At 42.7% G+C, this 224700-nt stretch overlaps 3 protein-coding genes and 1 long non-coding RNA gene across 7 annotated transcripts; 3 read left to right on the forward strand and 1 right to left on the reverse strand.

Annotated features, from left to right (window-relative positions):
* Positions 1–17265: 17265 nt before the first annotated feature.
* On the forward strand, positions 17266–122915 carry CHN1 (chimerin 1). The gene is made up of 13 exons (XM_030016823.1): positions 17266–17462; positions 40478–40516; positions 44127–44182; positions 51751–51782; positions 52666–52779; positions 69074–69362; positions 90687–90764; positions 103957–104041; positions 115773–115946; positions 116658–116735; positions 117901–118038; positions 119050–119155; positions 121990–122915. Exons 1-13 carry the CDS (start codon positions 17360–17362, stop codon positions 122159–122161), a joined length of 1464 nt encoding a protein of 487 aa, XP_029872683.1. The 5' UTR covers positions 17266–17359; the 3' UTR covers positions 122162–122915.
* A 2909-nt stretch (positions 122916–125824) lies between these two features.
* Positions 125825–126545, reverse strand: LOC121233396. Its single transcript, XR_005932713.1, has 2 exons — positions 126453–126545; positions 125825–126194 (listed from the first exon to the last, which is right to left on the reverse strand). It is a non-coding gene; the product is annotated as an uncharacterized LOC121233396 (long non-coding RNA).
* Positions 126546–137513: 10968 nt separating this feature from the next.
* On the forward strand, positions 137514–148750 carry CHRNA1 (cholinergic receptor nicotinic alpha 1 subunit). Of its 4 annotated transcripts, none has more exons than XM_030016827.2 (9): positions 137514–137646; positions 139591–139736; positions 139879–139923; positions 140364–140470; positions 140708–140903; positions 141522–141759; positions 142867–143090; positions 144397–144636; positions 146592–148750. In XM_030016827.2, the coding sequence occupies exons 1-9, from the start codon at positions 137604–137606 to the stop codon at positions 146721–146723; spliced, it is 1371 nt and encodes a 456-aa protein (XP_029872687.1). In that variant the 5' UTR covers positions 137514–137603; the 3' UTR covers positions 146724–148750. The 4 variants fall into 4 exon arrangements, with proteins under 4 accessions (XP_029872687.1, XP_029872686.1, XP_029872684.1 ...); XM_030016826.2 differs by having other exon boundaries at positions 137514–137636; positions 139584–139736; positions 140361–140470; XM_030016824.2 differs by having other exon boundaries at positions 137515–137646; positions 140361–140470.
* A 4598-nt stretch (positions 148751–153348) lies between these two features.
* WIPF1 (WAS/WASL interacting protein family member 1) lies at positions 153349–210683 on the forward strand. The gene is given in 10 exon segments (XM_041124246.1): positions 153349–153536; positions 194740–194828; positions 196397–196526; positions 198774–198953; positions 200222–200898; positions 200900–200993; positions 203809–204021; positions 205733–205846; positions 207160–207211; positions 207634–210683. Coding segments are annotated over 9 exon segments (1629 nt in total). The 5' UTR covers positions 153349–153536; positions 194740–194777; the 3' UTR covers positions 207752–210683.
* Positions 210684–224700: the final 14017 nt, after the last annotated feature.

The raw sequence follows: 224700 nt of genomic DNA on the forward strand, positions 1-224700 counted from the left end.
GAGAAAAAATCATACCCTCACGTTTGATTTTTACAATATTAAAAATGGTTTGGGCTTATTTATGAATGTTGGAAACATTTGGAGTGGCACATTCTGTTGTAATTTGAAAAGCTGTAGACAGAACCCTGATACGGAGGCTTTGGAGGAAACCAAAAGGGTAAGGTTGCTGTGTACTTGCATTTATTGCATGTGTTGACCAAAGGAAATTGAACTGCACACAACTTTGAGCCCGATGTGAGAATAATGCCCAAGGCCTCTGTTGCTTCATTATATTTTTCTGCTGACTACACAAGTTATGCTTGTCACTCCAAGGAAAAAAACATGAAGGCTGTATAGCAGGGCAACTGGGGGGGCAACCAACCCACTTTTTAATGTCTACACTGCAAAAAGACCTGGTTTTATACCTAACTACTCAATGCAAGTAAGCTTTTTCTCTTTAAAATGCTAATAGTGGCTGGACAAAGAAAGATACTACACTGATGGAATGGGATGGGATGACAAGTGTTGGATGAGCGGTGATTTCAGCTACCAGAATTACAGAAGTAATTTGCTCAGAGACAGACACAAACATTTTAATTGGTCATCATAAATGATAATGAGGAGAAAACATAGTGAAATTAAGTGCATCCTAATAAAGTAAGGTATGTTAAATTGCACTGAAAGAAACTTCAGCAATGCTTCTTGACATGATTAATATACTCATGACAATGTGTCTAATGAAGGTTGTTTGCATTTATATGCTGCCTGTTGCTTCCCTCAGTAGAGAAATAATTTGAACTGCTCTCATTTACACTGCAGAACAGTGAGTGTAAGATTGGCTTACGGTAGTCTTTTCCTTTACATTTATTTTTAACCATTGTATCAACAGCAATACATGTATGTAACAGTATGTAACAGTAATACAAGTATGGTTTACTTAACCTGTGTCTTGTATAACACTGTAGGGTAGGTCCAGATGACACTATCATGAAATAATTAGATTTTCAAATTTTTATGTTCTGTAATAGTAAGTCTACTGTCCTTTTAATTTTAATCTTAGGTTTTAATAGGACTCCCGCCCCCCCGCCATGGAATTTCAGATCATGACCTTTCTTGTTCTTCACTTTCTTCCTCTTCAAAATATTTTTCTTTGTGTGATGAGCCCCTGAAAATGCTTATATATTTAGTGTGGAATTTCTTTTTTGCATATTGCTTCCTCCTTGGTTGTGTTAACTCTCTATAGCAAACATTCATTTCAGGAAGTTAGTAGTCAGGAAGGAATGTCTGCACGCTTTGTATCTTGTCTTCTTCAGTTAAAATAGATACGAGAAGCTTATGAAATCTTGACGTTTACATCTTCCTAGAACAAGATATATTACAAAATACATACTTTGGTCTGGAAGGATGCCCTGAATCTACAGTATGGAATTTTTAGTGTTACAAAAAATTTCATTACAGATGCTCTGCACAGCTAATGAGTGCAGGTTGTATGCTGATGGCTCCATAATTCTGCAAAGTGCAACTATCTTCAAAAAGTTTCTAACTTCCTAGGTGTGGGGTTAGTTATCATCTAATTACATGCCTGTCGATAGAGTAACAAGACACATAAACTTTATCCACTTTGTGTCATTATTTTATTTTAAGCCTTGCTCAAAGTCTCTGTCCCTTTTCTGTTACCATTTTTATAATGAGGTATGTTGTTCCAAGCACTTTTTTCCTTTTCATTTTTGGGGAAGAGGAGGGAGGGGAGAGAAGGTTGTTAAATTTTTAAATAAACTACCTATAACAGAATTTAACCTGGGAACGAATACTTAGTCTGAAAAGTCGTGAAATGATGATGCAAGTACATTTGTTATTTTTAATCCCTAGCTAAAGAAACAGTAGCTTGAATAGCATAAATTGATTGGAAATGGTAACAAGCATAAAAGGTACAAAACAGCTTGAAGCAAAGAAAATGATCCATGCTTCTAGGAACTTTTGTTTGTTTGTTTTTAATACCAATAGCAGAAACAAAGCAGAGGAGGGACTGGGCATTATTTGTAACCACTTTGGAAAGCAGGGCTTGGTGGTACTCCAGCTTACAATTAGTGAGCTTAATGGGTAGTACTCCACAGCTTAGGGAGATCTGTCAGTGCTAGACCGAGAAGATGAGCTTCAGGAAGGAGCACGCTGTCACATAGATACCTGCGGAGGAACGGAATTACAGGTAACAGGGTTTTCCTCGCCTAACTCTCGCCTAGGGCTAGCTTAATACATCAAAGTACAAACATGAGCTACTACAATTCCATTTAATACCGTCTGTCCGCAGGTGGATTGAATGCAATGAATGCAAGTCTGATGGGTGTGTTTAGCTACCGTAAAACAAAAGTTATGGTCGTTTTGGGTTTTTTTTTTTCCCCCGCTGTGTAGAAAGTCCCTGCTCTGGTTTTGCTGCAAGCTAGTATTGGCATGGTACATAAATAGTATTTTCCTCCCTTTAGCTGAATCACTTGTTCTAGACCATTACAGAAGGCAAAAATAGTGTCCTTGATAAGTTACTGGACTGATGCATTTTAGAAACTGAATGATTTCAAAAAGCCTACTAATTTGTTTATGTTTAAAAATAAAATGGGAAATTACATCCACATCCTACATCTAGGATCCTAATCAGGGGAAAAGGGAGACAACTAAAGAGAGAATGAGCTCTGTGCTTTAGCAGCAAACAAAACAATTGCCTTTCTGAATAAATTGAGAAAATGAAATGGGAAGAAAAAAAAAGTCTGCACCATTTAGCCATTGTTCCCTCTGAACAAGAAGGCGCTGTGTTTCATGTCTCAATTATGCCAGCCCTTTTCTCTGACACTCTCTGACACGAAGGTGTGTTCTGTGATGATCTATGTCTTCAAAATGTTTACAGCGATGTTAGAAATGTTTTGATCTCACTTGAGGTAAGTAGTATAAACATCCTGTTTTTCATGACTGCATGTTGAGAAAGATACTCTTAAAGGTGGTATAGCGGATAGTACAGTCATTCCAGTTATCTATAAAATGCCAACAGACTTTATAGTCAGCATGGTTATGATTTCAAAACAAGTAAAAGGCTAATATTTCAGTTTTCTTGTTTTCTGTCCTCCCTTTCAGCAGAATTGCTCTAAAGGACTAATGATTTTTGCTGCAAAAATAGATAATCTTTGTAAATCCCAAACAGATGCTGTATATTTCACTGGGTGATAGGAACATTTTGAATGCTTGACCATTTTGTTGAATATTTAATGAACCTTAAGCTACTAAGTTCACAATTTCTGACTTTCACATATGTGTGAATATATAAAAGATTTCTTTATGCTGCCTCTAACAGTTTACCCAAACTTTTTAGAGCTCTGATTCTAATAGGACTTAACTCTTTCTTCTTCTATACATTAGGGAGCACTCTCTTGAATGCTGTGTAAGAAGGTTGGGGCCATAGATTTTTGAGCTCTGTTTCCAGTCACCACACAACTGGAATGACATTTGAGTTGTCAGCATGGTTGTATTTCTCACTTCTGCCTATCATATCGCACAGCATTGGCTTCCTTGGGATGGAAACAGGTTGTACCGACTTGGATGCTTCCCTTCTATGGTCTCTTTAAATCGTTAAGTATCAGCTGGTTATATAAACTCTGGCCTTTTCCTTGTGCCAAAGGTCTGGCAAAGTCATTTTGTTTCGGGGAAGACATGCACGATCTTTACCTGCTCTTGTAATTTCACATCTAGTTTAGATTTGTTGTTGTTGATGTTGTTTTCGCCTATCGGATAAGGGCACACCCCCCCACTTAACATAACTGCCCTTTATAATGAGCCAGGCACCCAGACATGTTCATGAAGGTGCATAAAATCCTGTGGGCCTTTGTTAGAGCTTCAATATGAACTGGTCTACCTAAGAAAATGTCACTATTTTGGCAGAGGTAGATTGTTATAAACACAAACTTTTAGAGATTGTAAAGTTTTGTTTTGACATGTCTATTGATTTATTTCAGTCCAGCTCACGTTGCTGGAGAATAGTACTAAGCTAAATTTAAAAAAAAAAAAAAAAAAGTGCATGTGTATAGTTACTAAACCAATACAAAGCCACTTCAAATATTGCAGTACACCATTTCTTAAAATATTTGACTTAAAGCAAAGCAGCTTTCCTATAATGACAATGTCAAAGAAACTTTTGCCTGCTTTATGAAGAAGTGAAGATTAATCTCAGCATAGTGAAATTAGATTCCTTCCATAATGAGGCTTTCCCAAGCAAGTATGAGAGCAGGATCTGATTTAGCCAGCTGCTAATCACCACGAATGCTTCTGTCAGTAAGCATAATTCTGTCAAAGAAAACTGGAGCGATGCACAGACTTTCTGTGCATCATGATCCAGCGATTATCTCTCTCTTTTCCTTCTAACTCGATATTGCATTTCTTTCTAAGGCCCAAAGTTGCTCCTCAGAAGTCACTGTCATACCTAGAGCCTTACTGTAGCTTAGTCTAAGCAGGGAAGCTTTTTTCCTGAATATTTTCTCAATTTTACTCTTCAGGTGCTCAGAAATCTGTGATATTAGTGTTTATGGGTTATTTGAATGGTGCCATAAGCCTCCACCCTGAAAGATTTTGATAGTTTGTCTCCTCTACCAACAGTCATTCAGCCCCTTGTCTGCAGCTAGCAGCAATTACCACTGCTGTTAGCGGAGTTGAAGACCTGTTAAGAGCAAGAGACCTTGCGGTGAGACCTATTCTTTAGATACATTGAGTATATATTAAAAAACACTTGAAAGTTAAGTATTTCGGGAGCATGTTGGTATGCAGTTTTATATTATGCGAAAAACTTAATTGTTTTTCAAAGAGCATACTTGGAAATCCTGGATTCTGTTCTGGGTTTTTTTGATTGTTTTTTTCTTTCAGAATTTCAGTGGGAAATGAAGTTATGTCAGTATTCTGATTGCTGACTTTTGCTTTGATGAACTGTTGAACAGGCTGCTATATGCTCAGAGCAGCAGTACTTATGATGATCTAATGAAAAAACATCCTCATAATATTGTGTATATTTGCATACATGCAAAATTAAATTAAGTACATTTATTGAAGGTGTTTTGACTTTCTGTAAGTAAGAGTTAACTGTACTCTAGTTTCTTTTAAGGAAAAAAATAATAGTTCACTTCTCAGTCTCCCGTTTTCTGCAGAGTAAGGGAAATCCTCTTGCTTGGTTTTAATCTGGCATTGAGAGGTTTATGGACGTTAAACAAGCTACCTACATGTCATCCCAGGATGTGCCCAGTAGAACTTCACTGCACCTCTGGGTAGGGTACATTGTACCCTGCAAAGGTTAAGAATGGAGATGTCATCTTGTACATCACAGCTTGTACAAGCTGAAATTAAAATGAACCGGTGCAAAGTATAATATTCATAAGGGAATATTATGGAATTATTATTTCATAATAATCAAATGGTAACAGCTCTATTCCTGAACAGGAATTATTTTTTGTACTGCAATCTGTATTAAGGGTTTATCCAAAAATAACACAGGAAATACTGTGTACAGTTACTGGAGCAAGGCATTTCTGGCAGATTTCCATGGCACGCTCAAAGTCTGTGAACTGGCCTACATTTGTCTTTCATTTAAAAATGTGGAAAAGATTTTGGTAAGTGCTGACTACAGCTTAAACCCCTACCTACTGAGCAGAGGGTTGAAGAGTCACAAGTTATAGTTAAATAAAGGAGATTTATAAATTTGCAAGCAAAAGTGTCTTGTGCTAGTGATGTCTTGCTTATACAAGACAATGGATAATAAATTATTAACCGAATGAGGTAAGTAATTCCATTTCCTGCTGTTTCCTGCTGTCTGTAACAAGTAATTTGAAACCTGGGAGTTCCTAATTTCTCAGGACCAAAATGCCATCTAGTGGTAACTGCTGAATATTTCGAGCAAATACATACTTTATATTGACGTAGTTTTTATGTATTTTTTTCCCCGATATTGTACGTTTTACAGCACATTAAGGTCCTGAGAGAAGAAGATAGAGAGGTTGGGGAAAGGTACAGCTTCCCCAAGTCTGCACCTGTAGTGGCTGGGACGCGGCGCTGCCTGCTGCCAGCCTCCCGCAGAATTCCCTCCCTTCTGCTGCTGCCAGCCTCGGGCAGGTAGTGGAGTTTTCCCCTGCTGAGGGTTGAATAAACTTTCCGACAGGGTTGGCAGGCTTCACCTTACTGTTACTTGATAATAAAATACAAAAATATTAATTTGGCCAGTGCTGTATGAAGAGAAGCTGAAAGCCATCACTGCTTTGCTGACTCGAAGTTCAAATGTCCCTTTACTGGTAGGAGGCTTTTCCATCTGGTTCTTCATTCTCCAAGGAGATAAGGGGAAGCCAGTCCCTCTGTTCTTCTGATGAACTACCAGGGAATGGCACAAGCCTCTTCACAGCACAACTTTTGTTTTTTTGCCTGCTCAACTCCTTAGAGAAAAATATAAGCCCTTAAAAAAACAGCAAAATTAAAATTTGGCCTCTAGAATAGACTCCTGAAAAAGTAACTGCCATAAACTGACTTCTAGAGTTGAATAACAGACTTCGCTTGTGTCCTAGTTTCAGCTGGGACAGAGTTAACTGTCTTCCTAGTAGCTGGTACAGTGCAATGTTTTGAGTTCAGTATGTGAAGAATGTTGATAACACACTGATGTTTTCAGTTGTTGCTAAGTAGTGTTTAGACTAAAGTCAAGGATTTTTTCAGCTTCTCGTGCCCAGCCAGCGAGAAAGCTGGAGGGGCACAAGAAGTTGGCACAGGACACAGCCAGGGCAGCTGACCCAAAGTGGCCAACAGGGTATTCCATACCATGGGACATCCCGTCCAGTATAGGAACTGGGAAGGGGGGGTGGGGAATCGCCGCTCGGGGACTAGCTGGGTGCCGGTCGGCGGGTGGTGAGCAATTACACTGTGCATCATTTGTACATTCCAATCCTTTCATTATTGCTGTTGTCATTTTATTAGTGTTATCATTATCATTATTTGTTTCTTTTCTTCTTTTCTTTTCTGTTAAACTGTTCTTATCTCAACCCGTGGGTTTTGCTTCTTTTTCCCGATTTTCTCCCCCATCCCACTGGGGGGGGGGGGGGGAGAGAGTGAGCGGCTGTGTGGTGCTTAGTTGCTGGCTGGGGTTAAACCACGACAGCTTGTACAGCAAGAACAAATACTACCCCCCCCCCCCATTATATTTAAATGTATTCAGCAATGTGAACTGGGGATAGGAGACAGCAGTCACACCCTGCATGTGATTTGAGCCCACTGATGGAGATACTCCTGCTTTATAAATAGAGCTGACTGAAGAGAGCACTGCGGAGTTTCATCTGTCTATGGTTTTGCACTTGGTTGTAATAGGGGTTTTGTTGTTTATGGGTCTGATTTTTCCATGCACTATTTGAATTTCTCCATCTACTGGTCCGTGTTAGCCTGTTTCATTGCAAGATGCTCGCAGCAGCAGTCACCGGGGCTGTAATTAGACCGAGGGTCTCTGAGATGTATCCTGCAGGCTGGTGCAGAAACCTAATCTGCCCTGCTGATGTTATTGTAGAAGTCGATGAAGATGGCATGACATCAGTTTGATGGGCTGTGAAGGAGCTTGTGGATGGATAAAGAAATCCTTCATTTTGATTCTTGTTTTGTATGATACTTAAAGTAAACTGCAGCAGACTGAAGAGTCTGATTAACAAAGGCACTCGCAACACAGCTCACCAAGAGGGTCATTTGAGAGTTCCCGCTGCTGTGGGCTCACTGCCCGTGCTGCGATGCCAGCACTGGCACTCATGGACTCATCTGGCCCTCGAGGAAGGTGCTGGTTGTCTCCCTAGGCCATGGCATTGGGCAACGGCCAGTGCAGCTGCAAAGAAAGAGGGAGCAGAAACAGGACTACAGCAGCACTGGTTTAGGTGGGTGTAAATTGTCATGGAAGAACATTTAGGTAGGCGGAACAGGAAGAGTTTGGGCAGTGTTGGCAAATGCAGTTTAAAAAGCATTGAGAAATCTGTCTTGTTTGTCCTTGCTAAAAATACATGAGGAAATCCCTAGATCTGGGACAAATTCTTAAAGCTAGAACGGTGGCTTTCTCTGAGTAACAACTGCGTTTTTGCAGGTGGTGTGGCTGCATCTGCCCTTCACTCTCAGGTTTTCAGAGCAGCAGGATGCTTTGAAGAGGACGTGATTCTTCACAGGCAGAAGGAAGGTGTTCTGTTGTGTGCACAGGAAAGAAAAGAAATCTTAAGAGCAAATGGCCGTGCAATCAAACCTTGAAACAAAGGGGAAAGAATGGTGAAAACAATCTGATTAGTAATGATCCATCTGAACTTTGCATCTATGTTTGCTGAAGCTATCAAGCTAAATACAGATTTAAGTTACACAATGTTTTTCATTCCTCCAAAGAACTGGACAGAGCACAGGCAATGTTACTTTTAATGGGGGGTTTTTTTGGTCTTTATATGGGTAATGATTATATGCTATAAAGAGGAAGTTAATTTTAATGCTGTATAACACAATAATCTGGATTAATGCTTTCGAATTTGACACTCTCGGAGAATAAACTAATTGGATTTCTTTGTCCCATGTTCCCTTAAAACAGCTTAAGACACATTCTTCTTAAAAATACATCCATCTGAGAGCAGAAAGGAGAGCAGTTTTCCCTTGGTGGACCAAAGAGGCTGTTTTCTAAGAACAAGCAGCAAATTGGCAGTTGAAACTTTGCTGCAACCCATTGAAATGCTGATGAAATGGTGGGGGCCTGGGCCCCCCTGCTCATACAGTACTGTACAGTGTTTGCCCAAGAGCTTTGCTTGGTTGCATCTTTTCAACGTGTATTTCCTTGACTTACTGGGTTTTAAGAAAAAAAAAGAGCTCTTTGGAAACTGCTCCGCTTATCAGTGACTTGTTGCTGCAGATAAACTATGAATTCTGAATTCATTCTATTTGCACAGGCTGAAAGCATTGGTATCACATCTCTCCTGGATGTAGAAAACCACTAGGAACTGAATTTTGGAAGGACTAAACCAGGGATTAGTTTCCTACATATCTGTTTGATCGGGGATTGCGTGAGTGCCTAATTGAATGCGTGAGGTTGAATTCCAGAGCTGAGGTTGGTGCAGTGATGTGCAAGTCAGATTGCAAGATCAGTTGTGTGATCTCTGATTTTGTTTAAAATAAAACTGCTGCATGCACAGCTGAAAAGTCACCAAGTCTTAGTAATTGCCTCTGGCATTGCCAATTTAGGACCTGGATATCTGCTAATTTAGTTTTGCCTTGCTGAGGGGCTTTCCACGTGTCTTGGTTAACAATAAGCAAAATGTGCACAACCAGGGGATGTAATTATTTTATTATTAAAGAATAATAAATGAATTATTATCAAAGATAAGATTAAAGATTAAGAATACTATTAAAGAATAATAAATCACCCAGAAAAAAATCAGTGACATCAGGTAGAGAAAAGAGAAATTTCTCTCTGTGTGGGCCATGTAATAAATTATACATTTTGGCACAGATAAAACGGCTCAGAAGGAATCAGATAATTTTGTCCTTTCATAAGGAATCTTATTGTTGTGAACTCACAGTTCCCTAAAACTGTTATAAGACTGGCAGATCAATTAATGAATAGTGAAAATCTGAAATCCTAATTAAATTTCGCTATTACTTCCAGGATTGGTTTATCTCCTGTCCAGGAATGCTTGATTTGAACAGCTTGTTTAACAGGAAAAGCTATTGATCCCTTCAACAACACTTTAGAATCATTAAGAGGAAAAACTTTAATCTCCTTCAGCAATTTGAAGTTGCTTTTGTTAATGTCATCTCTCTGCTATCCTGAAGAGTTAATGCTGGCCTGGAAAGGTATTTCCAACACTGTTCTACGCTGCTTTTTTGCGCCCTGCTGCCGTTACCTGCCTGCTTGCAGAGTTAGCTGTGCTAACCGCAGTAAAGCGGAAAGGTACCACTAGTGCACGTGCTTACTTGCTTGCTCAGTTTGGAAGGTTTTATATTCTCCTTCAAAAGTCTTCCTGGTGGAAGAAAACACACCTCTCTCAGACATCTGTTGAACTGCAAATAAGTTATCCAGTGCTGCTTCTATCTCAACACTTGGAGACTTGGACTTCGAAGCATCTGCAGGTCATTAAAGTTCATTCTACAAAGGTACTTGATAACTAGATTGCGTATGTCTATACAGCAGGAGATTCTCAGAACATTTCCAAAGTTCACTTCTTATTCATACACTCTGTCTTCTAAACTGTCACATAAAATTCAACTTCAAATCTGATGGAGTTTGCCTTACCAGGGCCCATACACCCTTGTGCATATAAAGCACATTACTGAGCTTTAAACTACCCTTAAATATTTCATGTGCTCTAAAACTTGGACATTCTTTCGAAGAACCCTGAGTATCCTAGAAGATGCAATTCTGTCTGAGAAGCAAGTTGCATGGCATAACTAATACCCTCATTAAAAACACCGTTTTTGACTGGCTTCAGTAACACGTACATTCGCTTCTCTAAGAATGCAGAAATCACTTTGAGGGCTCTGGTATTAGAGAAACAAGTAATTGCGCTAAGAGTGTGCAAGTTCTATATAGTACTTCAGAACTGCAGGTTTGGGTTGCTTATGAGAATGGTTAGTTTCTTTAGCAATTCTTCAAAGCCATCCAGTGGATCTAGCACTGGATCTAGCAGTCTCAGCTGATTGCATGAAGGATCACTGCCAATTCTGTGGCATAGCTTATGGCTACAAGTAAGAGATCATCTGCTCAGGGTTAAAGACATTTTGAAAGTCAGGACTAGAAGTATCTTGCAGGTCGGTTTTTTTGATGGCTAGCTTTTTCTTAGTTTTTAGTGTTTATAGATGAAATTATACTCATAACAGTTTATTCCTAAGACTATTTTGCCAGTGGCTTGCCTTCTGTTTTTTAACTTGCAATTACCAAATTTTCTTCAAATATATACAAGCACTACTTCAACTAATGCCTTAATATATATTTCTAAGCATGGCATAAAAAGGAAATATTATGAAAGTTAAATAGAAGCTATACGCTGCATTTTACAGCCAGTATAAACACACTTGGGTGTTTTATAGGCATCCGTATTATCTCCTTTGACACTTGAGGCTTGTCCCTAGGAGACAGAAAGCAGAAACTTCCTGGAATTTCTTTAATTAGCCTGTTCATTTCACTTAATAAAACAAGCAATCAAAACCATATTGTGTTTCATACACAGGACTCTTAAAAATGTAACTTAGAGTACATAGCTCTTACATCCAAGCAAAAGTGCAAGCAATTTTGAAATTTCCTAGTATATTAATAATTCTGTTAATAACTGATCTCTCATTAGAAGTCTATGCTGATGTGGGATATGCTAGCAAGTGTGCACACGAGCTCATTAAAAGTCTGGTGTTAAAGTATATTCAGACCAGCTGCAAATAAAAACACCCTTTTGCAGTTATAAATAGTATAGTCATTCACCTATTTTGATATTGCTTGCTCTAAACATCACCTGGAACCTGTTGCGAGAGGCAAGCTCCAAGTGTCAGCATAAACCCCAGCATGTTGAGCAACCACAATCCACAGTCAGCATGAGGGTGACGAGCACCTTGTTTATGTGCTTGTACCCTCAGGAAGCTCACACCCTAACAGAAGGTAAGTCTCAGCTTTGGTCAAATCTAGCAATATATGTAATAGTGATTACAAAAGAAATTTGGGGAGCTCTGGATTTTCCCTTTTCCATATAGCACACTTCACTTTCTAATCCTTTTCCAGCCTCTGTCCTTAGGCATGCAGGAGGCAGGAAGACCAGTCCTTCCTCAACACAATTGTAGTGCTGAAAGTACCTGCAAATTTGTGTTTGAAAGTATTAGAGGAGTCTGTTAATGTTTATTAAATAAATAGTAAGGTAAAGGTGAAAGCTTGGAAGAAAATAGGAATGAGGTAGTTCTTGACGTGAAAGACAGGGCAGAATACCTGTCAGAGAACCTAAAAGTAGCCACCTAATTCAGAGGGAAAGAAGGTATATTTCAGATGTACGTAGCCCAGCATTTTACATTCTCCAGTCTACTTACGTCACCAGTGTCAGAGCAGAGATGTTACTGAGGGGGCAAAGGTGGATGTTCTTGGAAAGTGCTGCTGGTTTCATCTGTTGTGTGGGAAAAGCTGGCTATGAAGAGTAATTCAGATGCGGGTTTTCTTTTTAATGGAAATTACATCAAAGATTAAGATCATATGATTTTGTCAAGATACATAGATAGCATCTACTATAGCCTATCCATAGTACCTGTTCATGATGTAATTCTCATCACATTTATGCATGCCTTGGAAATCCAGTTAAGTGGGCGCTATAATGTGAAAGTCTTTAAGAATTATTTTAGAAAGGACTTTGCTCAGGAAACATAGGCAAGAGGGAGCTTTTTTCCTTTCATGCAGTTCCATTTAAAAATGGCATAATGCCTCATCAGTCTAAACAGAGCAAATTGTTTAGACATTAAGCAAACAGCTTTAGTTTAGTTTTAAAATTGTTTGTGCTCCTGTGCTGCTTCCCCTTGCATCTTGTGACACTCACTTCTAACCAGAAAAAAAATCTAGCTCTAAAGGTTGTCATTGTCACCTATGTCTGTTAAACATTTTTTCATGACCTGAAAAGCCAAAAGCAGGCAAGTTAAGCTCATTTTTCATTTCATTGACGTACATCACCTACCGTGTAGTAAACTGCTCTAAGTTGTTATGGGTTATAGTGTGATTCCTATTGATCAGGATAGGATGACAAATGTGAGTTTCTCATGTGGTAGTTTTGATTTAAAACAGAAGGTATGGTGGATATGTTACACATATCTCACTTTCTTTGGCAATGGCCGTAAAATTCAACGTGCAAGTTCCTCCTAGTAACTGTTACTTTGCTAGTCTGTAGCCTGTAGATAAAAGGAAAAAAAAAAAAAATTACCACCAGAATCTACAGACTAGCATAGATCCCAGTAAAACAGTGATTATGTCTGGTTTGCAAAGGTTGCTCATAGCTGCTGTACTTGATGCAGGGATTCTCTCTGTGCCTGGACAGTGCTGGGTAATGCTGTGTTTAAATGACTTTGCCATTAATAACGAACAACAACATCCAAAAGATAAGCTCAAATGCCAGTTCTCTCATCAAAGGGAGAAAGATTATGCAAAATGCTGGTAACGTGCAGTGACAGTTCTGGGTTTGGTGATAAGCTTGATGTTGTTATGTTCAAATAGCTGTCATCTATATAAACATTAATTTTAACTAGCAAGCTTGGTAGTCAGTCTTCAAACTTTTTATTGATGACTTTTAAATTAGATAGAACAATTGAATTCATCTTACTGAGCAAGTGGTAGAAATCTGCCTTCCTGTATTCCAAGGAGTCAATGTTGCATTGCAAATACTGTGAACTCTGAATCTGCTCAGTAAGGTAGTCCTTGGCTGCCTCCCTGCCTGCCCCCAAAACTCCCAGCAGTTACACATTAGAAGCTAAATCAAATTCTGCATGTGACAAGGCTTCTATGGTACTGTTTTCCTGCTGTCAAGGGGGTCTGTTGCAGGAAGATACTAACTGTGATAAGATGCTACCCTTATTCATCAGGTAACATCTCACCGTGTCTTCACTTTTACTGCTTCCTATTAATACAGGACAGCTTTAATTTATGGGTTTTTTTTCTTCACACAACATTATATTTACTAGCTGAGAACCTTTCTTTACAGTTTTGTATAAATCTTTAAAAATGTCAGTGATTAATTTTAAAATCTCATTTATCACTATATGATTAGTGAATTAGTTAAGGTTTGAAGAATAAATGTCTGGTAATTCGAAGCAATTTTGTACCAGACCCTCAGACAAGGTGATGGATCAAAGAAAGGCCACTGTGGAAAATGGGCCATTGCTCCCGCAGTGCTCAGCACCAAGAGTAAGGGGGCAAAAAGAGAAAGGCCAAAATAAAAAAAACCCTAAACACTAGAAAACAACTCCAAATCCCAGTAATGAAATTCTACATGAAGAACAAAGCCGTAGTAACTGACTGCAGTATTTAAAGAGCCTTGAGGCTTCGGAGACGGGACAAGAAACCTACTGAAGGGCAATGAGCAGGCCAGAAAATAGCATGATATGTATATATTTCTCTTCTGGAGACTTTATTCTTGAGGTACACTTTGTAAATACACCCCCAAATATTCCTACCAGGTGGCAAGTATAATAGTGCTTTTTCTACAGAATGTGATGCTAACAAACCAATTTTGATAAGGAGGGCTTTTCAAGGGCTAAAGATCCAGGGGAACAAGACACCAAGCTTGTCCTTGCTGCCATTTAAATCAAGGTCGTGCAAAATGGGGTCCTCTTTTGTGCTCTCCCCTGCAAAATAGCAAATATACAAGCTGGGGTCTCTCTGAAGGAACAGCCCCTCTGGCCAAACAGGGCCAGGCTGGGGCTTTGTGCTAGCTGCTCCAGAGCATCTGCGTTTCCTCCCCTGACCCCTACGCGAGGAATTGGAGGGTTAGTGCTCAGTAAGCTCCAGCTCTCTTCTAACAAAATTCCCAGAGTTGCAGTTAAATCTTTGTTATTGCTGGTGTGCTAAGATGTGCTGGCCTGATAAGGCATTATGTAATTTTAAGATAATGTTGTTGTTAAACAGAAATCACCATGAGGATTTCATGTCCATTCAAAAAGCAGGGTGTGGGGGAAGGGACCTTCACCTAGTGAACTTCAGGCTTTTTTTTTTTTTTTTTTTCCTCCTGATTTGCACCTTTGATTTCTTCCTGTCAAGGCTATCAGCCTTTGTAAAAGCCAGAGTAGCCATCAGGTAGATGGTACATACCGTGTATGGCCACTCTCCTTGCTACCCCCAGCACCTTTTCTTCTGTCAACACCTGCAAGGGCCAGTAGAGAGCTCTGGGTATGAGCTTGCCTCTGAAGTCCTTCCCAAAGCTGCTGCTGTTCTCTCCAGGCTGCTAGAGCCCAGGCCAAAACATCCTCCCAAACCAAGCAAATAATCTAATCAGAAATAATGATTGAGCTCAATTTGTTTTGAAAACTCAGATCAGCTGCAGAACTCTCCCTGGCACAGTAAAATATGGCTCTAGTAACTAACTGTGAAATGACCAACACACTTCCCTAGGTTTGAGCCATAGCTGCATTAATAGCAAAGGCATTATTAGACAATTGAAATGACTAATCAAATTACTCAGACTGATCTTAACAACTCTAGTAGTGATAATGCCTATTATGAAAAATTGTGTTACTCCCTCTGGACAGGAAAACATTTCTAATGTAAACATACAGTTCAGTAGATAGCAATAAAGATTCTGGAGTAGTGGAAGAGTAAAAGCTGGCTATTTAATTGAAGGAAATTGGAGTGAAAGCTTGGTATTTAAGTCCAGGAAATAAAAGAGGAAAAAAAATCTGTATGAAGATCCAACTTATTTCCAAAAGGCAAAGCAAAACACTCCGTCAAAGGTCAAATCATGTAGGCAGAGTGGCAGAGATTTTTTGTGTTGCTTTTTTCCAAACCATTTTTCATCTATTTTTAACCTTCCTTAGTCCTGCAATTAAAATATTATTTCTCAGTAGTCCAGCTGCTAAATAAACGTTTGCACTTTATACATGCAAAATGAAAATGTTTTGTGAAATCAGGTCCAATGTGCTAGAATTCATTTGGGAAGGAATAAAGTAGAGGAAACGATCCCTCTGGGATAAAATGTTTTTTTTTTTTAACTTTGCACAATAAGCAAAATACATCAACATAAAAACCTGTGTTTTGAAACAGTTGACAGGCATAACAAAACCCCATGTTTTTCTTGTTGTATAAAACAAGATTTAAAGATATTGAAAACTTCCCCGCACAATCTTTCCCTTTTGTTCTCTACAAAAAGACTAGGTAGAATTCAGAGTATGAAAACCTGTGTACAACAAACTACATAAAACACCCATTCTTCAGACAGACTTTTATGTTTTAGCTGCCTTGTTGAAAGAAAATATGTTTTATGTACTTGCTGCATTCACACAACTGGAACCATTAATTGCAGCAGCTGTAGATGCAGCCTACGTACACGCTCTTCCTCCTTCAGACTGTCCTATGGTAAAAATCTTGTCTTGAAGTCGTGCCTCCCACCGCACACCCGCTGTGGGTGTGCCACCACAGTGCCCCAAGCGAAGGTGGGGCAGGCTGTCCGATGCTCATAAAAACACCTGCACAATCTGCTTGCCCTGGCTGATGTCTCCGAAGCCTCTGCTGAAGGTTGTGGATTTGCACAGCTGTAATGGATTAAATTTGAGTAAACAATTTGTGTTGATCGTGCTCAGGCTGGATTTGAATTCTCAGCACACACAGCTTTGATCTGAAAGGTGAAGTAATACCTGTAAGTGAGAAACTATTGTATCACTAAACAAGGCAGGTCTGATTATCCTGCTTATACTGGGGAAGATCTGCTGAGTACTAACTAACCTCTGTTTTAAATACCGGTTTCAGGTTAAAAAAGCAAACTGTATAAATGAGTTACACCGGGCACGATGCTGTCTTGTCACTTACATGCTTTTAGCTCTGAAATTTACAGTCCTGGACAGTGAAAAATGACGGCAGGTGGGCTGGCTGAAATTTCTCGCACCAAAACATTTTGAGAGGAATTCCACAGTTTTGCTCTCTTGCTGCTTGCTGGCATTTCAGTGGGAATGTTAATCTCGCTTTAAAAAAAGTCATGTTTCTCACAAGACCGTTGTTTTTTCTCCAGTACCAGGTAGGCGCAGCCCTGCCAAGGCTGAAGAGGCACAGGCCGACCCCGCTGGGCCGCTCCCCGGGGGGGGGCAGCTGCGTACCCCGGGGCTGGTTACCACAGAGACTCTCTCTCCTCAGCGGAGACGAGTCGTCCGGGACGGCCCCCGGCGAGTGCCCGAGGGACGAGCCGGGCGCGGCCGGTGCCACGTACGTTGTGAGGGGGATGGGGGCCAGGGCGGCCGCTGCCCCCTCCCGCGGCCGGGCCCGGCCGCCCGCCCCACATGAGGGGGCGACGCTTCCCTTTGTGCCCTGGCGGGCCGGCCGCGTTGCCATGGGAACCGTCCCGCCGGCTGCGGCGGGAGGAAGGCGGGTCGTGTGGCGGCGCAAGATGGCTCCCCGAGGCGGCGGGCCGCAACGTGAGCGCGGACGGGGGGGGGGGGGGGGGCGGGAGCGGTGAGCTCTCCGCCGCTGCCTCGCGTCCCTCGGCCGTCGCCCCCCGCTCTCCCCGCCCCGGCCCGAGGCTCTCCCCTCCCCTGCCCTGCCCGGCCCTCCGCCGCGGTCTGCGGCCGCCCCGCCCCGCGGCAGCAAGTGGCAGCGGCCGCCGGTGCCGTGGGGCGCCCTGACAGCCCCGCGCCCAACTTGTGTTGCAGGCGCGCCCCGCCGCTGATGCGAGAGCTGCCGCGCCAATGCCAGCCCCGCGCCGCCCGGCCAGCCCCCGCCGCCCCCCGGGCCCGCCCCGCCGCCGCCGCGATGGCTCTGACCTTGTTCGGTGAGTAACCGCCGCCTCAGCCCGGCGGGCGCGGGGCTGCCGGCCCCCATTGTCTGCCGCACGGCAGCGCCTGGGCGTGGGCGCCGGCCCGGAGGGCTGCCGCAGGCCGGGGCCCGCTGCACCGGGGCTGGCGGTGGGGAATAAGGCGCCCCAGGGGCGGCCCCGGTGGCGGCCGCGGCGGCGTGGGCTCGGGCTGCGAGCCGGCTGCGGGGCGTGATCGCCAAATAAAAGTTACGGTGCCCCAGCAAGCCGGCTGCCCGGTCGCCTGAGGAGGTGCGCGGCGAAAGCCGTGGGCTGGCTAACGAGGGACCCCCGCTCTCCCGGGAGCGTCGGGGTACGGGGCTTAATTGCCCGTAACGATCCGACGTGTTTCTGTAATTGCGTTTAATAGCACGGATTCAGGAAAGGACGGTTTCGGGAGGTCGTGAGCGTTGCTGTGGTTGGCTTCAGAGCCTGAGACGGCGTACCAGCGTGCGAAAACTGTAGTTTTAACTGTTGAACATGTGGGTGCTCTGAAGTGAGGTTATTAAGCTTGCTTATGTTTAATATGTGTAATTTTACGGTGGGGGGAAGAAAAGCTGCAAACTGCTTCTAGCAACATCGAGTAAATGTAACAATGTAAAGGAAAGCAGAAATTAGCACGACTAACATCAGTACGGAATTAACGGGATAATCGGGATACTCTTTCTCATAAGACGCTCGTGGACCAGAGGTGATTTCTAGTGAATAGGTTTAAGCGGTGGTAATGAAGTCTAGTCGTAGTGTTTAGACTGTGGATTCTACTTCCCGTGTAAACAAATTACTTGCTTTCATTCATCTCGTGATTCTTGGGCTGGTACAATTTCTTAAAAGAATAAAAAGGGTTTCATGGGTTTTCTTAAAAGTTGACGCCTGTCGTATTATTGTGGCATATTAAGCCTCGTCTAAAGCTCAGTACGTGTTGCAAGGTCGTTCTCCATAGATAAAATCTGTCCGGTATTGGATTTAGCATTTAGCTACAGTGCTGTCTCGTTTCCTGCCTGAGTTTCTTCTCGCGGTGCAAAAGGTGGTAAATCATAGTTCACAGTGGAGTAAACTGTCTCTGTCATTATAGGCCTGATCTTCTTGTTGAGTTCACGTGAGCCCCTGGACTTCTAGAGGAGTTGGTGCAGGTATGAGGACCCTGCACGTTGTCAGTTGCAGGGTGGGCATCAAGCTCTTTCACTTAAAAGCACAAGTGAACATAGAGAGTGCTCAAATGGCAGATTGGCTTTTGTGAAATAGCCTACTGTGCGTATTATATTGTATCATTGTAACTTCAGCTTGTTAAGAAAAGGTGTGGGTTGTTACACAGGCAGTTGAGGTAAATATTGTAGTTGTCCCTAACCAAAAATCAAATTTTTTAGGCTATTGAAACTATACACTTTTTCCGTGGTGAGTAGTTAATGTGTCGTTACAATCTTTGGCTGCAAAAGTTAAGAATATTTTAATTTCAGCTTTTAAATACAGTGGCATTCCTAAGTAAGGTACCTGTTTTTTTAAGCTTACGTGATTCTTTTTTAATTCACATGTATTTTATCTACTTAATGACATTTTTCTATTAATATATATTTGCATTACAAAGTAAATTGAATTAGATGGCTTTGTGTGCTATCACGTCTGTTGTTAATGACATTGATACATGGAAAAGATAATAAGCAAAGAGAAGATAGAGTGGGGTACCCTGCTGTGTGTAGGTTTTGAACAATATCTTGCCAAGGGTTAAACCTCAAGATTTCACCCTTTTAAGAAAACGCAAAGTGACAATAAAACAGTGCAACAAATAAAGCTAATGTGTGTCAACGAATGTGGTGCCTTTCATAAATGTAAAAGCTTTAGAGTATGTCTTAAACTACAAATGCAAGAGTGTAAGTGTAAGTTGTGTAAATGCAGAGAATGTGCAATGTGTTTGCAGATGAGGTTGTGATTAACTTATGGTTGAGTTGGCACAGCTTACTGTGTTGCTGTGTGTCCTCTGAGCTGAGGTAGCTTGCCACACTTTGTTTGGTAGTATGTAACAAAGACAGACCACAACGTGCTCGCTTTGAACTTCAAGAACAGCATTCAGCCTTTATCTTGAATTTTGGCTGCCTGTGGATTGTTGCATTTTCAGTTACTGCACCACAGCTGACCCATAGTAACTCCTTAAAAATTCTAGAGAGAGTCATTTTTAATTTGTTTCAATGTAAGCCCCTACCAGAGCAACATCAGCAAATCCGGGGAAAGGCAGAATAAATGTGCCTGAATTAATGTATCTGTTTTGAGGAATTGAGCAGCTATAATTGTACTATTCTAAATTCACACCTATCTTATACCAGTAAAACTGTCCTGAGCAAACAGGTCCTGAGGGAGGTGTTTGCTTTGGTTCTGCTCATTCACATAAATTCTAGGCTCAATATTGCATTTTTTTTTCTAAGCCATAATGGTATATCACACTGAACCAAATTTCACACGTTCTAGGGCTGCTTCTAATAGGATGGGCTACAAAGCATGTAAAACTTGAGATAAATTGCCATGTCAGCTTGAGGGGGAAAATCCACAAAGTTTGCTGGGTCCCTTTCAATTAATGTGTGTATGTATGTGAGCACAGCAAGAGAGAGGAGAGGGGTGGGAAATGTCATAACATGCTTTCTCCATGCTTTTGATACTGTTTTATGGCTATTTTGGTGCATAGTCCAAAGACTGTACTAAAAGGGGACAAGACTAGAGATCAGGGTGACGTTGTTGCAGACTCTGTATTAAAATGGATACGAGGTTATCAGGCAATTGAAAGGTCAGGTATGCTTTATTTTTTCTACTTGGCGGAGTGGTTGGGAGTTTCCCGTTCCTGTTGGAGGTTGCCCTTTGCCACTGTCCCCATAACAGCACCATGTAACCGCTGGAGCACTAACTGGAGTTTGTACCTTTGAGGTGGCACCTTGAGACTCTTTGGAAAGTTGGTTGGAGAAAAGAGCTTCCAGTGTATCAGCATTTTTCTGCTACAGAAAAAGACTGTTGCCCTTGGGCTGTATGGGTCTTCTGACTTCTTATTCCTTTTCAGTTACGTCTTATTGTCCAGATTATGATGCAGCATTAAAGCACAGAGGAGGAAAATGTTAAGACTCTTCACTTTCTCAGTTTTAGTTATTTTAAAATTCTTTTCTTCATCTTGTTATATGCTCCCCGTCGTGACCTTCAAAGGTATACTGTGCTCACTGTTGTCTGTATGGAAGGTCATAGGGGGCTGCCATGTTCCCACAGCACAGTGGTACAGCTGATGAGTCAGTGTGTGGTGTGGGTTATGAGGGAGAGGAGGTCAACTGCTCCACAGAGATGGAGAGGAAGAGCAGCCCCTGTCAGAAGCAGAGATAAGAGAGCATGGAAGTTGTTGGCTGAAAACATACCTCTGTTACCTATCAACCACTTCGTCTACCTCGGGCAAGAGCGTCATCCCAACAGGGTTAATAGTTACATAAAGTTATGGTGGCAGAAATGGCCTGTTGTGGCCATAGGTGGTCACCCATATGTGACATGGCTTTTTGTGATACCAGTAGAAGTAGGGTTTCACCAGGACCTTGAGTTTGCGTTCTAGTTGCCGAGCACTGAGAGTGCAGGTTTGTTCTAACAGAAGAAAGCAGATCCTGGACTAGGACCACATCAGCAGAAGACTGGAAGACACTCAATAAATCTGACAAGTGAAAAAAAAAAAAAAAAAAAGCTGCCTGATCCTGTTGTTTGGTGCAAATAATAGATGCAGTGAATTTGATATCCATGTTAGTGAATTGCCTACCAAGAGCTGGCGGGGATTTTAAAAATGTCTTTGTCCACAAAACAGCGTAGACTTCCACACCCACTGTATATAAATGTTTGGAACTTGAGCAGATGTCCAATTCTAGTGCTGTTTTTCATCCTACGGCAGATTCACATTCCCTTACAAAAGGTTGTGGTGATTACAGGTTTAGCCTCCTTTTTCTCTCTAACCGTTTGTTCCTGCCTGCTGCAGCAGCTGGAATGGCCAGTGTCCATCTCTGCTGTTTCAGCACAAAGTCTAGCAGCTTCATGCCCAGCGTTTGTGGAGCTGGGCTGAAGCCACTTGCCTGGCTTAGCAGGGAAGCGGCTAAAGGGTACCCACCTGTTCCGCTCTGCTGAATCCCTGCGAGGGGTAGCAGCTTCACAGAGATAGGAAGAGCAATCAGTTACATTTCTATGGCTAGACTTGCTAGAGCCCATCTGTTAATACCCTAAGCCGTGGGATCTTGCAGTGACAGGGCTGAGGTGTGTGCTGTCATTCTACTTGGATGACTCAAGTATGGGAAAGATAACAAACAATGTAGAGGAAAAAGGAGGGGAAGTGTTAAGTTATCGCATTGCTACTGCTGCATGCTTGTGTCTCTGGGTGTCCTGGAGAGTGTTTAAAGAAAGTCAGCATTGTCCTTTTGAAAGAAATATATCTTTATGTTATGTTTTAGTGCCTATGAGTTGTCTTTATGTCTTATGAATTCCCTTTCTGCTCATTTGTTTGCTCATCAACTCTCTTGTGTGAACAAAGAAAGACATTTCAAAATGGCCAGGAGAAATCTTCCTGGACGTATTTGTCATTAGTTATTCATGCTCTTGCCTTCTTGCTCAGAGCCTGCCAATGGATGAAAACTCACCCTCCTGAATATTGGTGGTTAAGAAATGAGAAGTGAAGCAATTCTCTTTTAATCTTTGAAGTGCTTGCACTCTGATGAGTGGCTGCAGATGAATGGGATTGGAGACAGAGCTGTACTCAGCATGACAGATATGGTTATTTAAGGAGATGATGAACAAGGGGGGTTTTAACAGAATTTTATAGGGAAAATATCAGATGAAAAGAAACAAGCAATACATTGCTACAGTCGGGAAGGGTAGGGACAAAGAAGCCAATTATACCTCCATTTCAGGTGTCGTCCATACATTGTTGAAAGAGCATGCAAATATTCATTTGCCTGCTTAACAGAATTCCTTTCCACAGCTGTGAGTTCTGGTGTTGTAATGCACAGAAGTAATTTTCTATTAATCTATCTACTACTATGGGTACGAGGCAAACCTTTTGAAATAAGTTCTTCCATACTTGAAATGCTAATTAATAGATTACTATTTTAAGTTCTAGGCATCTGTGATTACTGTTCTCCACGCAAACTATACTTACTGTCTTGCGGCTGCTTCAAAAAGTAGGGTATGCTCATGTTGGTACAAATGCATATTTTTCTAATGTGACAATCTTAAAGATATTGTAGAGAAATTAAATCAATTCATTGTTCCCTAAATAAGTGTTTTGCTTGCTTAGGGAAGGCTTTTAAATTTTACAGTGCTTGGTTAGCTTAGTCACAGGTACATAGAAAGTAAGTGTTCCTCTAAAAAAAGGCTCACAACAGGTAATGTCTGCAGATTCTTTGCAGGATAGGAAATACTCAAAAATTAATCTGCTTATTTCTTGTCTTATGTGCAGAGCCTTCTAAAAACAGGAGGTAAACAGATCACCTACAATTAAAGTTGTTCTCCTCTATATTTTTATATGTGTCCCTAAACTACGCTTAAAACTTGTGGCTAGCTGTGATGGTAAAAGTTTACTGGCAGAGCTCCTTAACTAAAGAGTCAGTTTGTGCCAGAAAAGTGTTCTTTGAATCTGTACCTTAATTGAAGTAGGTAATGGAAGTTTGTTTGTGGAATTGGGGCATTTATAGTCAGGCTTTTGTTGCTACAGGGAACATAAATGTGGAGTGCCATGGGAATGGTACCCATCACTGGTTCTTCTAGGCCAGAAAAAAATGGCCTAGAACTTCATTGCTCATCTTATGCTCTTGAAGCAGTTTTCAAAGTGAATACACACCCCACATTGCACTGCCTATGCTAGATCTTTTTCATCAGTAAAGCAGTGAATTTGAAGTGATCTTTTTAACCCAGTTACAGTAGATGCTTTTGAAGTGTTTAGCCCTTGCTTAAAATACTTGGACTTCGTTCAGTACTGACTGACACAGGCTAATTTTCAAGGAGATTTAAGCAATTCAACATCTGTTCACAATAGGAACTTCAAACAGTTTAATTAGACAAAACAGTTTGGGGATGTTGTTAAAAAAAACTCCAGACATTGTACTAAGATTTAAAAATGAAGGTGATTTGTTAAAAATGGAAACCATGTTAGAGATAAACTCAATCTTCCGATTCCCATTCATGTATCTGGGAGGGAAAGTGTCCAAGTGCTGAGAATCATAAGATTATTTTCTCTTAGGTGCTGTGCTAACCTTACCTAATTTATAGAACCTAATGGAGCAAATAAGGAGAGCAGCCTTGAAAAGGTTTTGCTGGCAATGCAATCTCAAGAAAAAATCAAAAGGGAAACCTGCGTAGGAACTGGGAAAAGATGATCTATTAACTAGTAAATTGATATCAATTGATCAAAATATCAGAGAAGTGACGCTAGCGCTTATAAACGAGGATGAAAACATTTCAGTCATGGCTTATCAGCTTAGCACTTAGAAGTGTGCTTCATGCAGTGGCTAGTATAAAATTGTGTTTTCTATTAATTGTGTATATTGTATGAGAATCTTAAGAAATCAGAGGTTTCAGGATTGTTGCTGAAGTTGGAAAGGTCAGGTCCAATTGTGTGCACAAGTAATGAATTAAGATGAAGTTTTGGAATTTTCTCCAAAGAGATTCACTTGCGGTATCATCAGCTCAGGCACACCACTGAACAAACGCGTCCCTTTCCTCCTTGGCATCAAGTGACCTGCTAGGAAGTAGAGACAGCCTGCATAGCACAGAATCTCATCCAACAGTGTTGAAGTGAAATATGCTCTGGATCCAAGGATCTGGGAAGAGTTCCCAAGCTTTGCTGATGTACGCTTCACGTCAGCCAAGGACTGATGTTTCAGGTGTAAATCTGGGTTTTCTTCTATGTGTTTTGGACTCAGCTGATCCTTTCTGCATTGTTGGGTTTGGGGACTTTATTCTCTTACTAACTCTCTCCAAGAGTTCTTAACTGTTTTTTCAGATGTACTAAAAGATTTCCATGTGATAGAAAGCATGTATCAGTGTCAAGAAAAGAATGTGTTTACATATAATGGAAGTACCATAGTTAAGACTTAAATACTACTTTAATCAGTAAACTCAAAACATAAACCTAATACAAGCCTTTTTTTGAAGACTATGTTATTTGTGGCAAATAAAAGCACATTAATAAGGATCTTCCAAGGGTGCAGGCATAGGTAAAGTCTCTAAAAGTGCGTTGTTAGACGATTCATTTTCCTTTTTCTGAACTTGGGGCTTGGCATCTGCATCTCAGGCTATTTAGCTGCTCCACCTTGTGGACAGAGATCGTACAGTTCTGCAGAAACGTGTCTTCAGATGAAACGAAACAAAACAGACCCCAAGACCTGGCCCAAGGGCAGTTTTGTAGTTGTTAAAAGAATATGGATGCTTCCTGCTCCCTTGTAAAATCATAAACTGGCTTGGTTGTCATTTCAGTGGGCTGGATTGTGTCTGCCTTGTACGCCTTCATAAATGATGGCAGAAGATTAAAAACCCTCTAGATTTTGTCTTCTCGAGTCTGTCTTGAAACAAGGAAAAGTATCATTTAAAACCAGTGAAATATTTGGTATTCTAAAGCATTTAACAATGCTACTAGGACTTTGTAATTGCATGGCATCTGGGCCTTCAGCACCCTCACTGGCCAGACCCAAGAAGATGCTGGGAAGAGTTCCTACAGTTCTCCATGCTGTTCCCAAGGATTTAGCTGTGCGTCAGAGTAGTGGGTCGATGCCCCGGTTCCAGTCAGGGGCAGGAGGGTTGACCACACCTGGCTGGGAAGCCTGGAGTATTCGCCATGTGTACAATAGCCTCTGTGAATGTGAAAGAGCTGATTGACATCTGACATTTCCAGCACTCAAAATATTTGTTCATTCTCTGTCTGAATGACAAAGATGACATTTCTGAAGTGATTTCATAGTTTCAGGAAAATGTGCTCATAAAATCCTATTTATTCCTGTGGGAGTCCGATTTCCATGATATATTTTGATACATTGGTCCCCAAATATATTTTTGTGTTTTGCTAGCAGTTCTGTGATAAGTATCATGGAGAGACCGGGGGCTGCTGTGACCGTCAGGGCTGGTTAGAGCTTCTGGTTAAAATTTTGTTTAATGCTGATAGAATGTGATAATGTGGTCTGGCTTTTCACATGACCAAATCTTAGTCCCTGGGAGAACGCATTAGGAAAACTGCATCCTCTGGTTGTGGACTACTGTTGAAGTTGCAAGCTAGACCTTGCTGCTCACAGTGAGGAGGTAACTGTGCTTTTGGTCTCGGTCATCTCTGTGAGGAAGCCCACAGTCACATCCATGTTTGGTGCAGGTGGTAGGGTCTGGCTCTGTTGAATACACCACGTGGTTGGGGATGGATGTTCCTGGTGCTGATGGGAGGTGGTGGTTCCCTCTCTACTGCACTCCTGCTCCCCATCTCTGTCTCCTTCCCGCTTCCTTTGTTGCAAGAGCAGCTGCTTATAGGTAGCCTTGCTATTCGTGAAGCTCAAATAAAAACATAGTTTCAGACCCTGATCAGAAACTGAATGTTCTGGGGCAGCTTGCTTGTGGGAAATGCCCACTCCAAAGGTAAAGTTAAAACAGTGTTTCCTAAATACTGGAATTGTTCTGTTGCCGACTGCATGGTGGTGTGCTACCATGGCTAGCAGTGCCACAACTGCAGCCATTTAAATTATATAGCAAATACAATAGAGCATCATGTAGCAAAGTCTTTGAGTACTGCTGCAGCAATGGAAAGGGAGGTATGGAATTATTCCTCGTGCAGAATAAATGGGGGACTGTGAAAAATGGAGTAATAGTATAGTTCTGAAAAACAAACCCAGTGCTTTAGCGCAGGACCTAACCATTCCTTGCTCTCACATTGCAAGGGTACAAGCCAGTCTCCTCAATGCTGAATTAGTATCTGCTAAGTATACAATCCAGAGCAGACTATAAAAGTTGCTGATAATTATTTGGTAAGGCCAGTCTACCATACTTTTTCATCTGCGTTTTATGGTTTCCATATGAATCTGGACATAATGCTTCAGTGCAATGTTGGATCATTTTTCATTAAAAAAAAAACCCAAACAAGCAGGATGTAGCTCTTCCTTACCTCTGCCTTGCTGGCTGAACACGCACACATGCGTATATCCTTCCAATAAAGGAAGCATGATTTTAACACAGCAATTAATTTTACTGATTTCCTTTTCAGGTTTTTCAAAGAGTATTTTTATAAAGGGACTTGAAAGTGTTGAAAAAAAATCTTCACTGGTTTAACAGAAGCAGAGAAGTATTTCAAAATAAAATAGTGATTCTTCTTCCTGGTGAGAAAAACGTTCAGAAACTTTGTGTTGCATATTATTTCAATGCCAAAATTTACATGGTAAAGGAATTATGTCAGGTACTTTTTTATTGAGAAATAACATTTGTTACTGCAAGGTAAATATTTGCAAGTATGTAAAGGAAAATTACCAACCCAAAAAAACAAGAGAAGGAGAAGAAACTTATCATGGCATTTCCAATGGTGAGATCATGTGCGTATAGCTGTGCTGTTGCTTTATTGTGGCTCTCAGGGAGCTCCTGGCTGCACTGTGTATCTGCCCACTTTGACATTGTGTGAAAGCAAGCTGTGGTCACAGCCCCCTCCCAGCATCCCTGCTTGCCCCTCCTCGGTGACAGAGCAGCAAGCTCATCAGTAACTTGGTGGAACATCTCTTATTCCTTAGCTTTTATTGAAACTGTGCTCTAAGAGGATACCCCCCTACTCCAATCCACCTCCAGCTGCATCAGACCAAAGCAAGATGATCATTTTTTCCTAACTTGCTCTCTGCAGGTTCAGAATTTGCAGGAGGTGAAACATAGCCCCTGAGTCGCTGCCGCCCCGAAGCATGGTGAGTCCCAGGGCAGGACAGAGTATGCTGCACTCCTGGTACAGTAACTCAGGGGGATACCTCAAAGCAACCTCTGAGATGAGTGAGTTGCAGACTGCTCTGTCTGAGGGAGAGCTCACACTGGCTAACTCAGCTGGTAAGCTTGTTGGCATTTTTTTCCACTTAGTAGAAAGGTCTGCTTCTTAAATGCTTTGTTGATGGGGTAGCCCTGCTGTTAGTATGACTTCAATGTAAAAACTCTGCCTTTTTTGGAAGGCATCTTCCTTCTCCCATTGCTGTGCAAGAGCAGCCATGGAAGACGCAGGCAGGGCTTGCCATGTCTCAGAGCTGTATTAGCATTTTGCCCTTATTTCTGTATGGAAATCCTGTGTATAGCAATCCCTGACAATTTCTTGCAGCATTCTGCCTCCCGGCAGTTCCCGTGTAGCCACATAGGTAGGCCAGGACCATTTTTAAACTATAAACTGGATTTTTTATCTGTTACATCCTATAGCTCTCTATATGTCAATCTGTATGTGTTTTCCTGTGCTGCCAATTGCCACGATAGCGTTCTTTTTATAACATCAAAGTGCACCTAAAGACACCAAGAGAGCTGTTGCCCAGAGAGGCAGTGCTGGCTGGGGGACTATTGGGTTGGCAAGACCTGGGAATAGAGATACTGATCTTTGATCTGTAGGATGATCTCATCTACACGGGTGTCCTGGTTTCAGCTAGGATAGAGTTAATTTTGTTCTTAGTAGCTGGTACAGTGTGTTTTGGATTTAGTGTGAGAATGATGTTGATAACACACTGATGTTTTAGTTGTTGCTAAATAATGCTTATCCTAAGTTAAGGATTTTTCAGTTTCCCATGGTCTGCCAGCAAGGAGGTGTGCAAGAAGCTGGGAGGAAGCATAGCCACAACAGCTGACCTGAACTAGCCAAACGGATATTCCACACCATAGAACATCATGCTTAGTATATAAACTGGGGGGAGTTGGCCAGGAGGGGTGGATCGCTGCTTGGGCATCGGTCAGCAGGTGGTGAGCAATTGCATTGTGCATCACTTGTTTTTTCTGTGGGTTTTTTGTTTGTTTGGTTGGTTGGTTTCAGGTTTTTTTGTTTGCTTTTTTTTTGAGATAAGAACGATTTAATAGCAGCAACCTCGGTTTGAATCCAAGTCATGGCACAAAAAAAATAAAATGCAAGCAAAAAACAAGTGATGCACAATGCAGTTGTTCACCACCTGCTGACCGATGCCCAAGCAGCGATCCACCCCTCCTGGCCAACTCCCCCCAGTTTATATACTAAGCATGGTGTTCTATGGTATGGAATATCCATTTGGCTAGTTCAGGTCAGCTGTTGTGGCTATGCTTCCTCCCAGCTTCTTGGACGCCTCCTTGCTGGCAGACCATGGGAAACTGAAACATCCTTAACTTAGGATAAGTACTATTTAGCAACAACTAAAACATCAGTGTGTTAACATCATTCTCACACTAAATCCAAAATACACTGTACCAGCTACTAAGAAGAAAATTAACTCTATCCCAGCCGAAAACAGGACAGTGGGCCTCTGCTGCTCTTGCCAGTAACTGTTCCTATTTTCTGTTTAGATGTCTCGTTCTGTAGGACAAAGTCTGCTTTTCACTTGTGGACATTCCTGGGGGATGTCAGTTCCAGTAAGGATGCATCAATATCAGAGAAATGCAGCAGATAATTGTTGAAAACCTCCTGTTTAACACGGTGCCATGATAAAGTGAGAGGTAATAAACCCAAGTTTCTGTTATTTGCAGACCAATTTGTCTTTCTTCTAATTAGTGGAAAAAAGGAGAAAGAACTTCAAAACAGAGACAAGAAAACCATCTGAATTAATTTCCTGGAGCGGGAAAGAAACGTATGGAGTTATGCAGAAAGGGACTTAGAGGTTATCTCCGAGCATTGATCATATTGAGCTTTCCAGCCAGCAATCCCATTCCTTCTGGGCGGTGACAAACCTTTGTGTTCAGCTCTCCTTCCAGCAGCCTGTTCCCAGCTCCCCTGCTCTGCTTTCACCCTCCTGAATGCAGAGGGAACTGAGGACAAATGGGGGGGCCCATGCAGAAAACCTCTCAGTGCTTGCAGAGCTGCTAAACCACCTTTGAGATGGCTGGCTGTTGCTGCAGCCCCACAATGCACTGGGTGGTGCAGGAGTGGACCTGGAGCACAGCTACTCCATGGACTGGACCTCACACCTGCTCTCACTTTCTCTGGTTCCCACCTAGTGCAGCAGATGAACCTGGTGAGGAGGAAAAAGTTATGAAAAAGATGGTTTTAATGCTATAAATGGGGAGAGGCTGGTGGGTAAGTGTCTTTTGCCATAGTTCTTTGACTGCAGTTCTAATAGCGAGCCATGGAATTGCCCAAAAGGAATGTGAAGTTTTCAGCTTTTCTACCAGGAGCATCCCACTTTGTGCCATTGGAGGCCTCTTAGATGTTTTATATGAGATCAGGAAAAGGTAAGGAATGACACTTGCAGCTTTCAGATTGGGGAAAAGCTCACAGCAACTGGAGAATGACTTTTGGAGTGAAAACTTAATTCCAATTCAGAAAAAGGCATCCCACCACATTGTGTCCATTTCCCTTTCTCTGACCCTGCCAGTAATGGTTTTTTAGGAGTTTCCTTCATGACACTGTAAAAAATGATCATGGTTCCAGGCAAGAGTGCTTTACTTGGTAGTCCGTCCTCCTCCTTCCAACCATGAGTGTTGATGCATTACATGTGTTCTGGAAATAAGGATGTAAATGCAAGCCATATTTTTGCATGAGCAATGGCGTGTGTTATTGACGACTGTTTTAGAAAATGAAAAATCTGTTTCTAATAAGAATTGTAATAGGTTTGTGTTAACTCCAATGGTCTAAGAATTTAAATGGGTCAAGTTTGAGGAAGGAGAAGCAACAGCATCTATTAGACCATCTGACACGGTTAAAGAGAGAGACATGCTTTGGGATGCATGGGTCCGTCTTGAGGCCAGTTATAACAGCAGTCAGAAATCAGATCTGCTCTTAATTTTCTCCGGGTGACTCTGATTTTTGCCTGGGCTGCTAATGGGTGGTTTGGTTTTGTTTTGTTTTGTTTTCCCCCAGGAGGCTAATGAATGCACAGCAGCTATATTGGTCTAAAATGCAAGGGAGGACAAGTTCTCAGCAGATTTTTAGCAATGGATAGGGAGGCAGGGTCAGTGTTGTGTTCTTTTGTTATGGTTCAGCTTTTGGTAAAACCACAACTCTCCGTTCAGAAGTGGATAGAGCAGGAAAGTGAATGTATGTTCATTATCTCAGTGCTGTGTGTGGAAAAAAAAAAAAATTCAAAGCAACCAAGCGAACAGTGATAAAACATGCCTCCCCATTCAGCAAATTAGGGCATTATGCAGTGGATGGAGGGGTTGTATTTCAAAAGTGCCTGAAAGCTCGTCCTTTATTTAGGGTCTCTTCTGCTCAACCTTGACTGGGCAGACTTCTTATTCAGGGGAGGGGGTTAATTTACAGCTAGAAGACACTTTTATACCATATCATATTGTTCTTTTTCATTATTAGGGTGACTGCTCAGAATATTTGTGTAATCAAGCTCCAATCAATATTCCCTGTTGGATGTGTTAGAGAAATCAAGACAAAAACGTATTTTTGTGAATGCCTTGAGGCTGTGGCTATAACAGTTGTCACTGGCTTGAAGTTATGGTAAAACTGATGTGCCCTTGTTGGTATTATTAATGCTTGAAAGAAGTAAAACAACCGATGGGAAATGAGCTCAGTCTCTGTGCAGGCAGACTTTTAAAATGGGAGACAAGGAAGGATTTGTGGAAACAAAAAATAGGAAAGGAAATGTCGAAGGGTAAATGTTTTCTCCTATGTTATCCCTAGCCATGGTTGGAACGAGAGCAGTGTAAGAGCAGTAGCCTCGACAAGTATTTCCCCTGACTTCCAAGCAAACTTCACTGACCATGAGCAAGACAGTGTCTCCAGTGAAAACCAGTCTAGATTTAAACCAGGGAAGTTTGATTACAGTGTTCAAGCTTGTGTTACCTGATGTTACTCTGAATTGCTCCAAGACTTTACTGCGCTGATATAGAAGATACTTAGACAAATTATCTGTCAAATCTAAAAGATGTGATTCATCCAATAAAGGCATATTTCTGTCAATTTTGAACTTGCAAAATTAGTTTGCAAACGACCTTTCAAATAACCCTTAGGGAGGAGGGGAAACTGCCTAACTCATTGATCCAGCACTTCGGGGCTGCAGCCAGACACAAGTCAGTTTTGCCACAATGAGTTTAAAAAAAAAAAAAAAAAAAAAAAAAAAAGCTGTTTTTCTTTGAAATAGATAATTAAAGAGGCGTATTTGATTTTGACAACGTTTTCAGTTGGAAGTTGTTTACTGTGTAAACCAGACATTTCAGGATACTTATAAGTCTGTAGAGCTATGGTAACTGCTGTAGCCATGTAAATCAGAGGCTTACAGACAGCTGGCTGTCTGACTCTGTTGTTGTACCTACAGCTAAGCCCCAGAGCCATGTTAGGTAGCAGTTCCCATCGTGTTTGTCTTTTCTCGGGAAGCAAAGATGGTGTTCCCATAAATGCTGAAAATTGGCTGCAGCCTGTTGTCTGGAGCCCGAGATACCCTGCTGGAAATGGAAAGCAACATTAAATTCTGTCTTTGTTAAATGCCCACAAGGTGGCACTTGTCATCTTTTTACATCTCTGAGGTCTAAATTTTTATACTTGCAGCAACACCAAGAAATTATTTTAGAGGTTTGGAAACTTTTCTTAAACAGTAAGCTAACTGTGCTTTCATGCGAGGCGTATTTTCCACCCCTCCATTAAACTACAGTCAAGAGAAAGAGGACAACAGCTGTGTTTTGCTTGTTACCATTGCATATGTGAAAATTCCAGCTTAAGATTAAAAATTCATTTTAATTTTTTTTGTTATAAAAGATTTTTTAAATTTTTATTTGTCATTACTCGTGTAGTCATATGCCACTATTTATCTGGCAAAGAGGAAGAAAAATGAATATGTGCTTCCCTTGCTTTGGTTAAATGAAAATCTAGAAACAGATCATTTGCAACCTGGTCTAATCACTTAGAAGATGAGTTCATTTAACAGCAGCAGTGTCTGTGATAGGCAAAATATTACCCATTAAAATTTTCCCATCGTTCATAAAGAGGCAGTAATAGACGACCTGCTAATAAAAGGCATTGAACTCTAGCTGTTTTCAGTGGGTCTCTCATTCAACCCCATTAGAAGCATTCTCACAGAATTTATTGTTGTCAGATCAGACGTTTGCAGAAACCAGGATGGTAGTGTGTTCTTTTTTCTCTTTCTCCCTCAAGACTGATGCAATTATTCAGAGCATGCCCTTCTTTAAGCCCCTTCACTTTTGCTGAGAGTGCTTTCTTGTCTCGCACTTGGTCACATCAGAGAAACGACAGCAGCCCATGTAGCTTTCTGGGGCATCATTCACACCAGCTTTCTCTTAATCATTTTTACTCCAGTAATAATTAGAAACCTAATTGTACTTTTTTGGAGTGGTAAAAGCAAAAACATGTGAGGACAAAAGAGCAGAGAAAAAATAAGTTTTGTTCCATTAAAAAATTCCCGGGTCACCATGTGTGTGATGTAGTGCTATCCTGCAGCCAAAGGGATGCTTTCATTATCATTGCCTGTTTTCACTGGTTTGTATCTTTCCCTTAGATTGTATTGTACTCTTGTTCTCCTCCCGGATGGGAGTGCCTTTGGAAAATGTGAAGAAAGTACATTCAGCTGTTTCCTTGCTTAAATAATTCAAACGAGGTTTAATTTTAAAGTCCAAAGCTGACCACATGCATGGGATTTTATGGGCATTAAGGAGTGTAGCTACCTGCCCCAAAGGTCAAGGCAAAGGAGTAAAACTTTGCGTAAGGAGAATTGTCGCTGGTGACTGTCCCCTCTGCCCACAGGCTCAGGCAAATCCCTGTGGATGGATGGCTTTAGTGGTGGAGCAACTTTGTTGGGTGCCAGCTTCTCCAGGGATGGCCTGGAAACAGTTGGGTGCGGTTGAGCAGGCTACTTGTAGCCTCTGCCTGTGAGTCGCCATCCCCTGGCAGGAGGGGAACCATGTAAGCTGGTGATAGCTCCTTTTTGGACCTAGAGGCCATTTGTCTTTGTGATCAGACTGGGCTTTAGTTGAACACTTAACAGCTACCCCACGTGTCGGCAGCACAGCGGGCTGGGAACAGGGGAGCCTCCTCTGGGAGGGTTGGCTGTCCACATGCAGCTGGGACACGTGTCGAACTCTGACATGTTAAAGTGGACACCTCTCTGGCAGCTTTTCGCCACCTAGAAAAGGTGGAGAAAATAGATGGTGGTTTATTTGGAAGCTTTTGCACTGAAGCTCCTTACAGTAATGGTGTCTGCCTGCCTGAGGAAGAGTCTTGACATGTCTAGAAGTTTTCAAAGCTTTTTTCTTAATTCAAAGGAAATAGTGTGCCAAGGATAACATTAAAGTAGCATCAAAGACTCAGTAACGGTCTAGAAGTATCAGTCATCGTTGCTGAATGTCACGCAGTATATTGTATATTTGGGAATTGGGAGAAAACATAGTGCTCACGGCCTGGGGTGTTCTCAGCCTTGTGGGGATCTTCCCATAAACAACAGAAATTCTGTGACGCCCTATTTGTGAAACCCTGCGTGTTTTCCACATGGGCCCAGGCCATGTGTGCCATGAGGTTCTTGTCATTAATGTCTTTGTTTTTAGGGACCAATAGAGCAACATTACTTTTGGATTAACGTTATTTATTCAGTCACTTTTAAACCCCAACATTTTTTTTTAAAACAACAATATAATAATTTTTATTTAAGAGGAAGGGAATATACTAAAAAGTTGCCTGAGATCTCTTAAAAAGCACTATGTAAGCCCATGCAAGGTATTTTGGTCAGAAATAAATTGTTTACCCCTGTGCTATGGAAAGGCAAAGACAGAACAAGACTGAGCCAGAGGATCATTTCCCTTTTTATATTCATGTGGAGGACTTGAATGCTGAAGAAGCGTTTGTTCCTAAGAAAACACTTCATGCAAGACAAGAATGGTTGATCACGGCTTTCTCTCTCATTTACCGAGCTCTGGCTGAAATGAACTTTTCTGCAGCCTTTGGCGGCGGTGTGCATGGTACCCTGCTTGCCAGGGAGGAGTGCGTTGGTTTCTGCAGGACCTAGTGTGACGGGCAGGTAGCCACACACAGCGCTTCTTGCTCTTTGCATGAAGACTCTGCCTCTGCCCGCCACCCCATTACAGACCGTCATTTAACTTACCAGCTGCTGATAGCTGATAGCAGAGGCATAGCAGAGGGGTGGAGAGAGGCTTTGTAGAAAAAAAAGTGGACCCCAAGGTCTGGTGTAGGAGTGACAAACGACCTTTGGTGTGTGCCCTTCCCTCTTCAGTACACACGCAATTGACAGGGATATTTTGGCTGTCCTCTGCACCCTCCGCCCTGCTGCCCCATCTCTGGGAGCTGCCCGCCATCGCCTTCCCCTCCTCCGGCTGCCAGCGGCGCAGGGACTTCTGCAAAACCCTTCCAGCATGGCTGGGTGCTGCCACAGCCAGAGATTAGCTTCTCGTATTTACCCTGAAACCATAGTATTGTAGCCCATCTGTTTTACTACTGCTGCCTAGGGCGGTGGTTGTATTCATCCTTTAATTACCTTAATGCTGTTTGAGTTTTATTTTGGTTGGAGTGCATAAAAGCCCTCACTGCTAGGGCCTGCTTGGCTGCTGCTTAAAACATTTCATGATGGCTTGAGCTTAGTTTCTGAAATGCTGTTGGTACTTGTACTCTGAAAACCAGAGATGAAATTACATTTTCTGTTCAACTGCGCTGTTTTTGTGGCTTGAGGATCTCACCAGCAAATAAACGATGGCTTCATTTCCATAAGTCGAGTGATTTTATGTGCATCCTTTGGGCATACAGAAGGTGCTAACAAGCAAGATTTTGAGGCTGAGGAGGAATTTTCTAGAAGTTGTTTTTTGGGCACAAAAAGGAGCCTGTTGTATGGGTCAGCAAATGGCCACGTCTCCTGGTCATGCATCTCTCCAGGAGTTAAATTTCGACACAGGCTGCTGCCAAACAAAGCAAGATTAGCATCTTAAAACACATGTTAACGCTTACTGGTCAGTGCCTAGGCCTTAGCTTACAGAAGAACGTTTTATACTTTCTTGCTTCTTTTCATATTTATGACTTACGCCATTCCTTGGGCCTAGATTGGTTCAGAAAATGTGAAACTGGATTTTCTTCTCCTGATCATGTTGAAGTTTGGTTCATGTGGCTAAGAACTGGCCTCTTCCACAAGATTCACCACCTGAGGCCTCACCTGTGTTCAACAGGGATATTGCTGAATAAAATCAAAGTTTGGTCAAGAGCTGCTGTGTCAGTAGATAGCTGATTATTTCCTCCCAGACAGTGTTAAACTAATCCCCAGCATGATGTTACTGATCACCATGCTGCAGGGAATGACATACAGTAAAAGAAAAATTAAACTGAATTCTCTACAGGAAACCTTACCAGTAAGTCCTAAATTGCTTTATGGGGTTACCAGGCATAGTTAAGCTGCTGCTGCTCTACCCTAGAGCTTGCAGAGCTTCAGTGGGGAGAGAGAAAGAACCATTTCAAGCAGAGGTAAACATTTTTATTCTTTCTATAAAAGGAATACACAGAGACAAGCAGTCTAAACAGTTTGAGGCAGTAGTAACAGTTTTTCTATCTGCAGTTAAAATGTACACTCTGAAAGTACTACAGTTGTCCAGATTTATATAAAGGCTAAAATGGAAATGGGTAAGAAGGAAGGAAAATAACGAAGGGAAATGCTACGTTGTAATGTCACAATTAGTCACATTTGTGTTTATGGAAAAATTTGAGATGCTCTCATAGCATTTGTGTCTGTGTATGAACTTCTAAATGGCTGTATGATTTTCTATTGGCAGAAGCCCTTTTCTGTGCAAGCATGTATTTCTGATGATTGCTCTGTGCTTTTCACTTCTTAATTGCAGATGGTTCATGCTCAAGATGCATAGTTTCCTTTTTCTTTCATTTATTTGTGTGCTTAAAGGAGGGCACGCTCCTGCCCCACTGTGACATTTCTGCCTGTAAAGGGGCTGTTGCCAGAAGCTGCCTCTTGTGCTGTTCTGGGCTTTTCTGCCTCTGTTTTCTCTGCATTTAGGCAAATTTCAAGGAAGCCTTGAGTAGAGATGAGATGGCTTGAGAATGAGATGCTGAGGAGATAGAGTGGGCTGGGTGGGTGAGTCCTAGCAGGACAGCAGTGGGGAGCAAACCAAAGCATTGCTCGGGGATGAGGTGCAGATGAATATTGCTAAGGCTGGGGGAAGGCAGAGTCCTAAAAAAGAGAGGAGGAGAGTGTGTTTGGGAGAAAAGAAGATGACCACAAGAAAGTGCTGGGAATTGTTTAAGAAATAGGGATCACTTCTATCCTTGTCCATTGGAGAGAGAGAGATGGGCTGGCAAACTCTTGCTTGCCCCTGGAGAAGGTGAGAGACAGATAACCTGTCACGTAAGGTATTCAAGAAATGTAGGTTCGTGCCTGAACTAGAGGCATCAGCTGTTACTCTGTGGTAAGATGCTTGCTTTGAAGATGAGTTTGACTTTGCTATTGGTTCAAGAGCAAAGACTGATTCTACAGGGTAAAGGACTGTAAATATATTTTCATGTATCCTGCAGCATTGTGTCCCCCCACCCCTTTACCTTGCATATAACTTTGGGCCTCACTAGGATTTCAAGTGATGTATCAGTTTAATATATTCTTACTCTTTTCTTTATACGTGCATACATATTTATATTGACAGGTCTATTTAGGAGCTTAAAAGTGCAGGTTTGGGCATACAGCTGTTTCTTTTCTAATCTATTCCAGGCTGGAAAATTGTTAGTTATCAGTATGGATTCAGGGTAGAGAATTTGAGGAATTCCCATTATATTATGTAAAAATAAAATCTTATACATATACCCTTCTAATCAGAGCAAAATTCTGAAGAATTAAAAAACTGTAATTGCTTGGGATAGTAGGATATTATAAAACATTTTCACTTTTAAAGGTTAGGAAGACTATTCAGTACCAGCATCTGTCAGTTTGAAACTGGGCTGGGTTTGAAACTGTGATTTATGTGCATGGACAGTGTGCCTGATCTAAAATGTACTTGCTGATGAGAGTGCCCTCGTGCTAGCAAAAGGCTCACCAATGCTGGCAGGATCAGTTTATGCATTTATGTTTTCTGTAGTGCTCCAGACCTTTGGAGAAGAGCAGGTTTAAGCTGAATTGCATCTCACTTAAGGCAGAAAATACAGTTAAGATAAAACATGATGCACAGCTTGTAGAAAATTATTTTATTTTATCATGGAAACATTTAGCAGAGCTGAGATACTGTGCTGATGGGAGCTGTAGAAAATCTGAGAACTGACAGCATAGAGTTTATTGCGTTAATTAGAAAGTGGTGCAGTGTTAGTGAGAAAATGTATTTTGGGTTCAGCATTTTCTGTGGGTTTTTTATCATGCCTTAAAGTGCTTTTTGAGTACTTTGGATGCCTAATTGGAGATGCTGTATCTGGAAGTCTGCACTATCTAAAAATCAAGCCCTTTTCCTAATAATGCATTTCAAAATACTGGTAATGTGTTAAATGGGACCACAGCGATTAATCTTTAAAAATGGATAACTAAGAGACTGGTCTGATGTTTATGCTCATTCTGTTTTATCTTTGTGTAGTGCAGTGGTTTTAGCAATAGAAACATTCTTGCACAGAAACAAACACTACAGACCCTCTGCTTCACCCTTGTTACTGTGCTGTACTTGCTGCTACAGTATTTTATATCAGATAACATTTTTTTTTTGAATCACAACAGAAATGACCTTTTGTTTTTTCATTACCTCATGTGGGATGACCGGAGGGTATTCTCACACTGTAAAGGCAGTAAAGCTCACCGACAGATTTTCTAACAAAATCCTTGTGCACAGCTGCATAACATAAATCATTCCTTCCAATTTCTGAATGTTAAATGTTTGTTGTATGAAAGTTACTGCTGTTCTTGCCTGACTTTAACAAGGCTTGGGGTTTTTTGTTTGGCACAAATATTGTTGTTTTTCAGTTTTATAATCATGCTGCCCTTAGTTGTAACAATTATATGGCTGGAGTGCGAGCAAGTATAGGTTAGACTGCCAAGATATTTGTATTTTCATAATAGTCAGCTCATATTTTACAAATACAGTGTGTGTTGTACTTAAATTATTTATTTGTAAATTCAACTGGTGCATATATTGCCAAAAAACAGACTATAGCAAAAGAAAATTCAGCTAGTGGGGTAAGAGTTGTCTTCTGGGACTAAACCCATTATTTTTACTTCCAAGTTTTGCCCTTTTTCCATGTGACACTGCAGTGTTAAGGGATCATGTTACAATGCTTCTGGAATGAATCGACTTGCACTGCCTTAATTAAAGGTATCAAAGTAGGAATGAATAACCATGGCTGCATCTGTTGCTGCTGATTTTCTTTCACTGACATAGTATAGTGCGGGCTACTGAAGGTCTCTGTGCAGATTCGAGGTGCTCTGGCCGATCCCCAGGACATGGTAGTGCATCTGCTGAACCTTCCAAAGATCAAAACCCATCATATTCTGGGGGATGGCAGTTTGACCAAGTGCTACCTTAATAATAAAGTCATAATGAATTGTATTTATAAAACCCACTGCCACTGAAGTAGTCTGTAAGGACTGCACCCTCTTCATGCATACTGTTAAAATACAAGGTAAAAAATCGAGCAAAATGATAGCTCAGAGCAGAGGACGTGCTGGGTGGGTCTGGGGAGTGTATGGGCAAGTCTGTGCCAATTAAACTGGAAAATATTTCATTCCACTAAGCTCTAATTTAGAGATATTTTGACATGACTGTAGGTGGGAGAGATGGACTATAGCAAGTAGCTGAAGAAGGCAGATTGCTTATCCTAAGGGGAGGCAAAGCAAAATCCTTTCCCAGCTTCAGGCTCAGTGTTGGAGGCCTTAGGGAGTCTCAAGTGAAGATGACACTCAGGCTGAAATTCAAGCAACACATTCCCAGATTGCTTGATCTTTATGTAACCTCATAATAAAAACTAGAAATTAGGGTTTTGTTGGATGCAGCAGGTAGTTCCAGTGAGCAGACAATTGCAAACAGCTCAGAAATGAATGCTGCAGTGAGAAGAGGCTTCAAACACCAAGGTGGGCTGTGTGGTTGTCTCAACTTACGACCCTGTGGTGTAATGAGTACTGAGTAACTCCTACCAGCTCCAAGGCAGATAAGCACAGCATCTTGCAGAAAGCCTCAGTATCTTGTAGCATCAGAAATGAAGCTGGTCAGAGTGGTAAAACAGTGGATCAGAGACAAAGTTTGCAACAGAGCCCTGAGCTGAAAATGTCAGATCAGTTGTCAGCAAGTCATAAGGGTGACAAAAAACACTGGGATTTTTTTTATTCTTTTTTATTATTATTTTATTTGAGAATTAAAATTTGAGATTAGAAATATGCTGGTACTTTTAATACATACTGACTGCTTCCAAGTAGTATGAAAAAAACCCCTCCTTTTTTGCAAAATATTTCATAGTACTTACATACTCTGATTTTATTTTAGGAGTTGTTAATTCCTATCCAGAAGAGGAAAAAGCTAATGGCAGGAATAAGTTGGATGAAAACTGGTTTATCGGAATATAAATTGAGATTAAAACAATCTTTCTGGTGTAATTTAAAAGGGAACTTATGGATATATGCATAGTAAAACAGTATGCATTCCCCTTTCCCCCACAGTATTTTGGCTTCTGATCTGCACGTTTGCCATTTTGCAAATGTATTTCTAGAGTTTTTATTCTAGCTGGCTAAAGAAAATACCTTTTCATATTTTCAGTTTAAGTAAAGAGGGGGAACTTTTAACATGTTGTTCTATACTCTGATCATAAAAAATAATTTTAGAACCTACGTGCAATGTTTATCTTAATGAATCTGCAAGTGCTTCTGCGGGGTTATTTCTGTGTTAAAGTATTTCCAACGCAACATTAAGATTTTTTGTTTTTCTTTCAGATACTGATGAATACAGACCACCTGTTTGGAAATCTTATTGTAAGTATCTCAACGGATTTTTTTTTTTTTTTTTTTTTTTTTTTTCCCAAGCTCAGAGGGAGCTGGCCTTGCAGGCTGCCTTAGTCAGGTGTGCAGGGCAGTAGTCCAGGCATGTTGCCCTGAGATCAGAGCACCACTCCCTTGGGAATTTCACAACTTGCTGATTTTTGTTCCTAATAAAATAAAAAAAAACTCATCCCCCCCCCCCCCCCCCCCCCCCCCAAAAAAAAACCCAAACCCAAAACAACAATCTTACATTTTTAAATACAAAAAAATTCCATGTAAAGGAATGACCTGTTGTTTGGCAGCACTGATGGAGGTTCAGTGAGATTGAAGAGAACACCTGAGACAAATGACACCATAGCAAAACATCGTAGCTTCCCACAGTGTCTCACCTCTAAACTCTACTTCTTTGTAGACAGAAAAGCTAAGGTGCGAGACATTTTGAGACTTGAGGAACCACAGCAAGAAAGAGTCTTCTGTTAAAAGCAGATTTCGAAAGCAGAATGTTTGTGTGTTTAACACACTTAACAGTTTAGGGATGTCAGACTTACATTTGCATTTTCTTTTGTATATATTCCCAAGGCTTGGTGTCTTCAGGCTAAAGAGATTTGCTCAAGCAACGTTTCACATGATGAAAATGTTGCTCTCTAAAGGCTGGGGAGATTTAGCACCTGAGAAAATGCAGTTATTTCAAAAAGGTTTCCATCCTGCGGTGGGAGATTGTTTTCAATCAGAGATTTTGGGTTGGTCTTAAAGGCTTGGTGAAAACCATGTTTAGAAAGAGAGTAAGTGTAAGAGAGCAGATTAAAGTATTTTTGTCAGCTAAAATATATGTAGTAGAATTAAATGAGCATTAGAAAAACAGCTTTTCTGTCACCTAGACCAGTCTTCTATTAATGGCTCACAGAGGTCAGTTGTTTCTGTTCTGTCCCTGGCATTGCCAACCTGACGCATTCAAAAATCACAGTTAGGCCTTAAAACTCATAAATTGGCCTTCTTGTTTGGGTTTGGTTTCCAATTTTTGAGCTGTTAAAGTGATCATGAGTTACATAGTCAAGATCTTCTATGCCATATGAGCATTAGATGACTTCCGTAAATGAGAACATGTCTCATAAGAAATTTCAAAGAGCTTAGGCTGTAAGTAAATAGTCAGATAGTGTGAAATTTGTAGTAAAAATTACAGGAGTTGGCAAAACTGCTTACGCCTTAACAGTCTAGGAATGTCAGGGTCTCTTAAAATACATTTATGTTAATTGAAGAAAATAGAAAGGCAACATCTAAAAAAAGGCTGAAGGCTTTTAATTTGTCCACCTTGAGTGTTTTCTTTAGATGGATGACTTTGAACAGCTTTTAATAATTGCCAACATATGCAATTGCTGTCGTGTAATTGAGACGGCTGGGACCTTGGTCTTTTTGCGAATCTGGTGGCAAAACCTGTCTGTGCCTTTTGAATCATCATATATTATACCAGTAGCTTGTCATATGCCAAGTCAGCCACTTAATATTAAAGAATTTGCACACTGAATGATTTGAACAAGCTTTTTTCTTGCAGTGGAGGGCTAAAAGATAAAACTGAGGTGTTTCACTCCTTGGTATTAAACATCCATTAGTCATGATTGCGATACATTTTCATACTTGTTACCAAGATCTGTGTATTTTGCTCCCAGTTGTAAGCATTAACAATGAATCACAGCTCTGTACCTTCTGTGAGCTCGGGGAACACTGCCTCTTTGTTTGGTTTATTCCATGCCATAATCTGTAACGGGGGTCCAACCTCTCTAATACCAAGTCTTCATTGGCACCTTGCCAGGAGCTGAAGGCTTGGGCGCGTGCAAATGTGTATGTACCCACTCTCCTACACTGTCATGCTTTGCCATAGTGATCCCTTCCCATGGTTCAGAACGAAGTGCAGAGTCATGGGGTTTGATTATATTTCTGTCTCATCATGGATGAAGAGGAATGTCTTGTTTGACTTCCCTGGCAATAATTACAGCAAGGAAACTGGTGTTGAACAGTTTGAATTGCATACATCAATTAGAGGAGGAGGAATGGGCATCCTGTTTTGTAACTTAACTAGTCTACCTGCTGTGCTTCTGACTGGAAGAGGAGAAAGGTACTGCCTTTGGAGAAGAAGAATTTCCTTCCAGAAAATCTTTTCAGCCTGGCTTGAAGTAAGGTGGGAAACAGTTCTCAGTTTTTAGCCAGTTTTGGCAGAGCATGCTGATTGTGATTCTCCACTGCTCTTCTGTGAAATTCAGAGAAATCCATATTTGCTCTGTGATTTTTTTTTGTTTTCCTTTGAACTTGACTCTACAGTTCTCAGAATTAGATGTGGACAAAGTCCAGTGCCATCAAATATGACTTTTACAACAGAAGCTAGGGAATCTGTGTGCTGGCAAAATAAATGGTCATGCTATGCTTGAAATGAAAATTACTGGTTTTTATACTAGTGTGCTGTTCTTCATCACTTGCAAAAATCATTTTTGTAATACCCAATACAGAATGGTAAGGATTGACTTTAGTAACATCAGGAAAAACCATTAGGTTTTTTGTTTGGAACAAAGGGAGTGAATTTTTCCATTTTATCTTATGATTGCCATATCATCGGGCATCTTGCCATTTGCTCCGTTCCCATGTAACTTAGCACATAAATACAGCATTTGTCAGTGGAAAAGACTTGTGATCAAATGAGAAGTGTAATGAAGTCAAATCTTACTGGTTAAATCAATCTGTGGTCTTATTACCTGAAGAAGGTGACAGCACATGTTATTAGACCTTGGTGTTAGTACTAATGATTGAAACAAAATTTTATTTTAAAAGATTACAATTCCAAATGTCCATTTTATCAGTTCTAGAGTACTATTCAAATACTGATTTAATGTTGACAGCCTCGTTTTGAAGGTGACTTGCCAAACCAAACTCTTTTGGGGATAGAAGTTGAAAGTCACTCCTATTAGAAAGTCTACACATTAGTACCATTACATTTACAACTGGCTCCTAAGATTTATTCTGGCTTGATGACAAAAAGAGGGAGGGAAGGTACTAGTAAGTGCATGTCATAATTTGGGCCTGAACTACTCAACTCCTGATTTCTTTAGATCTGCAAATGCAAAGGCCATTTCTCTCTCTGTTCAGGAAGGTCATCACTGACCAGTGGCAAAAGCAGAGGGTTTGATTCTGCAAAGTTCTGAATGATTCTTGTGAAGTCTTGACATATTTCAGGTGACTGAGTGTGTGCCCAGCGTAGTAGGATGGGACTCCATCTGCTTACTGAAGACAGCAGCCTGATTTGACATATAATAAAATTTAATTTGTGTTTGTCACGATTCCTTTTCTGATCTAGTTGATGGAATCTTGACTGGTCTCACCTAGTTACTCCATAGTACTTGATCAATTTAATTGTAAAGATCATCAGTGATACCGTTTTGGCTAGCAACATTCTTTTTTCTGACCACATGTAAGTAATTTTTGAGACCTTCATATACGTATCCTTGCATTAAATCTTGCAGAAAGTCTTCTTTATATAAATAGCAATATTTAGTGTTAAAATGCCTAACTTATACAATGATTCTGTATTAATCAGAATTTAACTTCTGCCTTCTCCCAGTGTATCAGTTGCAACAGGAAGCTCCCCATCCTAGAAGGATAACCTGCACTCGTGAGGTGGGTATTATAAAGGTTCAGTTTTATAGAGTCCAGTAATTTCAAGTCTATACTTAATGGTGTCCAACCCAGACAGCGGTTCCCTGGGACACCTGGTGCCATGATTAGAGTAAGTAGCCTTGGGGGCACTGGTACCTGGAAATCCATTTGATCTAAAAATAAAATTAAAAAGCATTTTGAGTATGATCTGTATACCAGAGAATCATTTACTGTTTTTTGATTCTTAGGTACATGGAAACATGTCTTTTCTCCTCCTTTTTGGGTCAGAAATTCACAGAAGCAAGAGCAGAGCTGTATAGGGGAACTATGCACCTGTTTGTACAGCCATTGCTGCTAGATGTGTGCAATAAATCAACAGAGGGAAGACTGAAACCTCCTCTGGTTCTGTTATTTGAGTCGTAGTACTTAAGACTCATTAATACTAGTAGCTAAGCTATGCAGGGCCACAGATTTTAAGGATCCAAATAGTAACAACGGGATCCTGTTGATACACAGTGATACAGAAGCACCTGCTCATGGGGTCAGTTGTTGTGGCAGACCGCAAATTGCTAGTGCACCCTGAGCTGCCGTCCAGCAGCGCAGCACCTCTCCAGGGCTGTGGTGCTGGAGGGTTTAACTGATACCAAACATCCGTGCCAGCAAGATTTTACTCATAACTGCGTCTCTCTTGCAGCTTCCGTTAGGAACCTGGGAAGCATTAATTTCAATTTCAAAAATGCTGAAATGTTAGGCTCGACTTGTTAAGCAGTATTACAAAACACAGCTCTTATTGAATAACCACTGAAAGTTATTACATTGCTGCGATAGAACTTAAGCATTTTTAACATGTGCCAAGAGAAAGGAACTTAATCTTTGAAATATGTTAGTCACTTTGACGTAGTATTACATACAGAGGGACATAGCACTGTCAGTAACATTAATAGCTTACAGTCTAGATCACAAGGAGGATTACTTTACAGAATTAAACAGGCATTTCTCTGTCATCTTTTCAAATGCCCAATTGTGATTCTGTGAAGCAGTCTGTCAATTTTTAAGATAAAAAGTGGAGACTCAACAGAAGTGAAATACTGCATTTAGTGGAAGCACTCTTGTTTTCCTTTGTTAATTTGATAGATTTGTATTTTTATAAAAAGGATAGCTATAGCTGATTGCACGTAAGCAAGACATAGCTATAGGAAAGAACAATACATGAATTTTACAAGAAGCATTGTAGAAAAAGATTTTGTTTTAACCAGTGTTTCCACTATTAATGAGGGTCCAAGCAGTGGTATTCTTGTTAAGGTTGTGCAGATATCTTGTGTACATCAAATAAGGTGGGATGGAGCTTTGAAGGAGAGATGTATAGAAGATAAGATCTGAGCTGTGAAAAAAATGGAGGTTTTCCAGTTTTTTATTCCCATTGCAACATTATTAGGAAGGTTCTCTTCTATTTGTGTTCCCTATGATAGGGTTTTTCATTACCTTAATATACAAAATATCTGAAGTCTTGTAGGAGCTTAGTCTTACAATACAGGTTTGTGATTGTATAGAGACTGTACAGAGTGCTCACCTGGATAGGATGAAGTATTTTACTCCCTGCCTCCAAGGGATTGTGTTTATTGTTGTTAAAGTGCTGTTGAACAGTTGCTTTTTCCTTCCTCTCCTCAAAGTATTTCACTGGTGGAAGAAGTGCTAGTATGTGTGTAGGTATATATATATATATATATATATATATATGCATATTGTAAAACATATGAGGGCTGTTTGGTAGCCTTCTGACACTGTTCACTGAGGTGCTGACATTATGCCTGTACAATCACTTAGTCTTTTATTTGCTGAGTCTTATCTCGGAGCTCTGCTATTGTTTATTCATGTAGTGACAAACTTACAGTTTATGCTTATAAGTTGCCTGGCTCTTGTGGTGATGAGCAACAGTTCTTCAGTTTCTTCAGTTAGATGCTTTGAGAGCCTCAGTTGTGAATGTTTTAATTCCTACAGAATTAGAATCTTCATTTTTCTATATAGCTTTTGGTTTCTTTAAAAAAAAAAAACCCAACACCAACCAAACAAAAAAAACATAATAGAAATGTAAGGAGTGGGAAAGTACCATCACATTAAGGAAATCTTACAGCAGATAACTTAACAATTGTAATTGTTTCGCATGTCGACTGCACAATGCATACGTACCTTGTAGTCAGGGAAAAACTGTAAACTGATAAAGGGGTCCAGCATATTCAATAAGATCTGTTGGCACTATATCCCATGCTAGTTTGACTGCAGAGAACTGCTTTGGGGTCTTTCTGCTCTAGGTGATCAGAAGTCACAAGCAAATTTTTTACTAAGTTCTCCTTCGCAGTATTTCTTAGAATGCTATTAGCCTATCCAGTCAGATAAACAGAGATATAAATGTGTATTCCGTATCTGAAAATCAAAAATGTCTCCTGCCTCTGGAGTGCTGGAAATCCTTCAGCTATTGATCTGATCCAGATTGGCTTCTTTTTAGAATCAAACGAGACCTACTCTTGCCAGCCAAATATAAAAGCAACTGTGTAAAGCTTCTTCAGATACGAATCACACTGACCGCTATAATTTTCTCATCCTTGTTATCACTGAATTGTAATACTGTTAATTATAAAATTTTATTAGCTATTATACAGGTGGCATATTGAAAAGTTGGACTGTTTTAGGGAGGAAAATTTGCTGTGGGTGAGTGGTGTCCTGCATGAACTAATCATCCAAGCTCTTTGGAGGGTATCTGAGTTTACTGCATCCCTACATAGAGAGGTCCTCCTCATCTAATTCTATAAGAAGGTAGGTAGTCTGTTAGAGTCAATGGGGAACTGGCAAAAGTACCACAAGCAATCAAAATACTCTGCTAAGTCCCGTCATCACTGAAGAAAGAAATGCAACACATTAGTAGTGTCTATAATATCATATTTTCATTAATTTATTCCAAAACAAGATTATAACATATGACAAACTTTAAGTGTAAAACTTTCCCTGTGCCAGAGGAAACAAAAAAAGAAGAGAGACATTCTGTGTTCTAAAATAGCTTTATCCTAGCCCCTGAGCTGCAGAGTAAACCTGTGTCCGCACCATGAACATTGTTGTAGGAACTGAGAAATAAAATCAGCAGGTTTTAGAAACTTGTGAGAATTGAACTAAAGAAAATAGAGCTATGAAAGAATCAGTCAGTTGCAGGTATTTAGCTGCAGAACAGAACATGTTAAATACACATTTTCTCATGAAAGAATCCATTTACCAAAACAAAGCTCTTTGAAGCTTATTTTTACCTAATAAAGGTAAAATTGAAAGAATACATTATCAGTATGCATTTTCCTATTTCTGCATTAATTCGTTATAATGCAGTTAAGTGTTTTTCATTATAAGTATTGAACAATTTATGCAGCTGAGCCAGTTTTGAAGTAAAAATATATTCAGCGAGCAGTAACGTGTTTAACCTTTCTCTCTGGTCTCAGCCTCTCCTGCTAGTGTTGAGCTTTGTGATCTGCTCTTTCTCAGCTGGGTTTCTATTAGCAGCCATGTGTGAGTCAGTGGGGAGCAGAATCTTTTCCTAAGTGGTTGAATTATTCAGCTGTGTAAACAAATTCATAAATATTAGGAAGAGCATTTTGGTCCAGAGAACATCAAAGAGGTCAGTGGGAGGGAACAACATGTAATTTGGTAACATATTAGCACCTAAATTGCTCCTCTTGCCTTATTGTATTCCACTTGTTGACATAAGCAAGAGTGATGATTAGGGGAAAAAGCACTCGTTAAAGAATAATTGGAAATCACACTGTAAAAATGCAAAGGCACGTGTTGTACAAGTGCTGATACTGAGAGGTGTATTCAACGGAATGACCTACTTATCATGAAATGCTTCTCAAATACAGACAATTCAAGTTTCTGCTCTGTTACACCAGTTTCATATCAGAGCAACACACAGATCAGTGGAGTGACACTGAGGTAAAAAGAGCATTGCATTCATTTGGGATTTTTTTATTGTGAAGGTGCAGCAGAGCCAAGGCTTTTAACACTGTATGATGTTCATTTGTAAACTTGATGATTCCATAACATTCTAAGGATGTTTGACTTCTGCGTGAGGCTTACATCCAAATTGTAATGTTGTTTGTCCAATTAATATTGTATTACCTCCCTGGAACTTGTATTTGCTGTGCGTATAATCTTTTATATACACATGTGTGTGCGTGCACATGCAGGCATATTTATAGCATCCTTGCCTGCCATATGAAGGCACTCCATGGTAAACTTTAAATAACTATGTATGAAAAAATATCAAACAGACAAATGATGGAGATAATTAAAATCACTGGCCTTTTCCATCCTATTAGGAGGCTTTGTCGTAATTCTGTGCTAGTAGTTAACAAGCCTGTTAAACAGCATCTCCATGTAGTCTTGTGAAAATGGCCTCTGTGAGTAAAGAAACATAGTATAGAGGGGGCATATATAATCCACATCCTTGTTAGAGCTGTTCTCAAAGATGGCTTTACCTGTATGATATTTACCCAGAACGACTTCCCAACTTTCATGGTAACTAAGCTCTTTTCCAAAGGAACGGCTACTGTAAGGCACTTGCCAAGTCTGCTCCATTTATCTGTTGGTAAACTTGGTTTCATTGGCTTCACGCCTCAGTTTGAATAAATCAGGAACAAAACAATGGTGGATAGCTTGCTGACCTTTGTGTTTCTTGCAGGTATCATAGTGAGACCTGAATCTTTCCTGTGGCCTCTGCATCAGTGCTATACAAATAAGCACATTGAAAACAAATATCTCACAATTTTTTTTTCTAAGTTAGAAGCAGTTTTTAAAACTGTACCAAACACAGGCTAAACAAACCACAATAGGAAATGTTTCCCATAAATAAAAAGTCCTGAGAAGTCCAAAGACTTAGCATTCAGCTGATCTTCACTGGATACAGAGAAAATGAAGTAGCAAAGGCTGCCTCTACTCATGCTCAATGATACTTTGGTCCAAAAATACTGCCAGATCAGGAAGAAACTCTGCAGAGGATAATTACACTGTATTGTCAGCTAACAGCTTTACTTAAAATGACCGATTTCTTGCCACTGCTTTGATTTTATTTAGAAATGTATTTCCTGTCTTAGGTGGGTTTTAGTTTCAGTCCAGATGGATGTTTTGGTTTTGTCTCCTTAACTTAAGGCTGACTGAGTGTGAAAGTTAGGGTAATGAAGCTTCTGAACTGTTTTGGCTTTCAGTGCTCATGTGCAACTGGAGGATACATGGGTGCCTGCAATTGCAATTTGTAGAAATACAGTCTGGCAGGAACTTTGTGAAGTCCAGGCGGACACAAAAGACCAAGAAAGCTGCATGTCACTTCTAGTTCTGGTGCAGCTAAGGATACCTGAAGTAAGAACAAATGCTACGCCACCTTTTATGCCTAAGTTGCCATGAGTATAGTTGGTGTAATGACACTTGTAGGAAGCATTATAGAAAGCTGGGGAACAGTGTTTACTGTCTTATCTGGTAAATTTGGCGTATGGGAAATCAGCGTGTTTTCGTAAGTTCACATGCACTGCACTAAGTGTGTATGTAGCCCAGCTAATTCTGAGTGAATTAGAAGGCCCCTGCTGAGTTCTGATGGAGTTGCCTTAGAGTCTAAATGTATGCATTCAATCTAGATGTCAAAAAACCCTAATACTATCATAAATTTAAAAAATTATGAAAACAAACCAGAACACCAAAAACCAGGCAATATAACTCAATGAATTGGGGTTCCAGTTGCACTGAGCCTTATACGAGCAAACAGTGTTACACATCAACATTTATACTGAAGTTTTTGTGACTTGGTAAAACTGATTAGTAGAGACTCAATGTTAACAGAAGTGGTTATTTTCCTCTTTAAGTCATCATCCACCAAGATGAACTGCAAACCCAGCTACAATTGCCTGGCAGTCCAGCAGAGCTTTTCTCTGACGCTTTGCTCCAGTAATCTACAAGTTCACATTTTCAAATGTTTGCACACAGAGTATAATATTATAATTTGCTTTAGGATTTGCAAGTACTCTGAAGATGCCCTGTCACATTACTAATTCATTTCCAGTTCTGTCATATAAATTCACTGTATTCACTGAGATAAATATAAAATCTCAATAGGCAGACAACACAATCTTACTCACGACAGGATTCTTTAACAACTGCCTGAGTCTAGTGTCTTGTCTTGAGGGTTTTAGTTAGAATTGTTGCAAGCTTCTATAATAACAACAATAAAATGTTTTCACTTTTTCTCTGTTCATATTGTTATCTTCCTATTGAAGAAATAGCCTACATTTAACAAAAAACGTGTAAGACTTTTTTTTCTTTTTTGGAATGATCCAGTCTTTTCAGGCCCTTTGAAAATAGTTATCACATCGGTCAACTCTTGTTTGCTGTTATGTAGGAAAAGAAAATCTTTTAGAACATTATACATCTTTCCAGTGATGGAATGATTTTTCAAAAGTGATGAACCATCACAATAGCTTTTTATTTGCTGGGAACGTGGAAGAGTTGTGATTAGACTTTACACCAGGATGTATTTTTCATTGTTTTGGACATCTGAAATCTTTTACACTCCACTGAGATAACTGGAGAGAAGTGCTAATTTTAATAGGCTTTTTTCTGAAAAGATGGAAAAAAGAAACTGAAGTGGCAGTTTACTGTGAGTGTTTTGTGTTTTATTATAGCTGGATCTTTTTATACTCTTGTAGTTCAGGTTGTATAATTGTTGAATTTTACTCCCCAAAGAGTTTTTCCTCCTTTAAATTTAGCAAGGAGGGATAATCTGGTGGTTTAGATTATTGAGCTGATTTCTGGGAGGTCTGCAGTTCTTCACTTGTCTCTAAACTTCCTGGACAATTGCAGATTAGTTACTTTGTCTGAAATACTTAGGAGGCAAATTGTGTTCTGACACCCTTGCATGTTGTGTGCATTTACACTGTATGGTCTCTAGAGCATGGACAGGCTGGTGTTACACAGCATAACGCATGCATACGTGTTGCGGTCTTTTAGGTGATACTACAGATCACACAGTTTAGTGAAGTCAAGAAGTGCAAGACTTAGGCACTTGATCATTTAATCTTCCACTTGCCCTCACTCTGAGGGGATATGGTAGTGGCTTAATTTCTTGCAGCAGTGGCACCAACAGCTCTGTGATGGAAGATAACTTGTAAATTTAAGTGTTTTATAGATATTTCACTGTATTAGTGCACTTAACAATATAGCACACTTACACCCATGGAATGAATCTTTTGTTTCCCCTTTTTGGCAATTTGTACAAGCAATACTTAATGCCATCAGTTTGTATTAGCAGAGCCCTGAGAACGACATGATCCAAGCGGCTCATTCTTTCTCGCTCTGTTTTAAGCCATTCAGAAGTACAATGTTTCCCAAAGGTTTGCCATTGGTTTCCCTATATTCCACACACAGGGAAAATCTTGGGATAGTAGGTGATTTTTGTCTGTACTTTCACATTATATCCCTTTCTATTTTTAATACTATATTATGGACAGTATGCTTACTGTATGGGTTCACTTGTTATGAAACATTACAATTTCTGTTGTTTCTTCTAGGTAGAGAACAGACCCAAATATTATGGAAGAGAGTAAGTAACATACATCTCTGAAAGTGATTTATCCAGACGTGTTTGTTAATAATAGTTACAGAAGAGGTTGCAAGTGTTTGCTCTGGGCCCCTTGTTTCTTCTATGTGTTTTACAGCAGTGTGTCTTGCTCACCATCAGATTATTATTGCAGTACCATCACTTTTGTCTGCCTAAAATTACAGCTGCATTTTCTGATGGATATGGATATCATTGAGTGCTACCTTAAGTGAGAAAAACATAGGTTTCTGTACTTTCAAAGGGTTGTCTCTTTCTACCCCCACCTCCAGTTGGCTTTTGCAAAAGGTGTTTGTGTGCAGGAAAAAAAAGATTTGTATCACAAATGCTATATAAGTGTACAGTATATATGTGTCTTCTATCGCAGACTGCTAAGGCAAAGATGGTTAGATTGAGTGTGGGGAAACAAAGCAGATCTTATTTGTGTTTATTTTGGTAAAAGATGTGTAATATTGCTAGGTTATTACACCAGTAATTACTGAGATTATATGCAATCCCCAAGATTTTAGCAAATTGCCATAATATCCCCGAATGCTGCAAAATGTTGGATTGCATGCCACTAGCACAAAACATGTGAAGCCAGCAGGAGAAAATGGATTTATTTCTACATAACAAATTGATAGATGCAGATTTAAAAAGCGATATACTTGTTTCATAGATATTTTTTCATAGAAGCCTTTCTAAACCATTTAAAATGACTTCAAATGCAGGCAGAAAGGGAGATTAATTTAAGGCATAGGCTCCTGAAAATCAGTCATTTTTATGTTTGTTTCTTTCTTAATTACCATGGTTGGTGGTTTTTAAAAGAAGAGGAAAAAGTGATTTAAAAGTAAGAAGACATGTGTTTCAAAAAGTCTTTGTTCCTTAGATTCCATGGGATGATCTCAAGGGAGGAAGCTGACCAATTATTAAGTGTTGCAGAGGGAAGCTATCTCATTCGTGAAAGCCAACGGCAACTTGGAACCTACACTTTAGCATTAAGGTTGGTAATTAATACTTCATTTTTAAATTTATAAAATATTCAAAAGACTGTACTGTGTTGTTGACCTTAGTGCTTAAACTTCTTGTGATTGTTTTAAGATTTTTCAAAAATCATGGTACTTTTTTACCCTAGTTACAGATTTGATATCTTTAACCTTCCCTAACCCTTTCTGAAGTGTTAACATTCCTTACTGTTTCCACCATCAGAATAATAGCAATTGTGGTTTTGCTGGTGGTGCTTCATTTTGCCCTTCTCCCACTATGTTACAGATGTGACCCCATGTAGACGTTGGGAGAGCAGGCGGTCAAGAAATAAAAGGCATCTTCTGAGTTCACCTGACTAGTCTACTGTGGGTTACTTGCTCGCTAGCTAGCTAGCTGTTGCTGAAGAGCAATTAGTTCTCTCTAGTCCCTCTGTGGGATGGCCAATAAATCAGGAGGGTTTTTTTATTTGAACACCTGTTAGCTAACAATGTTTGCAGATCTGTTTCCTCGCTCTGCAAAATTCTGGCAAGTGGATCAGATATAAATAAAAAACTGAAATAAAAACTGAAATTAGAAAACAACTTAAATAGTTGTGAGTTTTAAATAGTTTAATTACTTCTATGATAATGGAGGTTATTTTGGCCTGGGCTGTACACCTAAGTACTCAGATGGGAGATGGTGATTATTAGCAATGTTTTGAAACTAAGTGGGACAGGAAAACATTGAAGGAGAAGATGCAGTTCCTGAAAGTTTTATATGGGTAAAATAAGATTACAATTAAAATAAGAATATCTTGAAATAATAGGTTGTGATGAATTAGTTCTCTTTTTCGGGGCGGGGGGGGGGGAAGAGGGGGGAAGGTATATGTTACTGAGATATTTGTTTTTGTAGTAATAAGATTCCAAATAGAAACATTATTGACATTTACACTGGTTTGCATTAACAATGTGAATAAATTGGTGTTGCTTATTAGGGCCTAATACTCCATTTCATCTACTTCTGCACTTGCAATATTCATTTAAAGCTAAAAAGAAAACAGTTGTCATAACACCTGGCTTGAAGACAGAACTCCTGCCCCTTGCTTCTGACAGTGCAGAAGGCACAGGGCCTATAGGCTGTGAAGGATGAAGCTGCTGAGTGTCTTGCAGGATGCATTGATATAGCTTGTTTTACAAATGCTCCTCCAGTCCAGCAGGTCAAAAGATGGGTCTTTTCTAGGTTTGATGGCATCTCTTTCAAACCGGAAAACCTTTTTGAAAGCAATGAAGTCTATTTTTATACCCAATAGAAAAGAGAATGGATAGCTGTTGGTGATCAATTTGGGAAATAGTTTCAAATGATAGCAAAGCTGTTATCATTGATTTATTTTGAGGAAATTCAGCATTTGGCAAAACACCTCAGAATCTGAAACTGCAGCACGTTGCAGCCATTGCATTATGTTGAAGCACTGGCTGAATGACTTGTATATTAAGGGTGGTAGTCTGAGTGGCTGCTTTCCATCCCACAGCAAGTAATGCTCTATTGTCTTGATGTTGGCCTTTAAAGTACGCGAATGAGGGTCTTTGCTCTCATACCTTAAGTGAAAGTTCTCTGAACTGCAGCGCTGTGTCTTCCACACGTGGGAATTCTACCACTAGGATTTCTTTTTCTCTCTACTAGGAAGTGTAGCAGGAGTCTGCATTTCCATTGACTGGAGGCAGAGTTTTGCTCAGTTTCCATTGTTCCTCTCCCTGGAATAATATATGCAGGATATACCCATTAGCCAATATTCCCACTGACTGTGTTGCTGACCTTGTAGCATCTCTTAAAGACTAGGTAATTTCTGCAGTCTGTCTGTTCATCCTGACTGTAAGAAGTTTGCTGTGATTGCCATGATGAGTTTATGTAATTTTACCAGTATTTGATAGCAGTTTTTGAGACCATCATTTGTATTTGTGTCACTACACTGGCAGACGGCAAAGGTAGCTCTGTCCGCAGTTTAGATAATCCCAGCAGAAATTTCAGAATGTCATCTCCTTGGCCAGAAACAGAGCTTGTCAGTAGGGTGTTATGTATGGGAAAAACCTTTCCAAGTTTGGTGGAAGACTTTGATTGACTTCAGGGTCTCCAATTTCACCCTTTCTTTTCTAGCTGTGTGAATCAAATTTGGTCTTTTCATACTAGGCTTAAATGCCACTCCGTCGTTCAAGCAGTCATGTTAATTTTAAGATCACTTCTGTATGATTTTTGCTTTTCCTTCTTTACCTTTGTTTTACCCTTTAGAAGGTGTGGGAGAAAAGAAAACTTGGTCAGCTGTTAGTTTTATATAAAGAAACAGACACAGAACAGGTTTCACATCATTTTACCAAGTTAACCCAACAATGCTGAAGAGGTGCTCTAATCCTGCAATAACTAACATAGTGACAAAACATAAAATGGAATATCCATGTTTTATGATTGTTTTTCAGGCATGCTTTGGAAAATGAATGGAAAATGTTGAGTAAAATTTAGATGTTGAGGGTACCCATTGACTCTTGGCATCAATACTTGGTTCCCTCTGTATTTCTGTGTATCTACTGAATCTGTCTCTCACTGTGTGTGTTTGTTGCCTGATTTGTCTGTCTTTGACAGTCTGTCAATTGTGATTAGGACAAATTGGAAACTACCTATGAAGTGTGATTGCATCATAAAATCCCAGTTCATTGAGACCTAAAAGTCTTGTGGAAACATTGGGTAGGATCAGCTGCTGTTGAGACTGAGACAGGGTTGTTTCCTGGCCTGTAGTTTTTTCTGCTGGGTGGCAGGCAGTTCACTAATACAGACAGCTCAGCACGCCCAGCTCTGGCAGATGTCTTCTTCCTGTGTTTGTGTCAGTGTGCCTGGGAATCCTGAAAAACCCAGTGCATCCAGTCGTGAAGAGCAGTTTAGTGAAACAGGATCATAACCCTTTCTGTGGCAAGGTATGATGTCTCTGTAATGAAATATTTCCGGTCTTCATTTCAGCAATGGAAAAAATAAGCTTTTTGTGCTTTGTCCTGAGGACCCAAACCAGCCAACTCCTCAAATCATCATGGAAGAATTTGAATGCTACATTTGATTCCACCAGCTATTGTAGCTGATGTCTAAAATTTCGATGGTATGTTCATACCAGCCATTGGTGAAGTTTTGAGTTTAGTTCCAACTGTAGTTCTGTTTGTCTAATATTTTGGTTTGGTGCTACTAAATTAAGTGAAGGCACTGTGTCCTCTGCATCCTTGGAATTCAAAAAGAAAGATATCCTGGTGTTTGTTGTTCGATTTATTTTTTTTATATTACAGTTTATTTAATCAACTTCAACATCAGGTATCTGCTGTGTTGGTAAAGTTTCTAACATAGTTAAATTGGAAGTTAGAAAAAACGCTAAAAATAACCCTTTGGCTACAAAGCAAGCTAGGTGAGACATAAAGGTAGAACTCAGAATCCTTATTATGACTGCCCAAACTTATTTGTGAATACATCATCCTCTATGCTGTAAATCTGATAGAGATTAATGAACACTAGCTCAACTTTGTAAAGTGAGTATTTATCTTCTTCTGGAATTATTAAAGAAGATCACCTCACAGAGAGCTATATTATAGGGGAAAAACAATTACATTCTCTCTTGTTCTGTCTCTATCCTTATTGCTCATTCCCTTCTAGACTGTACTTACAGTGGGCATCTTCCAGAGATGCTCAGATTGTCTTTGCTCTGTACTGAAGATTTCCACTTGTTTAACAACTTAATCCTTCTAGAAGATAAAGAATAAACTGTTAATGCCACAAATCATAACTCCTTTGTAGGCAGACAGAATTCACAGTTTTAAAAACATGTTTTTGTGAAATCTGCAACAGATTGGACAATCACACTAAGCTACAGCCTTCAGCTACAGCCAAAATGCACAGAATGCAAATGCAGTTGGTGCATTAAGGTTCTTTTATGGACTGTTCTACTCCTAACACGGCTCTTCTGCATCTCACTTCTTTCTAAGTTAGTCTAAGGGATGCTTTAAGTCATCATAAAATGGGGAGATCTGGGTAATTGTTTGCGAAGAGCTTCTCCCCACTTATGTATCTCTGTTACTGTATTAGCAAGTTCTCTGACTATGAACACACTGGATCAGATCAAAGGACCAGTTCATAGTCCAGTCCAGCATCCGCTTTTTGGTAGCTATTAATAGCAGACATTGGAATAAAAGTGTTAAGAACAAGATGAACATGTAGTAGTAGTTCTCTGGTGTGCTCTCCCAGCTGCTGAAAATTTGCTGTTGAGGGACTTCTGAGCAGAGTTGTTATCTTTGCTATTTTTTCAGGCTTTTGATGGAGAGATTTTTTATTTTTGTCTAGTGGCTTTCTGAGCACATTTTTGAACCCTCATAGACTTTGCTGTTTGCAACTGTAGCATGAGTTCCGTGCCTTAACTAGATTTTATGGGAAGCAGCATCCCTTTTTTGAAGATTCTATCTCACCATTTTATTGGATGCTCTCTAGTTTTTGTATTATGAGAAACAGTGAACAATTGATGTCCATTTACCTTCTCCGTGCCGTTCACGTCCCCCTTATTGTTCTTTTTATAGGTCGATGAGTCCTAGGCTATACATTCAGGTTTTGTGGTGAGGCTGTTCCGTACCCCTCCTCATCTCTGTCATCTTTCTCTGTGCCTTTCTCTTACTCTGTGATGGTCTTTTGGAGATGAGGGGACCAGGACTGCACATCCTGTTCAAGATAAAGTGGGCCATGGAGTTTTCTTTCTTTGTTCTCTAAACCTTTCTAAATGAATTTTTGACCACTGTGGAGCATTAGGCTCTGATGCTTTTATAGAACTAGCTTTAGTAGATCTGAAAATCTTGTTCCTGAGCTGCAATAGCTACCAACATAGCCTAGCACCGATTAAATGACCAAATATAGGACAGGACAAATAATAGCTCTTGCAGACTTAACCAAGGCAGTCAAATAATCTTAGTGCAATGCTGTGGAATAGTTAACTGAGTTCAAAGTGAAGATTTTGAGTATTTCTTCTTTAGTAAGGTAGAAAAAGTGATTCTTACCCCAAAAAACTTTTCGGTTATTAAGGTTGCCAGTGAGTTACTGTAAAATCTGCTTTCCACTTACATAAGAAGCTGCATTTTGATCATCTTCTGATGAGCTATTTTTGTCTACTTTCATCCATTATTGTGCAATTAATTTGCATCATGACTTTTAAGACGGACCACCTTTTAAATCTAAATTTGAAACAAAAGAGGTTTTGTTTTCAGAAAACAAGTTTCTCAGAATTTGTAACAGAGGTAGAAGTATGTTCTTAGGGAAAAAGAAAATGATAATTTAAATGTTGTTTTAAGTGTGAGTTTGGCTAAATATTCACAGCTGTCCTTCAAATAAAATTGATGTTCAGAGCCTAAGAAGGCCTGTGAAATTGTATCAGTTCAGACACCGGATAGAAGAGAATGAAGCATAAAACCAAATGAGAGCAGCAAATCAGCACCCTATATATTTAATGCCTGTACTTAATCATGGATGTGGTTTCTCATAGCTTATTTACAAAAAAACCCCACAGCAGAATTCACCAATGTTTACTAATTAATTAATCAGAGAATGCCACTGAAAATGTTTTGCAACCCTGAGGTTTAAAAAAAATTACTAACAAGAGAAAATTATTGTAGGTATGTATGTGTGTCCGTACATATCAGCAAGTCCCTGTGACAGCAAAGATACATAAAGTACATTGTAATGTTAATTAGGTGCTCCAAACAGATGAGAAGAACTGAAAATTCTTAATTAACTCCTGGAGGTATTGGATCTGCTTTTAAATTTGGCAAAAGAGTAGTACAGTGCTTAATGCTAGGACCTATAGCAAATTACAGTAACAATAAGACATGGTTTGCAATGTAGCCTTTTGTGATTGAGAGCTTGTTTAATAATTAGGACGAGGATAAAGAGGAAATGGGTAGAGATTGTACTAGTGGTAGGCGTTGAAGTGTGATGGTACTGCATGTTCTTTTGAGCAGATATCTGCTGTAGCACGTTTAGTTGGTTACCATGGTTTCCCTTCCTGCAAATTCTATTGTGATACTGAGAATGAATCGAAATAAGGTTCTGCAGCATGATTAAAAAAAAAAGGTAATAATGTTAGCCGTGATTATGAGTCATGTTTTCTTTATGTTTGGGGGTTAGGGCACGTTCAAGATTATGTGGCATCAGGAGAGAATTCTTGAGGCAAAATAAATGTCAAAAATTAGTAATCCTTAGTTTAGTCGACCAACTGCATGTATTGTGCAAGAAACTGATACACATGTTCTCTCTCCCTAAATTATGAATTGCGTTAAGAAACTAGCCACTGATATTTTAAAAGGAGACATAATTGGTAGGCTATTAGAGCATAACACTGCAAATGAACCTTTTTCATTTCAGAGGACAATTGCTTTGGTAGCCGAATGCTGTTCATTTTCAGGGGGCTCTTTTGGTACACTTGCGTAGTGCTCTTCTAGAACATGCGTTGATTGCCATGGGATTACTTACGCATGTAAAATTCAGCATCTGCAAAAGGCTTCTTGAATTCAGAGGTTAAAACTGTGCATCTGCATTCTGCTGGAAAGCATCGTTGTACAGGCTGGGACATGGGAGAGGAATTGGGGAATGAAGAATTGTTTGAAACAAGTTTCTATGTGATAATAGCTGAATTACATTTTTTTAATTAAGAATGTATCAAAATTTGGTCATAGTTTATCCTGAATCCACAGCGGATCTATAAGTAGTCAGAAGGAGCCCAGCAAAACAGTAGGTGACTGCATCCCTTCACTTTACTGTGGTAACGGTATTCTGACATCATGCTAGTTGGTAGGAAAAAATGATAAAGACCATTTTAAAGACTAAACTTTGCATATCTTTCTATCTGTGTATTTTTTTACCTGATTTGCAAATGCAGTGATTGACAGTAGCAAGGGCTGAATTCAGTTTCTAGAAACCTTTCTAAAATATTCACACAATATTCCCTGGTTGCTAGCTGAAAAACCTGGGAAACTATATATACATATGTGTATACAGACACACACACAGACACCAACTTTAAGAGCTTAGCTGCATTAAATAGAATTGCTGCAAAATGTGATCAAACCTATCTGTGGGATAAATATGTTTCAGCCTGACCCACTTTGATCAGTTTTCTTTATTCTGCATGAAAAGGCAAAAGAGTGCTCCTTCCTCTGTGGCCAGGTGAAGCTCTCAGGGAGGGACTCTTCCTTCTCCCCCAGGCTTAGCCCATCACACTTTCATAGGCGCGGAATTCAGGCGAGTTTCAAAAATTGGCCACTCAGGTATCTGCAGCTTCTTTTAGGTGAAAGAAACAGTTCATGCTTAAAGCTATTTTAATAGGCTAACACAACTGGAATGCCAGCTAATATGCTAGGCTTTTTTTTTTTTTTTGTCTTGTGAAGAGCCAAATATTTCTTTCATGAAGACTTAAATTCTGCTGAAACTAAAGCTGTCATTCTGTTGGCTGGGTACATCACACAAGCTAGTGCTAGCCCCAGGGGAAGGTGTGCTGATAAATTTTGGAGCTTGCTTTTCTGCTCTAAAGTAAAACAATTGGACCTCTATTTAAATGATCTTCTATGTAAAAGAATTTTCTTTTCCTATATAAAATTTCATACTAAATAATATACTCTGTTACTTTGTCAATAACGTGGAAGGTTCCACTACCAGTAAATAGCATAGGAGTCCCACATGTCATCTGCCTTATGTAAGTGCAGCTGGATACTTCTGAGGTGGCTTCACTTAAGTATTTAGAATAATAATAAATAGCTACTAACCTTAATGAGTAAGTAACTGGCTACCTAGGCCCTCCCACAGACTCGAATGCTTTTTTCCTTATGGTTCACGTCTTCTTGCTGTGTTCCTGTTCTCCTTCCCTCCTCTTCCCATCTGTTGTTGTTGTCAGCTCTGTTTTCTTTTGGCTAGAGTGTCTAATTTATCTTTGGCAATTCAGTTTGCTGCAGTCTTTCTCCTGCTTGTGTAAGTTCAGCACTTCTCAGAGGAATATTCTCTGCTTTGGTGGTGGTGTGAACTTTTTGGTAACTTGTCCAAGAGCTGTCTGTGCTCAGTGCATATAGCTCACGTTCATTTTATGCCATGTCCTTCACCTCTGACTATAGCTCCTGCTGCACCACGAAGATCTACTGTAATCTGGTGGACAGAAGAGGCATTGGGCTTGTGGTGAGGCACTGTGGTGGAGCTCAGAAGATCCAGGCTCACTTCTTGGCTTCACATATGACTTGGCTTGAGGCTTTTAAGTTTTCCATGCCTTATTTCTGCATTAGAGAGGACATTTTCTCTCCTATGTTGTCTCACATGCCTGTTCAGTACAAAAGTCTAGGATCTCTTAAAAATGGCCCAGACAAACCGAAAGTTGTACACCATCTCTCAGACTACACCGAGTCACAGCTTCTGAGCAGGAATCTGTGTGGTACTGTGCTGATTTTATGATGTATAGTCTGCCTGGTTTGAAGCTTCTAGGCACTGTTGGAGTTGAAGTAGTAAAAAGTCAAATTATAATGCAATCTGTTGATAATTAAATTGTGTATACATGTACATCGCATACGTTGCACTCTCCTCTTCACCCCTGTTCCCTCCCCTGTCAAAAGGATACATACCTTTTCTGTCTTCTGCAGGTTCTACCGGAATGCCATTTTGCTCTATTGCTTTTAGAAAATGCTAGTTAGAAATATATCTCCAAGTTAGTCCATTTGGCTGGCCTCTTCTTTTGCATGCTTTTGAAATACATATTTATTAAATTCTTGTGTTTGGAGAAACAACTTTTTTCCTGTGCTTCATCAATAAACAAAAAAGTCCTTCAGCTGTAAATACTATGGATGGTTTATGAATATGTTTTCAAAATAACACACAATAGCCTCATATTGTTGTTTAATCTCATAATTGTTTTCATCAAAACATTTCTGAATTATTCAAACTCTAAAACAACTGACAAATAAATGTTATCTGGCCCAGTTTTCCTTCTCCCTCTTTTATACTTGATGTAGCTCAGCTGAGTTAAGTATAGTTCCTCCTGATTTGATAGCTGCTAGGAGGAGAATCAAGCTTTTTTTTTTCTTTTATAACTTGAGATGAGTAAATGAACTCTCAACAGTTGCAGTAATAATTTGACATCTGCCCCACCTACTGCTGCATTTGCACAAAGGAAGAAACTGTATTCTAGAAAAACAATGTAATAATAGAAAAGCTATCAATCTGTATTGATGAGCTGTTAGTAGCCCCAAATTTCTAACAGTGCATATTGTATATGCAGGAACCATTTAATTTTGCATTATTGTGCTTGTTTATTGTTAAGGAATGCAGCTTTGAGGAAAAACCATTTTAGAGAGCAGGATTAATATATTGGTGAATCTCACTGTTTGTGAAAAAGTGGTGAGTGATTACTAGAAGATCAGAGGTAGAATACATTGAGAAAACAACTTAAGTAAGTAGCAAACTGTGTAATAGCTTTAAGTAAGTTAAGTAAACCTGCATTCTAAGGTTGGGATCAACAGTGGCTTAAGGCAAATCAGATTTGACAAAGTCTCACTAGAACAGAAGTCTTACTGTAGTCATTTTTCATCGAAGGGAAATTTTAAATATATTTTTATTAAAATATAAACTTTGAGACCTTGAACAACAACCTGTAGAGTGTACATTGAAAAACAAAACCAAAACAGGAACAACAACAAAAACAATGTTTTCCATTCTGCTCTCCAAAAACCCTTTTTGTACTTGCAAAGCTATTTTATTATAAGGACATTTCTTTGGGTTTTCACTTGATGTCTTCCACTCAGGTTTCCTTGATATACTGAATTAAAATACGGATATTGTCTTAGTAAGATAAATTAAGAGCAAGTTGCTTTCAGTGTAAGAAAAACTGTAGAAGCAAAAAAGAAATGTGACAGTCATGAGTAACTTTTAAAATAAAGACAGTAGATTTTAGATGTTTTACAGTGAGGGTGGTGAAACACTGGAACAGGTTGCCCAGAGAGGTGGTAGATGCCCCATCCCTGGAAGCATTCAAGGTCAGGTTGGACAGGGCTCTGAGCAACCTGATCTAGTTGGAGGTGTCCCTGCTCATTGCAGGGGGGTTGGACTAGGTGACCTTTAAAGGTCCCTTCCAACCCAAACTATTCTATGATTCTATGAACTTAAACCCTTGTAGGAAAAGCTGCTGTGAGGGAAACAAAAATGAACATGTTTGAGCATTATGCTGTGGCAGTTCTCTCTCCATATTACACATGATTGCAGTGGAATTTCCGTTACAGATCTGATGTTGTTCTACTTCTAAATTTACCGGAGAAAACAATGTCATATATGACCTGAAATGAAAATGTTATACATGTGCATGCAAATTTTACTCTGCCTATGTTGAAGTTTTCTGAGCAGACACTGGTGAGGGTTGATACCTTAGCTTGGAAGGATTAAAACACAGTTCTGCTTTAAATTAATACGAAAGCTCCAGTAGCATGAAGTCGCACTGTAAAATTAACTCTTGGAGAACATTTCTTCAAAATTTTTGGTAAAGAAACATAACTATTTGCTTAATACGAAACTGTGAAAGTTACTAACATTCCTGCTAGTAACATTTCCAGAAGGTGCTTATTCCAGGCATGTTGGCATAGGTTTCCAAATACTGCTTTCATTTAAAGAGAAGATAGCAGGCTCTTACTACTTTCCCATGTGTGTATAGACTTCAGATGCGTCTTACTAACCACAATAAGTATTTTCCCAGGAAGCACGGAGGTTTCATCAGGTAGAAAAAGCAGTAAAACATTGCCCACAACATTGGTATTGATTCTGATTCAATCATCTAATCAGTTCCAGGGACTTAAATGGAATAGGGCATGCAAGCACAGTGCTAAGAGGTAATACATCTGTACAAGAGCTTCTTTTCGGAACCAAACAGATTATTTTCAAATGATCTGTCACTGATCAAGAACATTAAGAGTGATCTTAAGTGTTAAGTGATCTTACTGCATATTAATCGCATACATGGTCCTTGACCAGCTGACATTTGTTCAGAGTTTGGGATGGTGAAAATCAGCTGTTAAAAGTAAAATAAGACATTGAGACAAAAGAAGACTTTTCTTATTATTTTGTTAGATTTATTTGTGAAACACACCATTACAGATACCAACAGCTGGTAACACTTTCAGTCTTCATTGTTTTCAGCAGCTGTTACCTGTTGCCGATGCCCTAGAGCAGTTGTCTCCCTTTCACTTGTGTTGTGGCTGACAGTGCTCATGATCCACAGGAAAGTGCCATTGCTCTGGTCCTCACTGACTGCTGTTTGCAGCAAGCTATTTGCATGATATTGTTTCTCTCTTGGACAAGGAAGTCTGGGCAGTGATTCTGGGCAGTGGTGCAGGTAAATGGTCTTCAGTCTCGATTGAGAGAGACTGCTGGGAAGCTGTTGTCAATGATACCGCACCAGCTCTGATTTTTTTTACTTGATCCTGATTAGACAGAGCGAGTTGCAGGTTGTGTCTGTATTGTCATGGGGTAGGCACGTTGCAGTTCCAGCTCTGGCACTTGTTTTCTGTTCTGAAGGATGCCACACTTTTTCCATGCTGAATTAAGCCACGCATTTCCATGCGTTAAGCCAGCGCATGGGTCTGATCAGGTTTGAGGGATAACTTTATGCCTAATTAATGTTCATCAAGCAACAGTCAGCCGGCTAGCCAATGCTGCCCTTCCAAATAGCATAGGAAAACTATCTATAGTGACTGTACTCTGCCATCTTTCCCAGCCATATCAGACAATGAGGGGGTTTTGTCTCCACTTGTATAAAATGCACCTTTACATTCAATCCCTAATGCATTTGATTTCGTTTATGCGTATTGTGTTCTTGTGAACTACTGCTGAGGTTTTGGAGATGATGCTATTTGTCAGGCACATACTCTGGGAAGATGGCAAGTTCCACAGTTCCCTGGCCATCCTCAGAAATGTTGTTGCCAATAAATAATAAACAACAACAAAAAAACCCCCAAAACAACAACCAAAAAAACCCAAACCAAAAACAAAAACCAAAAATGAGCTGTTTTCAGGAGTTGGAGACCTTCAGGGATAACTGTGTAGAAGAGGTTTTGGCTGCATGCAAGACTTGTGTTTCTTTGACAAGGAAATGGGCCAAAAGAGGATCTGTGGAATAATTTTTTTCTTTCACATGAACACAGCATGATTAGGAGACATTTGTGATTGCAAGATCGCTTATATTTCTGTGGCTTTTTATGGAGTGTTGGTTGAGAGCTTTCAGAAGTTAGAGCTGAAATTCTGGCACCTAATTTTAAGTGAGACTTCTACCTTCTGGCTGCAAAGCACGTTAAGACACTTTTTCTTCAAGGAAAGATTAAGTCCAAGTGACCTTCAGGCACATGTACAGAACTTAAGATTTCCCAGCTCAGTGTATGAAGTTGCTTGAAACTAATGAGGACACGAGCAGCCCCAAGGGGCATTAACTTTGTGGTCTGGTTGCAGCTACACATTTTAAATAATGCCTTTGTCTAGATACTCTTCTCATCATAAAATAGCCTGTGAAAGAGGTGAATAGCTACTGTACAATTCTGTGTGTGGACTGTAAAATCCATCTTCTTAGATGGTAAGAAAGTACGGATGGGCTCTCAGCCTTTCACTTCTTCCTTTTGTTTCATCAGTGAACGCTGCATACAGAGTAGGTGGCTGAGCCTGAAGCCTCTCTCTCTCTCATGCTATGATACCTAATTCAACTCCTGAGTCCTTTATTGCTAGCCACATTTGCTCTGCCACTTAATACGTTTTCCCACGTTATCCACTCTGCCCCACTGGCAACCAAAGGGACTAGACAGAGTGATTGCTTTTCAGACAACTTGGAATAAAAAAAAATCTTTTATCTGTAGTCCTGCTGCTTGCAAACAAATGCACAGTGGACACAATGAGGCTGTTTGACATGTCAGAGGTCTATTTCTTTTTCTTGGAAAAACATCTAATGTTCTGCTGTTTAAACCAAAAGAGAACATACATTATCTGTGTCCTGCTTTCTATTTCTTAAACAAAAAACAGCTGGTACTGGTGCTTGCCTTTAGGAAGAGACCATCAGGAAGTTGAAATATCAGATCTTGGCTCTACTTAGTTGCCACGGTAATGTATAATTAACCAGGCTGCAGTAATGTTATTGAAAGTAAACATAAGGAAATATTCTTGCTAATGGAAAAATTTAAACCATAGTTTTAAGTAAGACTGAAGGAACTGAAGATTAAATTTTAATTGATCGTTTGCAATTGGACGTGTATGTTTGCATTTATATTGTAATTTGATCAGAATAGTATCATTGTGTGATCAGAAAGAAATTTAAATGAGTTTGAAAGAAATAAAACAGGATTCCAAGGTGCATTATTGATGGTACCATCTTTGTAAGAGATTGGTGTTTCATTGATTTGTGGGGTTTTGTGGTTCTTTTTTTTTCCTCCTTGTTGCTAATAGCATTCTATTTGAAAAACAATACATTTCCCCACAACGTATCCAATAAGAAGTGAATAGAGAGAAAAAAGTTTGATTTGGAACAAATGGGAGATCAGATAAAGGCAAACCATTCAATGTTCACCTCTTGCAGCTGATAAGCAAGCACCTTTTCCAAGTGGTTATGACACTGATGTGGAGTAATTTGTTTGTCTCAATACCTTTCTTGAAGTGGTAATAGTTAAATTATCCTAATGTATTTTAAATCGAGAAAGTTGAATGTACCTTTGGAAGGCCACACATGCCAAAAGAAATTGATGTGCAGTTCCCCAGATCTATACAGGAAGAAGTTTATGTCTCTTTGTGAGGTTGACGAGGGAGATGAGTTTAGGCATGGGATGCTGTTAAAGAATTAAAACTGTGGAATGTTGTCTATGAGATACTCATGTGCTGAAATGTGGGTCAGGAGCAGTGGGATAAAGATTATGTACTTTTGGAAATCCTATTCCTTGTAGTATCTCTCAAAGACACGCTTCATGTGCAGCAGTCTGAACAGACGTACAGCATAGGGGCTGCTCAGGAAAACATAGCTGGGGTAGAACCGTGTACCTACTGACCCTGATGGGAAAAAGATTAATCCTTTAAGAACTTTTGTTTGTTCTCTGCATTTGGCCATCTTGTTCTTCAGAACTTTGTTTTAGACTCTGGAGGATGTTACTAAAATCAAGACACCACGTGTACTTAGTAATAGGCCCTGAGAAGCTTTTCTGTGCCTTATCTTCTCTTGATAAGATTAGTGTAATACTTTCTCTTCTAGAAAGCTAAGAGCCATAAGTGACCTTCAGCTTGTTTAAAACTGCTATGAGTACTGTCAGAGCATATGTTACTGATTAGAGCAGCAGTTCACATGCTACATCTCTTAATAAAAATAATTCTATTGCATGTTGTCATTTAAGGTCCATTATTCTTCACCTTCAAACTTACTCAGTTCTCCTGCCAAATTTTAACATCATAGTGCTTGCATGTGCTCCATGTGCATTATTCCCACTGACTTGAGCAGAAGACAGTGAAGGTTGCTCACTTTGGCACTGCAGAGTGCTGAGCACACTTGGCTCATGCTGACTACTCTGACAGTGGAGGGTATGCAAGGAGTACGTCTCATGGTCAAAGCTTCTTTGCCACACACTACGTTGAGTAGAAAGATGCTCTGAAGAATGGGCCTGAACATGTACCTATCCCTTCTGCTGTAACTTAGGACATTATCTTTCTAGTTTCTGAATGACTTACATTCACTCAGAATTGCATCCTGTGATGAAATTAGCATTGGGTAAAACTGTATTTTGTAACTTCTTGCTTTTCAGTTTGATTCAGTGGATTTTTGGTTTGTGTGGCATAAAAAAGTGCATAGAAGTACCAGTTCATTTCCAGTAAAATGCCCAGGTAACTCATACACATCATGTCCCCTTTTCATACTGAGCAGGACAGAGATTCCTGAGGGCCCCCTCACATTTGAGCGTTACATAAAAATAGCAGCTCCTGAAGTTATAGTCACTGTCAGATTATTGATAGGGGGATGGGAAGGTTGGCATTTTGATTCAGAACACAAGAAAAAAAGTATACATCACAAAGCAAGTGTTTTTGCCCATATTTGCAAGAATTTCACCTGAGGCAAGGTCTAAAATTATGCTTTCCCCTGTTTGGCAATGCCCCGTTCAAAAGGAGCCACTTCAGCAAAGCACCGGGGTTTACTTTGCTCCTCAACATCTCCTGTGAAGCATTGGATTGTAAAGTGAAAGCAATCCATCCTTTCAAGTTCAGTTTTTAACATTTATTTGGCAGATCTGACCTCATAAGGGGGCCCGATACCCTGAGCAGCCACCCTTGCTGCTGTCTGACCAAGGAGTAACACTGGAGTGAGCTGTGAAAGCAGCTTCTTGCCTCCATCTTCCCTGCAGGAAATGCTTTGGTTGTTGCCAAGTGCAAACACTGGTGTGTTTTCACATGTTTAGATTGCTTTTAGACAGAAATTTGTTACAGACTCTTAAGTACAGTTTTTGAAAATATGCTAATATTCAGGTGAAATTGGCATTCTTACCGTTGCTAAGAGCCTGTATCAAAACCCTATTCCACCCCAACTGCAGAATGGCTAGCATCAGATAGCTTCCACGTTATATATCCTGTGTATTACAAAGATTTGCTTGAAGCTCAGGACTTAACAAGCATAACACAGAAGGACTTTTGTACAGAGCTTGAAGAGTTAGTCCTTGGCCTTTGGCCAGGAATAAAGAATGCGTGCCCTTGTGCCATTTTGTCCTGTGCTGCTCCAGTTCTGGCAGTGGTTCTGCTTCAGTGTAATTGTTGGCACTGAAGCTCAGCTGAACCCTGAATGGCCTCTTCCTGCAAGCAAGCAGGGGCGCAGAGGTCCGAGACGGCATCAAAACTCTGTATTGATCAACTGTAATAGAGGACTCTATTATGAGCACTCTTCATATCAGAGCCAAGCAAATTGACTACAGCGATGCAGTAGTAAAGTACTAAAAAAAGCCATAAAGAGTGTGAAGTAATTTTCAGTTTTTCCACAGTATAACGGAGGGGCTAAAAGAATAAGAGAACAAACAGCTCCTTCTGGGACAGTCACTGTTTTGGCTATCTGTCTGCAGTTGTTGTTGATCTGTCCTTCCTATCTGTGCTAAGCAGTGGTTGAGTTTTTCATTCTCATCTGGACCAGACACAGAGCATAGTCACAGCATTAAGTGATAAAGTGTTTTTTATTGTTTTCAAAGGCTTGCTTACTCTTCTTTATTCTGCTTACTGTTCTTTAAAAAAAAAACTTTCCCATTTCATTGAGGCAGATTTGGAAGTCAAACCAGAAACTTCAGACTCTACTACGATGGAAAGCACTTTGTTGGGGAGAAACGTTTTGAGTCCATCCATGACCTGGTGACAGATGGATTGATTACTCTTTATATTGAAACGAAGGCAGCTGAATACATTGCCAAGATGACAATAAATCCAATTTATGAACACATAGGATATACAACTTTAAACAGAGAGCCAGCACACAAAAAACACATGCCAACCCTGAGAGATGAACATGATGGCAAAGAGTCTACAGGAGAGGATGAGGTAGCAGAAAAGAGGGTAAGCAATTGTTAACCCACACTCTTTTTTCTGTTAGACCTTTTTATTTTGTGCTTTTAACCCTCCCCCTCTACTATAAAGTGCTGAAGGTATCTGTAGATATTTAGTCTACATATTTATTTCCAGTATCGCATTAATAGTAATATTTAAACTGGTTGTAGGGTTTTTTAATGGTAATCTTTGCATATTGCAAATTTATATGATTTGGAGGTTACTTATTTATCATTGCGAGGTTCCTTTCTTCAGGTATTTCCAGTTATAGATGTTACCATTAAGCCACCCTTTTATTTCAAACAGGCTAAGAATATTTAATCTTAACGTTGTTTACAGTTTATAAGACAACTGCCCTTTGGTCCAAAATTATGTTTCTTAACACATTCAGCATTCCCCAAACAAATGCATTCCATAATCTATTCAGCAGTCTGCATAAAATGACAGTAAAGTTGTCCACATTATAAATAAGACTGTTCATTAAGTTGATAAAATGTTAAAACATTTCACTTGGCTAAGTTCAGCCTGTCAGAAGCTGACAGAGCTATTTTTGGCCTCAGCCAGACTTATGAAGAAGGATTGCTCTCTTCAGAGAGTTGCAGTATCAGCTGAGAACTAACTGCGTCCTGGATTATAAAAGAAAAATGAACAACAAAGAAATCTTAGAACTGGTGAAAATAGAAATATTAAAGGAGGTTGGGAATGGATCAGGCAGACAAAGCAGCTGCCTGAAACTTCATTTGTGTGACAGAGACTAAACTTAAAAAGAAAACATAATGTAAATTCCATCATGTTAAGCTAAATACTTTGTTTATTGAAAAGCTGACATATGAAAGTCTTTTTAAAGTGTATTTTCACATGTGTGTAGGTGTTAACGCATGTATAATAGTCTGATATGCTCCCCTATTTCACAAACTTCAGAATGACATTAGGAGTATCTAATATGCTTATAAAGCTTAGAAGAAATGCTAACCTTAGTTGGGATCATCTGTTTATCTTTCCAATCAGAAATATGTCTGTGATTTCAGTTTTTCTTGAAGTGAAGGAAAGGTCTCACTGACAATTTCCAACATACATGACTATTACAGTAAAACTAAGCTCCGTACAGAGTCCAGAGAGAGAGGAGGCTCATAGCTTTGGTCCTTCAAATCCTTCTCCAGCAGAGTCTGTCATCCTGCATTGAATTTGCTGAGAGATGAAGTACCCAACTTAGCTTAAAGTATGAATCTTCACTGTTATCAGATCATTTTGACAAAAGAAATACTGGTGGGGATATCGAAGCTAGCTGACCATGTTAAATATCCGATTTCTTGTCTGTTAGGTACCAGTAGTAGAGGGGTGAGTTATCAGTTACAGCTCCTGACAGCCACTGACTTGCAGCATGCTGTTTCAAAAGGATTTTTTTGCATGTTATCATAGAGAGTTCATTATAATGCAGAGCCTGGGTAAAAATCTTCTGTAAGAGTTCTGGAAGTCACTGCTTTGGGTTTCTTTGGTAAAATTAACTCTTCCTGCATTTAGCAACTTTCAAGTGACAACAGAACTCTGTTCTGTCACAGCATTTTTTAGACTGTTGAAAAAGTTTTCATAGGAAAGGGATTTCAATTATTATTATTGAAAAATGCTGGTTTTTTCCATAGATTACATGGTGTTATGTCAGACTTACCAACAAGGTACACGTATTGTTTTGAAACATTTTTCATGAAATAGCGCAAGAACTATTAAATATTTCTCACAGATTGAAATTTTAGGTGAAAAACCTTTAGAGAGGTTAATTATGTAATTGCAACATCCCACTCTATTTGTCTGGAAGTTATAAGGAACTCAAGTGGCTTCATCTGCAACATCGTTCAAGAGCAGTGGTGTTTACTGGCCTGAAGCCCAGCTTTTGAGCCTTTTCTCTTTATTTGTCTTGGAACCATGTTTATGTGAAGACAATGAGGCACACAGACATCACAATATAGTTAAATGTGGAGATTTCAGTTTAATATTGAAGTTGTTATCCAGTTGGGATTACTACCCGTGGCTGCACAGGAGTGGCACAGAGGTGACATCTTCGCTGCCTTTACGCCTCTCAGGGTCTTTGCTGGAAGATGACACAGAGAGTCCCAAGTGTCACTTCACCCAACCAGTCTCCAAGGAGAATAAGGCATTTAACCCCATGGCCAACACCCGATCCCAGTAGCAACCTCAGCATTTGGAACAAGCCTCAGCATCCAGCTAAGGCTTGCCAAATCCTTTCTCCCTCCTCTGCAAGTCACAGGGTGTGGGGAGCATGGTAAGGGGGAGAGAAACGGTGGTGGCCTTGATGAATGTCTCTTGGGCGGTGGTGGCTGTGTGCAATGTAGGAGTGGTGGGGAGAGGAGGCCTTGGAGGGCTTTCCCAGGTGTCTCCCATCACTGTCTGGGGGACTGGACTACTTGCACACCCACTAAAGCTGTCACCTTGACAGCCTGGGAGAACCGTTTCAGGTTCAGTGAGGTGAACATAACTGACTGGCTGGAGGACTGAATCACGTCTGGTGGTTAATTTTATTTAAAAAAATTGAAATGATGATATATATACTTGTTTGACAAATAATTTGCATTTAAAGCATGAGTACTGGATGAAAGGAAAGATTTCTCTGGCTTTTCTAAAAGCCTACTTACTATAAAAAGTTAACATGCTAGCAGCAAGGAACACAGGAGAGATTACATCTCCAATTAAACAGAAGACTCAATCTCTCTGCAAGTTTATAAGCTTTCTTTGGTAAAATAATAATAATGAAATAAGAAAAATATACATATCCTTGACTGAAGTGCTCAGAAGGTAATTTTGCCTTTTTTGTGCAGGCTCCTGGTTCTTATTGATACTTACTTGAAAACTTCAATTAATAATAACATAGTATTTACCTTATTATGAATCATTTAACCATGATATAAGGAAGCTTTCTTATAGGACATTTATAAATAGGTCAAGTAGTTTTTCTTTCTCTCTGGTGGGAGGGATGGCAGAGTGATTCCTGTTGTCCAATATAAAGAGATATCACTGAATTGATACTGACAATTCTAACAAAGAAAGAAAACTGTTCAAAATCCAACAAGAATAAAACTGGCTTATGATCCAAACAGCAAAATCTGTGTGCTACAACATTAGGCTATTAGCCCCTTGGTGAGGATGAAAATTTCTGCAGGGTACAGTATTTGGCAATTAATGTGTGTCAATCAGTTTTATACTGTAGCCACACAGCTTCTCCCTATACTGTATGCTTCCTCCTCCGTAAAGAGAGGAAGAAGTCTGGGTCTTGAACATTGATCATCCTGAGCCAAAATACATTCCCAGATTTGCAGGCTCTGAGGTTGTTCAGATCCGAATCTAAACTTTGTGCCTGCGACTGTTGCCCAGTCCTGTGTGGGTGGTGTATGAAAGATAAACCCTTCAGAAGAAGGAAAGACACACAGGCTCTGGCTGGGGATAAGCTGGTGGGAATGTAGTTTCTCTTTCTGCCATAAAATCAAGTGGAGGAAATTGGGCAGCCAGAGAACACATCCCAAACTTGAGAATGAAATATTAAAGAGCACTTCACCTAGCCTTGAATTTAATGTGGGGCAGTAGCAGGGAATGCCACAGATTTGTGTTAGATGCCTCCTCCCAGCATGCACTAATAATACTTTATTTGTTCCCCACTCTTTTCAGCAATTAATTTACAGTAGAAGAATTCAGCATGTGTTGGGTGGCTTGTCATATGCAATACATTAAAAATGAACCTTGGTAAAGGGGAAGGATTTAAAGACCGTAAAAGATGAAAAGACAAAAATTATGCAATTGTTAGATGAGGTTTGTAGGACACAAATCACAACACGCCTAAGTACTGAGTCCTACAAGAGACCATATTGTGGTGTGATTTAAGATGCAGTTTTTAATAGGAAAAGCATGAGAATATAATCGACTGCGCAGCATGTGCTTCACTGATTATGAGAAGGAATATGACTGCTTACCATGTACAAGTATATATTAAAAATTAAAATTAAAATTCCTGGTTAATGATTTATGATTTTCATAACCTATGAAAGAATTAATAAATAGTCAGAGATAACTGGAAGAGTGGAGAGTGAAAACAGGAGAGTGCTTGTCATGCTCGAATGCTCTGAATAGGTATTTTAGCTGCCATGCTAAAAGGTAATGTTGGTTCCCAGAAGAGTCTGCAGATTGTTCAGAACTCAATTGTGCAGCCATCGTGGTCTGTGTGTTAAGAGAGGGCTACGATGCATTTGAAAGAGGGCTTCCCATGTGGATTGACTCTGTATGGCCTAGTGTGGAAGTGGAAATAATACCCAGTATCACAAGATTTACTATTCCTCCCGTGCCTTGAATACTGATGGATCTCTGAACATTCTCCACTCTCAGAGGTAATTATGGCCTTGGAGCAGATGACTTGATTAAGTTAAATACTTTATAAAAATGGTAGTTCTCAGAAGTTCATGAATACCTAAATACATAAATTGAAGTCCTTCTTGAAAGCCCTGCAAAACATGAATTTTTTTTTTCATTTTGACGTGCTTTTGAGATAGTAATGTAAGAAGTTGTATGAGTGATTTAATCAGGATTTAATATCTGTTATGAGAAAATGAAATAATTAGGTGTGAGTTATCCCGTCTTTCAGAATGAAATGCTGAGGTTAATGTTAGGGTAGCAACTGAATCACATTTATTCATGTTTACTTTGGTGATAAGTGCTATTTCTTCAAGAAACTTTGGTGGCTGCAAATCAATTAAAGACCCCTTCTAGACTGTACTACATTGAGTTCGATTCCTGCAGATGGAAAGAACTGAGAGAAGGTTTGTGGCAGCAGTCACCCAACAAAAGCACTCTTTTGTTCTATTTTTAATGACCTTAGTGGTGATACTATTTTTTCCTCCCGGGCGATGAAGGCTGATTGTCTGCGACCCTGTGCAAGGAGATCTGGAAATGTAATTCCGTGTCATTCTAGTAGGAAACATGCTTTTAAGCCTGCCTCCAAAGATAAACCAGATCACAAAGTTAATTGCAACCTCTGTGTACATTTCTAACAGATTCATAAGAGCCTTCGCATAAAAAATCAAGGGTGTTTGCAGAGGGACCAGTCTCACTTTCCAACCTTGAACTGACACTGGTATTTTCGTTAATGGCAGTACTACTTTTCTACTTTTGCTCTCAGTCAAATCTGTTAGTAAGGTCTGCTTTAAACCTTCCTTCACCAAAGCTTATTTTATCTTCAGTGAAAGGACATCAGAAAATGTAGCCGATGAAGTTACAGTAGTCCGTTGTAGAAGCATAAGCCCCCTTAGCAGGGTCTGTGATGGAGGAAGACAGCTTTGAACACTGTTTGGTGCCCAGTAATGCCAATGCTGGGACTGATAAGAACTAAAAAGAAGATGTGGTCTTAATAATCAGGAGGAAAGTGTGCTTTGAGAGTGAAGAAATCTTGATGCTGGAAGTTCTATTTACTCGAATTAACTTAATTTTATTAGAAAAGATGGGTGTGTAATGTATAAAACTCTAGACAAGCCATAGCTATAACAAGGGTAGCAACAAAGAAATAATGGTTTTAAAAGTACAGCTAATAAATGTTTACTTTAAAGTACATTTAAAGACACAGGAGACTGAGCACTGAAGAATCCCATGGGTTAACTTGAGGAGATTGTCAACTCTTTTCTCAGAAATGTTCCTTTCCAGTCCCTGCGCGGGTGTCCATGACAATCACTCTGTAAGTTTAATGTAATTTATAAATAAAACATAACTCTGTGGAAGGCAAAAACTTCTATTTATTTCTTCTGGGTTTAGCCCATCTTTCAGCAGAGACTTCAAAGCACAGACAATTTTGTCAATACCAAGAAAGTTCCTACCAGGATGAAAGACAAGCCTACTTTTTAGGTAGCTGCTCCAACATATCGGCAACATAGTACTCTGCAGAGATTGCCCCAGCCTCAGTCTTCTTTATCTTCCCTTTCTGTGCATTAGCATTTATGGTGGTAGGGATCTAGTGCCATTTATGTCATTATATATGGCATGTACAGTTCAAACTAAGACTGCAAATGGTTATGATGCCTTTTTATAAACATACATGTTTTTAACTTAACTATATGTTTATTAAGACCCGAGAAACATGCTGTCCAGTGTGCAGACATCAGCACAAAGAAAATTCTTTTCTCCAAACTGCAGGGTGCTTTTTCTACTCATAATCACTGAGAGTAACCTGAGCCTTTATTTATGTTCAGTGTGGCAGTAAAATTGATACACTAGAAAGATTACATAAACTGATCATGTTTTAACATTCAGAGCTTCCAAATGAAGCATAAACTTTGCTAATTTAATCCCCGGGTCATAGAATATCTAGTTTTTCTCTTGTCAGTATCTTATGCTTATAAAGGATAAATTAGCAAGCCAGACTTGTTTTTTAAGGGTTTCTTACTGGACCTGTAGCTCAGCTCTAGTGCTAAACATGGTCCCATAACTCTCCTGTTTTTCCCAGGCCAAATTCTTTCTTCTTCTCCTCTCCTTGCCAGCTCTGGTCAGTATTCAGCTGTGCTCTATTAGTTCCTGTGGGTTACAAATGGCATCCCAGCTGATTCCAGTTAGCCTTGCAGGACCTCACCTGCCTGCCTCTGTGTGCATGCCTGTGCCTCCAAAGCACATTAATTTAATGCTCACACAATAATGTGTGGGATTAATGTGAAATGAAAGTCACATGCTTTTGTTGGTAGCCTGATTGCCTATTGCTGGTCTAGTATTACAAGGTTCAAAACAAATAAGGCTCCACAAACTTCAGACAGTGAGGAGTGGCTTAGGTCAGGTTCCATTACAAATGCACAGTGTGCTTCCCGTCACAATGCTACTCCTGTAGGGAGATTTCCTCTATTTTGCAGGTAAGCACAGTTGAGGATCAGCATCCCACTTCAGCCTTTTGTCATGAGTACAAGTTACTTGACTGCTTGCTAAGATGACTTTTCACGTTTGTCGTAGTTTAACCCCAGCCAGCAACTAAGCACCACGCAGCTGCTTGCTCACTTCCCCCCCCACTCAGTGGGATGGGGGAGAGAATCGGGGAAAAAAAAGTAAAACTTATGGGTTGAGATAAGAACAGTCCAATAGGACGGAAAGGAGGAAAATAATGCTAATAAAATAATTGGAATATACAAAACAAGTGAGGCACAATGCAATTGCTCACCAACTGATGCCCAGTCAGTTCTTGAGCAGTGATTCCCCCAGGCCAACTCCCCCCAGTTTATATACTGGGCATGATGTCATATGGTATGGAATACCCCTTTGGCTACTTCGGCTCAGCTGTCCTGGCTGTGTCCCCCCTCCAGCTTCTTGTGCCCCTCCAGCCTTCTTGTTGGCTGGGCATGAGAAGCTGAAAAATCCTTGACTTGGTATAAATGCTACTTAGCAACAACTGAAAACATCAGTGAGTTATCAGCATTCTTCTCATACTAAATCCAAAACATAACACTATACCAGCTACTAGAAAGAAAATTAAGTCTACCCCAGCCAAAACCAGGACAATGTTACTTTCTGCTTTCTCGCGTAAGTGTGGCTCTTTTATGATCTGGCATGTGAGATGTGTACACAAAGATAAAGTCTTTAGAAAGTCCGGTGTCTAATTATGCTGAGACAGGCAGCTGCCATGTGAAATCAGGGGGTCTGGTCTCTCAGGCTCACAGACCAGACCCTCAGCAAAGTGTGGGGAGTAATTACGCTCAGTGTATGCCCTGTGCCTGATTGAGCCTTTTGTAAAAAGAATAGTGTACATAACTGTTAAAAAGGCTGTAAAGCAGTACAGTTGCTGTGCAATTAAATCTGAAGAATACTGGTTGTGTTGCTACTGATAAAATGAAACCATTAGCAATGAATAAGCTATTATTCTTTTCCTGTGTTTCTCAGTGTTGTGAGGTAAGTCAGTGTGAAGCCCTCACCATCACCAGCGGTTCTTCCAGGGTTTCTAATGCTTGGTGGTTTGGATCTGGTTACATTTTTAATGCCTTTCAAAAAGTACCGTATAGCCTTAGCTTCTCTTAATGTGTCCTGGCAGAAGTTTCCTTCCTTTTTAACTGGGGTAGGCTAGTGCAAGGAGGATCGCAGGGAGGGAGGAAGGAATCTCCCTTAGCTCTTGAAGAGCCAAAGATGATAGCTTTCTTTGGGCGCTCTTCAGGGCGAGAGAGATCTTTCCCATCCTGGTGGACCTTAGTATATGGGACACAGAAACAGAGGTCCAGCTCAACTCCTGATGAGCAATGGAGAGCTGTCATGGCTTCACTCCTAACACGCTGTAGGAGTCTGCTGCTTACCTTCCCTGTGGGCCTTATACTTGAGGTTTCCACAAGGGCTGCCTAGATATATGGTGGGGAAGCCTCATAGTCATATGTAAGAAAATTATAATCTTTTTTAAAAAAAAACAACCCTGTGGTTTCCCTTGACTTTTTATGTCTTCTCACAACTGAATAATCCATGCAGTGGCCTCAGAAAGGAGAAGGTGGGTCTCTTTCAGAGCAGTCTCTAAAGCAAGCACATGGTTGTCATTTACTGCTTATGCAAAGAGCTTCCCGGACGGTGGGGGACTGCGGTGGGTTGCTGGCTGGCAGCTCCCTCATTTGTTGTTCTCTTTCCTTAGCTGTGCGAGTTTTGAGTCTTTTTTTTTTTTTTTTTAACTCCTCCTCCCATCTGGCATCTCCTAATTATTTTCTATTACTAATCACTTCTACAGGAAACAGACTGGACTGTTGAATTAAGAGCCCTATAAAAGGATAATTTTGTTATTTACAAGTTTCTTACCTCACATAGACTTTATAACGTGACACTGTATAGCTGGTGATAATCACCTTGGGCTACGATTGTGTCTAATCCCATAAACTAGGCAGGGTCAGGTCTGGTCACTAGTTGAACATGAGAGTCCCAAGGAAAAGCCAGGGCTGCGGAAAGTGGAGTTGGTAGCACCTTTGGCTGTGAATTAATATCTGACATGTCTTGTGTTTTATACTCTCTGCAACTCTGTATCCTGCATAAATCTGTGCTAAGAGGCTGACTGCCAGGGATTTTCTCCGCTTACCTCTGCCATTATTCAGATAAGGTCCTTTTTCCCTTACTGTTTGCAAGGGGTGGGGTGGGGTGTTTTTTGTTTAGATGGGAGAGAGGAAAGCATTTTATATTGGTTGCCGTTTACATGCTCGTAAGTACAAATACGTGTCATTTGGCATCTGTACAACGATGGAAAGGACATGGAGCTGTGGCGGTCTGGTGTGTCGCACCCCATTTGGTTAGAGAAACCCCTGATAGGCAGGCACATCTGCTCCCCTCATAATTGCTCATTCATAAGTGGCTACCAAACCCTTAAGACCCATGAAGAGTGAAATGCTTGTTTTAGAAGTGGTAACAAAAAAAGAAGTAGTTAGAGGTGCCTAAATGAAGTATTAGACTATGAAAGAAAAAAAGAACAACCATTTATCCTGTGGTTAATGTTGCAGAAGCTGATCTGTTCTAGCCCTTGTTTCATTCCTTTTAATCTTTCACAAGAAAAAAGATATTTTCAGATAAAACTTCTCATGCTTAGTTTTAGTCTCTAGCTGAATGTTCTTCTTTTCTGAATTTGAACAAAGTACAGAGAGCAGTTTTGTTACTAAGCTCAATAAACTGCTTGCTCTTATTACTTCAAACCTGTCACGCTCATCATCAGCGAAGACAGCAACTCTTGACAGTTTTGCAAAGTCTTCCTTTGATCATTAACTTTTAGAACATTAAAATTTTCCATATTTAACCTTTTTTCTGCATGGCATCAGCAGTTAGAAACAGTATTGCTTCTGGCATTCACTGTTCCTACAGTCCTAATGTTTAAGCAAGGTAACAATCATCACCCTGAATAATCTGATTTTTCAGTTGATGAACAGTTGTTGCGCTAATCCTCGTCCTTTTAGTACTGATATTCCTCACACCCATACAACTTCCAAGATAACTACAGGATAATGTGTTTCTAATAGTGAAGTTCATATTATAATGCACTTAGACTGTATTGCTTTTTTGTGGGGATTATTATTGCATTTGGTTAGAGCTGCAGCAGTTTGAAATAGTTTGCCTAAGGAACATTAGAGCTAGTATCACAAAGTATAATGTTCTCTATTAAACCTTGGTCATATGTGTATGTGATTTCCAATTTGTGAATTAGATTAGTAGTACTTGGAGGCAAGCAGCTTTCCCCCTTCCTGAGAGAAGAGGGGAGGAATACTGTGAAAATATGAAAGACTGTATTCCCAATTTCCATTTTACATGTAATGATGAAATATTTTAAAAGCTCTATGCTTTATATCATGTATCAAATAGTTTATTGGTTGAAGATTTCTGATGATTTTACATTGCTGGAAAAGTCTTGAAGCATTTCCCAAAGTTAATGTGATAGTGAATTACATTTGCATTCAGGCATTTCTGTGAATTGGCTGATGATTAGATTAATGACGTGTTTCATACAAATGCACAAAAATTGCAAAAAGTACCATGTGTTGTTATCTTTCACAGAATTTGAAGTGCTCAGTCTCTTGAGTGACAGCTTCTCATTCACTCCAGCATCCAAATCCTTGCTAGCATTTGCCGCAGCGCTGCAGCCTGGTGCCTGGAAGCTGCCTATCACTTTTGTCACACACTGGAGTTTGCAGGGCAGACTCACTGCACAGCAAGTTGATAGTGCCAAGAGCTTACTGGATAAATTTTTTTTATGGGCCTTATGGGTTAATTCTCTTGGGCAATTTTTATTGTTGAACATTCAAACAACCTCAGTGTTAGAAATCTTATGTGCAGTGTCACTTAAAGTGCTAGCTGATGGTGGCAGTACAAATAAAAAATTGCCCTGTAAGATGAGATGAAAAACATGACTAAGAAGAAAGTAGTTGTGCTGGATAAACATTTTGTTCGTTGCCAATAATTTTGTTCTTTGTGAATGAATTTAAGAAATGGAACTATACCCCAAACTTAGTCTTTTAGCTTCGATGTGCCCTATACTCCAAATAAGAGCTTCTGTCCAAAGATCATATGCCTCTGAAATCTCAAATGTCAGATCTTTGAGTTACTGATTGGGAGCTAGGACTAGCATATTTCATTTCAACTGAAAATAGCCATCAACTAAACATTATGTTGCAAGAAACCACAGGCTTGTTGGGAAAAAAAAAAACCAACAAACAAAACAAAACCAAAAAAACCCCAAAGTCCCTCCTGTGTAGCAGAAGTTGTATCTGTCCACATGCCAGTGCCTGCTTCTCCCCCAAAACGTAAATAATCTGCATAGCCCAAATTTATGATGGGGAGTTGCATTGCCAGCCCCATTTTGAGTCATTCAAAATGATTCAGTTTTCCAATCAAGACATTATTTAAATTTGTTTCAAAGATGCTGGGTTTGACCATTTGAGACAATGTTTTCTTGAGTGCCTGTCTTAAGTAAGAATTTTTAACAGTTATAGCTTCCTCTAGGGAAATGGGATGCTTCCTGCTCTTATATGAAAATTTTCATGGCAGAGGCATTTTAAAATGCTAATTAGGAAACTAAGAGAGAATAAATAGGAAAGATGAACCATATGTGGAACAGGAGAAATGAGAAAATTGGAACGCTGGTCAACAGAATGTAAAACGAGCCTTTTCTGAGAATGTGATCAGGGATTAGAAGATTTTATGGGTGGCAATAAACTGATAATTTGATAATAACTGATAATTTGACTTTGGGAGCAGAGTATAATTCCACTGCCAATTCCACTCTGTTTCATTCATTGCAGGTTTCAAATCAGTCCCGATTTAAATAGAGATTTATGCAAGGATAGTGGGAGCCTACATGAGAGACTAACTTGAAGGATGATCAGCCTACCTCATTTTCTGAGTCTGCCTAATTGCATTGTATAAAATGAATGTAGACCTTGACCCACAGTGCTGGTGCAGCTATGCCCGTTGACACACATGCACCTGGAAAACTGGTCATCAGGGTCTGCAAGGAGTGCTGATGGACACTGGGGATTACCTCATTTTATAATTTTTCTGCAGTGAGGTGGTCCATAAGCAGGTTTTCACCATTATAAATTTTGCAAGCATGTTGCCTGTCCATGTCACAACTCTAGTATTCCTTCAGGTTAAAAATTGTTTTCACCTTCATTCATGGGGTTGAATCAAGTGATAATTAAGGATTAGGAGACTTTGCACTCTTAGTCTTATTTATGCTAAATAAGTATGATTATGGACTGAAAGTATGTTGAAGAAAGAAACTGTGACAGCACATGTATCATAGCAACATAGCTTATTCAGGAAGAAGTGGATGGATTCAAAATAGAGGATGTGCCAAAGGAGCAGGTGTAGTCTGAAATACAAAGAGTGTTTAGAAATTAATGAGCTGCAGTTTTCAATTATAACATACATTGAATTACTCTAAATTGAATTACTGTGTAGAACAAAAAAGGCTGATATTAGACACATTAGACTGCCAGACAAGACTAATGTGAAATGAATATTATACATCAGGTAACAAGACATAAAAAGATATTTCCATACCGCTTGCCCATGTTATACCAGTAGCCAAACTCCTGTTCCTTGAGGATTAAATGAAAAAAAACCAAACTAATAAATACATTAATAGGAAGACTGTGTGGATTACATGATTGTCGTTATCCCTAAGTGTATACATTTTCAGTTACAAAAAGATACAGAGGCCTATTATAAAAACTGCTCTTATCGATATGATTCTTAAATGGATATCATAAAGAAAGTGGTGTAAATTATTTATTTCATGAAGTTTGGCCGCTGTTAACATTTCCTTGCTATGAGACGGGTAAGGTTCCTCATCAAAGGATACAGTTAAGCTTTTCAACACGCCTTCTCTTTTTTTTTTTTTTTTTTTTCCTTTTATTTGATGAAATCCTTATAACAGTGTGGTTCAGATGAGAAATAAACTATCACCAGTCCCTTGTGGTTTCAGAAGATTAGTCTAACAGCCTGTTTTCTCTTATGATACTTAAATGTAGTGTATTAGTAACAAAGAGCATTTGCCAAAAGAGTAGCATTCATGCGGCTGCCAATTTGCATTACATTTTGACTGTTATCACTCCTATAGAGCACATTGTCTTGTGGTATTTAAAACGACTTTTAAGGTCTTTTTGGAATACAGTCTGCCTTGACGTGTGACAAGTCAAGAGGCTTTTGCTAGGGTGACCCCACTCTGCAATGAACGTCAGTTGTGCCTCGGTCACAACGGCACGGTTCCCTGCAGGCCAGCAAGGAAGCACACTACAGACCAGGGAAGGGAAGAAAACACGATGCTGTTAGCTGAAATAGAAAATGCTGACTAAATGGGAGTGAGCTGGGGAAGCTGCTGAGGAGCAGCCTCTGCGTGTTGCTGGCCAGTGTGAGGGTTGCTCCCTTAGGCAGAGCTCCTTGCTCCATCAACTCCTCTTCCCATAGGTCTCATAGCTGCAAGACAGACCTCTCTAGCCCGATTTAGCACTGCGTAACAGTGTAATAGTTAACTTAAACTGTGTGAGTAGTCCTTCCAGTCTCTCTGCTTCTGCCTTTCCTGGGGAGAGGAGTACCTGGCACAGGCGGCTGCTTTAACTCACTGTTTAGCTTACCGCCTCCATGGCCCAGGCAGGCTCCTCGCGGGAGGAGAGGAAGATAGGATGGACCAAAACCAAAACCGTGAAGCATGGAAGGTGGATGGAAAGGACTGAATGCAAAGCTGTAAAGGAGAGGCTTCATCTGAAGGACTTACTGGAGACAAATTCTGGTGTTTTGTGATGCTTTTCTCCTTGCTCATGAACTGTCTTGCACGCTTTGCCTGGGAACAGTGATGCTGCCAGCCCCCTGAGGCAGGGAGGTGGCATCTTCTGCGCTCCACCAACTCTCGGTCCCCTTCTGTACTTGCTGAGTTCAGCTGGGGTTGGCCCCCTTTTAATGCAGCTTGTTTTCCTGAGAAAAGAACGGGATCGTGGTAACGAGCTGCTGCAAAGCAAGGATAGAATTGCTGAGGCTGATACTTCAGCTTGAACTCGTGGTCATGGGGAACTGCTTTCCTCGCCGTAGTCAGAGTTAGGAGTGAAAAGAGCTTGTTTCTTCGCTTTCTGGGTAGCTTTTATCATGGTGTTTGATTGGCATATCCTGCCTCAGTGTCACACAGCTTGGTAGCAGCTCAGCTTTTGTGGAGCCATCATATCTTGCCCCTTGCGCAGGCTGGTAGTCTCTGTCTTTCAGGGAAGGGTTGGAGCAGTCAGTTATTTTAACGGAGGCAGCCGGGGCCGTGGGGACGTCCTGCGTCAGTGTCTGTAGGGAAGGGCCCTGTGGCTTCAGCCGGCCCAGGACCAAACCAGGGCAAGGCTGGAGCCCCGGCAGGGCCTCCCCCAGAGCGTGACCCTGTGAGGAAGCGTATTATTATTTATACAGCATAAATGAAGCTGTAGCTATTGCTTGTAAAACCCGGCTCAGCACCGTTATTGATTGCGACATCCACGTCCCTGCCTGTGCGCGTTCTCACGTGCCCACGTACACCCCCGTAGTGGTATTTGTACCTGGGGAGTGTGAAGGAAAAACCCAGAATTATCCCCCATCCTTCAGCAGCCACAGCAGGCCGGTTGCTGACCTCACTAAAAGCTAAGTTGCTTGATGTTAGCGAAGTCCTCCAGAACTAGACCAAAAGCATAACTTGTTCCTGGAGGGACTGTGAAATTTTTATTTTATTTTTGCCACGGCTAGATCCATGGTTATATACCAAAATAGCCCCCTCCCTAAGGAAAGAAATGTGTTGCATTTGCCCGTGAAAAGTGCCTTGCTTTTGTGCCACTATCCAGAACAGCAAATGTTAATTGTTTTTGTCTTGTCAGTTACTGAGAGGAATGGTCACAGTGGATGCTTTTTGCCAGTGCGCAGTGCCCAACTGTCGTTTCCAAAGGCCCGTATCGGTAACTGCCGGGAGCAAATCTACAACCCGTCATGCCACTAGGAACAAAATAAGCCGGCTGACCTAGATCCGGATCAGCTGCAGTGACTGGTAGGTTATAGGGCTAAAGCTACAGAAAAACAACTTTTCTGTTGGCTTCCCCTAAGATCTCTCTGCTTTTCTATGAGTATGCTGCCTTGTTATGAAAATAAGGGTACTTCAGCGTATTTCTGGTAAGCACATGAGCGCGAACATAAAATCTTCCCAAATAATGCTAATACGCTCTAATTGTATTGCACAATACAGTACCAAATGAACTCACTTTTTATGCAGTAGTTTCTAGCAGCAATATTGGGCAACATTTTTTCCATAATTTAAACTTTGGTTTAGATTATTTAATTTTTGTAATTCAACAGTCATACTTTAAACCAAGCCAACACTTTGGCTGAATTTGTTTAATTAAGGTTTTAATTAAACCATTTTTTTTAAACTTTTTTTAAAATTCTAGATATAAAAATGTTTATTACCTGCTGTGGAAATCACATGCACTTTTATCAGAAAAAAAATTTCAAAAATATAAATAGCCATTTCTTTAGCTTTTGCAATAAGTATTTCATGGGGCGTGGGGGGGAAGGTCTGATTTAATTAGAAGTCAGTCCGCGTGGAAAATTTTGTTATTAAAAAAAGAACTTTTCTCAGCAGTAAGTTTTCATCATTCAACCATGTCTTAAATCCCAACTCCCCTGTGGGTAACTGTGGACTCAAAGTGGGTTTGTGTGTTGCCTGAGGATCCCGGTATACTTTGAGCATTGTGGGAGCCTGATGCTGTCCATGTGCCAGGTAAATGTGGCTGTGTTGGAATGGCAGCAAGAGAAGTCTTGCCCTGGTGGCTGAGACTGCATGATGGTCCTTCCTATCCAGCTTCTGAGATGTCACCTTTCAGGTCGAACTTTTCTTTTAATAGCATTCCAACCCTCCGCTCACACCATTTATCTGTGGGCAGAGGCTATGCCTGGCACTAGCATGTCTACAGGTGAAGAAAATTAAATGAAAACAGCTTATCACCACTTTTAAATAAAAAGTAGAATTTTGGGCTCCCCTTCCCCCCTTGGAACAAGTCTGTGAAAGATATGACTGGGAAAATTATATTTAGCGTGGAACAAGCCTCCACCAAGAACAGCATTGAGGAAATTGGGCTCAGTTTCACAATCTGACTGATTAGCTTTTGAAAATCGTGTACTGAGCCCATAAAATATGTTCATTAAGTGTTCAGGCAAGGAAGGATTTTCTGAGCATATACATTTGGCTAAGTTAGCCATACAGTGAAACAGAACACGACAGAATATATGGTGGCTAACTGCATAGCAAACCAAATATCTTGTTTCTTGAGATATGTACAATCATCTTTGATTTTTTTTAAAAATGCATGCAATATAACTGCTGATTAATATTATTATTAAAATACATTCCTTAGAGGGAAGGGATCATATTATATATAAAGTCTGAAACTATAAAGGCATATTTAATAACAACATGAAAATACCATATGAGAATGAAAAGCCTGCAGCGTACTGCACATGCATTCCCGAGACTGAAGACAACACGATACTGTGTGTGAGAGAGGAGCCAGGTGGTCATGAAACTAAACACTCCATTGTAGTGGGAATGCACGTGGGCTTCAGGAGGTCTGATCAAGTCTAATCTGGGCATTTTAGGACTTGTGAGCTTAACCTGACTTGAATTTTTCTGGGTTTTTTTTCTGGAGTAATTTTAGTTTATTACTCAACAAATGGGAATGCATTGATTTGCCTTTTTAGAAAGATAATTTGTCTGATGTTGACTGAATTGTGTGACTGGATTAAACTTATGTAATGTGACTTTCAGAGAGTGACTAATTGGAATTTACTGCAAGCTGTGGATGACTTTAAAATCAATTCTGTGGAGTCTTCATAATAAGACTTACTGATTGTGAGATTAGTACCAGAAAATACGCATACATTATCCAGCTAACACTGAGAGCAAATAGTGCTCAAGAAAACAGCTGTTTCTCCCGCACTCTGAAGGATTACTCCAGGGGGAAGTACGGAAAGCGGAGTCCCAGTAGGACCTAGACTGAACCACTCTTATGGTTGAGGTTTTAGAACAAATGAGAACATTTGAAATAGCAGGTTACAGTCATCTTCTTTTTTTTTTTTCCCCTTTAGCCTGTATGTACAATGTAGAACCTCTAAACAGATGTCTTGGTTTAAAGGTTGTCGTATTGCTGGGTTTGGTTTTTTAGTGCTTAGGTCACTAAAATGTAAAGGACAGAGGCTGCTCTGGTTGCATGCTCTGCTGAGAGGTTGCTCAGCTATTACTTCCAGTCATTCCATTTTCAGTTCACCTCAATCCTGTGAAATCATGTCCTTAAATTAAATTTAAAAAAGACAGCCCTGCAGTTTCCTTCCTCTTGGAGTCTGCACAGCATATTGCTCCCTACACATGCAATAATTGCAAATGTCTGTCACAAACAATTAATAAAAAAATAAAATCAAGACTTTGCTTAGAAAAGGGGAAGGGAGAAGATTTTCCTCCCCAGATTTTACCTCCTCTTCATCCGGCATGTAGCAGACAGTAACTAATAATTATCCCCATTAAGGTAGACTTTAGACAGAGCAAGTTACAAAGATAACTGTTGGAAAATGAAAGGGCTATGGAGAGGAGATTTTGCTGGCGGGTGGGAGTGCAGGAGCTACTGGTGGAGAGCAGGCATTGAATGAAGAGCCAGCCAAGGGTGTAAGAAGAGCAGGACCTGCAGGCTTGCAGGCTGAGAACAGAGACAGCATAGAGCACCTGGAGCAGGAGAGCGCGTCGGGAGAGAACAGCTTCCTGCATGATTTGAGTTGAAACCCCAGGTCCGTGACTTCATTCGTTTGCTCTCAGGGATGGTGACTCATCTCTGCAATGACTAGGGCTACCTGAGGACAGTGGCTGGATCTTTCTTACTTTATTATCTCATGTACTGGTAAGCTAAAGATCTGGACCTGCCTGATGACCCAAACTGTGGTCAGGAAGGTGTGTACAACAGAAATTTCATTCTTTGTTTTGGTTTTCAAAAGAAAGGAAGTGGGCTGTGTTAAGAAAAGCACTAGCTTGCAATGCCAAACTCCCAAAGTTAGGCGATGGCAGAAAAATGAGCGTATGTGTTATAGAATTATGTCATCTGAAAGCAGTTGTATGAATTTTAATTACAACACTGTGTTGGGGAAATATATATAAGAAATAGAACAAATATATATTTTTCATAATTTTTCAGTTGCTAGCTTTATGGCTTTAACTTTCTTTCAGTCTAGGTTTTTGGTGTGCACAACTATAGTGCATATAGCACATGTGAAGGGATGTAAGTGTAGTGAGCCCAGTATTCCTATATTTGTAAACAGCAGAAAATGCTTTGCACTGAACAATGGGAAGCTGATTTATGTAAAACCAATAAATGGTCTGAGTTAGATTACTGTAACACAAAGTAATGTTAGAATTAAAATTCATAATCTTGTAACTACTTTCCCGATTATAACGCGTTTTCATAATTACAGCCCTGAGATAGGACCTTTCCCTGTTGGGTAGTTTTGCTTACCTTTTTATTGGCATTCTTAAGATTTAATTTTCCAGGATCTAGAGATCAGTTTCTACTAACGTGACTCTAAAGTGCCATTGAAAATAAATCAGTTCTTCAGAATTAGGAAAAAGGAAGCAGACAATTAAGGAATAAGTATGTCAAAAAAACAAATATGCGCTCTACCAACAATTGAAAGGAAAATTCAGAATGCTTTATCTTGCTTCTTAAATGAAATTATGCAAAATAATAAGGGTTGATTCTGATAGTAAATGTACTCTTGAAAATCGCTGGGTTATTTATTTCCAACAAATTCAGTTTTCAATTTTCACAGTTTGCTTCCTGAGCCTGTTGTCACTCAAAGCTGTTTGTAGAGGATGAATCCTCTGGGGCAGGTTTAGGTCCACCTTGTTCCATGAGGACTTTTACCTGATGTAGTTCTTGGGAATGAAACCATGAAGGGGCTTTAGCTAGAATGAAAGGAGAGAACGAGCTCGAAAGCCTGTCTGCTTCCTCCTCCCCTGAGTCCCTACTATTCTCAAACTTCACATAGATGAGGTGGTCAGTTTTTGCCATCTCTTGCTCCTCACCTCATTTTTCTTGATCTCCTATTGCCATGGAGCGTTACACTTAGAAGGATGCACAGAAAAATGCGAGAGGGGCATTTATTCACCCGCAGCAGAAATGAGCGGTTAAAAGCAAGACAGGCAGATTGAGGCAGCTGTTGGAAAAGCATTCCTCAATAGGATGGATCTACCAGCCTCCTGTTTGTATTGAAACTGGGAACTGAGCCAGATACTCCGAAGGCCCCTGTATGAGCCACTAATGCCCGACAGCTTCATCCTGTATAATCTATAGCCAGTGTTTCGATTATTAGCTATTAACTTGCATTGCAGATTAGTGGTTGGTGAAGCACATATGTTGATCCTTAATCTCTGCAACCTGGCCCTGTGCTGAAACCCAGCAGATTTTTAAAAGCTGTAAGAAGTACTGGGAAGGTACTGGTGGCCATGCAAGGGAACAGAGGGGGGGGCCTCACGGTGAGCATTGCTCTCAGCTGTATTGGCAGGATGGAGCTAAATGGTAATGCTGTGATCCAGCTGCAAAACACACACCAATTCCGCCCAGAAGCCTGTGACAAACTGTGCTTGTCTTTGGTTGTTACTGAGTCATGAGAGATAAAAATACCTTTGCTGCAGAAGGGTGAGCGGTTGTGGTGCTGCAGCCTGTGGCAAGGGAAGGCAGGGCTGCACTCTTGGCTAGCTGCACAGGCAGGCTGTGCGCTTGGAAAAGTCCTCTTGTGCCCTAGATGTCGGGGTGGTGGTCAGCCCCACGGTGTAAATCGCTGCCGTAGTAAGTCAGTCAGACCAAAGGTCCATTTCTGCAGTCTCTGACAAAGACTGTTCACAAATGCTTGGAGAGCACTAGAAGAAAAAGGGCAGGAGTCGAGTGGCCATCGTGGTGTCCCCTGCCAGCTGTCGGCGGGCAGCTGAAGAGAGCCTCCCTGAGCTGGGCTGCCCTGGTGAGCAGCTCCGGGTGGATATGGCATGGTTTGCCCTGGTCCCGCGTGAGCCCGGTACACTTCGACTCTGGTGCATCCTGTGGCAACGCTTTAATGATGCTGGTGTGAAATGCTGTTTCCTTTGGCTTGTGTGAGGGGTAGCGAGGACCAGATTGTCCCGTGCCCATTTCATCGTCAGTCCAACGGCAGGTTTCGGTCCGACTTGAGACTATGTGTCATTCACCTTCTGTTAACCTTCAGGAATCCCTAAGGAGAGGCAGCCCAGCCATTTGGGGTTTAGGTCTTTGGTGGGAAGGGCAGTGTGATGACCTTTGGTGGCATTTGTGTTCACATCCCTACTAGAAGAGGCTGTTAGATGACGTGAGTTTGACGAGCCTCTTTTTCTACGAAAGGCATTGAAAAATGGAGTTTTAAAGGAAGAGCTATGAGCATCGACGGTTGCATTAACTGCTCCCAGCCTTACCTCCTGGTGCCCAACCCATGCGGGGGGGGGGGGGGCCGGGGAGAGCCGCTTTCTGTCGTGTCCCCTGGGGTCGCCGCACCTGAGGACGCCCTGACCCGCCGCCCCCAGGGGCGAAGAGATGCCATTTTGTAGCGGTGCGTGACTCATCCCTCGCTGACAGCCTTCCCCCTGGTACCTCTCCGGAGCCCGCCGGGGAGGGGGAGCGGCGCCGCCCGCCTCGCCGGGGCTCCATTGGCTGCGGCCGCCGGGGGGCCGCGGGGCCGCCCCCGCCCGGCCCCCGCCCCGGGGGCGGTGCCGCTCCGCGCCGCGTCCCGCCGCGTCCCTGCCGCGTCGCCCCCCGAAACGGGCAGCGGGGAGGGAGGCGGGCGTCCCCCCGCGGCCCCGGCGCCGGCCGCTGATGGAGGGAGAGGCTGCGGGCTGCGCCCCCCCGCCGCTGGCCGCCGCACATGCCCGGCCCGCCGGCCGCCCACCGGCAGGCCTGAGCCCCCGAGCCCAGATCGAAGGGGAGCCCGCCTCGCTGAGTTAGCCGCGCGGTGAACAAGTGCCCTGCCATGGCCACGCCGCCCCTCCGAGCCGTTTAGGTTCCCGAAATGGTCCTTCTGGGTTCCTCAAATCGAGCCTGATACAGAGAGGGCGCCGATCGGTCCGGGGGGCCGTTCCTCCTTCCCGTCAGCTCCAACATGCCATCCAAAGAGTCCTGGTCAGGGCAGAAAGCGAATAGGTCTGCGGTGCACAACTCGAAGCAGGAGAGCCGTCAACAAGATTTATTGATAGCGGCCTTGGGGATGAAACTGGGTACTCAGAAGTCCTCTGTGACAATCTGGCAACCTCTTAAACTCTTTGCTTATTCACAGTTGACATCGCTTGTCAGAAGAGCGACTCTGAAAGAAAATGAACATATTCCAAAATACGAGAAGATTCATAACTTCAAGGTAAGAAATTACCCTGCTTCTTTCTTTTTAAGGCACGGGGGCTATAGTTTTTACTTTAACGTGGGGTCCGGTGTTGCAAGGAAGTAATATATATGCAGGCTATCACTTTCTGGGAACTCAGATGCTTCAATTGAATCTCATTGCTAGTTAAATCAATTAGACATCTTTAGAACGTATCAGCAGAAGAATGAGGATTTTGTTGTTGACTGCTTGTGTGCATGTTTTTGTTTCACTAAGATTTTCTGTATCTAGGTTATCTCTTTTTATTTAGAATTGTTTTATACTGAGAGAGATGCTAAAGGTGAGAAAAACTGGCAAAGTTTTCTTTCAATTCAAATGAATGTAGTTCAGTTTTACTTATGTTGATATGATGCCAAAAAATCTTTTAGATCTGTGATTAGAGGATTAAACTGATTTTATCTCAGTTTGTTGCTGGTAAATAGCTTTGGAGGTAAGAAGCATGTTTTACTGCATCTGGATTGAGCAGATGGTCTGCATTTCCCTTAGTTCCTGGCTTTTCTCCTGTGTTAATGAATTGAGTGTGTTGAAAGCAGCATGGCTTATACCATGGGGCTATTGGAGCTACTGGCATTAGCAACTATCTCGAGTTTTAATAAAATTTACTTAGTCTTCTATGTAGCTTCTAATTATTGTTTTAATTATTTTGTATAAACGATGCTCTTTGGTAAGAGACGTGTCAATACAACATATGCATGTTTTATGTCTGTATCTGTAATAAGTGTCCAGTAAGGATTTAGTAATTTAACCTTTTGGCAGTCAAATGCATTGCATAATAGGCAGTCTTTCTTTGTAAGACTAAGTGAGTTGGTGTTATACTGAATTTCTGTAGACGACAGTACAAACTTCATATATAGTACCTGAAGCCCAGATTTTATCTTTAACGTGTGGGTTTTTTTCCCCTGTGTAGCTTTGGCTTTTATTTATTTTTAGGAGAGGGGGAAATCATTAATATCATACAGGTATCTGATGATATAAGCATCTGTTAATTGTCTCTTATTTTCACTTTTGATTTCCATCCCATGCATGTGCATGTGTGAATGTACACATGCGTGCACATATGTATATTTACCTATCGTCCATCTGATTTTATTTAAACCACCTTCTGGCTTTTTGAGTTCAGATAAACACTAAAATTGGAAACTCTGTATGATCAGGATGTTTTGTTTGACTTGGGTTCTTCAGTAAAGCATGAATTTGAAAACCATGTACAAAATGTTACATAAGAAAGTGTTTTGTATGAACACTTGGCACAAAATAATCCTGCTGGCTGTCAGTTAAATGCAGAGCATTTTTTCACAGGCTCCTGAGGTGTCCTAGAGATCTGAAATGTCTTGCAACTTCCATTTGTTCCTTAGAGTTTGGAGATAATTCTTGCAGATGCCAGCAGATAGCAATTTTCCATGTATTACAGTGTATGTAGGATAATACGTATTTAATTTTGTGCACATTTGTATTCCTTAGTTGCTTTCCTGTAACAGCCTGAAACATGTCTGTTTTGAAAATAATCCGATAACCTGATTTTCATTTGTTTGGGTTTCTTTATTTGTTTTTCTTCCAGAAACTGTTTCTGGAAAGTTTGGTAGCTGTGAGTTTTCCAGTCTTTTTTCAAAAACAAACTGTGTGTCTGATCCAAGGTCATAGCTACAGCACAAACTTTCCACACAGATTGTTTTCTTTATAATAGTTGTGCTGTAGTTCCTTTACACACGCGGTTGCCAGAAAAATATGCCTTGAGAAGTAACTCTTTTCTCAAGTCAGCGACATGGAGTCACCTTACACGGATAATTTTTGCTATAAAAAAATAGAGGGTAACAAGCCCCTTGCCCCTTAAAGGGTGTGCAGCAACCAACCTACCCACTGAAGGAATGCTGCTGGCATTCATGAGCTCTAAATGTGGCCACTGTCCCATTTTTAAAGAAAATAACCATAAGCCCTTCATAATTACTGCGTTATGGATCTGAAATGAATGGCCATCGTTAGCTCATGCGCTTCTCTCCTTTATCATTCCTTGCATGTGTCAAATTTTTCTTCTCGCACGTATAGAAGTCACCATTTAAAATGTCTGCAGAAGTCTCCTAGGTTGCCTGCCAGGCAGCAGATGTGCCACCTGTGTGGGAAGGAAGGAAATGTCAGGCCCAGAGTCTTGAACCTAGACTTTTGAAACAAAACAAGAAAAAACAACCCAGAAATGAAATAAATTTATGTAGTTCAGCTAACCAACAGTGACTGCTGTCCCCAGAGGCTCCACCAGCAAAAAGGAGGGCGCACGCCGCTTTTGTACTTCTGCGGTTAATCCTCTCTTCGTTATACAGGCATGAGGCAACAGAGAGGGATGCCTAACCCTTTTCCTGGCTGCTTCTTTGATCAGTCACATCGCTAGTCACAGACGTGAAGGGGTCTCAGAAATCCTTTTATACTGCAAATGCTGTAACATCCCAGCAGAGGGAGGAGAAGTGGAGAATCATTAATGCAGGACAACTAGCGCTGTTGTCTTGGAGAAGGGAAGAAGACAGCAGTAGCCACTCTGGAGGTGGGCTGGGGTCAGCAAATGCCCAAAAGCCTTGGCCACAGGTTAGGAGACCTTAATTCTTCCTCCGCCCCTACACCTCCTGTCCCTGTGGGATGGGTAGGTGGGGACGCAGGTGGAGTTTGGACCCTCAGACTCTGTTGCCACCGGCAAAGCTCAGGTAGAGGAACATGGTGGCAGAGGAGCAGTGTGGTGATGGTCCTCACAGGGCTGCAGATGCCTAGGTAGGGGGTGAACCCAAAAGCAGCTTTTAACTCTTAAATCATCAAGAGGTCCCCTGAATAAATCCATTAATCTGTGTTTTGCTCCGAGGGTTGTTGAAAGAAGAATGTAAAGATGGTTCTGCTAGGAGTGATGACACGGCTGAGTTTTTGAAAGGTTTTAATCTTATTTAAATCTGCTGTAATGTGAGTTGTCTCCTGCCTGAAGTGAGCAGGCTGGCTAGCCGGCATGACAGGGAGCTCGGTGGGCAGAGCTGGCCGGTAATGATCTCCAGCTCCGTAATATTCTCCTGACTGGGGAGGTCTCGTCTCTTTTGGGCACATCTCAAATGCAAATACAGAGTGGCTGAATTGTCTTAAATTAATCTCCATAAGTAAAGAAAGGGAAGATGATTTATAAATGCCAGATCTGATTGAGTTTTTAATACCTATTCCTCAGGATGAGAGCTAGGTATTAAAAATATTTTATTTTTTTAAGCGTATTTGGGCTTTTTCTAATTTATAAAAAGTTTTCAGTTAATATTTCTGTGTTATCCTCTATAAATCTAATATAAAAGATTAATTTTCTGTTAATTCAAATATATCAGCTAAAAGAGATCGATGTTGTTTGACACAGGTTTTTATTTAGCTCTAAGTGAATAATGGGATTTGAAGGTGAGCTGGGACTGTGAGTGTGACTTGATTGGGTCTGTCTGTTTGCATATTCGATTTCTTTTTCTTTCCCTCCATATACTCCGCTTTTCTAAAGTTGAGCACGCTGAATGAGATCTCTTGTAAAATGAATCATCAGACCAAATCAGGACAGTCACTTCACCATCCTCAAAATTTAAGCCCCACCTTCTTTCACAGAAAGGCTTTTCCCCTCTTTCAGTTTCTTACCTGTTACAGGGAAGAAATTTCCCCACACTCTGTGGTACGCACGTATCTGTATGGGGGGGGTGCATGTGCTGGATATCAAGTTTGTTCTTCCACCCAGTGTAGATGAATAATAGCATCTTCTATTTGGAAGCTCTGAGGGATCTGTGGCATGCTCTTTCAGTTGCTGACAAGGAGCATAGCTGAAGCCAGTGGTGTTACTTTCTTACAAAAAGAAGCTTTATTATAGGGGAAAGTTCTGTAACATTTCATAGAAGTGGACAGGGTAGATTTATGCCTAATTGTTCCCATAAATTTATTCTACAGCTGGACTCTACCAATAAGAATGCTTTTTTCTGTCACTTATAAATCTTGTATTTGCTTATCTTGTCCCCAAATGCAACAACTGTGACAACTTGTAAATTAAAATACAATTTCTTACCTAGCTGATATCTGATCCATTCAATTATTTTAAGGGGAGGAAGCAACTGGGCACCTCCTGGGCAGGCAGGTGAAGCAAGAGCTTCAGGCAACAGCAGGAACCTCAAATTTGACTGGAAAAGGGGCCTGTGGCAAGGTGCCATGTGGATTGAAACATTCCGGGTTGGTTTTCGAGAGGAGGACTGGGCGAGCTCTGGGCTGGGATGTGTGAGGTGGGCTTTAAGCCAAAGGACTTACACAGCAGGGGAATCTGAGTTGGGTTTAAGGTTACCCCATCTCTTCTCTCTCTGGTGAGGCAGTTTTTGTTAGGGTACTAAACACACAGGACGCCCCTTGCTCAGTCCTCTGGACTTTCCCTCTTTGCATCTTCTCGTCTCTTTATCTCCCCCCTACATCCCATAGTTTCTTGCTGTTAAAAAAAAAAAAAAAAGATGGGCCTAATGAGGTGCCTTCTGCACTGAGTCCATCCTTACCTGACATGGAGCATCTTCTGCACCTCCTCCCCACCTGGTGCCATGCTTTGGACTTGGGCACTGACGTCGCTCCTTTGCGGGCTGTTTGTGTGGGGTTGGAGAAAACAGTAAAACTGTGCTTGAAAAATGTTAATGGCAAGGAGGGCAGTCATGGAAGAGGAGCATTAGCTGGGAGTTATGGGATGATAGCTTAAAAGGAAGAGGAAAGGGAAGATTTGAGACTAACAGCAAGAAATCGCCTGGGTGGTGAAACTTGTTAGTCAGTGCAATAACCTCCCCATCACTTGGCAAATTTAAAATAAGCCTGGACAAAACACCTTAAAGGTCTTCATTCCCCTCCAGCTTTTGTGACTCATGGGCCCTGGGGAATTTTTAGCTCCCTTAGCTGCTTATAGGTATTCCTTCAGACACCTCTTGTTCCTGATGACTTGAGCCGGCGGAGCACTCTGCAGGTGTTTCGTAACTGCTGGTAGTCCAAGGCATAAAACCACTCTTCTGCCTAGATTAGTGCCGTGGTGCTTCACTGAAGCAAGAAGGTGTCCGTGCCTGTCAGAGCTGGACTGAAATCTGTGTTTCCATGCATCATTTGCCCTAGGATATTGTCTCATTTCTCCCTTGCTCTTCATGAAATAGATATGTCTCCAGAAGACTATTTTTTGCTATCTTTCTGTGCAGCATTTGGTACTGTCATGCTGTTTCTTAGTTACTATCTTACTAATGCCTGAGACGGCACAGTCAATTAATTGTAATAAATAACAGTTGCAAGGCTGTTTGGTGAATCTGTGAACATTCAGAACATAATTGCCTTTCAAGCCAACGCTTCTTCCAGGGAGGAGAGATGTTTTTCCACGGTTGCTTAAGCCAAGTCAGCAGAGATGCTGATGAGTCTTGTTTGTTGAGATTCCTCATCTCCCTCCTTGACCGAAGCAACATCTTGGCTTTCTCTTTGAGGATGACCCGTTTGAAAGGCCGAATGGGGAGCTCCAGAGCAGAGATGACGTGCTTTCCCACAAGTAACTGGGGGAAGAATATAGCCTTAAATGTGCACAAAAAGTGACGGCTCAGGTGAGGACCAGCCTTCACTGGAAAGGCTTTACCAGTATAGACAGGCTCAAGCATCACTTTAATGGAGAGACTGCTGATTTTAACAAGAGTTACTCTGCCAGTGAAATTTGTACTGCCTTCTTTGAAACAAATAAGGTAACCTGGCCCTGGCCCAGATTTTCCCAGTGTAATTGCATCTGTGCTAGGTGCTTTGCTAGTGTGAAAAGTCATAGCAAATAGTTTCCATGCCAAACCTTATTATTCTAACAAGAGCTGCTCAGCAAAGCTGTGCTTAAACACTGGGAAATGGGGAGATGGAAAGTGCAGAAGAAATGCTGCATAAAGACCAGAAACTATAACAAACTCTTACTATATTAAGCAAAGCCCTTTTTCTGTGACTTCCAACATGAACTTGTTTCTATTTCTGATCTTCGGAAAACTGGGGCAGATGCCGATTTGGGGTAAATTGGTCTAGCTCCACTGAAGAGAGGATACTGATTTTTTTATTAGGTACAGACCTGACGCTGAACATATTTTCAAAACATCTTTAAGTAAGTCACTGCACTCAAATGAATATTCAGAAAGAGAGCTGGGTGCCTCTAGCACAGTCCCCAGGGAGAGTCTCTGCCCGTTCTCACAGATAAGAAAACCTCAGGAAATTTGATGTTTCTTTTAGACTCCTAGTACTTGAGGGAAAAAAATGTTCAAAGGCAGGGAAAATATCTGGAGAACAAAGCTGAAGAAAAACTTCCACAAAACTTCTGAGAAGATCTCATCAGCTCTACGTTGTTGCTTCAGAAACTCATAGTGTATTATAAGACAGTTCAAGCCAGGAAAGCTTTTAGGTATTGATGGATTTTAGTCTCCTAAGGTATTTATTTAATGTTACTTTTACTTTTTTGGAAAAGCCAGGGCTTTTCCAAAGCAGACTCCAAATAGCACAATATTATTTAACCCTTTCTGCTTTCTTAGTGCTAGTCACTGAATTCAAGCTTTGCCTCTGTTTGGGGGAAAAAAAAAAAAAGCCTTTTTTCTAAATCCTTAATTTATTGAAGCTGTAATGCATTCCCACCACACCAGTAGTTTTGTGAGCCCCCAGATGTGGATCCTGTGAGTCTTCCCTGTGGACAGCCCCAAGAACGGATCAGCTCATGTCTGTGGTGAAGCTTAGAAATGCTCTGCTGGGGAGGACTGGGAGTTTGCCTCAAGGAGCACGTAACGCATGTCATGCTTTCTCACCATCAACAGCTTTACCTCCAAATTAGCATCATTGCAAAAGCATTTCTTTAGGAATCTCTTAGGGGTTTATAGTCTATATTCATCATTACATATATTATATTTACATCATTACATATAGCCTATATAGTATGTGTATAAATATATACAATTTTAATTCTAAGGGTTTTATTCAATTTTCACCTCTAGTTTCAGAATTTTTTGCATGAACACAGGTATCAAGTAGCTTGGGCCTGAAACAAAATGGACGATGTTCCAGTTTCTAGGTAGCAATTAAAGAAAATCTGCTATTCCATCCTAAAAGAAAGGTGGCCATTTTCATTGAATTTGCAAGCAAAAAAAGCCAACAACCTGCTACTCTCCATCTTTTTTGCTTTGGCTCTTGTAGAGCACGACCTAACCACAATTTCCAGTTGTTCCCATCTCTGCTGACATGATCAGCACAAACCAGAAAGCAAACAAGACGTGACAGCGCTTCTGGCTCCATGTGGGTGAGGACCTGGAGAGAGGTTTGCCTGCTCAACATTCATGTCAGTGTACCCACTGGCAATGATGATGCTATTTATACTCCATGCTCTGAACCATGCAGTGTTCAGCCAGCATCTCTCCTCTCAAGAGCTGCTGGACAAAGTCGTTGGGGCGGTCCCAGACTGGCTCCCCGCAGGTAACACCCCAGCTGGTCTAAGCAAATCAGCCCTTGTTTTGGAGAAGGTATGTTCCAATGGTCTCAGTTACTGTCATTTCTGTTACACCTTTGCATGAAAGCTATTATCTTGCAGATACGGCTCTGCTGTGTGGGTTGTCATGGCAGTCTTTTCGCTTCTCAGATTACTCATCAGCAGCAATATTTGCCTCACAGGAGGAATATCGTGTGCTGGAATATTGGGAGTGCTTGAGACCCTTATTTTAGAGGCACTATCTAATCATCGTAATATATGCAATGATTAAATTGAAGCATTGCCCAAACTGATAGTTGAGTCGATTGGCTTTCTCACTGATACCTGTTCTGTACCCTTTGCATCCAGGCAATCTTTGCCTGGACCAGGGATGGATGGAAAGGGCGTGCGTGTTGGGTGCCAGCATTGGTACGTTCAGTGCCTGATGAAATCAGCTGTGACAGGGAAGGCAGACGTTAATAATACAGGCTGAGCTCATAATTTTAATTGAGACTTACGATGTCTCCCATATCCAATTAAAAGCTTGGTAGAGTCCCAACAGGCAGAATTCAGTTGATGGAATTGCAAATCAGCTAGGACCACTGAGCTGACAGCTTTCATCAGCAGTGTCCTGTCATCCTTGGGAATTTGTTTGAAAGACAGTATAGCCAGCAGAACTGTACCTTTGGAGCACCACGCAGTACAAATGCTGGATATGTGCCATTTATTCAGTCCCCGGTCAGCTTGATCTCCTCCCCGAGTACCAGCAAGGCTTCTACCCAGAGCGTAGGATTCTGGGAGCCTGGGAGGGTAGATCCGCCATGGTTTTTTCCATCCTCTTTCAAGTTGATGTATTTCATCCCAACACAGATGGTAGTGCCTGGATTGTCCGAAACGCATTATTCTCACCGGCAGTTCAGCATGGAGGGCCATGGAAGAAGCTACACTGCTCTGTACAGAGCAGGGGTCCTGATGAAGCGGGTGCTCAGGGAGACCATGGCAGCAGCCTCTTGGCAGGGAAGGCTTTTTTGTACACCGTCACAAAGACTTTTGTCTTCTGTGTTTGGTGTTGATTTTTCATATCCATAGTTTGTCAGATCCAGCCTTGCTTTCTTCCCAGGAGTAGCTTTGCTAAAGCTCTGCTGATCCATCATGCTCCTTCACATTATGTTTACACAGCACTTTGCTGGTATTTCCTCATTCTCTTCCTCCCTGCCTTGACAAGTGATACAATGTAAGTCTCCCAGTTAGGAATACTAATTATGTGCTGGCTCATTCTTGGTTTTCAGATAGCAATCAAGGCTAGCTGAACAACTGCCTAGTAAAAACCAAAAGCGTTAAAAATAAGTGGAGTTACGAGATACATGGGTAACTAACTTCAACAGTGACCTTTACAGAGCCTGAGAAATAATGGTGGGAGATCTGCTTGAGGAGTTCACAGCTGGTATAATCTGTTGTCAGACCCACTGGATCATTTTTTATTTGGTTCTTCTAAAACTTCTGTCTCTTTTTCTAAGAAGTATTTTAATTAAATGCAAAACAAAAATAAATGAAATTCTGTGACACTTATTAATCACAGGAGTTAAGCTATTTTTCCCCAGGTATAGGAAAATGTCTTTCAAGTCTAAGCAAAATACTGTCCTCCTATGTAAGATCACAGTAGTTAAATGTTTGTTATACCTTGCTGATGTTGAGGGAGAATTCAACATAGAAATGCCTAGGTCTAAGCCCAACGTGAGGCTCTCTTCTTACCTCAGACTTGCAGGACAGCTTAGTAATAGGATTTTATCTAGTTTTTGAAGCAGGTATTTTCCTTTAAAATTATCTAGATTTTTCTTTTAAAATGAATACCTCCCCTGGAATTTCACAAATTAAGATTAAAACCAGTTTATCTTGCTCTCCTCTCACCTATTTTCCACATTCTTAAAAAATCATTCACAGTTGAAGCCTTATGGAAAGAGGGAAAAAGATTTTTGGGGCGGGAGTGAGAATGGAAGGGTTGGGAGATATAAAACCACAGTTGGCAATCCTGCTCTCACATTTTATAAGACAGTAAAATCTGCATATGGCAGATGCTCTTTTTATAAGGGGAAAGAAACCCCTTGTAATTTAAGTCAGGATCTCTGGGACTCTGCTGGGTGTGTTTTCAGAAATTTTTCTGGAAAGCATGTTTTAGTTTTGAAAACAAGCAAATCGCTTGGCAGATTTTTAGAATGGGGAATTAAATATAAAAATCAGAATGCTGTATTAAACAGTGTCATGTAATAAATGCAGTATTGTTTGCAGGTGCTGGCTCTTGAACTAGCAAAGGGATGCAAACGTGTTTCTTTTTAGCATGCTGCCAGGCCACACTCTGCAGGATGAAACAGGATTAGAGACTGTTCTGACCTCAGAAGACCAATTTTTTGCTATTTTCTGGCATCACTTACTGTGTCTGATTTCATTTCCAGAGATGGTGTGTATTCAGACCAGCACAGGGTTAGACGTACAGTTCCGCCCCATGGTACTGGGAAGATTAACGCTCCAGCACCACTGAGCTCTGGGAAAAGCCAGCACCGCTTAGGAACCCCAAAAGAGGCTTCAGAGCTGATCCTGCTTGGTTTTGTACACTGGGGAGGGAAGGACATTATGGCCTTTGAGCCTCCTAATTAATATTGCCAGAGAACCTCCCTATTGCATGTCAGACAAAGGACAAAGCAAGGCAGAGCATTATGGAACATAGAAAAACCTACCCTCACCACTTAATTTGTTTTGAGTTTGCAATCAGTATAATGGATAAGAAAGAGTAATTTGGATGGGGCGGTGTAAAGCTGAGCAGGCTCTGGATAAATCTTCTAACAGAGAAGTTAATTTCTTAACTGATGATATGGAAAGGCATTTCAGTATTTGGATGAAGCCTGGATGCATGGCATGAGAGAACAGTGCTAATGATGCTGAGACAATGATCCTGAAGGGCAAAGTCAGTCTTGGTCTTGTGAAGGGTGACCAATCACACAGTGTTGCTAGGGAAGAGGAAAGTCTGTTTTGTCCTTGTCATATTTAAGTTGATGACGAGTCATGTAAACTTCTCTGAGGGGTGAGCTGAGAGCCAGGATAATGTCAGGGGAACTGGCTGGAGTAGAAAGGTAATTTTTTTTTTTTTTTTAATCTAGGTGGATAATAGTTATTAGAAACATAAGAGAAACTGAGCTCATAAAAAAAATTCATCATAATAAAAGAAAAATAAAAATGAAGGGAGGCAAAAGGTTGGAGTGGCAGATTTGAGATGTGGTCGACTCTGCAGAAGAGTTCCTGGGGAGAGTCAGGAGGAGGTGGAAACGTGCAGTCCATGGTGGGGAGCAAGATGCCAAGAAGGAGGGATGTTCACCGCTAAAACAACAGCCAGTTAGAGATTGGGCACCTGAGGTTTGGTGAGCAGCAGCGCTGGAGATGGCCCTGGAGAGACCAGGATAGGACCCCAGCACCCAGGGAAAGCATTAGAAATGCTTCAGCAAATGGCACGTTTGGTGAATTTGATGAATTGAAATTAGCAAGCAGAGAGGCACAGGATAGTATCATTCTTTTTATTTGGCAAGAAATATTACCATGTCAGAATTTGTTCTTGTTCTGCCTAACGAAAGAAGCTTTCAAGGAACAAGACAAAATTCCCCCTCCTTTACAATCAGAAATATTAAAAAACAAAAAACCCCTAAACTCTTATAAAACTGAAAAGGATTCTGAAAAAAGATTATTTATTGCTCAAACTTTTGAACTGTCATTTTTATTTCAATTTTCCTCAACAGGAATTTTGAGAAATATTTTAAATAAGTGTTTGTAGGGGTAGAACATTCCTTTGACCAAAAATAAAAGATGGTGACTGAAAGGAAGCTTTTTTTTTCCCTGAAAAAGTTCTGTTAGTCCTGCAGGCATTAAAGCACAGTGTTTTGCTTGAGGATATTAGAATGTGCTTATTCTGGGAAGGGAACGCTGCCAAAGACCTGGAAAAAAACCACAAGGCTGAGGAAGAAAGCCAAGAGGATGTGGGTAGTGCAGGTGGGTAATGGAGAAGAAGGTGTGAAAAATCTCTTTGTGGTGAGAGGAAAAAAGAAAATGGTTATTACAGCTGCCAACAATCTTGTCATCGTTTGCTTTGTAGAAGTCAGCTGGAGCTGCAGGGAGAGGGGACCTCGTGGAATACATCGCACCTTCAAAAGGCGCGTGGGAGTGGGTGCGGACGGCAGCTAGCACGGCTTGGGGGAGGCAGCCTGTGCCAGCGCTGGGAGAACAGGACACTTCGCACCATTACTCTTCCTCCGGAGATGCTCAGCAGGGTAGGGCTAGGGGCGATTATAAGCCTAGCTTAGCACAGACGCGCACGTGAATTACTTGGTGAATTCAAGAGCAACTTTCCAGACTAACACAGCAATCTACCTTACTGCTGCTTCATGGGCAGCAAATGCCCAGGAGGCTGCAGACCTCCCCGTAGCCAAAACCGAAACGTGGTCTGAATTGCTGGGTGCTGCTCTGGGTTGTCACTTGTTCAAGGTAAGTGTCACCTGGGATCCAGCTGCTGCTGAGATCAGGGGTGCAGGGGATGCTCACCACCTCAGTCAGGCCACTTCGTGTTTTGCTATTTATAACCAGAGCTCTGCGTGGATGTCAGGCACGCGTGTTTCCACCAGCTCCTTCTCTCTTCTGCTCCACACTGATCTGACCGGGCAGTGCACGTGCGTGAGGTTACTGCCTGCTCTGATACCCGCTCAGTAACTCTGGAGAACCGAGTGACTTAAGCCTAAAGCATTTTTACTACATTTCACTGCAAATTTCATTTCTTTATGATCATCAGTTACTGATTTTTTTTGTCAGCCTCTCTATTCTAAATAGAGGCTCAAAGCCTTTTATGCTGGCTAAGGAAGTAATGATTTTCTCTGTAAAGAATCCTGTGGTTTCCTACAGCACGAACTTTATCAGAACAAAATCAGAAGCAGCTAATGGTGGCTGCAGGATTTGTAACAAGCATGTGAGCTGGGATTGAAAGCAGCATTGGGTTTTTTTCTTCTTTAGCTTTCAATTTTTTCCTGGTTCACTAGATTCTTTTTTCCATTTACTAGATTCATTTGGATTTTCAATACGTAGCATTAGTCTGAAGAGAATTAATTTCCTTTTAGAGTTATTCTAAACTGGAAAGTCCCTAAGTGCGTTTGCAGTATTTCTGTGTAGCACTGGTATTTTTGCCTGGCAGGACTCCCTCCGCCCGAGGCAAAATCTTGCAGCCCCCTACGCATTTCACACAGTACCTTATGGAAGGGAGGGCAAAGCAGAAGACATTTTAAATTGAGAGGCGAACTCTTGCGCGGTCGCTGCAAAAGCCTCGCCTCATGGCCAAAATCCTGCCCAGACGGAGGGATGCCAAGAGGCGGGAGAAGGGCTGTGACCTGCCATTGCTCCTCTGCCCCACGGGGTCTGGGAGCAGACCCCCCCAGGCCCGGTTCTACTGCCCTGGACGGCTCGGGATGGAGAGCTCCTGTTTCCATAGGTCTGCAAGAGTCTTGGCAGTTAAATCTTTCTTATGTTTCTTTTTTCCTTTCCTGCGGTTATAAAGGGAAGCTTCCAGAGACTGCACGTGGTGCCTTCGAAGAAGAGGAATTCTGCCTTGTTTAGACACATTGATATGGATATCATTGATATGAAACAGTTGGGTCATTTTCTGTAATTTTCCTTTCTGCTACTGTCTTCCAGGTGCACACGTTCAGGGGCCCGCACTGGTGTGAATACTGTGCCAACTTTATGTGGGGCCTCATTGCTCAGGGAGTAAAATGTGCAGGTAACAGTCATTCAGTCTTCTTTTCCTAAGACAGTCCTAATGTTGTTACTATTTAATGTGCTGCCTGCTCCACCATAACGCCGCATGGCAAGGGTCCGATCTGGCCCTTGTTAAAATCGAAGAAGGAAATGTATCCCCTCTGCTGCTGAAGGTTTCAGGTACCTGTTCCAGTAACATCACTGCAGTGATGCAGATCACCTCTCGAGCGCTCACAGAGGGGAAATGATACTCATCATTAAAGAATTCTCCCCCCCCCCCCCCCCCTTTTAGAATGGAAGAGAAAATAGGTAGATGTGTTGTTACCTTTGTTTCTTTTATACCACTTGTATGTATTGGTAGGTGTGAGAGACTCACTGAGGATCTCGATGTGCAAGGTGGGCGTCAGCAAATTTCACGCTGCCGCTGTGAAACAGGCATTCAGGTTAATTTTACGTACCAGCCAGCAGACTCCCAGCGTGCCATAGACCCTAAGTTATGTCTCCTACTTGCAAACTGAAAAGCAAGTAAGAAAAGGGATGATGAATAAAGGATGTTTACTGAAATGTTACATAAACATTCAGGTGCTAGTAGAAATGTATTACACGCATGGGTATCACTGCAGGCATTTCTAGGATAAAGCCTCTCAGAAGTAAAACAATTTGACAGTTTTATTGATATGATTCTTCTGAAAAGAAAGGACAGTGAGCTTTTTTCAAAGGCAAAAAGAAGGGATCAAAGTGATCAAAATAGTTTACCGTATTTAAAAAGTATTTTCTGACATTCTAGCAAGCAACCACATTTATAAAAGTGGTGCAAAGAAATGTTGATGTATGAAGACCTGCCTATGTTGCCCTGGAAACTGAATTTTCAAGCTAATTTAAGAAAATCTCCTCTGTCTAAAGCTTTCTGAAGTCTTATCTCAAGCAAATAAGAGGGCTTTTTATCACAGAACTGCAAAATAATGTAAAACTTAAAATAATTCGTAGCCAAATAGGATTGAAATATTTTAAAATCCTTCTCCCGTAATTACGCGAATGCAATATTCTGTTGTTATCAATAGACTCTGCACTGTCCAGGATGTATTAGAGAGTGCAGCTCTGTTTTAAGAGATGATTATGTAAAAATGCCATTTCCTTTCCTAGTATTTTCCCCCTACTAAGTATTTAGGGTTGCAGCCACGTCCTTCACTTATGAATGAAGATTGTTAATACTTTTTACTGCTCTTGATTTTGCACAGGGTGTACAGTGCTAGAAGAGAAAGAGGAAGCCTGATTTTGTTCTTGAATTGTTTTCTTATTAAAGTAGTCATTTTTTGATAACACAAGCCACTAAGTGTGCCATCTTCTTTCCTCGCCTGAAGTAGATTCCTCAGTTTTGGCATTTAGGACAATACCAAGTGTTTTTCAGATTTATGTTAAGTGACTTTGATCCAGAAAATCAATAAGAACAAACAGTATGAAGGCTTGCAATGCTTCATGGCACTGTGGAATGAACAAATAATATTGCTTTTATAATTAAACCCAAAATGCTTATGATTTTGTACTGCCCCGCGCCCCCCCCCCCCCTTTTTTTTTTTTGACTAAAGTACAGCTGATTTTCTGGTTTTATGCAGATTTTTCTAAATTATGAATTTCCAAAAGCTTCCAAAGTCTGGTTTTCTTTCCTCCTTATGAGGATGGTAATAAGTACTGCATGTCTCCTTTCTCCTCCTTGCAGTGTGGAGGAACATATGTGTATTAGATGACTTCATAGGTTCAGAAACTATAATTAGGGCTTTCTATCTTGTGTAAGGTTTCGTATCGCCATTGGTAGTTTCCAGTAATTTCTATGATCTTATATATATTTTAAAATCCAATGTTGTACAACCGCACTTCCTTGCTGAAGCGTCAGTGAGGCATTGGAGCAGGGGGAGGCTGAGGTTTTTCGGACCATGCTCAAGGTCATTGGGTACAACCAGGTAAACTGCTGATGTGCAGCATCATCAGCCGGGGTGCAAGGAGGAGCAGGCGAGGAGCCGTGTGGTGGCAAGGCCGCCGGGCAGCGCTTCCGCAGCCTGGCAGGTCTGCTTGCTGCAATGTGTCCTGCGTGGCTTGCTTGGGGTTGAGGAGCAGGAGAGCCGGGCTTTCCCAAGGGCATGGGTTGCAGCCGACCCACCTCGCTTGTCCTCCCCTCACCGCAAGGCTAGCTTTTAGCCACTGGCCAACCTCAGCAATAGCTGACGGAGAACTAGCGGCTTCCCAGATGATTTTATTCTCATAAATTTCATAGAAATCAGCAGCTGGGTAGAGGAGAGGGGCTCCAGGCAGAGCCCCATGGAGGTAGAGACGGTAGGACAGGCTCAGCAGTTCACCAGTCTGCCTTGTCTGTGCCTCAACTTCAGCAGTGTCTGCCTTCTCCCATCAGCTGAGGCTGTACAAGCCATCAGAGCCAGAAGCTGTACAGATCTGGGCATTTTGGAGGAAAGTCAGAGGTGTACAGATAAATAGTGAAAACCTGTGTAACCAGTGTTAACGTACTAGTGTGGAAGAGCCCAGGCTTGAGTGCCATGAGTTTGGCTGAGTTTACATGGGTCTTGGAGTGTGTTGTTGGTTTTTTTTTAAAAAAAAGTAATCATTTTGCTTCTGAACTGAGCCATTTTAATATGGAAACAATGAGGCACAGTAAACAAGGAGCCACATGAGGCCATTGCTTTTCAGAGTGCATTCGTACTTCAAAAAAATTACAGCTTTTAGCAGGAGGCAGACCACTTGCATTCGAATGGGGTTCAATGCCACTCCAGGGAAATCCACAAAATCTGTTTGGTGGTCTGTATAATCATTTTATTGAAAATACCTATGAGCAAAACTGCACTGATCATATGTAATTTTATACTTTTTAAAGCATTTGCTTTTTATGGCAAACAGTTGCACATCTCAAGAGGACTCTCTTTACTGTACAGAAGTGATAAGTTTAACAAATACAAATGGATTAGTCCATGAGCTACTCTCAACCATTTTAAATCCTCTTCTCTGCAGAAGCACAAAAACAAGCAAGAACGTCAGTGTGGGACAGTCCAAGACTAGACCAGAAAGATAAATGTCACCCATTTCAGAAAGGAGGACGAGCTGGAGGAGAAAGTGGAGCTTATTTCTAATGGCTGATAGCTTAGTTTGTTACACAAACTAAGCCGATCCTTTGAAAAATAATAAACGAGGACTAAACACTCATAACGGTACACATGCCATAGCAACCACCAAGGATGCCTTAGCAACTTGAACTGCCTTGATTCGTGCTCTGTTGCAGTCCAGCATGACTGGATGTGTCCTTCTCTGCCAAAATACAGCCTTGAGTGCATTCAGTATCTTGTCAGGTACAGTCCTGTATGATTAACCCCTGGAAGATGGATTCTCCCTAGCTTATGTTTGTTTGGGTTTCACGGCAGACAAAGGAGGAGGAGTACGTCTTTTCCTTCCATAAAGACAAGAGGTAAATGTAGGCACCGTGTTTGCCACCTGAAGGGTGGTTATTGGTTGAAGTAAGGTGTTGGCTGTCATCTTGAGTACAAAGGTTTCAGGATTAATGCAAGCCACCAAACATGGGAAGACTTTATTGTCTTCCAAAATTAAGACTTTGAGTGATGTCCAGGATTTGGGTCCTATAGGAAATGAATTGGTGGACTTAGTCTAACTTCTGCTGGAGGTATATCCAGCAGAACAGGAATAATTTCTTTATCCTTAAATGTTATTCTCTCAAATTTGATCTTTATTCATCAATTTCTTTAAAAACAGATTTGCTTTCTTAGAGTGAATCCTTGTAGTAGGCATCTGCCCTACAGCCTCAGAGGGTTGTGCTTCCAATTTTTGCATCCTAGCCACAGGCCCTTAAAATTTTTGTGAGATGAAGACTCATCTGTATGCAAGGAATATGCCTTTTCTACTGGCATGCTCCATCTCCAGCGTGCTTTCCTGCAGGTTTTTGCCATAAGTAGAAATGACTGAAGAAGTGTTTGAAATTATAATGCCACCAGCTTGTGTAAACATTGAAGCTCAGCAGAAGCTAATGAAGACGTAAGAGTTTACCCCCGCTCAAAATCCAATGCATGAACTTAAAAAAATGTATTCTTAATTACATTCCTCCTGTGTAAGGCTCCCCCCAGCTCACAGGGCTCATCCCATTGACCAGAATGTGTTCAGGAGAGAAACTGTAACAATATCCAAAGAAAATTTGCAGATATGCACCAGGGAGTTCATTTTACGAATGATACAAACACATAATGCCCAGTAGCATTAACGGAGAATAGTGTGTGTTCTCAGAGACTAGAGCATGGCATTAATGATGCTGTTAGTGTACTACACAAGTAGACTTGTAGACAGACTAGTAGACTTGTCAAGCTGCTGCATTTGTCCTGTCCCATCAGAACTGTTTAAGTTAGTATATAATCTCCCCCTTCCTCTGTACCCTTTTGTTCTTAATGAATAAGTGATTTAATCAGAAGATTTTTTGGAACAGGCTGGTTTAAGAGCATTAATTGGCTTATCTTGAAGGAAAGATAAGGGGTTTTTACTGTATTTCACTGGATGCTTTTGATAGTGTTTTGGGCTGCTCCTTTTAAAACCAGGCAACACCACCCTCTGAGGCTGTACGTGAAGCACCATTTCTGCTGCCTGGATAGATTTGCTCTGAACTATCTCAGCCTGCCACCCATGTAGCAGTTGCCTATCTTTTGCTTTCCTTGGAGTAGGTAACTTCTCTCTGAAGAGCTGATAGAAATAAACTTGCAGCTGAGCTATCAGTGTGGCGGCAACCAGGTGCCACTGACTGAGCCCAAGCAATATTGCTGCCAGCCCTGACCGCGGTAAGCCCCAGGAGTTCACTTTCAGAAAAGTTAAAGTACAGTCTGAAAGCAGGATTGTTTTGTGAATTACTGCTAAGTGTTTAATTTCCCCATTTCATCCGGTTCCTTCTCTAGCAATTGAAAAACGTACAACCGCCCCATTTCCTTTGCTGTTTTGTTTTGCCTTGCTATTAAATCCCTCATGTTGGACCCCTGTGTTGCTCCACTGGTGTGTAAGGATGAAGGAAACCACAAAAGAGCCTGCCCATCCTCAGGCATTAGCTGTGCAGGGCACAATGCTCACATTTCTAGTGCCTGGAAGAACAGCTGATGCTCTCGTGACAGTAACTCAGCTAAGGGGAAGGCAAGGTGTCCTCATCGTTTTGCCCACTCTCAAGGTATTTTGCGTGCCTTGGTCATAGTAAGCTCCCATTCTGCCCACGCTTGTACCTTGAAAACACATCCAAGCTTCTTCTGAGATGTGCTCCCAGATTCTGCTGGTTTCCCTGACCCTATAGGGCACAGGCAGTCGGCCCAAAAGGTGAACAAGAGCAAAGCAAAACCACAGAGGTCAGGGGACTGTTTGGAGAACAGTCCCTGCCAACCTCAGGCAGGTGGAGATGCTGTTGGAGGAGATGCACACTGCCTGACAGGCTGTTCCACCAGCTCAGGATCTGGTGGTGGTCCTGTGAGGAGTGAGCTCCAAAATTTTGAAATGCTAATCAGGCAGCAGAGCCTTGCTTCAGAGCCGTTCCCATGGGGAAGCTATTCTGGAGCTATATATTCTTGAAACTGTAAGTCCTAAAAGCGGCTTTATCTCCAAGCCCACACAGACCTAGAAGCCTTGAGCAAGCCAGTGGCCCATCAGGGGAGCTGTCGAGGAGGTAGGCAGGTGTCGTGGCAGGAAGCCAGGGAAGCTTTTGAACAAACTGACGCTGATCTTTCAAGACTTCCATAAAGTCAAACCATCGCCACCAAACGTGTCCAGCTTTTGGAGGCACAGACATATGTATTCTTTTGATTTGGGGTAAGGGACGATTGGCTTGTTTGATGGGCTTTTTTTTCTTTTTATTTCATAAGCCCTGATTTTTCTGTAGTATTAGGTAATTTTGTTGCCAAGTAACTAGCTGCCCTCTAGAAATTCCTTCCTAAAGAATAATGTACCCTATAGTGCATGATACAGTAGTATGAATGATAGCAGGTTTGGGGGAGGATACACGTATGTTTGGAAGCAATTTTTGCCGTGGCGCTGCTTAATAAAGTGGCTAAACACTCTGGTGGGACCAGGGTTATTTGCAGATGTGCGTTGCACATTGACAAATGGCATGTACTTTAAGGCAGTGTAGCAGCTCCAGTGTTGCCACCCAGGCTGGAACAGCTCTGCGAAGGAGGAGGAAGAGGGCAGACCTTCATAGCACCCCCCTGCCTTGTGTATGAAGCACAAAGTACAGCACGCGAAGCCAGTGGGGTTGCTACGTTCACGTGCTTGTTCGCACACGCTGCATCTGAGAGAACAGAAGACATTGCTTCCTCTGCTGCAGAAAAGAGCATTAAATTATTAAAGGAAAGCTACTAGCTCATCATTGATTTATGAGAGCAAATTCCCTTCTAACCTTTTCACCCTTGCAAAAGTAACAATGCCAATACTTTGTGCTTGTGTAGAACCCGTCGTCTTCACCTGTCGGCTTACCAAAGGTGAGGGTGTTATCCCGTCTGGCGGGTACCGCAGTGGACCTGTCCGAGGCAACGCACAGCGCCAGCACCCCAGCTCTGCGCTCCCCACCCTCCCATGCTTGCCAGAAACCTCTGAAGAGTCTTTCAGAACTTTTTGTACATAATGTAAATTTACCTTTTAGCTCTTAAAGCTGCTCCTCAGAGTGACAAAATGCTAAATTTCCATTGGGATAATTAAAAAATATAATTAGAGTGATGTATGTAGCATACGGTATCATTCCAGTGGAGCATGATTAGCAGCCCTGTTAGCCAGTAAATCATAAACCAAAAGAAATCTAAAACTGACTAAAGTCAAATCAGCAGTATAACAAAAAGCGACAGCTAAGTATATTTTAGTCTCCGCAAATATTTATAATGTGTGCTCATGGGGTGGTATTAACGTACGTATATCTTTTGGCTCTGCTCATGCATTAATATGAAGACGTTATTTGTTCTTTCAGCCCAGTGAGCTAACACATCAGTATTAGCTGTTTCTAAAACATTACCAAACCTTTTTCTAGGCATCATAGGAAAGTATTGTCAGGCTGGTTTTAAATTTAATATCTCTCATAGAAGTAATGTCACAGCCCACCTGAACTCCTAGATCAATATGCTATTAAAGTCAGGGCAGCTTATCACAGACTTTTAAACCTGTCATGTAAAATTAGTCTTTTTTTTTTTTTCCCCCTAAATTTCCAAACTTCCTATAAACTCTTGAATTTATGACTGCATTTTTTTTGGTCACATTTGGTATATTTGAAAGGTGGCCACAGTTTGATAGCACTGTAAAAAGGAATAGTAAGCGTGACTTACAATTCTAGTCCTGAGAAATCATCTCTGTGTAAGGTGAAATTCTGATTGACTGAAGTCAGCAGAAGTTTTCCTATTGACCTGCAAGGGTTCACAACTGCATCTTTTAAATCTGTCCTGTATTATTATAGGATTTATCAGCAGATACAGTACTTTAGGGGGATTTTTCTTCAGCTTCTCACCAATTTGTATAGCCAGCCAGCAGGTAGGCTCTGATGAACTTCTGTAAGAAATGGATGAGGCTCCTGGTTACTTTAGATCCGGAGTAAAGCTGCTAACGCCATCTTAGCTATTCTGGACTTATTTTGAGATAACCAAAAGTAAATAGACCCAAAATCTGAAATCAAATGAATCTTCTTGGTCTTCACGCACCCAGCCAAATCATGATGCTCATGTGCAAACAAGGCAAGCAGTCCTGATGCTGAACAATGGCAGCACAGAGAGATTCCAGACTCAGCTTTCTTGTTTCTTCCTAGTTGATTCTAAAATAATGGGTTTCGAAGCTTTCATGAAGCATCTGCAATGAGAACAGAGGGCATTTTTATTTAATAATACGCAATTTGCAGCATAATTCCTATCTTTTAGTACGAACAAGTAAGCCGAGTTAGACTAAAAGGCTGGCACATTCCCAGTGGTCTGTGGAGAGGAGGACTGATGTCCTCCTGCCATTGTGCTTTTTACCTTGTTGGAGTTAACAAGACATCATCCTTCATCCTAAGTTATCAACTGAACCAGAGACTAGTGACGGAGACATGGCTGTTCTGCCTTTCATGAAGTATTGTTAGCTGTGGAGACGGGCCCACCTGGTAGGAAGCGCAGCATTGGGGAGTTTCAGCATCTTTGTTGGAAAAAATACAATTTTTCTGTTGCAAATTCACTAGAATCTCCTAGAAGTATTTATTGATGTGGAATTGCTAAAGTAAGGTGGTCTCCTACGCTTACACAAGAGGCAAAGAGCCTTGATTATTAGGATACTGCACAGCCCAATAATATTGAAAGTAGTGCTCATGCATTTTCTAAGCATTAAGTATCTGAAATATTTCTAGGTTTTAAATGTTTCTCAGGAGTGTTTGTAAGCCCTTAAGCAGTGGGGCTGGTACATGAAATCTAATCAAATGCAAAGGAAGAACAAACGAGAGAAGAGAAAAGTTAACTTTTGCTTTTGTAATTATTATTCTGGTATTAATGAGGTCAGATCCAAAGCCTGTTTGAATCTATGGGATTAGCAGTAACACAATTATTTTCAGAAGCAAGGTTTTCACATTGAAAACTTCTCTGTAAATTAGATATTTTAATAAAATGAAACTTCCTTGTATATAAATATAATTAGGATGATCTCAGTGAATGCAATAATTGTTTTAAGTCCAGTATAAGATACTTTGAAGCATGTTTTTCCTTTTTTTTTTTTTTATATTTTAGTCTTAATTATCCTTGGATTCCCAGAAACATAACTCTGAGATATATTGCTGTCTGTGTGAAGCAGCTAATTTGCACTCACAAAATTGCTTGTGAGTCTTCATGAGTGAGATGCTGCCATTCCAGCCTTGTAGACATCATTTTTGACAGACATACTAGGGCATTTCCTGCATGTTGGAATAGGTGCTTCTTGCAGCAATTTTAGGAATTCTATGCATAGTAGTTATATTTGCATTTGTAAATACTATTATTGCAATGTTAAGGTTCCAAAGTAAAGGAAATCAAGAATTAAGATTTCCTATGTGGTCTTAGTTTGCTTCCCTTCTGTGCGTGCATTAAGATGTTGCCTGTAATTATTTGACTACGTATTATTTTTACTGCACAACTTCATCTTTATTCTGAAAGCAGAATAGATGGTACTTGCTTAGTAGCACCTATTCCATATTTTGTCTTCTTGTTATTAAAAGTGCTGGTCTTACTAACAGCACAGTATTCAAACTTCACACCGAAGATGAGTAATTTTTCCTCTGCATTTCTGCAAACATGTAATGAATTTGTTTCTACAAGACCCAGAGCTGCTTCTTCCCATGTTAGAGTTGAAGGACTGAGGCACTAAAGGGTTCAGGTCACATGTTTCTAGTGAATTTGGGTTCCTTATTTAAAGCACAGAGGGACCTGGTTTTTCAAACTTCAGACAAAATGTAGCACTGGGCATAGATATTTGAAGTGTAGGTGGAGCTCCCCTTGCCTGCGCTGGCTGGCATGCTCAGGGTTTCTTCCTTCCACAGCCCAGAACCACAGGCAGGGTAGATGCTGTGCGTGAAGAGGTGGTGTGGTCATGCACCTTCCAACCTGGGGTCTTAGAGCACTTGATTAAATGTGGGATTTAATTAGGTGCTCAGGTGAAAGCAAGTGCTTTGGCTGTTACTATTTCCCGTCTGTCACGAATGAGGCAATTGAGCAAACGCTGAAGGAGCCCAAGTGACCAAACTGAACTTCTCCACGCCTGGAGGGACAGTGGTTGAGCCTGCCACCGCCCAGGGCTCCAGGACAACCAGCTGTGACGTGCAGCTTCTGGGGCGAGCCCAGAAGAGGGCTGCGGGTCAAAGCAAGCCGCCGAGGCTGACCAGGGTGGGCCGCCGTGGTACCCCCGGTCGTGCTGCTTGTTTGCAGGGTATTGGCCTGCATGGCTTTGCCCAAGGTGGGGTTCGCAACACTAAATCACAACCAGGTGGGAAATTCAACATTCCCAGCTCCCTGTCTTGTGCGTTAACCGCTCCTCGCAAGGAAGGGAGTTGCTCCTGCACAGAAATAGCTAAAGAGAATTTTAACTGGCCATTTCACCCTGATCAGGATCTGTGCGAGTTTTGACTGATTGAAGGTGACATGCTGAACTTTAATTGCAACCAGAGATTGAATGTTTTACAGAGGATCCTAAGTGACAAAGCTGGGTGCTTTACAGGCCTGTTAAGTAAACAAAGTCCTTTTAGCGGCAGGCTGCAGCTGACTTAGTGGACATAAAACTTAGCGATGAATTCTAGGCTTTATTGGTTCGGAAAGAACAAAGTCAAATAATCTATGGAGCATTAATGAAAATACAAGTATTGGCAAAAACAGCAGGAAGGAAGTACGAAGGGAATCTGTATAGACAGATACTCAGTACTGCAGTGGGAAGGGGAAGTACAGATTTTCATCAAGGCATTGATCCTTCAAGCTCCTACGTCCCTTAATTCTGCAGAAATCCAGGGGACTCCAAATGGCAATGCAGCGAGGTACAGAAATGCTCGCAGAACTGGAGTCTCGGTGTATACCGAGTGCATGTCAGAGCATGGCAAACACCCTGGCTGCGAAGTGCCGCCTTTCTTGCTGGTTGCTATTTTCCTCTGAAGCACCTGTGAGTCTGCCTGGCAGGACAGGAGACAGGGCAGTGAAAATGGGGTCACTGCGGGCAGTGCGGGAGGCTGCTCCTTACACGGGCCTGCTGCCTGATAGTGTTGATCGCAGTGTGTGCTTAGCTTAAAGGGGACTGTATTGCTTCTCCCATCTTCAGTGTATAGTTGGTGGTGTTTTCCATCATTTTTCCTCCCCACACCCCGAGCATTAAGTTTTGAGTCATTTTGAGGCAGAACATTTTTCTATAACCTGATTTCAATTAAGTTTCACTTAAACTAAATCTATCTCCTTCTCAGTATGTTTACAATAAAGCTGTGGCGTTGTTTGTTTATGTTCAAAAAAAACAGAACAAATTTTTCCCGAGTCATTTTCAAAGTAAATAGCATTGTTTTGGTGCTTGCCAACACTTTGTTTCAGAAACACGCTGTGAAACGGCATCAGAATTGCAGCCGCTGTGACTTAGCAAAGTCCTTTGTAAAGTGGTTGGTAGCAAGAAACCACCAGCCAGCTTGGTGACCCCTGTGCCTGTTTTTCAGCTCCCCTCCAAGGTGGTGAATGAGCCCTGTTACTAGCAATGCTAAGCATGGGCTGCCGCTCCTGGCAAGAGCATGGGGGTCCCTGAAGTGGGTCAGGTCTCGGGTCTGCCTTGCCAACGTGTGCTGCAGAGGGGTTGTAGCCTTCCGAGACCCAGTCCCTGCCTTCGTCTCCCCCAGGAGGTGTCTTAAGTACCACAGTCCAGGACTACATTAAAGCTGTAAGTGTTAGGAAATCCGCAGCAACTTGGGAAGAAAGTTTAGATCATGATAGCAACGTATGTAATAATGGTGGGGAACGTAATTGGCCCTTAGATCCTGATTTGAAAAACCATATAGGAAGTTTGTCACTTTTTGTTAGATCCTCTAGGGATAGCAGAAGTGTCTTGGGTAGAAAATCTGTCTTACTTAAGGTCTGTCCCTACCTCGCATTTGATGGTTAAGGGGTCTCAACAGAAGTAGTAGTTGCGAGATCAGGTCAGACTCTGCAGGAGCCATATGTACTCCGCAGTACTGACCTCGGGATGCATTTTCACCGAACACCAGCCTAATCAATTTTTCCTTTTTCTCTCAGATTGTGGTTTAAATGTGCACAAGCAGTGTTCCAAGATGGTCCCAAATGACTGCAAGCCAGACCTGAAGCATGTCAAAAAAGTGTACAGCTGTGACCTTACAACGCTAGTAAAAGCACACTTCACTAAGAGACCAATGGTAGTAGATATGTGCATTAGGGAAATTGAATCTAGGGGTAAGGCATAGTTAATGGACTTTTGTTGCTTTACTGATAATCCGTTTAGATTGATCTGGGTCATCTGGGTTTCTGCTGAATGTATGATTGCTCAAAACAGATTCGCACAAGACATTTTATGACTGCCAATTACCCTGCACAGCTAATATTATACTTTGCATTATTCCATGGTTCATACCCATTTATAATTTTTATAGATTCTGTTAGAAATTGCTTAATGGACAATTACTGCTTTATAGTTCTATCTTGGCACCTATCTTTCCAGTAATATTTTTATTTTAAAAATTAAGTGAATGTGCTAAAACAAAGGCAGTTACTGTTGATGTGTTCCCTCTTGCTAGTTCCCCTAGCCCACACTGAGTATCCTTTTCTAGAATTAGAGTATTTGTTTTCATTCTGAAATAATGACTGAACATCAAGTATGCTAATCTCAGTTATTTTTTAATCGGTTGTAATTGGTTTAATATGTTTCTTCAGCTCTGACATAATTTGTGTAAACATAATTTAGTGCTGGTATAACAAGGCAGCTAATGCAAGGGTCAGGGTTAAAAGGCCAGTATAGGATTTCATTCTGAAAGAAAAGCCTGATAAGGCTTTTAAAACGTGTCTGCTTTTTCTGCCTTAAATGAAGAACCTGGCAAAGGAAGAACTGCATGGAAGGAAACTGTAAAATTAAGGCTAATTTTAATCTTGTTAAAATACTCATTGCAGGTCTTAATTCCGAAGGACTATACAGAGTCTCAGGATTTAGTGATCTTATCGAAGATGTCAAAATGGCATTTGACAGAGGTACAGTCTTTCCTGCATGCTGGCATTTTGTGCTGATGTATTAAATATAAACAGTTTTTCTGCACAGACTCTGTCTGTCTCATGCTCCACTGCATCAGTGGTCTGAAGGAGTCCAGTGGCTGTGCTACCAGAAGGGGAGTCTCCCCATCAGAAAAGCATATCAGCTTCACTTTGGCTTTCATTACCAAAGTCTACTTTTCTCTTTCCATCAGTATCTGGGCTTCAGTAATGATGCGCATAGGAAGGGACAAAGCTTTCTGAACTACTGCCCTAGTTTGCAAGTAAAACTACACTCAGGGGGTGGGGGAGGGATAGAGGGCAAGTGGTCAAGTGCCTTAAGAGGGCTGTGCAACTTAAATTCATCTTTCTGGATGAAAGCTCCAAAATAATAAGATGAATACAATAGTGCAAACAAAGTTTGAATTATTACAGTCCAAAAGAAGGTCAGTGAAAACAAACTCTTCTCTCTGAGAAAAGGCAGTGGGAAAATTAAAGGCTTTCCAGCTGCCGTCCCCCTATCCCAGTAGCAATCAAGGCCAAAATCCATGCTGGAAACTCTCTCTCCTGTTTCTCCGGAGCACTGGACCTATTCAGACAACATCTGCCTCCTCTGCAGCATTAGCAGGGCGGGGATGCACTGGAGAAGCCAAGTTCTGGATCTGTGTCCACTGCAGTCAGGAGTAGGTAGTATGCTGTAGCTAAATGGTGAACACATGTTTTTCCTGTGTTCAGGAAGGCTGTGGACTAAGTTGGTTTTCTTTCTTTTACTTTTTTTCCCAGACTCCCCTGATTTCTCATTCAGTGCTCGCAAATGTGTTGTTTGGCAACACAATGTGTTCAGAAATAGCTAAACTTCCACACGTTAATACAAGATAGATACTGCTAGATCAGGCAGGTGGGTTTTTTTCCCAGAAAAAAACCCTTCATTTTTTGTAATCATTTGAAATGAAGAAAGGATAGGTTTCTTTATAAAATGCTTGAGGTTTCCACCCTGAAACAATGAACTTCACAGCCCAGTAACTCTGTTTTGCTTATAAAAGCCAAAATCTGTAGTTGTGTCCTTTTTAATAATGTTTGCTTAAGCAAGTTATTATTTTTCTTTTGAATGCTGTTTTACATCTGTTTACATTTCCAAGGCTTTAATGTCAGTGCGTTCTCCACACAGATGGGGAAAAAGCTGATATTTCTGTGAATATGTATGAAGATATCAATATTATCACTGGTGCACTTAAACTGTACTTCAGGGATTTGCCAATTCCACTCATCACGTATGATGCCTACCCAAAGTTTATAGAGTCTGCAAGTGAGTGTAACACATTTTCTTCCTGGTTTTCATTCTCAACCTTTTCTTCTCCTTTTTGTGCAGTACTTGCCTATTCATTTAATAGCTGGCCCATCAGCTCTTACCCTGCGTGCCCTATTTAGTAGGGATTGCAGGAGTAATTGTGGCACCACGAGGCCATAGTGTATGTGATCATGGTTACATTTTTCTTTGCCTTTGTCACCAGGAGTGCTTCCTTTTCATCACGCATTATGGATTACATTGCTTTGTATGTCTTGCACGAATCCCTCATACTTGACAGTGACATTTAAAATCTGTTGGTTTTATGTTGCCAGAAAGGTGATCTATGAAAATGTTTAGAAATAAGAAGTCGCTTGATCTAGAGGTGTCTGTTTTGAGTGTTTTCATAAGCTGATAAGCACCCATCCTAAGGCCACCTTTAAGGCTGGCCTTGCAGACAGTGAGTCTGCAAGCAGGGCAGTAAGCCCAGCTGGAACATCTCTCCCAAGCACTCTGGCTGCCTGAAGCATCTCTGCAACGTAGCAGTCACACCAGCCGCACCTGGAAAGGTGTGAGGTAGCCATGGGTAGAAAACAAGAGCTGAATGCCGGCCTTACTGCTCCTCTGGAGAAGGCTCTTTCCAAGCAGTGTGGACACAGCCAAAGATGCTGATGGCAAAGTTCCCAGTACCTTCTGCTGTCCCAGGGTTGCACCTGTAGATAATTTGTGCAAAACTAGTCCAGTCAGCAAGGATTGCCAGGGGAATTTTTTTGAGTAGGCTGCAGGGAATCTTTCGGTGGAGTGCAGTTTGCTTTGGGGAGTTTTCTTTGTCCAAAGCCAGGCACATCCTGACAGTGCTCTGAGCACCTCTTTGGACAGGCAAATCTGCCACTGTGAGATTTGGATAGGTTCTGGAAATCGGTAATCCAGCAGAGCTGTGAGACCGTATCTTCTCTGCAGGCCACCGGTGTTGTCTTTCTGTGTGTGAATTCTGGCTGTGCGTGTGGTGACAGCTGAACATCTGTGTTTCAGAAACCACCGATCCGGATGAACAGCTGGAAATTCTCCATGAGGCGCTGAAACTGCTGCCGCCTGCACACTGTGAAACGTTACGGTATCTCATGGCACATCTGAAGAGGTGGGTGGACTAGCTGGAAAGAACTCTAAGCCAAACTCATTTTTAGCAAAGTCCGTGTTAGGACCTCCAGAAAAGTCTGGGCAAGGCCCACCAAATCCTGGAGACAGGCTGTGGCAGGGGATGATAGTCTGCATAACAGCAAATATCCAAAAAAGGGTATTGGAGTTTATTCTACTTAAAGCACTTGCAAAGCACTTAAAGGAAATAAGTAAAAAACCCCACAGTTTTGAAGCACAAAAGTCATCTGCCTAGCAAATTTGCTCTATATTTAAGGTTACAGTGAATATTTATGGTAAAAATGCCATTTGTACCTCTGGGAGTAGTAAGTCACTCCCCGGGCAGGGAACTAATACAGCTTAATGGCTATAGACTGGTGTCTTTTTCTGTTAAGTCTCATCTACTGACACCCTAAGAAAGACCACACACACTAGGCTGGAGCTGACGCCGATTAGGCACAATGTTAATTGGCCCTCCAGCCACACGTCTGGTGAGGTCTGCCAGCTATTCCTCACCAGCGTGGAGCCCCTTGTTCCACCTGCTGCCTCCTCAAAACTGTAGGAGCATAAATTCTGTCTGAGGTTTCTCCTGCTCCCTGAGACATGATTGAAGTTGGTCAGTAAGCTGAAAAATTGTTAGGGGGAGACTGACAGATGAATATCCAGTACAACAGCCCAGGTTCTATTTCTTTCAGGAAAGCAGGGGAAAAAATCAATGTGGCATGTTAGGGTATCCATTTTAGTTTCTCAAGTAACATGAATTTATTGTCAATATATAAGAATCATTCCCTTTCCTTAGAAAAATACTTTATTTTGAGCGCTCTTCTGCTTTTTTCCTTTTATAGTTCTTCTACAAGTAGGAATACGTTGACTCTGCTGAGTGCCTCGGGCAAAATTCAGCTACAGGGTTTCTGCCTGATTTGTCCATTTATTTCCATGACATTTCTAATGGATGTTTTAGAACAGACACAGGGATGAGAGACGCAGGAACAAAAAAACCCCACCTTACTGCTTGTGAAGTGTGAAGTTAATTTTTCCTTACCCTGTTCAAGAGTAGCTCTTGCTGCTTTAGTTAGCAAGTTGCTTTTGCACTTCATATTTCTGGTATAGGTGAATGATAAGGTAGAAAGGTGACAAAATTCACTCTTTTTTAAACTTCCTTTTAATACATTTGCTAAAAAGAGCTGTGGCGCTCAACAGGCTGTTGTCTTGCTGCTGAATTCAGGTAATCGGACACAGCTCCTAATTACAGACTGAAGATACAGCAGCTTGGAAATATCGGTCTGACTTCTTTTAAAATAAAAACTAAGGCAGAAGGGGAAAAAAGGAAGAAAAATCTTGAAAAAAAAATTTTTTTTTTCTTGTATGCCAAAGGATTTGTTCATGCAATGCAAGATGCCAGAGTGGTGAAAAGAGAAATAATTTAGCCAGACTCCTTCAGTTGGTGTCCCTGGCTTCTTAGTTGTTCCTGAGAATCCTTATGGATTCTTTAAACCGTAGTGTGTATTAAAACATTTGCATAATCTAAGTTTGTTTCCTTGAGTGAGGCAATTCCCCAGGATAAACCCAGGCAGAAGCTTCGGCTTCAAGGCACGTTTGCGTCTACTGCGTCTGTTGCAGTGGGCAGCAGCGATGGGCGCACTCGGTGTCAGGGTACCCCAGGCAGGCTGTCCTCCTCCCCCCCGCCGGGGGGGACCTGACGTTCTCCATGCTGAGGCAGAGCAGCGCAGGAGAACACGAGCCGCCCCTGAGCCCACGTGAAGAAATACCATCCCGTGACGCCGGAGACCGTCATATTTGGGCAGCGGTGACCCTTCTGGCCTTTGCTGAGCAGACGTGTTTCTGCAGTAGCCCCAGCAGAGGATGCCTCTCCTGTGGGTGTAATTCTTGGGCAAATTACATTTCTGGAGGTGGCGGCGGCAGGGCCTGCGCCCGCAGCTTTGAAGCGGTTGGGTTCCTGTGGAGCGGCAGAACGTGGCCTCCCCGCCTCCTCCTCTCCTGCGGATGGGAACCAGGCGGTGGGAGGCTTCCCTCAGCTGGGGGCTCGCCCGTTCGGCAGCTGCCGAGGACCCCAGAAGAGGGAAGGGTGGAAGCGGGCCCGTCAGAGCACGGGTTTGAGGACCTGCTCAGACTGCCGTGCAAATGAGGTTGCAGTGAGAGAGACCCTGGCAGTTTCAAAGCCGCCCCAAAGTGGTGATTCACTTTTTCCAGTACGCGCCACGGGACGTGATTTGCCTTGAAGAGGAACCAGGCGTCCAGCTTAGCACAGTTAGCCTGTAGTGCCCAAAGGCAGGGAATTCACGTGTGATGTGCCTCACCCCCATTGCTGTCGTGTGCGTGACAGAGGAGCGGCGTGACCACCTGCAGCCATGTCACCGGGGAACCTGGGCAGAATCCCACCCAGGTGGGCACGATAGCACCTCTCTAGTGACCATAAAACTGCTAACATAGTGACAAACACAGTCTGCTCCCCATAGGAGCGGCCTCCAAATGGTGCCGCTGTAAAGAGCGAAAGCAAAATTGTTCTGATTTGTCTGAATTCACCCCTCGGCCCGCTCCCTCCCTGACAGCGGAGTGCCGACTCCTCCGACAAGTAAACACGGTCTGCGTGCGTGGTCGGAGGACAGAGACCTCTGACTCGGGGTAGACCCGTGCAGTGTTTGCACTCACTGACTTCTGAGTGTTTCACCCGACACTTCCATATGTATCCTGCTGGAAACGGCTGGAAACGGCTTTGGGGAAAGGCAAACTTTTCTGTCCAGTTTCCCTGGTTTTCAAGCATATGCAGGCATAGTTTGGCATGGAAGGAATGTGAAAAACACTGTCCTTTTTTTGCAGAGTGACACTCCATGAAAAGGAAAATCTGATGAGTGCAGAGAATCTGGGCATAGTTTTTGGACCAACTCTTATGAGAGCGCCAGAACTGGATGCGATGGCTGCATTGAATGACATCCGTTATCAGAGACTTGTGGTGGAGATGCTTATAAAAAATGAAGACATTTTATTTTGAATATTTTGGGGGGTTTGTAATAAAAAAGGAAGCAACAGTGTTCTATGGATGAAGGAATATTTTGAAGTAATTTAATGGCTCTTGTCGCTGAATTCCATATTTGCTAGAGCTTTCGATGTATTCAGGATAAAAATGAAGGAACTCTTTGTCGTTTCTGTAGTGCCATTCAGCTGATGTTGAAAAAGGTTAACACATACTTTCCAGTACTAGTAATCCTGGGTGTTTATCATGTTAAAATAAAAAACAAAAAGCCTAAAGTTATTGCATGATTTGCTCCCTGTTCTCCCTGTTCTGGTGAGACTCATTCCATGAAGAAAACAACTGAACTGGTGCAGCATCTTTGTTCTGGATAGTTTGTGATTGTAATTCAGCATGTTTCTCCGTGTAAACCTGTTGTGAATTTGCTTTTATGTTCTATGTAATTGGTTTCTGATACTAAAAAGAAGGCCGACTTATGTGAAATGGAGCCTCTGGCAGTTTATTGACATTTCATATCATTCTCTGCCACTTTGGGGGCTGATTTCTTCTTGGGTTTCTTTCAGTTTTTTCATCATATAGTAATTTGTTTTTAACAGAAACAAAATGTGTACTTTAAATGTTACTTTAAGTAATTCTCCATGATGTTTATGGTGGTTGCAGTGAAATCTGCAATGCTGAGCAGTGTTCCTTTATTATTATTGCTATTTCAATTGTAATTTTGTATTTTTATCTGGCATGCATATATTAATTTATTAAATTTTGCTTTTAGAACTCTTAACACTAAGCTATTTATTTTTACTTAACGAACATGTTTCAAAAATACTGTTTGTTTCATTTTTTACATTGGCACTTTAACCTTGAACAACCTCTGACTTAAAAGAGGTGAGTTAAGAGTTTTACGGGTTTTGACAAGACCATTCTGATCTGAATACTTTGGAGCCTGACACAGCCTGAATTAAGGCTCCCACAAATTCCTTTTTAGTTTGAAAATTTCTTTCTTCATTGTCCGAGGTGCCTCTCAAGAATGCTTCAGAACTCTTAAACAAACCAAAAAAGTATTGTCAAGCCATCTACTACTACGTATTTTTTATATATATATATATATATATATAGTTGTAATTACCTGTATACGAACTGGAATTGCAGTTTACCATTACACGGTTGTAGCTGCCCAGAGTAGATGGATACACCACTGAATTTCAAATGCAAATACGTCCCAGAACACTTGCTTTGCACTTAAAGTGTTCAACTGTGGTGCAAGCACTTCAGCCTGCCCTGCAAACACCATCCGGAGGAGGAGGAGGAATAATGCCCTGGCAATTGCAACCAGCTGTGCTCCCTTCCTGTCAGCAATAAGGTGCCTCCCTGTATCCCACCCCTTCCCTTGCATGCCTGGCCAGGAGAGGAGAGGGGAGGAGGGAGCTCCCCTGCAGCTCCCCTGGAAGTGGGGGATGAAGGATTCCAGGAAGGAAAGGGTGAAGCTGGGGATGCATGCTGGTAAGCACATGGGGAGCGCTGCTCTGGGCTGGGGGGCTGCTGGAGAGGTGGAGCGGGGGGAGGTTTTGAAAGAGTCAAAAGGTTTTTTGGGTTTTTTTGGTTTGTTTTTTTTTTTTAAGTATTCTGTGGTACTAAAAGTGACTTGCTGCTATAACTCCTGTATTAATTAGTGCACATTATCACTTTATTTATCCCAATGAACTGACACAGCTGGAAAACTATGTCTCTGACCACAGCCTTGCCCCCCCCGGCCCCAGAGCAATGGCCCATATGCTTCCCAGTCACATCTGCCTTGCACTCTCCAGCAGCCACGTGTTCACCGCTACCTTGTTCCAAGCCAACACCTAAATGTACTGCATTTCCCCCCACTGCCTTGACAGCATGCAATGCACTGTCTCAGTCCTGTGTTGCCTGATCGCTCTGCGTATCCCAGTCCTCGGACCGTCCATCGCTCCTCCCTTCCCTTCCAGGGTACCTTGCAGTGGCTCTGGCTGGGCTTTTGCCATGTCCTGTTGCTGCCATCAGCGCTCAGCTCCCTGTCATCAGGTCTGGCGTCAGGAGATAGGATTTTTTTCTCAATAATGCTGGCAAGGTTTTGCACGCACGGGTTTGACGCGCTTGTTGCACTGCAGTGTTTGCATTACTTGTTATGTGCTTGTCCCTAACACCTGATGCCACCACAGCCAGCTGTGGCAAAAGCATCCTTTTCTCGAAGCACCCAGCAGCGGCTGATAGAGGGCACGGCCGGAGAAGGGCATGGCTCTGCCTCAGCAGCTCTGGCTGTGGTGGTGGCACCCTGTGTCCTTTGGCAGCCCCGGTGAGCCTGAGGAGCCCTCGGCTTACCTGAGCAAAAGGTGTCTGCTGTTCCCCGTTGCTGCGCAAGCAAACCTGACTTAGGTAGTTGAAGTCCCACTTCTAAAGCATATAGCAGGAAGCATGTAGTATATGGGAGTAATTAGGATAATTTCATTTTCTTCTTGTGTGAAATATCCAGCTCCTCCGTCTTGCTGCAGCAGCAGGTGGGTGCTGCTGACACTAATGTCTGCTCCCCTCGCTTTACAGATGCTTTCGACTGCATTTAGAAGTAGCAATGGCCACTGAGAGGTGCAAAGCTGGATCAGAGTCAGAGCAAAACCACCCAAAACAGCAAGCCTAGATTTGCTCTGGGTATAGTCAATCTCCCCAGTGCATGCAGGGCAAACAAGGTTTGTTAGCTACTACCAAGTGCCAGTCTCCAGCTCGAAATGCCTTTTTTTCCAGCAGAATTTAACAGCTGATTATAATCATGGGACAGGAAAGGAGAAAACCTAGATGGAAACCCACTGCTGAGAGAAGAGCAGTCAGTTTGCTGACCAACTTAAAAAAACAACCAACCAAACAAAAAACCCACAAACAAGCAAACAAAAAAACAACAAGAAAAATCCCCACCCCCCCCCCCCCCAAAAACCCAGCTTAAGAAACATAACTTTCCTTAATGCCTGTACACCCCCTCCCCTAAAAGCTCCCTAGTGAGTACTTAGGGCAGCTAGTAGGCACAGGAGCTTAGAGGTCAGGCAGCCGAGTCCCTGCCGTAATAAGCACACTTTATTTTCCCTGAATCTCACATTCTGATGAAATATGAGGGAAACAGCATACCAAGAGATGATAAAGCTTCAGAATATGTTTAACACCAAATAATCTCAATATTCAAATAATTAAGGCTGACGGTGTCTGCTAACCATGCTGCTCAGCCTACATGGGACAAAACTGCCCCCCCCCCCGAGCACGTGTCTCTCAGGTTCAAATATACAGGTTGTGTGTTGCATTAGGGACAGGAACGTGGGATGGAGGACCCCAGTGGTCAGTGAAGTACTTGCTTGACTCTGAATCCCTGGAATCTGTATCCAGTGACTATTTTTTTTAATCTTTTCAATTTAATTGTGATTTTTCATTTAGCGTGTAGGCAAAGCCTCCATTTTTAATCTCGTTGTTGTTACTATCCTAATGAAACTCTCATCTTCCCTGAGTGATAACCATTGAAGCAGGTAGTGCAGAAATAAATGTCTTTGCAGGGAATTTCATACTTCTTTTTGCTAACCAGGAAGATACTTTGCATGGGCACATAAGCAATTATGTGATTCAAGTTTCATTTATTCAAATTCTTAATTAAGTGCAGAAAACTAGTATTTTTAGTATATGTATTAGTTAAATGGCAATACAATAAATAACCTCGGTCTATAGGAAGTAAAGGTTATCACTAAGTTGATTTGTTCTCTAAACAAATCGATTTCCATGATAAATGCGTGTTACCTCTAGTTCAGGCGTTGACTTTACTGGCTCCAGTGCCGCAGGGTACCCGTCTACAGCACGACGTGGGGCTGGACAGAGACACAGGAGCCGCCTCACTGGCAACATCTTACCAAGAGGCAATTGGCCACAGCCAAAAACATGGGAAAGAAGGGATTAAACTGAGAAAAACTTCTTCCTCGGGCTTCTACGGAAGAAATGAGGCGCACTGGCAAGAAGTATGAGTTGGTAGCAGTCAAGGAACTTGCATAGAGCGTGAGGGAAAGCAAGTCTTCAACAAGGATAAAGGAAAGCAAAATTATTAAAGATTATGGAGGCAGTGAATAGCTGTTGAAAATGTATGTCTAGCAAAAATGTAACGTCATCAGAACTATTGGGGAAAAGAGCTATTTAGGATAGTGCTTAGGGGTGTAATTAGGAGCCTTAGGATGAAAAGGGAAAAAAGGAAAAAGTCTCGTGGCAATTTCAGGAAAACGTCCCAGCAGTGAATTAGCCCAGCAGTTTAGCACAGCGTTACTTGACCTCTTACCAGCCGGGCCAGGCCTCTGTAACTCAGTGCAAAAGCTGTCCCAGATGTCCTTGGTCCAGGCCTCCTTTCCAGCAGATCCGCAGCGACGCACGGCAGCCCGGCACGCGCGCGGCGCGTTGGACCCGCTACGCGTGTCCTGCGGGACGCCCCTCGGGAGAGCAGCACGTGTGTCCCCCCGTGTCCCTGGCCTGGGCGCAGGGCTCCTTCCCTGGCTGGGGGCCGCGTCTGCCTCCAGCTCCCCGCCGGAGGGACGCTTCACCGTCCCCGTTTCAGACCGCGGGCAGAGGGAAAAACACTGCGTGCGGAGGCCGTATGCGGGGAGCCCGTGACGAGGCTTTAGGAGATCTCTGCGATGAGGGAAGCAAGCTGCCTTCTGACACAAGAATGCAAATTTCTGTTTGTGCCAGATTAGCTGACAGGATGGGAAAACCTGTTATTTATGATTTTATGCAATAACAAACTTTCCTGCCCTTCCCCCCACAATGGCAAAGGAAGAAGTAAAGGCTTCTAAAAGGCATATATGATATACTCGCTCTGTTCCTGACCTAATTTTTGCATGCTGAGGAATGTTCTGCAATGTTTTTGTTATAGCTATAATTATATTGCAATAAGGGAAAAAAACATTCAGTGAACCTAGCAATCACGTATTTCTTTTTTAGTCACGCAAAATTACTGCTTAGCAACTGCATATCAGCCCTAGAAAGCTTATGTAATGCAAGAGAAGGAGGGTTAGGAAATGCATTGTGGATTAAAGCGACTGCTGAGCAAACCGTGTAAGGCACGAGTGCTTCTGCTTCGGTCACGTGCTGGCAGGAGTGGAAGTAAAGGGCAGAGGATGCGTGCGTGAGAGCAGGGCGTGAGAAGCTGGGTGCGGGGCTTGTTACTGCACCTCCAGCAAACCTCCCCAGTGCCCCCTCTCTGCAGCACTGGGCTGGCTGGGCATGAGCTCTGCCTCCAGCAGAATCCGAGGACCCCGGGCTGACGCGCCGATGGGAGGAAGCCTTACATATGCATCAAGTGACGCACCTCCTCTTCAGTTCTTCAGCACACGCTTCCTCTGCCTCTGGTCGCGGGCTTTTCAGGTTATGCTGTCTCCAGAGCCCTCGCATAGACTGATCGTGTCTTCGTGCTGGCCTGATCTGCTCTCTGCGTGGTCTGGGACACACCACGGAGATGCTGCTCTTGATGCCGCCTTCTGTATCTCAGTTTGGACAGCACGATTCATGAAATTCTCTGATGTCTGTTGCTGGTTTCATGGTCAGAGTACTATTTTTTCTTATTTGATCTCTCCCAAGAGTCATGTCAATAAGCTGCTCAAGGAATTTGTTTAAGAGCTTTTAGTTAGGTTTCCTTTCCTATTTCTCATGTAAGTATTTTGTCTCAAGGACATATGTAGCTCCTTGTATTACTCAGGTCTTTATCGCTACTCTGCCTCGGTGAATTGGAGCAAATGGTTCTTAGGCCTCTGGGAGCCTTTGATTAATGTGTTTCCTGAGGCAATTAGGCATTGTTTTGAAAAATACATTTGGCGGCCAACCAGGATTCATTTTCAAGCACTATGTTGCCTGTAATTTTTGTTTCTTGCTATCAAGCCTAGAGTTTGAATGCTAAGCTTTTTCTCTTTGCTTCTTTTTTTCCATGCCTTATTACTAACTGTGTCAGTAATGCAAATAGGATTGTCCAAACTATTAAAATTACTCATTTTGTAGATTAGTATTCTTAAGGTAGTGTATCCTAAAGCTTACTTGGAAGGATCACTCACTAAACCCAGAAGAACTTAGCACAGCATGATGCTGTTGCTCATTGCTCATCTCCAGCACTTGCTCTGTTCTCAAAAAGGGGAAGGGGAGAGATTCCTTTAATCGCTCTTTGTTCTTTTATCCCCTTTCATGTTCTCCAGCATCATGATGCTGACATATGTTTTTTGTACCATGCAATAACTCTCACGTGGTATCTTCCAGTAAAACTACTGGAATTCAGGTACACTGAGATTGCTGCAAGGTGGGTTAGACACCACCAATGTGGTGCAGTACAAGATACCTCACAAAAAAGAAGTTCAAAGCCCAGCTAGGCACCTTTATTAAAAGTAGGCAGAGGCCAATAATCAAATACATGTGGAGGAGTCATAGCATCTATTGCAAGCTGTTCCCTAGGTGAGTTGCAATGACGCTTGCAAATCACTTCCTCACAGAAAACTGTGAACTTCTCCTGGAAGTAGTTCCCCAACCCACACCTAATCTTGTCTTTCAGAGAAAAGCCATCATTTCCAAATGTGTTACAATACAGTGGATACGCTGGTTTTCAATCTTGTTCAAAAAAACCCAAAACCAAACAATAGTCCATGTGCAGCAGCCCAGATACTCACCCTTCTTAATCATTTCAAATATGATGCAATGCTGAGTCTCTACAGCTCCTTCATGGCCCCTCACTTGGGAAGAGTTGTGGTCTGCCCATGGCTTACTTTGAAGTTCTCTCTCCATAATGTAAATCAAGAAGAGTTGGTCTGAAGTTACGGCAAAGAAGTGACTTGGCGTTGCCTGGTGAGGATGTTGGCAGTGGAGGACGCTAAAGAAGGAGTTGGAGGTACTGCTGTGGAAAGTGTAGGCTGGCTTGTTCTGTGGTCTGTGTCCATCCTTGGGTTGGAAATCTCTGCTGGCGTTAGGAGGGAGCTGATATTCTCCTTCTTGCACTGGTGGGAGGAAAACCCCCACTAATGTTCCCTTTTCCATCTGCAGCTCTGATATCAGGTTTAGCCTCTCTCCTAAGCCACCGTGTCAGTTTACTAATAGTGTTAATTAAGAACAGAAAACTAATCTGCCAGTGCACCTACACCCAAGTCTCCTTCTGTTATAAGTAACTTCAACAGTGAGCTTTGATCTAGCTAACCACCACCCCCCCACACACCCTCCCCCCCATGCCTTTTTGAGCTCCAGTCAAAGACTCCTTTCAATATCACAAATGAAGAGGCAAATACGCTTTGGAAGGTGAAGGCAACAAACCGAATGCTTTGCTTCACCTAACAGTGCCGGCTGAGAGCCTCCCAAGTGACTATCGCTGCTGGTAGGCAGGGATCAGAAGCAGCGCGAGCGTACCGGCACCGCTCCTTGCCGTCTCCCTTAGTGGTCCGAAGGAGGCGAGCACGGTGTCAGTGGGGCTTCCCACCCTACAGCTCCCCACTTCTTGTAGGTATGTTAATTTTGTAATGGGATGGAAGGTAGCTAATCTGTCTGCCGGTGAACGTTTGCAATGTATGTGGAAATTGTATTCTCGGCATCATAAAAAGACTTAAATGGCCCAACCCTCCTTCTTCATTTCCTTGGTTCTTTTTAGTCTTATATTTACCTTTAGAGATACTAAGAAGAACCTAGGAGTGCAAATGTTATCCTCTCTCAGCTGATCTCTGCTGAATGGCACCAATGGTCTGTGTACCAAAATGTGACGTGTTGATTTTTTTTGTTTGTTTGTTTCTTTTTTCCTCCTCACGCTGGCATATGAGTACACTGGAAGCAGTCAGAGAAATGAGGCTTTTGCTGCTGTCCTAGTCCTCCTGGAGAGCCAGCAGTCAGTGTAGCATCTCTCCTAATACCCATCCCAGTGCATCACTACTGACCAGCACGTGTGCAAGGGACGCAGAAAGAGAAGAAAGGAAAGATACTATGAAGTTTTCAAAATTGATTACCTAAAGTAGTCAGGAAACCTGACCAAGGAAAATGGTCACGTGGAGTATTTGCTTGTTTCATAGCGAAGGCGGTATGGATTGGCTGGAAGCTGTATAGAATGACACATATCATCTGGACACAAAAGGCTGCTAGCACCACGAAGCCACTTGCCACGCCGCCCTCCAGTGTGCTGTAAGCTTTCACAGGTGAACGCAGACTGTTTGCTTGAAAACAAAATGCAAACTCAAGGCCTGTGTGACAAGTCTGTGTGGATGTGGCCTGCGTCTGCTAGGAGGATGAATTTCACAATTAGGCTAATCTGAAAACTAGACTTTGTTAAGAATCGTTAAGCTGGAACTCTACTCTTTCTTTTAACGCCAGTTTCTCTTATGTGGCTGTTACTTGTCCTGCTTTTGCTCCTGCACGGCTTGTGTTACACTTGCATGGCTCCCCTTGCCGTGTTGTATGTTTACTAAGATATTCCCCCAACTGTCTTGAGTGTGGTGTTTTGAACTCCTGTCAAATCCCACATATTGGCGAGCAGGGAAATCTGGAATTTGGCTTCCTGTGCAATCCCGAGTACAAAGTTAGTGCTGGCTGTCAGAGGAGCGGGAACCACCTCCCGATTTCTGTCCGGCATTCAGTCCCACCCAAATGTGCCTCACCGCCGCAACCCCCACCCCTCCTGTGGGAACACAGAGCTGCCACGTGCTGCAAAATGTACTCCAAAAGTGGGGTTTTTTTAATACTTTAGTTATCACTCGGAAGGTGTTTCTTGAGTTGAGGGTATGGTTTTGGTTTTCTGTTTTATCCGTTATAAACACAAGCTTGTAAGTTCCCTGTTGTCCAGCACAAGAGGAACGTGGCAAAGATCTTGCAGCCTGCCACGGAGGCAAAATAAACTTCTTGTGACAGGTGAGAGCTACACACCAGGAACCACAGAAGTCAGTATTTTCCACTAATTACCAACAAAATGCTGTGCGTGTGCTGGCAAAGATCCCAACATAAGCAATAAAAGCGCGTATTTTGGCATGAGGTCAGTCCCGGGTAAAGCACACATTAACAAATCCAAGTGTGTCATGTGCAGGAGCAGAAATCCGTCCCTGGGAGCTAATGGACAGCACGGGTAGAGGATGGTGTTTCCTGCTTTAAAACGCTGTGGTGGCTCAGATAGCACAGTGAGGTAAATGTTGACTTTTTAAAGCCAACCGCTGCAGCTCTAGGTGACAGGGATGCTTTGCAGAGATCTCCGTTAAGTGTTTTCTGGGATCAGGGAGGGCTTAGGGAGGGGAAGCACTGTGTGCAAAGGGAGAGAGTGCTCTGCTGCTTGGCCTACTTGCAGAATTAAAAATAAAATAAACATGTTTCTACATGTTTATCCAGCTAATACTAGCAATGAGAGAATCTGCACCTCGAAGCTAGATATCCCGGGGCTCTTGCAGGGTTATGGAGGTGTTCTCAGGATTGCAAAAGTTTATCCTAGTTGCACTTACTGCAGGTGTGATGTGGAATGGTTTAGCATGCCTGCCTCTCGCCACGACACAGACGCTCCACGGGAACCAGGTGATGTCCAGATGGATGTTTGTGCTCTCATCCCGTAACTGGGGCTATATGGGGAATGTGGTATGGGGTGCTCCGTGTTCCAGGAGTTAATTGCTTTTGTATTTGGGAGTGATGACATTGCAAAAGGGTTGTAGTCAATTATATCCTTATGGGCCAGCAATCGGACAAGAGCCTGAGTCAGTTAAGAGCTAAAATGTGATTTTTATCTCCCCCCCACCCCGTGAACTGGATAAGTGAAGCAGCTAACCAGTGCAGCAGCTTTTAAGCATTAAAACGTACTTTCCACATTGCCAGTTCTTCTTTTCACTGGCTGTGTAGTGCAGCTCCCCTCAAAACGTCTTCAGGAAAACTCTGAACTACAGAATACTGGCCAAAATGTGTCAGACCTCATAGGAGCTGAACAAGCAGCTTGCTTTTATGTAAAGCTAAATTTGAACAGTCTGCACGGCAGTTATTCCAATGGAGAATCATTTGCATTTAAAAACAGATATGCATATTTAAACATGTAAATGTGAGCATCCAGAAATATACTTCAGGCTAAATGCTGTCTGCGGTCCCACTCATGAAAGCCACTGTATGAAATGGGATAGGGGCATGATATGATGTACGGGCATTTGCAGAAGTCAGGCAATGCCAGGCTCTACTTTCTGCACTGGTAGTAACTCAACTATATACTTACAAAAGCAAATCAGCATCGGAATATATACCCAAAATATAATGTGATGATATAATGCCATCTCCAGAGGCGGACGCTTCCAGGAGAGCACTTGAGTGCCCAACACTTGTTTAAACATTGACTTGGATGTCTCCACTGTCAGGATGTGGCAGAGCTGTCAGTGCCCACCTGGATCTCAGCTTTGACACGCGAGCCACCCTCTCTGCCCAGTTTTACTATCAGCTGTCAGACTCCTGTGCTTTGTGGAGATTTTCTGCATTGTCAGAGAGAAAAATCATGCCTGATGTTTGCAGATGAAGTTCAGAACCGGCAGTAGTAGTGGTCTGCACCAGGCTGAGTGCGTTTTCCAGCCGGTGACTTGTGCTGCTGGGAAAGGGCAGAGTTTTTAATAAATACAGGTGTCACCTAGCTGCATCCAAGTATGAATGAGATTTTCCTGACCACAGAAGCAGAGTATCTGAGGAGTCCTGCTGTGCAGGAAAGTCTTCATGAGAGAATGGAGCAGCAAAGCTGTTATTTGCTGTCCTCGCCACTCTAGCAGAGCTCAGGCAAGCTGCTGTGCTGACAGAGTAGCCCGCAGGAGCAGGGCAGAGCAAACGTCCCATCTAATGGAGTTGTCCTCGTCCTCTTTTGTTGTCTTGTTTGGCTCTCCGGCATGACTCACCTAGGGCCCGAAGATAAGCCCTGGTACTCAGACAGGAGCCGCAGAAGCAACCTTGTCAGGGATGATAGCTGGAGTTGAATTTATCGGTGCTTTATTCAGCAACTTTATTCAGCTCCAGGACTGGTCTCCTGGAGTTTCCAGAACAGAAAGGCAATGCAAAGCTGCAATCTTCTTGCCGATTCCTCTGACACTTTGTGGCTGGTCAGCTTGTGCCTGTCATCTCACCCGACTGTGTTTTCAGTTATTGCTGGTCTGCATTCTCACTGCTGCACCTGCATTGCTCACGCTGGGTAATGAGCCTCCATTGCCAGTGTCATTTTTGTCTGAGCAGCGTGACCGTGAGGGTTGATGCCTGTTTAAAGGGGAGCAGTGTTTCTCCTCACCTGCACTAGGTCAACCCTTGTGCCACTGATCTAACTATGTATTTTGTGATTGTGGTTTCTCTGTTTGACTGTGGACCTTTTCCTCGCTCTCTTTCTTTCCAGACTCAAGTCCTTTTTTCAGAAGCATCCTTCTGATTAGATAAATGTGCACCATGTCTATGCTATAATATGTAAGCTCTGTAACTGCAGAGATTAAGATCACCACTTTTGAGTAAGTTTTTGGTATTTTTAATTCCTTTGGCCTGTGTAATATAGAACAAAGAAAAGGTATGCTGAAACAAATTTGCTACAAACACCCATGGGAATAAAATATATTTGCAGGATGGCTGAGGTGTGTCTCGGTATGGAAAACTGCAACTTTGAATTTCTTGATTTGTGGAATTAAATCTTCTCTGTCAATACATACTAATGTGTATATTAATGCTTAGCATGTTCTTCTGAGTGGTGGAGTAAACAGGGGAAGCACAGGCCATTAGCGTCTCAAGACTGCCGTTAATTCCTTGAATGCATTTCTTCTAGGAAATATTTACTCCCTCTGTTTTGCTCTTGCAAAGGATTGTTTGCGATCGTTCTCTCGCAAACGCCCGGCGTGTGCCCACTGCATCTTTTTTGGCCATCTGTTGCCATCTGGTGGCAATCGTGTTGAGCCGCCAGCCTTCTGTGAGATGTCTTCCAGCGGGAAATGTGTGCCATACTGTCTATAACGCGGGGCAATCTGGTAACAAACACATGGCAAATTCACAAATTGCTTATCTAACCATCTGCCTTCTCTTATCCAGTGCTGCCATAATCCACTGTCACGCACAATGCCATTTTTCTGATACTAAAATGCATTTAAAAATGCATATACTGCATTTGGAAGCTAAAAACGCCCAAATGAACACTGCTATTATTTTTCAGCTTTTGTGCCCTTAATTTCCCTCCTGTAATACCTACCGTTTTCTCTATTCTTTTTATTAATTTCACTTCTGCTTCCCCCATGCTGGCCCTGCAGTCCCTGCAGCCATTGGGGCCTCCTGCGTCTGCTTTTTCTAGTCGGGCGTTGCGTTTATGCTTGCAAATTCTGTGACAAAGATTTCGGTGAAAATCTTGTATTCCTCACTCTGCCAAAAGCATTAGGGATTCTGCTCACTGGTAACGTGGCTGTACGATATCGCCCTGCCAAAGAGACTTACCTGCGGTAGCACTTGTTCATGGCTGACTTCCTTCAGGCTGGAGCGGGCAGAAGCCCTCGCAGCACTTGCTCCTGGTACATGAATGAAAGGAGCTATGCCGCAAATTCAGCAAGCGGTGAGTTCTGCTTCTTTCCAATTGATAGGAATGAGACTGGTCTGCCATTAGCATGGTGGGAAGTGGGTTTGGCTGAGGTTGGGGTGGGGGCTCACAAAACAAGCCAGAAAGCTTGGAATTGAGGTAGACATGAAAAGGGGAATACAACAGTTGTCAAAAAATCTCTCGATGCTCTGAAGGTAAAAAAAAAACCAAACAAACCAACCTTCATAGCAATGGATCGATTTCAGGCACTCGGTATAGTTCATCCCCTCCCCTTGCTTTTTCACCTCAGTCATGACCGCTCACATTCCCCCGCCAACAACAGGCAGCATTCACTTCTCTGTCCATATTTAACTGCAGAAGCTCAGGTTGCCTTGATTTTTGGGGAGGGAAGTAGTCTTGTGTCTCTGCCAGTGAACATGCCTTGCAGCCAGGCTGTCGCTCCCCAAAGGCCTTCTCCAAATACCTGCTCCTGCCTCTTCCAGCGTGAGCTCTGACTTCCAGCCAGAGAGGAGTAGCTGGCTCCCAGGTTGGGGGGCTGTTCTCGGGTCAGCTCAGCTGCAAGAGAAATAATCCATTGCTAAAGCTGCAGACTTTGTGGGCCTCCTACAGATTCTGCATCCTGCCGATTCCAAGCAGCCAGACCTTTTTTTTTGGCGGGGGGATGGGACAGAAATGTATGTTACCCGAGAGCTACCAATTGCCAAAGACCGTGGTAACGCTCTCCTACATCTGTTTCGGAGCCAACCTGCCAGCCCTGCCTTGGGTGGGCAGGAATGCTTTGAGAGACCCCGAGAGGATCAGGAGGGCCATCGTCAGCATTCCCGCAGTGCCTCCGTGCAATTGTATCTCCACTGGGCACGGCAGCTGCCCGGCCCCAGGATAAAGGTTGGAAGCAGCCAGCCGCTTGTTTGAAATAAGATAGCTGCAACAATAGGGGCTGCTGGCCAAGGCACAGGCCAGGGACAAGGCCAGAGTTATGTAGATGGAGAGCTTTTAGTGGACGATAAATGGGAATGCGGAGGCTGAATGCTGAGTGGGTGAGGGGGAGTGATTTAAAAAAAAAAAAAAATTAAAATAATAATAAAGGCATCCAGCATGAAAGACCAAACCAGCTGGCAGACAGCACAAAGGATAGCCGTAAGAAATAGAAAGTACGTCTGGCGTCACCCAGAGGCAGAGCTAAGAAAGGTTTTTGTGGGGAATGTTTTCTGGAAAAAGAAATTTGGAGCAGTGTGTAAGAATGATTGTGGCAGGTCACCTAGTGCAGTGTCTTGTTTCCAAACAGCAGGTGCTGTTCCCAAACAGGGAAAAGTGCAAGAACAGCTTAAGCATTAGGCAATATTTCCCCAGGACGCTGCCTCAGCCTCCTGTGACTTGTGACTCTGGGACTTCTGTGACAGACTTCTTTGGTTTTGGGTTTTTTTTTTTTTTTATTTAATAGCATGAAATTAATTTATCAAACTGATTTTTTGGAATACACACAAACTTCTGGCAACCAGACACTCCTGTGGCACCGCGTTCCACTGCAGTCACACTGTGTGAAGGAGCGTCTTCATTAAGCCTGCCAACTCCAAGTTTCCCTCGATGCCCTCTACTTTTTTGCACTGGGACAGCGAGTGAATCCAAATCTGCCTTCTCCAGACCGTTTGGGATTTTACAGACCCCATTAAAGCTCTTTCTCTTCCTGGCTTCTATTCCAGGCTGAAGGTTCATACTACCTATCTGTTCCAGTTATAGAAGCCAGTTTGTACCATGGATGTCATTGTCACTTTCTCCTGGGCCTTTTCCAAGTCTCCTTTTGAAACCAGAGGACCAGAGCTGCAAAGAGCACTCAGGACACCATGGATTTATAGTTGCATCTTTCCTGTTTGCTTCATCTCCTGTCCTAGGAACTGATGGACTTGCTTTTCTCATGCTGCTGAGCACTTCACAGAACTATCTATTTCAAGATTTTGTTCCTGAGTTGTATTGGTGAGCTCAGAGGAGGTCATTGTATATATATTATTTATTTATTTATATATATATATATATAAAATTCTTCACAGTTGGTCATTTTCTTTGCTAGCCTGAGTAACTGATTATTATTACCAAACACCTCACTTTTCACCCCTTTTCCAGGTGAGTTATGACAATAATGAGCAAACACTAGCATGCCCTGCAGGAATCCACTGGATCTGCCCTGCTATAGAAACCAATCATATTCCTACCTTTCACCTTTCACAGTTCAGTAAGTCTATAGAGGTATCTATGGGAGGATTTTTCCCTCTTACTTCAGGATCCTTAGGTTAGTTAACTGCTTTCAAGGGGGGGACTCTACTGAATACCTTCTGAAAATCCCAGTAGATTCAAGGAGATGGATGTCTCTTGAACATATTTGTTCGTTTCTTCAAAGAATTCTCATCCATCTGTGAAGCAAAGGGGGCAGCCTCATCCCAGTGTGCAGTCTGTACTCTGGTGAGGGTGCATCAGAAATAAATGACTGCAATCTGTTTTCCCTTGGAGAAACAAAATCCCAAATCTAGCAAGTTGCTCCGGTCACAAAGGGTGACGCACAGCTTTGGTTCTCCAGCTCGGGAAGTTTCTGAGATCTCACTGAGATGTTCAGTTACTCTACAGATAATTCTTTCTTATCTTTATTTATATATTTATTTGTTTATTAAGTCACAGATCACATTGCCACTTAGAAAAAAATGACCTTCTGTAAACTGCAGAAGATACTTGACTGGTGAAACACATTGTGCTCCCATTTCCAACGCAGCAGTGCAGTGGCCCTCAGCTGTCATTCCTAAAAACAGGTGCTGTAAATCAATACCTCGGTGGTTATATTTCACCAGCACCCTGGCAGGAGGCAGCACAGCCCTCCTCTGAAGAGACCTTAAAGGCGCTTCGTGTGTGCCTCCGTCTGTATGACTGCAGCAAGAGGGAGCCGGGATGATGAAGGTGCATCGTGTACTCCTCCTCCTCATCTCCGCAGGTAAAGATGTTCCAGCCATTGCCTTGAATGGGGGTCAGCTCCTTCCTGACTGTGCAGGACCAGGGCTTTGCATATACATTGGTATGAGTGAATGTGTGTTCTGGGAGCAGCCTGTCCTGCTGATAAGGTTTTATAAACACACCAGATCTGTTCAATGAGAGCTTTGGAGTGTATTGGTAACAGCTCAGATATTTGTAATTTCAGACACCAGATATTTTGAAGTGAGAAGTTTTTGTGTTTAATTATTTTTCTCTCTGTCGTATTTTGCCATGTTCCCATTCACTCTAGTGCTACATGTATTTCAAAATGTATGAAAGGATCTACTAAACGTGGCTTGAAATGTAAAAATTCATCACAAGAACCTTCATTAAATTGTGGGACTGCTGACAAGGAAGCAGAATTGATTTGCAGCTGCATGTGTTGTACCAGGATAATTCCTTTTAAACTGTCCCTTAAAAGAATACGTATTTTGTGATCCTAAAAACTTTTCACCAAATTCAAGCAGTATACTAAATTCCTACCAAACCACACCAGAAGGTAGTAATGGGAAGGATTTTAATTGGATTAATAAAGCATAGCAAAGATATTGACTTAAGTTATGATCACAGCATCATATCTAAAAATTGAAAGATGACTCCTGCCCACCCCAGCCCAGCCTCCTGGCAGGGCAAGCAAGCAGTGCTTGGCTGCGGCTGACAGCTTTTCTCAGTGGCATCCAAGTATTTTAATATCATCTCATGGCAGGACAAGGCCGAGACAGAATCCTTGGAATCTCAGCTCAACTATATAAAAGGAGCTGATGAAAAGTCAGTTGGGAAACAAGGGGAAATCCTGGCTTAGGTTGGAGTCAGCAGCAAAATTCTTGTTGACTGCAGTGGCCCAGGATTCAAACTGAGAGAGGGGAAGGCAAGGATGGGATCTGCCAAAAATGCTTGCGGCAAGGCTCAACTGTTCTGTTCCCTCTCACTACCTTGAAAAGGAGGTACATACAAAAACATCCCCAAGCCCCCATTTCCGTTTCCTTTACTCCCCTGTAACAGTGAAGCAGCTACAGTCTGGGTATGCGATGCGGCCCCTTGTCCTGCAACGGGCAGCCTGGAAATGGGGTACGTCTGTTTTTCTGTGAGGTGGGAATCTGAGCCCTCACCCCTTGGGAGTACAGTGCCACGCACACGCACTGCTAAAGCTGCGCTAAAACAAAGCTGTTACCTATTTTCACCCATGATGCCCTTCTTACAAGGGCTCTTTCATGTAGCGCTGCCGAGTCATGCTGAGCACTCCGTGGGCAGATCTCTCCAAGGACAGGTTGAGACCTTCCCTGAGGAGAGGGAGATACGAGACCGCATTGTGAGTGGTTTCCTTCTCTCTCACCACGAGCACAACGTGAGCAACTGCCATCGTGGAGAGGAGCTCCCGCTCTGCTTAGACTTCAGATGCAAGGAGTCTGGATAATGCTTTCACCTCAATGACTGTTGTGCTTGGCCCTGTCCTTTAATGTTACTCTTACAGGCAAGTCCGTGGAATTGAAGGTGGAGAAGACAACATCGGGAATCCCTGATTATGGGTATTCTGTGTGCTTAACTGTCCACAAGTATTGCATGTAAGCACAGTTGTGGGTTGGGAAAGCCTGGAGAAGATTCCTAATGCTCAGTCTGATGTCCACAGTCATGGATGGCTATTTGTTTTCACTCATCTCCTGGTTGGAGGCTGTTGTTGCCTTACTCCTAAACTGACCTCCAGATCAGATAGGTAGTTACCCCTGCTGACAGTATTTGCAATGCACACAGTGCACACCTGAAATGAGGAGTCACACAGAGGTCTTGGAGTTAACCCATCGCCAGTGGCTTGCTGTTGACAGTACTTCCTTCATGCCCACCTCAGACTGATGGTGCTGTAGCCTGTTCCCTGTCCCATCTCACTGATGCAACCCCTGCTGTTCTGCAGCTGGCCTGGCCCTGTGCTATGAGCACGAGACTCGCCTCGTCGAGGACTTGTTCAGGGACTACAACAAGGTGGTGCGCCCAGTGGAGGACCATCGGGATGCCGTTGTCGTCACCGTCGGGCTGCAGCTCATTCAGCTTATTAGCGTGGTATGGTATAAACGCGTGGTACATGTTGAACCACTGGCTTACGTGATAGTGCTGACCGGTGTCATTTTTCTAAGGAAACAATTTTTCTCCTTTAATCCTGATGTTTGCTGCTACTGCCTTCTTTTCTTTCTTTTTTTTTAAGGATGAAGTAAATCAAATTGTGACAACCAATGTACGCCTGAAACAGGTAACTCTAAATATTGCTAACCATTTCATCTAATTCAAATAAATGCGTGAGGCACAGCCAGGAATTAACTACTCTGTTATACTTTTAGGGGCAACTTGGACAGGTCGGTCAGTTAGCAGAGCATTTCTTCTTTCTGGGGTCTCAAGAAGAGAATGTGCTAGACACTAAGAGCTTTAAGAAAAGCATTTTGTGTTGTATTTCAAACAGTAGACTTCTGGTATATTTAGCTTTTATATTATTTTCTTTTTTTTTTTTTTTTTATAAGCTTCTTAACCAAAATTTAAGTTAATGTGAAAAATTAGCTGGGGGTCCCACTAGCGTGTTTATACTTACCTGCATGTCTCAAAGCCAGGGAGGTGCATGTTTCTAGGAAGTACCAAAACTACCCCCAGAAGTGCTGGAAGAGGCTCTCAGTGGCTGAAATCCTCCCTCTTTAGCAGTGGACAGACGTCAACCTCAAGTGGAATCCAGACGACTATGGCGGCGTGAAAAAAATCCGCATCCCCTCAGACGATATCTGGCGGCCAGACCTTGTTCTTTACAACAAGTAAGGGGTGCCAGCTGCCTGGGGAGGGAGGGGTAGCTCTGTCCCCTGGCACCACTATGGCAGGGCTGCTGTCCCACGACATCTGGGCCCGTGGGTAGCAGGCGTCAGAGCAAGCTTCTCCAGGAGCGGGCACAATGGCACTGGGGGGACCAGTCAATCCACAGCCAGAGAAATCCTTTTGTGACTATGTTAATTATGCTGCCCATATTGCTGTTAATGTCCTTGTTCCTTCTGCAGCGCAGATGGTGATTTTGCCATCGTTAAATACACCAAAGTCCTTCTGGAGCACACAGGCCTGATCACCTGGACACCACCAGCTATTTTTAAAAGTTACTGTGAAATTATAGTCACGCACTTCCCATTTGACCAGCAGAACTGCAGTATGAAGTTGGGAACTTGGACATATGATGGTACAGTGGTTGTTATTAACCCGGTAAGCAAGGAGTTTGTAATTGGGAAAAGCAGTAAAGACCTGGATATGTTTTTAGGGAAATCTCAGATTTAGAATGGAATATAACCTTGTTTTGACTGAAAAACAACCAGGCACTACCTATAAAATATAAAAGCCCTATTTATAGATCTAGCACAAAATTTCCTGCTTTGGCTTCTAAAATCCTGCATACACATAATTCCCGTGCCCTAACTAAGTCTCCTGCCTGTCTATGCTCTGACAGCTTCACGCCACTTCTTATGGTGCTGCCTGTTCTGCTTTTGGTTTTTTTGCTTACTTTTTTGGGGGAGGTGCTTTTTCTCTGCTCATGACTTTCCGTTTTCAAGGACTCTTTCCCTGTCCTCTCAGGTACGTCTCCTACCTGTAAATATTTAATCAGTCTTTCTCTTAGTTGACTATCCTTGACTGTTTCTGTAAAATATTTAGTTGAATGCTGTGCAGAGGATAATACTCTAAGGCAAAATAACATACGCAAAGTGGTTTGCTCACAAAAACGCATGAAGTGTCTGAGTTATTGGGGATCCTCTTCCTGAGCCACTGCCAAGTTTTGATTTTGTTCAGAACATCTAATATTAAGAACTTGGGTTTTTTTGCTGTCAGGAGAGTGATCGTCCAGATCTGAGTAACTTCATGGAGAGTGGGGAATGGGTAATGAAGGACTACCGCGGCTGGAAGCACTGGGTTTACTACGCTTGCTGCCCTGACACTCCCTACCTGGATATCACCTACCACTTCCTCATGCAGCGCCTACCTCTCTACTTCATTGTGAATGTCATCATTCCCTGCCTGCTCTTTTCCTTTTTAACTGGATTAGTTTTTTACCTACCCACAGATTCAGGTATGTGAATTTATTCATACTATTGCCATAGAAATTGTTCTTCTAACAAGTTTCTGAGATATTCTGAGTATTTGAAATCACCAGCCAACTTGAAGGGCAGCACTTACTAAAACTGGACATTTCTGCTCAGAATAATGGCTCTAAGCATTCTGCAAATAAAGCGTAAGCGCTGAAAGCTGAAACTATTCATATAAATAAATTGGGCTGATTTCCCACAGAAGTCACTGCTTAACTAGCCAGTTAACTTCTGCGAAACAAAGATCTAGCTAGTTGTTTTTTATGTTTTGCCATAGGTAGGTAGTTAGCGTGTTAGTACGTCATGCAGTAAGTGAACACACAAGGGGTGAGTGGGGCCCTTTGGCGTGGTATTAGAGCAAAGAGCTTGTTATCCGTTCACAGAAATTACCTCGTGTGACGCAAAGAGTAATCCTGGACTATTCTGGCCTCCTTTGTCCCTGCTGAGCAGCTCTTGCTCCCTGCAACCATTTCCTCTGCTTCATTCATTTTACCTTGTGTCAGCTTTTCATAGTGCTTAATTTCATTAAGCCCCTTCTATGAAATACTTGAGGTATTTTTTTTTTTAGTGGAAAACTTTCTATAAAGTTGAATTTGACAGAAAAAAGATGTGTGAATCATGTTTTGTGGTTCGGTTTTGACATCCTACATACTGGAAGACCTCAAAGAGCAACTGACCTCTGGTGTCAGATGTGATTTTTGTCTGCCTACTCAGCCCAGCATGAGCCTGCCAGAGAGTAAGGCAAGCGAACCCCCGGGAGGCTGTGGAGCAAGCATTAATCAGGTGCATATACTTCATTCAAAACGCGCAGCCCATGAAGTGCTCCTGGCAAGTGAGCTTTCCGTATCCATCACCCGTACCTCAGCCCAGTCATAGGTGGTGATTCGCACTTTAATGCTGGAGCTGATGCTCTTAGGCTCTCAGGTTTGGCCGGCCTAGTTACTGCTTTGGATGCTGGGAGAGATGATTGCACTCCAGATGCACACACATGTACTTCTGTGAATAGTCTGTACTGAATGATAGGAGCAGCAATGGGTTTTTTTGTTGCGGGGGGTTTTTTTGTTTGTGTTTTGGTTTTTTTTGCATGGCAGGTGAGAAAATGACTCTCAGCATCTCTGTCCTGCTGTCTTTGACTGTGTTCCTTCTGGTCATTGTGGAGCTGATTCCCTCCACCTCCAGTGCAGTGCCTCTGATAGGCAAATACATGTTGTTTACAATGGTGTTTGTCATCGCTTCAATCATCATCACGGTCATCGTCATCAACACCCACCACCGCTCCCCAAGCACTCACACCATGCCGCACTGGGTCAGGAAGGTGAGCTCTATGGCTTTCCATGTTTCCTGGTTTCCACTGAGCACTCCATATTTTATTGGCAGGTTTTCTAATAAAAGTCAACAAGAATTGGGGAAGTAAATGCATCACGTTAAATCTCTCTAGGCACAAGAGCCAGTGTTAACTACTTAGCTGTGCATAAAGTCAGCAAGACTGCTAAAGTGCTCCTTTAAGTAACAAAATTGTCCACTGGGGTAGAGTCTTGCAGGGAACAGATGAGGCAAAACACAGGCAGCTGAAAGTACAGGGAAAAGAAAATGTCCAGCTGGACTCAAATTACATTTCCCAGTCTGATTCTCCTGACGGTAAAGCTCTGCTGCCTGCCAGTGGCCAAATGCACCAGTCCATGTGAGTGCAGACAGAGCACAAAGGACATTGGAGATACCTGCGTTCAGCATCCCATTTTGCGAAAGACAATTTAGCAAAAGCTATGATCTTCTCCGTGCTTTTCCAGTAAATACAGTTGCTCTGCAGTTCTTGGAAGCAAGGAGATCCTTGCACAGTAGTCTAAACAGTAACCACAAGATGTAGAAAAAATTGGATGTCTATCATTACAAGTTCTTTGCCAGGGACACTGTACCAAAGAGGACCCATTCAGTTATTCTTGCGGTTTTTTAAGCCTGCCTGGGTGCATATTAAACCATGACATGAATAGGAGATTGTTCTGTGTATTTCTAATTATACTTTTAAGGCTACAGCTTACATCAGGTTCATTCTGCAGCACAAACAATCCCTGCAGAAGGGAAATTTCATCGGGCAAACACTGCATGTGCTTAAAATCGCTCTGGCAGCAAGCCTTTGTTACTCCAAAGGAAATTATTGTAAACCTTATATGCATGTATAACAAACATTTGTAATAGCAAAGTCAAACAAAAGTGGCCAAAAGAGATCTTTTGTAGTCCACTTTTCAAGCCAGATTTTTAAGCAATATGCTCTAAATTAGATGAGATTGATGGAGCTCTGTCAGTTCACACCACCTGAGGGTCTGCTCTGGGACGTCGCACCCCCCTTCATGTGTAGATGTTGGCTATATGGCAGGGGAAAATGGTTTCCAGAGAACGTGTGACAGGCCTGCGGGTGACTCAGTCTGCCCCAGGACATAAGGCTGACAAAAGCCCCAGTGTGACTGAGGCACGGGCTGTGACATACTCTGAGAGGGAATCTGTAGCCGATCCAGCACGGGAAGGGATTTGTGACCAGAGAGGCTTGCCTTTGTTCAGTACACAGCTGCGTCTGCAACGCAGCCCCGCAAACCAGCAACTGTCGTTGTCTTCCTCTTTGTTTTCAGATCTTTATTGACACAATCCCAAACATCATGTTTTTCTCTACAATGAAACGACCATCCAGGGATAAACAAGACAAAAATATTTTTGCAGAAGATATTGATATTTCTGAAATTTCTGGGAAGCCAGGCTCTGTGCCTGTCAACTTCTACTCCCCGCTTACCAAAAATCCAGATGTGAAAAATGCTATAGAGGGAATCAAATACATTGCGGAAACGATGAAATCGGACCAAGAAGCCAGTAACGTAAGGCATTTTTTGTTCATGATTCATTTCTTGCTTTCAAATTGCTACATCTTATTTTTTTGGCAAAATATCCCCACCTCAAAAAAACACTCCAAGCCCTGGTCTGGCTTTAGCAGGCGACAGTCTCCTCCCTTTGATGCAGTCAACGAGGAGCAACAGATAATTGTTGCAGATGACAATTGCATCTTGGCCCCCCCCCCAAAAAAAAAAAATTTGAAAAAAAAGTGTCAGTGCTAAGGTTTTCTAAACGTGGTATGTGAAGCCACAGAGATGAGGTGTCTGTGAGTAGCAAAGCAGTTTCAAGAACTGTAAGCAAGTTCCAAAACACATTCCTCCTATCTCCCACTCGGGCATCTTCCCCCTGCGGTAAGCAAGCTCCTGTTGCTTTTGAAAAGCCAGGAAGCAAGCCAAACTCCAAAAGGCTGGTAGTTTTATCTGAGAAGTGTTATATGTAACTTACAAATGATAATTCTTATTTTGATAAGGTTTTGTTTTATTCCTGTATGCTACAACTAGTCCCAGCAAGTGAAGCATGTCATGAGCTACTCTGATGACTGACTTTTTCCACATTGCAAGCCAAAGGAAGAATAAATGCGTGTAGAGTCACATATGGCAGTGTTCCCCATGAAAACCTAGCTCTGCCTCCTTCTAGCAGATTCAACACAATTAACCCCCTCTATTTCAGTTATCACAGCTTACGCAGCTTTTGCATGGGTAATTCAGTCCTGGGACTTCACCTTTCTAAGTGATCCTAGACCTCTCCTGTTGAGCTGCAGGCTAGCCTGAAGATGGGGAGAGAGTTCTGCGGGACAGTAATTTGGCCATGCTCTTGGAAAGGAGGCGCCTCCTTCCCACGGGCAGGATTTGTACCACAGTGTTTGTTCCTGTGACCGAATTCCTAGAGCATGTGGAAAGGCTCTGGCTGTAGTCTCATGTTCCACATGACTCCTGTGCCTCTCCGCAGACAAAGTGTTACCTTCAGCAGGGCTGGCGTGGCTTCAGTGCCTCTGGGCTTCGCTTCCTCCTAGGCTTACAAGGAGGGTCTTCGGGTTACTGGCAAGTGCTCGCTTTGGAAGTGGAGCCCAGATGCTTGTGTCATCGGGCACCACTGATATCACTTCCAGGGGATTTCAGAAGTCAAGTTCCCCAAATAAACTGAAGGTTGTGACTTCTGAAGGCTGCTGCTTTATTGCATTCACTTAGGCGCTTATGAAGCACCTGAAAAGAGTATTGATTATCAGTGTCCTCTAGATAATTTACAACAGCCTCTTCTACTTGTGGAGCAACTAAGGCAGAAGTAGACAGCGTCTTAGGCCAGTACATATCGCTCCGTGAGGCAGAGTTACAGGGTGAAAATCCTGTGCCCTGCTGCACTTAGCACCTCGCGCTCTGCTTGATCTTACGGTGCTGGGTTCCCACAAAAGCACCCGGTGAAAAGGTGGTCGCAGAGCAAGTGGTCACAGTATCCCACAGCTGGAAAAAAGACTAAGGGATCTACAGAGAAGGTTTTCCCAGACCTTAGAGTGTATGCTGGGCATGGAAAGCAGAGACTAGAGCTAAATTAATGACAATTGCTTAGGTATCCCAAGAGAATGAAAAAGCAATAGAAAAACAAAAACCAGTTAGATCAAAGTGTTTTTCTTTCAACATTTTAAACTCTCTTTCAAAAGCAACCGTTTGACTAAAAATTAAGTTTTTCAACACTTCTTTTTACTGAAATTGTTCACCAAATTGCCTGGGATTCTTAACAGTTTAGTCTTGAAACTTGCATTTCTAGGTAGCTTAGGCTTTCTCAACCACTGACCTGCTTTTGAGAAGAAAATGAGTATTTTTTGCATAATAATAGTGGAACTTAAGGCAGAGCCTTTCCCTTGTTCAAGACGGTAAGTTACAAGAACACCCATAACAAACATGGCTCTGCAGAGATTTTACCATCTCCTTTGTTTCTTTCCCAGGCTGCAGAAGAATGGAAGTTCGTTGCAATGGTGGTTGATCATCTTCTCCTTGGCATATTTATGCTAGTTTGTATTATAGGAACATTAGCTGTATTTGCTGGTCGCCTCATTGAATTAAATCAGCAAGGATGAACATCAGCTGGAAACTATTTGCTACCCTGGTCAGCATCTGAAAGCATCTTAACCATCAAAACCTGGCCAGTCTCTGAAAGCTTCACAGACAGGAATTGGTCCCTGCTGGGAAAAAGCAGGGATAGTAAAACGTAAGGCTCCAAACTTAGCACTTCTGAGCTGCTGCTCAGTGGCATTTCATTGCCAGAAAGAAACACTTGCGTTACTGGTAGACTGAATGGCTGCCAGCCAGCTTTTGATCCATTTTACCATTTATTAAAAATGTTAATGTATTAATAAGTCTGTCTGACTTTGTAACCCACAGATACAATTCCAGTGAAATCAATAGCAGTGTTAATAAGCTTTAGCTGAGCTGTAAATCTCTATCCAACTTTAGCGTTCAAGCTGGTTTTAATATCTGCTCTGTGGTTTTTGTATTGGCAGAGTCACAAATGACTCCTCTTGTAACACGATGTAACCAGCAGAAATATCTCAAACTCCATGCTTAAGCACTTGATTTTCATGCACAAATCTGAAATGACTGACTGTCATACGTGACTCTACCTGTAGAAACTCTTGATACAGCAAAGAGGAGGGACTGTTTCTTACTGTGGGAAGGATCCAGCCTCAGCCAGTTGGGTCCCACTGGTATTTTTTGCCATCAAGTCGCATGGTAAAGGACTATGTAGAGGAGGAAATTTTGCCTTGTTTTATCACTGAGCCCTGCTCCCTGATCATCAGCCATCCCAGTGGCTATGTTGCAGTCACTGCCTTCTTATTTTTACCTGTTAATACTCATTATAAGAAGCCCCACATTCATTATCTATTAATGCTCAGGATTTTCTGTTGTCAACAGAGATGTTCTGCAATTGCATCCTAAGGGAAAAGTTAAGGCCAGAGGGGAAAGGATGGTATCCATAGGTTAATCTCTGTACTCAGCCTACTCTGCTCCAGGAAAGTTGGTTTCCACTCTCCATTTTGAGTGATGGAGGGGATTTGAGTGATGGACTAATGTGGGGGCAGCTTCAAATTTGGGGGTGCTCAGAATGACATCTTAAACACAATTCTCACTGTCTCCTGCCCTGCTCAAATAGATCATGAGCATTAAAGTCAGATGCAGCATCACAAAGATCATTCCTAGGCAAAGTGTGGGTCTCAGTTTTACTTATGTGTGACAAAATGACAGGACACCTCCTCTTCTGAGCAACACAAATAATTACCCAAACTTTATTCAAATGTTGAGCAGCAGCTCACTCTAGTGGCTAAAAGAAAGTAGTGGTGCTTTTGGCCAAAGACCTTCGGGTTTTACTAAATACTCAACATAAGCAACAAGCCTCTGTGAGTTTCAACAATACAGCATGGAAATACTAGCAGTGCTCCCTATTTTCCTCAAAAATAAATAAGGAGAGGTGGGGCAACTGACACAAGTTACTCATCTTTCCCAGCTGGTTGTCCAAACCAATAGGACTACTTTGCTAACAGCTGTAAATAATTTGCTGTGAATTTAATAAAATTATTTGTATTACGATAATGTTCTACAGGAATGTGTCATGTCTGCAGACAGGCATTTGAAACGCTCTATAGGGAAAATCAGGCAGTTGTGCAATACTTCCATCATTGCGTAGTGTTTGCTGGACAATGTTTTTGGTGAGCTGCAGTCCTAAGCAAAGCAAACAGTTTGTCTGGGGCAATCAATCACTTGTAACACTCTGCTCAGCTCTTACTGTTTAGATGATGGTAATCTTTGCCTCCCTGGATGATCGTTAACCCTGTAAACGATTGCTGAAGATGTATGCTGGGTGAAACCTCTGCTGACAGATGGAGTGTTTGCTGCAGCTCTGTTTATCTTCAGTGTGAGTTCTCAGCTCTCGGTCTTCGGAGGGAGTCACGCAGTTCCCCGGCTCTCCAAGAGCTAAGCTGCAGCATAATGGTGCCTGGGACTTAATTTGGGAGATGGTGATTGGCACTAAAATTGACAGAACAATCCTCTTTGAGCAGCATGTGGTTGAATCTTAGCATTAAAAATAAACATCAGGTAACAAAATTCATGGTGAGCATCCGCAGTACCTTTGTTCAGCTTCCCCAACTTCCTTGAGGCAGATCTGGGTCTTGGCCTCCAAATTCCACCTGTGTGCTGGGAGGTGTGTGCATGCCTGCTCGCTTCTCCAGCTCTCCTCTTACATAGCTAGCTACCATGTTGCAGTGTTTTCCTTCCACTTCCTCAGAAAAAGTTTTGAAATTATTTATTTGAAAATTTTTATTTGTGATAGTTTGATCTGTCTTATGGGTACGGCAGATCTTCTGCCTTCCTATTGCTCTGAGTCTTGATGAACTACTTGCATGTCAAAAGATGTGATACCAGGCAAAAATAAATGCTAACAGCTTCTCTTCTTAGGCTGCAGACATTGTACTCCAACTCTCCAAAGAGATGGTCCTCCAAACATCAATAAGCACACTTCAGGAGACAGTTCATCTGCATCTTTTTTTGTTTTGCTTTGAATACTCAGACTGTCCCAGCCATCTTTATTCTCTGTTCCTAGCTCACCTTTGTGATACATTTTTCTTGCATACCACTAACATCACCTGTTACCAGTATCCATCTACTGAAAGAGATCATTTCTTCTCATCTGCTACTGCCCTTTTAACATGTCAGCACATCTGTATGCCTGCTAAAATAGTAGCTTTGGAGGTTGTAAATGTACTATCTCAGTCACTGTCAAAGATAATTTGTTGTCAACGCGTAGGTACATATTGTCTAATGATTTCTCATTTACAGTACTGCAGTCTCTCCCTGCAATCTTAATACTAAACTCTCCTCTCTCCTACGTGGGTAGCACCAGCAGCCCCAGGGAGATGGTCCTGGATAATGCTCGTTGAGACTCGCGCGTGCCTCTCTGCTGCCTCGTTGCCTTCAACAGGCAAATTTCGGCTCTGAGCTTTGACTAACAATTCTCATGATAAGCAAAAGAAGAAACAGGCCTCACACGCTCATAGTTAAATTTCTCTAATAAGTGTAAAAAAATAATGAAATGCAAACACTGTGGTGCTGAAGTAAGCAGACCTCATTTAAATGAAGGCAGACCAGGGGCCTCTGGGTGAGAAGGTGTCGCTTTCATAGTGGTAGTACCCCAAGCAGTTAACTTGTCCCTCTTTTAACTGCCATCTTCTTGCTATTAAAGCTGCTCTTGTTCACTCTGAGCTTGTTGATAACACCCTATTTATGTCCTTAATAGAATACCTCTCTGGAACATCTCCATCTTCTTCAGACTGAATCTCTTTCCATTTTTTAAACAATTTGGCATTTAACATTCCCCTTCCCATCCCTTTAGCTGACCTTCAGCTCCTTTCCACTGTGCCATGGATATTTTGCTCTCAGAGACACAGTCACCCCCAAATCTCTTTCCACTTTGGCACTTGTGTTATTCAGGAGACCTAACCTTTCTGAGGGGGTTATTTGAATTTTTAAAGTCCATTACTTTGTACCAGCTCCAAGGGAGCAATTTCACCTCTGTGAGTCTGTAATCAGAACAGGCTGCTGCTTTCCATTGTCACCAGGCAGATGAGCTAAACTTGATGGCCTTATTCTGTCTATTCAGCCAGTTGGATCTCGGCTTTGTAAAATGTAGTTGAGCTGGTCAACAGAGTGAGCAGAAAAATGACATTCACTGAACTTTAAATGCTTGGTCACGAGCTTGCATATGCCAGGTGCGATTGTTCACCTGCAACGAGCGCTTGGGTCCTGAAGCCCCCTTCAGTTTGAGAGGTTTTAAGAAATTGGATTATTATTTCAGGCAATTGTAAGACAATTTAAGTACTCATTTTTTCTCCAGGATACTAGTTGCTGGCAACCTCCTTGCTGTGGCCATCTCCCCAGAGATGTGTGAAAGCAGTGTGAGTTTCATCAGCGTGCTGACTCAGCGGTTCCTGTTTCCACAGCTGAAGCAAACCACAGCGGGTAGGGACAGCAGGGTGAAAGAGTATATGTAACACAGGACCCACAAAGTGCATAAACACTGTGCTGCTATTGGAGAAAGGAAGAACATTGCCTCCCTGAAAAGTTTGCTTTCTGGTATGGTGGCACGTGAGCTGTCGCCTTTAAAGTCATGGATAGTTTAGCACATCAGAAATGCTTTGGACTTTGGACACTTTTAGAAGGTTGCTGTGCTTGGATTCAATCACAAGACATCACATTTTCACGTGTTTACTAGTGCTAGATAAAGTCTAGCACAGCCTCCAGGCCTCTAGGCGTGCTCCTGGGTGTAAATTCCCTCCCTCCCTCTTTCTCTTCCTCAAAAATTGTGAAATTGGTATGAAGTCTCCCAAGCTTCTCTCAGATGAATGTTGCACAGACACTGACTTCTAACAAAGCTCTGGAGTACTTTCTCCCTTTCTGGAAATCAAATCCCAACTACAGACAGGGCAATCATGCACTGCTTTGCAAAAGATTCTCTGAAACAATCGTACTTCATTCCCTGAAAAAGTATAAAAGAAAGACTGGCAGAGCTATGAAAAACAGCCAACCTGCAAGCAACCATTTCCATGCTCATTGCGAGAGCCCTGCTGAGTTCCGTTGGCTGCAGGTGGGTTATCTACAACAAGGACAGGACAATTTCACTTGTCACGGTGCGACAGGCCAGGCTGACCAGCAGGCAAGAGTCCAAAGGAGTTTGTAGGCTACTGCAGGACAGTGATGGTGGGTCACTTGGTGGATTCCCCATAAAGGGAGAACTCTTTCCTAGCAAGGGTTGTCACCATTTCTCGTCATCCCAGCACAGATCTCCCATCGCAGCACGTCTTCCCAACATCTAACAGCTGAGCAGATCTGTATCAGTGTTTGCTATTTATCCCACATGGAGCCTGGAATAAACACATCACATGGTATTTCCCCAGTACGTAGAAAAGAGGAAGCTGTTTGCCTTTACGTGACTTTTCAGCTAACCAATGACCCAAATGCAGTATGCCGTGCTTAGGAGCCTCATGTGGATTTGTGACCCTCTTTAGGGAGCTTTAGGTCTGTAAAGGCAGTAAACACAAGAGTACCTGCAGTTTTTCCGTTTGTGAGCTCCATAATTTTTGCTTGCAAGCTAATCTAGGTTGGGGGAGGGGGGTCAGAAGAGGGTAGAGAGAAAAAATTGAACCTGTTTTTGTGTCCATCTTATAATGCTCCAAGCATGCAATGACACAGAAACAGAGAAATTACCTACATAAAAGCCTGGCAAGGTTTGAAACCTTACACTGAAGGCAAATCAGTAATGCCATTGCTCTTAGGGCAGCGTGTCTCACCATAATGCTGTCTTTGGGCAACTGGCCATCTCCTGGTCAAAACATGAAAGTAAATTGTAGCAGGTTAGCTCAGCACACAGGTTACTCAGTCTTTGACCTTGCTGGGACGTGTTGCTACAAGGGAATCAAGAACATGTTTAAGATCTTCAGGACACTTGTCCCTAACATTCATATATTTTAGACGATAGTGTTATGCAGCTGCTTGGCTGGAGCATGTTCATGCATGGAGTAAACACAAAACGTCCAAATACCTCTAAAATGTGAAATCCTGCACAGACAAAAGCACGTGGGATCAATGTGTTGGCTCACATAGGCACCCAGGACACAGCTCTCGTCCTTCAAACCTTGCTCCTATCTGCCCAAGCTACTCCGTTACATAGAATGTGGGCATTTTTTCCATTCAAGATCTCAGTTCTGCACCCAAAAACATTAACAGAAGTTTTGTTTCTAGAAAAAACTTAGTCAAGCTGAGAGGGAAAAGGAAGCAGAATCTATTGCTTGTCTGGCAAAGCAATCTCTGCATGAGTTAATTGAGGCAAGAAGCACAAATGCCGTTTGGGGCATCACGTAGAGAGGGGTAATTGACCTTCCCGCACCTCTGCATACTGCAAACCTTAAAAGGGAAAAAGCAAGTGCCTCTTTCCCACTGTTTAATCACATTTCTACTCCACCGTGTGTGTCTCTGCCTGCTGCCTTGCCATTCCCCAAGCTCCACTACCCCTCCCCTGCTGGCTGCTATCAAGGCCATCGGAGGCAGGTAGGGAAAATGGAGCGTGTTGAGAGCTCTGCAGACAAACGGAGCCTTGGCAGCTGGGGGGAGAGGAGACCCCGCTCCACGGCCTTTGGGGCTCGCGGCTTTCCCGAAGGCCGAGTCAGCGCTGAGCGGGAGCGGGGAGGGCGCAGCGCACCTCTGCCCTCCGGCACCGCCCGGCAGCGGGCGCAGCCCAGGCCGAGAGGGTGCGGAAAGCAGAGCTGCCCGTGCGGGGAATGGGTACGGCCAGGGGACCGAGCGGGGTCTGAACGGCACGAATCCCTGGAAAAGCCGCCAGTGTTCGCGGTCGGGGTCGTTAGCACTTGGGGACCTGAAAACCTTTCCCCGTAACGTGGTTACCATCTCGTTAACTCCGACTGGTTTTAACTTCCATTGAACACCTGGGACAGCAGGACCGCAGGTGCGGGCGGGGGGGAGGCACGGCCTTCGCCAGCACCCCCACACCGCCTGGGAAGCACCAGCCCACGGGAAAGCCTCGCTCCCCCGGCCGGGCCGGGCCCGCCAGCCGGGGGCCGCGACCCCGGGAGGCGGGGGAGACGGGGCGGACACCCTCCCGCCCCCCGGGCCGGCTGTCAGCGCCCGCCCGCCCCCCGCTCTGCGGGGCCGGGGACGGGGCCGGGGCCTGCGCGGCGACGGGGGAGCGGCGCCCCAGAGCCGCGCCGCGCCGCTTCCTGCCGCTATAAATAGCCGCCCGGCCCAACATGTCCCGGCCGCCGCAGCGGCTGGAGCGCCGGCGGGAGCTGCCGTCCCCTCCCGCCGCGTAGCTCGCCCGGAGCGCGGTAAGGGGGCGCCGGGGCTGGCGGCGGCCGGGGCTTCGCTGCCCGCGTCCCGGTGGGGTGGAGGGGAGGGGGTTTCCGTGCGGGGCGGGCAGGGCCCCCGCGGCGGAGGCGGCCGCGCTGGGGCGGGGGGGGGGGGCGGCTCGGCACCCCCCGGCCCCGCGGGGCGAGCGCCCTGCGGGTACAAGGGTCGGGGCGGCCGGCGGGGCAGCGTCCGCGGCTGCCCCTGCCCCGGGAGCCGAGTCTCGCTTCGCGCCTGTTTCCTCTTTCTCTCTTTTCTTCCAGACTGCTCTGTCTCGGGCCGGGACGTGCTCCTCCTGCCTTCCGAAGCCGTCCTCGTGGGGCTGGGATCCCTCCCTGCTTCCCCCTCGCTTTCCCGCTTTCCCCGGGGTTGGGCGCGTGCCCGGGACGGAGGATGGTGTTGGCCTCCGGACGCAGCCCCCGGTCCCTCTTGGCGGCTCAGACCGAGCCCCTGCCCGGACCTCCAGGGAGGTGGCTGGTGGCACCCGTGTCCATCCCTGCTGTGGCACGGCCAAGGCTGTGAAATCCCGGCCGGTGTGGCAGGGTGGGGAGAGCCGCACCGGGGCCACGCGTGTGGCACCCAAGCGGGGTGCCGCTGTGGGCACTCGTTCATGCGGGTGTCTGTGTTGCAGCCTTCCTCCCTCAAGTGCTTTCGTCGGCAGCAAATGTCGAGGTGAGCCTTGTAGTTAGGCTTTATGGTTGAAGGCAACCAAAGCAGGTCGTCTGCTCTCTCAGCTGGTTCTTGGGGGCTTTTTGAAGGAGCTGAGTTTGGGAACCTCAAGTAAACAGTCTTAAAGTTTTAGCTTGTCTTCCCCTTTTTTTGCCTCTGCTACTCTAATGGCTGTGCTTCGTCTTTGAATAAACACCTTCTGCAGTGCAGGACTACATCCTTTCTCTGAGAGTAGGTGTTCTTCAGCTGCTGCCACGTGCCCTGCTCAGGCCTCTTATTTAAAACAAAAGTGACACAATACTTGTCTCTGGCACTAAGGTGTGCTTGTTCAGGAACCCACTGTGAGGTACTTTTAAATCACTCTTTTATTCTTGTGCTTCTTCAGACAGGGCTGTAATAAGCAGCTGTTCTCAGTTGTCTCGACCTCCAGAGGATGGGCAGTGTGTTTTGCTACTTGTTCACACCCTTTTTCGCTCTCTTCCTACTTTTCCCTCTGTTTCTTCTGTCCGTTAGCTCCTCCAAGCCCAATATGGGAGCAGACACCCAAGAGCCCATGTGAAAAAGAAGAGGTCCTCTCAGAGTGTTTGGCTTCTGCATGTTCCCCACAGTGTGCCTTGCCTGGGGGCCTTGCCCTTCAGTAAAGGCGGGGGGGATGGCAGTGCTGCTGTGGGGGGACCTGCTCTGGCAGTGCATCTTTCCAAGTGCTGTGAAGCACGAGGCAGGCTGAGCTGGCGTGTACTTTCCCCTCTGCCGGAGCGAGCGAAGGGAAGGAGCATGCGAGGAGGAAATACAGCTGTTCCAGAGCACTTCTGTCCTCCGTGCAGCGGGATAACATGCAGGGAGGACAGACGCAGAAAGGGAGATTCAGGAAGAGAGTATGAGAGAGAATAGGGGGGAACAGAGGAAAGCTACAAATGGAGAGGAAAAGCTTTTTGTATGTGCACAACTGTCATTTAAAGATCTGTTTGGCGAGGCAAGGGCAAATATCCTAAAAGTACAAGATTGTATCTCTTGAGTCCCTGTTATTGTTCTTCCAGAAAGTGCTGCTTTTCGTTCCTCAAGTATTATGTGTGTCTGCCTCACTCTTATAGGCTCTTCAGCATCCTCTGACCTCCAGCTGAGCAGGACGTTGCCCTTAGCATCTGCCTGTCAAATGTGCAGTTCTCCGTGTTGTACATGAAATTATGATTTCCATAGTTGGTTAAGGCAAGTTTCTGAGGAATGTGAAGCGAGAGGCATGCCAGTTCCTGCGGTTGGCCTTGACTGGAGTGCGAGCTCTTTGGGACAGGGGCTGTGCCCTGGAGGCTGTGGTTACTCTACACATTGCCCTTGGCAGCTTAGGGTTTTCTGCCTCTGCTCCTGTCCCTCCCACCCCTCTCGGTTTTTTTTAATTGCTGCTCACCTGTTCCTCCCCCTGTGCTGCAGCTCATTCAGCCTCTCCCAGTTATCTGTGGGGTTGTGCTGTAAACTGAATTGCTGAAAGGTTCAGCAATCTGGGTTAAAAATCGCTGGAAAAGGAGAGAGGGGAGGAGGAGCAGCAGCTGCTCCCTCTGCCTGTACAAAAGTCCCTGATCAGCCCTGTCCTGCCTCTCCCCTGCCTCCTGCTTTGAGATCACTCACCCCAGCAAATGGGAATTAAAATAGTTGAAGCTCTCTAGCTGTGTCCTAACTTCTGCTGCTGCCTTAGTATATCTACTGAAATTACACTTTGAACTTTCTACAGCATTAGTTTACTCTCTGAATGGCAACAGGTAGCAAGGTGCTGTCTTTGGGGGCTGCATTGCTACAAGACTATTAGACCTTTTTTTAGAGGGAGAGAGAAAAAAAAAAGAGAGAAACCCAGAGTTATTACAAAATTGGATCAGGGTTCTACTTGTGCACTAGAGTCAGGATTGAAAGTGTGCATCTAGAAAAAGGTATTGGCTATAGAAGGAGCAATTTCCCACCTGTGACAACAGGTATGACCCTTACATCTGATGACCTCCAGACCCTCCTCAGTGGAGAGGCCACTGAGGAGCATGAGCAATGCTAACCCCTTTGTGAAGGAAACATGCTGCAGTATTGCTCGCCATTACCTAGAGTGCATAAAGTCCTAACAGCTATTAGTTTTCTGCCTTGCTTGTATAAACACCAAGCTTTTCTGGAGGGAGAAAAGAGTGTATGTTGGTGTTGTCTGACAAATATGACACAAGGACAGGAATTCAAAGGTTTCCTTTGGAGGCATGTATATTGTTCTTGGTCTATATATACAATTTAGTAAAAAGTCTTCATGCAGCAGCCTTTAGAAATGTTCTGTGCTTTTAACTACGTTGAATCTCCACCCGGATAATGGACTTAATGTATGGAAACCTTGAGAAATAGTGATGCAACGAAGAGGGGAGGATTTCTTTAAAGTTTGTGGCTTTTGCCCAGGTAAACATGTCTTAATTGTAGCTTCTTAACAACAATGAAGTGTTATCAAAATTCAAATCTGATTAAATGCTTTTGTGTTCTTTCTGCTGACTTCTCTTATTCTTGGGTCTAATGTGGATGCTTCCTCCTTTTCTTCATGTGGTGCACTCTAACACTTGTTCTGTTGGATCTGTTATAAAAAGGGACTGTTGCGTATCTTGGTTCAAAATCCATGGTGCTAACCCTATTTGAGTAGGGATGGGGAGAGCATTCTTTGTATGGGGAGATAGTTAAGTTTTGGGTTGGTAGAACAGATCTCAGTAGTACCAAAGGTGAGGATACTGGAAGTGGCCATCAATCTTCAAGGCAGCTGTCTCTTCTGTGTGCCATTGCGTGTGCAGTTAACACCTACTTGTTGTTCAGCTCCTTACTTCAAAGATGTACGTGAAATTCTGTCTGTTATTGAATAATAAATGCTGAACTGTTAGTTGGCAAATAGCCCAGAAAATAGATTATTTAAAACTTAATTTAATGAAGATGTCTAGAATTGTGCTGTAGTAGAAGGTTTTGTTTAAAATATTTTGGACACTTGTGGTGATCAGTATGATAGCAGTGTAGTGCTCTCATGTAGCACCAGCCACATGTGTGCATATGTCTAGATATCTGAAGAGGAGAAAGGGGAAGGAAATCAATCAACTGTTTACTATGTTAGTACTCTGTTGTGCTTCTCTGCAAGCACTGTGCCACTGCTGCTGACTTGTAAGTGAAACCTAAATTGTAAAAAGATTATTTTTTCAGTGGAAATAACCCTGAACATCAGAGCTCTGAAAGATACTGCAGCCGTTCTTCAGCCTCGCAGGCACGCAAGTCTGAAAGAGCAGCTGTCCTTGGGCCTCATCCAACTCTGTTCACAAAGATCAGTGAAGAGTGTCTCTGAGGCTGGAGAAGCAAGTGGCGAGGGAGCAGTTTCATTTAAATCTGAGAGATCAAAGGAGTTCAGAATAGAAAGTTTTTCCTTATTCCTGGAAGGAGATAAACGGGAAGCGCAAGGAGTAGTTCAAGAGCCTGTTTTGTAACACTTAACTCTGCTGTAACCTCGTTAGTGTTCTTCTACCTTTGGTTCTGATTACACATAAGCACACTTTGGAGTTAAAAAGTATAATTTTGTAACTCCTTAAACTGCTAATGTTGCAGAAGCAAAAGTTCCCAAGATTTGAGCTGTTTGTGGCACCCCTCATCTTGAATCTCTTCAGTGTGTGTATGTGTGTAGCTCCTGCCATTTCCTTCCTGGGACTAGGTCCGTGTGAAGGGCCTGCCTGTCCTCCTGTGCGTGTTTTCATGAGAGGGCTCTCCTTCTTGTTTGAGCTAAACTTGAGTACGTATCTCCTGCTGAAGAAACTACAGGATATTCTTTAATGGGAAGTAATACAGAGGTTAAAATAAATGCTTTTAGCAGCTTCAGTGAGCCCAAAATAGCTTGTGCATGTTCCTCTTGTGATAACTTCAGGAAGTGGGGTGATTCCCTCTTCCTCCCACTCTTCAATATTCTTGATGAATACTGTGCTTGACTGCTGATATCTTCTTGCCATGAAGAGCAGGCAGCGTGGAGCAGGCTTCTCTCTGAATTTTCCTGGAGCCTGACTTAACAGGACCAGAAGTGAGCCCTAAGAAGAAATTGCATTCCTCGGCTCATTGTACTGCTTCCTATAAAAATTGCCAGTAAGGTCCTCAGTGGTGAGGGTGGCTAACCACTGAAACTGTTTGTCCAGAGAGATGGTGGAGTCTCTGTCCTTGGAGATAGTCTAAAAACTGGACTGGACAAGGCCCAAGCAATGTGCTTTAAGCCAGGTTAGCCCTGCTCTGAACTAGATGAGATCCAGCAGTTCCTTCCAGCTGGCTGTATGCTATGTTTCTGCATTACTGGATAAGCACGGCTGCTTTTGTCTGTCCCCAGAACGTCTGGGAATAAAAGTGGTCTCTCAACATCCAAAAATGGCCTTGAGAAGTCTGAATAAAGACTTCAAAAATTGGAATGCATTGAGAAGCATAGTGTGGGGAAGTGACTTTGCCCAAAGTCTCATAGCAGCAGGTCAGTAATAGTGCTGGGAGAGGATCATAAATCTCCTGACTGGCAGACTAGTGCCTTAGTAGCTAAAAGATGTTGTTTTTAAACATAAACCCATCTCCTTTCCCTACTCAACTACTTTCAGATCACTTGGCAACAAAGACTACTTTTACCCTCTAAAAGATCGTTTTCTTTTCCTTTTCTTTTTTTTTTTTTTTTTTTTTTTTTTTTTTTTTTTTTACTTTAGGTGTCATATTCATGGGGGGGTTAGTACTAAAGAACAGTTTATTGCATTGACTTTTTCAGGAAACACTGAGAACATCAGATCTGGAAAAGAATTTGGTGAAATAAAGACAAGAGCTGCAAAGGAAATTTTTAGAAAGTGATGTTATTCCCAGTTTGCTGCATAACAATTAATCTCTTATTTTTAAGAGAGGAAAAGAGCAGAGGAAACTGTACACTGAATCCCAGTTTGAATCTCTCTTTGTTTAAAAAAAAATAAAAATCACTTGAAAACATTTTAAAATCTGGAAGCTGAGAAGAACACAGATCAGCATTTTAGAGTACCATTGAAGGAGTTAAGCTGTGAGTTAACTGCATCTGCGTTTCAAATCCAAATGCTGTGAACAAGGCACCATTCAGATACTCAGTTATAAGTTATGCTGAATTTGTTATGCTGTGTTTGAATTCTGTTGAGAGGAGAAAAAGAAAATCATGGCAGATTGAAAAAAAAAGTCATTACTCTTGTCTTGGTAGCTTGTTTTTGAAGTGATGAAGCAGGATTCTCCTTTCCCATCTTTTTTTTTTTTTTTTTTTTCTTGTCTAGCACTTATGCAGGTCATCTGCTAATTATTAGCAGCTGTGAAACTATGGAGTTACATAAGCATAACTAAAAGTCAGTGGAGCCTTGCATGATTCAGCAGATCTGTCCATCACTTATTCACCCCAATAACAGATCAGTTTTGTAACTCACTTGACATGGGTATCTAAATACTAAGAGGGCAACAGCAGGCATCAAAGTTGGGAAATCCTTTAAGTCATAGAAATCAGATAGGACAATATGTTATATTATTGTTGCCACAACCTGTTGTCCAATTATACATGTGCATTGCTGCTCTGTGAGGAGAGCTGTGTGTCACAGTAATGCCCTGGAACAGCTGAGCCTGCCAGCTACATAAAGCTGAATTGTCTGGGCAGCTTTGCTTCGAACATAGGTATGGGTGCTATGCCTGGCTGCAGTGGAAGCAAGACAAGTGTGAGTGCTTGTGAATGTATCCCAAATTAGTCATGCTTAGTGATACTACTGAATACAACAAACTGTCTTAAACATTAGAAAAGGCATCTTTACAATGGGACACGTGTAGAACTGAGAAGTTGGGATTTCTTGGCAAGGGAAATACCTGCAGTGCATGGGAGTGTTCTGGCACGGACAGCCCAAGGCTGGCAGGTCCAGACTCTGCCCCCAGGTTTCTAACACTGGCTCAGCACACCACAGGATTTGGTTAGCAGCATGATTTTCTTCCCACTGAACCTTGAAGGTATATAAAACTTAATCTCCTGTAGTTCTGAGTGTTAAATTATAGACTATGTAATGAATTTTCTGATCCAGAGTCTGGTTTTGTTTTCAGATTTTTTTTTTTTTTTGTGTTGTCTTCTCTTTTGCTGGTTTAAAGATCTCCATAGGCGAGAGAGACCGTGAAAGGGTGAGTGCGGTATTATCAGATGTGCAAAATACGATCCTTAAAATGCTTGTTCTTGGGAATTAAGAAGGTAAAATGAGTTCTAGCAGATACAGGGTCCCTCCAGACCAGTCTGTGCACCCAGTGGCTCAGAGCTGTGCCCTGGCCCCTTTTTTAACAAGTGAAAGAAGAGTTTGCCTGAGCTTCCATTTTTTTTTTTTCCCTAACTCTTTTCTCTTTCCTTTTTTTCTTTTTTTTAAAGCAGTGATGTGAACAGTTAAGTTTGAGAACTGTTGCCCTATATGTGGTGTCTCTGCTATTTCTGCTGGGAACAACAGATGGTGCCTCATTAGCTCACCTCACTGGCAGGCTCTGAAAATGGTGGGACCTTATAGCCACCCTCAAATTACCCTGGTCCCTGAGGAAAGATGTAGGTGCTTGGAGGCAGCTTGCAAGCTCCAGCTGCTGAGGTAGCACTCCAGAGCTGTAAGAGGGTGCTATGAATCAGGATCCTTCCTTTTACGAGTAGCCTAAACAGGATGGTAACTGGTTTTGTAACTAGCATCAACTAAGTAGATTTTTAATAGAAAGACATGGATGATGAAAAATATTGGCGGGGGGGTGGAAAGGATTGCTTATTTTCCCCCTCTCCACCTACAAGAGGAAATGTTCCTCAGCTAGTAATTCAAGGATACTGCTTTGACACTTTTGGATTACTTTGGATTACTTACAGTTTGGCAAACATGGACAGCATCAGCCATGCAGTACTAAGCTTTACAGTCCTCTCTTCAATTTACCACAACTCATCAGTCCTCCCATGGCCATCACATCAGTCACTGCTCTCCTCATGTCCTGATTTACCCAACACTGTCTGACCCACTTTGCCTAACATATTTCCAAAAGTATTTTTTCTTGCATGAAATGCAAAATAGATAATTTTCACTCTTACATTCACATCTGAAACTATTGAAAACAATTTTTAAAGGAACTATTAAATGTAAACCATAAAGGGTGCTGTGTGTTGCCTATGTTGTAAGTAAGCAAACCATGTGATCATGCATAAAAGTGAGTTTGCATGACTCAATACATTGATCTCTTTATATGCATCTCTACTTGGTCAGATGCTGCTTCTTGTTTTTCATATGGTTATACATCTTGTCTTTGTTTTTAAGACCTCTAAGATAGGGAATACATTTGATCAATGCCCAGTAGAAAACATTTTCTATTCCAATGGGAGAAATGAAAAGACAAATTATAGCAATGTGGTGGTAAGGAAGATAGGCAAGTATGACTATTTCAGTTTTAGAGAGAATGCTATTCGTCTGAGGCCACAGAGGCAACACCAACCAGTATATCATTATTCCTGTCTCCAAATTGTGTTTTCAAATCACCCCAGACTAATACTACTTTGAGAGAAAGATATTCCTTAAACATACAACTTTTCCAGTCAATAGTTCTGGTGACATCTTGGAACCTGAAACTCTCAAATGGCAGCAGACAGCCTCAAAACTTTGTTGTAACACTAGGCAGCAACAAACCACAAGGAAATAATTCTCCCTTTGACCTTCCTACCATATTTTCAAATACAAGTTCAGCATTTGATCTGGATAGGTTGTTTAGGGAGGGACAGAAAACTTGTTTCATGGCACAACTTTAAATAGATTATTCTTAATTGAAGTGACTAGTGTCCCTTGGGTGTAAATGAACAACTTGTGTTCTTGTCTTGTTTAGTTTTAATTTCAAATAAGATGATACTTTTCAAAGTGAAGCATCTTACTCTGAAGAGTTGCTGCATACTTATACTTTGTTGTTGTTTAACCCCAGCTGGCAATAAAGTACCACGCAGCCACTTGCTCACTCCCCCCACCCAGTGAGATGGGGGAGAGAGTCAGGGAAAAAAAGTAAAAATTGTGGGTTGAGATAAAGACAGTCCAATAGGACAGAAAGAAAGAAAATAATAATAATGATAATAATAATAAAATAATTAGAATATACAAACCAAGTGATGCACAATGCAATTGCTTACCACTTGCTGACCAATGCCCAGTTGGTTCCTGAGCAGTGATCTGCCGCCCCTGCCCCCCCCCCCCTCCAAGGCCAACTCCCCCCAGTTTATATACTGGGCATGATGTCATATGGTATGGAATATTCCTTTGGCCAGTTTGGCTCAGCTGTCCTGGCTGTGTCCCCCCCAGCTTCTTGCTGGCTGGGCACAAGAAGCTGAAAAATCCTTGACTTAGTCTAAACATTACTTAGCAACAACTGAAAACATCAGTGTGTTATCAACATTATTCTCATACTAAATCCAAAACATAACACTATACTAGCTACTAGAGAGAAAATTAACTCTGTCCCAGCCGAAACCAGGAGAACTTACTTGTCCCCTTAAGTGGAACCAGAACAATATTTATTTCCTCATTTATTGGTTATCCTCTTCCTAGCAGCTCCCTGCAGGATCAGTGTCTCCAAGTTTTATTGTAGCTCTTTCTTTTTTTCATTTGTGCATCCTTAAAAAAGTGTGCATGCTGACTGGAGTCAAGAGAAAGACAAATTAACTTGAGCTGCTATAGGGAACTAGAAAATGAAGTGTTCCATAACTGACAAACAGCTTGAGATGACTGGACAAGTTCCCTCTTTATTCATTTAAAATGCGCCAGTTGTTTAGCAGAACATCCCTGATAATGCGAGTGAGTTGCAGGGTAAAACCCAGTTGGATGTCATCATATGCGGTACTTAAATGAGAACACTGAGGGATTTTGTGCTTCCAAGGGGAAGAACTGTCATTGTTGTCTTCTGGTTTTTTTGTTACTTTAAAAGTTCCCCAAGAAAGTTTCCTCTTAGGAGGAATAATGGAGTTTATAGTTGTTTACAGTAAGAGTCGTATATGACTGCTCTTTTTTGCTTAGACAGAAGGCTTTTATTCTTCTCACAAATATGTTGGTTCACCGTCCGCTCACTAATCAGCAAGACTGATGAGGCATTAAAGAAACCATGGTAATGATACCACATGGTATATAATACCACAGCATTTACAGCTTCCAAGGCCTTTGCTCCAGGCCATCTGCTGTGAGGTATGGACAGAAGCAAGTGAAAATAGAATTGAAAAACCCTGCAAAAAGGGAAAGTAAAAAAACCAACCAACCAAAAAAAAGTGTATTTTCACCTTCTTCCCTTTATACAGACATAAGGAAGTTTCCCACTGCCGTTTCTTAGTTAGGCATGACTTTATGCCCTAGGAAGTAAGAACAGAGAGACACACACACAAAAAATCACTCTGGACTAGCAAAAGGGCCGGTAGGTGCAACCCTGGGTCCAGTCCTGCCCTTGGTGTAAGGTTGCTGTGGGGGATCGGTGCTGAGAGGAGACCAGTGGAGCAGGATTGCTCCAGGCAAGGTCAGGACAGCATTTCCTGGGGCTTTCCTCTGGGCCTGTTTTCCATGAGGCTTCTGGAGGTGCTCCCTCTGTTCTCTGGTGGACACTGCTGGTTATTTTTGGAAATCACCATCCTGAAGGTAGGATCACTCTTTCTTTTGCTCTAAAGCTCCAGTGCCTTTGACATATTTCTTTTAAAGTTTTGGAGGGTCACTGTGATGTGACTGTACCAGGGAGGAAGAAACCCAAGGTATCTGCAGGCATGTTTGATGCAATAAACCTCAGTTCTCTCCAGTGAAATTCTCACAAATTGCAGTGTCACTTCTCTGTATTTAACTCTGGCATCTTCGGGTCCTGGTTTCTTCATTTCTTAATGGAGTACGTGACCCCTGGTATCGCTGTCATTTTCTGTAACATACATCAGTGCAGGATCTTGGACCCTGTCACTAAGAAATCTTGTCTGGTATAATGGCAAGTATAACATAAGGGATTTTCTAAATAGTTTTTAAGGATATAATTATGGAAATAGCCTCATGGACAACCAAAGGTCTTCAAAGCCAGAATTCCCAAGAGCGATGTAAGGCGCTGGCTTTGGCATTAGAAGTTGAGAGAACAGCCCTTGTCCCATTTAGCAGCAAAAATGCCCAAAGTTAAATATGTCACAAAGTTTACTTAAATCCAAACTATTAACATCATGAAACCTCAAGTAGGTATAAACAGCCTGTATCACAGCTGGTGTAGCCGAGCCCCCGCTGGCTGCGCGTAGCGACAGGGAAGCGGGTGAAGAAACACCTTTAGACTCCCGCAGCATGTGGGGATGCTTCGAGGCATTGCCGATGAGAGCTGGGGAGCATCGGCTCGCAATTCATCCTCCATGAGGGACCATGCCGGGATGTGCTGGCTCTGCTGGGACGTGGCCCACAGACCAACTGGAAGCATTGGGCTCTACCAAAATGCCCATGACTAATCTCACCTCCCCCAAGGGGCCCATGCTGTAGTCTCCCCCTTACTCTGGAGCAGCTGTAATTTTTCAGGCCAAGCAGGAGGGTTTTAGGAGGCCCCTGCTGCTTTCCTCTGTGCTGTTCTCCTAGGTCACTGCTGCGGCGCAGCCTCGCAGGGGAGCCAGCCAGCTTTGCTGAATAGTCTAGAAATTGGACTGTAAGGTATTTCTGCTCTGTTAGCAGCAACTTTTCAGACAGCCGTGCTTCAAGATACACAAAGCCAGGGTTTTCTGTTGTGCATAGGTAATACCCTCAGAGCCATAAGCCATATATACAGCTATAAATTGAATTATTCTGTTCTCTACTGAGTACCTGGCCTTTTGCTATTGGGAGAGGAAGGAAGAAATAAAACACATGCAGAGTGGGATATAGATAGGTAATTACAAGTTCAGTTATATTCTTGTGTGGAACTTTTGCTAATGAGGGAGACCTGGTGGTACCAAGCTGTTCCAAGCCAGAATATCATACTACTGCCTCTGCTCTCAATCTCAACCTGCCCATTTGGGGGCTTATCCTGATTGCCAGTTCCCAAGCATGTCATGGGAACTTGCATAGCCAAGGCATCAGAAGCCCAGTTCCTTTCATTTGTTTAGCTGTGGGGGCAACAGCGTGTCCGCATACCCTTTTGAGGTAGAAGTGTTGCTTTATGTCCTGTGAGTGCAGTCTCCTGATAACTGACTCAGTTGCAGCAGTTGATGAAACCAGGTTTTGATGATTAGCAATATAGGGCATTTTATTTCTAGATCAGCAGTTTATCTCTAAGCCAGGTGAGCTGTGATTAAACATTGCTTTCTATCAGGTTTAGTGTAGTCTAAATGCAATGAGTTGGTAATCCCAGCTCTGCAAGACAAAAGTTCCTGCTCAAAATGGCATTGAATGACTTCCACACTGAAAGCCATCATGAAATAGTCAGATTGTGAACAAGGATTGAAACTGTTCCCTGATGGTTAACAAGTGATCCTTTCAGACCAGGGCCAATACTGGGTATAGTGGTGTGAGCAGTCTCGCTTGGATGTGTCCCATGTAGCTACCCCTTACGTGTAAGTGAGATGTAGGATCTCCCAACAGGGCTGAATTTTTCACTGCCTAAGGAAACAGAGACTCTTAGTCTCCCAGGCTGTTATCTGGGTGCTTTTCATGGACCCTGCAATTCCCTGTCACTTTTTTAACTACTGCTGTCCTAATTCATAGTAATTGCATAGATAATTAAATGACAATGTGGCATGCAGTGGGTATACATATTCATATACTGAGCCTCCCTTTCTGCTGTTTATTCTTGGGAGAATGTTGTTTTCAATAAATATTAATGAAAGAAAAACACATGATCTGATCTTGCTCACCTTACTCAGGAGTAGTTCCAATCAGTATGGGATTGCTGGCAGTTGTACTGAAGCAAGGAATAAAAGATTTTATCCATTATACAGCAGAGAATCTGCTTCTATTTTATAATCACCCAGCAAGTATGCACAGACTCCGATCTGTGGCTATATTTGGCATCTAGATATTCCTGATGTGGAATATACCACCCATGGGAAGAATGCAAGAAATGGACTAAAGTTCCCACTGATTGGGACTCACTTTTTTTTTTAAAAGGGAAAATAAAAGGACATGAGCTTTGGATAGGATGTCCCTACTATAAAATGGTGCACAGCTCTTTTGTCTCCAGTGAAATCATGCCAATATGTACTCCTGTATTATCCTGCTTGTAGCTAGCTCCCTTTCTATTTTCTACCTAATCACAAGTTTGCAGTCCTTCCAGTATGAAAATTCAGAATTTAAAGGGGAAATAAACTAAGCAGAAGTAACAGCTTGAAACTATATGGCCTGTGTCAGATGAAGAAATTGCTCTTATCAATGAGTGTTGTTTTTGTGGCTTTAAAATGTGTGGATGTTGTGGTAGGTCATGATTTCTAAGGTGTAGATTTGTTTAGCTTTGTTCGTGTATACATATATGTGTATATAAATGCACACGAATGCTGATGGGAAGTTTGAATATAAAGTATTATTCAGATTTTAAGTGTGATCTTTTAAAAACAGTTGGTGTTTTCTGGTGAAATAACCAAGTATATAAAAATTCTTCATCAACTTATTCATGCCTGAAACTTTAAGACTCATGCTAATAGCTAAAGACAAATTGCTCAATAATAAATATCTTTTAATATCGCCATCATAGCAATGCTCATGTATTGAAAAATGTACTTGAAGACTACACGTGCCATTGGCAAAGTGTAACAAACACTGGTCTAGAAAAACAGCTAGGCAGTTTTTACTGGGCAAAAAGTGTTGAAAAACTCTTTGGAAAGATAGCATACACTGTTTTTTGTTGGTGGACCTATTGAGTAATCCCATATTCTTTGATCAGGTCAAAGAGAAACTGTGTCTCAAGTTGTTGTATAAAAAAGCTACAAACTAAGAAACCAGGTTTTATATGAAATTAAGTGTTGTAAGAAAAGACCAGCACCGTTCCTTTTAATAAAACTTCCATTTTAGTTCCTGAGAACGTGTTAAGGTTATTAGAAATATCTATAATGATGTGAAGAGACTTCCACAAAGATAGAGTTCTCCTTTTAGAAATATATCTTATGATATATATCATAATACACATGCAGTGCAGAACTTTCCTTCAGGAGTTTGTTAATGTCTATATTATTGGGGCAAGGAGGACAAGTAACTTTCTGAGAGCAAGGTTTGTCAGTTCAGCAGTTTTCACTCAAGAAATACGTAGGCGTTTCTAGGCATATTACATTTTCTTAGTAATGGCTTTTATTTAGGTGGCTGTCCTCTGAAAGGGTAACTTGTGGCTAAAAACAAGGGTGATAGCTGAAAATGTAATGTCTCATATACACGTAGCTGTGTAAAGGGTTTTGTCCCAGAGTTTGTTGGTTTGGGGTTTTTTTTCCTGGTTTCAGACAGGACTGGAGCAGTGTGAAAACTCTTCATCTTCAACACACATGTGACTACAGAGGGGGAATTTGCCAGAAGATTTTTGACCATCAGATATTGTTCACATCCTAGATGTAGGACAAGATAGATTCTCTGTTTTATCTGGTATGATTCTCCCACCTCCAAGGAACATGTTAATATTTCATCATTCTGAAGAAACATAGTGGGCAACATTAAATATTTACATCTCTCTACGAAGTCACACGGATGCCACCAGGATACCTAGCTCTACATCACACATGCTCTAATTCACCCCAAACACCCACTGTTTACTAATCTTCAGCCCCCGTCTGTGCCGATAATGAGCAAGAGGAAATGGAAACAGCAGGGATTATATGCTACTGAGAAGTCCCAGTTTCCATGCCTGGTTGTAATTCTTTCAACAAACTCTTGCCGACTGTGCTCCTCCTTTGAAGTTTGAACACCTCTGTATTAGTGCTTGGCTCTGGTGATTTGACGAACAGATTTGGGGGTGGGGGGGAGAGGTTGTAGTTGCGTGTTAGCAGCTCCACATGATGGCTTACTCTTGCACTCGCATGTGTTGTTCCTGCTCGAGGTCAGGAGTACAGATTGTTTTGCCCAATCACTGAGACGTTAATTGCTCATATTTGCTGGTGACAGGTACCAGACAGAAAACAGTCCCCACCGTACCCGCTATTCTGTGTGTGTGCGTATACTCTTAGCCATATTGGTGAAGGGGGTGAGTTTCCATATAATGAATAAATACGGCCCATTCTTATAAGGCAAGTCTTATGTGTGGGTTTTGAATGCTGGGATTCAGCATGCTCCATTAGCCTGGATCACCATGTCCAGTATACTCAAAGGTGTGGATGTAGGGTAGGGCACGTTTCTAATATAAACCAAAAAACCTCAGAGCCCATGATTGTCTTTTTATCCCCATAGCACAAGACAGCAAATTATTGTGTAAATAGCTTTGCAGCTGTGTCTATTAACATCCCTGTGTAGCTTATCTGTCAGGCCACTGTGCAACTTGTTATTGCTGCCGGGGTGGTCCTTTATCCATAAATCAAATGCTGTTTGATCTCGTGGCAAGCGAGGGGAAGTCAACTGGCAGTCTTAAAAACAACTTGTGCCATCTGCAGGGTTACTAGCACATGCCTTCATTAGGTACCCAGGTGTACATAAGGAAGAGCTTCAGGTATGCTTTCCCCTCAGAAGAAGACAAAGAGATGGTTTTGTCTTCTGTATATACAAGGTGAGATACAGCATTAGTTACAAGCAGTTGGCTTATCACATAAGATTACTGCCAAAAATCCTGTTGAGGCTTTGGTCCTCTGGAAGGTGCCGGTCAACAGACTCCTCATCTGTGACAAGGATGGAGAAAGAAGTGGTTTGTTTACAGAGGACAGAATTTATCAGGCTTCAGATGTTTCCCTTCATGTCTTAATGCTCCGTGGTCAGAGCTGACAGATCCTCTGGTGTCCGTGGTGGCTCAGCAAACCCCGCTGCGTGAGAGCTCTGTGGACACGGCAAGTCCCCCCGGTGTCACACAGCTGCCTTTGCTGTCCCCGCAGTGCCTTCTCCGTCGCCCCGCTGACGGGCATGCCGAGGTGCCGCTGCACTCTGAACTTGGCTGAAGCAACACCCTGGGAGGCCGTTTTCCTTGGGCATAGCTTAAAAGCATCTGGGAGACTGCTGCGAGTTACCTGCTGGGCGAACAAATTCCTCCCGTCTTGAACAACCCCGGGTATCTGGGGGGATATAAAGCGCATTTCCCCCACCAGCGACTCCCAGCACCGCTCCGGCACGGCCCAATATACGCGGCTAGATCCTCGCACGGCGGTTGGCACGTTAAAAGTGGCTTTGTAAACGTAGCCCCTTCTTAAAATGGAGAGAAATAACCCATCTCTTGTGAGGGATTCGGGCTGCCTGAAAGGCGCCGGGCGAGCAGCTGTGGGGAGGACAAAGAGGCAGTGTGCTGAGAGCAAACATGGCCGCTTCCTGAACTCTTCAACTTCCCCTCGGTGCCTCTGAAGCTCGGTGTCCAGCGTATCGTGTCTCTGCACGCTTACCGAGGGGAAAACGCGTAAGCCGCATGCATCTCGCAGCGCTCTCAAGTGTCTTCCAGTGTAAATAATACCTTGGCCATTTGGCCCGAAACTTTAAATGGGGGCAGAGCAGGTGCATCTGCGGACATGTGTTTGCACGTGAACTCCTGCTACAACCGCAGGAGCTCAGACGTGCGTGCACAAGTAGGCGTGTGTACGCCCAAAAAGAGCCTGATGCAAAAGCATCCATTTTGTGGACTAGTCTTTTTTTCAGTCATGCATGTATTTCCTTTTGTGTGGGTATCCTCTGTATGTTTACACATAAAACGCTTACATCTCTTATTAGATGGGTGTGATTTGTTCAAGGCTCAGCTGCTGCTCAGTGAAATCCCGTTGTTTGTCGCTGCCTCTTTGCCAGAGGTCACTACTCCCACATCTCTGTGGGTAGGAGGCATCCTCAAAACCATTGCCACTCGATTTGCAGCAGGATCAGTCAGATTACTTTAACCCACCGATAAAAATTATTGGAGCTAATTTGGCTCATTTGATAGCAGTAAACTGGTGAGCAGTGGTATGAAGCCCTGAGGCAGCAGATGGGGAGGTAATCCCTGGCTGGTGGTCACCGGGAGGCTGCTCACAACACTGATGTCTTCATCTGGCACAGCTTAATTTAAAAGATGACATTTTTAGTGGAAACCTCTTAATTTACGCACAAATTACATAGAATGCATCAACCAATGGGCAAACAAGAAGCTCCCATTGGTTTGCTCTGGGCCTCTCACCGTAAACCGTGGTTTTGCGCTACAGCCTGGGTAACAGCAGAGCCAGCTTCATGCTAGCAGCTGTCCCCTGCTGCCTGAGAGTGAGAAAAAGAAAAAAAACTAATCAACTTTTGAATACCAGATCAGTTCCTTCATACGCTCCATGGCACAGGCTGTGGAACCACTGTGCCAACGCACCTGAGACAGCCGTGGGAGAAATGAATGGCAGTGGGAGGACAGCCATAAATGAGTGTTGCTGCTGAAAGCTTTGCATCCCAAATGTGCAGCACCACTGTCTGTTTGTTCACTCTTCCTGCCTTCAGGTTCTTCACACCCACGCTTAGGTGCAGCTAAATCCAATCAGTGCCCCAGCACAGATGTTTGCCGTCAGTCCCCAGGGGAACCCCTCTGGCTGTGTGACCCATCCGCCTTCACTCAGGCCTTGCCAGGTTGATCAGTGCCCCAAGCATTGGCTGTTATTTCAGCTCTCACTAAATAAAGGGACATTTAATTGATCTCCGCCCCCTCCCTTAGCCTAATTGAAGGGTGTTTAACGTGCTGCACAAGGAGCATCTTCCAGCAGAGCAGTATCTCCTTGCTGACCTCGGTAAGACCATTCTGCCTCTCCCCTGGCGTGGTAGTCTTCAGACTATCTCCAGGCTGTGTCAGCACTTCTGGGGTTGGTACCATTTAAGATTAGATTGCCTTTCCAAAATTCACGTGTCTTTAAAAAAAAATTCTGCTAAAGCACCACCTATTGACTAATCCTGTAAACATACTCTTCTAATCCAGGACTTTACTGTCCTTCCTTTTGTGACATTACGTTCAGGCCTGTTTGTCCCATCCCTAGATGATGATACGTGGATGCACGCTGCTACAACTTAGAAGAGAACCTCTATTCTTCTGAAGTCGTAAACTATTTTTCATAGGACTCAAACTCCTGTGAAAGCTGTTTGCCACACTCAAATGAAAAATATTTCTGAAAATTGCTGATAACTGCATCTATTCAAATACGTCAATTCATTACCACTCTGAAAATGTGATAAACAAATATCCTTGAACTGAAATTCCCACGCCTGCAGCGTAATTACGTTTTCCACTATTGCATTTGTTTCCCCTTTAAAAGAAGGGGGGGGGGGGGCACCGAGCATACTGTAACAGAATCACATTCAGCATTTGGTATTAATACAAAGAAATAGTACAAAAAGGTCCATTGAATCATGGAGTGACTCAGAAGGCAATAGAGGAGGGTTCTTTGGCTATGCAGAAATGTCAGTGGTTCAACAGGAGAGCAGAAAGCTCTTAAACATGCTGTAAGGGACAGTTAGTTTCTTCATCTGGTTTTTAAAAGTAAGCGAAGCGAATCTAGCAAGGTGCGGTGAGGAAGTGTGGTGTCACATGCCGCTCTACAGGAAACGAGATTGAAGCTGCTGGGGAAGTTCAGAGCCGGGTGACCTCCAACGGATTCAAATAGCACAGGTTAGTTCTCTTAAAATGTCTCTGTAACTGTCCTACAGGGGTTCTGCATACCTATTTTCACAGATTTCTGGTGGGAGTGGAAAAGAAGTGGTCCGTATGGCACTTGTATTAGCAGGTAGTGAGCGACGTGGGCTTTCAGAGCAGGACCGTACAGGGCAAAAATAGGAGGCTCATCTGTGAGTTTGCTTGGTTTGTGAGAAGCTTGGAGCTTGGAGCCTTGCTGTACAACAGCAGTGTGGACCTGAGTCGCGTTAGAAGTGTAAATGAAATCTTCTCCATCTTGTTAAGACTTTCATATAATGAGCAAAAGGTCTGGATTTTTAATAGAAGTGTTCAGTGTTAATAAATACCAGAAAGTGGTTTTCCAAGCACAGGTTAAAGCTATTGACTATAGCGAGAACTTTACTTTGTTTGTTTTGGCTGTACCAAGCATATAGCTGTTCTGTTTGATTTTACTGGTGTAGCCTCTTGTTACAGTTTTCTCTCATTCCTGGTGATTTCTGTTGAAGAATTCCATCCCAGCTTTTCTGTGCTGGAGGGTTTTGGCTTGGGAACATACCGTATCAGGAATGAAATGGCACCGGTTTGGTGCTGAAGAACTTGGGAGCTCTCAGGGGGAGGCTGTTTAACGGGACGTACGTTTTGTATTCCTGTGCAAAAATACATTCATTACTTTTAAATATTACTAGGCAGTTGTGATTAAAAATATTGAATGCAAAGTTGGAGTGAAAGTTACAAAGAAAATAAACTTCAGGATGATAAAATGTAGAATATAGTAGTAGTTCTGCACAGAATCTGAACTAAAACTGAATCCCAGCGTGGGGCGCACGTGGTGCTGGGAGAGCGTGTGGGGAAGAGGAGGTGACGGCTCTGCAGCCTGCTCAGGTAGTGGCGGCTGAAGGCAAAGGTGCTTGCTCTGTGCAGAGACTCTCCTTGCTCGCTAGGCAAGGTCACAGCTTGTGAGGCGGAGGGGCTTGGACAGTGGTAATGGCAGTGATCTAGCACAAAATGCAGCTGTTGGGGATGCTGTACCAATGGCGTGCCAGACATTAAAATCAGAGGTTTGAGTGTCAGGCAAATATTCCTAAAACTGTCCATACTTCTTCTCAAATCTTTTTAAAAAATATTTCTCTGATTCTGTAGAAAAACAGACTGAGTTGCACTGCTCTTTACCCTCTTCATACCACCTGGTGCATTCATCCTGATCTCAGCGTAAAAACATCTACATAAAATGACCGCAGCGGCTCGGGAAGGACCAGCCTGCACGAGTGGGGAAGTCCTCACCTCCTGCTGCCCGGGGAGGTGGATGCCGGGTCTGGCTCTGCTGCAGGGTGCTGAGGGTCTCAGCAATTTGGGAATAGCAGGGCCCTGTTTCTGAGCAGTTAACAGCTCTGTGGCTCTCGCGCTCTGCAGCCTTGCAGAGCTTGCTCTCGCGTTTTGAGCTTTGGAGTTTTACATGCAGAAGTCTCTGGCCTTAGCTGGGCTCCTCTGCTTCTGTAAAACCGGCAAGTTTTGCAAAGAGAGCCAAAGTCCTGCCCAAAATCAGCCTTTCTGCTTTATTAGGGTTTATAGCCTTCACCAGAGTACTGTGAAACTGTTTAACTAAGAATGTGATTTAAAAGCAATTTAGTAAAATCCCGCTGCAGACATTTTCAATTCAGCCTAATCCTGCCTTATAGCAGCTCATCTCAAATAGATCAGGAGTTGTTTTAAGCTAAATATAATGGCTCGTAAATAATATATTTGAGCCTCCACGCAGTGGTTTGTGCCAGGTATTTGAAATTGAATTAAAAAATAAACTGACACACTTTCCTAAATAAATAAAGCCTAACGCTTTTATTCTGCTACCAGGAGTGAGCACAGGCAACCGGGACTGAAAGAGGAGGGAAAGAGCGGGAGAGGGTGTAGGAGGGCGGGAATCTCTGAATGGGCCCATTCGACCAGCTTGCATTATGAAAACCAGGGAAAGAATGTTTCTTTCCCTAACAAACTAAAAAGGAAATCTGCAAAAAGAGGAAAGGGAATAAAGAGTACAGACTAAACAAAAGGAAATAAATATGGATTGGAATGAAAGAGAAGGAAACCAAAAAAAAAGAAAATAGTAAAAAATGGAACCAGATGGGGACAAATTCTGTGCTCAGGAAAAAAACCCTCCTCTTTTACTGAACGTCAGAAGGAAGGGAGACTGTGTGTATGTGTTTGCACATATTCATAGCATCTATGGAAGAAAAATTAATTTTTCTGTATGATTTTTTTTTAATTATTTATTTTGGTTTCTTTCCCTTGGGCAGTCTTTGTATAAAAGTTTCTAAGTTTGAGAGCGCTTCAAAGTTAGATGAAAGCAACTTTTAAGTATCCTTAATTCTGCAAACAAACAGAATAAACCACTCAGAATGCCACTTTAATCACTGGCCAGTTTGCTTCCCAAAACCTACTCAGCTGCATTGCTCTGTTGACTTTGTGTCCACTGTGCACTTGGATTCATAGCACAGGGTTGTCCTACTCTCTGCAAGGGAAAAAATAGGAGTTAAGATGTGCAACACCAACTAATGCAAACCTGAAGTGCATGGGGCCAGCTTCAGAGAGTTTTTAGGAGGATCCCCTTGTGGGTTTCATTTCACCACAAAGTGTATGCAAAGGTTTCATACCAGGGAGGGATTGGAATCTCGAGACTTTGATCTCTAAATAGAAGTAAATCCTTAAAATGCTGAATGGTTACTGTTCTTCTATTTTATTTCAAATTGACTGGATTGTTAAAGACATTTTGCTGTTTTAATATTAAATACATCAAGTGGACAAGGGTATCTTTTGCTGGGACATTATTTGCAGCACGTCTCTGTCACGTCTTGCTGGCCATTCCCTTCCCCTTCTTCCCCGCCCCCCCACTTGAATGCAAGTTCTGCAAATCATTTCTGTAATTAGCTGTTAAAACCATCTAGAGGTTGAAGGAGGTTGGTTTTACTTTTGTTTAGTTGATTTGTTTCGGCTTTTGCATGCATTTTTCTCTAGCCTAAACTATAGAAATCTCCTTACTACAAAGCTGGTCAGTGAACCATGGCTCTTTTAAGAGGAGCAACTGTAGCAGTGGATAACTGCGTTCAATCTTACCACCACATCCATCCACACATGTTTTTAGGTTTTGCTGCTTTCATTTCACCGTTTATATTGGCTTTTACTATGCTATGCTGAAGTTGGGGGAATTATCTTAAATTTGTTTGAGAACAAATTGGGCCCTTTTGCGTCAGGGACTGATATGGAGAGCACAGTCAGTGTGTTTTCCTGTTCTGATTCCTCTTTAGAGGGAGGCAGGCTTCTCTTTACACGCTGCCAGTTTCTCATGCAGAATTTCTACTTACGCAAGGAAATGCATAATAGATACGTACCCAGGCTCTGTGGTCCCCAACGTTTCGGTTTTGCAATTAATAGTTCCTTTTTTTTTTTTCCTTCCTTGCAGGAATGTGCAACCTGGGAAATGTTATTGCAATCTAATTAACTTCAGCAAGTGTATTCTGGACTGAACGTGCCAGGCCTCCTTTTCTGTGCAAGTGTCTCTCCTGCTGGTGACGAGGTACAGAGCCCATGGGGTTTGCACTGGGAGAGGGATGGGAGCGGGGAAGAGTCACTGTGTGAGCAGCAGCACAGGGAAACGCGTCTCTGGCGTGTGTCATCCCTGGCCTGTAACACTTAGAAGGCATAGAGCCATCTCATGTCTTGATTTGCAGTGTGACAGTATAGGAGTTATTCTTCTCCAGGGCAGGATTAATAGCAATGCCAGTTTACTGACATGCTCTGATGTGGCACACCTTTGCTAATGTCAGATTTAGGTGCCTTAGGTTACATTTCTGCCAAATCCACAAGCTTTTAACACATGCAGTATTTTGGTTTTTTTCATTCCAGTAGGACAGGGCTAACAGTAGAGGGATTTAAGACTTCACAAGTAAGTCAGGAGACCTAAGATAGGATTTGACCAGGCACTGTGAATTCATAGTTGTCCTGACTCAAAGCAAATGATGTTACACCTGAAAACTGCACGGTGAAGGCTGCAATGTTCAGAGTTTGGTGCTAATGAACAGAAACAGTATTAAAAGGTCCACTGAGACACATAGTGAATCAGAAAGAAAGAAATAACAGTGAGTTTACTTTTTCATTTTCTTTTCATTGCAGCAGAGGCTCAAGCAGAAAGCATGTGGTGCAGATAGGCTGCAACATGCTGACCTAGAGCTGGTGCAGTCCAGCAGATCAAGTATTATTTCATGTCTCAAATGCACTGTGTTGTAAGCCCTGACTGTGGCTTCTTTGTGAGTAGTGGGCCAGGTATGATGCCGGGAGGGTGCCAGAGGTGCTTGGGATTTTGGTTCTCTGTAGACATAAGCACAAAACAATTCTGGGCTTCTTCTTGATAGGGTCTGTTGCTGGTTCTCATGTGGGTTGATGCTTTGGTGTAGTTTCAGCAGTGTGCTTGCTTTGGAAACCACGGTCTGGAGAAATCTGGGTGCCGGACTTGGGAGATGTGAGAGGGAAGAGTTAGCCTTAGGAGCAGACAAATGTCTCGCTTCATTTGTGGCTCTACAACTCATACCGAGCATGATGAACTGCTGCCAGGATGAGGACTGGTGCAAACCTAGTATTTGGAGAGTTATTCCACATTAGAGGACCAAAAAAGATGGCACTGCTGTGTGATCAGTAGCCAAACATACCTGTTTGGACACTGCGGGTTAGAAAGGATGGCCTGTTTGAAGGAGGGAGACATGCATATAGGGAAAATATGAGTATTTTTAAGTTGGCATTTATATTTTATTTCAAATTAGTAAATTGGATGCTCAAAAGAACATACAATGCAATACTGAGACAAAGATGGTGAATTGTGTTACTCTCACCAATTTCAAATACGATATGGGATTATGGAACATCCTGGGAACAGCAGTAATGATGAGAGGCAGAAGAAATACAGCCCATGAGGGAAGACTGGAGAAAATACGATTGCTTAGCCTAAAGAAGAGAAGATCAAACAGGCATGTAAACAGTTTTCAAATAGCCATGAAGAGGAAAGGAATAAATTATTCTGCACATCAGTTATACATAGAATGAGAAATAGCAAATAAGGTTTAGATTAGGTACTGGGGAAAGCTTCATTAGCTGTAAGGCTAATGAAGTAGATGACTGAGGGATATTGCAGAATTTCCATCACTGGAGATTTTTAGGGAGAGAAGAGATACATACCTGCCAGGAATGATATAATCAATAGTGACTCAGGGGAAGGGTAGATGCCCTCTTCCAGCCCTGCTGTCTGTTGTTCTGTACTTCAGTCTCCTTGTTGACAGTGACTAAATTTTTCTGGTTATTGATGAAAGCTGAGTAGTTATTTTACAGGCAATAAACACTTCCATATGTATGGTACAGTGTGTCCCATACTGCGCTTTTCAGGGAAGGAAGGTGACATGCTGTTCCTGAGTTTCCTGAGGAGATTTTGCTCTTCTAATTTAGGAGTCAAGGGATAAAATGAGTGCTTTATGCTGTGCACTGTGGGAAAGTATTGGTTGTTATCACTAGCAGCTGGCAACATAACTACCAGGTCAGCTCCCGGTGTAAGAGGGAGACCTGAAAAGGCAGGCTGTGCTGCTTTCTCAGGCAAAGAGTTGCGGGAAGGCAGAAAACAGCTCATTTTTATCATGGATCTGAAAACGCTGGTACTAATGGCAAACTGCAAATTCCCACTGGCTGTGCAAAACCAGTTTGGTCTGCATTGAACAGCGTTTGCTAATAGCAAGTTCTGATGGATCAGGGCTCGCCTGAAGCAGCGTCTGGCTGCAGAGTTCAGGCTTTGCTCACACTGCAGCCCTGGTGCTGCTGTACCACTTCTACGCAGAAGTGGGGCTTTTTCTCTGCGTGGTGGTGCCTGGACCAGCACCACGTACAACCCAGCCCTCTGCGAGCCAGCCCGATTATAAGAGCCTTGGCAGGTACAGAAGAAAACGGTGATCCTTGCAATAGCACTTGTTTGAGGACTGCCCATCATCAGGACTGCAGTTTAAGAGAGAAAGTAGACTTCTTGAGAGTAATAACGTCTTATGACCCGATAAAACCAACGCAAAGCTTCCTTTGAGCTGTGGGTTTGATCCAGATACAACAGCTTTCTGAGTTCGGAAGAAGTTTTCTTTTTATCTAGAAGCTTGTGGCCTCAGATTTGAAGTGGTTCTTAGCTCTCTGTTTAATTACCAATTCTGGTTTTGAAAGCAGAGATGTTAGGAGCTGTATTTCAGTCTGCCATATGCTAAACTTAGTCTTCAAACTTACTTAAAATAAACCCAATTTGGTTTTGCCTATGCAAGCTAGCCAAACCGTTCAGCCAGTTTGATCAGGGTTTCAGCCGTATTTACAGGATTCAGCAGATGTGATGCTAACTTTAGCTAGGGTTTAACAACTGTGACAACCACTCTTATTACAAAGAAATTAAAGGGGAGATTGGCTGCCACCCTCCAAAACCTGCTGTTTCAGGGCACCTGCACCGAGCACTCCAGCCTGCAGCGACCAATTTGCTTTCTCCTCTGAGCTTTTGGTAGATTGGTATTAGCAAGGACAAATTTGAGCAGTCCTGTGGAGTAAGAGGACTTGCTGATGAAGGTTCTAAAGAGGAAATACAAGCGTTGAATGATGGTATGTGGATGCTTCTGGTTTTGTGGGTATTTTTTTTCGTGGCAGTGGTATGCCATACATACTTCTTTTTTTTTTTTAATTAAACAGTACCAAAGTACTACTTTTTATGCAAAAAGCTGCATTTCGAATACCAGCAGCAGCTCAGCTAGACCTGCTGTCTTGCATGGAGGCAAATAACCTCCAAAACCAGCTGCTCCCTGGGCTCACAATGAGCTCCTGCATGGCCTGTGGAGCAGGCTGTCTCAGAGCTGCCAGCTAACACGAAGGTGTGATGCTGGCTGGGAACCGCTTCCAAAAACCTGGCAGGAACCAGGAGCCGCTGCCTTGTCTCTCCTCAGGCAATGGCTTGCAGGTCCCACTGAGTTCAGGCAAGATGTGGATTTGTCCCTCTTAGCATATTCACCTGCCTAGCACATCCACCCAGGTCTGACCTAGGCAGTCAGCTAGATATGACCTCATGTGTGATGTCACTACGGTCCCCTGAGCCCCCTGGTAAACCTGTGCCCTCCAGGGCAGGCACCTACATGACACGTTGCCTTTGACTACACTTGCTGCATGGAAACACTTGGTTGTCCAAGATCGTGGAAAATGGTTGGAGATATGAATATTTAAAATAAAATGCAGATAGCTGAATGGAATCGCTTGGGTTTAACTAACAATGACTTGGGCAAATGCTCTCTCTCAATGTGTGTGGACTTGACCAGATTCACAAGTAGAAAGTGGGGGGTGCTGCATGTTTCCTCGGGGTCCAGCCCAGGTTGCTGCAGTAGGCAATGGGGCTGCACTGTTTTCCTTCTCAGGAAGGCAACGCAGGACGTGCTGCCTCTGCGCAGGCGAAGATTGACTAGTTTTTGTGCTAAGCCGCGAAAGACTGCCCTGCCTATTTTTTTGGCAGAATCCATTAATAATCATTCTTTCCAGCTTCTCTTCTTCGCTCGCTAGCTAAGTACTTGCCATGTGCAGCTGTAAAAAGTTGTTTCCAAAGAGAAATAAATTGGAGCAAAGACTTCTGTAATCAGAGACGTGGAGGAAAGCAGAAGGGCGTTTTCACTTTGTTGTCCTTGGTTGCTTTTGGTTTGATTTGTGCCATGCTTTAAACTAGTCCCCTTTTACAGGAGTTTGGGGCCCCTTGCTTGACTGCATCTGTGTCCTCCCAGTCTTAGCTCTAGTAGCACCAACTCACCCCGTGTCCTTCCCAGGAGCAGGGGGTGATCAAGGCAGTCAGGAGTCAGTAAGAGAGACCTGTGCTGGGTCAGCAGCGCCATGTCAATACACTAGCGAAGCTATGAAAACATAAGCCTCTAGCAATAGGATTTAGATACCTAAATTGGAAAATTTCTGTTTGGATATCAAAGTTAATGATCGCAGTTACAGTTTTTCAGGACATTTTTATTGAAAAGCTTTTCTGATTAAAGCCATCAGTTTATCAAAACGTATTTTTTTCCCTGAGATCAAAGGTGAATTTGACACAAAATTTAGATTTCAGAAATCAGAAAATTCTAAAAGTATCTTTTAAAAGAAATTTAAAATACCTAAAGTAAATGTAGGCTCTGCTGAAATTTGCTCTTCTAAGAACAAAACCAGTTGTTTGGGTTTTTTTAATTCCTGATTAAGATAGAAATCTCTTCATGTCTCAAACTTTGACAGGACATAAAATTAGTTTCCCACTTCTATTTCCCCCGCCCCCAAAAAACACACATTATTAAATCCTGTAGTATACCAACATACAAGAATTTTAGTGCCTTTCCAGGTGAAACAGGGAATCTAAATTCCTAGACTGAGTTAGTCTTTCATATAACATTAGAATTGCTTTGAGTTTCAAAGAACTGATGCGAAACAGCACTTGTACCTTGCCATCTATTAGATAATTGCCAAAACAAGTAGAGAAGAGTATTTCATAAATTAAATGTTCAGAAGCTATCTTTACTTATAGGACTTTCAACTGTACAATGAAAACCTTAGATTAGGTATGGACAGCTTAACTGTGTGCCCTTACTGTAGGTGTTTAAACTGGCATCATCTGCTGCAGATGTGTACTGTGTACTCAGATGCATATGTGCAAATTTCATAGTCCCAATATCAATGCTCAGTTTTCAGCTAAAGTGCCAGGTGTAAAATCTGAACCCTCTGTTTCAATGTTCTCTCACCTATATTTTATAAATATCTGTATTTAATAAATAGCAAGTCCTGCTGCAAAAATAGATGAAACTCCAAGATTTCTTGTAAAAATGGCTTTATAAAGCTATTTTTAGTTGAATTTTTGTTGTAGCTCTACTCCAGTAAATGAAATAAAATGTAATTGCGGTTGGTCAATACTCTGTTCTCCGGTTGGCCAATACTCTGTTCTCCGGTTGGCTTATAATGGTATAAATATGAAGAATATTAGTATGGCCTGGATTTTACTCTTTGCATTTTGGCAGCTTATTTATGAAATAATTGAAACATCTCTGAGCTGTACCTTTCTTTTCCAAGTGACTTTTGACATTTTTTCTTGCCAAAAGGCAGTGTTGGAAACACTTAACAGAAAAATTCATCCTTGTATTACTCAGGATGTTTTCCAGATTGGACCAAATGGAAATTGTCAGTGATAGGAACAGCGCATGAGCATCGCGGGTGACTTGCACACATGTAAACTCAGATGCTGAAAGCTAAGGTCTCTCCTATTACACCTGGAGAGGTATTCAGTGCACTGTGGGTTAGATTTTTACTGCTTCGTAAAGAGCCAAACTAAATCCAAATAGAGGAGGCAGAGTTTCAGGTCTGTCCTTCCACCACTTCAGCTGTGAATGGGAGTCTGAGATAGCAGCCACCACGGCATCAGGCTTCTTGCCTGGGGATGTCTCTAAACCCAGCCCACCGGTTCCACCTCCCTCGCATGGTTTCAGTTCAGGAGGATGATCTGGAACTCATCTCCAGGCTGGCAGAGAGAGAGGGTGTCTCCAAGCTCCCTCCTGCCTTTGCTCCTCCACCCATCCCTCCGGTTGGTCCCTGGCTTGGAGGTGACCTTCTGCAGGGCGGTAACCAAACCACTAATTTGCTCTTCCTAAGAAGCGAGTCTAGAGCAGGAAATCCTCTGCAGGGTTGCTATACGTGTTTCCATTAGGTAGCAGTTCATTTCGTCCAGTAACGGGTCTTGGCGGCGGGGAAGTGCTGGTCAGCTCAGAATAAGGCATGTGGTGGGTTCAGTGGTTCAGTATCACGGGAGGAAAAGACAAGACTTCGTCTTCCCTGCTGGTAGTCTGCTTCAGCCCTAGAGCTTCAACTGGCAGCCCTCATCATTTATCATACAGATCGCATTACTACTTTTGGACCATATCTTCCTCTGGTAGAAGACTTCGTAGGTCTGGAGTGAGACTAGAGCAGTTGCTATCAGCTAAGGACAGCTGATACATTATTTCACTTTTGTTAAAAAATTAGGCTTTTAAAATTAAGCTTTTCTTGCTGTAGTAATAAAGGTGGTGGTTCAACATGATTAATATGGGTATGTTATAAAATCTGTGTTTTTTAAAATAGAGAAAAAGATGGTCTGATTTAATAGATTTTATACATAATACAAAGAACCAAACAATATAGAGATGATGGCAACCTTCAATCTACTTTACTTAATGGCTATCTGGTCTGTTAGTTTTGTACAAGCCATCTAAAGATAGGTTTTTAGTTGTCTTATTGAACGATTTTTAATAGCAATAATGTATTGCTTCCTCTGTCTATTTCTCTGAAGTAAGTTGCAGAAGTTTCTTGCTGGATTCCAAGCAGGCAAATAATCTGGTGGTGCAGGAACATAACATCTTGGACTTGGTTTTTAATATGGATTAGAACAAGACATCATTTGCCAGTACTGCCAGGATACTAGGTGATCATGTAAATTTGCATGTGAAATAATGTGTTTTCAGTAACAATGTTGCTTTTCTTTGTTGTTTCTCAATGAATCCATTTCAAACCAAAATATGTACGGTAGGATATTTAAGATTAAGATGAATCTCTTATCCTTAATTCACCTTGGGGGGTTTTTTTGTTCTATTTTGCTTTTTGGTTTTTATTGCTTTGGATGCAGTTTCTACAGTTTTGTAGACTCTTTTGAAAAGATGATCACCTTTTGGCCACGGTATCCGAGCAGTCTGGGGTGACCTAAGGTTGGCTCCAACATGAAGAAGGGGTGATTGAAGTCCTCGAGTTTGGGGAGGGGAGGAGTTGTTTGCTGAAGCAGACCCTCTGTTTCAGATTACTTTTTGCCTCCTCTTTTCCCTCCCCTTTATTACTTCCATCCTGATTTTAAAATCTCTTCCACAGATTTGTTTTTATATTGCCGAGAACCTTTAAAAATAATTACTGAAACCATAGCAGCCCATCTGAAAGCTTTCTGAGACGCAGTATGAACTACACAGCAGGCCAAACCTCAGAGGGCAGAGGCCCTCTTCCAAGCGAGCAAGAACGGATGCTGTGAGTTGCTTTGATTGCTTGTGCAAATGGACACTTTGTCGTCCAACTCCCTGCATGTGCAGATACCCAGCGTACGTTGCCCAGCTTCACATATGTCAAAGGTTTTGGGCTTTGAAAGTGGTACTCATTTTTAATTACTGTAAGCTAGTTATTATATAAATCATGTAAAAAAGAGTTCCATTTTGTAGCTATTCTCAGAGGAGGATCTATGATAAAACACCAATCATAGTAAATACTAAAAACTCTGTAGTATGCAAAGTAATGGTATATTTTGTGTATATTCATTTATACCTCAGTAAGGTGAAAATTTTCCATTGCTTTATTTGCAAACTTGCCTTAATTCCTTTGGGAATGTGAATTATAAAAAAGTAATTGTTTTGTAACAGCCCAGCAGAGTCAACAAAGAACTTAACTTTCCCTGATCATGTTACTGAAATAAGGATTTAAATGGCAGATCAAATGTTATTGTATAGCTTTTTGCATCGGAGGTCAGAGACAGTTTGCGAACACAGAGGATACAAGTCATATGCAGAATGAGTCCTCATTTAGTATCTGGTCAGTTTGTAAGGTCTGATGTGAGTTTCTATTCAGTTTGTGGTCTGTGAGCAGGGCACAGAGGGAAAGTTACAGGGAGTTTTTCAGTAGGTCACAGTACTTTGAGACAGATGACAGTATATCTTGCCAGTTGCTCTCCCCAAGTTCATGAAGCAAGATGCCCGTAGTGCTGAATACAAGGGATGGCATCTCTGTGCAGACCGTGGCTGTGGTCCTTGCTCCACCAGCCTTCTGCATCCAAAAGATAGTGTTGTGGGAGCCAACACCAACTTTGATTGCTGTCTGTGACACTCCTCAAATTCATTACTTATGTGTAAATATGATTCAGTGCCTCACGAATGATCTGGTTTAATGACTAACCCCGAGCTACAGTGCAAATCCCTGCACAGCAGAGAACCTCAAGGGACTTTGCAGGATGCAGTCTTCTTGATCTTCAAGTCTGATCATCCCAAATAATTCAAAGACTTTCAGCAAATTCATGAGGTACAATGGGTCTCATCCAGCCCCCTCTGAAAACTGGCCTGAGCCTTTCCACGAACTCAGAGTAAAATCAGACTCTCCACCTCCACCCCTTTTAGTGGAGGTTTGGAGTCTCGGCACTTTGCAGCCTCAAATCATCCAAAATTAACTTTTGGAATGGAAAATAAAATTTTTTTTCTTTTTAATTAAAATCTCTACCAGACCTCATTGCCTCTTTCTCACAAAACTGATTTATGGGGCTTACTGCACTGAACCGAGGCTTTTATTGACAGTAACCTGGCTCTGAGGTGGTATTCGTTTTTCTGAACTGTCTTTGGCGGAGCAGGCTGCCTTACATTATGAAGATCTGGGGCTGGGTTTTGTTTTGTTTTTCCTACACTCAGGGCTGATCAGTCTTTGATTGTGGCTCTAATGACAGGTATTCATGTTACTCTCTAATTCATGTCGACACCTGGGCTGTAAAAACTAATGCAGTCTTGCTTGTGTAGTTGCTCTTTCCCTGCTGACTGCCCAGGCTGCTTAACATTTTGTTTGGGCTTTTGATGTGAAATCTGAGCTAATCTCTGTGCACTGTAGTTTTTCAACATTCTTATAGGAATATTGCAATATTTACAAGAGAGAAGGATTGGAAAATGGTGTTTTAAATGAATTCCACATGTCTGGACCTTATATGCCTCAGATTTCCCCTTCAGAGGTAGTTGCTATTTTAATATTATTTTATAGATCCTGGCTTTAGTAGACCAGTCACAGTTCACTGCAGGTTTAGTAAGACTTAGCTGATGGTGATGAAGAAAACACTTTATGTTAAAAAAGCCTATTTGAATGGTGAAGCCAATTGAGTTCTAAACCTACGCCTACTGAGAAGTAGAATAATCTGACAGTGTGTCAGCACCTTGATCCTTTTCTGTATGCCTTCATTATAGTAAAATGCTTTTGACTACAGCTTCATGTCATCCTGTTGGTCAGAAGAGAAAGGTGAATGAACACAGTTTCAGCAATGGCATTACGCAGGTCACAACGTTATTAATTTAGTGCCCTGGGCACGGCAAGGGTGTGGTGTGGGATGTCCTAGAGCTCCCATGATGTAACCTGTTGCTCCAAACAGGCTCTTTTCATCCCACCCTCAGGATTTGCAGAGAGAAGTCCCTCTCCTTATAACAGCTGCTGTGAAGGGGACCCATGGCACACCAGTGGGCAACTGAGGTGAGCAGAAGACCACCAGCAAAATCCCAGGGCTCGCTCACCAAATTTGGTTTCTATGACTTCTTTCCATGCTGGCTGAAAGTTGCAACAGCTCAAGCGTCCAAAAAAAACCATTCAGACTAATTCCTGATACTTTTTGGCCTGTTGTGCTAGAAAACAGTGGAGAGAGGGGAAAAAAAAAAAAATCTTCCAGAATTCTGTCCATTTGATTCAAATGGCAGAATTGCTTTCATGCTACAGAAAGGAAACAAGTGGTCAGACCCATAGCAGCCTCAAAAAAAACCAATGGAGCAATAGGTGGAAAGGCAAAAGGCGGGGACACTAATGTGAACTAAAGTTATTTTCCCATGGTAACAAGCTGGGGGCTCCAAGGCCCAGCCCGTGCCTTTCCGCCTCTGGGTCACCAGGTGTGGGGTGTGGGAGACATCCCTTCCTGACCCCCGCCTGCCTCCGCGCAGGCTGCCTGCCGCCATCAAGCCACAAATGACCCTGTCTGGTCGGAGAGCTGAGCGGTGCCGCATTGTGAGGATAAGCTGGTGGAAAGAGTCCTGCTCTTCAGGACTTTTTCCAACTTATCGCAATGCTTTTTTTCTGATTCAGCACCCAGTGAGCTAGAGGCAATACTCAGAAATCCTTAATTTCTGAACTAGCCTGGTCACCCTACTAACAGCTCCTAGAGCTTAAGATGGCTAAAGTTTTGGGGAGAACGCTGTGCAGCAAAGCGCATGCTGCTGAACAAGCCACATGACACTGAGTGATCACCTCAGCAGTAGTGAGACACTGGAAAAAGCAGCCCCATCGGAGAGAAGATCTTGGTCTGTGTATTAGGAACAGTAGTTTGTGAACACAAAATGTTCACAAGGAGGAACAGGCGAGGGAATAAAATGAAGGGAGACATCAGGTCCTTGTTGCCCCAAGTATGTTGTCCCTATGTGGAGAGGTTGCCCCTACAGCCTCTCCAGAGCACCATTACAAGGGTCCCTTTCTTTAGGGCTGCACGCTGAGGTCGCCTCCAGCCTGGGTGAATCCCTCATTGGCCGCGTTGGGCAGCGTGCCTAGGATAACACAGCCTCGTGCGTTGTTTCAAACACTCGGGTTGACTAAAGGCTGTCTTGGATGGTACACGATTGAATGTTGCAGGCAGCTGTGCTCTGGACGGTGGAAGTAAGAGCTCAGGCACAAACAGCTCGGTCCTTAACCATCACTTCTGCCTGGGAGAGAGGGTGAAGCTGTTTGCTGTAGGGCTTTTCTTTGTGGAGGGGCTGGGGGAAGGGCTTTTCATTTTTTGGCAGGGAGGCAGGAGTAGGGAGGGAGGTTGCAATGTCTCAAGTCGTGTCCTCCTGTCCCGAGGGCTGGGATACAGCCCAGTAACTCTAGATTTCTCTGCTGCGTTTGGCCCCGACCTCCTACTGAGGAATGACACATAGGTACTTGTTTTAAAACACCAGCGAGGCTCCCTCCCGCGGTGCCCGGTGCAGGGGCTTTGCTCCAGGCGTCATTTGCACGGCTGAGGTCCTGCTCCTCAGGGCAGGGTCGCTGTGGCGGGTGGCGTGAGCCAATTCTCAGAGTCTGAGCGAACAGGACTATTTCTGTACACCTCTGGAAGCACTGGCTGAAAGAAATTATAGGAGCATGGGTTGGATGGAAGTAATTCCTGTTTTCAGTGAGTCAGAGAGATACTTTCTGCTATAGTGTATTTGCTCTCACATTATCAGCTTTTCTCAAGTCAACATCCAAACACTTAAACTGACCAAAAGCTTTGCTGCTTCTTTCAAATAGTGACTATATTGGTGACTGGGGGCAGTCCTCCAAAGCTACCCATTGCCTATGATCCTCTGCATATCTTGAAAAATATGTTACTGAAAAGAAAAAAGCTTTTTAAAATACTTGGATTAAAACAACATTCTGACACCACAGCGGCCTATTTCTTAGCTGTAATTTTCCATGGATGCAGTGCCGCTGGATTTTCGCCTTATAACTCCTGCTTGCCTTTGACAGATGAGGTTTGCTGGATGCAACTTGTCATGGACCCCACAGATGTGTGCTGGCTCAGTGGTCTGATAGTTCACTTGTCACTGACACTCCCCGGTAACCTGCTTTGTTACAGTTTTCCTGTGATGGTAAGAGGTAGATCGAAACTGTTTAGGGGGGTTTAAGGCTCTGGGGAATTGCCCAGTGTGAGCTGCAGCCAGTGCTGCCTGCAAGGTCACTGCACTTGGCTGGGTGCTCAGGGATGAGGGAGGTGAGCATGAGGAGTAGAGGAAGATGGAGATGCCATAGGGTTGGCAGGGCGCGGGTGCCTGGGATAACACGTAGAGAGACGTGAAAGCACCTCATGACATCCTCTCATTTTTTTTTTCTAACTAGTCTTGTGCTTTGTTTGCTGTTGTGGTTATTTATCTTACTTTTCCTCACTACCCCCCTAGCACCTGCACCTCTCACATAGCTCAGTTGCACTGTTATAAGCGGTAAAAGATTAGAACTCTGCGATTTATTGAAAAGGGTATGTCTAAAACAAAACAAAACAAAAAATATATCATCTCTCTGCAGCCTAAGTAGGGCTGAAAAAATGCTCACTGTGATACTGGCCTGACATGTGTTTCTTCCCCGGGAATGCCCAGTGCACTCCTGCCAGAGACCTCCAGGCTCTTGCTTTCCTCTTCTCTCCTTTTTGGCCCCTGACCATAGAAGAATGGCGTTGCATCCCCCAAGTCGGTCACTGCCGAGTTTGTAAAGACGCAGTTCCCCGTGGCAGATCTTCCTGTTCTTGCCAGCTCCTGTGTGTCATTCAGGTTGGGCTAAGTCCTATTTTGGGGCCACACAGACCTCATCCACTTTACGCATGTGCCCATGAATGAAGCCTACCATCCATCACCCCCCTGAGGGCCATTTGTGGAAAGAGAAAGGAAGCTCTGACTTGGGGTCCGGGCAAGAGCTCTCCGGCATCGCTGGTACCGGCCACTTTCTCTGCCCTGGCATTTTGCGTAGGAGATGGCATTTTTCAGTCTGGGTGGAAAGTCATACCACTCATTTCAGGTACTGTGGAGAGTTTCTCTGAAATGCAAAAAGTCCCAAATAAAGCTGGCTTCCTCTCTCTGGCAGCAGCAGCTCCCCAGAATTTCCCTGGGTGTCATACATCCAAAGTAACTTCTCCTCTGTTGGTCTGTCTTTTGGCTGTCCAGATCTCTGCAAGTGGTTTTAAGGGTGAAACGTTAGTGCCTCCTTTCGCTACCATGGCTTCCTCCAGACAGGACAGGACAATTTGCATTCTCACACCCTTGTAATGTCCTTTCTCAGGCCACAAAGTCTTGTAATCCCTGCACTAAAAGAAGTGTCGTTTCAGCCAGAAACCATCCTTAAAAGACCGATCACTGATGTTAAAGGACCCAAAAATACTGAGAGTAACATTTTAGGTGTCACTTTCTTCCTCCAGAGCTCCTTGGCTTCGAAAAGGTTTATCCCAGTTAGGAGGAGGAAAGTCCAGGCTCTCCTGCTGAGTATAGGGTGGTTACACAGCACCCCCCCCCCCCCCCCCCCCCCCCCCGTGTCTCAATTAAAACTTGTATCAGGTTACTTTTGCACCTGTCAGGCTTTTCACTGCTCTGTGTGTGAGTGACTGAGGCCAGAAAGTCTCCTAAATATTCTTTCTTCACCCTGTAGGGGATTCCTCTTCAGTATATTCAGGTAGCTTCATGCTGTACTGGGTTTGGTTTGGTGCCCTTGTTGAATTCTTTAGGGGCTTAAAACCATCTATCTGTATATTTATTTATAGGTCTCTACATATTTAGAAACTTTTATAAAAAGAGAAGAAGAAAAATACCTGATTTTTTTAGATGGGATTTACTGGCATGATGTTGCACGGGAGGAGTGTCTTCAGCATCCTCTAAAGTTCTCGTTCGCACCTTGCTGCACTCCCGCACCAACTCTCTGAAAGCAGAGAGCCCCTGTGGTCTTTGGAGGATACAGTGGTGGAACGTGGGACATGTAGACTTACTGATGACTCAGGTCCACTGAGGAAAGTGGGAGCAGGGGGACTTGAACAAATTTCATGACATCTTGGTAACACTTTTTATCAAAACAGTTTAATAGTTCTGGACTCTGTTAAAAAACAGAAATGAAAAAATGTTGTGGTCTGTATGAAGCTGATTTTAAATGATTTTCCAACTACTTTGTAATGTGTTTACAGTTAGTTGTCCTTTTTGTTTTGAGAGCTACCTTACCGAAGTACTTGGTAACCTAGCCCAATTTCCTCAAATTCAGATTTTTAAAAATTTTCCCTACTTTCATTAGCAGGAAGTAATGCATTTTGAAAGAACCAAATCAATACTGATTTGGAAGTTAGGTCCTTTTGCATAGAGGGCCAATCAGCATTTTAATGGGCAACTTTGAGTTTTTTTTCCCCTGAAGTTCTATCAATTCTATTTTATTTCTACAGTTGTTTGTTCCTTCCTCTTTTTTTGCTTGGAAATTAATCATGCAGGAAATGATTAACCGCAGCGAGCTGTCTGTCTGCCTCTGACTCAATGTGTTTAAGAGGGGGCACCTCGAAGCAGCTCAAAATGGCTGACTAGATGCAAACAGTGCACTTGCAGTCCAGTTGTTCGCACTGTCCACCCCGCGTTAAATGTCACATTTCTTTTTAGCATTTGTAATGCTCCTGAAATGATTTCTGAAGTACCAAATTAAATCTGAAACGCCCAGAATTTGTGTTTCACGGAATTCAGTTTAGTGCCGCTTTTGCTTATTGCTCTTCATGGATTACTTCGCGGAGCAAGGGGATCTTTGCAGAACACAACATAGACTTTCTCTCTCCTCTGTTTTGGTTTTTAAATGAAATTAGTTTTTACCATGATGCGTTGCATATCATAGTGTTTTAATACCTTTCCTGACAGCGACTGCCGGGTGTGCGTGGTAGCTTGCAAAAATCAGAGCTTCCTTACGCAGCTCGGATCATATGATTTACCTGGGGCTAGGCGGGCAGCTCTGGGGCACCGCGTTTGCTAACGGCCGGCGTGACTTTCTTACAAGACAGCGGATGCAGGCTGCGTGCACACCCCTCTCGAGAAGGTTGCCCGTGGTCTGCAGGCAGGCTGCCCTGGCACCGGGGTTGTAGCGGCGGCGGTGCAGGGCACGCGTGAGGGCTGCGGCGGGGTGCCTGCTCGTAGGGACGGCGGCCCCGGTCGCGTCAGGGCTGGGCCTCCGGAGGGGACGGCAGCGTGCGTGGTGCTGCCGGCGCCCGCCTCGCAGTGGGAGAGCAGCTGCTGACGCTGCTGCCAGCTGTGGAAATCCTTCTCTCTTGCTGACAATACAGACCTTTGTGTCTGGTTGGGGCTCCAGGGCCGACGCTGTGGTGTACGTGTGTGGGTTAGTTACCGCAATCCTTTCTGTTGCACCACCAATACGCATCTAGATATAACATTTCCATATAGCTTCTCAAAAGCTGTTATAATTTACACTACTGCCTAGAAAATATGCAAGGGCATGTGTCCTGGCTTTCAAAGTACCGATATGCCTTCAGCCTTGGTCTTTTCAAATTGGTTCCTTTTCAACACCCTGCAGCACCGTGTGTTATCAGCAACTTGGTTGTTAACAGATTTGGTAGGTAAAATTTATTACCGGGTGGATCAGTCACTATTTTAGGTATTTTATGGTGTCGGCTGTTAGCAATTGAACATAATGTCCATTTCTTCAATCCGGCTCTTTCCCACTGACCAAAAGCAAATAATGAACTGAGTCGATTGCTGAAGTGTAGGACAGTAACCAAAGCTTTCCTCTAATTGCAGAGTTACGCTTAACATCTTAGAACATCTCTATGCTCTGTGCAAAACAGTGATCCTGCGAATCAGTGATGAACAAAGCAGCTGCGGAATTCAAGTTCAGCATTGTGCTGACTCAGCTGCTTTGGTTCTGCAGCCCCAGAGGTGCTGCTCATCCCAAGGGTCAGCCCCAGCACTGCCCTGTGCTGTGTGGGCAAGCCCCCAGGTTGCTGCATCTCTTCAAGTACATTATTATTCTTCCTACAGGCTTATAGTGATCAAATTTAAAAATCCAGAGAGCACCTTTTTTTTTTTTTTTTTTTGCTTACAAAAAGTCAGAGAAATAGATTGTACAAAATCTAACAACCGAGCAGCAAGAGTGAGTTAGAGCTTCAAAGGCAGAGGTGCTGTTTCTTTCTGCAAAGTTTCAGCTTGAGTTTCTGAAATTCTCTTTCTCAGCAGCAGAAGCAGAGTCAGAGTGTGACAAAAGTAAGAGTGAAGTAGTATCATAACTTACGTTTTAAGCTAAAATTTTACAAACTAGGGTGTTTTACTGGCTCTGTAAGTGTATGCATTATACTTTTGTGTGCGGGCACACAGGTCTCTGAGTCATGCCATATGATCTTTTTTCTGATGGCTCCTAAAGGAAGTGTGTGCTCTAGAACATCATGAGTAAACAACTCTGCGGGATGCTTGCATTAAACTTCAAGCCAGTTCTGCCTGAGTTTGGCCTATTACAGAAGCTTGTCCTGTGCTTCCAAAATGCCATTTTCCAGACCCCCCTTCTAACTGCCCTGGGGGTTACAGGGCTTGTTCGGCAGTAGCTAAATGCTAAGTTCACAGTGTGCAGCTGTGTACCTAATCTCCACCCCTGTCCTGTTGAGAAAGCCCTTCAGTACCAGAAGAGGTACTAGCTAGTGTGCCGCTGGTGACTACAGGTAAATCAGAGGATGTCATCCCTCTGGAATATGGGATAGGGAAAGAGGGGGCACCCAGAGCCTTTCTCCCCCTTACCTCCTTGCAAATAATGTGTGCAGGGAGGATTTTGGAGGGGCTGGATGTGTTCATGGGTGGTGGCTTCCCCTTAGAGAACTCAGGCTTCGAGTGATACCTTGCTTCCCTTCTGTCCCCACCAATTCCTTAAGAAGCTGATCTAAACCAGCCCAGTTAAAAGGAAAAAAAAGTAGACCAGACCACCACAAGCATGCAGAAAGCAATCGCTTAACTGACAGGGAGGTAGACAAGTTATGGCATTTGCAAAAATACTGCTTTTTAGAGAAAGCGCTTCACAGACCAGCTGGCTCACTTGCTGCATTCAGGTCTGAGCTGCCTTAAGGAATTCATTTAAAAGTCTGATATCAAACCAAATTTTATTCTGCCTGCTCCAGAAACTTTCCCATGGCACATGGAATGTCGAGGAGACTCACGGTGCATTATCCAGACTGCTTTGGCCTCTTATCAAAGCAGTGCAGAGAGCAGAATTTCTCTTTCTCTTTTTAATCAGTTGAAGGAGTTAAAAGCTTGGTGAAATAGCCTAATGGCACAGTTATGCTAGAGACAACTGCAGCTGTGAAAAGACTGTGTTAAGAAACCGGATGGTTGTGGTCTGCTGTAAGAAATAATTTTCCTGTTGACTATTTTTTTAAACAGGAAGCTGAAGAACAAAGCAGCATTAGTCTTGGTGCTTTTAATAGGCTTCAGATTTCAAATATTGCATTTAGGATAAACAGATCGGGAAATGATAGGGCTTTGTGCAGAGTTTTATGTAACGACTGAGAGCTAGAAATACAGAAGACGGGAATATAACTGAATTCAAGCAGATCCTCTGAATGTGAAGCTGGTGCTTCTCGGGAGACGCCATCAGATGCGCAGTAACGCACCAGAGGACGGATGAGAGCACACTGGTCCATTTGCAGGACTTTGTGAACGCATGTGTTTGCACAGTGCTGCACAGGCTTGGCTTCGCACAGTTTCCTTTTTGTCAGTCTGTCCATCTGCCAGCTTCCCCTCTGCTCTGCTTGCTCTTTCACAGTAACCGGAAAGAGAAACAGTTTCTGCAGCACAGGAGAAGAAAACCTGCAAACACTACAGACAGTGGTAGTGCCTCACGCCACTTTGAACTCCATGTTTTTTTCTAGATAGTCAGCCAGAGCAAGGGGTGATGTGTCTAACTCCTTTCCAAGCCCTTTCCTCCCTAAAGACTTTAGACAAAAGCCATTAAAGTCTTATTTCAGAACAGCTTTCTTCTGAGAAAGGTAGCTCAGCAGGTTTGTTGGTTGGTTGGGTTTTTTTTTTTTTGGGGGGGGGTTATAGCTGTATTCTAATTCTTTTGAAGCATGAGCGTCTGATGAGATAAATCTGTACCTCTAATCATTTTTTTCTCACACAAATATCATGGATCATCTCAGAGCCATTACAGGCTTTGTAGGTGGTGACTCACCTCAAACCCTCACTGCAAATGTCACTTTGTTCCATTCAGAACATTTTCCTAATGCTCATTTAAACTGTAAAGGGTAGTGTGCCTAGCATGAAGTTGATTTGGCAGATACTGTGCTATTACGCTTCTCCTTGGTTTTATCAAAAACAGTTAAGTGACTTCAGAAAGTAAGAGCTGTGTATTCTTGTAAATAACTGCCCTGGGGAACTTGGCCATCAGCCTGGGGTTGTCTGGAGAATAACCCTTATTCCTATTCCCACTGTGTTTGCCTGTCTTGTGCAAACATTATATAAATGGTGGCAAACCACTGTTACTAAAGCTGGCTCAGGTGAATGGGCAAGAGCAAAGCACATCCTGAAATGCCATAGCACCATGAGAAAATCCCTGGAGCCTCCGATAGGCACACTTCTAGCAAGCACTGTGCCAAAATGCCACAAAAAGCCCTTGTGACTTGAAAAAAATTCCTCGATGCTTGTCCTTTCTTTTTTATCGTTTAATATTTTTGTTGTAATGAAGTTCTACATCTCAGGTGTGGCCCTCCTAGGATTGCCCTAGGTTGGAAGTTCTGCTTGGGGTGGGGAAAAACAGGAGCCTGGTCTCCAGCAGGGAAGCCCGAGCTTTGGCAGCCAGGCTTTTCCCTCTGCAGCAGCCTGCGGCTGGGAGGCTGGGCTGCCTGCTTGCTCTTCCTCCTCTGGGAAAGTGCACAGAGCAAGGCTGTGTGTGCTGCTCCTGAGGAGGAGGAAGGTGCATTCAGAGGTGATGATGGAGCTTGGAGTCTTCAGAGCGAGCAGGGAGAAGGGAAGAAGCATGAGTCTTTCCTAGAGTTCTGCTGGTCTACCCTACCCATAACAGTGTGTGTGTATCTTCGAGCAATTTAAGGGCTTTAAAAGGTCAGCATCTCTTTCTGAGTATGATCGTAAAGAGATGATGCCTTCTTGAAGTTAAGGGTTGATGGTATAGCTATGGGATTATCCTGAAGTATCTCCACAGGAACAAGATTGCATTTTTGTGCATTGCCATAGCAATGCATGGGTTGCGTACGTGTGCAAAACTGGATATGTATCTCTGTGAGTTTGTATGGCAATGGGGATCATGTAGGGAGCCCCTGTTTAAGGATGCAGCTGGTTTCCATACAATGAAACATGAAGTGCTTTTTACATACTATTTAGACTTAGAAAACGTAGCAGATAAACCTGTTAGCTGCAAGGATGTTTTTTAGCGGAGTAGAAATTTATTTATTAAGATGTATTAATCTCTGGGCCTTGTGTGTTTATGTGTTTTGCTATGCAGGTTTCTTAGCAAGACCAGACGGAGCTCAGCCTTCCATCATGCCCGTGCCTCCCCCTCCAGCTCCCCCCCCCCCCCCAACTCTGGCCTTGGTAAGTTTTACAGGAGGTAAATGTACCGTATACACTGTGCTCTGTTGCTGCTTGTCATATTGAACGGGATGTCCAGAGGCACTGAGGTGTGGACAAGGGTATGCATGATATTTGGGGAAAGCTCTCTGACATTTTATTTACGGTTGATAATTGATCCTACAAGAGGGACTATCACTTCCACTCCCTTCCAGTGCCCATATGGATGTCACTAGCCACATTGACTCTCCCTCCTTCTCTTCCTCCCACACTGGTGGTTTGATCTGGTGTAGGGATCCTGGGTGGCGAGGCACAGCTCCTCAACAGCTTGTCTAAGTCAGGAGAATTGAAGTCTTGCTCTACCCTTGCCTTTCTCCAGCCATGTACTCCCACCTTCTCCCTTGTTCTACTCTAGTACTTACATGACCCGAGCTGGAAAAAAACAATCCTATTGTTTAAATTTGGTAAGGATAGTTCATACCCAGCATAGCTCCCTTGGCCAGCCTGTGGTATGAGCACAGGATCCACTGCTGGCACAGCATGGCGGGTGAGACTACATCGGACCTAAGTCGGCCTAAGACGAAATAGAGTTTGTGCTGTGTTTGCCCTCCGACAGTCAGTGACCTCACTGAAAGATCCTCACCTGACCTCACAAGAAAGAAAAAGGCTTCTTGAAATGCCATTGTAAAGTACTCAGATATTTTCATAGCAAAACCCTAGCTGGTTGCACAGATAGGTCGGGCTGTGCCGCTGAAGAGTCTTTCCCTCATTTTCCACCACAAGCAAGATACGGACTCTGTGCTTGGTCCCTCCATGGCACCTCTCACCACCTTTCAGGAAATTTCCATAACACTGATCTGCTAAGTTAGAAAGCTCTTCAGGAACCATCATTTCCTAGAAGAAATAACCATACGTGTGTGTGTGTGTGTGTGCGCACGCGCGCACGTGCGCATATATGTGTATGTTTGGGGTTTTTTTTTGGTTCTTCCTTGAAAAACTGTGTCACCAAAACAAACTGAAAAAGAGGACCATTGAGAAAAAGCTTATGCATCTAAAGGTTTTATTGGGTCTATTTGAAGAGGTCTATATTGTTGAAGTGGTGATTGCCATTTTAAAGTATTTCTATCAAAACTAAAATAGTAGATAAAGATCCATCTTCTGATTTATCCAGAATTTGTATATTAGGAGCTTTCACTACAACTTTCAAGAATGTCCACCTTTTTGTGTAATCAAATTATGTGTGTAGTCTGTTCTTGTTCAGTCTCCAAAATGGCAATTTGCCACAGATGTGCCTTGGCTTTAAAAGATCAGAGACTCTAAATCTTGAGTTAAAAAAAAACGTGAATTCGCATAAAACTGTTCTGTTTCTACTGAGTAGTGTGGGTTAGAATAGCAGCAGTGTTTGGGGCCTCAAGTCAGTAACAAGGCCGGCTACCTATAATATCATTCACAAAACCAGACATGGCGTGCTACCTACTCCAGCGCTGTTAGAACAGAAACTGAGGTCTCAAGTAACTACCATATTTGAGCAGAGCTTTGTAGCTAGAAGTTGAGGTTTATTTTTCCTCCTCATTTTTAATTTTATTTTGCAGGCAAATACTGAAAAGCCATCCCTAAGCAGGTCAGAACAAGCAGGGCGAAATGCTCTATTATCTGATATTACCAAAGGAAAAAAGCTAAAGAAGACTGTTACTAATGACAGAAGTGCTCCGATTCTAGACAGTAAGTATGATTCTGCATGTTGGAGTTTCTGTATGCGTGAATGGTTCTACATACCTGAATGCAGAAAATTATTTTGTATATCATCAGATGAACTGCCATGAGACAAGTAAGTAAAATAAAATGCCAGCAGTTGGCATGCATAAAAATAAATTCTGTTCATCATGGATTAAGTCAGCTGAGAAATCAAGTATTACTTATGAAATGCGAGTGTTAATTTGTTTGCTGACTTTCATAAAGCAGTTTATTTTCTCATTTGCTTAAATCAGAAAACTATGCAAACCCAACTAGGCGCTCTGCTGAGGAGCTGCAGCAGATCAGGCAAACAAGACCCTGTCAGGACTGAGGACAGCACAGAGAATAAAGTGGAATTTCAGACTCTGCTTTCGCATAAACAGTATAAAAATAAAGGCACCCCTGGCACAACACCATTGGCTTGTTAATGGCCCCAGTACCACTTAAAGCAAAACCAGAACCAGGAGCCACAGCCCCACTTGTGTGTCATGGCTGCACGCAGTTTTGCCACTTCTGGAGTGACTCAGGGGTGTTAGCTTTTTGGCTGAGCCTTGTTGCTCAGCCTGCCTGGCGGTGCTCTGGCACAAGGCAGCTGCCTCCACTTACTTGAATGGAGACAAGGTCTCCATCCAGCTGTGCACCATACATCTCAGCAAGTGTTGAGAGGGGGCTGGAAAAGCCCGTGTAGCAAAAGCACTGGGAAGACAGAACAGAAACAGGAGAAGAGCGAGGAGCAAGGGCCTGCTGCGTCAGAGGAACAGCCTTTATTGCCGAGGGAGAGAAGACACTTCTACAGACTGATTAGCAAATGTGACACAACTCAGTCGAGGTCTGGCCATGCAATTAAAGGCTGGACTGTGATAGGAAGATGATGAGGAAAGAAGGAAATGCCCAAAGGAGTGTGACCAATAAAGAATAATTAAAAAAACAGATACAGTCCTGCAGTCAGCCAGATACTTTAGTTTTTAAACACTTGAGTATTATCTCTGAAAGCAAAGTTACATGTTCTAGCTATTGTAATGAGCTGGAGAAAAGCATTAAGGGGATTAAAGGAGGGGTAAAAGTAAGATTAAAATGATGCAGCCTATTGTTTACATGAATTAACAAATCATGATGACAGACTAAACCATAGTAGCAGCATTTCTTCAGAGGTTCACACCCTATGTGAGTCAGAACTGAACTAACATGCTTAAGAAAAGAGAAGGATGATGTGAAACATTCCCCCATGAACACATTCTTCCTCCTTTTTTCTGGGTGGGATTATTAGAAGTGCAATCCAATGCATCCACAGGTTTCAATTACTTTGAAGTCAGTAAAGTTTTTACCCACCCGAAGCTGTGGAAGTCAAGATGCCAAGAAATTAAGTAATTGATCCTCAGCCATGTAGTCCGTCATCTGAGAGCTGATGTCCACAGATATGCCAACACGTGGGCCTGCTCATTTTGCAGTAATGCTATGAACAGGGCTCTTCCCTGTATTTGTAGCTGTGAAAACACTTTCATTTTACTTCCAGCATCTCAGTGTTGTCACAGCAGAAATATTTATGTTAGAGAGAAATGGGAGAGGAAGGGAGGGCTGATAAAATTACTCCTGTCTATTGGAAAAATTAGCAGCTAATGATCCTGTCACTGCATTTCTGGACCTACAGGAAAGTAATCAGAAATGAAATCTTTTTCTGCACTAGGCTTTAAATAAGTAGATATGTTGCAACGTCATCAATAGTGACAGAGTTCTGTGCATTCCCAGAAGTGATTACCAGAGACACCTCCAGGAGGAAGGACACCTCTGTCTTCGTCCTTCCTTCCTCATTTCCTGAGATTGCCCTCTCGGTTTGCTTATGGAGAAGTGGAGGGGAAGGATAAGAGAGCAAAGGTATGAAGAAATGGGAAGCAGCTACAAAGACGCTAACAAAGACAACATGATATTTTCAGAGGTCCCATCCATGCTCAGTTCCAAATTCTCCATAGTGACTGTTTCTCAGCATTCTAGTCCAGAGCAGGCTAAAGAAAAGTGATGGCTTAATAAAATACAGTGGCTATGTTTATTGCACCACCTCTTCCATGGTGCAATAGTGGTGGTGATGGTAGCTGTAATGATCCAACCTGAACAAGGACTTGTGTGTTTTGAAAGCTCGTCCATTTTTCCCCAGCTACAAGCGTTGCTCTAATGGAAGAGATGACTTCGCAGGATCCGTCTCGGTTCTCTGCCTAATGTGGGGGATTTTTTTCCCAACAGAACCCAAAGGACCTGGTGGAGGTGGCGGTGGGGGCTTTGGAGGAGGCGGCGGTGGCAGCAGCGGCGGGGGTTTTGGTGGTGCCGGTGGTGGCAGCTTCGGTGGTGGAGGACCACCTGGCCTTGGAGGCCTTTTTCAAGCAGGAATGCCAAAGCTCAGATCTGCTGCAAGTCGAGATGCCGGTAAGAAACACCTTGCAGTTCCAGTGTGAAAAAGTAAATGACACTGCTTAAAACCTTCATAGCACTGCAGTAAATTACCTGCTGGGATTGAAGAAGTCTTCAAATATAATAGGCTCTTAGGAAATGTAATTTTCAGCTTGAATCTTGTTTTAATACTAGGTTTTACAAGGGAGAAGTGAGACTCCTCTTTCCACACATCCTACTAGTTATTGATGAAAACTAAAGATCTCAGCAAAGTTGAATTGCTACCTGCAAAGTAGTCAGGCAGACTAGGTCCTGCCTTAGCTGTGGGTGTGCAGGACAGAGAGGAGCTTAAGAAGATTCCAGGTTAATTCTCCTTTGTGCACCAGGAAAAAGGATCTACTTTCCAAATGGAAAGTACATCTGCATCAGCTCCACAACGGCATGATTTACCACTTAGGGAGCGCATGAGGCATCCCAGCTGGCTGGTACGCTGGCTGCAGTTGGAGGCTTGTCTGGGGGCATGCACTGCATTCTTCTTCAGAACAGCTGCCCAAAGCCTCGTGCCCCTTGAAACAAAGGCGATCTGGGGCCAGTGAGTTTTGTAAGGTTAAGGACATAGGATTTCACGCCTGTTGAAGGAGGACTGGGCAATGGGGGTTGCAGGGTGTTATGAATCTTATGTATTTTATAGACTAACGTAATTTTTCAGCACACGTACAAAACAGTCTCTCAGAGCTGGTATTATTTTCTATTGTGTCACAGTCTTATTTTGGGAACTCGTATTAATACAAAAGTTCCTGGCATCACAGAACAGTACTTCTTCAACTGCAAGGCTGGCTGCCTTCTTCCTGACGAGCACAAGTACATCCTTAGATAACAGCTACTAGAAAGGGCTGAAAAGAGCCTTTTGCCAGACTGTTGTAAAGTATCATTTAAAAGCTAAGACTCCTTTGCTTCCGGGTTGATGGCATCAAGCACTTGTTCTTGGTGCACCATTTCTTCCCTCCCCACGTTACTGCTGGCTGTGTGGCGGCCGCATCCGTTGCGTTACCTTGCGGCCGCCGTGCTCTCTCGCGAGTCGTCCCTCACAAGCGTTATCGGGATGTAACCCGCCGCTCCGGAGCGGTTCCCCGACGCTACCACAGCTGCTGCTAACTGTTCCCGGGCGCCCAGCCCCGAAAGCTTGCGGGCCCCTTGCCGAGGCCGAGGCCGAGCCCCTGCCCCGCGGTGTTCGCAGCCCCTCAGGACGCCGTCGGGCGAAGCCGCTGCCCGACGGATGCTGATGCCCTCTTCCCTGTCCGCAGATGCCGGGGGAGGCCGCCCGCCCGCCCTGCCGCCCGGAGGCCGCTCCGCAGCCGCCAAGCCCTTCTCTCCGCCGACCGGCCCGCCGCGCTTCCCGGGGCCGCCCTCGGGGCCGCGGACCTCCGCTCCCGAGCCGCAGAGGAGCCGCATGCCGCCGCCGAGACCCGACGCCGGCTCCAAGCCCGAGGCCGCGCCGCCGCCGGTGCCCAGCACCCCCCGGCCCGTCGCCTCCAGCCTGCACAACAGGGGGTCGCCGCCGGTGCCGGGCGTGAGCCGGCAGCCCAGCCTGGGGCCCTCGCCCCCGCCGTTCCCGGGCGGCCGCAGCGCGGGGCCGGCCGGGTCCCTCCGGCAGCCCGGCCCCGGCGCGGCGACCCCCTTCTCCGGCCGGCCGCCGCTGCCGCCCACCCCGGGCCGGCCGGCGGAGGACAAGCCGCCGCCCCCGCCGCCCCCCGCCGGGCACCGGCCGCCGGCCGCCCGGGAGGCGGCTCTGCCCCCGCCGCCGCCGCAGAACAGCAAGCCGCCCGTGCCCTCCGCGCCCCGGCCCGGCCTCGGCGCCCCGGCGCCCCCGCCGCCCCCCAGCCGGCCGGGGCCGCCCCCCGTCCCGCCCGTCCCCGGCGGCAGCGACGAGATGCCGCGGCTGCCCCAGAGGAACATCTCGCTGGGGTCCTCCTCGGCCCCCGGCGGCGGCGGCGGGGGGGGGGCGCTCCGGACCCCTGCCCCCCCCGCCCAGCGAGAGGCCCCCGCCGCCCGTCAGAGACCCCCCCAGCCGATCAGGTAGGGAGCCGGGGCGGCGCTGGGGCGGGGGGGGGGGGGGGCGAGGGACGTGAGCTTGGCGGGCGTTGGACAGCTGGGCGCGGTGGGGTGAAGCGACGGCGCTTGAGGGAAGGGGGGAATCGCCGGTTTGCCCCAGGGTGGCGCTGGCCGTGCCCCTCGGAGCGTAGCCCCAGATCTCCTGCCCTGACAGACCCAGAAGGAGCAGCCTCGGAGAGCTTCGGCCGGGGCGTCGCGCTTTGGGCAGGAGCGGAGCGGGGCGCCGCAGGAGCCCGGGGCGGGGGCAGCGCCTCTCCCCGCCGGCCGCCGCCGCCGCCACGCACGGCCCCCGCTCTGCGTGGGCGACGGACGGTGCTGTGGGGCACAGGGGGTTCTGCAGCTGGAGGGGAGGGCGTATGGATGGGCACGGCGGTGGCTTAAGGAAAGCCGCTGCGCGTCGCCAGCCTGCTCACGTCTACCTTCGCAGGTCTCGGCAGCTTTCCTCGTAATTACTGTAATTAAAAAGGGCTGCAAACGGGGGGTGTGGGTGTGTGTGTGTGGGGGTGTGTGTGTGTGTCCCATTCTGTTCTTCGGTGTAAAAAAGCTGTTCTATCTAGCTTCTGATAGGTGACAGCGTTTGCCTTCCTGGGTCAACTGGTGTGAGTTAATGGTGGCGTTCTCATGAATGGAGGTTTGCAGAGCCCCACCTTCTACGTGTTGGGAGACACGAACGCTTACAGCCAAATACAAATTATTTTAATAAAAGATCTAGCCAACAATTGTTAAATATAATGGCAGTTGTTACAGCATGACTAACTGTTGTTACTTACCATATGCAGATTTCAAATAAGGCTGAAAATAGAATTGTCTCCTTTGAGTTATTTCATAATATACTTTGTCCTCTGCGACAACTGTTGTTCATAACTTTTAAGAATTGCACATCGTAACTTAGCTCTCTTAACACCTGAAGGTTTTCCCTTCGGAGGGGAGAGAATTTAGGCACAAACAGCCAGGCCCTGTAACGTCGGGAAGGGAGAAGTGTTACACAGAAGGCGACGCTGGGAAGCACCATGGAGTTGCCTTTCATTTCATCCTTTGGAACAAAAATCTGGAATCATCTCAAACCCGCCCAGTCCTAGACTATAGAGATGAATGTCATGGGAGCTCCCACAGGTGACAGGCATCCATGTTGCTTTCCAGCTCCTTGAACCAGCTTGGATCCCCTATAGCACAGCACCTGCAGCAGCTGTGCAGCCACAGAAAATACTGGCCCCGGAACAGTGCTTTGTGAAGCTGGTTGCCAGCCCAAAGGATGGCACAATGCCAGCGCAGCCTGCAGTAAATAAATCGGAGAAATCTTGTCACGTTTGACTGGGAGCGTGGATCAAAGCTGCAGAGAGCGTCTGCAATTATTCAGACACTTCCAAGAGCTTCTTCTGTGATGGCCTCTGCTTCCACCAGTGCTTTCCTGGTTGGCTCTTTTCTGAGGCAGATGGTTTGAACAAATCTGCACTACCTTTCTGCGGGCTTAATAAGTAGAAGGAAGTGGTAGCAATAAATTATAAATGTAAATACTCCTGTTCTGCAGCGGTTCAATATAGATGATGGGGTTTAGGTAGGTTTAGAGAGAGAGCAAGCAAAACTATTCTGAAAGTTGCTAAATGCTTCTCATTCTTAGAAACCATTCCCTGAAGGCAAACTTTAGTAGTTTATAAAAAAAAGAAGAAAAAAAAAGGGGGGGGGGAGGACACCCACAAAGCACAGCATTTTTCTTGAAGCATGCTTCAGTGCTTGTTGCTGGAGACACAATATCTGCTGCTCCCTTTTTCTAAATGCATGTCTGTAGCTAGATTTCATCAGGACAAGGAAGCATTTCATAAAAATGAACATAATTGTCAGTTGCCCAACTGTGCCAAACAGAGGTAGTGAGACCTTTGAACAGGCATAGCCCTCCACACCCTCTGCTTCATCTCCTCATGTCCTAACCATGGGTACCTCTCTCCTTGGCAGCAGCAGCTTGCTTGCCTTCATTGACTGGCTCCTCTCAGAGAAGCGCCCTTCCCCTGCCCTCAGGGCAACCCTGGTCCGGTCTTACATGGGCTGTGCCTTCATATTTGACCTGTCATGTCGCCACGCCAGTTACTCAGATACACGGACACTAGGAATGCCCGTCTACGTGTGAGGTCTGTTTCCAGTTTAGCGGGAGCAGCTACCGAAAAACCTGGCATGCAGCGCACATGTTTATAAATGAGCGAGCTGATGCCATGCTGCTTAACGCTGCTAGTCCTGGGCTGGATTCCCCTGTGCACCACCACAGACCCTGGCTGTGACACCCAGAGGGGACCACCCCGATGGACAAAGAGCCTCTGAGGGTAGCAGAGCTCTTCTGCCACACATCCTCTTGCCTTGCAATGGTACGTGGAAAGGAAGTGGGCTACAGTTTGGACCTCCACAGTACCCTGAATTCCAGCTGTAACTTCTGCTCGTTGTGGCCGACATAATTTAGAGTGGTTTAAAAATGGCTTCAGGTTCCAGCACTCTACAGAGGCCTCTGTAGCTGAGGGAAATAGGAATATGGGCCCTGAGGTGTATTTATGCTTAGATATACCCTGCTCCCCCAATCTCTACTCTTCAAATCAGCACCAACTCCCTAGAGAGCCCTGGAGAGCAGGAAAGTGGGTGCTGAGGGCAATTCCCCCTCAGGGCTGAGGGTCCCAAGCCAGCCCACCCTCTCCAGTTTGTTAGCAGGAGGCCGTGGGACACAGGCAGCGGCTTACCACCGGCAGAATAACCCCTGGTGCAAACGGTGTTTGTATGCTTGCCTCTTGTCTTGCTCCAGGTCCGCTCCCTCCACCTCCTCCCATAAGCAGGAATGGAAGCACTTCACGGGCTTTGCCCGCTGCTCCCCAGCTGCCCTCCCGGGCAGGGCTGGACAACCAGAGAGGCGGACCACGACCACCGCTTCCCCCTGACCGGCCGGGCTCGGCAGCACCGCCGCCACCACCACCACCTTCATCAGCTGTCAGAAACGGCTTCCAGGATCCAGGGGATGGTAAGCCATCCTCTTAGTTGTTTGCCTTTGACAGAGACCGTGTAGTGGCTTTTGGCCTTAATAAGTCAAAAAAGGTTTGGGATAGAGGCTTTGTTTCTAGTGCAGACCTTTGATTTCTGACCAACAGAGGTGTCATTTGGGTCTCAACTAACCCTGCCAAGTAAGAACAGAGTAAATATGCCATACATAGAGCAGAACTGCAAAGTCGTCCATAGTCTGCAGAATAACCCTTTGAAAAATAGCCTGAAAAAAAGAAAGGTATTTACCGTGCTTTGCTTTGCTACAATACAGAAAAAAGGCCTAAGGGGATTGTTCTGACTCTAGTACGAATTCAAACCATAGCTACACTAAGACTCTTTGGAAGTCAGAACAAGTTAGATGATCACTCAAAAGCTGAAAGCTGAAAAACAGATGAGGGAAGAGATTGTCAGAACGCTGCTGAAAATGTCAAGTATCTCTCTTTTTGCTAGTGTTTATTGAAAAGGTGAGGTGTAAGATTGCTGTGTTTTAAAGATTCATCGTGCTTTTCTTTTTAATTGTTTTCTATTTGCAAGGGACAGATAAATCTTTCAGCTAATTATGGGAGGCCAAAATTGGTATTTCTGACATTTATAAGGTTAGAAAAAGCAAGCAGAAAATAAAACTGTAACTCATGCTTTTGAAGTATCTTTACACATCAGATAAGGCAGGTGGGTCACAGACGCATTTTTTCCTACACAAGTCATTTGCAGGGTTCAGAACCTGCACCTTTACACACGGGTTTCTGATTGCAGCCATTGGGAGTAAACATAGAAAAACTGGATCCCAGCGAATAACCACATGTACAACTGCTGGGCAAAAGTTACTCAGCTGTTCATTACATTATGCAATAAAATATAACAATATTGCAAGAAAGTTATGGTTGCAAAGTCCTTAAGCAACCAAGTGAAGAAATGACAAAGTTTAAGATAGTCCACACTTTCTTCCTTGGGCCTCCAAATTCCAGTGCAGAACAGAGCTCCATAAACTTTTCTTATTATTTCAATGAAGAAACGGATCAGCTTGCTTTATTCTTTGCAATCCTATAGACTCAGTAAGTACATCAATAGGGCCCCTGTACTCTCAAGAGATATAGTTTCAACTGATGTATTTTTCCATTTTTGACACTAGCTACATACAGGTTTCTCTGTCATCGTACATTTTATCATAATGGCCCCAAATTTTCTTTTTCCCATATAAAAATTAAGAAAGAAAAAGCACCGCTTGTAGGTCAGTGTGCTTTTAATGATGCTTTTGAGCTCTGTATATCAATGAAGTATGAATATCAGAAAATTCTATACCCAGGAACAAAATACTGTTCTGAAGTAGGAGACACTATGCATTTCCGGTAACACATATATATATATATGTATGCGTGTGTATGTTAAAAAAACAGTTCTATTATACATGGAAGGGAACATAGCACTTATTTCTGTGGAATTATGGCCATTTTCCTGATCTGTGATTTTTCGTTAAATTGGCTAAGTGATGAGCTAAAGTTAATAAGGATTTTCATTCTCAAACTAACCTAAAGCATCTTCTTCCCTGACTTCCCAATAGGATGCTGGTTCAATACTCAGCTATGTGAGCATTTTGCAATATAAAACGTATTAAACATGATGTTAATGTCAATTTACTTTCCTGAAGCTGTGTCACAAAACTAACGAGTAAATTGCATGGGATTTTTTTTCAGATGAATGGGAAAGCAGATTTTCTTTTCATCCGATATCTGATTTGCCACCTCCAGAGCCATATGTACCTGTGAACAGGAGTTATCCCAGTAAACTAGCAAGAAATGAAAGTAGAGGTAAGTTTGTTCCACCTCTGCTGTTGGAATTTCAGCGTATCATCCTAAAAACAATGTGGATGGGGAAGAGACTGGATACTGAGGTTTCAAAACTTCTCAGACTAACAGCCTGGTCACCCTTCTCCACCACACAGGAAAAGCTAAATGCAGGTTTGCAGGCACAAGCCCTCTTAAACTTGTATTTGAGGGAGTAATCATTTGGGTTTTAAGTTGGAACACGTATTGTAAGAGACCACCTCTGCCATTATATAGTCAACCATTCTGCTGCAGGCAGCCAGAACCACAAAATCCGCTAGGACTTCCTCCTCATTTCCCATCTAAATTCATGCACAGCTCATTCTTGTGCTAACATCCTTGAGTTCAGTTACCCTTCCTCCTTGGTGTGTTAAACCCCTAATATTTTTTAAGACAACAGTCGTACCCTCCTCTCGGCTTTCGTTTTGCTGGGCTCATTAAATCGGGATGTACTATGCTCTTCTTCCAAGCTATGTTCTCTGATCATTAGGGTTGCTTCTGGATACACTTCAGTTTGATTTTGTCTTTTCCAGTCAGTGTTACATGCTGTTCCAGTTCTGGCCTCAACCGTGTCTTCTACAGCAGCATAAATGTTTCCTATCTTCATTAGTGGTATTGAGCCTGATACACCCAAGGATCAATTTACTTCTTTCACAACCAGTGACATCGGTGTCTCATAGTTATACTGTAATCATCTGTACACTCAGATGTTTCTCTCTCTCTCCTGTTTCCAAATGATGAGGTTTTGGGTTGGAGCAGAAATTCCTGTTAGTCTCTGACCCTTCACTTTGCCCTGTTAGCTTTCATCCCATTCGTATTACTCCATGAAGAAAGGCAAAGTAATATATGCATTTTTTATGTTTCCTTTCATGAGTTTGCAATGAAAATGCTCATATTGGGAAAAACATGAAGAGCTTTGAAATGTTACTGTATTTAGAGCTTGCCACTTTCATTGAAATTTGCATGTGTTGCAAGTAGCACTGAGAAGGTGTGTGTTCACATAAAATAGTAAGGCTAACAAGAGCCATCAGTGTGTTTTGAGAAGGGGACAAAGGACTAAAATGCATATGCTTTCCAGACATTTGGGGATAGCATTAGTTAAAATCTTTTTTTTACACTGTTTGAAGTTCTGATGTTGTTTAATAAACTAACCAGAAACTACAAAGATTTTTTAGTAAAATGGCTAGGCAAAAAAATGAGTAGGTCTACACCAGTTACTGAATTAATGGCTTAGATGTAAACTCCCACTTTCAAGGAAACCAGGAGAAGTGACACAAAAAACTTTCTTTCTCTTTTAGGTGGCTCTGGCCGAAAAGAAAGAGGTGCCCCCCCGCTTCCCCCTATACCAAGGTGAAATGGGTTCTGTCCCATCCTTGGGCGATGTCTGTTTGCAAGTTTCCTTCGAGTCAGCTCTCCTGTCCACATCATTGGAAAGTTGTTGGTTTTGCTTTGTTTCCAATTTTGGCTTGTCAGCTGGAACAAACTTCAGTCTCTATTACAGAAGTAATAGATGCAGCTTATGAACTATAGTTGCTCAAAGCTATAAATTTTATTTGCTTATACTGCAGGCTGTCATGAAAGGCATTTTGTGGACCATGCATAACATACGTGCATCATGGTTACTGTGTCCAGCCCTGTCCTCTTGAGAGCTCCATGGGAGGTGTGGCTTTGAATTTAATGAGAGCTGGAACAAAGCTGTTTCATTCACTTTGGGTACAGCGGCTGTATTATTTGAATGATAAAGTACAATCTATTTTCTGTTTAAAAAACAGTTGCTGGAGAAAACCATGTAGCCAAGAGTCCCCTGGCTCCTTCTTTGCATGCCTAACTTGGCCCATCTGCTTCTGCAAGCCACAGACCTACTACATGGTGACCAAGAGTTCATCCTAAACCTTTTCACTTCAGCTTAGCCAAGCAAATCCTATTTTAAACAATAGATAGCACATCCCGCCCCGAGGATGGATTGTGTCTGGCCTTCCTTTTATCTGCAGAGAGTCTTTCAAAGAAAAGCACAAGTGAAGAATTCAGCAGCGTAAAAATACCTTCTTTTTTATTTTATCCCTCTGTCCTTGTTTTTTAATAGTGTTATGCTTTTAGTCACCTAATTCTTTCCTACTCTGATGCGGACCAACCCACAGTCATCCGTGTCCTGGATTATTGTAATGCCGTCTACCTGAGACTACATGTGAAGAGTCCTCAGAAAGTAGTCTTGGTGAAATGCAGCAATTATTGTAGTTGCAGGCTCCTTCTGTAAAGCATCGCTAACACCAATGCTCCACAGACTGCTTTCCAGTTGTTTCTTTGGTACAATTAAATCATGGGTTTTGACTTAAAAATCTTCGCGGGGCTTAGGTCACAAGTCTCAGAGAGACTGTATTTGACCCGCGTTATGGTAGAGCAGCTGAGGTAAAAATGTGCGTAAGTGAAGGCCCTTTGATGTAGTGAGGGAGGTCTGGGGTTTGTGCGTTCAAGTGGGAGCATCAGCTCCAAAATTTGCTGTCTGCACTTGTTCAAGAGAAATGGGAAGATTTGGCCTTCTGAGTTTACCATGAAGCCTGTCCTTTCAAACTTTGTTGAAAGGAATCTCTGCAGAGAGCTGCAAGGCTTACATTAATAGAAGAGAGAGTAAACTATTCTGACATTGTGACTATTGGTTAATATGTTTAATGGCTTTTGAATTTTGTATATGAGAAAAGCGTTCATTGTATGAGTGCATTTTACAAATGGATCTAAATGCATATAAAATGCCTTTGGAAATTAGAAGAAGATTATAATTGTGGATTTGAAATATTGCTGAATGATAGCTCTTTGTTAATTGGGCGTCTGAAGGTTAGCTCTGAAAAATTTCTCCTGTCTCGTCAACAGTTTCTGTTTCTTCAACATACTCCTTGGGATCCCTGTATCAAGCTTGTATCAGCAGCCATGCTCAAAAAAAAAAACCCACCAAAAACCAAACCAAAACAAAAACTAGTCATGTAGGTTAAGAAAATGTTTCTTTAGCATGGGAGACATGATCCTAAGTACGCTCTGCGGCTAGAATGAGGTCAGTCCTTGAAAATCTATGGAATTTAGCCGAAGAGAGTCTGGACCCCACTGAAGCGTTTGTGCGTAGGGCTTTTTGCTCTGTCAGTCGGCAGGGAGGGACAGATCCCCTTTCTGCCCGACAGCCTGGACAGCCACAGTGAAGGGGATGAGACAGAGTTGGGTTTGGCCAGATCAGATTTAATTTGGCCTTTTCAGTGTTTGTTTACAAAATCTTGTTAGCTGTGATAGCATTTGATTACGTACCTGGTTTTTACATTTTTATATCTAATGACCTATATTAAGTTACTATTTATGGTCTTGAACCTGCAATTAAATGCGCAGGCGCAGGGATGTATCTACATCTAATTGCAGGATCGTGGCTGTAAGGGTTTCTTAAACAGATATTAGTGGGACCTCCATGTGACAGGTGCACCTTGGGATCAGACCTAGCGCAATACTGAATTTGTATATGTATTTTATGGATGTCACTTAAAGTGCCTGTCTCTTTGGGATATTATTATGTGAATAGGAGACCAAATAAGATTTTTAGGATAGTAACTTAAAGGATAAATTATTGTATTCATGTTTTTAAACTGAAGCACTTAATAACTTTCTAAGGAACAACATTTTGAATTTAAGAATACAATATTTTCAGTACCTTGGCCTGCCAAATCCTTATTAATATCCCCATAGCTATGCAGCCAAAAAAAACCACCAAACCTCCAGAAACTATACCTTTTTTGTAACTTACCTGCTTCCAGCATGACTGTTTTACTTTGTGTAAGTCAATGAAAATGCTGCACATTGTTCTGCCAACTCCCTGCATCGTTCAAAATACCCTATATTTGATGTTTCGAGCAAGGTTTTCTGACTAGAAATTCTGGACCACTACCAAAGACTTGGCAAACCAGCTTCAGTCTCACTTTAAAAAGTGCTGTGTAAAAGGCCCTCAGTCAACAAGCCAAGAAACCCGAGCTGCTTGGGTTTTAGCACTTATTTGTACTATAGAAACCTCTTCAGAATGGATGTTTGGCATATATGTAAAATAGCTTAACAATGCAGAAGGAGGTATTTTTTTCACCTAACAACAACTTACTATTTATATCTTTTGCTATAAAAGTCCCTAGATATATTCCAGAACAATGCAGCATTTTATCATTCAGTATATTGCTTCATATATCAGTAGCTATTTACAGTAAGATCAGTATTAAAGTATTTATTTCACTATGTAGTGTTAAAAAGAAGAATACAAAACAGATTGAATCAATGGTGCCTTATGACTTTTTTAGTCAACTTTTCTGTCTCACTAGAAAAATGAATAGGTGTTGCTCTTCCAAGTCCAAATGTAAATAGTGCCGACAGTAGCATTATACAGCGTTCGAGCCAAGTCCTGCTGTTGCAATGCGCTCAGTCTGCTAACTTCAGATTGAGCTCGGTGTATGGAGAGACTATTGGATCAGTCTTTAGGTGAGGTGTAAGCAGGCACTGGTTAGCCTCACAATCAGTTGTTGGTATCGCTCTGGAAATTTAACCTTTTCCCAAAACCAGTGTCTCACGCTGCTGTCCATACAGCCTGGCTGAGTTCAGCGTGGTTGCAGAGGTTATTAGAGGACTAAATTTGATTCACTGCTTGCACAGAAGATTTACTGGGTTTGTTTCAATGGCATTGTATTGTAAACCTTCAGACCTCAAACTACCTTTTTATGTCATCACTAAGACTCACATTGCGTGACAATGGCCACAGATGTTCATTTTTGTTTAATTCAAGTCAGTAAATAAAGTGGGAATAACTTTTGTACCATGTGACAATAATTTCTGCTCAATATTTTTGGAAGAAAAGCACATGTTACGTCTGTTACAACTTTCTGCACCAGCCATTGGGAGTAGAGGTCACAGTGATTAATGTTCAGAGTTGTTAAAGGAAACTCAGCTTGTGATTCAGGAAGCATGTATTTCTGTAAATGAACTACTTCAATAAGGTCGCAAAGTTCTTGTTTAGAAGCCAGCATTTCCTAACACTAAAAGAATCATAAGAACAATTTTATTTTTTTTCTGCGAGACTGAACTATTAAAGTTCCTTAAATTGTCACTTAAAAAACTGGACAGTAGTTTCTCCTTGCAACAACAACTGTTTACATGTCACTTGTAGAAGTAGGTTTTTGCTGGAGCAGAGGATGAGGGAACTAAACTGCTGTCGTGCTTCACATATATTGTAACACAACAGTTTTCTGTGCAGAAGTATGGAAATAGAAAGGGTACTTTTTGCCTTGGAAGCAAAGAATAGAGTTGAATGATCAAACTGGGATTATTTCCAGCAGAATGTCAAATGTCAAGAGACCTAGATAGGGCCCCTCAGCCGCAGGATGCTGGAAAGGAGAAGATTGCTCAAGGAAATAAAAACCAAATGGCTGAATGTTGCTATCAGTACTAGAGTACAAATTACAATATAAAATGTGCATGTATGTAATACCACATCACAATAGTGTGAACATCGTTGTCTCACAGTCAGGTGCAAATAACCTGTTATGGCGGTACATTGACTCTGTATAATATATATTGTATGAACTTTAATCTTTCAAATGGTATTCACCAGAAAATATGGAGAATCTCTTACCTAAGATACCTGGTAACACATTAAGTGTAGCTAGTTCATGGAATGGTTCTTCATGTACATTGGGAGAAAACAGGGATCTTGCAGCCTATAAGGTGGAAGTGTCTGGACCATTCAGTTAAAATGTAAACATGGAGCATTGGCAAAAAGGGGAGTGTTGGAGTTACTCAGCAGAAGCAGGGCACATGTATCATGTTCTCAGTGAGTGAGTACGTGGCAGGTAGGTAGGCAGACTAAAAGAAAAAAATGGAAACCGCATGTCTTAAAAAAGGGAGTAACCCTTCAGTATGTTGCCATTTTGAAATACAGTTTGTCTGTGATAAATGTTCTTTAGTGTAAAGTAATGCATGCAAAGGAAGACCTCTAAATTTGGGCTTCCAAAGCCACACAAGACTATGAAAGAGAGGGAAACATAACTTAAAACATAGGCTGAGCAGAATGTAACATGTTTTTATCAGATGCTTAAAGTTTGAGCTTTTTATAAAATATTAATCTAGTTCTGTGAATATTTTTTTGCTCAACATTTATTTTGTATGTGGTTTTGTTCTCTTTATTTTTCTGTCCTATGCCAAATAAATTTTACTTTTATTTAATTGGTGGTGCAGACTGTTACGTTGAGAACAACCACGGTTGCTTCCTTGACAGAAACACACGTCGGCCTTGGCAGGAGCGTTGACAGTGAGTCTGGCGGGAGCTGGGGCAGGTTGTTCTCCTCCCCTCCTGCCTGCCGTTGCGCAGCAGCACAGCAGTAATGCTCAGAGGACTTTGGGCCTCCGTACAGGGAAGATTAGACACCTGCAGATAAGGAGAAATAATGAGTTTAGTTTAGGATAAAGAATGATTGAAAACCTGCGGTCAGCGTCGCTGTGCTTGTAGATGGCTGTTGTGTGAGCTATGAGCATTGGCTCTTGGCAAGGCAAGCTAGGCACTTGCCATGGGGAGGTGACATGGAAAATCACTCTAGGTAAGCACAGATTTCTGTTCCTCTTATCTCCACTCACTAGGCAGAAGGCTGCCAGAGAATATCAAACAAATGAAACCTTCCTTTTGACTTTGGAGCCCTGTTCTTGATCTCGGATGTTAACCTTTTCAGGTAATTTGGACTGGGTTCATCACAGAAAGGCCCTTTGATGGAAGTCCGAAGGAGGCTGAAATTCAGGCTGCACTTCCATCTTCTCCTCGGAAATTAGAAAGGTCATTTAAAACCCCGAGCTAAAAAGCTCTATGCTGTAACTCATCCATCTTGCAAAGACTTAAGCAGCAGGTTTCCTCTTACACAGATGGTGGATCCCTTGACGTCTGTGGGGACTGCTTGTTGATACTTTCATTTTACAGACCGACTGGAACAGAGACCTCGACTTTCTTAAAAGGCCACAGGACACTCATGGCTCAGATGTAGGCTACAAGCCCACCGGTCCAGGTGCCCGGGCTACATAAATAGAAAAGCCATGACAGAGGGCGGCGGCTGGGAGTTTGTGTGCTGTGAAGGAGCTGGCTCAGCAGACCTTTGCAGATCTTAGTGACAGTAGCCTTGAACGAGAACGCGGAGGTATGAATCTAATGATCAGCTAGTAGGACTGTCTATCTCATGTTTTGCCAAAGGAAACATGGTTCTTTCTGGTTTTCAAGAAATTAAATTACTTGCTTGACTTCGGGAAGAGGAAACTGAACTGAGCATGCTGTGACCTAGTCATAACCACAACATAGTCCTTCCTCCATTTAACTCAGAAAATGTTGTTGCTTTAAAATAAACCCACAGACAACACTGTAAAACAGTTCTGACTGCTCCCTGCAGTTGCAGGAAGGCTCACGTGTTGCACGCAGCACACACAAAAATACCCAACTCCTTTGATCATGGTTCAACAATTTCCAATGACCTTCCTGCCTCGGACGCACAGGCTGCTCCCTTCTGCCCTCTCACCTAGTCTGACTCCATTTCACACTGAAAATAGTAAATTGGTCCCAGCCAATTATCGATTGGGGGCTAAATATTGGCCCATACATCTCTGTACAACAATTAATGTATTATTTAGGGTAACTAACGAAATAGATCAAGAGCCTTCGGGATTTGTTTTTTTCTGGCTAACAGCAAGTATAATGAGCAATTCTTAACAGCTGTTTCTGCTGTCTTATGGTTCTCTGAGAATTACCCAAATATGTAACATGACGTAAGCTTGATTCCAAGTTTCATTTTCTGTTACACTCTTAGAGGTCCTATACTTTTTATTTTATACATAATGAAACTGTGTGGTTTACACTTTCAGAAGAGCTCATCCTTTTCACTTGTTGAATAGGAGACTCTGTAATCCTCCTAAAAAGTTCATACTTACTCTTCCAAGCGGTGAGGGTCTGATGCATACAGTGGCATGCCAACTTTAAAATCAAATAATTTTTTTTCATAAGCAAAAATGTTTCTCCCCATACACATTAACTACTCTCTACAAACAGAGCTGCGCCTGGGCTCCACTCCTCCTTTCAGTTATAGCACAACAAAAATTGTGCAGAGCACACGAGGGCCTCAGTAACCTTTTCTGTACCCTGCTGGTTGTTATGCCTTTGGGGTAACTGTGCTGCTTGGTCTACGTGTGTTTACACAAATACAGACTGCTAATCAAAAACTTTGGTGAAGCGTAAAAGTAAACAGAATGGCACTTTGTCTCCACACTGTAGGTATTGCAGCAGCGCTGGGAATAAAAAGCAATACAAATAATTTCTGTTTCTAACATGAGCTAGTAAAAGCCTCTGAACACATGGATTACATCCACTGACTAATGTGCAGGTCTTATAAAGACACCTCTGAGCAGAATGAGTGTTTCACATTGTAGGATGATGTACTTGACTTCATCAATAATAACTTGTCTTTTCTGTAACTCCTGAAAGCATTCCTCTAAGAATTAATTAATGCTGCCATAAGTCTCGGAAGATACTCATCTGACAACTCCCTGCCGTTGCCTTTCTTGTGCAGAGGAAATCTCCCAATACAAGCTTCGTTAGACCAGTCATTTGCATCCTAGGAATGTAAGTGCACTCTTCTTGTGTAGCAGACCCATGGCAAGCAGCCCTGCTATCACTTCCCAAAAGGAGGCAAAACTGCTTGTTGTCTATCTTACAGCCCCCAAAGGCTGTAAGGTGGCAGCTTAATGGAAAAGACAATGTCTCTGTTGGGTTAAACTTTCAATGGGCAAAGATCTCTGGGAAAGACTGCATAACAGATTCCTTCTGTAGTGGATTTTTCAATTGTTACATTTAAAAAAAAAAGCTACTGGTTTATTCTGTTCTTTCATAGATAATGGAAACAGGTATTTATATGTTAAAGTTTTGATACCCAAGGATGTTCATTTCAATAGAATTAGGACACAATCATTTGAAAACAGTTATGAGCCTGCACACTTTTATTATTTCCTGCATTGGCAATCAGGATCTGAACCTATCTAAAAATTTCAACAGCAGTCCAGGTACAGAAATAATCCTGGGGAAAGGATTACTTACACAAAAATATTTTGATTAAAACACAGAGAATAAATTGGATGGCTGCTGCTAATGCTACCTGTGTCCAACATCAACCTGTCTACCGAACAAAAACGTCAGTTCAGATAATCACTACTTCAATGTTAAAGCACGTATTTATGGCTTAAGATACAGCTTCTGCAGAAGCTACATTCAAAATATAAAATAGAAATCTATCATGAATGCTGTCCATATGATATTGTCAAACTTTCTACTCCGCTACAATAGGGCACTTTTTAATTTTCATAATTTTTCCTCTCTGTTTTTACCATTCTTTTTTTCTTCCTCAATAAAAAAGTTATCTCTTCAAGAACACTAGGGTTCAGCCTGCATAAATACCTTTCTCATTTTGAATATGGGACTATTCTTGTTATTGAATTTTTTGCTAGAATACAGCAGAACTCTCTGCTTAAGCACCTCTAAGGTAAAGGCAGGCAGAGGGGCTGAGGACGGAGGGGCTGTTGGTTGCTGTTCATCCTTCCTCTCGCCAAAACAGGAACCACTGATCCCTCCCTGCAGCCGGGACACGGCTTTATCACTGTGCAACTCCCTTTTCAAAACCGTTCTCTTCCCAAAGGGGACCGCTTTGGCTACATTTTACATTTACTTGTGTGCACGATTGTTTGGCTCCAAGCTTGTGCAAACACCGTACGCAATAAGGCGCATTACCAATTCCCTTCTGAAAATGCTTTTGTGTTCACGCAAAGATGGGTGTTGAGGTAGTTCTTTATCTCACATCCTACCTGACTTAAAGTAAGCGTGTGAAAATGAGTCTTTCCTGTCCTCCATTCTAGCAGAAATTTGAGTATATTCAGAGTTACCGGTGAGCCCTCGCGTGCCCCGCTGAGCAGCAGAGCCCGTGCGGCTGGAGGCCGAGCGCTCCCAAGCCATGAAAGCAAAAGGCGGCTGAAGCACTGAGAGCGCTTGTGAAGGGACAAGGTAAAGGCTATGGGTGGAAGTCTAGGCTTGAAACCCAGCCTCTGTCATACGTATGTTGATACTGGAACTAGCGTACCTAGTAAATAATGTCCACTGTGCTGCTTGTCAGAGACTGCAGAGCCCGTTAGTGCTTTCTGTGCTGCCTGAACGCCTGCCCTTGCTGCAGACTGCTCAAATCCTTCTGTTGAGGTTTTTTTCCCTCCCTGTTTAAAACAGAAACTTTCACTTCTGCTCTTTGGCCAGGAGCTTGGGTTACTTGTGAAACCCAGGAACCTTTGTTTGAAAACATACAGATATCCTGTTCATTTCCTCTAAATATATAGTTTATTCTCCTCAACTGTGCCTGCACAACTGCTACTGCACCTTCATCCAAACGCCTATCAACTGTGGGGTTGGTGTGTTTGCTCCAGATCACTGCTGATTTAAAATCAAAAATCCTTCTGTGTGCTTTAAGAGAATTGCCACATGTCCTTTATGCCAGGACCTTCATTCCTCCTTCTCATACATGTACCGGCCACTTGTATAGTGGGGGGGGGGGGGGGGGGGGGTGGGAATTGTAAATCCACCTTTTAGCTGCGAACATTTCTAATTTAAGTCCAAGTACAAGCTTGCACCAGAAAAATGAGAAACCTTGTACATCCGTGTTTGTTTCTAACTAAGCAGGTGGGAATGGGTATGATGCGCCTCCAGCCTAAGAATTTCTCTTTGTGCTAAGAAATACTCTGCCTCTGATGCAAGAGAAGCTTTGTGTCCTCTAAGTTATCCAAACTTTGCATTTGAGGCAAGCAGAGGCTCAATACGTTATGGAAGAGCATGTTAGTCAATTAACAGCAAGGACCTTCCCTGCAATCATTTCCAGGGAATTTTATTTTAAACACTTATTTCTAGAGCTGTCTTGTTTTATTATTTTTTTAAACCAGCTTTCATCTCCCCCCACCCCTTTTCATATAGAAAATTACTTATTTTTATGAAAGGCTCTAGCTTCCACAGCAGCTGACAATTATGAGGCCAAGTGGCCTAGTTTGCCAAGCCCTGCCGAAGCAAATGGGCGAAATGAGGGCTTCCCTGAAGCCGGGGACATTGGTCACTGCCTGCAGCGGGCCGAAGGCATCACTGCCGAGCAGCGGGTGTGGGCGCCGGGCTGCGAGCGCTGACTCAGAGGCAGCAGCTCATTTCAAAACCGCCTTTGCTCGCTCCTGCCTCGGCAGCGTGAAGGCAAGCTCCGTCGGCTGGCCGATGGATCGCCTTTTCTTCCTCTTCCCACTTCGAATCCCCGACTCCTTCGGGAGCTGCTTGAATTTCGTCGTCTAGTGGCTGCTTCCCAGCCGGGACAGCGAGGGTGGCATGTTGCATCAGGAGGGCACTAGGTGGCACTTTTGGCTGCTTCGCTTAATCCTGCGCTGCCCAGCCGGGAGAGCGTCTTTAACGTCAACGTCAAAACTTGGGAATTACGGCAATTACAAATGTTTCCCTACTATTTCATTGCTTGTACGGGAAGCGGTTCATAAGCTGTGGCCCTAGTATTTAACTATCGACAATTTTGATCGTACGGTTTTGGTTATGAGCGTACGGCGATGTATATAGTTCATCGTTTTAGGAACACCACATGCCGTTTTGCTGTTGGTACAGCAGCGTGTTCACTCCAGACATATACTGCCTGATCCTCCGTGCAGTTACACAACTCTTAGGCAAGTAAAGTTCCAGTATTGGCATAAAAATGATGCAACAGAATAACACGTCTGACTCTACTCTGTTTCAGTTCAACCAAAAGCAGCATGCCATTAGACCTAAACAAATAAAGTCTTTAACGAAGTTTAACTACAGCTGGAGAAGAAGGTAAGAATTGACACAAAATACCTTTTTTATTGAAAATGTCAAGTGGAAGTAACAGATAGCTGTAAGAAAGCCACTCTGACAATATTGCAGTCTTAAAACCCAATATTTACTCAAATATATAACAGAAGAAAGAAATTCCTTTGCATTGTGAGTCAAAGAAATAGAAAACACAATCAATCTGGCAATCCATGTGAGATTAAAGGATTGGCCGTGAATTTAAATGAAATGCCAAATTGCTGAACATAATCAGGAAAAGATATGAGGAAGAGAAAATGTCAAGGAAGAATCTGTAGGTTACAGAGGGAGAAGTATGAAAAAAGTATAGGTACAGTAGCTTTATGCAGAAGAACTCAGGAAGAAGAGGGTATATTAATACACTCCTGAGACAAGGTAACAGAAAGGATTGAATGCTATAGCAGTGGTGAAAAGAAGAAGAAATAAATGAACAAAAAACTACTGGATTTCTGCCAAAGGAGACAATACACTGCAATCAATACATTTGTTGGATAACAAATTTAACTGTTAACGGTTTAAACTCTGTTCATGTAAGTGATAAATAGTGGCTTGAAAAATGGTGGGATATGATGTGATCACAACTGGAAACTTAGTAAGTGGAGAGAGTTTACAGAGATTTGGGTCATATTCTGAAACTATTTCCAAAAATTTTAATTTGTGATGCCAAAACTGGTTTTGTGGTTTGTTTGTTTCTTTTTTTTTTTTTGGGGGGGGAGTGTTTTTTGTTTGGGTTTCTTTACTAATCAGTTGCTTGCTGAATAAGCAACAGGTGCAGCAGATCACACATCAGAAACAGCTTGTTTAATCAGTGCAGCTTGCTTTAAGATGGTTTTCCTGAGCAAAGCAGTATTTACTAACTTGTGTGCGATATGGATAGCTCTTCCTTTTTTTTTTTTTTTATTTTGGAGGAATTGGGCTGACTTTGAGTAGTCTTACAGTGACTGAGCAGTAACAGTACTGAGAACATGTAAGTAACAAGCTGCTTATGTCAAAATGAATGAATGGGTGTTCTTGGCTCAAGAAAGAGCTGTAACTGTCATACCCTGTTCTTAATAATTTTACCACATACTGTTAGTCATGTGGGTATGTGAAAATGTAAAAAAATATTTTAAATGCCTACGTATAGTAGATACAGCTCTAACCTTAATATGAGGCAAATGGACAAGATTTGATAACCATTTTCCAGATAAAACATTTGAAACCACTATTTTAAAATAGTGATTTCTTTGTTTGACTTTTGCATGCGTTCCCCTCCTCGCCCCAGTCAGACTGGTTACCTTGTTAACTCATCTTTGAGTATTTGTATTTGACTTCAGCAAACTTACCTTCTTGCTGAGCCAAGTAAGAGATCGATACCCTAGCACCAATAATGGAATTTATACATTTAGGAGGTCTCTGCAACATTGTTTTGTCTCTGCTGAAAGCAATTTCAGAAAAAATCTCATAGTATTGAAAACATATGGGGCTATTCTGAACCTTAATGAATTCAGTGCAATCTAGTTTGAAACTTTTTTCTATACTTTTTGGTTTAGAGGTGAATTTCACCATGCATGACGTTTACTGTGCTTTCTTACAAGAACAGTCCATTTCAACAGACCTGAACGTACATCATTACTGCTGAAGTTTTAGTTTGACTTTCTGCAAGCTGACTGTATTAGCTTCATGTATTTTCGTTTGGCAGATACAGTATTTTGAAGACTATAATTGTACCTACAGCTCTGTGACATACTAGCAGCACGTGCCCTCATCTCAGCCACAGAACAAAGTGGGAGTGAGTACAGTACAGTAAACATGGACTTTGCCAAACCAGCTTGAACACAGACATTGTCTTACAAAAGATACTATACCAAAAATTCCAATTAAGTTCTCATAACCAACACAGATAATGAGGGGTACTACTGTGAAATTGTAGATGAGCAGATAAATAGCTTTCTTGAGAAGGAAGATGTTTTACAGAAGTGTTCCAAGGTAATCAAAGTGAATGTAAAACTTCCAGTGCATCCCTCATCATTTCTGCATTAACAAGCTTCAGGCTTATGGAGAACAGCATCTGGCTAGGCATTCTCCCAGCCTCTGGGTTAGATTGCTCGCAGGGACACAGATGTTGGATTTTTCATGGTATTTAAGCCTCAGGAGTTTGGGAAATTATTTCATGGGACTGTTAAGTGCTTTCCCTTTGACACTCCCCTCCAGAGAAGAAATCCAGGGGCCTATTGCCTGTCTACAGATTAATTTTCCTCAGGCTTCCCTTGTTGCTTAACTGCCTCATCAAACATAGGTATATTGTAAGCTATAGTTTATTTTCCAGTAACCGTGTGAGTCAGTGTAAGTGATCAGACACATCTAGATATAGATAAGCACTTCATGTTCTTCCTGAATATCCCATGCACAACTGCAAGAGAGCAGACATTAGAAACCAACAAACTTTCCGGATCCTGAACTACATTTTTAGATAACCAAAGTTAGACATCCATTTTTCAGATGGAGTCAGCTAGAAAATTGAGGTTGAGCACAGGTCCCTGCCTTGTGCATTATATAGGCCATTTACTTGTTAAGCAATGAGCAGTATGAGAACAGTACTTCTTCCAGTACTAGAGTTACAGTGCTGTGTTGTCTGTAGGCATAACTCAAATTTTCACATAAAATTTGGCTTGTTGTCAATAACCAAGGAGCATTGAGTAAGTATTTTTCCTGTAATTGAATATAATGAGATTACCTAAGAAGTGCTAGTCTCTCCACCCATTGTTGTAATTACTGTGTTGGTAAGATATTTAGATTTTTCCATGCTGTTGAAAATTAGGTGCACAGCTGTCTGGAAATTGCACTGAGATTATACCTGTAGATTTCCAGATGGATTACATCCTGATGCATTTGCCAACATTCTTGCTGTCTGTTCATCCTCTGTATTATTTCTGTCTATTCTTAGAAAAGTCACTTTTTTGTAATACCCTACTGGGAGGTTACTTAGAGAGATGTTCGTGCTACATTTTCAATCAATAGTGCTGCTTTGAAGCTTACTTGACACTTCCTATTATAAGGCAGTGTTGACTTTCAGTTATCACCACACCCTAACAATTTGGCTACAACTTCCATGCTAGCTCTTTGACTCTTTCTAGAAAAAAACACCGTTACTTTTAGTATTTTCAGAAACAAACTGGAGAAATGTACTTGCTTACAGTAAATTCTTGAGGGCTTTTCTTCCAAAAACTCCAGCATTTCAGGCTTTGCAATAAGTGCTTGCAGCTTACCAGTATAGTAAGCCTTCACCTCAAGCACAAAGATACATTTGTGATCCTCTGAAAACCTGTCCAAATTGGCTCAGTTGTATGCCTTTGAAAAATATGTTTGCGTGTGGTCACTGCTAGATCTTAAAAGCTAAATTATCTGAAGCCTGAGAGAGTTAAGCCTCTTGCAGCTCCTGTGTGGGGCCAGCCTGTGTACGTGTAATTGTCATACGTAAATGAGTATGATGAAAGCCACAGGTCAGCAGGATGACTCCTGTAATGGTTGCTCCAGTTGCTTTTCACCGGCTGAGCTGTTGCCCAGATAAAAAAGCAGGAACTGTCTGTCCCATACACTCAGTTGACTACTTTGATGGTGCATAAATGGATGGAAACATCCAATTTGAGTGAAAACAGAACAAAAAATCGAGGGGGAAAGCAGTTCATGATTATGTAATGGGTGGTATGGGAATGCTCAAGAGGATCGAATTACGATTTTGGGGACAACTTTCAGTTTTATGTTTATTTAGTAGCTATTAGAAAGTTTGGCTTTGCAATACCAGTAATGGTGTTTTCTGTGATCTACAGTTAAACTGCCAAAGTTGAGCTGCCAGTGGTGGAGGATAGCTGTGATCAAGAGCTGATGGACTGTATAAATCTGTCCTCTCAGTAGTTTATAGACAAAAAACTTGCCTCTCCCGTACATTAGTCACACTATTATAGCTATGGTCATTGCTAGTCCAAATGTTGGGGTTTTTTTTAATTAATGCAGGGCAGCTTTTTGATATTTCTATGGGTTGGATGAAACTCCATAAGAACTGGTGTCCATGACTGTCACCCTTAGTTTACAAAGATCTTAAAAGGAAAAGGAAAGTAAACTCTGTTATAAGCCCAGGGTGCTGGAAAACAAAGAGGCTCCACCCAAAACAAAAGTACATTCAAGGCCAGAGAAGAACATGTGGCTCAAAGAAAAAGTCTACAGAGCTTTGATTAAGTATTGGGGGAGCAAGGAGGACGTGTCGAACAGTGAGAAGGTAACTGTCCTTTGCTGTTCTGGGAAGCAGGACTTGGTACTGTCTTTGGAAAGATTCAGGAGTATCCTGTGTATTCAGTACTGCATTAGAAAGAGTTCTTGACTCCAACATTAAGTTATCATTACTAATTATCCAGGTCAAAAGATACTAACAAACTGTGTTCCTAACAGTTCCCAACCAAGTGGAGAACCGGTCCTGTAATCCAGTGTTTTAGTTACTCATGGTGCTGTTCTGGTGGTACAGTCTGGTTAATAAAGTTTTTATGTTTCTTAACAAGGTATGGGGTCAAACTCTATTTTCTTCTCTGTTCATCTACAAATGGCTGCATGTGAATAACAGATAGTTGCTAGGCTGCTTATAATATGTTTTAAAAGAATTAAAATCTTCAAGAGGAAATGTGCTGTATTAAGTCCTAATTATTTATTTCCGTGCATATAATTTGCCCTTATTTTTTCTTAGACAGCAGCTATAATTCACACAACTTTCTTTAAATAATTAATCTAAATTCTAAATGGAATTTTATTGTATTTTTTCTAATTTTTATCTCACCATGTGCCTTTGGCACTACAATTTCATACTTTTGAGTATTTCCATTCCTTGGTGTTCCCCAAAAGAAAACACAAGACTCAAGGCAAGTGCACTTTCCTGATTTAGGAGTGTGTACATGCTAGAGCTGAGATGGGAATACAGCCCTCTCTCCCATAGCTGCTCATCCCCTGGAAAATCATGCTGTTGGTTGGTGGCTATCAATAGCAATCAATGAGTCGCTTATCCAGCCAAATTTATGCTCTTGTAAAATAATGCACTGAAGGATGATCATATTTTAAATACTTTATTAAATGCTGAATCACTAGTGATCTTTTTAAGAGGAAGAAAGGAGTTCAAGAGAAGGGAAGGCATAAATTCTTACCAAGATTTCTTAGTACGGCCTGGTTTGCCTCCCTTGCTACTCCCCAGAGCATGTGACTCCAAGGCATGCCATTTCTATAGGGAAGAGTGCAAGGCAGAAAGCCAAAAATCTGAAAGATCCCATTATACTGTACTTCTGAAACCTAATCCAAATCAGTTTCAAGGTGGCCTTTGTCAGGTGCCAAACGGAGAAACTTTAACACTGAATAAATTAACAGAAGAGTCTTCTTTGTTAGTGTTTGCATCAAAAAGTCTCACCCTAAAGTTACAGTAGGTGAGTGTTACCCAACAGGCTGTACCACCTTCCAGCAGCAGTAAATGTACATTTGCTGGCACGGCTTTGGTACAACCCCCTCAGTGGTCTTTCGGCTGGGCTGTGTTGGCCCAGTGTAGGGACAGGATGGGATGAGAGGCACAGTGGAGGCAGGCACTGACTTCTGTATCAGCATTGCTGCTAAATGTCAGTTGGGGTCTGTATTAAGTGTATACATTTTTAATGCAGCAACACAAAAATTAACTCATTAAGCATCAGTACCTTTAAATTAGAATGAATGCAGACATACAATATCAGCAATACAGTACCTCCTAAAAGTTTTCATCAGTGATTTTTTTTATCCCCACAGGTTTCTATCACTGTCTGTGTTCTTTATGGGATTTTTCTTAACCCTTTCCTGGCCTCTCATTTAATTCCGTTAAGTGCTACTTTTGTTGTTACTACTGATATCACTGCTCTTACTATATAGTATCCAATTCGTTTCTGGTAAGGTTCCTGTAAGCATTTGCGTAGTAGACCTTGTAAACTGAACTGACTATGTGTTTATTAGATCATATCTGAGACAGCACTTCATAAATTGTCAATCGCATACAACTTTTTTGGTTGAGATAGATCTCCTATCCCCTCTGTTTTGGTCTCCTTTGGAGGTTACATGAAAGGGGAAGAGGAACAGTTCTTTTTTTGCTTGAAGTTCCCAGTTTGGAGGGGGAAACCACTGAGCACACAGACTCTGGATGGCATCACGTCTGCCAGGAAGGCTCACTTACTCCAGTTAGGACACCTATTGCCATGTGTCTGCCACACTTAACAAGTAAGACAAGCTGATCTGGGTCAAATAAACTATGGAAGAAAGTATGCAATAGACAGAATTTCACACTTGCTCTCTATGTGGCAGCAGTATCGGGCTTAGTTCCTAGAAAATGGGCAGTCCGAACTGCTGTCTCCTCAATTGCATTAAAAACGGGAAGCCACGAGAAACTCCATCCTCTTCTTCAGCAAGAAAACCTTTGCCTATTACCAGCGTTTAGTTTTTACCGGAGAAATCACTGACTGTCTGATCACCCTTGGGGAACCGATGCCATGCCGAAAACATGGCATTCTGTTTCAGGTTTTGTTTCTGAGCGCTCTAAACTGCTAAAAAACTTGGAATTAGCGCAGGAACTTGAGGGAGCGGGGCTGCCCTCGCCGCGGGGGGGGAAGGCTGGGAGCCAGCCCCACTGTCGGCCCACGCCGAGCGGAGGGCGGCAGCCCTGGCTCGGGCAGATAAGCGCCGGTGAGCCCCGCGCTGGCCTCTGCTGACGCCGGGGGCCGTGGCTGCCCCACGTGTGAGTGGAGGCTCTGCCCCGAGCCTCCTCGCCCCCGCGGGGAGGCAGCGCCTCGCCGCCGGACCGGGGCCTGGGCCCGGCTGAGGGCAGGTGGCGGCAAGGAGCTCGGTCTGCCCCGGGGAGAAGCCGGAGGCGGCAGGAGCT

Source organism: Aquila chrysaetos, chromosome 6, assembly GCF_900496995.4.
Source record: "Aquila chrysaetos chrysaetos chromosome 6, bAquChr1.4, whole genome shotgun sequence".
Lineage (NCBI taxonomy): Eukaryota > Metazoa > Chordata > Aves > Accipitriformes > Accipitridae > Aquila > Aquila chrysaetos.

Coding starts and splice junctions, on each gene's coding strand:
- CHRNA1 (XM_030016828.1), top strand. CDS start 137,579: ATGACTGCAGCAAGAGGGAGCCGGGATGATGAAGGTGCATCGTGTACT. Junction 137,643..139,590: donor TACTCCTCCTCCTCATCTCC/GCAGGTAAAGAT, acceptor GCTGTTCTGCAG/CTGGCCTGGCCCTGTGCTAT. Junction 140,904..141,521: donor CAGTGGTTGTTATTAACCCG/GTAAGCAAGGAG, acceptor TTTTGCTGTCAG/GAGAGTGATCGTCCAGATCT.
- CHN1 (XM_030016823.1), top strand. CDS start 17,360: ATGCGAGAGCTGCCGCGCCAATGCCAGCCCCGCGCCGCCCGGCCAGCC. Junction 40,517..44,126: donor ACCTGTTTGGAAATCTTATT/GTAAGTATCTCA, acceptor GCCTTCTCCCAG/TGTATCAGTTGCAACAGGAA. Junction 51,783..52,665: donor CCCAAATATTATGGAAGAGA/GTAAGTAACATA, acceptor TTTGTTCCTTAG/ATTCCATGGGATGATCTCAA.